The 288,358-nt window shown below is 42.2% G+C and overlaps 1 protein-coding gene across 1 annotated transcript; it reads left to right on the top strand.

Annotated features, from left to right (window-relative positions):
• The first annotated feature begins 88,341 nt into the window (after positions 1–88,341).
• CDH20 (cadherin 20) lies at positions 88,342–207,450 on the top strand. The gene is made up of 12 exons (XM_074576134.1): positions 88,342–88,467; positions 169,729–170,096; positions 176,728–177,022; positions 178,697–178,816; positions 182,380–182,547; positions 184,381–184,568; positions 189,217–189,470; positions 192,941–193,077; positions 195,689–195,810; positions 197,714–197,831; positions 204,146–204,397; positions 205,845–207,450. The coding sequence occupies exons 2-12, from the start codon at positions 169,854–169,856 to the stop codon at positions 206,342–206,344; spliced, it is 2,397 nt and encodes a 798-aa protein (XP_074432235.1). The 5' UTR covers positions 88,342–88,467; positions 169,729–169,853; the 3' UTR covers positions 206,345–207,450.
• Positions 207,451–288,358: the final 80,908 nt, after the last annotated feature.

Here is a 288,358-nt window from a genome sequence, read left to right as displayed (position 1 = left end):
TTCTGCTTGCAGCTAGAAACTTTCAAATATAAACGCTATAGGCAAGCTGCTAAAGCAGCGCAGTGTGCGCAGCCTGCTGCCAGGGCGGCGGCTGCTGCTGGAACTGATGCTCGGAGAGCGCTTGACCAATGGCACCATCTTTCTGTTCTTTCCCGTGTGCCTGTTCGGCTTTGTGATGGCCAGATAACTTGAGTATCACAAATCTACTTGCGGGTGCATAACCTCCATCATAGCTTTGTCTAAGACTTCGTGTTGCCTTGGGAATGTTTATCTTCTGAAAAATTGTTGTAAGCATGTTTCAGCAGGGAAGGTGGATTCCGGCACCTTGGGAGACATTTGACCTACCTCACCAGTTTTCCACTTGTGCTGCTCTTGTAAAGAGGCTGTTGGTAGGGTTATATTTATTATTCAGGTACCCACAGTTGTACTGGAATTTTTACAGTCATGCAAATGAATGAACATTGAAATCTGTGTTCTTGGTTACCCTCTCTGCGAGCTCACAAGAGCTGAGATATCTTACTTGTTTGCCATAACACAAAGGACGTGGAAAAAAGCTCATAGTCTGCATAAATAGGATGTACTATATAGAAAAGTCTAATACGGCATAAGGGCTTGCTGCTCAGCATGGAGTTCAGCCATTTGAGAAGGTTTACAACACTGAGCCTAAGATACAAGCTCCATACCCTGTAACGCAGGGCAATTGTTTGACTCTCTCTCATTCTCCTGAAGACTGTTTCTTGTTGCAGACATGCTCTGATAGCTGGGAGCATTTAAACTTTATTTACTCAGTAACAGGCCTCACTGCTTGGATTTGCATGTGTGAATCATTACGGGGTGACCCTTGCTCTGTTTTCCACAGTTTCCTTAAACCAGGCCTTCAGCTATAGCTAGTGCCAGCTGACTTAACTCCAGCATGAAGCTAACCCGAGTCCCATTCCTCGAGGAGCTGGCCCCAAGAGCATGCTTTTATTCATGGAGGCTTCACAGAAGAGTTATCAGCTGTGATGTATCAGTACGTTAAGGAAAAAAAGTGATTTCTGCAAGCAGTGGAGTGATGACTAACTGTTATCTCCATGTTGTTAGACAGAGGATTACTAGTGCCAGGATGCACCAGTGATCTCTTTTAAATTGTCTATGAACATGAGGTTCCTTTGCTTTATATTACTGATTCAAGAAACAGAAATGGGATTACCCAAAAGGGAATTGATGTTGCAATGACTGTCTAAAAAAAACTCCTTTCTCACCTTGCAGCTTCCTGGAAATGGTTGGTTTGTCAAAGATTTTACAATCTGATTGCTCCACTACAATTTCCTTTGCAGCACTGCGCATTTCCACCCTGCTCTATACTTGAGATCTTATTGCACCTACTACTATATATTTGCATTGCCGTCTTGTAGCAATGCTGTGCTGACCCTGGGAATCTTGCCCAAGCCCTGAGTGAGCTGAATGGCCTTTGTAATAAGACTGTGAATACCAATAATGTTAATATTCATGCAGATGCTGGCTTGGTCTCAGGTAGTGCAGAGAGATGCCCACCACCTGCTTTGTGGAATGATGTTTACTTATTGATGCCGCTTCTTGTCTGCGCAACTCAGCTGTTTCGTGGTTCCAGCTATAAAGCTGATGCTTACGCTGTTCTTCTGTTTAAAGAAATGATCATTAACAATGCTTAAGATTCATAGTGCTCTATTGTAAACGTTGATAGGTCTAGAGGTAATTTTCACTTCTTATTAATGTCAGGCATTAACCTGATGAGTTCATTAACTGGATTTATGCAGTTTGCTGCTGATGACAAGAAAAATATTAAAGCTTTAGTTAACACCTTTTTTCATGGGTACAGAACAGGCTGAGCTTTTGATTTGCTTATTTGAACTTCCAAGTCACTGCATATATATGAAGTTTGCCTGTGTGTGTATTATGCGCTCTTAATGAATATTAATAACGTTATTCTCTGTATATTTGGATTGGCTTTGACTGTGAAAGGCAAAGAAGGCCTTGTTCCAAGTTTTGGCAGTTAGATGTCAGATGCCTGTTAAAAGAATGATGAGAAGCTTCAGGTCCCAGTTCTGGTACCTCAAGTTATTCAAAAGCAAAAGAAAGCCAAGTGCCACATGTAGGGCAGAAGTGTCCCCAACAGCATGGGCTGGGTACAGCCTGGTTATGGAGCAGCTTTGCACTTCAAGATCCCAGGCTTGCAGAGTGCCCCAGTGCCTAATGGCATCCTGGGCAGCCCCAGCAAGCGTGCAACCTGCAGGTCCAGCAAAGGAGTCATTGTCCTTTTACTAGGCACTTGTGAGGCCACAGCTGGAGCACTGTGCCCAGGTTTGGGTCCCTAGATGGATTTGTTTGCCTTTAAAGAGAAAAACACTGAGGAATCTAATTTCCATCTTCTACTACCAAGAGGGACATCCTAGAGAAGACTGAGACATACTTCCCTCAGAGGGACACAGCAAAAGGACAAGGAGGAATGCTCAAAAGCCTACAGCATTGGAAACTCCAACTGGATAAAACAGGGGAGGAAAAAAAAAAAAAAAGTCCTACTGAAGCTGGTCAAATCTTAGATCAGATGTCCAGAGAAGTCATGGGTTCTCCATCCTTGGAGATCTTTGTAATTCAGCTGCCAAAGGCCATGGGGAATCTGATCTAGTTTTGAAAGTAGCCCTACTTTGAGCAGAGGGTTGGACCAGAGACTTTCAGGTGTCCCTTCCAATCTCAATTTTTCTATGATTTTGTGATTTTTAAGCAAGTTCTTGGCACTTTTAAGCCTCCCTTTTCTGGACCTGCACAGAATAACGTACATGACACTGGGATAAGACCCCTGGACAATGTTAGAATGTCATTTCTCACTAGCAGCAGTTATGATGCACCAACACTGAACCGACGGAAGATGACGAGTACGACTTGTAAAAAAGGGTCTTGCCTTCCAACTCCAGGTTTTCTTCTTCTTGCAATGCTGTGCTCTCTGAGCCTGACTTTGAACTTGCAATTCCTTAAGGCAATTAACCAGCCTTATGAGTTGTCCCCATTGTGTACGCCCAGTGTGGAAAGATAAAGGACAATAGCTTGAAATGAAATTTACTGATTTGTATTAGCTCGAGGCCTTTTTCTCTGCAAACCTAATGCTGTTAGTAGGGCAAGGAGACAACAAGCACTAGAAACTAAAGACCATTTTATGTGGCCTAATCAGAGGATTATATTGGGAGAACATGCGCTTGGCATGAAAATAAAATGGCAATTGGAGAATTTTGTCCCTGGAAAATTCCAATACGTCCATCTGAATTAATGCATTTTTGCATATGTGGTTTTCAGTATCATAAACGTCTGCTGAATTGAGGCTTGCTCAGAATTCATCAGTAAGGAAAATGAAAAGACTATTGCTGGTTTATTAAAAACAAACAAACAAACAAAAAAAACCAAAAAAACCCCAAACAAACCAAAAAAAGTTCTAGAGTGACATTTCATTTGAAGGAGTGTGGGAAACTGCAGTAAATTGTTTTTAATCCATTTTGGAAAATTAAAGATTTTATTAATTTATTTTAATTAAAAATATATTTTTTTCACTAAAAAAAAAAGACAGCATTGATAGTTTTTCCTAAAATTATTTGGGGTTTTTAAAATGTCTTTTAACATAAATTTTCAATCGCATGCTATCTGCAACCTCTCTCAAGAGTACAAATCTTGTGCCATTTAATAAAGCACCAATACAGCAATCTATTGAAATAAAATGTTTATTTACCTATAGCATCTAACAACAGAATTCACTTGGGTAAAATTTCAGTGCGATTTATCCCCTGAGCTTCAGTAAATATTGCTGCAGCTGCATGCTTTAGGCCATTGAACAGAAAAGAGACACATTAATTGTATCTTTAACATGGCCAAGACACACATTTACTAGATTACAGTAATCAAATAGCATACATCTTTTAAAAAAAAAAAAAGTCTACCAAAAAAATGTTTGTGCAGGGCATTGTGCACCAGATATTTTCCTTCTCAAAGACATTGTCATCCTTTATACGAGTTGTCACGCTGCCAGTTCTAAGATTTGATTAATGTGCAAGAAAACAGGGGGAAAATAAGTAGCAGAAAGCAGAAATTCTGTACCCAGGTAATGGCTTTTGGGGGTTTTTTTGGCCACAGATACAGTGAGTGAGGATTTCAGAAAGGGTTGAATACTAATATGACTATGCATGCTTGTTTACATCCGGAATGTGTAGTCAAAGCAGGACCCATCAGACCTATTTTTCAGGAGCTAGCTGACTCGAACCAGTGGATTTGCTACAGCTGTGTCTTTGGCCATTACTATAGCCATTTAATTTGGGAAGATGATATCCCAAAACCCTTCTACCTCTTTGAGCTCTTTTCTTTGTCTGCTTCTAATTCTTTTCTTTAGTCATGTCCAGATAAGACAGTAGTGGCTGGAAGCCAGAGGAACAGATTAAATCACTTGGCATATTGACCAATGTTCAGCATCTTTAAATATACAGGCAGCGTATATTCTAATAACCTTCTAGCTTTGCCATAGCACAGTCTTATTTTTTGTCATTTGCTAGGCCTTTTCCCTGACTTTGTTTATATGTCACTTACTTACTATAGCGATGCAAAATTTCTATTTAAATAAGTTAAGCAGTGTCTCTAATTATCTTTTCTTTCCTCTCTTCCACTTCAAAGGAAAATCAGGAAAAAAAATAAAATGGTTGCTCTCTTCTTTGTGCCTGTGACATGTTATTTGTGTTTAAAGAAAGTAGTTTCTGGATCCTCCTCTGGCAACTGGTGGTTAAATCTTTGCCAGAGAAGGAATGGCTTGGCTGATAGGGCTTTGTAGGTATGCATCCTGCAGTGCTGCCTGCTGGAGGGAAGGAGTTAGGGAGATCAAACACTTTTCAAAGTATGCTTTCTAGAAATGTTTATAGCATTGGGACTTGTGTGCATGTTCTTGCAAGTTATAAAATATAAACTTTATAAGCTTGATTCTGCCGTCATTTATGGCACTGCACCGCTGCTGACTTCTTGGGGAAAAACAGATGCACCCTGGCACTAATAAACACAGGATCAGTTCCCATGCCTGTTCCCAAAGCTCTTGTCATTGTATATCTTAAAACTTTCTCAATGAACTAAGCCTCGTGTTGTCCATTTGTATGTGCCTTATCCACTTAAAGCTCAAATTTTCAGGACCTCTTCCTCTGTAATGCAATGAGGAACTCACCTGGGCTGAAAACTCTGAACACAAAAGGTGGTGTTCAACTCTCCTAACTTTTGCCATCTAACAGTTAGACGACAAGTCTTTGAGGCTTCTTCTGTGATGAAAAGCATTGAGTGGCTTCCATACAAGGAACTACTTAGTAGCTTAGGATTCTTCAGCCTGGAAAATAGGACAGCTGGTTCAGCCTGAGACAGCTGATTGATGTGAGAGTAAATGTCTATAAAACTGCAGACTGTGTAAGTATGGTTGATTGCTCAGTATCTTCCAACACATGACCTAGAGGGCATCAAATGAAAACACCAAATGGCTGGTTCAAAACAGGAGGAGGTGGTTCTTCTCAGCCTCTGAAGTTAGCTGGGCAATTCTTCGCCACAGCAGTCGTAGTAGCTAAAAGTCAGCATGGGTTCAAAAAGAGGATAAGTTTATGGAAGCAGAAATTTTACAGATGTACAAAACTACATTATTCTTAGGTAATTTGTAGCTGCAAGTTATTGAACGCTGAAATAATATTTCAGAGAGTAGCACGTATAGGTTCTTTATTTTTATACTCTGAGCGTTTTCTTTTGGCCAGTGCGGCTAATACAGTGGGATGGGTAGACCACTGGTCGAATGTTGTATGTCTGTGCTTATATTTTTGACAGAGTTGTGGCCTGTTGTGTTTACTACCAATCATATAGATGTGTTAGAGTAGTCTTGTTATGAAGACACTGAGTCAGAGTTATCATACTCTTTTTGTCATCAGGTAAAGTAGATGGTGTGTGAGCAAATATGCAATTGAATTTTTCTCTCCAGTCCTATTCTAAGATACTTAACCTATTATAAAAAATAAGTATTTATTCATTCTTTATATGCATGTCTGTATGATACAGTAAAGAACAGAAATATATTTCCAAGGACTTGAGGTCTGATGATAGGAAGTTGATATAAGTGAAATCAGGATCACAAAAAAGGTACGGGGTTGTTTGGTTTGTGGGGTTTTCTTTGCGGGGACGGGGGTAACTAAACAATGCAATGACTAGCTTATTAACATATTGGGTCCTCTATTAGTTAAATTTTAAAATCAAGACTGGACATTTTTTAAAAAGATGCAGTGCTAATCAACTGGAAGTTAAATATTTGATGTAGGTTGTTTTAATGCAGACTCCCTTGTGTGACGGGAAAGAGATTCTTTGACTTCCGTCAGACCTTTTTTGGCTTTAAAAATCAATTAAGCAAATACTAAGAGATGAAATTAGTTTCAGTTCTCAGGAAGGAAACAGAGGCACAAGAAGATCAAGCGATGCATCCAAGTTTGTGTTGGGATGGAGACTAGCCTTTCTGACAGTCATCTTAGTGCTTTGATGGCTAGACTAGGTGTCCTCTTGTGAAGAGCTTTACAATTCTATACGTAGCTTTACAATGAAGACTTGACTAAAAAACATACTCAGCTTCTCAGAGAGTACAAGCAAGCATAGCATCCTCAGTGCAGATGCACAGATTTATACCAACCAAAGAGCCGGTTTACAAAATCTGTCAAGGACAGTGTGGAAAAATGAAGGCATGCTTCTAAATCTTGTAATTGTTTCCTGCGTTAATTTGTAAGAAGGGAATGCACGCAAGTAATCTAGCACTGAGCTGAAGACAGCATTATCTCAGATTTTGTTAGCTAATCTCCCATCTGTAAAACATGCTTTGTTTGGATTATCTACAGGGTGCACATTTCTCAGTGAATTTGTTTTCTTTGGGTAATGGGAATATATTCAAGGAAATTAATTTTCAAACAGATACAGTCGCTGCCGAATGAATGGATTCTCTCTTGGCACTTGAGGTGTAGTGCTGTTGGTATCTGGACTGCTAGCATGCGTGGGAGTCTTTGGATTGCTTGCCAGAAATCTTCCTATAATGTTCTCAGGAAATGTATGTGACAACTTCGTAGTCTGGAGAGTAGATAGGAAACTTCGGCCTGCCACCTCAGAGCTTAACTACTTTGAGTTAGAGGAAGGGGGAGAAAAATCACACAATAGCATGGTGGGGTTTTTTAATGCAACTGCAGGCAGTGGCGTATATGTGACTGCCAGCAGTGATTTGTCCCCATCATGCTTTTCCCATTTCAAGTCTTTCCATGGTCCTGCTGTGGAAATGTACGGTAGAGCTGGTTATGACCCAATTGGTTTTATTTGACAGCATTGGCTCCGGTATGGTTTTATTTCATGTTTATACTCTAGGCAAACTGGAGACTATGCATCCCTCACAGTCTGGGGCTGAGTACAAACAGTTGCCAGACATTTTGCTGCCTAAAGGAAGGCATAAAAAGCCACCTCATGATCCCAGAGATTCACATAGCTGTGACTTGTCTACAGCATCAAAATAAAAATCAGAAGTGAAATGGAAAAGAGGGAAAAGGGACAGTCCATTACAGTTGTAGTAGTAGGGAAGTAATACAAAGAATCAAGTTAAAAAAAAAAAAAAAGTCTTAGAAAAATGAAGGATTGGATGCATTTACGAGCAGAAAAGTGACTCTCTAAAAACATGACTTCCTGAAGATCCTACTTCTTGTTTTCTCAAGCTCTAGCTGTTCTTTTTACTGACCTATCTTTTTGGTCCTTGCTATACTGGTGGAGGGGAATAGATTGCAAAGTTCATTCCTATTTTTAGCTCTGTGGAAGTGGTATTCCTTGTGAAAATAAACATCATCAAGGCTCTGGCTTCTGTCAGATGTCTCTTGTTCTTTTTTAGGGCTTGGCTTTTAATGAAGATAGAACTAAGAAAAGTTTGTTTTGGAGTAAGGGCCTGGTGGCAGACTTGAGGGCAGGATTCCGCTTGCCTAGTTGAGGTGCCTTAAAAAATGCATCTAGTATAAGCTAGTTATCCAAGCTCCCTCTGTGGTTGCTTCAGAGAAAGGCATCTCCAAAAGGCATTTCTTCCCACCTTAATATAAATGTCTCAGTTAGCAAGATGATTAATTTACAGAAAGTGCCTATATCTGTCCTCTGACAAAAACGGGAGGCTTGACAACTAGATGAAGCTAAGTGTTTAGTCAGTAGATGGCTAAGGCTAGGTGAGACAAATCCCATCATTAGTCAAAAGCACAGAGCATAACTCGATTTATAGCTCCATGGATTATTTTTTTCCTGTTGGCTAGACAGTGGTAAAAATGTTCTTATGAAAGAGGAAAGACTTCTGAAATAGACATATGGACAGTCCTTTAAGTTTTGTTCTAGTATCTTTTGCACAGGAGAAAAATAAAGATCTTGGAGTCTATTTCTCAGCTGGGACGGATGCTGAGGTGGTGGATACCATGGAGAAGTCACGGGTGGTCTTTGCGTTGAGGTACAGAGTCACCAGGAAGAACCATCAAGTAAGACAGGTTCCAGTATGCTAGAGAGCAAAAGCCTGTGGCAGGAAGACCAGACGGACACACTACGGAAATCTGAAAAAAAGCCCTTATTGAAAGAGATCCCTCTGAGTCCAAAGATGACAAATCCTCTCTGCTAGGAACTAACAGAGCTAGGATATAGCCTAAGTTAAATCTTTTGGTTTTGTGTATATATATTCACACATATATAAATATGTTTGTTTCTGTAGTTGTCTAAAGGTAAATAACAAACATTAATCTTAGGGCTTAAGAAAAATTATTTTGCCAAAAACCATTTTCTTTAGTTTTGTTGGATAAAATGACCTCACCATCTAGGCTGGGGTTGATTTTTCAACTTGTATAAATCAACATACTTCTACGAAAGTCATTCTTGTGCCTTTCCTCTTCATTTTTCAAAATTCTTTAGTCTCAGACCAGTACTGAAAAAGATAGAATGACATCTTATGTCCTTGAGAGATTTGAGGCCTTACGTTTATCTATATCTAAAGAAAAATATATTCCAGGGGACCCAATTACAATATCTTTATCCCTGCGATACAATTAAAGCATGACTCCATTTCTGCAGTGTAGAAGAGACCTAAATTTTGCCTTCAACCATGCTAAAGCTTCTTTATTCAAGGTTATAGCATGGTTTGGGAATATGATTGAGGCTTTTTACACAGTAGAAAGGATTGTCCTTTAACTGTATTCAGGTCGTGTTTGAAGCTGTCCGCACAACAGTCTGTGACCTTCATGGGAGCACAGTGGTGGGGTAGAGATCCCCTTTGACAAAATGTTTTGTAATGTCATGGTATAATTGCAAGGGTCACTTCATTTGCCAATAAACTTGAAAGCCAACGGGGAGCCGGCGATGCTGTGCTGTATGTGAGGTGACAATGAGTATAGCTCCTTGAACTGAGTCTATTATAAAGGTCTTGTACTGTAACGTGAGTGATGAGATTCGGGGACAAGCAAAAAGTTTGCAAATATGTATCTAATTAACTAGCAGTTAAAAATGAAAAGTTTGCACAGTCTGAGCTCCTCTACGGTGGAAATGGATGTGCATTAGACAGTCAGGAGAGAACTGAAATCTTCTATCTAGTAACAGGCAGACCTGTGCAGATAAGCTAATTCTACAGAGTTTGAGGGCAAAACAATACAGATTTTGGAACGTTAAAACTTCTCATGAAGCTATACCACTGGTTTGTTTTTTTAATGGTTCAATAGGGTGTCGAATACTTTAAAAGTATAGCAGAAAATAAAGGCACATTTTGTTCTGACACTTTCTGAACAGTTTCATACATAAAAATCTTTGTCATGTTTTCCTTCAGTTCCATTACAAGACTTCCAAGTGTATTTTAAATGGTGTAATATACAAGGGTGAGAGGGATGTATTGCCTCAAAATGAGAACTTCATTTCATCTGAATACTGTTGAGCTCTTCTATTTGCCAAAAGTGAATTCAAATTGAAAAATTCCCAATCATATGTTGAAGGAAATTATTTAAATTAAAGAAATGTTATTTCAATAGGCTGAAAATTTATTTACTACAACTAATTACAATAGCCTGTAGCTATAGCTCTCACTTGAAGCATTTCTAGCCATCTTGATTCATTTGTCAGATTTTGCATACTTAGTGTTATGGGAAGTTTCTTCAGTTTCTGTTTCTGAAGAAGGCAGGCCCTACAGAAGTAGAGTTACGATCCTGTAACACCAGTGTCACAGAAAATTGATTAGTTTACTTGAAACTGTGACCTCTCTAGCTTGTTAGTAGATTTCTTAGGACTTTCCTAGCACAGGCAGCCAAAGATTCAGGAGGATCAGAAGGTACCTTAGGATTCCCTGTGTCTTCCCAGCTTGGTGCTGGTGTATAGGTTCGTGCACGTTTGTACAACACAGGTACGCTCACAAAAATATCATTTAATTGAACAGAGAAGAAAAGATTAATGCTCTCCCATGCACAACTTATGTCCTGCAGTGACTTTATTCTTAAGCAAAGAATAAACAAAACTAAATGTACAATGCTACATCACTAAGATCAACTTAACGATATCTGACAACCTGCCACAAGGCAAGGAAGAGGGACAGGACAACAGACTGCAAAACTGCACAATAACTAGTGCTGATCTGCCAAAAAATATGTTCAGCCCTTCTGGGGAAAGGTTTGGATTAGCACAAAAGTGATGCTGTTGTGCTTTCCATGAGTTGTCTCCAGAGAGTTGGTGGGATTTGCATGTGATGAGAAATAGCCTCAGATTATCCTGCCAGCGAAGGAAAAAGGGATAGAAGGCTTGGCAGAAGTATTGAAAATTAATAAGGTCCCTGTAAAAATTAATCAGTCCTGCCTCTTCATTCTGTCCCCTAACATGAGGAATAAAGTAGATTTTACTGAACTGCAGTACTGCAAATATCGGAGGCCAAACAGAGTATTTAGCTGCATGTGTCAGGCACCAAATATCATGATCAGGAAAGCTTGCTATATTAAATAATGGGGAAAGAGTTTTAGTAGAGCAACTTCATACAATCATAGAATCACTAAATAACAGGTTGGAAGGGACCTCAAGTATCGTCAAGGTCCAACCTTGCTTGGCAAAAGCATGGTCTAGACAAGAAGGCACATCACCCTGTCCACATGAATCTTTGTGTCCGATGTTGGGGAATCCACCACTTCCCTGGGGATATTATTCCAATGGCTCTTTGTTCTCATTGTGAAAATTTTCCTCCTGTGTCCAACTGGAATATCCCCAGGAGTTAACTCGTACCCATTACCCCTTGTTTTTTCCCACGCAATTCCTTGTAAAAAGGGAGTCTTCATCTTCTTTGTAGCCACCCTTTAAATACTGAAACACGGTGATAAGGTCTCCCCTAAGCCTTTTCTCAAGGCTGAACAAACCCAGTTCTCTCAGCCTTTCCTCATACGGAAGGCTTCCGAATCCTGTGATCATCTTCTCTGGACGCTCCCCAGCCTTTTCACATCTTTTTTGCACAGAGGGGACCAAAACTGAATACAGTGTTCCAGTTGTGCCCTGACAAGCACTAAGTAGAGTGGGATAACGACTTATCTCTGATGGTGATGCCCTTGTTGATGTAATCCAGCAACCTGTTGGTTTTCTTTGCCACTGCTGCACACTGTTCATTCATATTGAGCTTATTGGCCATCAGGACCTCCATGTCTGTTTCCACAGAGATGCTCCCCAGTCGGGTAGATCCCAGTCTCTGCTGCACTCCTGGATTATGTTTTCTCAGGTGCAAGACCTTACACTTCTTGTCGTTGAACTTCATAAGGTTCTTGTTAGCCTACCCTTCCAGCCTATCCAGGTCTTCCTGCAAAGTGGCTCTTCCTTCCACAGTGGCTGCTTCCCCATTCAGTTTGGTATCGTCAGCAAACGATGTCAGAGTACACTTGATCCCATCATCCATATCACTTATGAAGGTACTAAACAGCGTTTGGCCCAATATTGATCCCTGGGGGACCCCACTTGTGACAGGTAGTCAGTTTGAAAAGGAGCTATTTACCACCACCCTCTGGGTGCGACCTGTCAGCCAGTTCCCCACCCACCACACAGACTACTTGTCTAGACTGTAATGCATCTGTTTCTCTAGGAGGAGGCTGTGGGGAACCGTGTTGAAAGCCTTGGAGAAGTCCAGGTAGAAAAATGTCCTCCACTCACCCCACATCAACCAAGCGGGTTACTTTGTCATAGAAGGTGATCAGCTTTGTCAAGCACAATTTGCCCTTGGTGAATCCATACTGTTTTTTCCCAGTCATGTGCTTCTTTTGACTTGTGATAGCCCCCAGGAGGATTCAGTCCAGAACTTTCCCAGGGACTGAAATAAGACTGATGAGCCTATAATTTCATGGATCCTCCTTTAAGCCCTTCATGTGGATGGGGATGACATTAGTCGTATTCTGGGATGTCCCCCTGATCTCCACGACTTCTCAAAGATTATGGATGGTGGCCTCGCAACATCATCATCCAGCTCTCTGAATACTCTTGGGTGGATATTGTCAGGGCCCATCAGTTTGTAGGGGTCAAGCTCCTGTAATAGTTTGCATACCAACTCTTCCTTCACTGATAGTGGGTCTGTGTTGCATCAACCTTGATTTTTTTTCCACTGGGGCCCAACAGTGCTGGTAAAGACCAAGGTGAAGTAAGTGTTGAGAACCTCTGCCCCTTCAGCATTGTTGATGACTAGTTCACCTCTCCTGTTTACCAGCGGGCCAGCATTTTCCTTCTGTTTCTGATTGTTATTTATGTACCTGAAGAACCCTTTCTTGTGGTTTTTCACATCTCTGGCCAATTTCAATTCGAGCTGGGGTTTTGCTTTTCTAACTGCATCTCTGCCCACCCTGGCAATGCCCTTGTAGTTCTCAACAGGTATTTGTCTGCTTTCCCATCTCTAGTACGTTTCTTTTTTGTTTTGAGCAGACTCAGAAGATTGCAGTTAAGCCAAGGGGGTCTCTTGCTCTGCCTACTTCCCTTACTTTTAAAGGGGACCGACTGGTTTTTGCTTCAAGAAGATTGTTCTTGAAAAGCTCCCAGCACTTGCTAACTACCTCCTTTATACTCCATGGAAGCTTCCCACAGAATCCCTCCCAGCTGAGCTCTGAGCCAGCTGAAGTTTTCTCTTCTTAAATCTAAAAACTTCATGAATTTTATAGTAAATATTTATGCCACTGCAAGCAGAATTGGTATGAACAGTAACACAGAATGCCAGGCTCAGCAAAGGTCAGGATCAAAGAAGCTGGACAAAGAAGCCCTCAGCCTGGTTAGTCTCACCCATGTGAAGTCAGTAGCTATGGTGGTCACACCAGCCCGCTGCTCTGCACTCGCTGCCGGCAGACAAGAAAACCCGTGAAGCTGCCCTGACAGTCACAGAGATCTCTCCTTTCCCCAGCTCCCATTTTCCCATGTAAAAACATGAAGCAGACACAAAGAGACTTGTGTAGTGGCAGAGCTTTCGCCGCCGTGGATGCGTATACTTCTGCTCCCATTTCTACAAAACATTTTTTCGGTATCATTTTCCCTCGAGAAACATACAGTGACTCTTACATGCTAACTGCTACACTAGATCTTAAAAAACAAAAAAAAAACCAAAACAAAAAACACACAAAAAAACCCCACACACACCCCACAGCCCAACAAACAAACAAAAAATCTGTTAAAGCTATTTATTTCTTCTCTAGGATGAGATGGGACGAGGAGAGGGGGAAGGAATTCGGGATCGGTAGGGGGTTTTTTGTGTTGTTTGTTTTTTTTTTTTTTAAGTGCTGGGAACAGCAAGGAATGGAGCTATTTACAATCTTAAATACACATGCACCTGTGTATAGTAGTAACTGGTAATAGACAAGAGACTATAAAGGGTGATGGGCTGGGGAAGGTGATGGAGGAAGAGAGCTTGGAGTTTTGTGAGTGGAGAGAGATGGTTTTGGACCCCTGATGGAAACATTGGAATAAGGAAGAGGAATCATCCTGGAAAGGAGAGAGATGGAAAGATAATGAGAATTTGGGAAGCAGGAAGGTAGTTAAACCTGCTCAGGGCAGCAAGAAGTAAAATGGAAAGTGAGAAGAGGAAATGAGATTGAAAAGCTCTCACTGATGCATGGCAGGGAGAGCATGTAAGAGACTGAAAGGACAAAAATGAGGAAAACAAGATGATTACACATATTTCTGATACAGCTGAATGGCAAATATAAATCATTTTGCTTACACGTGTGTGTATGCGTTAAATAAAATAAGGCATTCCCTGTCTTTGAAAGGTTTCCATTATGGTCAGTGTCCCCCTTTTAGGGCTATAGATGGTAATAAGGAAAACTATATAGAATAGGCATTTCATGGCTGACTCCATCCCTTTACCTCTTCCTGCTGTTCAACATGTTTCATTTTTGATGATAATTCTGGCAGATTGGCATGACCATTTGAGCTTCCGGATTTTCCTGGTGTGGGCCATTACAAACCACTCCACATCATATAGGGATAACTGTCTCTGACAGCCTCCAGAGAGGATCTCTTGTCTTTCTATATCCTCAGTATGTAAATTAGATCACTGCTATATGCCTACAGATGGTGTGCAACTGAGGTAGATTACTTATGGACAAACAGCTCCTGCTTGGAACTATGACCAACTTTGAGCCCCTTTACAGAACATAGGGAGCTTGGAGGAAAACAATAGTATCCAAATTCAGGTCACCTTTCATTTTGGTTCTACCTAGGAAAAAAAACCCAAACAGACAAGAAAATTGTACTGACAAAACCAATCCTGGTTTGCTCTATCTGTATTTGTTGGGTTCTGAAAACAGATAGAGCATTCAGAGCTCTCCCATGCACTAGCAGCAGGCAAAGTTCATTCGCATCTGATTTTTCCCTCCTCTTCTCCCCTTTGGGCAGCCTAATGTAAAAGCCATATAAATAGAAATAAAACTTAAAAACGCCTGCAAAAATCCCCAGCGATATTTTAGCAACCTTCATATACCTCTCAAATCTGAAAAATTCTTTCTAAGCACTAAATGGATGTTTCTGAGTGCTATAAACAACTTGTGATAGAGAAGAAACAACTGTTATGTCCTGGTAAAGGCTGTGACAAAGATTCAGAATCTTCATAGGAAGTCAGTGCTATTTTGGGCTGTATGATCAACTCTGCTCTTCAGAGTTCAAACATGAAATGCATACTACCATTACATCAGAAATCTAGTTGAGATATCCTTGCTTCAGTAACCTTTGAATTATTAGCTGTCTGCTCCACTGTGTATTCAGACAATATCCCGACTTGATAACCTGTTTTTCCTTACCTTACTTTAGTTTTATTCTTTCTTGTATATATATATATATATAGGCTTATATATTTACATTTTATATATTTTACTTTGTTTAGAACTTTTGGCCACACAGTTTATTCATAAGTGATCACATCTTCTTAATTGAAGAAAGCTGAACTGGTATGTCAAACGTTTCTTCCACAGTCACACCCCAATGCAAATTATTAACAAGGAATGGTAGTGTTGCAAAGTCACTCGCTCAGAATTGAGGAGGTACCAAAAATTACATTACCCTCAACTTCATTTAGTCTTGTGAATTAGCTGCTATGTGTAGTGATAAGCTTTCACAACATCACCACCAAATGGAGTTTCCATAGGACTCCTGCTCCACTTGCACATAGGCCGCAGTGTGCCCTAGAAATGATCTGGAACTCCATAGTGGAATTGCCTCTTTTGTCCGAGCATCCTTGCGCATTCGCTGTGGGAAATCCGCCGTATGAGCTGAGTGAAATAGGGGGACAAAGAAAGATGACGTAGCCTTGGGATTAAGGAAACTGAAGGGCACCTAGAGATTTTAATGTAGTCCCACTTCTATCCAGAGTCCCAGCATGATATTTGGCAAGTTACCAGAAATGTGTCTCTCTTGGTATGCTTCTCATTCTTTTGGGATGGTGTTGTTTTAAATTTTGGTCCTGGAATCTTATCAGTAGTAGAGCTGCTATCGGGCTAAATAGGAGTTAGCCTGCACAGCACCGCATGCTTCTCTCTTTGATCTTGTTGAAACTCATTCTCTCGCTTATGAAATACTACTCTGCACTCATAGAAGTGTTGAGAATGATTATGTAGGAAACGCTAAAAAAAAAAAAAGTTATAGCAAAGCTGACATAGAAAAAGGCCTGAAGAATTCATTATTCAATTAAAATTTGGTTCTCGTTAAGTACAAGTTGCTCATTCATGATTTTCAAAGCAAAAGTGCAGCATCTGCAGAATCAGTGTTCTCTATGAGAAAATATCCATTACTTCAACATTTTTCAATTGTTTCTCAGGGAAAATCTAAACAGTATATCCTCTCAGCTTTAAACTGCATAATGTAGAATGCCGTCTTAAAGGTATTGTAATTTGGGGCTGCATATGGTCCTACGCTAATAAATCAGGCAGCTGCCAGGAATATTCCCAGACACTAAAATGGTATTGTCTGTACCATAAAATCGTACAAATATTTCTTGGCACGACTTTGGCCTGAGCCAATTAGCACTTTTCCCAAACAATTACATGGGCCAGGGACCATCTCTAGTAGGCAGTCAGCATGTGGCTATCCTGTTTTGAAGGATAAGAGAGTGTAACAGCATGCCTGTATGTCATTCTGTGTCTGTTGGTCTCAGTAATAGACAATAACCTTGGCTCAGTTAGTTTACAAGTATAAATACAGCCACAAGAACCAGAGTCCCAGGCCAGATTACCTATCAAAAAATATTTGTTCATTTTTCCTTCTACTTAAGCATGTTATTGCGTATTGAGATCCAATGGAATATGGATATACAGAGTATACCATGGAAAATACCACTTACTCAGGGGGCGTGGAACTTGAATATGACTCTCAAGACATGGTAAGCCACAGCAGGGTAATACATTTTAATGTAGGTAATTTATTTTTTTTTTTCTGAGGGGTGAGGAAAAAGGAAGGCTAGACCAATTTGTGTACGTAGGTCCCATTGAAACATTTTGCTGCAATGACACTGAAATGATTCATGAGCTGAAAATATCTGAAACTTCTGATTTATAAAAAATGATGATATTTAAATATTTAGTTATGGTGTAGGATGGAAAATATTTTTGAAATATCAGAATTTCCTCTTTGTTCTTACTCTCCTGTAAAGACAGATTTTCTGCACCTAAGAGTGCATAAAGTAGGCTGTATCCGGTGTGATTTGGACTCCATAAAGACTTTCCACCCCGTTTTTGTTTCATTTTACAGTTGCAAGGTAAACATTGCCCAGGAGTGGGTAGAGGATGCGCAAGTACCTGTCTGCACATAACAAAAGGCAGTGATGTTCAAGGGCATGGAGGTGTTCTTCTGTGCTCAGCTCCTGGATTAGTGCGTGTAAAATAAATTTTACCCACTGAGGAAAAAAGTTAGGTTTGTATAGTCTAGCAAGAGGGTCGGCTATGAGACCACAGCTGAAAGAGGAAGTATTCAGTGCCATTTCTCTAAGGAGCAAAAGAGCAGAGAAGCCTACCCACTAGTGCAAAGTAGTGCCCTGGGCAAAAGGAAGAGCACAGGCAGCGTCCCTGGCTCCCACACAAAGAAATGATCATTACTGCCACCGGCTGTGGCGTCCAGCAGACCTTTCCCTGCAAACTGATGCAGTTTTGGAACAAGCTTGTGCAAGCTCTCACCAAGATCACCTGCCCTTTCTGGTACCTGATACCATAATGGCAAGATGATGCTGGGCTGCAGCTGGGCAGGAGCAGCTGCGGTCAAAGCACTGTGGGGTCATCTGCCATGACAAAATATGTCAGGGAGAGAAGTTGTTCCTCACCAGACAGGCACCAGGAGCCTCTTCCCTAGTTCTTGTTATCTCACCCAGTGCAAGTGACAGATGGGACTTACTGAGCGAGGCAACTACTACATGCCCTTTTCTGTCCCTATCTTTCAGATGCTATGGACAAAACCAAAAGAGATTATAAGGTATGACTCAGACTTCGTTTACTCCATGCTGTCCAGCCTAGACCTTGAAGTTTGCAACTGCTGCAAAGCATGATAATCTTTCCTTCTTTCTTTTGCTTTCCCTACCCAGTTAGGGACAGACGGTGGGCACTGAGACATTTTCAGGAGGCGTTCATGAGTTATTTTTACTCTCAGTCATGTCTTCTATAGGAGGCATATCACGGACATATATAGAAATGAGAACCTTTGCCAAAAGAATTTCATTCTTTGGAAGAAGATACATCTTCCCTCCTCTCTGAATAGACCTATTAATTTTTCAGTTGCTGTTTCTAGGCACATGAAATTTACAACATTTTTTTTTTTTTTTTTTTTTTTTAGAATATCTATTACTTGAAATTAGAGTTTATCCTGCCATTCTGCCCAAAGCCTGTAAATACCACAAACTTGTCTGAAACCCGCAGAGCTCTCTGGTGTCTTGTGCTCACTTCCCTGGTTAGGTTGGTACCTCACACATCGCAGTGCAGCATCAGAGCCCGTACCCGGCTGTAATGGGCCAGCCCAACTTCATCTGATCCCTCATCCAGCTGAGCTTGGCATACATGGCCACACAGCAGGAGGGAGATTTCAGCTGAGGAAGGGTGCCGCTGAGGAAGGTTGCCACTGAGGAAGGTTGCCACTGAGGAAGGCCTTATCCTTGAATACTCCCCTACTGAAGCCAAAGCCTCCAGCTGCAGTCAGTTGCTATACTGCCAGGTAACTGGACTTGCCAGGCATCTGGACTTGCCAGGCATGTCCCTGGCACACAGTGCTGTGTGGAGTATGAAGAACTTCAGAGGTCTGAAGTTAGTCATCTCCATACTGGAGGAAATGCAAGGTGCTACTGTCTCAGGGCCTGAACTACAAAATAAACTTCTCTATTAGCATCAAAAAGAGACTCTGCTCAGTGGTATCCCGCTGTGACCGCGTGCTGCTATCAGCCAAGTGGCATGAGCTGAAATCACAATTGGTAGGTCTCCGTTAGTAATTTACTATAGAAAATTATTGTTCATTAAAATGATCCCTTTTGTCCCCAGAGAAATAAAAGATACCTTCCCCCTGGAGATTCCTCAGTTGTTAACTAACACAAGGGATTTCATGCCTTTGCCAAGGCCACCCTGAGCTTTTCTCAAAGAATTGCCTGAAAATTGCTTGGACTGCATGGTGCAAAGTCCTTGGTTTTGGGACAAAGGACAATCCTGCACTTTACCAGAGCAGCTGATACAGACAGTCTCTGGTATTTATTTATGATAAAGGAGCAGTCTTATGAATGTGTGCATGTATCATGCGTCCACGATATTTGAAAAGTCACAGCAGTCAGGTGAAGTCCCTGGTGAGAGGAAAAAGGGAAACATTGCACACGTTTTTTAAAAGGGTAGAAAGGAGGACCCTGCAAACTACCGACTTGTCAGCCTCACCTCTGTACCTGGGAACATCATGGAACAGATCCTCCCAAAAGCTGTGCTAAGGCACATGGAGGACAAAGAGGTGATTTGAGACAGCCAGCATGGCTTCACCAAGGGCAAGTCCTGCCTGACCAGTCTAGTGGTCTTCTATGATGGAGCAACTACATCAGTGGACAAGGGAAGAGCTACGTATGTCATCTATGTGGAATTCTCTAAGGCCTTAGACATGGTCCCCCACAACATCCTTCTCTCTGAGTTGGAGACATATGGATTTGATGGATGGATTGTTCAGTGGATGAGGAATTGGTTGGATGGTCAGATCCAGAGGGTAGTGGTCAGTGGCTCAATGTCCAGATGGAGATCAGTGACAAGTAGTGTCCCTCGAGGGTCCATATTGGGACCAGTACTGTTTAATATCTTCATCAATGACATAGGCAGTGAGATCAAGTGCACCCTCAGCAAGTTTGTGGACAACAACAAGCTGAGTAGTGTACTTGACACACCTGAGGGACTGGATGCCATCCAGAGGGACCTGGACAAGCTCAAGAAATGGGCCCACATGAACCTCATGAGGTTCAACAAGGCAGTGTGCAAGGTCCTGCACCCAAGTTGGAGCAACCCTGCTAACAATACAGACTGGGGGATGAAGGGATTGAGAGCAACCCTGCAGAGAAGGACTTGGGTGTACTGGTGGATGAAAAGCTGGATATGAGCTGACAATGTGCACTCACAGGCCAGAAGGACAACCATATCCTGGGCTGCATCAAAAGAAGCATGGCCAGCAGGTCAAGGGAGGTGATTCTGCCCCTCTACTCCACTCTCATGAGACCCCACCTGGAGTACTGTGTCCAGCTCTGGAGTCCTCAGCACAAGAAGGACATGGACCTGTTGGAGCAGTTCCAGAGGAGGGCCACAAAAATGATCAGAGGGATGGAACACCTCTGCTATGAGGACAGGCTGAGAGAGTTGGGGCTGTTCAGCCTGGAGAAGAGAAGGCTCCCGGGAGACCTTACAGCAACCTTCCAGTACCTGAAGGGAGCCTACAGGAAAGCTGGGGAGGGGCTGTTTGCAAGGGCATGTAGCGACAGGACGAGGGGCAATGGTTTTAAGCTAGAGCAGGGTAGGTTTAGATTAGACATTAGGAAGAAGTTCTTTACAATGAGGGTGGTGAGACACTGGGACAGGTTGCCCAGAGAGGTGGTGGAGGCCCCATCCCTGCAGAAATTCACAGTCAGGTTAAACAGGCTCTGAGCAACCTGATCTAGTTAAAGATGTCCCTGTTTACTGCAGGGGGGTTGGACTAGATGACCTTTAAAGGTCCCTTCCAACCCAAACTATTCTATGATTGTAGGTATCAGCAACTTATGCTCGTCTATGAATATTAGAGTATTAATAGCTGTGTTGCTTTTTTCTAGTCTATATTCTGGGGCTTTCATCAGTAAAGCTGTGGAAAGAAGAGACACCTCCTTATTATCCTTACTGGTGTGGTTAGACAGGTTTTCAGGTATCAAAGCCTTCTTATGTTACTCTTTTCATCTTCATACAATGAAGTTCATGAGAAGAAAGCCAGTGTGTTAATAAGCCACCAGCCACCACCTAAATTGAGGTTGCTTGGCCATACACACAAATCAAGAAGTTCCACAATGAAGTGAAGTTTACTAGTGCCCTCTTATTTCAGCTCAGCTGGGAGCAGGGACTTTGAGTTGATCTTTCATTGCAGTATTGCCTGCTGGTTTTCCTGCAAAAGTCTGCTCATCCAAATCAGGCAAGCAAAATCCCCCCGGGGCCAGCAGCTGGTGATCTTCTTTCTGGCATACTAAAGCTGTTGTCAGCATTTCACTTTTCCACTTTGCATTATTTTAATGTAATGCTCCTCCTCTTCTTACACAGCACTGCCACTCCAGGTCTGAGGAACAGCAAGATCCCACCCCCAAAAGTTCTTTAAAGTGTAACCTTAAGTCTAATTTACTGTTTCTGCCCGAGATCCTGGAAAATTGCACTTTGGCTGCAGTCACACCTCAGTGGGAATGCCAGTTTCAATCCATTTCAGAGAGGGCTTTGGAAACCTTTCCCAGCCCCAAAACTGCTTCGCCAGCTGTTTCCTCCCTGCTGGAAAGCCGCAGCCATCTCTCACCTGTAATTCTCTTGGACTCCTCCGCTGCTCTTGGCGTGGGGGTTGGACAACTTTCCTCGGATCATTTGGTGACTCGTGCAGATCTGGTGCTGCTCTTTGCAGATCCGGTGCTGCTCGTGAAGGGTTTTGAATGTCAGCCTTCTCAGTCATGTTTTTGCCTGAGGGTTTGTGTATTGGGGAATGTCATCACTGTAGTTATTTAAACTCTTTGGGGTGAGCATCTATTCTTGGGCCCCATGCTGTTTAATAGCTTTAAATATGCTGCTTTGGGGTGTAATTTTCAATTGCTGCACTTTCTCGTGTCAGTGCTTTGTAGCTGCAGCTCAGTTATCGTGCCTCTTACTGACAATGCAACCTCAGTGAGAGACTGTGGCCTGGGACCTGTCTCAGAGGAGACCTTGCAGAGGTCACATGCGAATTACAGCTGAGCATCAACAAAACCCAATTTGCCATTCCGAGTCCCTACAAATACTCATCTCGATCATATATTATCACCCACTCCATCCTTTCAAAGGACGTGAATGTATTTTCAAGCATTTATCAATTAAGCCTCAAAATATCTCATTGAGGTACTGCAAATTAGGTGATAAAGGGATCAATTTACCTAACACTGATATGCACCTACTTCAGAAATTAAATAGCACATCACAGCTATTGAACAATGAACATTTAAATCCCTGAATGATGGACTATGGCCACAAATGAGGAAATTAACTCCTTCACTGCAGCACTGTCTGGTTCATTTAGGACAGCCTCAGCCAAGACTTTTTTGTAAGTGAACTCCCTGGGGGACAAAGGACCCACGGAATACAAGAACCCCCATATGTAGGCACGTGAAATGTGTAGGAGACAAAGCCTCAGACTCTGTAGGAATGTGAAATATATGGGAGAAGTAGCTTTATCTCTGCTAGTCTTATATCTAGTGGGTGACTAGACCCCAGATCTACCCATCAATTGGTTACCTAAAGTCTTCTCTCTGAAAATTGCCTTCGTCTTTCAATATTAAGACTACAGTGATGGAAAAAATTGTGCTAGCTTAGATTGCATTGTTCCTTCTTCAATAACTTTCTCTAAATCCAGCTATAAGCTAAATTTCAACCAAAAACTTACAAATAGAAGTACATACAAGATACCGGGAGGTATATGTGTATAGTGTATGGAGGTATATACACATATACGTACTCATATACATAATATAAACATAGACACATATATGTATGTACATATATATGTGAGTGAATTGGTCTATATTTTGCTCTGCAAGGGAGGTACGTTTACATACTGTACACTGAGTGGAGTACTCAAGTGTTTAAATTTGGCATTGTTGACACATTTTCTTGAGTTTGACGGAAATCAAGTGAAAAAGTGGCAAGGAGGGGATAAATGGTTGTGTTTACAGAGAAAGATACAAAAAGTTGCTGGTTTTAAATTTAAACTGTCATCAGTGTGGGGGAGCAGGAAGTACTCTAACTTCAGAAAATGTCAAAATTTTAGAGTCTGGCATCCGGAGCCAGTAGGATCTTCTCTTTTGCTGCAGTAATAAGGTATTTCAGGGTTCCAGTTTCCCATTGTTTTCAGAAAAAGTGTGCAGCGACACACCTACAGAAGCTGTAAGCTTCAAGAGGAGCTAGATGTGATCTTCTCAGGACTTTCAAGCTCTGTGCAGAAAGCCCAACGGCCATGCATTTATGATGCTGCACAGCAGGGCCATCCTACATTTGTAAACCCAAGAAACCCAGGCCTCCCAGCAACTGTTTAGATGAGCAGGCAAAAAGCCAGGCAGGTTTCTGACAGAAATCCTTTCTGTGGTTCATTGGCAGCTCATTAAATGGTATTTCTGAGAGATATTTCTGTTTCAAAGAATTGACAATTTCTGATGCAAGCAGGTCTCCTTGGACAATTCCCAACTGCTTTCCCATTTCCTTCTTGACAATTATGATAATATGACAATTTCCTCTTTTAGAGCTCTGATCATCTTTGCACCAGGGTAAATCAGGAGTAATATTATTGAAGTCATCGGTTTTATGTTGGTGGAAAATTGTTATAGAGGGAAACCGAGGCTCTACTCTCACTTTAGGCTCCTGGATGAATGTCTACAAGGTATTCTTTCTGTCATTTAGAAATATTGGTAAATATGGTCTTTACAAGGGGGTAATCAAATTTCATGTTCTGTGACCTTGGAGTCTGATTACAATTCTTCCGTTATTCTATACTAATTGATCAGCAGGTTCTTGTTTATGCACAACGCAACTGCTACCATAGATTTTTGGCTAGGTCTTGGCCAGCATACTGTTTTATAGCCTCATGTTGGTGACACTGCTGCCTCAAACGTCATTTTAACTGCATGTGTGGCTAGCCACCTTCCTAAGCACCTTCCCAACTTAACGGCATTTTTCCTAATACCCTGAATTCCAGGAAAAGAAGCTCTATTATTTCTATTTCTCAGGTGGGAGAAGAAAAATATACTCTTTCTTAGGTGATCTATCACTCACTGATGCTGATAGCAATCAGGCTATTGACTGCTGAGCAGTGAAGAGCTCTTGCTTGTCACTGTCAAGGCTCCTTTGTTTTGTATTACTGAAATGCTCAGTGAAGCAGAGACTGGCTCCTCAGCCCAGCGCTTATGCTGTGCCCATGGGGTGTGGAAAGCCAACACACAGATATATTTCCTAACAGTTTATAGTACGCTGCATATTCTGGGTGGGTTCCAAGCAGTACTTAGTATAAATGATATGCCAATCAAAATTACTTTTGCAACTATAACCTGTTATAATGCAGTCTCTTACCTGAAGCGTCAACTTGATATAAGCCAGATCTCTTTTCTTAAGCTTTAACTCTTACATGTATAATTGCCCTTGTCCTGAACTAATCCTGTTTCTATCCCATAAGCTTCTTAGTAGCACACAACAGCAAAGCATAATTTATCTACTGGTTATATAAATCTTAATCATCACTGCTTCCATTAGGTCATGTGCATTTTATTCCTTAATCAGGAGTGAATTTTGTACAGAATATCTGATGTACTTTAACGAGTAAATAAGATTTGTAAATGTCCCACATGGCCCTCCCAGGCCAGTTTTCTAATAATTCAGCTTCTGTGTGAAAGCCGTCTTATACAAAGAAGTACCCTGTAGCCAGCTAGACGATTAGTGAAAAATTGACTATTTCTTTTGGTGAATAAATGTGTGGTTTCATAATGTGCCAGGTTTGTCATTATAGCTACCTTAAGGAGTTCCTTCCTCCACTCTTCATTCCTAACTTCTGTGCAGTAGAAAGGGGGGTAGCTCTCCCATGAGAAGTTCAGATGCAGGCACATGGAGCAGAGGTTACTGGAGCATCATAACTCAATGATTTGGGCATTCATCTTGGAGGTCAGTGACTTCAGATCAAACCTCTGGCCTGAACCAGATAATGATTTGTTCTGGCTCCTTGGTGTATTTATTAGCCACCAAGTTACTAGCTGGTTTTCGAAAAAACAAAAGGTCCTTCATTGACAAGAAGTTATGACATTCAGTCTGAAAAATCAGTCCTCTCAACGCTTAAAAAAATTAACAGCTTTCTCAAATATTTTTTTAATTTTTTTTAAATTATAATATTTTAAAAGAATAAACGTACAGCTTTTTTTTTTTTGCTTTTTTTTTTTCTTCATTCAGAAATTTCCCGGGAGTAAGGTCTGAACAATCCTCTCCCAAAACCAAAGGCAACACCAGGTTGTCTTGCATTTCCCAGGCTCATTTGTATTTTCTTCTGGGGTAGAAGTTTTTAAATTTCTTTCAGCTATGGGTTAAGTTTTTTGGACCAAACTCCAATCTCAAATGGATAGGCCTCTAACTGTTTGGCCACTGTGCAGAACATCATGGTGGAAAATCTAATGCAGTAAATCCTCCCAGAGATTTTGAAACAGATTGATTTGAAAGCCCCCCAGTTCTCTTGCAGGCTTTAGGTCCAATATAGTGCATTATAGAAGAGCACAGTAGAAGAAATAGGTTGCTTTGGTCCCGTGTGAAAAACCTACCCAGAATTGATACACATAATAGGGCTGCTAACAATTTATTCACTGTTAGGTCTTTGTATTCCAACTTAAGATTTCTTATTGACTGATGCCAAATCCTGGAGATAAGATTTCCTCTCTCCTTTCATTTTTAACTGTGAATAGCTGATAATCTGGTGCTTTAACAGAAACCTGTCTGGGGTCCCTAACCTTGGACAGCTTTTGTGCTCGACTGTCAATTGCTCTGAGCGTTATACCTGCTATGCATGAATGCTGTAATTTTACAGCATGACCTGCAGACGGGAACAGAGGCAACTGGAACCTATTAGACCATGAACTTCATTTTCTGAGGACCCGCATCTCCCGTTGAAGTTGTGCATGTTGGCAATTTCTGAAAATGAGACCCCCCTCCCCCACCTTTTTATAAGAAATTTTGACAAAAGCCTCTGGGGCTGAAGTATTGTTGCAGGAAGGCTGATAGTTAATAAACCTTGTCAACCCTGCCTCGTTCTTCTAATCACATCTTACGGTGTGTTTTGGTTTAGTTTTTAATCTCATCTGTTCTCTCCTCTCTCACTCTGTATTTTTAGCTTTATGACTGAAAGCTCTTGATGGGAAATGCATACACATGCATCACTTGCAGAAAGGTGAAATGTGCTTCTACCACTATTTTTTTTAATTTACAGTACGTACCACTTCTTTTTTTTCAGGAAAGCTTTACTGTAAAGCATTGCCCTGTCTTCAGACATGGAAAACAAAGCTTTCCAAAAGCAGAGTGTTTATTTTAATAAAGAAGAGATGCAGCCAATTTTGTCTAACTGCTGCTCAGGACGCAGCCAGCATGAGTCCTGACAAGTTGGAGAATTGTATTCTGTGGTTTAGAAAGTCCACTAGCAGAAATCAATATAGCTGCAATCAATCCAATGATGTTAATTATCATTAGTTGTAAATCAGGAGGCCATGTTCTCAGTGCCCTTCTTTAAACCCTGGGAAATCTTCTTATATTAATCAAAGTTAATGGTATAAGAAAGTAACCTGTGTGTCTTTATATACATACTTCAGTTAAGATAAGTTTCACCTGGGCTTTATTAGTAAGTACCATAAATACAACACTTGCAAATAACAGACCTGCGCTTATAGGCAGCATTGCACATGCTGCAGTAACAGATTCTGTGATTTAAAAAGATAATACAAACTAGTAAGATCTGTGAAAACTAGATGATTTCTTGATTGTGTGATGCATGTATGAGTGTGTTAGATCGCTGTTAGTGCTTGAGCTCCAGGACGGCTCAGTGGAGTTCTTTGCAATGCCTACGAGAAAGGTGTGTTTCTTCACCTTCAGCTGCAGCAGATTTTGTTTCCCCCTTTGGTCAGCCTGTGGCAAGCCAGACAAATTAACAACTCCTGCAAACGTCTGCATCATTGACGTTATCTTTGAACATCTACAATCAAACCCATGACTTTAGGCAGAATAGCAAATGAGCTTAGCAGTTTAATAGAGATGCTGCATATCTGTGCCCTGCCGGGCTGTTTGGTCCTGCCTGAGTGCCCTGAGCCCAGTGAGTGCTCACAGCCGCCATGCTATGTGACTAAACGAGCTTTGCTTGCTGCCTTTATTCAAGAGCCACCATGCAGTTGGAATAAAAAGGTCACGCTAAAGTGAAGGGGTCAGGCTAAATGCACATGTAAATTATCTTTTCCCTGAACAACTGCTTAAGCCAATAAGAAGTTTCCCTACATGTGTGTGGGTTTGTTGCCACTAAGAATCGAGCTATTAATCCATCTCTGAAAAAAACAGATGTTGATCTTCTACTCTGTTGAATAGCTAGTTCATACAGATGTTGAGAGTAAAAGACAAAACTATGAGGGGCAAAGTCAGCACAACTTGGGTGGAAAATATAGGGAGAACCAAGGGCAATTGTGGAAATGTTGCAGAGCGGTTTGCTAGAGCATGAAGCAAAAAAATCGTCTATTTTTTCATATTCACTGTTCAACGTACACAGAGACATTAAAAGATCTGATGGCTGCAATCTGCTCTAACCTTTTATCTCTGAGGAGTGATCTAATAACTCACTCTTGGCTGTACCAGTTATGAGTTATCACTTTGCTCACTTGTGAAGATGAATGTAAACGTCTTTACAGCTCTCAGCCGTCATGCATTCCGTAATTCTCTCTGTGTGTGAATAAATAAGCTACATTATTAAATTAATAATAAAATCTGGCTTCACTTAAGTTACAGCAGGGGATGTATTTTTCTTTTTCTCTCTTTTTATTAGTAAATGAGAATTTGTAGCTGCATGAGTATTAATCATGAGCTACTAAGCGCCTACCCACGTCCTGTCTGTATGCTGATGCAAATGAGCTGATAGGAAATTATATATTTTAGTTTATAACTTTTTTGAGAAAAGTAAAAGCCTATATTTCATACAGGAAAGGAAACTAAATTTTGATTGCTCTTCGGCAGCAAGTAGATGGCAGAAGCTTTTTCCTGTAAAAAATAAAACTGCGAAACCATTAAATATGGGTTTTAGTGTGGTACCAGTAAGCTCCACAAAACTGGTCATTACAGCATTTAATGACTGATTTGATGTAACATTAGCACATTAGCACACTCGGAGTTTGCTTGGGATCATTAAATAAGTGTGTTATTAGCTGATGATAATAGCCAATCTTACATGCATTATTTGATAATATATACCTTGTGTATATCTCATATGCAGCTAAGCATAAAGACAAGACTCGGTGGAAAACAGATCGCCTAATTCTATCAATTTTCCACACCTCATAAATCGAATTTTAACACTGTAGTGGTTCTGGTGCATACTGTAATTAGGAAAGACAATCAGTCTTTCTGTATGTAAAACATGTCTCCATTCCTGGAGTTTGAAACAAAGGATTATATTCCAAATATATTGCTGGTGAAGAAGTAGTCCTTTCCCCGACACTAGCACCCTCTCACTGTCGCCCTTGCCCCAAAATACTTCACTGAAGAAGTAAAAATGTAACTTTTTTGACTTGTAGCCAGAAAGTCCTCTCCTCTCAGAGAAAACTCACTTTTCTGCATCAAGCGTGTTCATCTTGCATAGAAATATGCAAGTCCAGCTCTCGGTCAAAGAGGTATGAGGTACCACATTTGAGCACCTCTGTGCAGTCCTGGCACAGGGAGGGTGAGGGAGAATGAGGCAGAGGGCTTGGGGCAGCAAGAGGCTGGCTGGAGCAGTGAGAAGCTCCCTGAGTGCTTGGGTGGCTTCTGCAGCTGCTCCTCACAGCTGGAGTCTAGCCAGCTCCTCTCCCCTCCCCAGCTTCATTCCCCTGCGTTCAGCGGGAGAAAGCCCCTCTCACCATAAGGGAAGGCTCTTCTGGAGCACCTCTCCTATGAGGACAGGCTGAGAGAGTTGGGGTTGTTCAGCCTGGAGAAGGCAAGGCTCTGGGGAGACCTTATTGCCGCCTTCCAGTACCTAAAGGGGTCTACAGGAAAGATGGGGAGGGACTCTGTCAGGGAGTGGAGAGATAGGACGTGGGGTAACGGTTTTAAACTGAAAGAGTGTAGATTTAGATTAGATATTAGGAAGAAATTCTTTACTGTGAGGGTGGTGAGGCACTGGAACACATTGCCCAGAGAAGCTATGGATGCCCCTTCCCTGGAGGTGTTCAAGGCCAGGCTGGATGGGGCTTTGAGCAGCCTGGTCTAGTGGGAGGTGTCCCTGCCCATGGCAGGGGGGTTGGAACAAGGTGATCTTTAAGGTCCCTTCCAACCCAAACCGTTCTATGGTTCTATGACTCTGCACACCTGGGGGAGCAGAGGTGAAGGGGAGGCTCCTTTTGAGGGACCCTGTTTTATTCCTGCCTTTTTTGAGGTGGAGGCTCCTGTTTTGCAAACTGCTTATGCTGGGTGAAGCTTGGCTGATTCATCTCTGCAGTTTTTCCCCAAGGCCATGTTACTGCATAGTTCTCCCATGGGGTTTACTTGCGCAGCTTGTTCCAGTTCCAGAGAGATGACTGATTCTGCTGAAGGTATCGGTGCATAAAATTGGAGTGCCAGGAGGACCAGTAACATCTCTAGGATGAGAATGGACTTTTTAAGTGCAATCAGAATGATTCCTTCACTTAACAGAAAACTTTCTGCAATACCCCTGCTCAACTTTTGCACAAATATCAGGCAATGAAGCTTGAAACAGTCTAGAAACAAGGACAAATAATAAGCATTAATGTTACAACAGATGAGAAATAAACCTAAATGTCCACAGAGTTTATGTATTTACAGTCTAAATTTCCAAAGCATACTCTGTCTTAAACGCACATGCTTTTAAAGCATCCCCATTCAATGCAGTGGCAAAAATTTCTCTGATGTCAGTGGTGTAGGATCAGGTCTCATGTTTTAATACTTCTGCAGCAACTAGCATGACTTTAGGATTGTTAAAAATGGCAATGGTAAGTGTTTCAGTGTAACTTGTCAAGAGAAGAGACAGCTTCTGGCATTCCCAGTGTGCTGTACTCCTCCTGTCGAAAGCCGGTTGTCTCTGTTGCACTGCATCCTTAGCCGCCTCAAGGTTTTGTCAGAGGTGTGGGGAAGATCAGTTTTGCTGCTGTGAGATGCAGGGGGAGCTGGGGAGAAAGCTGGGGTTAAGCTGCTGCTTCCAAGAGAAGTGAGGGTGGGGGAATGGCAACGGTTTGGAGAGCTGGGGCAGGAGTGAGACCTGTTGCTGCCACCATGGGAGAAAAGGGGTTTCTGTGAGGAGCTGCTCCATGCCCACCAACACCCTTGACTGTCGCAGCAGGACAAGGTTATTTTCCAATGCAGTGATGACCACTCTCACCACGGGTGTTTTACTGTTCTGGGCAATTTTCTGCTCAGCCCACTCCACAAGCTGGCCCTGTGTCATATCTGCATTGCTTCTGCCAAGACTGCCTTCTTTCCTTTACAGTTGTCTCCCCAGAGCCAAATGTATCTAGAGCTTTAGGTATTTGGTTGTCATTTTTCTTCCAAAAGCTCTTTGATACACAGCTGCAGTTACACTGCTCCATGTGTCAGACTTTGTGAACATGCAGGGAGAGGTTAAAAAAATAGCAACCCCATGGAAGAAATGCATTGCTTAATAAGAAACTCAGTGAACAAAGTGGAGCCTCCTTTCCCATGGTGTCAGATCTCATGGTCAGGTTCCTCAGCATCTAATAAGGCATGGGTGCCACTTGAAGATGTCTTCAATGAAAGGAGCCATTTTTCAATCAAATGTTTCTGCCTTGTTGAATTCCAATGTTGAATAAAAGGTGAAGTTATCTTGCAACTTTCCCCTCTGTGGGGATGCTAATAGGATCGTTCTTCTCCCAGCCACCTATTTTCATGTAACTTGCAGGAGCTTAGTATTTTTGAGAGCAGTTTCGGCTTGATTTGACAGACCAGTGGTTTCAGAAAGTACCTGGGAGACGGACACAGAGCACACACTTAGGTGAATGCATAACCTCTGCTTCCATGGGGAACCAAGCAAAGCAGCACTCTTACAATACAAGACTATTATTTGCCAAAACAAAAATATAAGCTGATATAAAGCAGAATGAAACAAACAAGAAGAACACCATGCAACACCAACGAAACAAAACCTTTCTCCTCTTCTTAGACAACTGCTCAGGGTTGGCTTAGCACCACATTTTTTTAAGCCGATGAAAGTTTTGGGGCTTGTGAAACAGTTTCCACCTGCATGTTTTTGTTGTTTATCTAATTTGTTTCTTTATGAAATGTCTATTTTCTTCTTTTCTTTTTTTTAAGGGAAAAGTGAAGACTGTGTCAACAACATATTAACCAGTCCAAACTAGGTTTTGAGACTCCCCAAACACTTGGTTTTTTTCAGTGGCTGAAGGGAAGAGAATTTTTCAGTTTGAAGAATTCTAAAAATTATTATTTTCAATTAAAAAGCAAAAGATTTGTGAGAAAATTAGAGCATTTTCACAAGTATGTACAATAACTCCCAGTCAGTTCAAATTTTAATATTGATTCATAGAATCATAGAATGGTTTGGGTTGGAAGGGACCTTAAAGATCATCTAGTTCCAACCCCCCTGCCGTGGGCAGGGACACCTCCCACTAGACCAGGCTGCTCAAAGCCCCATCCAACCTGACCTTGAACATCTCCAGGGATGGGATATCCACAACTTCTCTGGGCAACGCGTTCCAGTGCCTCGCCACCCTCACAGTAAAGAATTTCTTCCTGATGTCTGATCTAAATCTACCCTCCTTCATTTTAAAACTCTTACATCTCATCCTATCGCTCCACTCCCTGACAAAGAGTCCCTCCCCATCTTTCCTGTAGGCCCCCTTTAAGTACTGGAAGGCCACTATAAGGTCTCCCCGGAGCCTTCTCTTCTCCAGGCTGAACAACCCCAACTCTCTCAGCCTGTCCTCATAGCAGAAGTGTTCCATTCCTCTGATCATTTTTGTGGCCCTCCTTTGGAACTGCTCCAACAGGTCCATGTCCTTCTTGTGTTGAGGGCTCCAGAGCTGGACACGGTACTCCAGATGGGGTCTCATGAGAGTGGATTAGAGGGGCAGAATCACCTCCCTCAACCTGCTGGCCATGCTTCTTTTGATGCAGCCCAGGATGCAGTTGGCTTTCTGGGCTGCAGCCACACGTTGCCAGGTCATGTTGAGCTTCACATCAACCAACACCCCCGAGTCCTTCTCCTCAGGGCTGCTCTCAATCCCCTCATCCTCCAGGCTTTGTTTGTGCTTGGGATTGCCCCAAACTACATGCAAGACCCTGCATTTGGCCCTGTTGAACCTCATGAAGTTTGCACAGGCCCATCTCTCAAGTCCTCTGGATGGCATCCCTGCCCTCTAGCATGTCGACCGTGCCATACACCTTGGTGTCATCAGCAAACTTGCTGAGGGTGCACTCAATCCTACTGTCCATGTTGCCGACAAAGATGTTAAACAGCACCAGTCCCATTACCCACTCTTGGGGAACATCACTTATCATTAGTTGCCACTTGGACGCTGAGCTGTTGACTGCAACTCTTTGAGTGTGGCCATCCAGCCAATTCCTTATCCACCATGTGGTCCATCCATCAAATCCACGTCTCTCCAATTTAGAGACAAGGATGCCATGCAGGACAGCGTCAGATGCTTTGCATAAATCCAGGTAGATGATATCAGTTGCTCTTCCCTTATCCACCAATGCTGTAATTACATCGTAGAAGGCCACCAAATTTGTCAGACACAATTTGTCTTTAGTAAAGCCACATTGGCTGTCGCTGATCACCTCCTTATTTTCCATCTGCCTTAGTATAGTTTCCAGGAGGATCTGCTCCATGATCTTGCCAGACACAGAGGTGAGACTAACTGTCCTGTGGTTTCCCAGGTCTTCCTTTTTTCCCTTTTTAAAAATTAGGGGTGGGGTGGGGTTGCCCTTTTCCAGTCTGTGGGAACTTCACAGGACTGCCACGACTTCTCAAATATGACGCATAGTGACTTAACAACTTCATCTGACAGTTCGCTTAGGACCTGCGAATGTACCTTATGAGGTCCCATGGACTTCTGTACCATTAGGTTCCTCAGATGGTCTCAAACCTGATCTTCTCCTATTTCCTGATTCTCCCAGTCCCCTCTTTTGCCTTCTGCGACTTGGGCAGCGTGGCTAGAGCACTTGCTAGTGAAGACCGAGGCACAAAAGTTGCTGAGTACCTCAGCCTTCTCCATATCCTGGGTAACCAGGTATCCTGTTTCCTTCCAGAGAGGGCTGACACTTTCCCTAGTCTCCCTTCTGTCACTGACATACCTGTATAAGCTTTTCTTGTTGCCCTTGACACCCCTGGCCAGATTTAACTCTGTCTCAGTTTTAGCTTTCCTAACCTGGTTCCTTGCTGCTTGGGCAATTTCTCTGTATTCCTCCCAGTCTACCTGTCTTTGTTTCCACCCTCTGTAGGCTTCCTTTTTTTGTTTGAGTTTGTCCGGGAGCTCCTTGTTCATCCTTGCAGGCCTCCTAGCACTTTTCCCTGACTTCCTTTTAGCTGGGATGCACCTTTCCTAAGCTTTGAGGAGGTGATCCTTGAATATTAACCAGCTTTCCTGGGTCCCTCTTCCCTCCAGGGTTTTATCGGTAGTGAGCTTGCTGTGCACCCTCCTCACTGCCCTAAGGATCTTGAACTCTACAATTTCATGGTCACTGCAGCCAAGGCTTCACCTTCCCCACCAGCCCCTCCTTGTTTGTTCATTCAAATGGTCCCATTCAAAGGGAGCAGAGACTAAATCTAGGACATTTTAAAATGGCCCTAAATGCAATTTTGGATTTTCTAGAATGTCTGTACCAGTGAGGCTCGTATGCAGAGTGTGGTAAGATGATGTTCACACACCATGAGTTTGCAGGAGTGTAACTGGGGACATGGTGCGCAGGGGCATGAAAGAGGCCTATGTTGAGTGTAATGGTGCACGTTTCCAATTTGATAATATTAAGCAGCTTTCGCATGCCTTGTTGTGTACTCAACTCTGGGTGCACAAGTTTTCATCAAAACAGGACTGCAGTTTTGGTAATGGGCCGCACCATTGTACCGTTGCTTCAAACATACAAGCCACTGTTGTCTGTCACTCTGTGTGACCAGACTGGAAGTTGCATAGTTAATGGACTAAATGCTTAGCTGTGCTCTCCTCTTTGACCAGTCACTGTATTTTATCTTTAGTGCACTGTGCTGCGTTAGCAACAGTGTTTCTATTAAGTTAATTTGGGTTTGAGTGGCTTTCACTCATACTTGTGCAGTCTGGCTAATATCTCCATGAGCTGGTCTCTGATTAATCTTGTCAAATATATCCTACCATCAGTGCATACCAAGTTCTCATAAAGTACTGGCATATATTTGTCAGCAGATTCAAGTATTTTCTGTGCACATAGGCAAAATTTGTATCTCCTTGAGGTCATATTCACATTTCATAATAGGAATGTAAAAAAAGCCCATAAAGTTGAAAACTGCAATTGCATACCACCTATTTGAAAGAAAAAATAGCTGAAATACATGATGACCTCCAGTATCTAGGCTGCAGATTAAGTAAATTTCGCAGCATATGAAAGAAATCATCTCTACTAATAACCAGAATACACTTCGCCAAAATGTAAACACCACTGCTGGTTTGCCAGGGCAGAGTATAAAACAAAGGAGAGAAAGTAATTATAAGAATATTTATCCTTGTTTATCAAAAAATAAACACAGGACTAGAATACAGTAGAAGCTCCTGCACAACTTGTGGTCAATGTGATTGTTTTCTGGACGAGGCTCACACCCAGCATCGGTGCATGTGTGTTGTCCCTCACAGAAAGAGTAGTCAGTGCTGGCTGCAGATCACCAAGTCCATCCAGCTCACTTCCACTCAAAGCCAGATGACGCCAGCACTAGATCAGGTCAGCTGTTGCTTTGCCTAGCTAAATCCTGCAACCCTCCAGAAGCAGAGATTTGTCAGCATCTCCTGCCAGCCTGCTCCTCTCCTGCACTACTCTCCTAGTGAAGAAAGGTGTTTTTTCCTAAATTGTCCTAACCCAACCCTCCCAGCCACAACCTGTGATTGCCACCTCTTGTTATACCATCTGCTGACAATGAGAGGAATTTGGGTCAGACACCTTTGCACCTTCTCTTCAAGTACAAGTAGGCTTCTACCGTGCTGCTTCTTACCCTCTTCTTCACCAGACTTTGTACCAGCTCCTTTTACCTCTCCTTGTAGAGCACATGCACATGGTCCCTGCCCATCATGGTAGCTCTCGGCATGACCCTCTCCAGTTTCTCCACATCTCTTTCAAGCTGGGAGGCCCAGGACCAGACACAGCATGCCAGGGCAACCTCACCAATGCTGAGCAGAGGGGAACAAGAGCTTTCCTCAGCCTGTTGGTCATCCTCCTCCTAAAGCAGCCCAGTGCCTGCTTTACAGTGACACTACTTCCTTGGCTCATCCTCTACTTGACATCCACTGTAACCCCCAAGTCATTGCCTTTGTTCCATCTCTCTGCTACTAACTTGTTGCTTGCTCTTTCTCAAGTAATTAATTCTATTTGTATGTGCCCCTCATCTCTGCTGCTTCAGGGAATTGAAGCGAGAGCTCTGTGTAATCTCCAGGAGACTGTCTCACACTATAAGTTTGCACAGCACTCAGTACAGTGAGGTCCCATAAGCTTGCTTATATTTATACTTGCTCATAAAACAGCAAAGTTTATCTTTCTATTGCTATTTCAAGATATGCATTAAGTAAACCATAAGTCACCTCCTTCTTTTAGGACACCAACAATAAGAACTACATTGTGAAGGATAAGCATGATAAAATTGCAAGGAACATAACAGATTCTTGTCCTGTTTTGAATAGACATAAGTCTGTCTAAATGTTCAAAGATTCAGCAATGGTGGAGTCTGCTTCATCGACCTGGGAGACAACTAATCACAGCCTAAGTTTACATTAGTAAAATACTGCCCAGGGATGTTCCTGAGCACTGGAAAGCAACGATCGTACTCTTGAACTGTTAGGACACCACCTTATATGTTTTTGCCCCATATCCAGTCCTCCCAAACAATTCCCAGACAAGTTTTGGGAGTTGGAGTTTACCAGAAGCTATTCCTAACAAGCAATTTGGTGTCACTACATCTTAGAGACTAAGAGGACTTAGTAGTAGAACATTCAGTGCCTAGGTACAATCCTGGGCATGTTTAATTTACTAGTAGACGCAGCCATACATGCCTGCCCTGTGCAATTATGTGGAACTCAAGTTCTGTATTTATACAGCAGTAGTAACTGAGAAATAAATAACTTTTCTTCCATGACTGACAAAATTAAGGCACACGTTACTTGGAATGAAGCACAGATTAATAAAGTTATGCCAAACAAAATAAAACCCTTTTAAGATGTAGCAGAAGTCATAACACTAGCCATAATAGGTTTTATTTCTATCTCCACAGTAGTAAAAAAGGACTTCTGTGATTCAGAAATAAAGGAAATGTGCCACTCATTGCAAAACATATTTTTGTATCAGCTCATCTCTTTCATCAGCATTTCCTCCTGAAGAACAAAAAAAGAAAAAAAGAAAATTTTGAGCTACTTGTGGCCTTTGAGTTGTGGACATCTCTCTGTCTCACTCAGTCCCTGGTTCCCTCCATCCTGCTTTCCCCTTCACCATACCTTGTCCATACCTTTGCCGTCCAGGGCAGAGACCCTCCAAGTTCGCCTTTCTGTTTCCTTCTCTACACCGACCATGGCTCCCTCACTGCTTCCACAATAGCTGCGAAGGGTGTTGATCTGTCCTCTCTGAAGCGTAGTCGTTCGAATTAGGAAGGGACCGACTGTGCATCAGGTGTCACCGTAGCGGTGCTGGGTTTGCACAGCTCAGCCTCCTGCTGCTGCAATGACAACCATGAGCTTTTTAGGCTCCATTATAGTTTTCTGTGAGCATATACAGCCAGCTCCTAAACTACTTCATCTCACTGGATTTTCGTCTCTCTAGTCGTTTTCTACTTTTTTTCCCCTGTTTTTTCTTTCAAAGCACTTTTACCAAAATACATAATAATGGGGATGACATATTGACATTTTTCAACAGTTTATGACTCAGACAAAACATCCACAGTCGCTGTTTCTTCTCTTTACATAACCATAAGAAATAGCTCAGCTCCTGAAAGGTGGAGAGGCACCATGTTAGCGTCCAAGAAGGAATTGCGTGTAAACAGGGAGACGTGTGTGGTGTGGGCGGAAGGGAACTGAACAGGAGAAAGGAAGTGAAAGAGCTGCAGCAAGACACCATCACAGTGGCACGTGCACAAACAGAGGAAAATACCACCCTGACCACAATCTAGTGACAGAAATCCAAAAAAAAAAAAAATTCTACAGAATTTATTTTGGCTGTGGTGTGACCTGAGAGAAGCTCAGAAGCATGAACTGTCTCCTGTGGGGTGACTTGCGCCATCACTCTACTGGTGAACAGGGCTCTGAACAGTTCTTGTAAATCAAATAGATTGAATCACAGTTGCCAGATTCTACCAAACACTTAAACCAAATTAATACGTTCAGTGGAAATTCAGTTAATCTTTGCACTGAACAGCTACAGTTCCCGCTGCTCTATTCCATTTCCCCACTATAATGAGCCAGTGTAACCCTGACTAAAATGTAGTGCAGGAGATGTAGTCATGCCAGAGAGACCAAACATCCAAGAGAATAGGACTGCGTGATTTAAAGTTACAATTTGCACAAACCTCTGTGACAACCCAGAGGAGCAGAGTTAGGTTGTCACTGCGTGTAAGAGACTAGTTCCTTGACATATTTAAATGAAAGAAAACTTGCAAAGTTCCTCACTTCCACTTTTAGTCTGTGTTTTGACTTTTCCTTGTCATGCTGGATGGAAGCGGTATCCAAGCATTGGAATGGCCTGCAGGAAGCACTCATATTCCAGCCTCCCTACTGCCTGGTGTTATTCTGCATGGTCCTAGAGCGGCTGCAGCTTGGGCAATGAGTAGCCCAGAGTGCTAATAACCAAGTCCTTTCCCACTTAACTGAATGCCTAAAAGTGATAATTCAGTGGTTCCAGTTAAATACTTTATGTTGCTTTATATTTGCTCTCAAAGAGGCTTTAAGAGAAAATTAATGATGTATTCTGCATATGCATTATATTTAGTAAAGGTATGTGGCATGTGTTAGTAGTACCGTTCAGGACTGTTGTCACATTCCAGCTTGCTTCAGCAGGTGTTGTCAGAGCTGTGTGAATGTTGGCAGACAGGTTGTTGAGCCAAGAATTTACTTCTAGACCTTAGTATTTTTCTTTTCATTTGTCGTTTATCATCTTTAAAAGAGCAGTATTTGTTTCTTCCATCAGACAAAGTTCTCTTTTTTTTTTTAATTTCGGGAGGATTATTGGATTTTGATGAGATCAAACTTTCTTCAGAGCCCTTAAATTGGTTGTCAAGGTAGTGTTTTATTCAGTGGTATGCAAATGCACAAATTCAGTCTTGCTTTCAGCGTGTGTGTGTATAATTTTTTTTTTTTCAAGCACCTCTCTAATTGTCTAGAAACACTGCCCAGCATAGTTTATGAGAAAAATCCATCAAGTAACCTATCTAGTATACTTCAGGTATTAAAAACTAAGTCACAATTAATCAAAACTTCTTAGACTTGACTCATTTTAGTGCAAACGAAACCAATCCCATCCATGTCATGGAATAAAATGTTTACTATTGTGTTTCAAAATCAGAATAAAAGTGATTTTTATTACTTTTTTTTTTTTCATTAGAGCCATGTAAACAGTGTTGTAGCTCACCAGATCCCAGTACAGGACCCAGAACGGTATTGATGAACTTAATGGGATTTCAATAGACCCTCAGAGATTACCCTCTGGAGTTCACTAGGTGAATTACTAAAATTGTATGACTGTCAGCACTTTTGAGCTGAAAATGCAGTGTGTTTAGATGCAGTGCAATAGTTTTAAATAGCACATTATGTATCAACACAGTACCAAAATGGAAACAGGATTAAAAAAACACCAGTGATAATCCCCTGTAGGATATGCTTTCATGTTTTGATCTGAAAGACATCCAGTTTGGCTTTTTTTGAAAATGCTATAATGTCTTTATTTATGAAGTTTCTCTCTGATAGTAGCGGCTAATTTGCATAGATGTGCCTGATAGTTTCATGGTTTGCATGAAGTCATGGTGATGATTAGTCAACATAAAGTTTGGCATTGTTTTGTCCTCTGGGAATTACCTCTGGAGGTTCATGAGAAAGGTACCAATGTGAAAGCTGTACGTATAAAAAGGAAATATCAAAAAGATGGTGTAAGTGATGTGATGTAGGAGATGAGGGACATAGAAAAAAAGCACACTAGCAAACGCCGGCAATGTTGCATCCAGCGTTGTTGGCAGTTACAGGAGCTGAAAGGCACAAATTAATTAGGTATCGAGTTCTTCCAATTTCTGTTAAGAAAAACCATTGATTTTTGCTCTGTTCCTTCCTGACAGTAACTTTGTAGAGAAGATAACAAAGGGCTGCTGCATTTGCTTTCTTTCTACTCCTGTTCTCACAAGCGAGTTTAGCCAAATAAATCTGGGATGTATTTGCCTACCATCGTAGCCAAGGCTGCGCTGATTGAACACCTTGGGGTGAGGTGGGGTGGGAACTTCACACCCCGAGTCTGGGCAAGTAGAGAAGGGAAGAGGCAGACGTTGTAGCACAGCTGAGCATCAGTGACAGAGCTTGCTGGAGAGGAAAATTAAGCACTGGTCTGGGAACACGCTATAATTTTAAGAGCCTGTTCTACTGAGTCTAACTTACTACCTCTGGCATAGATCTGCACACAGCAGGCACAGCGCTCATTCTGTACTTTTTCTCGGACGGATGGGCAGTTTTGAAATTAAGATATTAAAATCTTGCATTTTGTCTGCAGTGAATAGGGAAAGCGCGCTTTTGCACTGAACTAGCTATCCCACTTAAAATCCTACAAAAGACGATGCAAAAGAGTGGAGATACAAGTTCATATTTCATCAGTGCTATCTACATGCTGTGAGGAGGAAACTATTTAGTGTTGGGCTACTGCTTTGAGAATGATAGGGGGAATTCTTAACATTATAACCCTCGTGAAAGGTGGGGGAAATTACACAAAAAGGAGGGGAAAAGGTGTAGAGGAATTCACACAGCAAGTGTTGTCCTTGAGATTAAATTAAATCTGAAATTTCTGATACTTTTAAAAGCAAAGTTGACTCTGTCTTTCTAAAAACATGCACTTATGACATTTGAATCTAGATCTGTTGTAAAGATTTTTTTTCACCCCCCAGAATCTGCCATTCCGCTCTTATACAGCATATTGAGATGCATCCTTTTTTATTTTTCTTGCGGTCTAAATTCTGTTAGAGAAACTACCTTAGCATCATATAAAATACATATCTTGTGCTGGGCTAGATTCTGATGCTCTGCTTCATGCCAGCAAGGGTTCATATGCACTTAGTTCACCGAGAAACACAAACGAAACTCATAAAGTAATGAGAGATTAGAATCCAGCTCAAGGTGAGCCCCTCATCCCTCCTTGCATAAAAGCCACCAACACTTGCAGTATGTTCCAGCAAAACTCATGTGAAACATTATTCTCAAGTCCAGTTTGTTAGCTAGATAATTAAGAGACTGAAAACAGAGTTTCTATGGATCTGAGGACACCAGAGACAGCTCAGTTCCCAATATTTTTCTCAACTGTTTTCGATATGTGGGCTTTAATGACTGAATCAATGTGTTGCAGGAAGGACATCAAGATTTTAAAATATTGCTGTATCATACTTAATTTGCAATGCTTTTCCTTTTCTGTCAGCACAGTTAAGATGACATCGTGCAGTGATTTAGTCAAGAACAAAATGTTTTCAGGCCTTTCCCGGTGGGATTTTTTATGTAAGGAATAATAAAAGTTCACTCATAATTTTTTATATATAAATACAGCTACTTCATATTCTGTAGAAAGATCTGTAAAGGGCTCTGGTACTTGGATTTCTTCTATTTTTACAAAAGAAAACATATCTATAATTATGCTTATGCCATAAAGGATTTTCTTATTGAATTTTCCTTTTGACATGATTGATTTCTGTATTGACTCTAGGAAATGGAAACCAGTAAGTAGAATCTGACATAAAAGAAATATTTGGGCTCTACAGTAACGTCATTTACTACAATAAGAGCTAAACTAGAATACAAATTGCCACCAGCTTCTTCTGCATATGCAGATGCATTTTTTCCTCAGGGTCATAGTTGCATCCTGTTTGAGGAGGACAAATAAACACAGCCAGTGATTCACCTGTCGCCGCAATGGGAATGGATGGAAGGGAATTTGTACCTAATTAGGACACCTGGCACAGAATTTTGGCCTAGAAAACATTAGTGTATAATATGTCAGAAAAGCTAAAGCCTCCCTCTGCTCTTTCACATGGAATAAACATGAGAATAACCTGCAGGCGAGTGGATTTCTGTGCCAACCTGAAATAAGCGTTGGCTCTGCTCCTGTCGCTATTATTCACTGCTCCAGATGACCAGTGATACTGATGTTGTTGTTCATCTGTGTTGAGCAGCAGTACTACTGCGTGTCAGATGCGCTATAGGTCATAAAATTGCAAAGTGACGGTGGAGATGTTCCAAGTGAATTTTTACCTACTGTACAATTTCATAAAACAATAAACACAAATCTCCTGCATTCATCCTGTAGCACAGTTAGTTTGCAGAGCATCAGGTGAAAAATCACTGCAAGTTGCTCACCTAATAATAATAACGGTCAGCCAGAATTGCTAATAAATCAGGCTTAGACACTCTAAGGCATTCTATCTAGATTATTTATTTTTTCATTACAGGGCTTGATTTTGCAATTTATTATACCTTTTGTTATTTACATTCTACTGATACCCACGTTTTGCTCTGTTACTGCCCAAACTCGGCAGAAGACGCACATCTCTGCCCCAAGGATCCCACACCAGCTATCACGACCCAGTCCCTGCTTTGTTTAGTGGCAAATCCTGCACAGGGATGGCAGCTCCAGGCATCTTCCCCCAGCCTGCTCCCACGAGCGCCTGGCATGGGGACCACACACCGGTGCAAGAGGTCCGGAGGAGCAGGTCCAAACCCCGCGCTGCATCTGGGGGCAGCAAGACTGCCACTGGTGGGGCAGGAGCTTGACTCTGAAGGATGCTTCTCTAATAGACGTCTCCTGGCAGAGTGGCAGTGGCTGGGTTCGAATAGGCATTTTTCAGCCGAGAAAAATCACGGCAAGATGTGGAGGGAAATGCCAGTCATTTCTATATCTCTGAATTCATAATGTGCAGAATAAAACGTTAACATGTAACATTTGACTGTTGGAAAAGATGAAAAGAGGCTATTTTCAAATTCCCCAAATGACATGAGTTCTGCAATTATAAGTAAAGGAACTTCAAAGTCTCCCAAAAATGCTACAATAAGTGTCGTAATGCCTCCAGGGGAGAAAAGCAATAAAGCTGTCATGAGACGCAGATCTTGCTTTGCCTTCCATTTTGTTTCTGGGCTGAGCAGTCGTCCATACAGCAAATAAGTCTATATACAGTCACGGTTTGCCTGGGACTTGGATGTCTCAGAGACCTTCCCTCCCTCTTCCTCTGTCTACCACTGTTGGAAATAAAATCGGCAGAGCTGCTTTAACTAACAGCCCGAGGTTTAGAAAGAAAGCTGGGACAGACTGTGGAGGGCATAATCTATGAAATGTCTTTGGAGATTCACTCCCCCAGCCCTGATCTGACAGTACTCAAAATCGCTGATTTTCCAAATGTGCTTAAGCTCATGTATTTTTCTGGGCTTCCTGTGCAGATGGAGTGAATGGAAATAATTGAGTTGTGAGGAAAGGCTTTCATTTTGGTGCACCAAGAGGCTTGTAATAAGAACATTAACACACTTATTAAAATGTCTTGTTTGTTCATGCCCTGAGTTTTAGACAAGGGTATTGCATTTTCATTTTTTTAAAAAGAAATCTAAATAAAAAGCTAATAGCCAATTTCTGAGCATGGCTGACTAGATGGGAATTTGCTAACATTAATATATTCTCATTAGAGAAATTTTATCATACTCCGGTCAACAGAGGAGACATTTGGCCACAGATAACAGTCAGTTTAAAAGCAGGACCAGCTCCAGCAGCTGAGGTGGCTCTTTCCTGCTGCACTGCCAGTAGTTTCTGCTGAGAAACCTGCCTTCGCCAGTCCTGGGTGGACCACCAGAGCCAGGAGGCAGCATATGAGCTACCATGTCATACGTGCTTTCCTGCCAGTGTTGGGGACATGACCAGTGGTCCCCCAGCCCTGCTGGCTGCTGGCCGTCATTTAGGCACCCCGAGGTTGTTGTGGCCTTCGATGAACTTGTCAGGAGCCTGCCACGGACCCCTTCCCAGGAAGAGGGAAGACTAAAGGACTCTTTGTCATGGTTTCCTTCTCACCCTCATGCCTCACTGCTGCGTGCAGCGAGGTCCTGCCTTAGGATGCCACCCATGTGCAGACCTACCAGTGAACAACAGATTGCAGTGTTCTCCTTTGGAGCTTGCAGCCCAGCTGCTCTTTACAGCCTTTCTCTTTGTATATTAATTGTCTGACTGGAACGACTCCACAGCCACCGCGTGAGAAAAACCGAGTTAACACTCATCACCAGCCTGGCTCGTAGCTAAGCGGAGGGCCCTACTGCTTATTAATGGGTTTCCACAAGGACTCGACATGTAACGCTGAGCTCCAAGGGACCATGGCACTGCCACCCAGATGATACATTGCAGCCTTGCAACAGGCAGGAACTAATAACCGGGTACACCCTCCGAGACAGCTGCAAAGAGCCAAACCCTGAAGTCATGGCAGCTTTTCCACAGTTAGCAGAGATTATGTAAACCCTGAGCCAAAGCCCCCAACATCTATTTTATTTTGAACAGAAGGCTAAAATCTGAATGCTGAAACATTCCAGATTCAGCAACCATAAATACAGGGATGACATGAACAATAAAATTAATAGCAGGACCTCATATGAATGTTGCTACCTTGTAAAATAACAACAACAACAAATCTCCTCCATATCCACACATATTTCTAATTAAACCATCCAGAAAAGAAAGACAAAGAGCAGTCTGGGTTGCCCAAGCCATAGAAAGACATTTTGGCGCTTGAACGTCCTCCTTCCGGCTGGGCTGCTGCCAGAGTGCTTTGAGATGGTCTCCTTGGCGGAGGGGGGAGAGCAGACGCCCTCAGTGCTCAGGGTACGTGTGCCCCATTTGGGGTCCCCTTTCCCCAGCTCTTCTGTAGAGGGGTCCATGCAGTGACGCCTCTACCCGCCTCTGCCGTGGCCTGGCTCAAGGGAAAGGGCCCTGCCATCCCTTTAGGGTGTTCTTTCAGTATCTGTTCAAAGCTAAGTTTGCAAGTAGTTTCTACAGAGACTGGAAACTCCCACAGTTTTGCATACAAGTCATGACACAACGGCTTTATGCTTTGCATGGCCTCTAAGCACTCCCATAATTAAAATAAATACACATATATTTTTACTGTAAAGATTGAAAATCTACAAAGTAAAAATATAACAACACTGAACCTAAATGTGGTGCATAAATTTGGAAATATATCCCTTCGTGTCAAAGTATAAATAAAAGCATCTATGCAAAGTGCAAAGACTATTGAAAATTCTGAGCAATGATGTTCAGATATAGCTGAACAGCAGTTTAAATTATATTATTTACAGGAAGTTTTTCCCATAGCATCAAGAAAATAAATGCAAACCCATCAAGGAAACTATAAATATTTTGGGTTTGCATCTAGTAAATCATGACAGAGCTGAAATATTATAACAGTTTCTCACATCAGATGATTTACTTTGTTGGGGACAAAATAATATTTCCTGAGTTGTTTATGCTAGGCAGCTGTTTTGGAAAGTCATTGAGAGAGCAAAGGTTATGTTCCTTTTCAGTTGCTTTACAGTTTGATGAGGAATTTGTTCAAAACTGCCCTCCTTCTGTCTAGTGGCTATATTCGGTATTGGAGTTTAAAAACGAAAAAGAGGGAAAACTTAGAGAAGTTCTGCAGACTGCAGGGTGAAGAATTTCCCTGAGATAATCACACATACCTGCAGAAAACCCTTTCAGATGTTTATTACCCTTTTGTATGGGGATCGCAATGCCTCTGTGCACTGTGCATTTCTGTGTAACACTTCATTTGATATGTCTTAAGTGCCTCACCTGCCATTATTCAGGAGGCTTCATTTACCTCAGCAGAGTTAAGCCAGTTTACATCAAACAAGGATCTAGCACACAATTCTCAGAGTTATTTTAGAAATGCATAGCCCTTAACCATAGAGTTAATAGAAGCAGAAAACTTGCCTAAGGATGTAGCATTATGTACTTTGATTGGCAAACCACCACATTGGCATTTAAGTAACCATTGGCATAAAACAATAATTTAAAAAAAAAAAAAACAAAAAAACCCACACAACAGAATTAACCCATATATACAGGCACACACATAGATTCAAAAAACTAAAATATAAAATATATAAAGCCTGGGCATACAGAAACATGGGTGAAACACTCCTCCTGCAAAGTGACAGATAAGAGTGACTTCATCCTATGATACTAGGAGTATGATGGACATTGGGCAGTGAACAGAAAATGCTGCAGGTGTAGGGAATCTGTGCCCTTCCCTCTCCCAATTTTTGCTATTGGGGAACTAGCCTCTATCATTCGGTACATGGAGTTTTATGGTAGCTCTTTTTCTTCTTTCTATTGCTGGGTTGTAAAAGCTATCAAGGAAAAAAAAGAAGTGCTGATGTTGGTGATGATAACTTATTAAAAAAAAAAAAAGGAAGCACATTAACATTTCAAACAGATTAAACGAAGGGAAAACAAAGCCACAAAGATCTCTGGGTAAAACCGCAGCTGGTGTTAAGCAGCGGAGTGTCGCTGAGGTGCATGACGTCTTCTTCTAGTTCAAAGAGAAATTAATGCAGTGAGGCTCTGTAGTTTTATGTCAGGTAGGTCAGACTGGATGAGCACTGTGGTACCCTGTGGTTTTATGCAGAGACTGTAGAAAGCGGCCAAACTTATGTCCTTTCTTCAAGTAGCATCGTGTATTCCCACAGCCTAAACAGAGTCCTGGGCTAAATGGACCATTGATCCGACCCAATAAGATATTCCTTATGTTTTTGTAATCTTATCTATAAATATCCACCAGCTGATAGTAGAAGTTCCATCCTATGCTTATGTTATGAAATATTTATCAATCTGTCTACCTAGAGTGTATCCTTCCTCTTGTATTCCACTTCTTCCTTTGTTTATATTTATCTGTTCTGTTCTTCAGTTAAGTCATAAGTTCCCCAAGGAATGGCATATCTTCCATGTGCTTCCTGCAGTGTGACTAATATACTTTTGAGCAATACAAAAAACAGAGTAATAAAGATATTGCATTCTCCAGGGCCACTTATTTTACTTCCCATATTGCAGAATTCCCCAATTCTGAGTCAAGAAAACCACTGGTAAAATGTACACGTCAGAATAAGTAACCACAGACAGCATAACTATCACAGCTGTGCTTGGCGAAGGTTTGGTAGATTGATGCCTGTAGCTCCAACAGGACAGGGACTCAAAATTCACTTCCCTCTCTAGGAGGCAAATTCAGAAGGTGCCTGCCTCTAGATAATGGAAAACATGATAATCAACAGGTTTTGTCTATATTAAAATCAATATGGCTTTCAAGTGTTCCAAGTCTTACTTGGCAGACAGTCTACGTGCAATAGCCAGCTGGAGAAAACTCCAGCCTAGACCACTGACAGAAAACACCCAAAACACTGCAAGTGGATCTCTGTCAATGGCATTGCCAGTACTCATATGCCATTAACAGAGGCTAAAGACGTGAAAATAGAGAAGGAATGGAGCAGTTAAATAATAAGGCAGAGGTTATATTTAGTGACCTGTGTAAGCCCTAGATTTCCTGGATTAGGAAAAAAAAAACTATAATCATTATTAAAAAAAAAAGGAACACTGTTGACAAAGCTTTTCCTGCAAATATCTTGAAACCTTTCTTGCTTATGTAGGCAACGCTCTGTCAGCAGTGTGTTGCAGGAGCACTGCTGGGCCGGCGTTGCCTCTGAGAACCACCCCAGCAGGATGCAACGGAGCAACAGCCACGGAGTAACAAGGGGCAGCAATTCACATCTGCAGGAGATACAAGGGTGCCAGGCAATGTGGGGCCCAAGAACTGGGCTGTAAAAATGGAGCTGGTGGAGAGATCGCTGGCTGTTGGGTGAGCAAGGGACAACATTTCGCTGCTGTTCCTGTTCCAGTCTGCCTATATCTGGGACATAACACCTCCATAAGCACAGGCGTTCCCTGCACATCTGTGCCATACAGGCAATACAACAGCCACAGTTTGCCACTCTTCTGCTCAGATATGACTTGCAAACTCTTAACGGTTAGCTCAAATCAGGTTTTTGGGGTTGGGATCTTCCTTGTTAAGCAAAAGAAGCTGAAGAGTTCCTACAAGCAAGCTCCAGGGGCGTAGTGTGAGATATTACCCTCCCATTCCCAACAACACCTTACAGGCCTGGTAGAGGAATCAGCGGAAGGCTTCACATCACAGTCTAGCACAACAGCTCAGAAGACCAAGGTTTTGTTAATGAGGTTTGGGCTGAGAAAGCAGTTATTGAAGGGGTGCAGCTGGCACACCAGAACGCATCTGATGCAGCAGGAGGGCAGGAGCCTCTAGACAAGACAGTCTGGGTAATAACCCTGCAAATCACTCCAGCTCAGTCTGCCGGAGTTCACCTGTCAGAATCCCAAACACCATTTGCTTTCTGCAGTGCCTAATATTTGCTGAACCAAGTAAACTATTTGCAGTAGAGTTCTGCGAGCCAGAATTTCCCCTGAGGTTTTAAAAACTGATAATCCAGTATTAGATAGGATAACAAATTAGGGAAATACAATCTCATGCTTCAGGGCATGTGCCACCTTAAAGCCAAAACAGGTAAGTAGGAGGCAGGCTGAGCTGTGAGCATGTTAAGCCATTAATATCACATAACTTCTCTTGGAACACCTAGTATTCCAAGAGAACACAGGGTGTTGCCTGAGACAGCAGTCTGGACAAGAGACATTAAGTCTGGTCTGATAGCTACTTTTCTCATTGTTTTTAGACTAGTCTTATGATGTTAGACTAGATATTTTTGCTGTTTATTGACTTCTTATAGGTTATGTAGAATCATGTAAACAATTGCGCTATACTCTGACAAAAATGCCACATAAGAAATAACCATGCAAGCAGTTTCAAGAAAGAGCCATAGTGATGTGCTGACAAACTACTGTATGTTTGAGTGCTCCCACAGTAAATACAACAGTTGGTGCTTACAGCTATTGCAATGCTAATCCGTGTCCCTAGGTAATTAGAATATGCCCAAAAAAGTGCTGTACAGAATCATTTTGATCTTCATTCATCATGAATGCCCAAACAGCTTTGTGCGTGAAAGTAGCATGAAGAAAGATGAACAAAGGACTTCCAAATACAGTATGAATGAGGATCATTTTATGTTGTTTCCTAGTTACTTGGAAGGGCCTTGCCATACAACCCAGCACTGGATTTCTTCTACAGTTTCTGCTGTAACATCACACGTGAGCTGTGTACATCTACACATGCATATCATTCGGGCAATATTCCTTGAATCTAATATGGTTTTTGACACTCGGTGATACATAAGAGTGAGCTCCACAACTGAAAAACAGTCAAAAGGCAATTTAGCACACATTAACTGTCTTGATTTCTATGGAACACTGATTTCAGACAAAATTAGGGGTATCAATTTCTTTTTCTCTGCAGTAGGTTCTAAAATTATAGGATTTTTTCACAATCTGTACTTTCTCCCTCCACCCCTGTTTCTGTTCACCTGTTGAGATGAACAGATAAGTAAAAATTAAAATGGGTCTCGGCTATACTGGTTTTCTACAAACATGACAGTAAAGTAACTACTCAGTAGGTTTTCTACAAACTAGACAATAAAGTAACAGGAGCAAGCGTCCAAAAACTGTGACATTATACACATACTGCAAAAACAGATCTCTTCAAAAGTGTACAGGAATCCACATGATATTTTCACAGACACCTAAGAGCTGGAAGAAATACCCTACTCCAAGAAATACTCTACTGCAAGTCAGCTCAAGACTCACATAACTATGATAACAAGACACTGGACCTAAATTTGGTCACTAGGGTTGATCTCATGCTTAGATAGATACGTGACTTCCAGATGGAAATAGCTCATTTCTGCCTTGCCTGGAGCAAATGCACAGTTGGTCTGCACCTGTGTAAATTTACCCTCTGTCTGAACATTGACGAAATTAATGCCCTAAGATTACTTGTGATGATAGGAGTGCAGATGTTAATTTTGCCTTGCAAGTGCAACCAGTCACTAATTTGGAAAGAAAGAAAAGTAATAAGGTCGTAATTCCCAACCAGCTCTTGCAGGAAATTGTTGCCCACTTGGAACATCTCCATGCTCCAACAACTGATCTGGCATTTGCCACATAAGGAGGTGGAGATCTCCCCTGGCAGAAACTGCAGTGGGTGCAAAAGTGCAGTTGGTGTCACCAGTGGAGGGAGGGAGGGAACTGCCAAGAGTCAAGCTATAACTAAGGAGGGAGCATCAACACATGTGCTTTAGGAAGATCCTGACATCTCCCTTCTTCTTAACCCTTTCATCTCATTTCTGTTGTGACAAATATCTAATAGCTGTTAATGCGGTCGTTCTCGGAGGGACAGAGTAACATGTACAGGGACTGCGAGAAGGAACACCAAGCCTGTAACAAAAAGCTGTAATAGACCCGTTACCAAGTCCTAAATAAAAGTTAAGTTTATACTGGGTACTGGAATTAAAAAAAGTCGTCAAGTGTTACCCAACTAAAGGAAAAAGAAAAAAAGAAAAAAAGGCAAGTCCAAAATAAGTTCTCCAAACTCCATTTTTCCCACATAAGAGGAAACAAGCCTATCCAAAAGAGAGTTAGCCCAATTTCTGCTGAACTTCATAACTTTAATAAGCAATCTTCTTTTAAAATCAATATATAACCACTGTAGCGATATGAACAGTTTAGTATTACAGTATAATATAATAGTTGAAATACTACCATCTGCAGTCTTCCTTGACACCAAAGGTCATGTTTATGAAAGATTTTATTCCCACTCTCCTTTTACCTGATCTACATTTCTCAACTCTGCTTTGAGAGTCTTGGAGAAAATGTATTACAAGAAATGCCTAACATCTAGGTTCAGATTAGATGATTTTCATCTCCAAATAAAAAGTGTTAGCTAATAAAATCTGTTCTCACACTTCTCAAGAACTGTGTTCCATTATTCATTTGGAAAAGAAAAAAGTATTGAATGACTTCATGTCCACATAAAATAGAAACCTGTTTTGTTCAGTGGCAGAATTGCTGTCTCCTTAAGATTGAACTCAGTGAAGCAGTTTTTCTATGTTGAGGAAATGTTTCCTCTCTTGAATTTCTACAAAACGTCAAAAAGTGACAACATCCATAACTAAAAAGTGCAATAAAAATTGGAAATTAAATTAAAATTATTTGTTCTAATGTTGTGAAATGTTTAGGTTGCTTTTCACTTTTATGAAGTACTTCCTATGTTTGGCTGCCCTTTAACATAAATTATCTTAAATTTTAAATTGAGGACATTTTGACCTAAGAAGTAGAATTCGTCATTAAGACAATGGTGAAACAGATATTACATTAAATGGCAAAGTCACTCGTTCATTCACTTATTTGCTTTGGCTCTGAAAAACTGGAAGTGAGTTGACAAACTTTTTCATTGAAAAGCCCCTGGATTGAAAGGCTCTAGATGAGGTAACTGATGTATAAAGGAGTTTGAAGTTCCATTTCAGATACTGATTGACCTGTTCATAGCCATTGAGGAACTCTGAAATGCAAAACTTATGTTTCACCTACCCGGCTGCATAAAAATCCTAATGCTGGAGCATCACCCAGGTATTGAAAAAAAAATTCCAACACATCGAAGTTTTCTATTTCCTCTGTCTTATGTCTCCTACTATGAATCTGAGTTTTGATCCAATTGCATAAACACACACAAAAAAAAGGTAAAAAGTTGTAGACATTTACTTTATTAATTTCACTAAAAACCATTGAAACTTATGTCTTCATATTACTGTAATTTTCTGCCATTGTTCCCATAATCAAGTAGACTTTAAAGTCCCTTCAAATATTATCTTATGCTTATTTAGACATCAGTCCCTTGGCTAGTGGGTCTATTCATATGGCAGAAATACTTTACAAATACTTTACAAATCCTCTGCAGGATCAAGGCCTCTGCCTATAAATAAGTAGGGGCTACATAGTGTAAGTAGTGTCCTAGGGTGTATAGTACTCAGTAAAATGAAGTTGTCCTTTGGGAAGCATCTGAGACTTCAACATACCAATTCATAAAACAAAATGAACACTAAGAAAGTTACTTCAAAGAGCACAAAGTAAATTCCAGTACTTTAGAAATGTACAATCAATGTCTTTGGTGTAGCTAACTTCTTTTCCTGTGTGAGTATCATTCAAATACTCAAAATGGAGCTTACCTGATTTCATCCTGAGTTTGATTCTATCAAAGTCCATATTCTTCTGATGGACAGTCCAGGAATATTTGAGAACAGTGTTTATTTCTATATGTATGATATTTTTAATAGTCTTCAGGATGTACAATCTTATTCTTCTAGCAATCCTGTCCCCATTTAACCACCCAACATTTCCTTTGTTTCTTTTGCTCCTTCAACGTCTTTAAATTAGAGTTTAGGGCCTGGCTCACAAAAAGCATTTTGGTAGCTGATTCCCATCAGAGTAATATTTAACCTGTTGATTTCAGCTGAGGAACGTGGCCTTTATTTCCACAGATAGGGAAGATAATTAATTACATGCATTAGCATTTTCTACAGTTTGGACTGGCTACTGTTCAAGACAGAAAGGTGGGGGGTTTGTTCTCTGACATACTAGGGCATTTCTGAACACTTTGAAATGCGTTATTCCTTGTGCTTCCAATAGTCAACAATTTGAAGTGTATGTGTGTAATTAATAGTGTCAGAAATAGGGAAAGACATACGGTTGATTTTTTCTTCCTACGGAAATTAAAGCTTTAATATTTCATTTCAGAAAGAAGATGCCAGACCAAAGGAATGCCCTCTGCTTGTTGCCTTGATAGTCAGGAGACATGAATAATATTATTGATGTGCAAACACAAAGAGCTGGAGGCTTATAACTCTGTTTCTGTGTGATTAAAAACCTGCAGGAGGTACATAGTGCCAATAGGCACAGGATGTTTATGATATAAGGGAGTAGAAATGACAACTGACCTTTCCTGGAGCCATAAATGAGCCTGCATAGGAACGAGGGGCTCAATTTCCCTCCAAGTACCTCTTTTGTCTTCCCACCCCACGATTCCATCCTTTTGGATCCCTTGCTTCATATTACTGTGCCATACTCAGGGTGTACATTTTAATCACTGAATTTTTTAGCCTTCCATGAGAAACCTTACCTTTTTGCTCTATCAACAATCCTTCTGATTAAGGTGTTCTTCCTCTACTCCTGCTTTTCCTTTCCCTCAGATATCAGTGGTATGCAAGGGAGCGTGCTTAGGGCAGTCACAATCCTACCATCCCTCCTTCTGCTCCTAGAGTGTTCATGAGCTTCAAAAGAGCCTAAAAGTGAAAAACTTGGAGGCCTTGGATATTTGCTTTCACTTGGGTGAGGTTTTCCTTCATTTCTCAGCACAGCCACTGCAGTAGCCCTGCTGGCACCTAGCAGAGCCCTGCACGTGAATCACTCAGATGGCTCCTGAGCTGGTAGCAGCAGCCTGTTGTAGCCTGGGACCATCCCAGATACCACTGGGTCTTCAATCACACATAATCACTAAAAGTTGCCCCCGCAAGGCCAGAATGAGAGAAACCCAAAATGAACTATATGGCTGCAATTTACCACGTATAACTATTCCTGTCCACTTTCTGAGCTTAAAGAAAGTAGACTAGCACTCGTGTTCTCTGCAGAAAATAATCAGCCAGTAATAATTTGCTTAGATAAAGGTGCTCTGATAAAGATGTGATGATAGGATACCAAAACAAAGTCTCTATTTTTCCCTTTGACACGGTTTTCATTTTTGTCCTTGCTCCTTTTGCTCTTTACAAATTGCACAAAAGGGTAATAGCAATGCTTATTGGTAAAGCATTTCAAGGATTAACGGTGCTGAGTATTGCCCTCATTTAATAAGGGGACAGGCCAGGATGTGTCAGCTATGATACAACATAGTAATTGTGCCACAGACACCTTTGAACTCCCCTGACTTTAGTCTGCATTATGCTCCTAACCTTAGAAATGTAGTGCAATGACTTTGGAGTCATCCAATCTCTATTTCATATAATTCCATTGCTCAATGCATAAACAACTGTATCAAATCAGAAATCCTGGTATAGTTGTCCTACTGGAATAACTTAACCTTTCTCTTAGACAAATACGTTAAAATGTCGGTAAAACTACCCTCATTCCTACACCTTTAACTATGTCTCTTTTTTTCCTCTTTTGATTTTCTTGCTGTGGTAAGGTTGACATCAAAAATCTTCCACTTATGAAGCCAAATCTGAAGTGCTCCGTAGGTTATCTTGATAAAGCTGATGGGTCACTGGTTTGGTCATTTCACTTGTTCCAAGAAGCAAAAGCCTCATAAATCTTTGGTGACATAATCACCATCTTGCAGCATGTGATGGCCACAGGTCGGACCCCACTTAATTGCCTTTGTACTTCACCATTGGTAATTGTGGAGGAAGATAATGGATTTATTTTAAAAAATAAAGTAAAATATCCTGAATTAAAACTTTTAAATTCCATTCCTGTTAGACTGCAAAGGCAGCAACGTTGCCTGAGATGAATAGCAGAAGACAGTGTAACAAATTAATACAAATGAAGTCATTCCTGAGTGACTCCATCTGCTTTGGAAATGAGGCTCGGACTTTCCAAAATGTGGCCATGATCCAGATAATTAGGCCTGACTCCAAATGAAGCCACACAGGTAACTTATAGCTTCATTAACTCTCCTCGGGAAGGCAGGCATCCAAAAACTAACCTTAATAGAGCAGCATATGATCCATTGACAATCTGTTTGATGTTCAAAAATTAACTTTGTTTTTACTACGTTACATGAGTATTAGGCCAATAACATATGCACAGCAAAACGTTAGGGATTGGACATGTTCTTGTATCTTGCATTACACGCCAGTCACTATATCCAGAGAAAGGGGACCGTAATTTTTTGTTTACAAAGTTTAATCAAAATACATTAATAATCTACAAAACCCTAAGCAAGGCACATAAGGTGTCTGCAAGTGTCTTTCCTCTGTAATCAACAGGAGGATTATTAGGTAATAACAAATGTTATTCGTCTTCATAATGGCTAAATGACAGCCTGCTTTAAAATAACAAATGACTACTCTTCATTGACTATTACAGGGTGAATATGACCTTCACGTACTTTAGGCAAACAAGTCTTCTTTTCAAAGACTTCCCTAGTTCTTTAATTGATAATGATGAGATGCTTTATCTTTGCAGAAAAAAAAAAAAGCTCTAGTTGTACCATTTATTTTAGGCTTGGAGGCATTTTATACAGCCCTCTCTGTCAGAAAATATGCTGAGATATAATACCAGTTTTTTCATTGATAATAAATTAATGCATAATTAAAGTGGTTAGTGAGGTGCATAACGAACTCCTGTGAGATGTTTCCCCTTAATGTTTATCAGTCTTCTGTGTGATTTTTTTCTGTTGATGTGGTGCTGCTTTAATGCAACAGAACTGGAGAAAATCGGGTCGAAAGAAACATCAAGAAGTTCTCTCGTACATCTGTCCATCCCAAGACAAGAACAGCGATGCCTCAGACATCCCTGGCAGAAGTCTCTCTTACTGCCTCTTGAAACCTCCAGTGTTGCCAGTTCCTCCCCCAGGAAAATCAGTTCCAATCCTTGCCGCTAGAAATATTTTCATAACAACTAACTTGAATCTCCCTTGTTGCTATTTAAGCACAAGTGTCTTGCAGAGTAGACCCTGGAGTTTCCAGGCTGAAGCTCTTCTATTTAATCTTACCTACTTACCAAGTTTCTTCAAGCCTGAAAAGAGTAAAGCATGTGCAACAGCTTACATACATCAGTAGTCAGACTGATGAGGATGGAAGCCTAAACAAGGGCTGCCTAATAGAATAAAAACAAGTCATTCTTCCTAGCAGAATTTTTGTATGAAGACTTTTTTTGGGTTTTCTGTAGTTTTGCCAATTTAGGCTGCTCTGATCCCTGCAAATGATAGTTTACAGAAGTTCTGGCCTTTTACAAATACCGACCGTCAGACAGGTATCTGTGCCTTCTGCTAAAGTAACGCACAGTAGTTGTAACTTCTAGTAAGGTAAATTAGGGTACTCTTGTGTGAATGCTGCCCACAGATAAAGCAAAAAAGAAAAAAACAGAGTAACTACCATGCTTGCTTCTGCAGTTTGAAAGAAGTTGCTGCATTTGCCAAGTCACAGCCATATTTGACTCATTTGCCATACAATTTACACCCACAGGATTTGAGATGAAGTGGAATTAACAGCTTTCTCCTACCTCTTGTTTCTCTTACAGCACGATGGGTGTTGCAAACAAAATGTCATTTGCCAAATAAACTCAAAGCAGAGAAAAAGTGATACTAACATTGGTGGAGATCATTTTACAGATCTTAGACAATCATTTGGAGTGAAGTGTGCTGTGCATTAGAAGGAACCTTTTAATCATGCTCCATAAAAAGCAATGCAATATCGAAGCAAGTGCAATATTGGCTTTGCTTAGTCTCATATTAATTATGGCAGAGCATAATGCTCTGTGTTAAAAACTTCGTTGTTCATTTTAAGGGAAAACAGTGACCCGGATCATTCTAACTCAGTCTGGTTTGCGCTAGTATCTGGCTTTTCCTGCAAATCAGTGTGTAATTATTTATCAGTGACTGTTCTTTATTCAGACACAAAATGCAAGCATTGATTTTTATTTTTTTTTAACATGCTTATTGAATTATCTCCATAAATCAGCTAATAATTGAATAAATACTGTCAAAAACAAAAGTAATTTGTATCTTTTTCATTTTCCTGGGCTACACGTATGCCAAAATGCAAACCTGTGTTAGAGATGCGCACACACACATACGCACACACTCATACACATACACATAGAATGTTTCTTAGAAATATATACATTGTAAATTTATTCTGATCATCTTCCCTTTTGACAGATATGACAAAATTAACTGAAGACCATTCATTAGATGTTATTAGTAACTTTCTGATTATCTGGTTCAAGCTAACTAGGCATGGCAAAGGCAGGCAGATGGATGGTTTGATGTTCTCAGACAACACATGGTCAAAAGGTAACTACTATTTGCTGTAAAAGAAACATACCAGTTGTGCCTTCAGCCTCAAAGAGATGATTTATTAAAGTTATCAGCGTTGCCTCCTATAATAGCAGCACTTTCCTGTTTGTGCCAAATTTGAGAAAATCAGGAGACTGAGGAAGAGCAAGGTGAAAGGGAGTATTATCTGAAAAGATTTTCCCTTCTGGGCTTTCTTCTTCCAACTCACCCTCTTTCTCAGGAATATTTGCCATCAAATTACTTGTTTTTTCTATATTTCTTGCTTGTGTCATGATTTTATGCCCATTTGTCTTCTATGTGAAATTACAGAATTGTCAATGTGTTTTTAATGTGAAAGCTCTGCATTTCCTGTTAGAATGGTGAATTACAGAGTGGCAGGTAATATTGAACAGAACGCTGTTTTCCTAACCTTTCTCCAAGGCAGAATTTCACTCATTTATTAAATAAACAGATAACTATAAAATTAATGCTAATCACCTCTCCATGTATTATTTATTGGATGCAAGATGACTATAGGAGAAAGACTGCAGTATTGTCAGTAACTACAGGGTCACAAGCTGAGGACTTGCACACTAGACTTCATTTACTGGTTTGTGAAGAGGGTACCACGTTTTGAAGAGCCGTAACAGAGCCAGGGATTTGCATTCCTGGTGACCAGCCCAGGTCTGGAGTGCGTCCCCCTATATATGCTGCTTCTAAGCCCAGCAAAAATGGGCTCTGTCTCAGGTGAGATGTTACTCAGTGAAAGATACTGGCTGAGTAACCTAATACAGTGTTGATTAGCAACAGGAAAATAGTATTAAGGTTAGAAAAGGCAAATAAAAGACTGCAACACCATGGGCAGCCAAAATGTGGGGAGTTCCTGGTCTGTGTATGTGGGCACAGGCAACACAGTTTCCTTGGGGCTCTTTCCAGCAGGATGGAGACAGGTATGGGGTGCCTGCATGACCTTGCTGCGGTTGCAAGCTGAGCAGTGATGCACCCAATGCGCTTGGGCAGGGAAGTGAAGGGGCAAGACAGTTTTGGGAAGAGAGGGAGTCTCGGCTTCACCCACCAGCTCCTCAGGGAGGAGATCTGCAGCGCTGAGAGAGGAGTGAGTGGCATGCATTAATGCCGAAAAACAGTGAGTGGGAGCCAGGAAGAACAAATACTGTCTCTGTATCACCATGACTTGAGTTTATGCCAGTTTGTTTCTGGTTTGCACAGGGCTAGTGACTGCCACACTTGAGCTCTCAACAGATGAATAATTCTGCTCACCGACATTCCTCTTCAGTTTCCTGCACCAACATTTTTTTTCTGGTGCTTTGCAGCCAGCTTGGGAGCGATCAGTTTTCTCTCTAGAAGGGGCTGCGGTTTTGGTAAAGGATGCAGTGTTTGTTGTAATTTGAAATCAATGCACTAGGAAGTGAGGAAATGGCAGTACATAAATCAATCAGATATTGATATTATGCTTGTTGCTCAATAGCATAATTTTAAAAGAAAGTTGTCTGCAGATGTTTACCTTTAGTGTCTACGTAATTGTTTAAAACAGAAGGTCATAAGAGCTTGAGCTTTTCCAAGTTCAGCTGAGTACTCTTCAGCATTTTTTGTAAGTCTTATAGAGGTAGGCAAGGAAGTATTTGTTCCTTAGTTTAGGAGCTGGGATTCATCCAAGGTTTAGTATTAGAGAAGGGTGTCTTTCCATATTGTTAGGCAGAAGGGTTCAAGTGATTTCTGTGGCTAGATGGCAAATCATATTTGGACCGTGAGAAAGAAAACACAGGCACAAGTACAAACAAGTAACAAGAATTTGAGCAAAGTCTGATGAGTACCTTCTATATGAAAAGCTATATGTATGCTATTATAATGCAAATATCATCATGAATTCTTCTTAACAGAAGTACTTAAATGAGCATAGGAAGCTGATGAAAAGATTCCTAGTCTCATTGAACCAAATCATGTTGATTACAGGTATTCTTGATGCAGTCCTTTGGGAGCATTTCTGAAATAAGCCCTCCAGAAACATGTCTGTGTATTGCTTATCTTCAGTCAACATCTACAAAAGCCATAGATTTTATTCCCAGAGTTACCTGGCATTTTAAAAAAGGAAGAATGCACAAGTCCTTACCAATACCAGTGAACGTGATAGAAATGGCAAGTCAGGATTTTATTTATTAGCAGCCTTAGAGATAATCAGCCCAAGAGAACTATATTACATAGAACCCGTTTAAAGGCAGATATATTGAAAAATATTTTTAAATGAGCGAAAAACTATTACAATCAATTTCCAATATACCATCTTTATTAATGTACCTCTTGAAGAAGATTTTTAAATGGACTTCAATTATGCAGGCACAGTAAGTTGCGGGACCAAATGTCTGATTTAAATGTCTGATTCGTCAACACAGTTCTTGTTTGCATCCACAAATCGGATAGATATCTATTATCCTTATTTATGCCTACAATTTAGAGGCCATTCAGAAAATGAGGTCCATCTGCAAGTTTTCTCTACGTTTACATGACTTACAGTCTTTCCTATATCTTTCCATAGACATGGGGACAGTCCAAGAAGCTAAAATCTAATGATCTATGATAAAATCAGCCTCAAGAGGTAAGAGGAAAGGTAAAGCTTATTGTTATATTACCTCTTGCTGACTGGCAGTACAAAACGTCACACAGATCTTTCAAAAGCTTCTAGACAGGTGGATTTTGGGTGTTGTCTAAATACTAAAAAAATAAAAATTAAAAGAGTAATTTGGTCTGTCCATTACCCATGAATTCTCTAAGGAAGGGTTATTCACATTGCGGATAGTCTGTGCTCCAAGCTCTATGATCCCTACCTGTATTTACTCAGCAGGCTAGGTCTGGAAGTAGTATTAGGCAGACTAAGTGGACTAACCTGCTTCAGTCATTGCTAGCCTAAAGGTCTCTGTCCTCCATGGCAGCAACATCACTGTCCTTTCTTGTTTCTCTTGTTATTTGGCTGTATACCTCTGAAACCTCACTTACACTAAAATTGTCTGGGGTTTTGCTTTATCCAAGTTAATACACTCCCATTTTCCCTCCCACATTAGCATGGATAGTCAAGAGTTACCACAGATACCTTCAGATGCCACAGGAAAAACACCAGATGCTGGACATTATTTTGGCAAATCAAAGAAAGTTTCCTCCAGGGCAAAGACGAAACACTCCGTTGTAACACATGTATGAAACAACTTGCCTTTTTATTCTGGAAAATAAACACCAGATATTGAAATAATAGCTACACTTTGTCTACTTCAATCTCACAGCAGAACAGTGACTTTGCGAGTCCATACTAAAGACCAGTTAGTACAGAAAAGCAACATCTCCTCAATTCACTTTGTGCTTCTCTTCCAAGGAAACAGCACCATTGATGTTCTTCCCCTCCTTCCCCCCACCACTACAAATAGTATTTCCTGATTTTGTGACCAGAATGTGGCAGTACTCTGTGATCTTCCTCCATCAAGTCTGGGATCTCGGCCCAACATGTGGGAAATGTAGCACTAGAAATACTGTACTGGTTCTGGCCATACCCAGCCTGTTTGGCCATGTGCACGAAGAGTAACTATGGAAGAGCTCTCAGAGTTTTCTCAGGGCTACTGGCAAGAACTGGGAGGACAAATCTCTCTATATGTACATGAACATCTGGGCCATTCCTCACCTTTCAAAGTAGGGTTTGGGCAAATGGCTTCATCTGATTTCTTTCTCTTAATCACACCTCAAACACCCTCAATGAACATAGAGCTATGCATGGTTTAGAACTAGACCTGTTTAACCTGCCTGTAAAATGTCATCTTTTTTCCTGGAGAGTGACCCAGCAGACCCTAATTAATTAATTAATACTTTAGTCCGATACACAGTCAATGGAAGTTGTCTTCAGCTCAAGTCATGCAAAGACCTTTGATTCTTGGAGCCAAAGGTCCGTTTTTGCTGATGGCTGTGTAGCCCTTTCTATGCAGGAATGAGAAAAGTCCTGGTAGGACAGGGCAGGTGGCCAAAGAGAACATAAGGAGGAAGCCCATGACTATGCAAAATTCCAGGGAAACCAACAAGGCAGCAAGAAGGGGCAAAGGTTTGTGAATGTGGAGTTAACGCATACAACACTTTGCTCATCCCTGCTAATGCAGGTCTGCACAGAATTCCACAATGGACCCAAGAGGCAGTTAACATTGTTTCTGGTACCTTTTACAAGTTTCATAGGAGAAAAACTGTGGGCAATAGCTGATCCATTACACCATTATGTGTCGCGAGGTTTTGCCTCCTGTTGAGTTGGTGGTCTGATCACATGAACTCAAGCCAAAACTTAACTTAGCCATTTGCATAAGAAAAAGTCATTTCAGGGAACCCTGCATGAGAGACTGGAACATATCAGTCAGTGCTCTGGTATTTCTCATTAAAAAAATAAGTTAGACATTCAGGTATTTTTAAAAATTACTTTTAAATACAACATTCTGAATGTCAGTAATGGGCTGGGAAAAAGGCAAAGCTAATTAAATTAAATTGCAGCACTTTTTTTTCTTAAAGTACTCAATAAATATTAAATGAGTTATGTAAAAATAACTATGGACAACAAATGCATAAAAAAGATAGATCAGGTGGACTGAAAATTGAAAGTGAAACTTAAATATTCATAGAGTTTTTCCTCTAAGTGATAGAGCTGGTCAGAAACTTTTTACTGCAACATTTCCTGTCAGAAAATGGTATTTCATCAGAACAAAACAATCTCTGTGGGAATATGTCAATTATGACAAAATGGGAGGGAGGGCCAGTAAATGAATCCTTTTAGTGGTATCAAAACATTCTATTTTGAAGTGTTTCTGAACATTATCAGCATGGTGTTTCTTTTAATTATAATAATTTTATAGTCTAGTTTAAAAGTAAGATTGGAATAAAACATTCAAGCACTATAAAATGGATCTTTCCAGCCTTTCTAAAAGCCTTTTTTAAATTTTATTTTATTTCACTTCCTTAGTCTTCGAAATTACATTTTGGAAAATTATGTTATAATTTAGGACAAAAATGTTTCAGCTAATTCTTGAAGAACTGAAGTTTCAAATTGCATGGGGCTTTACTTAACATCTGTTCATATCTTTTGCCCCATTATTTACTTTAGGTGGGTTCGCGTTTGTCTCAGTAGATGACATAAAGGAGACTGAAGATGTCGTGTATTCTTTTTCTTTGAAAGGTTCATCTTTCACATGGAAACTTCTTCATTTAAGAGATTTCGCATCCTTCCTTTGTCACTGATTCCCCATTCCTCCACTATCCCCACTTCATCTGCCCCTTATAAGCTAAATCAGAGCACAAAAGTAATTTGGGGGTTCAACAAGGACACAAACATTTTTTGGTTTGGTGCTTTGGTTTCTTTTCCTTAAAGTAGTGGTTTTAATGCCGATCATTTTGATGATTATGTTTGTAATGTAACTATAAAAAAGGTGTCAGTGCAAGCTGCCAGTCCCTGCGGGAGAGGCAGAGACCAGTGGTGGTGGGTAGGCAGGAGCAAAACCAATGAGGAAGAGGAAGGGAAACAGACAACTCCTCTGCCAGCCACAGCACTACAGAAAACCTGTTGTAGACTTCTGCAAAGGTTCAGATCCATCCACAAGGATGAGCCATGCAGTGAGCTGGATCTTAGTTATTTTGACCAACTTGTTTAAAACGAGATAATCCCATTTGGTACGCACAGGCATTAATAGAGTCATTTCGCCTACTGTAGTGATTTATCTTTGCACTGAATGTAACAATGATCTGAATGCTCCTGACTGTAGTCTAAGCTTCCAGAATTTCCAAGAAATCTGTATACACTGTTTACACATAAAATATACCCCAATACTACACATGACATCAATATCATGGTTAAAAATAGTCAAGTTGTCTCATTTTACAGATGATTGAATAGACACCTAAGTGAGTTGGGATTTGATATGAGGACTCTCATCTCAGAGGTCGAGGGTTCAAAAGTATTCCAAATCAATACTAACTGAGAGCTATTACCTTCGGGTGGCCTATGTAAAATGAATGGTGGTTCTAGCCTAATTTCTAGTTGACAGATGTCTGTGCCATCAAAAAAATCCCATCATTACATCTGGCATTCTTCACATAAGCCTCAACGTAGAAGCCAAAGACAGACTGGGCACAGAGGTGGAATTAATCTCTTATGAAAGGACTATAGTTGGTCCTTCCAAAACAGAGATAAAACAGATTATTCAGGCAGTTTGAGGAATACTGAAGTGTTAATGCTTGCAGTTTGCTCCTTCACATGAATAAAGAGAAGGCAGAATTTTCTTGTGTTTTTGATCCAGGATCTTTTTGCAAGCCCCAAATTCACTTTTGCGGGGGAAAAGATATAAGAGGCTTATTTGTGCTACCAAGTTAAGATTGTGTCAGCATCTCCCTTATAAACTCAACCAAGCCATAAAAATTTAATCTGGGCTAAAAGTTGGCAGAGACGTTCTCAGCCCTGAAGTATGTTTTAAACCACATTAAAAAATATGTGTTAGGCCACTTATAAGTTAAAATACTCAAGGCTAAATAACAATAATAAAAAAGCCCTTTCATCTAAATGTGGAATGCAAAGAGGGAACAGACTGTCAAATATTATATGGTTTAAATAATATTCCTGTGTCTATGCATCAAATGAAGAAGCTTTGACAAGTCTTTCTGATTAAGTCTGAGGATACTTGAGAGATTCTTCTTGCTTGAACTGTTGGGAATATGCTATCAGCAGGTCCTGGAGACAGACCACAGAGAGCTTTAAAAAATGTGAGTGATAACATTTTGAAATCACTGCAGAACTTGACTGCCACGAAGGAAAAATATGTAGATTTGGCTTACTCCCAATGGGAAGATGAGCTGCATAGTTTTGTGCAGCTTGAAGGCATTAAATTTGCCTAGTGGGAAGACCAGTTAAAAGAGAATTACAGCAGTTTAAGCATGAAAAATAAGAGTATGCTGCACATCAGCACTCTCAGTTCTCAAGCAGATATTGTGAACCTTAATTCTTCCCGCATTTCTCAACCGAAAAAGAAAGATAACTGATGATTTTAAGGGGAAAAAGAAAAAAAAAAAGTTCTTATTTGTGCATAATAAGAACACAATATTTTTCTACATTCAGGTGCACACTTCATCCTTTAAGATATAACAAGCCCGAAAAGGGGTACATCTTGGCACCAAAAAGCTTATCAGATAAAGGCTTTTAAATGGGATGTAAAGGGCTGGATCCTAAGTCCACTAGGGCTAACTCTAAGCTCCGGACACTGTGATGCTTCTCATTTTCTGTGGCACTTTGCTGCTGTGCCTTGATGCCAGAAGAATGGGACCTGATGTGAACCATGCTGGGAAGGAAAAACGGGTACTGCTGTCTTCTCTAAACCGGTCCCAGCATAGGCAACTAAGAATGTAGGAACCCAGAGCTTGATGTGGACACCACCTCGCCCCCAGTTTAGGTTTTGCCCAAATCGAACGGATATCAGGCACAGACCAGTTTTGAGCCATGTGACCCAGGATAAAACACATCTCACCAAAACCATTAAACAGTCTGAAAGCTCCTTAATTGTCCCCATTAAAAATGCTTTTGTTTTGTGTGTATTTAAAGAGCGAAAAAAAAAACTATACAAGGTACTTCAAGGAGCAATGGCACATTTATAGGAAATGTACTGGATTAGCTAACGTATTTTTTCCATCTCTAAATTTCATAGAGCTGAACTCCACACAAAAATAACAATCTGGGAATACAGGGTGTTGATCTGGGAGTTAGTACAGAAATATCGATATTCCAGTCGCAGTTTCCAGAGATCATACGGTCTTAAATAAAAACTCTGATATCCCGAAATGAAAGGTACAAGTGAATGTCTGTCGTGGATCAAACAATCCTTAGAGGAGCCACCTAAGTAGTCAGTAAAAAGAAGAAGGGCACTTAATCCTGATTTAGTTCCTAGCTCAAGCGGTACTTGTCTAGGCCTCTTTCTTGGTGATTGCGCAGTGAAATGCACATGAGTGTGTTGGTGCCCGGCCTGGGAGAGCTGGGGCTCTGGCCGACAGCTTAAAGAAGGGCTGGCGTGGAGGGGAGAAGCCATGTCTCTTAGCTCCCCAGGCAAACAAAGGGGTTACAGAGGTGAACGGCTTTTCTGCATCACGTTAATTAAGCCATATGTATGTATTTAAATGTGCATTTGACTTACACATATGTAAACTACACGTGTACGCCGCATATATACGCGTTTTATATAAATGGAAATCTCTGTACCGGGTGCGGGTGCCCCGGTGCCGGCGGCGGGTGCTGCGGGGCGGCCCCTGTGTTGCCGGGCCGGGGCTGCCCCGTGCCGGACACAGCCGGTTCCAGCCGGCTCCAACGGCCCCAGCGCAGGGCACAGCTGAGCCCCTCAGCCACGGGCGGGCGCCGCGGGGAAAGCCTGGCTCAGAAAGGGCAAAACGCTGCCCGGCAGCCAGGGCTGAGGGAAACCGGGTGAGAAACAGCCCTGCGAGCCCCGAGGGGAGAGCGGGAGGAGGGGAGGAGGGGCTCCGGGCGCCCCCGCGGAGATGCCCCCGCCGCCCCGGCAGAGACCCCGCTGGGGCGGGGGTTTCCCTGCAGCCCCTGGGAAGGGCCCGGCCTGGAGCGGGGAAACGCGTGAGGAGGCAGGAGCGGCAGAGAGGAGCTGCCGTGGGCTGACCGCAGACCCCCATTCCCCGTCCCCCTGTGCTGCTTGTGGGGTGAGGAGGTCGAGGAGTCGGCGCTGAAGGAGTGAAGTTCAGCCTGAGAGAAGGGGGAAGGTGCTTTAGTTTTTGTCTTTGTTTCTCAACCCAACTTTATTTTAATTGGCAACAAATTAAATTTTCCCAGGCCGAGTCTATTTTGCCCATGACAGTAAGTGGTAAGGGTCTTTACCTCGAACCATGAGCTTTTCGATCCTGTTTTCTCCCCCTGTCCTGTCGGGGAGGGTGAGCGAGAGAGCAGCTGGGTGGGTGTCTGGCAGCCAGCAAAGGTCAACCCGCCAGGATCTCGCAGCAGCAAACGAATTGCCAGGGCCCCAGTGTGTACCCTGTTGAATGTAGTATTAACCACAGAAGAAAAAGCTGCGTATTGTCTCAAATTACCTATGAGAATTTGATTATGGTACAACATCCAGCATTTATAAGCCAGAGAGGCATCAGCTGCAGAACATGCAGCTTCTGAAACCTGCTGAATAGCATGGGAGAAAATAGGAAGGCTCTTGCCAGACACTGTCACAGAGGCACTGCTCTGAGGAGGCAGTTTTCTCAACCCAGAGTGAGCGGTGTCAGGTGAAGACTTGCTCTTGTCCCTGTGTGAGCGTCCACAAGAAGACAGCTACAAAAAGGCAGAGCTTCTTGCCTGGCAGGCTGCAGAGTCCAGTGTACATCCATTGGGCAAGAAGAATATGCTTCTCTGACAACGTGGGGAATCTACCAGGAAGTACTTGTTAGGTTTGTTATTTTATTTATAGAAACTACAAGGATTTACTGGCATTCAGCATTCTGGTTTTGCAGTGTCCTGGTGTGCGCACAGCTAGTGGGATGTATCTCTCTACTCTTCAATTGTCCCTCTATATCATCACAGCGCGAGGAGGTTCCCTATGCCAGATTCCTGCTCTCTTAAGACATCAGGGATAAAAGCAAAATTAGAGTGTAATTGGGTCTTAGTCCTCTCTGCCACAGTGAATGCATAGCTCTTTAAATTTATCTGTACCCAAGGGAAACTTCTTTTCTTCTTTTTCTTTTTTTTTTTCCCCCAAAAAAGCTAGGGCTGATAGGTTGCCTAGTTGAACTGAAGGTAGCAATATGCTTGCTAAAATAACAGACTCTGTGTACCTTCTGCTCACTGTGATTTATAACTTTTTCATTGGGAAAGATCTGACTGCTCCTGGGGAACTGAAAAAACAATTCTTATCCCCAAACCATAAGTAATTCAATTGCCTGATGAAGTTTTTTATAAAGGGTTGATGTAGCAAGGTGTTTAACTGTGCCAGTCAGGGTTAACTTGTTTCCAGCTACATTTGCTCAACTGAGAGATGTTCTACAAAAAAAAAAAAAAAACAAAAAAAAAACAAAAAAAAACCCAAACCAAAACAAAAAACACCAAAAAAAACCCCACTCCAATGTCTGGATTGCTCACAGACCCAGCTCCATCTCACTTCTCTGAGACACCTCCAGGAGGAACCCTATCTCCTTACATTCATTACCTCCTCCTGCAGGTAATGAAGGTGGGAGAAAGAGGGAGAGGTAAGTCCAGAAAACTGCTCCCATCCTCCCCTCCTTCCCCATTAGCTATAAGAAGAAGTGTGAAGAGACAAAGTTCCTCCTGAAGGTATTTCAGCTAAGCAGGATGAATCCAGTAAGCCTGAGCCAGGAACTCATAAACTCTTGTGGATATAATGAGCAACCTAAATAGCAAAGGCTGAAGCCAGTCATCCTGAAGCAGTTTGAGCACTAAGTGAGCTCTGAGAGCCCCATGGTTCCAGAAGTAGGAGGCAATCAAAATTTACGTTGTGCTGAGTGGCAGAAGATGAAGAAGCAAAAATGAGAGTCCTGAGATTACATGGAATTGTAGAAAACAAGAAGAAAGTGAGACAGCTTTTGACTCTATCTGCAAACAGCTTCCACAGGTGCATTAAGAAGGGAGACATTTGGAAGGTAACTGTTTTTGACAGTGGCTAATCCATAGGCATAACATTTTGTTCTGCTGAAAACAAGAATGCCTGGGCTGTTAGGAACAGATGCCAGAGTCTCTGAGGAATTACATATATGCAAAGTGACAGTTAAGGCAAAACAACCCCCCTGATTGATGTGAGTTGGGGACCCCAGGGCAACCGCTACTTTGCAAAACGAAACTGTACCTACCCATGTCAGTAAATGTTGGCTGTAAATTGCCATGGTATCACCAGAGGTAGTGGTTATCTGCAGTTTCCTGAAGTTGTCAACCCAGACAGGAGTGTCACCTTCTCGGAGTCCCAGAGAGGAGAGAGGCTGGGGCTGCCTGAGGTCAGCCAGCTCCCTGTGAGGAGTCCTCAGGCAGGAGGTGAGCCCGGCAGGCTGAGAAAGAGAGGACTTCCAGGACACAGATGTCAGAGTCATATCATGAGGTTTACTGCCACCCTAGGCAAGCGATATGGAAGTTGGAGGGAAAGTCTGTGAACTTGAGCAACAGAGCAGCACGCTGTCTGAGCCCCTGGTGTAGGTGTTAGTCTGACTGCAATCGTGTGGAGCTGGGTGTTAAAAGTACTAGAGCTGGGCATTTTACTGTTAAGCGCTTTTGTTGAAAAGGAAGAAAAGCTGGGGAGTGTGCTCAGCTCCCAAGACAGAGCTTCTGCAGACTACTGGGGATGTGATGAAGTTATGCAGAGCTGTTTGGTTCTGACCATGGACCCAGGAGTTAGCTATCTCAGGAGTCTTAAACCTTGAATGTCTAACGAACATCGCAGGTGCCGGACCGAAGTGCTCCCTCCACACCTCTGAAGAGCACGGAGCAAGCGTGGTAGGCAGCACTCAGATGTTGGGGGCCCTGATGAGTACAGGGATGGAGAGCAGAAAGAAAGAGCAACATATAAATACATACATAAGGACACTCCAGACCACTGTTTGGGGACTGAAATGAAAAAAGTGTGCAATACGCCTGACCATCAGATTTTAAAGATACTGAACGTGAATCAGGAGACAAAGGGAAATGAGTTACCTCGACTGAGAAGATACAAAGGTATCTGCAAATGGCAAAGGCCAAGGAACAGGACTTCAGTAAAGCAGGTGCTAGATAAGAAGGTATATAATTTTAGACACCTATCTTCAAACTTGCCCTTAAGTCACTAGATGGTGCAGAAAAAGATGAGAAAGCTGTTCTGGGCTCTCTAAGGTAACTACCAGCAGTTTTGCCTGTTTGTTTCTGTTTTGTTTCAGTTTATTTAGCATAACTCACCAGATGATTTTTACAAATAAGGTAGCAACCCTGAGGTTCAGTGATGAAAAGGTCGAGATTAAGACCACCATGTCTGTGAAGTGAGTTAGTAATGGGGAAGAGATGTAGCAAAGGTGCAAATTCAGTGAAACAGGAGATTGAGAATATTACATCCTCAGTGAGTAGAAAATCATCTTAAAGTTGGGAGATTCAGACAGGAAGGGAATAACTGAAACTGTTGCCATTTAGATTAAAAAGTAAGGGTTCAAGCCACCAGCAGCGCTGGCAGCCTGGCTGCTTGTTAGAAACATCTACTTTTCAATATATCCAGGTAACTTCAACTACTACAGATGCATTCTTTTTGACATAAAGTACTGGTCAGATATTGTTCTCAGACAAGTTGATATACACCTAAAGTAACTATACTGACATATGAGAGCTAATCTGGGGTTAGATCCAGCACAGCTGATAGCAGCGTGTTGCACTTGGTTGTGTTTTCACCTGTTGGTGGCAATGGCAGGAGCATCTACAATGGGTAGCCTTCTGGCTGTGCAAGGTCCCAAATGTGGATGTTGAGACAATCAGTTCTAGTTTGCCTTCTGATCAGCTTCTGGTCAGTGGCTTTAGACAGAGGAGCCTACAGGGGAGAATGCTGATTCTGGTGTTGTGGGAGATACGCAGGTTTCCTCTCTTATCTTCATCAAGGCTACATTCAGCCTCACAATATCTCACTTAAGCAATATGATAGTGTCCAGTAGTGGTTTATGTGATGCAGACAGTAACTGGTTTTTATAGCTCTTCCTCTCTCTCTTCCTCTCTCTTATTGGAGAGTGAGGAAACCTGTATTTGGCCGCTTTATTTTGTGTCTGTTTGGCTACATCTTTATATTATGTGGGTTGAAGAAGTCTGCCTCTCCAGAAAGGACCTGGAGTGCAGCTTGGTGGGCTTACATCAAGCTTACATGATGTCCTTGACAGAGTTTAGACTTTGCAGGAATTTATTGCTTGGTTAATGATCTAAAGGCTGTTGAAGTCAGAATAAAGAGCCTCACTGTCTCTGAATTAGGCCCTCATGTTGCCCTTTACGCTCATCCAACAACAGGATCCTTCAGGATAACTGGATGTGAGAATCCAAAAGGGAAGGCTCTTTGTAGAGATTTCAATACAAATTAGAATAAACTAATCCAAGACAGAGGTAAGCCTTTGAGTAGTAACGCGTTGTCTGATGAAAACTGGTGGAAAGGATATAATTCATAACACACATAGCTTCTGCTGGTTTCTAGATAGATGAACCCTAGAAAACCTATGCGTCATAGTGGCCAGCTCAGTGAAAAAATATGTTGAGTGAAAAACATTAGCCAAAAAGTAAGCACACGAGATTAAAAAAAGCATAAAACTGACTGTATTAAGAAAAGTCAGAAGCATAAACCCGAAAATACTTTATTGATGTTGTAGATATTGGTAGCATGCCTTCACTGTCACTATAACCTTTGGTTATGGTGGTCTCCACCTCAGAAATGATCTTACCAAGTATGTCAGTTCCAATGTTGCTATAACAGTGACATGTTTTATTACCTATTAAAGTTTATTTATGCCAGAGAACTCCAGAAGCCTCAGTTATCCTCTGCTGATTAAGTTTTATGCCAGTCAACAGCAAGGCTCTAGCAATAGAAATAGATGGAAATGGGAATTTCTCCTTGATTTTTACCATGTCTGCCCCATGTACTGAGCTTTAAATCTCATCTTTACTCAGAATATTGTTTGAATGGTTGTTTGTGCTCAAGGGAATTACTAAGAGCGTTTTTATTTTCTCCTCCTTTTGTGCTACATTTTTTTAAAGTTTTATTTCCTGCAGTCTATCAGCCAAATTCCAACTGTTTAACAAGCTAGAATATTTCAGGCAGCTCTCACCTGTTCAGAAGTGTATGTTAGTATACATCGTTTAGACAGAGGGTCACAGCCTGTCCTTACTTATAGCCTATGAAGTTGATGTGATCAGTGCTAAATCCCAGTTTCTCTTTTCCTCTTCACTCTTCCTCATGAAACACCTTGGCCTTGACCAGATCTACGCGCTCGGAGACAAGCTGTGAGGTGCAGGTGTGCTCTGCCTTGCACTGCATGGGCCCCATCTCCCCACCGTCCACACTGTCTGACCACATCCCCTTTCCTTCCAGAAGGTGCACATCTGGGTGTCAGAGTCGAGTGTAGACACAGCCACTTGAGACCTGTCCTAAAATTTGCATGGGACCATGTCAGTTGTTTTCAGCATTAAACTTAATCAGCTAAGGCCTCATAGTATGAATTCTCTGACTTTGGTAAGATTTCTTCTGGTTTCTTGTGTGGAAAAACAATTGGTCTCTAAAGTGTTTCAACGTAAGAGTTTTAGTTCAGATGAGGAATGAGTTTTTTAAGCAAATTTCTTGGTTGTCACCCGTACTCTGCTCTGTTTCATATTTGTACTGAAAACATGGTAAATTCTGGATGAAAATAAACCTAAAGATACACTCGGGGTGCACACTGATACGCTCCAAACACTAATAGGCATTCAGTTCACAGGATCAGACTAAACCTAGACCAAAGTAAACCCTTCCAAAATGTGCACCGTGTTCACGTCAGATCCTCTGTATCAGCTGTTTCACTCTACAGATCCCCTCCTATCATGCAGCACTATTTGCTAATGTAGACCTAGCCTAAGAGGATATTAATGCAAAACTATTCCAGGTCACATTAAACTGTCTCAGACAAGTGGCATGTATTTGGCAATGGAAGGGCATAATAATGTAGTATGATAAATGCTCCAGAGTTATGTAAATTCTGGCATTTAATTTTCTGGTACTTTATTTCAAAACAATCTGGATGTGGACAGTATCAACATAGTTGTAGTGATGTTTGTGAATACTAATAATGATATAAAAACTTTGCATCTTGAAACACAGTAAACACTCTTAGATTCTCATGTTTTATATTTTTATATAACCTTTAAAGGAGTTCCCCAAAAAAATATTTAATATGAAGCACTTTCCAGCGGGCTTTATCCTGCCTTCAGAAGCATGCAACGAGTCATCTACATGGCATCCCACATGAGCCCATGGCCTCCATGAGAGCAGAGGTGCCCCCTACCTACTTCTTGCTGCAGGAGTAGAGACGGGGCCTTCACTCCTCAGAAACAGGCAGCTAAATCTCAATGACTTTGATGAGAATCAACTGTAACATCTGCTGGTGTCCTCGGATCAGTTCTCCCACGTTTTCAGTCCTCTCAGTACCCAGACTCATGGGGGAGTTTCCATGAGAGGAAACATGTTCTTCCACTGGTCCCTGGGAACTCTAGCGGTGAAGTGACTCATTCTTTCATACACTTGTACTATCTACTGAACCACATTCAGACCCCACAGACCTTGGTGTTCACTAAAGTTTGTAGTAAGAATGGAAGTTCTCATGTTCTTCATTACACTAGCCTGATAAGGGTAACTGGTCAAAATATAGAGAAGCCTTCTTTTCATTTGGTAGGCTTTTGAGTCTGTGATGTTTGGGGTGAAATAAATGAAAACGATTATAGACAGGGAAGCTGGGGAGAGGTAATAGAAGGCTCATGCTGTGGAAGTGGCAGAGTTCATAACAAGATAACTGTAAGAAAGGGGGAAAAAAACACGGTAAAACCATGGAGGTGGGCACTGCACCTTAAGTCAGACATATTCATCTATGGGCAACTGTTAGACCGATAGGACTTTCAAAACTAGAAGCTACATTTATAGATGACTTGCTTGCTCCTAGCCCTGTGATCCTCAGGATGCCAGTTATAAACCTGTTGTGGAAGATAGTGATCTCTCTGCTCCTGTGTCTTTTTGGACAGGTGAAAGAATGTGCAGAGAGCTGGTTCCTCAGCTTATTTACCCAGAACTTGAAATGAGCAAAAAAATCAGGGATGGAGGAATTCTCTGCTTATTCAGAGATTAGACAACTGAGTAGAGAAAGTGTCTCCTCTATATCAACTTCCTTCTGAGCTTCCACTGACGGTATTTTGGCAGCCACCATAGCTACAAACAAAGCAGAATTGGCTGGGAAATCGAGCTACACTGAGAACAAGAGAGACACTTATTTTCTAATGTTCCTGGCAGGGTGTCTGTTTCCCAGGGAAAGACTGAACAGCTGGGAGCACTGTAGTTCAGTGTAAGATGACCAAGGACAACTCCTTGGTCAAGGACGACTGAAACTATCCTCCTAGTGAGACACATTGCAAGGTGCAGAGGATGAGAGCAGACCTTAGTGAATTCTTATGATGCTCCTCCCGCCTGTTCTTGCAACAAAATAGAAATCATCAGAGATGTGTTAATTGCACAAGCCTCAAAGCAAAACCAGATAACATTTCCCAAGAGAGGAGGGTGCCATCAAACCATGAATAGAGTTTACTGCATGGGAATTGGGATACAATAAATTACCCATGTCTTTTGCATGTTCACACCAGGATATGAAAAAAAGGCAATGGACTTCAGGTAAAGTTACTTTAGGAGTGAGATTCACTGGTCATTAAGGAAGGTATTATAATACCCAATTTTTCTGCCTTTTGCATGTCCCCTTCTCCTTTAAGGTTTCCTCAGTCTTGTAAGCCCATTTGTTACTTGTGAGTAGGGAAATATTCCCTGCTAAGAGTGTTTGGGAAATTTTGACTGGTGGCTGTTAGACTTAAGAAAAAAAAAGAAAAAAAAACCACAACAAAAAAAAAAACACAATACCAAATAAAATTATTTTGATAACCTTTTGAAAACTACCTTTTTCTTAGCTGTGCAAAAGGGAAAAGGATATTTCGTAATGCCTATTGAGAATCAGATCCTACAAATTGGCATCTACCTGCAAATTGATCTGCACAAAAGAGTGCTACTCTTTTAAAGGAAAGGGATGGTAACGCTTCCGAGAAGCTCTAATTTGCAAAAATTTCTGAAGTGCAGAAGGAAAAAGGCTGATGTATATACTGGCGTGATTTATTTTTGTTTGTCATGAGGAAGGGAAAGAAACTTCTACAGTTCCAAAGTCAAAGAAGCTTCTCATTAGAGTATGTGTGTAGCAGATCAGATGAAGAAGAAATTCCGTGTTGCAGCTATGAAAAAGTTGGATGTTCCCGTTCACTTTTTATGGAAGGCTGCTTAGTAACGCAGGAAGGCAGGCAGGACAGAAGGAAGGCAGGAAAGTAGCAAGCCAGGGAAGAAGGAAGACAGTCAGGCAGGAATAAAGACAGGCAGGAAGGCAGGCAGGACAGAAGGTAGGCAGAAAGGGAGGAAGGGAGAAAAGGAGGAGGGCAGAAAATCGAAATCTTACATTTACTTTGCTGTATCAAGTCAATTGTTTAAATTTGCTTCACATTCATATGTCTTCACATTCATGTGTAATACTTACCTGCCTAGCTGGATTTCATTTGTTGGTTTTAGTACCCTTAGTAAACTTTATGATCGCAACAAAACCAACAACTGCCAATATCATAGACTCCTGACAGCCCTGAATTGACATCTCAGCTCAGTGAAGTGCTATTGTTCAGGAAATCAATTAAACTTGTAGTTAGGTCATGTTAAGTCCTGAGTAATTTGAGGCATGAAAGAACATGAGGAGTGACTAAGCACCACTACTCCCACTCCTACGGAGCGGTTCTTGTGCATTTGAACCGAAACATGGTTTTGATGTCTGTACCAGATCTGTTTGCAACTGCAGAAGTGTAAATGCATGAAGGACATTTTTATCTCGTGCATTCAGTATGGCACCTTTTGTCAAAACAGAACTCTAACACTCATGTGTCAGCCAAAACAGGTGTTTGGCTGTTAATGGAGCTGAAGTGAAAGTTTTAGCATTGTGTGGGATGAAAGATGAGCTTGAGGAAAATCTAGAGAATACATTTAAGTGCATAAATACTCCATCCCCACGTAAGCCTCTCAGTGTTGCCCAATTCAAGGACAAACACAAAGGCAAACCCAAGGTTCTGTCAGCCTCCATCCCCATATCTTCCTCTCTGCTTGCCTCCAGTAGGGCTAAACACAGGCAAATAGAGAAGGCCGATATGCTGAAGAGAGTAGGCATGCCCATTACTAGCCAGCGTGCTGTCATGTCTCGGTTACAACTCAGGCAAAAATCTACAGTGCAATTTGCTGAATTTTCTTTTTAGCTTCCGATGACTGTCTGTCCATAGTCTCCTTCCTTTCCCTTCCCCGTCAGCAACGTCTATCCAGCAGGCAAATGTGGAAAGAAACATTGAAGTTCCTGGCAGCTGCCTAGCACTCATCTCTTTCTTCAGGAGTGGCTTTATTTTATACAGTTTTCAGGTAACAGGTCTGTCAGAAAACAAGTGAAAGCTGAATAATTTATTCTGATTTGGCAAAATGTAAAGTATTTCTTGGATTAATTTAAGATAAAATAAAAATCTGTGGTCTACTCATGTCACGTAACAGCCCTAACACTCAGAATAAATGATATCAGGTAGTACATCCATTTGACAATCTGAAGTCCTTAATTCTCAGTCCTTATGGTTCACTGATTGCCCTTTCTCTGATTCTTACCGCCTCCTCCTGAGTCCTAGTACCAGGAATTATCTGCAGTAATTCTGTTTCAATTACAGCCAATTGTCCAGAGTCTGAGTTTCTGATATGCTTCATATAAAGTTATTGTCAGACTGGTACCTTAAGTCTGTGTTTGTGTACCTTTCCTTTAAAAAACAGAAAGAAGATGATTCTTTGCAAATTCACAAATTAGGCAAGTTTGTTCATGATCGTCAAGGCAAATTAAAAGAAAAAACAACATAATTTACACCAACAGTCTGTGAAGAATACTGCTGAATTTGTCAAAATGGGATAAAACCTTGGGATGCTATCTGGATTGTCAACTAAGCCTGGGTGCTTAGTGACAATGATTACAAAACAAAACACTTCACACCCACACACTGTATTTCAGCTTCAGAATTCAAGGAAATGCAGAGCCTTTCTCCTGAGTGTGTCTCTGGCTTCTGTGATCCAGACCAGGTATTTATCAGCTCCCGACTGGATTAACAAAATACCCTGTACCTAAAACAATGCATCAGCTCCAGCAGCCACAAAAATCATCTTTCTGCTGCCTCCAGAGCTTGATCACTGTCTAGAAATATTCCAAAATCTCTTTGCTACATGAAGTTTTCCTATTATAGTGACACGGTAAGGATTGTATGATATCAACTGGGACCTACATTATTGTCAGTTAATTTACAGGAGTTGTACTGAAAGAGACCCAGTTACCTAAATAGCAGTCCAAAACCCTAAAACCAATAGTGAGTATCTACAGGCTAGAGTAAGGGTACATGGACCTGAGAAGAGGTTTGACTCTCCCAAATTTGGAGTTATCAACATACCATAGCATCCAGTTCTGTCTCCCTTTCTCCTGTTAAAAAGTGCCTTAGGACAGGAACGAGCTCAGATCCCTTCCTGTGCCGCTGAAGGAAAACTGTTGCATCCACATAGTCATGGCTTGGAAATAGCATTGACTGGAAACGCTTTCCAAGATACTTCAGAACAAGATTTCTAGATACGTGATCAGGCTGTGATCAGACAGCATAAAAATTGCCGACACCCTGCTAGATACTTCTGACCTGCAGCAGACGTCCAAACCCCATTTGCATTAGGCAGATGTGTGCCCTGCTCTCTGCGGGAGGCTGTTGCGTTTGGAGCAGGGAGGGCAGGGAGCACAACACACACAGTGCCTCGGCCGTCACAGGTCACACTCCGGCATTATTAGCCGAAGTCAAAGGGTAAAGCAGATTTGTATTAACATGCCAGAGTGTGACATGGGACAGCTGAGATATGGGCACATTTTTGCTGCCCTCTGCAGTCTTCTGTCCTAGGCAGCTGGCTGCACTGTCTTTCGGGTAGAAATAGCTCTGACAAGAAGTGTAGAAAAAAGGTCCTGGGAAAGAAACTATAACAATTGCGAACTATAAGCCTAATTGGTTCGGGGTTTTTTCCTGTGAAGGAGGTGGGATTAGGGGCTGTATCTTCTGCATTGAAAGAATTTATAAATAGTATTATTTCTTAGAAATATGTATGACATAGAATAAAAGGAATTACACTTCACATTGCCGTCTTTTGTATATATATGTCTACTGTCTCTACTGCCTATTTTTACCGATTGTCTTCTACACCACAGCTATTACTGATAGCGTATAACCTTGCCATTTTGGTAGTGTGTCCAAGGCAACCCTACTTCTCTAGGTGTAACATGGAGCCAGTCTAGGTATGTGTAGGAAGTCTAGCCATTCTGGGCAATCGCAGAGCTGTTGCACATGTGAAGATCAATTCTGCGCTGCTGGAGCAACACAGCTCCCCCTCAGCCCCCCGCCATGCTGCTGTTTGCAGAGCTACACACACTGACAGGGAAATATGAACATAAACGCTGCGAAAGCAAAAATGAAGGGGCTGTGGGACCTGTGCTGTCTGAACAAATATGAGAGCCCACAAGTTTCAAATGAAATGGAGTGACACAGTCTTGTAAAAAACTACCATCAGGGAGAGAGAGAAATATATTAGGATGCTTGTAGGTCATTGTTAATTAAAAAAGCATCTGATTATCATTAACATAAATTGTCACTGAAGGAAATGGGCCCTTCATTGCAGGAGACAAACTGGCTGACTTAGCTGAAATTGTCTGGAGTACATGTACCATGTGATGGAACCACTGAAGAAATTGCAAGCAAATTATAAATTTGCATGTAGGTAACTAATACAGAAAACAGTTACGCTGATGTTGACCTTAAGTGTTTTATTGAATTGCAATAGAGCCAGTATAGGTAAGGGTTGAGCTAAAGCTGTAGCAGTAGCAAATTTACTATAGCTGAAAATAACATCCCTACATTTCAAAAAGCTACCAAATAAAAAAGAGCAATGTAAAAAGTCAGAAACTGTTGATATTTAAAGGTATAACCCAAGAAAAAAAAATCCTAATACCTTTTATCTCTTCACTTGTCCGACAGCTCTGTGCCAAACACTATGATAGTTTGATATAGTAATTCTTTCCTACAGATAATTCCACATAGTTAGAATTTTACTTGGAGGTATTTGGCCTTCCTCTTGCTCCAGAATTCATTCTGCTTTGCTCTTGGATTGCCAGTGGCTATACTAAGAATAGCCCTGTGACTGACAGCCTGCAAAGCACTTGGAAAATTATATCTGTTTGAAAATCCACATTTTGGAGAACTTGAGAAGTGAAAACTTCGTTTTGTTTTGTTTTCCTTATTGTGTAGAAGAAAGAAACTTGAAAAATCATCTGAAAGAAGGAAAAATACTAAATCAAGCAAGAAAAGCGATAAAGGCTACTCATATCTTTCATTTAGTTTCTGTGATACACACAGTGTTTACAACACTGTACAATTGGACGAGATCTGTCTTAATATGAACCTTTTGCATAATTTTGAATTTCCTCTTACTATGTCTACAAGCAGTTTAGCAGCTGGAGTTTTTGGGCTTACTTTAGTAAGTTACCTTATTAAGTAACGTTATTGAGTACTGTGAGTTTTCTTATAGTCTCTTCATTTTATCTAGTGAGTGTTGCTATGTTACTTAGTGGTAGACTGGTGACATTTGCCATCAGAATACATAGCATAAGAGGGTAGCACTGCAAAAATTGTAGTTTACAAGCACTTGTCTCAAGCAATGTAATTCACTGATTCCACAAAGTCAGTTTGTGTCATCAGAAAACAAAAAGAGCCACCAAGACATATATACACACACAGATATGAGATAGGCACTAAGATAGTGTATGTTATTTGTAATATCCTTTACAGGTAGTAAACTTGTGGAAATCAACATCATTCTTCTGACTTTGTTGAGGTCAAAATAATTTATATGAATTGCACATTTGTCCCATCTCGCATAAATATATTTCTCAGGGTACCATATCCCTTTTCTAAAGCAATGTATTTGGAGATCAGTTCCTGTGGAAAGTGCTGTATCATTAAACATTAATTAAATCATTTACATTGTAATAAATTAATAGCTGGTAGAGTTTAGTAAAGAGTGATGTCTCTTCTACTGATACTTTAAAAATAAATGTCTTCATTTAGAAGACGTTGGGCTTTTTTTAATCTTTTATCTTTTAATTTTCTTTCTCTATAGTCCTTCATTCTCAAACAAACACAAATCCTACCTTCAAATGTGCAGTGCTGTTTTGGACTGGGGACTATTTCAGCATTTCTGAAACCATTTGAAAATGTCCAGACCTGTCTTCTCTTTATTGTTGCTAAAAATGTCTGCTGAATTTGAAAGTAGCTTGAACTCTCTGGAAGCTCTTTCTTTTTTATGATTTTTCAGCTAGGCTCTGACTATGACAACTAGTAAGGTGCTTCCTGAAAGGGTTCTTTTTGCTCCTCTTAGGTTTATCTCTAGCAGATACCCTTCCTCCACGGAAGGTGACTGGGGTCTTCTCTCCAGCACTTGGACCCAAAGATGCTATCGAGGGCGAAACCCTCTGTGCCATTGACAGTTTATCATGGCTTGTTTACCTTAAAACTCTTAACTTGGAGCCCGTGGTAGGGAGGTGGCCAGACCTGGAAACTGAAAGCGTGTGTTATTTCCAGCAAAAAGACCCCAGCTGGAACTATGGCCTAAGAACGTACTATCTTTGACAAATGGGCCCTGGTCTGCGAAGGGTCCTAAAAAAATCACCCAAGATGCACACTTGTTGACTATGAGTTACTATTTTGAACCCTTTGGACATTAAGTGCATGCTTCTCATATTAAAATTATATTTTATATATTTGTAAATTTATATATTTATAAAACTAAAATTATATTTTAATACGAGAAGAAAATATTCTGAGTAGTTAATAGTCCTGTATCTCATCATTGGGACTAGTCTTTAAAGGAACTTGCTCTTTAAAGAGTTCTCTATACTCATCTAAAAAAATCAGGCCCTTCCAAGGTATCCTAAAATTATAAAAGTAGTCCCTATAGACATTTAAAGGAGGGCATTTTTTGTTTTCCATTCCCTAGCACCTTGAATCCTTAGTTAAAGAAGAAAACCTATTTTTTTGTTGTTGCGGGTATTCAATGATACTAAAATATGAATGTATAAAAAAGGCTCAATTGTGTACAAATTCTTTGGGGAAAATGTTTGTTGACATCAACAAGATTTTTTGCTTGAGTAAGGTCCACAGGATTTGGTCTGATAGGTATCTTGAGGCTTTCTGCCTGAATTGTGCTGTGATGACAGCTACAGTGACAGTAGTAGTGGATCAGACTTCTTTTTTTTTTAAGTCTGTAAACCCAGCTCACGCATGGGCATACTGGAAAGCCCACTTCTTACGCTGGGCAGGTACATTTACATATGCAAAACAAAGTTTCAGTTGCCTTTAAGCATGTAAATTAGCCTCTTATGTGTCTGCTTGTGAACACACGCCTCAGAATTAGCTAACGTGCCCTGAACACAGATTTTTACTATATTCCAGAGAAAGTAATGTCTTCAAAGAAAAATAAAGAAGAGATTTTTTGTTGACTTTGCTCTTATTCTATCTATTCTAGGAAAACTGAGGACATATTTCATTTATGAAAAGCTACTTCAACCAGTTTAGCAATCAAGTTAGAGGCATCTCAACAGTAACATACTGCCTTTGTCATTTTTCATACATTTCTATATTTTATGTACTGCACTGATATGGAGCCTTTCTTGGAGAGTTTCCTTTTGAATCACTAAATAGTTGAACAGACTGTCACTAGAAAATGCTTTGGAACTTTTATGAGCATACTTTTATTGTAAATATTCATTTACAGTGGAGCTATTTCAGTACCAGAGCTTAAGAAACAGTGCCATGAAGATTCTTAGCTATAATAATCTATAATTTGTGGGGTTTATCTAGTAAAATGCTCAGTCACAGATGGCAAATTTTAGTCAGAATTAATAAACATATAAGTATGTTGATTTGCAGTATTATTTTAGCTTGTTTGCTTCTTCTGTGTATCTGTAAAATCTCTGAAAAAATTAAGCTTTATCAGTGTCTTTTAGAAAAAACATAATTATGATACAAAATTAGTTTTCTCTCTGTCTGTTGGGATCTCAGTGCATTTCCAGCTAATATGCAAATAACTGTTTTCCTGCTTAACTCGTCCCCCTCCATGAAGGCAGGAATAGCATGCCAGAAGACCATAAAAGTTACTGGTGTGGTTAAATACATTGCCCCAGACCTGCACGCACAGTTCTTGGTCTGTCTTTGAGCTCTGCGTATGCCAAGTAAGACTGTGCTATGGCATGGCATGTTTCAAACCATCGCCTAAATTTTGCTTTAGGGGGACATACGGGTCCAGTCCTGGGGGTGGCCTTACCCTGCAGCCCTGCGATGGAGCTCAGCAGCTCTGCCTTCCTCTGTACCATACCCACCTCTGAGCTAGCGGGGATGAATAAGCCCATCCACCTCCCCATTCAAAGAGGAGAGCTTGAGACCCAAGGCAGTAACTGAGGCCTTTGGCTCTCTTCCCTGTGAGCTTCCCCTTTTCATTAGGCTTGAGATGGTGACTGAAATTTATTAGCCTAAACTGGGCTGGGACTGATGAGATTTACAGTGATATATGGAAGAAATGCCAAGTTGTAGAAAAGGGATGAAAAATTGAAATGATAAAGTTGTATTGGTAGCTTGTTGAGGTAATTGAAATGCCTTGTTATGTTGTATTGTGATGGGTTCAAATAAAATATAGGCGCAATTTGTCTAGATCATGCCTGTAGCACACTATAAAATAGATCCCTCTCTTCTATTGTTAAGGACATGTTCAGTTTTTGCCTGCCAGTGGGAATTGTGAAGGGATGAGATGAGACTAAAACTTCTCCTTATTGACGTAGTTGACAGTTTGGGATTGTTGGACCTGCTTACAGCAGGTCAGTGAGCATTCTTGAAACCACCCGCAGGGATTTCTGCAGAGAAGTCCAACGCACCCTTTTTTGTCCCCCAGCAATCTCCCATGCTCTGTTCCCCTATTAGAGAACACTGAGCAGCTCTGGTGCAGAGCTTTGCCCTCAGAGCCACCGCTGAGGCTCCAGGGGCAGCGACAGATATCTGCGCTCTTCATCAAAGTGTATCCACACCATGAGACCATTTACCCTCGGCTGGACAGGACTTGCAGGTGACTCTGTTCACGGGATCCCTGAGCTCTTTGGCTCTGGCCCTCAGCAGAACCAAAGTCCAGAAGCAACACACGTGAAAAACAGAGAGGGAGCACAGTTAATGAGATCCCTCTAAACTGTAACGAAATTACTTAGAGGTTATTATGTAGATTTCAAGAGGAAAAAGACGCTATGTTTCTTCAAAAATTGGGTGGATTTCTGAAGGGCAAGGCAAGCGCCCACTGAGTCAGCACCACTTACCTGAGTCAGGACAAGAGACTGAGGACTCTGTCTGGTTTGTCTTTCATTTTTTCCCTATTTAGTCCCAAGTCCACTTAGAAAACACAGACTCCAAGCCATTCCCGGCAACAGCAGTGATCTCAAGGAAGAGGCAAAGATAAGGCTGGTAGGTGACCTGCTAACTCTTTTTGTTACCTGTGGAAGAAAGACACAAGTCTCACTTCAAGTAAGGACTACAGCAAGTCCAAGGGATGCAACTGCTTTCTAGCAAACTACTTCTAGCACAGATTAATACCCTGTGGCTGAAAATTGCTTTGCATAAACTTCCTCAACACTTGTAGGCTGCAATTTGATTACTCCAGGTGGCCAGGAGAAGATTTTGTCTAAGCGTATTCCCCATACAGTAGTGAAAACATGTCAGACACTATTAATAATGCAGAGGAGTAACCAGGTTCCCAGATAGGTATTTTATAATTACATAAGTAGCAGCATTGTAACAGTCATGGTGATCTAAGGCTGTAACAGAAGCTAAGTTTGCGAGGAGAAATAACATCTTTTATGAAGCCAGCCTGAGTACCTAGGGAAAAAAACAGACCACTTTTTGCTCTGGGAAGGGCTTGTGTGCCTGATCCATCTTTCCATTCTAATCAGTTGGTCTAATAAAAAATACTACCTGTGTCTACAAACCTTGCCTTGCAAATATATGTGACTTGAATCAATAAATAGATTTTCTTTGCACAATAGATAATCATATGATAATTCACTGCCAGAGAGTTTATGTCAGTAGTGACATGTAGGCTGCACACAAGATCTTTTTAAATATAATCATATTACATGTATTTTGAAAAATACTTAGTTTTTGAAAAAGAAGTAATTTTATTCCTATGAATGGAACCTGTAATATGCTGGGGCAATGAAATTCGTCTTTCTCTGTCACTGTAGTATCTTTCTCTCTTTGTCCATAATGCCCTTCATTCTTTGCTTTGTGCTAAGGATATGTATTGACTTTGCAGAATCACTGTAGCAAGCTGTAAATGATGTATTCAAAGAAAAATCACTGCCCAGTTCCCATAGAGAGAACACGAACAGTGCTGGGCAATCAGAGTTATGCTGCATTTTGTATTGTGACATTCAGTGCAATCAGGAAAAGCAGCCCAAGCACAGACGTCACTGACTTAAGTTCTGACAATAGAAGCCTGTTCCTTTTAATATTCAGATAGAGAAATCTGAGATGTTTTTCCTTCTTCACCTTATTCCTTTCCCATTAGCCCCTGTCATCATGCACGGGGAGAAGACAATCCTTCATTGCCTACAGTTCTCTCACTGCAGACAAGGGTGTAGCTAGCAATTTGACAATTGCTTGTATACCAGCCGGCGTACCACCTGGGGTTTGTCCATAGTGCGCACAGCATATCCTGTGGTAGAGGTACCACAGCAAACAATTCACTCCTTTTGCCTCCTGCACCTCTAACTGGTGCAGTTAGAGATACTCAGAAGGGTTTTACTAAATGGCTGGAAGAGCAGAAATGCTGTTCATCAGCATTCCATAATAAACTTTGTTGGAGAAAAAAATTTAAATAAAATTGTAATAATACAGTGGCATGTATTTTGCATTTGGAAATTCCACATACCATATGATAAAAGCAAGCAACCTGAAATGGTGCAGTCAGGGAGAGGCCAGGACAAGGGCAAGGTGCCGTGGCAATTCCTTGGCAGCTCCCTCTGAGACTTTCAGCCATGCAAGCCTCATGGTGCCCTCTGTCCTGGGGGGGGAAATTTCAGTTGTGAGTAGGACTCTGTGAACTTCTTTGCTGCTGCCCTGAAACCAAGTCAGGTTTCTAACTAAACTAATAAAGTCCAGAGCTGTAAAGCTGATTCCTACTCTTGGGATTCCCTGGCACTGCTGTGGAGTTGTAAAACCTCAGTGTGAAGGAAAAGCTAATGCATCTGTCAGCGGGAGAAAAGACAGCATTTTCCTCAGTGGCTCCAGACCACAAATTACTTTCCTGAAGATACTGATGGACTAGACCATGGTGATGGTCTTTTTTGCAGAAATAGAAGTCCATGTTCAATTCAGCGTCTTCTCTAAGGACAGATGTCAAGAAAGAAGATGCAGAATCCTACATCCCTTCAAAGAAACAATAGACTAAAACAAGACTAAAATAATAAACTGAGAATTAGGTTTAAGAAGAGGTGGAAGAGACAAAGGCTTTATTTTAAAGAGCAGGAGATAGTCCAAAACAAGGCTGTGCTGCCAAATGGCTAGTAGGTTTGAATATATGTTTGAATAAGGTTTTCTTTAAGATAGAAGAAAAGGTGACTAAGAAGAAAGCCTTGTTCCCTACCCTACATAAGCAACGTAGAAGATAAGTCATTCTATTAAGTGACTGAGTACGGCAAAACAAGGAAAGAAGCAGAGCAAAGACACACAGTTCTGAGGGAGGAGACCTTTACAAAGTTTGCCTGCCAGTGGCAAGTTCGGGTAACCCCCTGAAAAGGATGAAAACTCAGGCCCTAGTCCTGAGCTACACTTGGGGACTCATCACTGGTTACTTGGAAGAAAGGGAGCATGGAGGCAAAAAGAAAGGCATGTGACTGAGAAGGTAGTGGCTTGGAGCCTGTTGAATGACGGGTTCCAGGGTACATCTGCATACATGTGACAGAACAGGTACATCCATATACACGCGTCTTTTCTCCTGCTGTGCTGTTGTCATTTTGAGTTCTCTGCTGGATCTCATGTGCACACACACTTTTCAAACACACTGTGTAGTGTTCTGGAGTTTCACCATTGTAGCATGTGACATTTGGGGCTCTATTGGATACAAGTAGAGCTGGTATTCTTGGCTGTGGACATGACAACGTGAAAGCTATTCCTATTGCTTGTTAAGAAACATTTTACAAAGATGGATGTGATTTTATGACCATACATATTCCTTTCACCAGTCTTCTTGTTATTTATGCATTCTCTTTATAAGTCACTTCTTCAGCAATGTGCAGTTTTGTTTTATTGCTTTGGAAACTTCTTGCTTTTTTGCCTAATTTTATCATTTGGGATATGGAATTCTTTTTAGTTAATATTCATCTTTTCCCTTTCTCAAATAAACTCTGTAGCACCCTTAAAAATTGTTGCATTTTGAAAAACCATGATTTATTGAATAATAAAACCCAATACAATTTAGGCCATGATTAACTGCAAAAGCAAATCAATGGTTAAATGAGCATCCACTATATGAAAAAGTCATGAAGGTGCTACAAAATCTACATCGTATCAACTTCCCCAACGCTTCCTGGTGCAAATACCTGTTTCTAGTATTTGTAAAGAATTAATGTTTCTTGTCAGCCACATGCAAAGTGATACCACAACACAGCCCACATCAGCAAAATCCAAAAATATTTTTTTTTTGTCGGACGAATCATGAACAGAGCTGGATAGAGTGAGGCAGGGGTATAAGACAGAAACATAAAAGCTGCTGTATGACATGACATGACAACACAAAAGTGGAAAACGGTTGTTTTTCAGCTTTCTCCTCTCTTGTTCCTTCACCTCTGTCATTTAGGTAACTTGTAACTCATTCCACATTTCAGTCCTGCAAGACAGAAAACTATATGAACACATAAGCAATATCCATATATAATGCTGCTTCTTCCAAGTTTTCCTTGTAGGAGAACAGTGTAAATAGCTTGCAGCATACAAAATTCTCTTGTTCAAACAGTGATAGCAAAATGCTTCTTTCATCTCTCGGAAAGCCTCTAAATTTTAAAACTACTCAGCGTGCTGCATTCTTTAGTATTTTTTACTCTCTCTTGCATAGTTTTAGCATTACGTATAGTATGGTGGCAGGGAGAACATCAAGTATTGGAGAGAAAAGATTCAGTCCTTTCATGTAAGGACATTTAATCTCTACTGTGCTTAATAAAATGCTCTGTATTCAAGAGCTGATTTTTATGGTTCATGTAAGGTTTGAGGCTTAGGATCAGTTTATTTAATTTAAAATTGTAATTTTAGGTTTTGGTTTTGAGGAAGGGAGGTGAGATACATCTTCACCCACCTGTTCTGTACATAATATGTGCATTCTGCAGGTGAATGTTTGAAACTTTCTCTCATTTTTCCTGAAATAGCCTGGTGGTTGAAACCATGCAATGTTGAGATGGGTGAGTTGATGGACACATTCTTTGCAGTGTACTCTCAACACTGATTTCGGAGGCACAGGAGAGCACTCTTCAGATTGCATAATTCTGCCCTGTACTAGGGGGGGAGCATGAGACACTCAGTGAAAATGTAAGTTCCTCCCACTTTAGCACATATCACACAACAGCTCTTAGAAAAGATAAGTCACAGGCACATTACTGAAACGTGTCCTTGTGAAGGAAGACAACACAAGAGGCAGAAACTGGAGCATGCAGTCACATCTGCTTTAGTAAACGCAGTGTTTGGATAACCCATTCGTCTGTATATGTGCAACTGAAGAGCTCGTGTACTAAATGTGTGGATTTTTCCCAGTGCTCCCTCTGTTTATCATAGAATTCTCTTGGGTTTTCTGTGTCATATATGAGTGCTGCATTATGTAATATGTATTAATCCTAAATTACAACCTTAAACAATAGACTGTATCTGCATTTTATTTTCACGGTGCTCTAGTATATGCAATAATCAGAGCATCCACTGTAGTAGCCATTCCATTAAAGCTGTCATATATGTTTTATTTTATTCTTTTTTTTTCCCCCTTACTGCAGTCCAGCCTGGGGAAAAAAACTAACTGACAGACTACACTCAAACTGAGATGCAAACTTTACGAGTGGCATCTGTTTAGCCTTTTAAATTATGATCAGCCATATTCTGAGTATACTATATTGAAGAAGAGAAACAAAGATGTGTGCATACACTGCAAGAAGCAAATATTGTGAATAAAATCCTAGGGTAGAAAAAATTACACATTGATTCAGTAACCAGCTCTATTCTAGCAAGAGGTCATTGCTCTTGTAATCAGACTCCCCGCAGTAATGGTGTACTGATAACTTGGGGAAAAGTGGTACTGAGGGGCATGTTTCACCTTATCAGAAGTGCACCGGGTTTCTGATGCTGACCAGCGATGCTGGAGAGAACCATTTCTGCCTCCTTGGACTGTTACACTAAAAATGTTCAATCAGCCTGAGGAGCCCAAAGACGAACATGCAATAAAGAAAGCTGGGAGAACATCATATTGCTTCCCAACACATCAAAGTATTCATTTATCACGGCTGTAATTCATCATTTGTTTTGGGCACTTTGCCAGCATACCAACTTCCAACAAGTTCTCTCCAGAGACCTGACTGCCCTTTTTCTTTTGTAATGCTGAAATGACTATGTTATGATCAATATGAAAAATGCGGGGCCAGAAAACTAGCCAGTGTGACCTTAGTTCTGCAAATAATCATTAGTGGAAATCTGGAGAGGGGGAAAAAAAAAAAAAAAACCACCCAAATCTTGACTGTATATTCTGAATCTTCATCTCAAGATCTAATTGTTGAGGGACTGGCAGCGTCTCAAGGAATTGATAATGAGATTTAGAGTCTCCTACTGCCAGTGTCTGGCTTGGCCACAGACTGCTGGGGCACAGCTCTGCTCGAGCTGAGTGGGGTTTCTTGAGATTTACCAATTTAACTGAGGCAAGGAATGGGCTCTGCGCTGGCAGCGAAAAGGTTATTACTAGAGGGAGCTATTACAGAGGTAAAAACCTTCTCGTACCCGAGTGGACACATTTCCCTATCCCTTTCACATGTGCATGTCACCAAAGTTGGTGCAAGTTTGCTGCCTTCCCACAGCGTGCAGAAAGATGAAGGCTACGCAGGGCCGGTATATGAAATATCTGCCCTCCCAGTTACTTCAGGTCAAGACTGGAGCAAACTGGTAGGCAGAGAGGATGCCTTGTCCTGCTGCTACCTCTGCTGCTATCGTTCTGTGGGTAGGGATTATTTCAGCAAGCCTGGCAGCTTTTATGAACACTAAAATGATCTTTAAAAGTGGATGTAAAACCCCTTTATTATTTGGTTGTTTTTCCAAAGTCTTACACAAACCCTCCAGGAAATGGTACTGTTTACCCTCATAAAAGTAGCTTTGGCATTAGTCTCAGGATGTTTATTAAGCAAAATTGAGCCTTCTAAAGAAATTCAGCTTTCATCTCCCTACCCTTTCTGTTAAATAAAGCGACGCTTCGCCTCCCCAGTGCTACTTTCCGTCTCCCTCACAGCCCGTGGGGTGCGTTGAGGAATCCTCCCGCCAGGTAAAAAGCCCCGCAGAGGGGGAGACACGCGGGGGGGGGGGGGGGGGGGGGGCTCTTCCCACAGCCGGGGAGCTGCGTGGGGCCGGGGGGCAGCAGCTGGGGGACGGGGTTCCCCGGGAAGGCGGAGGGGTGACGGCGGAGGAGGGCGCAGCTCCCCGGCACCAATCGCCTCCCGCAGGTCCCCGCGGTGGCGTTAGACCCGCCGCGACACTGACGGGCAGCGGAGCCCGCGGCAGCGGCCGCCACTTCCAGCAGGCGCAGCTCCGGGGAGCGGGCCGGCCGCGGGGCTCCCTCCTCTTCCTCCTCCTCCTCCTCCTCCTCCGCCCGCCGCGCAGCCCCCCAGCGCCCCCCCAGCCTCCCTCCGCAGCCAGAGGCGGGAGCGAGCGGCAGCGCTGCGCGGAGGCGCCCGGCGCGGCCCCTGCGGAGGGAAGGAGGGAAGGAAGGAGCGCGGGGGGGGGCGCGGTGATGTGAGGGGCGCACCCGGCGGAGGAGGGAAGTCCCCTCGCCGGGAAGGCAGCCGGGAGCTCCTCCACACAGCAAGGTAACCCGTCCAATCTTTCGGGGACTTTTTCTTATGCTTTTTTTCCTTTTCCCCCTCTTTTTTCTTTTCTCGTGTCTTTTTCATTATTTTTGTTTTATTTCTTTTTTTTCCCCTTTCCTTTTTTTCTCAATTTTTTTTCACTTTCCTTTTTTTCCTTCTAATTTTTTTCCTTCCTATTTTTTTTCCGTCTCCTTTTCTTTTTCTTCTTTTCTTTTCCCTTGTTTTATTTTTTTTCTTATCTTTTTTTATTTCCTCCTCCTTTCCCCGGCCCCCTACCTACCCAGCCGCTATCAGAGGGCGAGGCGGAGGCAGTGGGGGACGGAGCGAGCCCACACCGGGTCGCTCCGGAGTTTGCCTGGGACGATCTTCCCCCCCCTGCAGGTGCACCGCCGCGGCGGGCAGGGCCGGGCAGGCGGGGAGGTGGGTGTCCCGGCGGCACGGATGGCCGTCGGGACCCGGGAGCAGGTCCGGAGAGGCGGAGCGGGGCCAGAAGGAGCCGCCCGGGGACACCCAGCGGCTCCCTCCAACTTTCCCGGGGCGGAGATGCGGGGACCCGCCGCGGGGGCTTTCTGCAGAGAGCGGAAAAACCTGTAGAAAAAGGTGTATATGTGGGAAAGGGGGGGGTGCTACACAGCAGGAGCTGGAAACTACCCCCCGCCTCCCGCCCCCTCGACTCGCCGGGGCTCCCGAGGAAGAAGCTCCCCCCACTCCCGCGGGGTCCGGGGGGCTCCGGGGCTCGGCGGGCGCTGCGGGAGCGGCGCGGAGGGGGCGCGGGGGGACACAAATGGTAAAAGATACGGAAGGAAGAGACCCAGTGGCTGGGACATAAATCAGGCAGAATATATGGGGAGTTGATGAGAATAGGTCTTTTCACACTTTAAAAAAAAAAAAAAAATAGGCACTTTGGAAGAGAAAAAGGAGGCTGATTATTGGCATCCAGCTCTGAAACCCAGGCAGCTGATGCTGAGGGGAGCCAAAGGGAGCAGTTCTTCTTGGTTTAAAAACAGCAAGACAGTCTCTGCCAAAGATTGCTGTAAACACTGAATAAAGATTTCATTGTGGCTTGGTGTGACTGGAATAATTAGGCAGTTAATTGTTCATTCTGATCTTAAAGTGCAGTAATCAGTAGTGCACAGTAGGAAAAATACGGCGGAAAGGGAGGAAATATAGCAATAGGAAAATGATAGCAAAATGTATCACTTTTCCTCTTCTGCAGGTGTTTTTTTTTTTTTTTTTTTGGTGAGACTGAGAGCACGTGGGTACCGATCTATTTAGACAGAGATAGAGAACACCTTTGTAAAGCTGGGGTGTAATTGTGCTTTTGCTGCCACTGTGTCAACATAATTTCAGGCTGGACAAAATCAAATTATGAGACTTAAAGAAATCCTATTTTATGGAAATGAAATCTGAAGATGCCTGGAGAATGAACATCTTAACTAGATTGACTAATACCAATTAATGCATTTTACTTATGTGTGCACTTTATTGCCAACTCAGCAGGGATGAAAGCTAATGGTGCCAGCTTTTGTGCTGCTCTAAGACATTTTTCAAGCAGGCACACAAGGTTTTAATGCTAAACTGTTTTGAGTTTTTAGCACTGTGATTGTGTCCCTGTTCAACTCGAGTTCCTTGCAGCGGTGACTCTTTCATGGTAATCTAATGAAATGATCTCTTGTTACACTGTGTTAGCTATTCCCTGTGACACAGCAGGAAAATACAACCTGTGTGTATTTGTACTGGAGGTGGTTATAAGTTGTCGAGCAAGATGCACTTACAAGCAATAGACTATGACTCACTGATATTAACTGGAAGATGGCACCATAAGCAAAAAATGTTTTTCTTTCCTATATAGCATGTTTTTCCATATATATACATTTGTGATAAAGAAGTATAATAGTGGATTAATTATCAGAAATGGTGGAAGAATGTTGTGTTTAAAACAAAGACAACTTACAAAGAAGTCCATAGTCATTTGAGCAAAGTAAAAGAATTACTCAAAGTCTAACTGTAAAGGAAACAGACTCATCCTTCATATAACTTTAGAGTAGTTATATGAAAGATTTATTTGGCTCAGAGACATCGATGTAGGCTGCCCATCCATCATAAATAAATAAATAAATGTGCTGGAATTGGGCAAGGTTTAAAAAGAAATTCAGTTCAGTATAATTTTCTGTCACTGCACATGCAGAAAGCTAGGAGCTACCCATTATAGAAAAAAAACCAAAATGCGTGCTTTCGTTCAATGCTGGAAAGTAAAGCAATTTGTTACATTTTGTTGAAGTTGAGTTTGTTGAAGGTTTTGACCTGCACTTTGTGAGATTTTTGTGGAAAGACAAGCGGAGAAAACAGGAGACATGTTGTCTAACAGTATAAAACTAATAGAAAACACTGCAGTCTTTGCTCAGGTCACAGAGTTTAGAAGAGCAAGAATAGAATGATGACTCCAGAGTTTTGTCCGAAGTGCTGGTAAAAACATCACGTAACAACTGAGTATGTAAGGGCCAACTTTAAGATCTACTTTACAAGCATTTTTATTAAGCTGTTGAATGTGCCTTTTCCTACCAGTGATACTCAGTATTCTGTCTATGAAGAATATTCCTGATTTAATGGCGAGCTGTATTGAAAGGATATCTTCAAGGCATTTTACTTACTAGTACAGTCTGGAGGGGGACATTTCTGACTTTAACTGTACCTATCCAGTTTGAGAAACCTAAGGATGTTCTACCTTCTTAGAGAAATCCACAAAGTGTAGTGATCAAGTGATCGCATATGAGACACTGCTCAAGTTTCTGCTTGTGGTGTTCTGACAGAGAATGTTTCGAAAAATCTGTATAGTATACCCCTTACACAAATACTACATTAAACTCTAGAATAATTTGAAGACCCGTAACAAGATTTTGAGAGAAGTCTCAAGTCTTTTTTCCTCCATTTTCAAATACAAAATTTACCAAGTGGCTCCTCATTTCTATAATAAAATGCATCCAAAACATCTTTTGGCCACCACAGTAAGTTTGGGAAGAGGCCTTTCTTGCATTGCTATAACATGTTTAGCAAAATACACAGAGAATTATACACTTTTATTCAAGGAAAACATTTGCCGTCAAATTGTAGTTAAATCCTGAGTACTATCTTATACCTAAAAGTTGTTTGAAATGCATAGTACATCTTCATAATAAAATTGCATTGTCACAGACATAATTGTTATTCATAACAAGTAGTCTCACAAACGGATTCCATCCCTGTAAGTATTGAGCCTCAGTCAGGCCAATTATGACTAAATTACTGCATGTTCTCTGCTGTATCAACTAATTAAAGGGTAATTAATAAAATGATAATTTCATTCCATGGCAATGTCTACATCTGGTTGTCATAGCAGAGATTGTTTGACATATGGTTAAATGGTCAGATACTACATTGTATGAATGCAACATTTGCACAGAACACCTGGCAAGCCAGAGGAATTTTAACCCTTAAGACATGAGTTTCAAGAATCTGTGTCAACGTGCTGTTAGACTGGTTTGCTCATTCTCTCCACCTAGTCTTCTTAGGCGTTTAAGAAAATTTAGTTCTCCAGGTTAATTTAAGTAACTCTCTTGGGCTGGGGGAAGAGTGGGAAGATGACTTGAGATATTAGATTGGAAACAAAAGATAAAATAGTACTGACTTGTCATTGTGAGAAATAAAATAGGTGGGTCTAAATTAATTTCTGAGAGGAGACTCTCCATTGGTTCTCGTAATACTGGGAGCTTCCCCTTTAAGGAAAATCAGGCTAGAATTAGCATGGAGACAAAATTATCTTTTTTTCCTGGATACAATTGTATGCCAGGATTAAGACTGAGGTTGTGGTCACAACAGCATGGAAAAATCTGCATTGCAGCCTTCCCACACTGTACCTGTCATACGTAGATAAAACAAAACTTAGCTCCTCAAGGACAGTAACCATAACATTCACACATGCTAGAGAAATGAAACAGCCTTTTATCAAGTCAACAGATGATATGAATAAACAATTCTACTGTAGATACCTGATGTACAAGATAATGTATGCACATACCCTGAAATACCAGTGGCTGAAATTTTCAGGGCTGCCCATACGTGTTATTTTATACATAGCTGAAGGGAATATATCTTAAGCCCCCCAACATTGCCTTGAAAAATTTCAGTCACTGCTGTTTCAAAGCATGCGGAAGAGTGTATTTCTGTCCTTTAAAAGCATAAACTGTAAGTAGTGGTACTTTAACGTGGGTTAAATGACAGTTTCCTATCCGTAGTGGGTCAAGCTGAATCCCTCATAAAACTAAGAACAAGAAACGAAGTAACAGGCATAGTGTTTTCCTTCTCTGTAGGAAACAAACAAACCAAAAAAGGATAAAAAGGGGAAAATAGCTAGTGCTTTTTCACAAATAGAGCAAAGTAAAAAGGATGCAGTAAACTGCAGGAAGACATGAAAGTCTGTCTTTTCCCATGCAAACGATCCTCAATGAACAGTTCCCCCAGTGAATAGTCAGGGTCGCTCATCACCTCGCGCGGTCAGGTGCAGAGCGTGGCCAGTGATGCTTATAAAGCACTGTTTGTCTGTCTCTCTGAGAGCCTGAGTCCTGCTTCTTGAGAATTTCCAAGCGCACGGATCCATCTCATTTTCATTCTACTCATGTAACTCATTAACACCTGGAAAATCTTTTATAGCATTTAACTGCATCAGATGCACTGTCCGGCACATGTTTTCTTAATAGGGCTTTCACTGTGGTATTGTCAAAGAGCCCTTATGTCACAGCTGGGAACATGAATCTGTCATGTCAGTACTGTACCTTGTTTTAGACAGTAATAGTGTATGAGTGTGTTTTACGGAGGAGCTGAACATGCCCATATACTGCTTTAGCAGGGAAGAATGTGAAGCTTGTTCTCCTAAATAAAGATTCAGGCTGGTGGTAGTAGAGTACTTTGTACCATTTAAACACTGTTGCCTCTAAGGCATTGCACTTAAGGCAAGGGAAGTTTGAGGCAAGCAAGACGCGTCTTAGTCTTTCAGTGGTGTAACGCTGCTAGTTAACGATATGTCATTATTTACATTTCATTGGGAAAAAATTGCCAGAGGTTTCTAATTTAGCAGAAACAACTTAACTAGGAGTTGATATGAAAGTCCTTACCCTGGGAATATTTGGTTTTAAAACAAGTTTGATTTAAATATATTTGGCAATATAAGAAGAAGGGGAAGAGAAGTAAATGTTTCCTAATTCCACATGCTTTTTCTGCCCATTAAATCACTGTAAAACCCAGTTTTAAATAGATTACTTTGTAGCTCTGTAATCAGAATGCCTTGGGTAATTAAAAAACGATAGAACTGTGAAAACCGACTGCAACGCATGTGTAAGACCTACTTTTTCACAGGAATTTTTAACATAGTTACATACATTTCATCTGAAAGTTAAACACTTAAAATTCACCAGCTACAACACTACCAAGCATGTCATGATGGCATTCCAAGAGACAGAGTGCACCTTTGAAAAGTGTTTGCAGACTTGAGAAACCATAACTGTTGTGAAGCAGTTGACTCAGGTCCTCATTTAAAGAATGAATGGATGAAAGGAGCATTTCATGCAGTCACAGGAGGTTCCAGTTTTTAAACTACTTGTTTTACTTTGAAAAGCATAAGTATAGTTCATATGCTAAGGAATAAATTAAAGGGATTTAAGGTACTCAAGGTGAAGTTACGCTGTCAAATGCATTCTGTATGTTTAAAATATTTGTCTCTGTTGGTTTTGTAATAGCTTTTCAAAAGCCTGAGTGTGCAGGCATTGATACCCCAGACCATAACCAGCCCAAGCTTAAGCTGGAATCAGTGAACCACCGAGGCGTCCAGGTTACAGACTGCCTTCTGAATTTCTCTCTTTTCTCCTTTTTGCCATTTGTGTTTTCTCCTGTTTTTTCTAACAGTGACAGCATTGAGGTGCTCTCATGAGCCCATGCCATCAATTCATGTCCATGTCCTCACCAAAGAGGAAAGGAACTGGGCTGGTTAGGGCTGCTGTGGGGCCCCTGGGGAGAGCACCTGAATTTGTTTCTCTGTAGGGCCTTTCTGTAAATTATTCCACTTTTTTCAGACAGGCTCAAGCCTTTCATGCTTCTGTGTAGATACCCAATGGAGCGAACACTCACCAAACTGCGTAGGGTTTGCCCTACTGGGCTATGCAGCACCCAACAACGTAGCCCAAGAGGTGCTAACAGTTTTGAAGTTGAGAGCACACCAGGGCTGAATTCTTCTCCATGATTCCTTTTAGCCTACTACAGAAGCAAATCAAAGATAAAAAATAAGTCTATGAAATTAAACTTTCTACATGCGAAGCTGTTGTGAGACACAGTTAAGAGCCCTTGCAATATGTAACTTAGTTACAGCAAAACAAGTTAAGGATTGAGCAAAAGGCCTAACTGTAAATTTCCTTGCTTGTATGAGTTTAATTTAGAATTGCAATCATGATGTAACGTAAATTAAAATAGCAGTAGTAGATCGCTAGTTGGCAGATCTCTTAAGAATAATATAGGTACCTCACTAGGTTATTATATATGGAGTGCCTTCTGTGTGCTTAATTTATTGCTGAAATTAGTCTATTTTTTAATTTTAAGATACTTTTGAAGAGGAGGGGAGTGCTTTAACAGGTGAAGTTCTGCTGACTCTCAGTGAGAATTAGGAGGCTGACTTCTGGAAAGGGGCTTCCTAAATGAAAAGAAGCATTTCCCTGAAAAAAAAATCTGAAATTTTGCCCTAAGCATCCTCCAATCCACGCATACCATTCAAGGACTTATTATGTATTGCTTGACCTGCAGGTACAATATATTAAGGCTTCACAGCAAAAATACGTTTTTAAGGAACAGAGTGAAGAAATAGAAGGAAATGAGCATGCCTCGTGAAGGATGTGTGAAGGGCAGACAAATGCCTCCCCAGATAGGGAGGTCTGGGAAGAGTGTGTATCAGTGGTGCGTGACCATTTTAGTTGGACGCTCGGTTTCTTCCAGTGTCAGAGGAGGGCTGCATGCATCAACCAACTCCTGTATCTCCTGAGAGGAACCACTGCACTTGCCTGTTTGGCTCATGCTTCCCATATGGATTTGCTTTAGTCTTGTGTCTCCTTCAGGAAGTGATATGGAGATGGGCAGGCACCATGCAAAAAATTAGGGGTGCCTGCTCCTCGTGGACATCTCTCTCTAAGGCAAGGAGGATTGAGCACAGGCTGGTAAATTTATTCTGATAGCAAGCCTAAACATCCTCTTTTCTGAGCACCCCATGGACACACAGGGGAGATCCTGTCAAATGACTAGTGCATGTCCTTGATAATGACAGGGGGAAGAGCTACCAGGCCTATTGGAAAGGCAACAGTCACATTATCAGACATTATCAGACCAGCACCTGTGGCCCACAGCCCTGCACACCTAACATCCCTGTGACCCTCCTCGGGAGGAAGGGCCACGAGGAGCAGACACATCATTGCCCTGGTAGAACAAGCTCCACTCTAAGCATTTGTAGCGGAGGAGGCACGTAGTCACGGTGCTGTAAGGAAGAGCTGAAATCAGCCTTCAAGCAGATGACAAGAGAGGATCTGTCAAACCAGCCTTCAAGAGGACAGAGAGCATGTTGAGAGAAAACGATGATAATAGCAACAAAACCTTGCCGAGACTGAACAGAGGAAGAAGCTGCAGGAGGGCAAGGAAACAGAGGATTTGTATAGTGAGGCAGAGAGAAAGAAATGACAAATGTCTTCATAAAATAACAGAGACAAAAAAGGACAGATCTGATTGGTGGCAGGTATAGAATTTGACTCTGGCTTGGAGAGGGACTAATATAAAAAGAAGACAAATAACTGTTTCACAGGCTTGTGAATGAGCATGGCAGAAAGCAGAGCAGTTTATGGTAACAAATAGAGATTGGAATAGCAGCATCTGGATCCCACAAGGAGTCTCCAGGGTGAGTACAGGATATTGAAGGGGTTTTGTGAAAAAAATCAGATTCCTAGATTAGTGTGTGGAGTTTCAGGTTATAGCTCATCAATATCCCAAGAGAAAGGTGTCAACAATGTGTCATAGATATTAGGGTTATATACGTAATGGAACCATTATGTAAAAATGCTGGACTGAATCAAGGCTAAACCTTTATTGTGTAGTATAGCCTTTGGAAAGGTTAATCCTCATTAGGATGAGTTCAGGGGCACTGCTAAGGGTGCGGTGTTAAATACGTTGTGGTTGAGGATCCACTGTTTTAGGTGGGCTAGTTGTGCTGACTCATGCTCATGGTACATCTCAACATGAAGTCGAGGACTAAGGAACTGGATGTTAGGTTCAGATGTGTAGAAAAGATAATGGCAAAAAAAAAAAAAAAGGCGGGGGGGAAGAGCTGCTTAACACTGAGTTGGCAGTCTGTGCCGGTCTGTTTTCTTGCCCATTTGCCCCAGATAGGTCTTCAAGTCCCCTCTTGCTTGCTGTCATCCTGCTCTGAGGCAATGGAAGGAGCTCTCATCAAGCCCCATTTGTGTTATGATGACTGCTAAATACCTGAGGGTTAGTGAGGCAATGAATGAACCTGGGCTAACAGTAGTGATACCCAGTAAAGCTATTAACTGTTCTGTATTAACTATTTGCTATCTCCATCCCATTGGTTTCTTACTTTTGGGAGAAGGCGCCCCATTGCATTATCTCTGTAATCCCGGACTGAGTTATATAGGTGTTTATGCAGAGTAAACACATATAGTGATGTATGGCTGGTAGGTGTTTATTTTTTAGTACAAATTCCTAGCCTAGATTTGATTAAAATATGTTGCCATGTCATTTCTGCTACCAGTCAACCCTTTGATTACGAGGACCTTGTTTTGTTGAAACATTAATAATTATAATATTAAAAATAACTTATAGGATGTTCTATTTGTTTTCTTCTTCAGGTGTCAGTTTAGTAAAACATCAGTAAAATGGTCATAAATAACCATTTGAAATAGTTTTTTAATGCAATTTGTTCTCTTTCTTTTCTAAGATATGAGTGCTTCAGTGTTGATACCTTTGCAGTGGGCAAAAAGTGACTGTCCCAGGAGTGCATGGCTGATTCTTGAAGTTACCGTAGCATCTGGACACTTAACTTCCCATTATTTTTAATGATCACTGAGCATCCAAATTCCCCACATACTTCCAGTTACCTACCAAATCGTCCTCAAAGAGTTGGTGGACCAAAACTGATTTTATTCTGAGTAAAATTACCTTCTTTTCTCCAGGAGCTTATCAAGTTATTTATTGAAGATGCAATTGCCAAATGTCATGACATATTTGACTCACTAGCTGTAAATATACAATCTATCAGCCATTACGTGTATTTTAAAGTGTTTTTAAGTCCATTGGTCTTACTTTAGCCTCTTTAGGAACTATCAAGAGGGGACTGAACCACTTAACTTCTGACTTAAAATATCATCCTATGCTTGTTGGATGATTGTTTTATTGGAAGACCCCCTGTGTTGCCGGGCTCCAGGAGAGTTAGAAGAAAGTCTGTTTTCTCATATGTTAATGATTGGTGTCATCTCTGGCTAGAGAGAGATCTTCGGTTCTGTATGTTCACGGGCTATTCAGACACATGTCTGAAATCATTGCTTTGATGAACTTCTTTCTATGATAATTTACTCATCAGGGTACCATTTCACAATGTCAGTCTGTTACTTGAAAAACATTTACATGATGCAGTGAAGTAGAATACAAATTAGAGCAGTATTCTATACAGAGATTTCTCTTTTCTGATTTGCTTTACTGCATAGATAGAGACCACTTAAAAAGCATCCCCCTGCTGCATAACCCCACTGCCGACAGTAACTTCAGTAACAATCATAAAATTCTCCTTTAATGCTAGCAATCTCCGTAAGGATAAGAAACACAGGGTAATGTAATGCCTCATAATCTGTATGTTTAGCATTAGAAATACCTCTCATCAATGAAAAAAAGCTAGGAAGTGGGGTTTTTTTTAAAGCTCAATACTATGTGAAAGTATTCAGAATGGAGATAATATCAGCGAACTGCAAAGGAGGATACGTTTGAAAGTTCTGGCCATATTGACCAATAAACAATTTATGGTGAGAACACAAACAAACCGTTAGAATATTTTAAGACTGTAGCTTGTGACAACTATACTTTATTTATGACTTTGCAGTACAGTCTTCTCCAGTAACGTTTACAGGAAGTAAAAAAAAGATGGAAAGGGGGAAGAAGCAGCCTTCCCAGTGTTTTATACTCTTGTCTGCTGCCATGTGTGGGGTATTGTCAACATCGGTAAGATAACCTCAATATTCCCGTCTCAAAAAAACCTGAAACTAGAAAAAAATCACAGATGTGTCATGTTAAATGTTTAATGAAAAGGAGAGGAAAGAATGGTGCTGCTTTATCTGAAAATTGTACAATGCTGGTGCCAATAAATGAGAGCCGCAGCTGCAGCCAAACGAGGGTGGATGAAAAAGGAAGCAGGGATGGGGTGGGAGAAGGGTCCAGCCTTAGCACAACTTCTGCCACTGTTAGTCACCCTATTGGCAAAGCCAAAGATTCCACGATCTGGTGGCATTATATGTCTACATAAGGGCAATGTTTGAATTCGGCTCCAAATCTCCTTATAGAACAGGGATTTTGTGGCTTTTGTCAACACAGTGGATCTGGGTGCTTGAGGAAATACACGAGGTTTAGGTTTCTGAGACCGAAGCACCGGGCAAAGGTAAAACTTTTATTAGTAGTTATAATTTGTGTTTTAGAGATGCCTGTAGGTACTAGGTATGATGCAGACCACTGTGCTGTACAAACACATAGGACATAGCACCGCATCAAAGTGCTTGCAATCCAGATACCAAAGCTGGGAGATCACAGTTCTGTTTTTCCAGCTTAGTTTTCAAAATCATCATGTTTTAGAAGGAAACCAAAGCCCTTAGCAAATGCTCAGACAAAAGAGCTGTCAGAGCATTCACATTTAGGAATGAATAGGTCAAGATTTTGATTTGTGTCTCTCAGAGAAAGTCACAAGAGAGACCCCTAATCTGAGAAATCTTTCACAGGAAAATGTTGAAGTTCATACGTTTCTGGAAAAAAGAAAAAAAAAAAAAGCTTTTTTCACTTGAAGGAGAACATATCTAGAAAATCAAAATGTTGTGGAACAAATTCTGACCAGTGGACTAAAAACACAAGGCAGAGTGAAGGTAGGGCAAGCCCAGAGAACAGCGTGGGCCATCAAGGAGAGAGGTTGGGGGGCAGAAGCCAAACACTGGAGCCAGCCCCCTGGTTCCCAGTTCCATACTACCAGCTCGCCATCCCAGTTCACCAGACATCTTCCTCTTTTCAACCTAGGCCAGAGTTTCTGAGCCACAGGTTGAAAGGCCTGGGCTTGGGAGAACAGCAGCGCTCTTTGCTTTTGACACCCACCAGTAACACCATGTGCGCAAAGCACTAAGGGGTGCCAGCGTAAAGCCTGCTGTAACAGGCGTCCCCTTTGACATTGTGATACCGTCACACCACCCCATTGTCAAGGCGGGCTCCTTTTCTGGGAAGACCCTTTGCCATCTGAGCACCACTTCCTAGGGCAGCACTGCTTCCAGCCCACTGCTGGAGAAACACTGGTGTGGAAAACCTGGAGTAGAAAGAAACACTTCAGGAGGGCCTTAACAATATCTTTCTACTTTAAAAGCTACTCTGACAGTTTTGGTTAACTAGGCAAGTGTGCCTCTAACAAACCTATCGAGCTTGATAAATGGTTCTCTATTAATATCCTAATTTTGCTGGATCTGATGAGCAGCTTTCGGAGTTCAGAGGCAGAAAAAGACTGCTTGAAAGATGGCTCTTACAAGAAGCTAATTGCATGCAGGCTTTTCAGAAATTTTAGGTCAGTTCCTGTTCAAAATTTGTGTGTGTGTTCTTCTTTAGGGGCAACAAAATTAATTCTTCTGGGCTTGGGGAAAAATAGGAGTGCTTTGATTTTTTCCAGTTAATGTACTGTTGAATGTTACTTCAAATAACATTTTTAAGTTTTAAAAGATTCCACAAAGGAAGGGATATCATTTCAAGGATGAAGGCTGGTGTAAAATAATTCCAACAAAATTGATTGTGTTATAGGCACTATGTTTATATGACTTTTGTAAAATACTACTTTTTTAATGCTAATATTTCAGCAGCAGAAAAGAAATATTGCAGTTGAGTTCCCTTCCGGACACATACATAAAAATACCATTTACCCCAGTACAGCGATGAAAACAATGTGATTTAAGTGGGGAGAGATCTTTCCCCGTAGGCCGTATTCTAGTTTTAATTACACCCCATCTATCTTAAAGATCCAGGATTTACTATCTCAGGACAGACTGGTGTCTGGGAAAATGACCCATGTCAGTATTTCAAAGAAAGATGTATAAAATCTTTACAACATGGCATGTCTCTATGTTATTCTGCTCTTTAATACAGTAGTGCAAGCTCACTAGTTTCCCTGACGTTGTGCTGGTGAAATTAGAATGAGGTTTCTCTCAAAGAGGGTCTGAGTTTTGTTCATAGTAAGCAACTGATTTTTGATTGTTTGATGATCTCTGATATTTTTTTTAGTTAATTTATTGTTATTGTTGTGTTACAGTGATGATTTCCCCCTTTGTCTTAGTCATTCTACCCATCATGGTAGACCTTGTATGATTCCTGATGAGGTCTCTACCTTATTAAGAGTTTTATAGAAGAGTGTTTATTTCCAGTGTGATTCTTGATTCCCAGGTGTAAAATAATTTTTAAAACCAACGTTACTATGAAAAGAATGATGAAAAGGCTTGCTTATAAATAGTAGTTTTAAAACTTGCAGTTGTGAAGAAAGATTAATCTAAAACGCTTTTCAAAGTCCTTCTTTATCTACGCATCACACTGAGACTCTAGCTTGATACTGGTGTTCTTACCTGGTATTCTGCCTTGATAGTCCCACTCAAAGGATTCAAAAGGCAAGCTGTAATAAGACAACTAGGTTTGATCACAAAAGTGTCAAATTAAGTATTTTCGTGTTGAAAAAAGGGAGTTTATTAAATTTGGAAATATTCATAGGAAAAATGCTCCACAGAGGAAAATCTGGTTGACAACTATATTTTGTATTTGGGATGAGATTTTGCAGTGGTGTGAAGCGTCTTGAGAACAGCAGCACCATGAGACTGTCATGCCTGGTGGGGCTCTAAGCCTGGCTGGGGAGAAGGATCCATGGGGCAGATAGAGGCAAGTGGGCCGTGAATATCAGCTCCCACTTGTAGCATTTTAGGCGGAGTCAAGGAGCAACGTCAACCAGATCCCTCCTATCCCTCAACACTAAACGTTTTATTTCTGAAACTTCAAGATGACTCATTTCGTAACACAGAAGTTAACATTTTTACCTTTTTAAACTGATTTTTAAAAACTTTATGAAGAGATAAATGGCATTATTTTGGCTTTTTAGCCTGACTTGGGAGAAATGCCAAATACTATAACTTCTTCCAAGATGGAAATTTTGGGTTTGAGTCTGATATAAAAGCTATACGATCATAGTAAATATTCTATCGTAAATCTCTTGTAAAAGGAAAAATAATAGGTACTGCTACATTTCTTTTCAAGTGATCCTTGGCTAATCTTGACTTTATAGTTGGAGTGAGGTTGCAGCCATCACTGTGTGTGTGTGTGCAAGACTGGAGAAATCCTGGTCCTCTGAACCTATGCTCCAAAGTTTCCTTCATGCAGAAGAGTATCTTCAATATTAAATCCCGCCAATATCAGCATCCTATAAAAGTGAACTCTGGGAAATATGTCAATTAAAAATATAGTGGAAGAGAGAAAGAGTAACCCCCAAGAGAATCTCCTTCGTGAATGCAAAAAGCTTTGAGGGTTTGGGAATCAGCCCTTCCCATAGAGATGAACCCTTCCAGTGGGCTCCTCAGAGCAGGGAATTCCAAAGATTCCTTGGCTTCAGGAAAGCAAAAGTGACAGTCTCTTAATGCAGGGTGAGAGGTCCTGCCCTGTCCTTTTTATCCATTGAAGACTCATACGACTAATGTGTTAGTGCTACTTTTTCTGCTGGTGATATACATTAGATCCTTACACTGCAGTTCTGCCATATACCCATCTCTACCTTTCTCTTTCCTTGTCTTACTTGATAATGACCCTAAAGTTGCCTTGCTATTATTTGTGGTTTTAGCCTGAGCTCATCCATAGTATTGAACTGTAGAAGTACTGTTTTGTGCAACCTGTAGGAAAACAAAGGCACAAGGCTAGAAAAGTGACATCTGCCTGCCTTTGTGTACTTTCCTGATCTATACTGAATGCAATACGCTTTGTTTCCTGATCATACTTGCATTTCTAGCAGCACATTTGCCCGCTTACATGTTTCAAAACGTACATTGGTATCTTTTTTTCTGTCCTTCTGTGGTGACTGTTTTGGAGATAACCTCTCAATGACGTGACATTAATCAGAGAAGGAAAGAAAAAAAAGCTAATGATTGACAGAGAAGGTTCTACTATGTATTGTCCCAGCCTGTAATATACCAAAGCATTGGTCTCTTTAGAAACGTTGAGGTAAGTAGGCATGTGCTCAAAGCTGAACTGGAACCACTTTCTCACATGAAAGAGATGTGATTCTAGTGCATTGTCATCTCCAGCTCCCTGTGACAATCTGTGAAGTTTGCACCTTTGTAGCAGCCAGCGGGTAGCTGCACCTCGTGGGAAGCCAGGCTGAGACCTTGGCACTAGCTCCCTCAGAAACTAGTGACCATCGCAAACCCCACCACCTCCTCCTTCACAAGCAAGGTGCTTCTTTTTTTGTCTTCCTAACATATGGCAGCATGTAGATTTAAAACAACAAAAACAAAGCCCTGCCAAAACAAAACACTACACCGCATACCCAGTTCTCCCTTGGGAGGAGGATGAGAGGGAGAATGAACCACGCATGGCAGATGTTGGTCGTTTAATGCTCTACAGGAAGGCACTCAGATGCTACAGTGACGTACGACCCCATGGGGAGCAGAGCAAAACAAATTCCGTGCCCCCCTCCTCAGCAGCGTGAGAAACGGGGCTGATGTATAGGTGGAAACAGTCAACGTAAAAAGATGACCGGGAACAAGTGCCAACACTAAGCAGCCTTGGTGTTTCTGCTAGGTAAAATCCTTGCTTTGGGGGATTTAAGTGGGACAGAGCCCTGTGCTGGGTTTCTTTTTGGGCATGGGTTCCACTCCTGTGCACATGTGCCAGCAGCACCCAGACTAACCCAGGCAGCTTACGCTGCAAAAGTTCAAAGCTCTTGGATTTCTCTTCATTGCTTTTTTAGGGACTGCCTCTGATCTTTGCTTTTCATCCCTGGATTTATATGGAAGCGTTTCTCCCCTGTTTCTTCACGTGGCAGGTTGCAGGCAGATTCCTTTCTCTGGTATTCAGTGACCATCCGCATTGCTTTGTACATAGTTTACATCTTCCCGGGCCGTAATGAAACCGCGACTTGAAGGAATAACTGGGTAAGCAGGCCTCTCTCTCCAGCTGTCGTGTCTAGTTGTGGCAGCAAACTGGTGTTTCATTGTAAAAGATGTTAATTTCAATCTGAGCTGTGGCTGTGTTGAGAGGAGCATAAAAGGAATTCTTGATTATCTATATCAGTACCGTTGTCCCCGGGGACAGGCTCTGAATCTTCAGATCACATATGGCAAGAGTGCTGTGATAAAATATGCATCAATAAAACTTTGCAATTTATGATAATAAAGGAGTGGAAAGTTTTATACACTGTGATAATTATTCCTGACTGGTATTTTTTCCTTCCTTTCGTTCATCTGTACGCCTTTATTTTTAAGCCCTTTCTGCGTCTTGTAGTAGTGCTTGCATCATTGAAACTGCGGCTTCACAAACTGGGGGGTTCACCTTGTTTCCAGGTCCCCTGACCTTCTGTAGGCATCAGTCCACTTCTGAAAGAGGAGGAATTTGCCCTCTTTGGGAAGGCTCTGCAATACTGTGACACCTCACTCTTCTTCCTCTTCTGTGCATGCACACACACTACATCCAGCGTGAATGTCGTAGTAACTTCCGAAAAGGATAAAATTATATCCCTCTGATCTTTCTGTGCATATCTCATTACTATAATCGATGAGAGATGCATACTTTTGCATGAAGGTAGCATTTATCCCATATTGCATGTCACCTGCATTGTTTAAAATGTATTTCATTTAGACAGAGGTTTTATTCTTTTGAAGTAGGAAAAATAATGATGTTTACGGTCCCAGGAAGTATAAACAGTGGACTATTAAATACAACCGATACATTTTCTGTGACCTTATTTTTTTTTCCTCAGCTCATTATATCTTTGGTGGCCATAGTATGAGAGAGCCTGTCTTCCGCTTCAGCACACTTGATAGCAATTAATCATATAGCTTGAAACGTATGGCCTGACAGTACAAACCGCTTGCATGCTTGGGTTCTGGCTGACTTCAAAGGCACTTCCACATGTCGTGTTTACAGGCAGCTCTCCTTTACTGAACACCCTCCCTGACATGTTTGCACAGCGTCTAGCGCAGTGGGATCGCAGGCTTTACTGGGACATCTAAACCCTGCTGTAACACAAATAGTCATTAGTACCGTCTGTCTCGTGTTTTCCTTTTTTTTTTTTTCCCCCCTTAGTATTTTACTTCAGTTGGCCTAACAGAAATAAATCAGCTGCTTTTATCCTTTTCCAGGTTTATTTCTCCACAATTAAGGACAAGCTGGGAAACTACTTATGGGAAATGGTTTAGCCATCAAGTTGTCTTAAGAATGTTTTCTTTACTAATGCTCACTTGGCTAAATTGTGTGCTCCTGTGCAATGGTAGCAAAGTACTCATCTTGAAGCACGTGCTTATTTCCTATCGACTTCAATAGTACTTAATCACCTGCCCGAGGTCCAGCATGTGCTGAAGAGCTTTGCGTATTTGGGGTCCAATGCACCCTTCAGGAAATCCATACCTATGCCGTCCTGCACATTCAGCCTTTCCCCAGGTTTCATCTGATCCTTGAGTTTCATCAGAAGCAATGAGATTTAAATCATTTGTATAAGTGCATAAGTGGGCTTAGACATCTTTAAAAGTTCTGCTGAATGTGGGCCTACCTGATTAAGAAGGACCCCAATGTTTAGCAAAAAGAACAGATCAATTTATAATAGGAAGGCTATTTGCAAGTACTTCCTTTTTTGTACAGCTGCAGTTGAAAAGACGGAATGAAATGCTATTAGTTCCACTTTAAGAAGTGATGAGAGATTTAGGTTACAAAAATAATAATTTCTAATTATACAGATGTAAAGAGGAGTGGACGATAAAGCCAGCAGTGAAAAAAAAAATGGGATCTTATGTGCTATTTTTCTACCTCTGCATTTGTGTGAATTAATAGGAAATTACAGACTATTAGAAAGTTGATTGAATTTTGTTTCTTAACTTTGCTGTTTTTCATTAGGATGATCCTAAAAGCAGGTGGCTTTCAATTAGTTTTGTTGACAGTGCTGGCTAATGTTGTAATGATCCTTGGGAGAGGGAAAGAAAAGAGATTTATTGCAGTAGGGATAAGCTAGGCCAGGCAAAGAGACAGAGTACATAACCACTAATTAACTCATGTAGTCATTAAAAAAAAAAAAAAAAAAGAAGAAGAAGAAGAAGAGAAAGTAAAAACAACATGCAACCTGAAAGAGGATTGTAAAGCATTTCTGCACTGCGGATCAGACCCTTGAGCTTTCGTTACACTGTGCATATCATATTAGATGGTATATATGAGCCAATTGCATATAAATCACATTCTCCCAATCTTGCAAGTCCTTGTCACAGAGCATATTTAATTTAACATTGTAATATTTATTTTCTAAAGTTGTAAGTAGGCCAAAACATACCCAGTAAAATGAGCATTCTGCCACAGCACAGCGCCTGACCTACACTCCAGTAGAAAATTAACCCTAATTCATCTTCATAGTGACCCTATGCCAAATAGCCATTTCAGACGCTCCATTCCTGCCCTTCCCTGACTTTGTAAAGTGAAGCTGTAGCAATTTTGTCTAATTCAGTTTAGATTTTTAATTACATCTATTCCATTAATTTGTTTCCACTTAAAACCGTTGTGTTGCGCTTGGGTGACTTGTGAGCAAGCTTTGCTTGGTCTTAGTATCCTTTAGGGACAGGCTTAACCCAGAATGCGTGTATGTCTGTTGAAACCATGTCAAAAGGGAACCGCTATCTCAGATTCGAACTTGAAGGCTTTGTTTTCTGACACAAAGGGTCAAAGTCTGCCTAGTTATTTCCATGTGTCCCTTCCCTCCCCTTCCCTCACTTCCATCAGGATTATTTTAAATTCACATTATGGATGAGCGTTTGTGTGCATACGCACAATTCACTGCAAAACAGAGGCCCTTTATTGTTCAAAGCTCCTCTAGAAGTGATTTGTTTCAGGCATTCCTCTCACAGCCGTTTGCGCATCTCTAAGACCAGCAAGATTTCAGTCAATCTGTTTTCAGACACTGTGTAGAGAAACCTGAGAAGCTTCAAGTGGTTTTATTGTCTGATTATTTTTTTTAATTCTCAATAAGAATTAGTAGCAATTGATTAAGAACATGTGTGCTTACTTTGCCTATTATTTGAGCGATAAATACTATGTTTTGCATTGCATCACAATACAGCTGGGTCTTCTGCTCCTCCCAGGATTAACAGAGGTTGTACCTGATTTCTGTAATGTTTTTACATTTGTAGAAATGGGCATATTTTGACTGCAGCGAGGATGCAAAGTGAAAAGGCTGCAGAAAGGACGCTGAGATAAGGCAATCTGAGTCTTCTCACTGAACTCCTGCCAGGCACAGATGAAAATGTTTCATGACAAAGTCTATCAAATTGCATTTATCTTGTGAATGCAAATTATTCCTAAGAAGTTACGGTATGGGAGAAAAAGGTGAAATTTATTTAAATTAAAATATTTTTTAAAAAACCCAAAAACTGGGTTTATCAAAGTCAGGTGACTTCTGGTTTTGACATTGCAGGTACGAAAGTAAAGCTTAGCTGTCATTTCTTAGCTCTCGTACAGCTCTGCTTATGAAGAAAAATTGGACCATATGGGAGCATATGGAAAAACCAGAAGGTTAATATTTGCGGGAAAGTACCTCCTACAGGTGGCATTATAATTAACCTTGTGGGTCCTGAGCACACATGTCAATCAAGCATGCACACGTGCCGTGTCCCGGCATGGGACAGGAGTATGGTTCCCATGCCAGGACCACCAGGAGCCGCCCGGCCACCACAGGGGCTCGGGGCTGGCCCCAGGCTGGGAGTGAAGCTGCCGCGGTGCCCTGGGCCACCCTTCCCTGCCACGGAGCCACCAGTGGCAGCGTTCCCCCATACACCCGGTGGCCGAGGTGGAGGGTGGGCACTTGGGGCAGGGCTTGGGGCCCCCCAAAGCTGAGGCCATGCTGTCAGGTAGCACTGTGCTCTCCTGCAAACCCTGTTGAAATAGCAGTTGGGAAGCTGCTTTCTCTCACTGCACGACTTCCTGCTCCTTCTCGCCCTGGCACGATCCCGAAGCCCAGGGTCTCGCCAGCTGGGAGAGGAGGGGGAAGCTGTGCTGCAGTCTGCTCGGCCTTGCTTCTCCTTGTTGCCAGGGCTATTATTAAAGGGCTGGTAGGACCCGACTTACTACAGGGTTTTGACACCTTCCTTCCCATATTTGGGGTGGGATCTGGGTGTCTCTGCGTAAGACACAACTCCTCCAGCCCCATGGGCAACTGAAACCACACTGACCATTCCCTGGACATCTTGGCATAGGGAAGGCAAATAAAAATGACGAGTAGCCATGCAGAGGGTCGTATGTCTGGGACATTGGCATGTGGGAATAAATGGTGCAAATGCGTGTGGGACCAAGAGCTGAAGAGGGAAGATAGGAAAAGTTGGGGTCAAGATTGGGCAAACAATTGGACCCATGTTTTTCGCCGCAGCATGTCCGTGCCAAACACATTTGACCAAGAATTTCTGGGGAGGGTGCAGAAATATGTGTAACTAGATAAGTACATCTTAAATAACAAGAACCAGCACCAAGAATAAAAATGTACTCACCTCTGAAAAGACTTGAAGCTTTTGCATAGCTTTAATAAATGCAATTTGTAGAAACAGTGCAGTGTTTTAAAATAAATGATGCTCGCAGAGCCACAAGCTATGATTTATCTTTAAGCATCCTCACGCAGTGTGGTTTATTAAATTTCAACCTTGGCTCTCAACTGTTCTGTTAATGTAGATAATTAATTTGATTATCATTCAATCAGGCTGTTTTGTGAGTGTCTGAAACATCCCCATATTGTTGCTACCAATATTTCAGTTAGCTTGTATGGAGAAATCGTAAAATTACTTCTTTTTTTTTCTTGCTTGCTTGTTTGTTTTATTTTATTTTTATCCTCACTATCTTTCTTTCTGGCAGTAAGTTGTTCTACAGTACATAGTGTGGGATTACTAATGCCTGCCCTAATGCTTTAATGCTTTTTTTGAGCACACAGTCTGTATTCGTTCTTAGTTATGCATGCATCTTCTAGTCACATTAGGTGATCTTATTTTCTTTCCTTTTCTTCATGCAGAAGATAAAGCAGGAGGAAAAGCGTGGACATCTTGTGTATTACGTTGCAGTTCTTAATGACTGTGCGAGTATTACTTTAAAAAAAAAAGGTAGCACTAATTGTAAAAAGCTGTCTGGCTACAGTATAAGGATGAAAAGTGTGATGCATTAGTACATTAGATTCTATTACGCTTCTTGGTTGCAAAATTATATACTAAGTGCATTAGTTTAGAACTAGAGCAGAATGCAAGTACCTAAATATAGTAGGAGACATTCTCAACCTATTTACTTCTTGTGACAAAATAAGTGGAGTTTGTTTTTACTAACATCCATTAGACGTATTCTGCTGTAAAACTTCCACTGAGTTCTCGAGATGGAGGTAATCTCATCCAGCACTGTAGGCAGTCTGCACACCACGCTTCACAGAGGACGCCTGGTCCAGCCTCTTGCTGGAAGGTGCTTACTGCACCTCTGACTAGCAAAGAGACCTTTGTAAGAAGAGGTAGTAACCGTTGTTGGGCCAGATAATAAAGTTGGGCAAGCTTTTGGACCCATAACTTTGATTCAGCTATATCAGCCTGTCTGATGAAGGATATTAATTCTGCTCGCAAGACTTGTTGCATGACACCAGTACCACTCTCTCTTACTATACACTGCACTCTTCTGACGAGTTCCTGCAACAACACTGAAACCCCTCTCTGGGGAGCTGGTACAGATATTTGAGGGTTAGGAAGGCAAAGCAGCACAAAAATAAAAACAGGACTTTTTTAAGTGATGTGGTCCTTTTTCCCTTCCAAGAGCAATTGCAGACTTTGAATCTAGGGTGTTCAAAATAATTTTTTTTCCAGGATAGAAATTCCACCTTGAATTTCTAATAATAGCTTAGCATGGATTGTTGATTTCACTTATGAAAAAGGTCTCTAAAATTGTGTTCAGTCTTGCTTCAAGCCTTCAGGAGTATTTTCTTCCCAATTTATGGAGTGCGTTGCAGTGGTTGCTAGTAAAACCAATTATTTTATGAAAGTGACTGGTAGACTACAAGGAAAAGAAAGTCCTTTCTCATCTGGCTAAATGAGATAGGTAGATACCCTGACTTCTTCATTGTACCGGCACAGGTAACCTATTGCAGTCCAGCCCAATGGGCAATGTTTGCTGCAGAAGGATAACAGTGGGAGCCTCTAGCGATTGTGTTTTTTCTTCTCAGTGCCCTTTGCCCCTCCCCTGCCCTGGACTGGGAATGTGTTGAAAAAGTTATGGGGAATGACTGTGATAGTGGAAGTGCAGAGATGTCTCTTCTGACAGCAGACTTCAATCATTGTTGATGCCAGTCTTCAAATATGAAATGTTTGCTTATAAAGGTAGAACTGAAAATTATCAAACGTATCTTAAGCATCAGGCCTGGATCCAACTCCACTCAGTTTAATTATAATTTTAGCACTATGTTCCCTTGAAATATTAGGCTCACTAATGCATATAGCAAAGAGTAGACAATATCAGTCGATCCTGGAGGAAAACAGGCTACCCTACATCCTACACTACTATTATTTATTATTAAGGTCTATGTCCCAGGGAGTGCTGGGTACTGGGATGACACACTCCACAGAAACATATAGGAAGACTCGACCCTGTAGCAGAGATCTTCAAACTCTAAAGCACCCTGTAGAAAGCTTTTTCGAGGAATTATGAGCTTTTATTTTTCCCCTTGTATTTGACCTGGACAACAAATAGTCACAGATCCTCTTGTCAGGTTCTGTATGTCATGGGGTGGATGAGGTGCATTCATTTTCCCAAAAGCTATGTATCCCATGTATAGAGTAGACAAAATGTAGTATTTTTTTAGCCACTTTTTTTTACACTATTGACAGTAAATTTTATTTAGAGTGCCATTAAAGCATTGTGCATTATATTATTTTATTTTTAATAAAGACATGGGAACTGTTCTTAATAAGTACTATGCATCAATTTAAAATAACACTGCTTTTGAAATGCTGCAGAGAACAGAATCTTATTCATGTATCTTCACTTAGTTTTCCATTGCAGCGCCGTATTACTGTTGTTACTAAATTCAGGTAGCATTCAGACTGTCGTGGATGCTGGAGGAACAAATAAAAAAAGGTTGATGTTCCTGTGACATGAGAACCTGAGTAGGTGCTACGTTCAGACAAGGTGTACTGGAAAGAGAAGAGTTAAGGCAGAAATAGGTCACAGTAATGATATTGTAATATTGGTAATGTAGTTCTTGATAACATAATGGCTTTTCTCTTGAAGGTAGGCACCTGAGAATGAATAGATTACAGTTATTTGCCCGTTAACCTCAGTGTTATTAGATGTCAATGAGCAATTGGAATTGAGCCTTCGGGAGTTATCTGACTGTAAACTAGAAGATATATTAGGAAGGCATTTCTTGTACAGGCCATGGGGAGGGGACAGCTTTGGGGGACCAGGACATGTGCAGTCCCAGGCTGGCTGAGAAATAGGAGCAGCGCAGATGCAGAAAATGGGAAGTTATATAGGAAAGCAGAACTGTTTAGGATCTTTAGAACAAAAGGTGACTCTTGATCCCGACATACCTTGAGCGTTGGTATTTTTGCCTGGTGAAACATGTTGTTAATTGAGACCAAATTGTTTGATTTTGGGGCTGAACTGAACCCCCTACATTACAGGCAGATTTTCAACAAAAATAGAAGATGTGGCTACTTGTCCTGTTAACTAAAATCAGCCTTTATACACTCTGCTTGTTACTGCAGAATTAATGGGCATGCACATATCTTGCTAGGCTACTTTGAACTATATTGAAAGACAGATGTTTTATTAATCTAATTCTGGTTAGACTACTTTGAACAAAGTTGTAAAGGAAATACTAAAATATTTTTGCTGAGATTATAATAATTTACCTAAGTAACATTAGTAAAGCAATAGATAATGGTGACAAGTTACCGTGGAATATTTCAGGCAGTAGAGATCAGGCTTACAAGAGTACTGAATGAAGTCACTAGGGACTGCAAAGATAAAATAAATTCCTGATTCTTAGATGCTGAGGTCTATCCCATAGTGAGATGTGAGAGCTCATCAGGGATTTGTTTCATATAACTTCCAAGTGAGAAGTAAGCAGAGAAACAGTTGGTGTCATGAAATTTAACAAGTTGCTCCAGAAGCAGTGCAATTAAAAAAGCCTGGAGTCCTATAGATTTGTTTTCTATACTCAGATGCTTGTCTCTCCTCTGGAGTAGCCTTATTGCCTCTGTTTTGGCTCCTATAGTCTGAGACACCCTGACAACATCTCAAGTTTGCCTCTCCATGTCCCATAAGTGTCCGTACAAAACTCCAGACTCTTTCAAGGCCCCAAGGATCTGCTCCATGACAAGGTCCAAGCCACCCATGTGCTAGTTGGCCAGCCACATCCGCAGGCTGCCCAGTATGGGCCAAACTGAAAACCACAAGTACCTGGGTTGAACTTGCTATAGGTTTTCTCTTCGTGATACGTTCATTTGGGTCTTTCTTCTTGTTGCAATTTTGTATAATATCTGTAGGGCCCTAATGATTTCTGGTGCTGTCAGCTGTGAATTGAGCCAGCTGAAACTGGCTGAAATAACTGACATTGAAATAAACCAACAGGTTTCAAACTAATTATGGACAGCCTGGATGGACAGGCATAGATAGAGAGCCCTGTCTTTAGGAGCAGGCTGTGAATGCCTGAGCTCCCACGTCCCCAACTTTGAAAAGGCCCTGGAGACCCATCAGTCAGTGCTGGGATTGTGCTTGATAATAGAGATGATCCTGTATTTTGCAGTCTTGTATAGATGATCCAATCCCAGATCTCAGATGGGAAAACCTTTTGAGAGGACAGGTATTTTCTGTGGTTTTGTGTCAATGAGAAGCTCAGCACCCTGGGCTGCTGCATGTCCAGAAACTGACTGCTGTTTGCTTGCAGATAAGTCGGACGTGGGCTGTGAATCTGATGTACTGGACTGCAGCTGCATACTGCTCATGGGCAACGTGCCCGCCCAGACCCTGCTCCACAGGCACCGGAGAGTCATTCTCCTCATGTAACACATATTTACCCAGAATCATCGAGGTCCCCAGTCTGCACTGTCCTTCAGCTTTCATATGGTGGCTCTGCCATAGACAGAGGGGTGGCAAAATTGTGTCATTTCTTTATGAGAGCATGCTTCAAACGGTGCAGTCACTGAAAGGGATTATATTCCCAGAAGGATGAGAGAGCAGAGAGACATCAGCAGGGCAGGAGAAACCCTGCCTAAACTGCGGATGAATATTCCTCTTTCTTGCTGTAAAGAGGACTGAATTCAGGACTGGACAGTTTAAAAATGCAACTCTCTTGTGTGCAGTAAAACTGAGACATAAGCCTGACCTTGTTTTTCAGTAGCACCCCATCCTCTGGCACTGTCTCTATTCGGTTAAGGACATGCTTAAGAAAAGATGCACGTTCCTGCCTTGGTGAATTTAATGGCGCTGAAGTCCATCCCACTGCAGGACAGCAGTTAAGTACCTGCTTAACTTTCAGAAAGTCCCTAAGTATCTGCTGTAATCCGCTCCTGAAGCAGATGATCATCTCAAGTACAAAGACATCTGCCTAGAAACGAATGTGCATTGAACTGTTCATTTCATTACAGGTATTTAGGAGATTTAATTGTTATGCAGTTAACAGGGTAATACGCTATTATTTAAAATTTTATTAATAGCTATTGGATAACAATATAACTAATGTTTACCTGCAATTAAAATCTGTGTTGATGAGGGTAATGCTATACATTGATGCTGCTGGAAAAGCTTTTGTAATGAGATGTGCGCGTTGCCAAAACTTGAACAATCCTCTAGTCTGTTATCCCTCTTCCAAAAACTGGCAAAATAGTAAACAGGAAAGCAAAACCTCTCTAATGGGCTCATTCAATTATGAAATACTGTGGAGGAGGTGCGGGAGGAGGAGAAGAAGAAATTCTTTCTAACCCTTGCAGTAATTAGTTGTTTGGCCTGGAGATGAAACCTGAAGTCCCTGAGTTGGATTTAATGCCTGTTTAAATAGCAATTGCTTTTGTGTCCTAGAAACGATGCAACCCACGTAATGCCCATAATCCAAAACCAACAGAAAATTTTTCAGACTTCTCACCTTAGCTTCTCCCTTTTAGTGACCACAGCTTTCATCTTTAGGAACTTGCCTTACCCCTCAAATAAACAGCCAAGTTCTGTCTCCAGAAAACATAGGGCTGAGTCATTAACTTCTTGGAGTCAATGACTGAATGTGCCCTTCCTTCAGTATGATGAGGCTCACAATGAGCTGGTGAACAAAGCTTTTCCATTTATGCTCTGAAGTCAAAGAATAGGGTATTCAGCTGATCTAATTACCTGTCCAAACAGGGCAAACCAAGTAGAAAAAAGAAGACCATGGGTCAGAATTGGATCTGTGTTGTACTGCTGAAACTTCAGGGTAATCAGTAATGCTACTTCATATTTAAATTTGGCTCTGTGTCCACTTAGCACATTAGTCCGAATCTCTGAATCTGTAATCAGCAACCTGCAATTAACTCGCTGTGTTTGTACCCTTCTGATTAATCATAACACTCCACATTATTATTAATGCAAACAGTTACCATAAAATATTTCTTCATTAGTTCTGGCTGGTCGGCTTTTGGGTTTTTTTCTTTCCTACTGGAAAAAATAATTAGCCAGGAATAACACAATTAAGAATGTTTTAAATCAGTTCTATTAACTTGCTTTGTCTAATCAGTCGTGTGTTCCTCAGTCTCCTTTAAGTTTTACCAGAGGAGCTTCTTCTGCACCAGTGCTTCTTCAAGGACTGTTGTGTGAGCTGACTGTCCTCCCCTGGTGACTGTGCGACGTACGTATCAGTGGGGGCAGTGCCATGTAAGGCCTTGACCTTTAATTGGGATGAGTGAGGTAGCTGGACGGTGCTTGTATATGAATCGCAGCCAACACTATTAGGCAACCCCAACCTGAGCTACATCCTCCCCTCGTAATGCTTCCATCTGGCATCATCAGACAATGCTGCTTTGCAAAATTCCACAGTGTTATAGACCCAGCGTGCGATGGCAGGAGCAGCCAGTTGGAAAGACAAAGAATTGTCCTTCCCCTTCCTTCCAGGGCAGAGAGATGGATTTTTCTGTAGATGGGTGCAGTTCTGGTACTGGAATGGGCACTAAGCTCTGAGCTAGGGCTTTTCTAGAACAGTATTCTAAATTCACACTAAGATGATAGCATGAAATCATCGTATTACAGCATCTATATTTGCAGAGTGCAGACTCACTCCATCCAGGAAACTCTGACATGGTTAGTTTTGATTTAATTGCTTCCCTTCCCTATCCCCTTCTTTCACCTTTTCCCCTTCCCCCCCTTCCCCTTCTCTTATGTTTTCCTTTTTACCTGTAGAGGACAAAACCAAGTGTTCAGTACATCTATATAAGTAACTACATTATTTTAGAGATTGCTAGAAAACATAAAGCCTTTTACCTAATGGCCAGGGGTTCAAATGCAGATTACACAAAGGTCAGAAAATTGTGGTAGCCTTTGTGTAATGTGTTTTGTTGTTCATTTTTTCATTAGTGAAGGGTTAACTGGTGAAATCAACTGGCCAAACTACCTTCTTGGTCACTGTGAGGATGAAGAGTGATGGCAGGACCACATAGATGAGCACAACCGTCTTCTGTAGAGTCATGTAAAACATCAGTCTCTAGGACAGAACCCAAGACCCACTTGCCAGCTTCTCAGTGATCCTGGCCAAATGTGGCTCCTCATCAGTCCAGAAGGAAAAGGTCAAAAAGGAAAGGCATGGCTCATTCGATGTGATTGGGAGTGTGATGTACAAGAGGACAAAAGCAGGAATGGGATTTGTTTGATGCCTCGTCATTCCACCTTTTGAGAAGATTTACTCTGGAGAGCATTCCATAATTCTTCAGACCAATTCTGGGGCAACAAGCATGGACCAGGAACTATTTTCTTCATATTAGGCAAAGTCATTTTGTTGTTGCTCTTCTGGGCTCCCAGGATTTAAATAAGATATTGCCTTTGGGTATTACTTGAATACAAACAAAACTAGCATTTGATTTCCAGAAACTGAAAGTCTATTACTGCTCAAGCAGCCTCCTGTCTCTTGCCTTTACAATTTTTAAGTAGGGAAAAATCCTACCTCTATTAATGTCTGCAAAAACCTAGGGGAGAGTTGTGTTTTGAGCCTGTGCAATACCTTGAAAGCTTAGGGCTAAGTTTTGTTCTCATTAAACTGAGCCAAAGCCAGGTTGCTTTAAATTTGCAGTTGTTTTTGGTTTATTTCCTTGTACTTTGGTTCCTTCAGTCCTCCCATTAGTTGAATCTCTTGCTCTTGCTGGGAAAACGGGGGGCTAAAAGGTCAGACCCAGCTTCCCTTACATCTCCCCAAAACAACGTATCAGTTTGATAGAAGGCATCAGAGGAGGGAGATCTGGGAAATAATTGTGTATTTGAAATGAAATGGGTTAAGGCAGGCTTCATTTCTGAGAAAAAATGCCCAAAAGTATGATCTTTCCCCATCACAGCAGTAGACAGAGACATTATTAATGCCAATGACATGTTAGGATGAGAAGTTTGTAACTGCAGGCTTGCTGCAGCCACGCTAAAAATGTAGTTACTTAAGCAGTTGCCAGTGGAGAGAGAACCAGAAGTAAGCAGTAACATTTTCAGCCAAGGCAAATTAGCCCTTGTGGTACCTGAACCATGAGAATACCTGCTTTACCTCAGTGCTGTTGTGTCTGGTGCAGAGAGGCAGAGAACAGATGCAACAGAGGTAAATCCTTGATTAGAGATAACACAGGAGATGGCCAAAACCTGGGTGTAGTGTGACAACCATTATTAACACTTTGGCTTTCCTCTCAAAACACTTTTGCTTTTTAATTCTAGAAAGGGTTCTTAACACTAAAGTGCCCTGCTGGGCCTCACCGTAAACTTTATTGCAGAAGACCGGCTAAGCTGAACAGAGATTAGCCTGCCTCCATGGTCACTTGGCTCTTTTTCGTTATATTCTGTGCTTTACTGTTTCCTGCCTTAATTTTTTTCTTCAGTAGCGTTAAGCTTATTCATTTCTGGCTTGAGGCTTAAACTTTTCCATCTCCTTCTCTTTGACTCGCGCTTTTTCTTTTCTCTTTGCTCCAGGGCTGAATAGTTTCATAGAATCATAGAGTGGTTTGGGTTGGAAGGGACCTTAAAGATCATCTAGTTCCAACCCCCCTGCCATGGGCAGGGACACCTCCCACTAGACCAGGCTGCTCAAAGCCCCATCCAGCCTGGCCTTGAACTCTTCCAGGGATGGGGCATCCACAGCTTCCCTGGGCAACTTGTTCCAGTGCCTCACCACCCTCACAGTAAAGAATTTCTTTCTGATATCCAATCTAAATCTACCCTCTTTCAGTTTGTTCTTTTAATGTTTTCTTTAAGCCTTCACTCCTAAAGACAGGTTTTCCAGACACTCAGGGGTGCAGTGTAGGTTGGGGGTGGTGACTTCACAGTGTTTGCCACTGTCTGATTCCTAACCTCAAGTCTTCCATCACTGCTGCTCCTTGTTCCTCACCTCCCCAGACTGTGCTGAGTGTCCTACCATTTCCTTTTGCCATCCTATAGCAGCTGGTCCCAGCTTGCCTGGTGGAAGGGCTCGTAGGCAGTGCCCTCCTGCTGCCAGCCACAGGGATGGAGACTGGCTTTTCTCTAGGAAGTTTCGGTACTGCACAAAGCTCCCTGAAAGCAGCCTCTCCATCCCAGCCACACTCATTTATCAGCAAAGGCAAAGCTTCCTTGTTCGGGGCAGAGGAGAGGGGGAAAGGGATTGAGACCCAATAACTCCAATGCCTATGAAAAATAGCTTCTGCTCCTTTAATTCTTCGCTTTATTTTGGTCTTTTCCATAGCAATGTTAATGATTTGGTTTTCTTCTCACCACGCCTGCAGAGACAGTCCCCTCTCCCATTTTATCTCTGTGGGATCTGCTCCTCCCTGCTGCCGCAGCCTTTTCATTTTGGCTTTCAGCCCAGTTTCTCCACAGAAGACACCTGTAAAAGGAGATATTATTTTTTCATTACTTTAACTTTCTTTGGCCTGCTTGGTTTTTCTCTTGCTCCCTCTCTGATTTAGAGCTCCCTCTCTGATTTAGAGCTTTTCTTTTTTGCAACCATTCTCTTAGCGTGTTTTTGCTCTTTTCATTGTCTTTTACAGCAACAGCCAGGAAACTTTACTTGCAGCAGCCAGGAAACAGCCTGCAGCTTAGGGTGACGTGCAACTCCTCTTCTTCTAGACATAAGATTTAGGTAGTTTGGAGACCATCTCAGGCATGCTGAGGAGGTAGGAGCTTAAAGAAACGATGCAGCTTTTCTAGGTGTAAGGGCTCTGTTAATAACAAGCTGAAAATGACACAGAAAAGTAGCAGATTTCAGAGCAAGACTCTCTACTGCTCTGCACTTCTGTACAGTGTATGACATCAGAAATAAAACCAGTTTTGAGTACTTTCTCTTTACAGTAACTCCGTAGTAATTTAAACGGCTGCCCAAAGCAGACAGCACGGGAAAGGCAGGCGAGAGCAGAAGTACTAAAAGTACTTCTCTGAGGAGGTGCGCCTGGTCACAGCTCTGCTCCTTGCCCTCTGCACTTTCACAGATTTCTCCCCTGGACCTCCAGGCATCTCCAGTGGCCCATCCTTGCCAATCCTTGTGAATGTGCTACCACTGCCTTTGGTCTTGGCCACGTCCTTCCCTAAATTCTCCTGTCAGCTGAGCATAGGAGGTCTCACTAATTTCCATGCTGCAGCAAGTACCAGAAGGGAAAATCTTCTATTCTTAGAGTTAGCTTCTTAATTGTGCCTCTGATTTAGGGGAAAAGGCGGCCTGCTTCTGCTTTTTTTCTCCCCTTCCCCCCTCTTTTTTCCCCCTTTTAGGACTGCCCTTTATCAGCAATGTAATTCCTCCAGCAAACTCACTCTGCTAATTTCAAGAGTCTGTTGGTGCTGTTTTATTCTTGTCATGTCAGATGCAGTAATCCAGTTTGCATTCACGATTAGATTAGGAAAGACATGAAATACCTGCATTTGCAAAATTAGTGTGGCTATTTACCAGTTGGCAGCTTGTTCTGTTACTTCCTCCCCACCTCACTGCTGGAAGCCCTTAATCCACTACTCCGATGTATAAGTTGATGCCATGCTGTGAATCAAGAAAATGTCTTTCTGCATTGTTAATTTCTGTGGCATAATCTCACCTCATGTTGTCTTCATAGACATGTGCCATAGCATAACCTGATGAGATGTAACCTGTACTCTAATAGGCAGCAGGGAGTCAGTAACGCTGACGATGCCTCCCAGCAGCTTGTCTTCAGAAAGCCTTGCAAAAGGGAAAAAAAAGATAAAAATGACAGGTTGGCTCACCTGGCTCCTATAGAAAGGCATGCAAAACCAACACTACCTCTGGTGTGTATCATTAAAAGACTGATGCTCTCTATGGAAAATAATCGTCAGGGACCACTTTTGTTTTGTTCACCCCCTTTCGCGTGTCCCCAGGACCTGCAGGGCGGTGAACAGACAGAGAGCACAGGGCAACTTCTGAGCCGACAGCTGCCCACAGCCTGGATCCAGAGCAGCGAGTGTTAACTGGGTGCTGGAGACGATCAATGATTTGGAGGCCCAGAAGCCCCCTAAAGCCAGCACTCAAACTCCATCTGGGTTTAAATTGACTCGTTTCCCTTTTTACATAAAGAGGGAACCTTGTTTCCCTATGTGTCAACCCTCTGATGAAACCAGCCCACAACTTGGCCATTATCATTATTAAAATGCAGATACCTTTTTACTTTCCAGCACTTTTGTAGGAACTTCTGCAATAGAAATGAGCATGCCTAGCCATGAAACTCCACTGTATACCAGGAACTAATTCCTGCGGTTTAATTTCTTGCTCCCATTTTCCCCACATCTTTCCTTCCTCCAACCCTAAAACTCCCTTAGCTCAAATTCAGACATCCTCCCTGGCTAGACAAGAGTCCAAAAGCAAGAACAATAAATGAAGGCATGCCTCGCATCCAGACCTCAGTTTTGTTTGCAGTCGGCAAAGGATGAAGAGATGGGCCACGCAGCATTAGCCAAGGGCTGCTGAGGTGTTTGCTCTCCAGCACCAGCCAGGGACATGTATTTCTAAGGCAGTAAGTCCCTTGTGAGAAAACACTGCCGGTAACTCTTTTATGTTTAATCTGCTGGGATGCTAGTCTGAGCCCCATGACGTATTATGACAATATCATCCCAAAGTTACAAACCTGTATGCGGGTTCTGCCAAGGAAGTGTTTTTCCAAATACGCTGAAAGCTGCCAACTAGCTGTTTGTGCAGCTTAGTAAATTCTAGGTAATTTTCTTCTTAGAAAAGTGGAAAGAGAGTAGGGGAAAACAGTAAAGAAAAATAATCTGCAATTCCCCAGAAATTACCTAGAATCATCCCTTAGGAAGAGCATCAGGGGATGCATCAGGGGATGCTCTTTCCTTTTCTGCCTGCAAAGCTGTTTGCATGCTGCCGCTGTTTTCACCCTTTGCCCCAACCTCTGCAGCCTCCCTCCCTGCCCACTCTCTCCCTTCATCCTTCAGTCACATAGAGATCTCCCTGCACGCAGGCTGCACTTCCCCAAGGAGCGGGTTTGTCCTCTCTGACTGCCAGAAGCTGCTTCTCCTATCTCTTGCCCCTGCTGCCGCCCCCGGATTGGCTGCCCGGAGAGATGCGCTTCCAGCCTGCCGGTGGCCGGATGGGCACAGGAGCGGGCAGGCAGCCTGCCACATCATTTCAGAGGCGGCATCAGGAAAGGAGAACAGCCTTTCCTGGGGGCAGGCTTTTCCCAGCTGAGGATTCATCCGGCCAGATCAGGGCAGTTGGCCGGTATCTCCCAGGGCAAAAGCCTCGGTGCCTCGGTGCCTCGGTGCCTTGAGCAGCCAGGAAGCTAGACATTAAAATGTCAGCAGTTGTGTCACCTCCCTGGTGCACGCTGGTGTGGAGGAGAAAAAGGCTGTTTTCCTCCCCGGAACGGCCTTACCAGGGGATGAGAGCTGGATGGGAGCTGGTGCAAGGTGTGGAGATGAGGGCTGCAGCGCTCAAGTCCCCACAAGTCACCTGCTGCCTCAAAGTGTGAGATTAGCCCCGATTTGGGTGAGGCAGAGTGCTCATGGGGGGAGCCTGGGCAATCGTGGCTGTCTTTTGCTCCAGGGGAGCAAAGCAGCCAGACTGCAGCCGCCTTCCGTACGGGCAGTGCATGTGTTCTTTCCCCGAAAATTTCCCCCTCCAGGAGATATCTCTTGCCTCCGAGTTTCCAGAAGTGCTCTGGGTCCCCCCCATCCTCAAGCGAGGTGCCACCCTGCTATTGCCAGGTCATCCTGAAAAGATTTGGAGATGGAGGAGTTTGGCCTGAGCTGTGGCTGAGCAGAGAGGGTGAGGGACTGATGAAGTTCAAGCAAAACCAAAAATAAAAGCCTCTTTCAATTTTCATATAACTGTTGACATACGAAAGCTTAGCGACAGTTTATTTAAAGCGACTCTGTTACCTATTAAATTGCAAAAGACCGAGTCCTTTGGTATTCATGAAGAAGAATTCATGAATCCCGTAACAGTTAACTTTAAAAATGCAGCAATATGCTGAATGCTGATTACTGAGCTGTGTAAAAAAAAGGGGGGGAGGGGGAGAATCCGAGCAATATTTTATTCTGTTATTTTCATTCCTAGTTGATTTCATTACTTCGGTGGGCGCAGTGCTAACAGCTGTAACCCTATACTGTTCTCATGAATTGTGTTTCTCTGGCTCTGAAACCCCCTTCTTTCTTTGCTGTTTGCCCACAACACCGCTAAAGAGCACACTTGGTTGCTGAGGAAGGCTTGCAAGAGCCAAGGATAGGAAAAAACCAAGGTGGGAGGGGGAGTGCCAGGCACAAAGTTAAGAGTCAAAGCGTGCATTTGTAGTCTATCAGTGGTGCACTGGATTATTCACGCTCCTGCTCCGCAGCTTGAAATTGAGGGTGGTAAAAACAAGATGTTCAAAACCGATCTAGATGATTTCTCAGGGGGTGCTGTATAAATGCGATAACTGTCACCAGTGAGAATAAAGCAAACAGCAGGAAAAAAAGTAAGCAGCCTGGTCTTTGGTGAATTCACTCTGAGTCTTATGTGTCAGGAACCATTGTACTTATCATCTGAAATCCGACTCCCAGCCTTACCCCGGCTCTCCATCAGCCCTTGGATTGCAGTGAGCAAACTTCTTCTGAAGGATTGTCGGTTTGTAGCCAGCGCAGGCAACGCGTCTCTGTCAGGAACAGTAATGCGTGTCGACAAGTGCACATTAATTTTAGATTATTCATCCTGACAAGGCTGTTGATTTGGAGGTTTGCTGCAACTGTTGGTTTAAACAGGCACAGAAGGAAGCTAGAGGCATGAACAAAACCCAAAAGGGGACTTCTGGGAGGGGAGCTAATATCCTGATGAAAAGTCTTCCTAAATTTGTCTAGAGCTCAGCGTTGAGCTTGGAAAGCTGAAGTGAAATAGAGATGTATTTCAAGGTCTAGCAGCACAGGAGAGGTAACCATGGCAATTTAACCTATTCAGGCTGAGATAGGAGAAGCAGGATCGAGTTCCTTCGGTCCTTTTATACAGAAGATGCTTCACGTACAATAAAGGATGAAGGAAAGGTGGTCAACAAACGAATAAAGGAAATTAAATAAAATCCCTGCAGCAGGGATTTTACAGCCTGTCCTGTGCTCCAGAGCTGCTGGGGAGGTGTCTGACTTAGCCAGTCCTCACGGCTAGGGCTGACAAAAATGCCGTGTTAGATTTTACCCCCAGTAAAGTTAATGATGACACATACGACCCCAATCAACTTGAAAGGATTTTGCTTTACATCACCAAGATGAGCTCATTGGCACGTGGTTCAGAAGGGCCTTCGTCTCAGAAGGAGTTTTCTTCAGCATGTGCGAAGCGTGCGCAGCTGCTCTCTGCTGTGCAAAACAGGCGTCCCTGTCCCGCTGCCCACCGGACTGCCTGGACTCCCGGGCACCCAGGGCCGGGGCGCACGTCAGTGAGTTGCTGTCATGTCAAGTGACGCAAATGCATTCATAAGACTTCAGGAACAAACTTCGTGGATCATCCATTTTCATGGATCACGAGTCATTTTAAAAAAAAATAGACTAAGAAGCAGATGATAAAATTATTGGGTTTCTATTCATTCACTTCTTGATACTTATCTTTCTGAGTTGTTACCCTGAAACAACTAAAACTGAGTGAGTAAACTCCAGTCACCTTTCAAGGGACATACAACGTGTCACAGAGTAAAATTGTCTGCCATCCTCATGGGCAAGAAGAGAATTGATACAAGAAACGGAGCGGCAGATACTGCGTATTCAGGTTCCATTATTATTTTTTTACAAGATGAAGGCAAATATCAAAAATATATGTGAGTGTGATAGCATTGGTGTGCCTTGCTTTTACAGTGGTGAGGAATTTCACAGCTGTGGGGCAGGAGGCTGATTCTCTACCTCCTACCGTCAGGCATCAGTGTTTGCTTTTTCCTGAAGACTACATTTTTAATGCACGTTGCACAACTACAGGCAACACTTCTTTAACATTTGATAACATTTGATAAGATAACTTCTTTATCTTTTGATAACCACAGCTTAATTGTCTTCAAATTCACATAGTCAGACAATAGTTCTTGTCATGCATAAACTTTTCTATTATTAAAATAAAATTCCAGTAAAAAATAACTTCTGTGAGATTTCCACACAGAGAGAGTACAAAGAGCTAAAACTGCCATCATCTTTGAAACTTCAGCAGCAAGCAGACTCCATTCCAAAGGTCTAAGTGTTTGACGTTCTCCTTAAGGAACTACTTAGCCCATCAACTGTTACAATTTGCAGTAATGGTTATTTTGGTGAATATGGACCTCAGCGTTCCAGATGGTCAAGGCTTCAAACCCAGGTCTCATTTGTTCTTACAAAAGTGCCACCTTCTTGCACTGGGGGTGGCAGGGAGAGGTATTGAGGTGGTGTATGTGCTTTGCTACTCAGGATAGTAGGTGTCAGCGCTGGGAAGTACAGCAGAAATGCCAGCCGGGTCTCAAGAGACTGATCCTTCTGTAATTTTGGTTGTGAATACCAAAACTCACCGCAGTGACAGTTTAGTGTTATTGGCTAATGCTTCGAGGGTGTTTTCCGAGAGGGTGTGTTGCTGCCCGTTCACCGCACTCCTCACCTGGAACACCCGTGCTGTTTAAGCTCAGCTGATCTCTGCAGCAGGAAGAGTGCCAGGCAGCGAGGTGGAGAAAGGGACAATTTCACATGCAAAATGGTTAAGCAACAGTCATCTCCCTTTGGCTGTGGAATTAATATTGCAGGCAGAATGTAAACTGGTTGATGAACCTTGACATAAAGCCAGCTTGTTGGAAAGGTTGTGAAGGAAGGCTTAGGCTTCAGGTGCATCTAGGTTGCCACTGGGATACATCGGTGGCTCACATTTACGTGCGGCTGAATGCTCTGCGAGGGGAAGGGGTGTCTCCGGCCATGTGGACTTTCAGAGCGACACACAGAGCAGGGTGGGTGCAGCTTTCCCAACAGAGGATGAGCGGCCCAAGTGAGTAATTGACTAAATAGCATGAAATCTGACCATACTCAGTCATCTGAATTCAGGTGAAAAATGTAGGCTGAGTTACTGAACCTGCTGCTGCTCCCAGCAGCAGCACTGAGCTGGGAAGCCCTTAATGTGCTTTCCCTCATGGCAGCCTTACCAGCCACTTGCAGTTGGATGGGTCCAAGGCAGAGGGCCCTAATTTAGCCTGACTTCTTAACCTAATGAAATTGCTTATGGCAGCATGTCAGGTTTTTTTTGCCTGAGCACATTTGCCCCACTGCCTTAACCTTATTTTCCTTTTGAGGGTGGAACTTTGTACCCTACTGTTGCGTCCCTTCCCCTCCTGTTGGCCCCAGCATCCTGCACCTGCGGGTACAGGCAAGGGATGACCGAGGCTGTGCTATGACCGCAGTTTATTCTCTCCTTGGAAAGGGGGTGGAAGGGGCAGGTAATTCGCCCTCAGACTGTAGCAGACCGTGGATAGGGTTATTTGGTGTGTTCGATTATATGAAGAAAACCTTGTTTTGAGTCTCAATCAATGACGGCTAACACATTTCAAAAGATTATGGCTTGTGAGTACAGTGGCATTACAGGATGGAGGGGTGAGGTTTGTGGGCCCTTCTGTCACTCCTGAGGAAAGCTAAAGGGGAAAAAAAACACCACACTAGAGCTGTGATTTTGTAGGATGGCCCTTGAAATCAGATAAACACTGAGTAATAAACTCTTTACGCACCATTCTGTGCTCTCAAATGCCTTACTAGCTCTTTTACATACCGATGCTTACAGGATTTTGCCTTTTTCCTTTAGCCAGAGCTGTTTCACTAAGATTAAATAACAAACTCCAGGATTTTCTAATATTTGAGTGTGTTGTAATTTTAGTGGTCATCCTTAATCTTTTTTCCCTAGCACAGCTCTTTCTCTCATCAGCTTAATATTTAAACTGGATTCATTTTTAATGCCTTAATATGCAAACACATTTATGTCAAAATTGATTCAATATTTAAACTTGTTCAGTTTCAAACACATTTTATGCTTCAGCTGCTTCAACTTGTAGATTATTTCAAACGTGGAATTGATTCCAAAATTAGGCAGGTTTAAATGTTCAGTCAATTTATTTTAAACTATGTGTGTGTTTTAGAGACCTGTATTGAAAAATGATAATTTTTTTTTTACTGGTGCTTTTGCAGTTCACAGTGTGTCAGCAGTTTGAAAGTAAGTCTCTGCGCATATGGCTATTCGTAGCTTGCCTAAAGTTTAACCAATTCTACTATAAGAAAATGGTAAATGGCTACCCTGTGCTGAATATGTTATGTAGACCGGCTAACCTCAGAAACATATTTGTCTCTGTCTTCAAAAATGTTTGTTGAAAATTAAGGTGGAAATCGATATAACTGTGTGCCTATGTATTTAAATATATAAAATAATGCCCTTCCAAAATGTGCCATTTCCAAACATAACTGTGAATCTAAGTTGTATTTGTGGAACAGCTTGGACAGACAGAAATGGGATGTGGTGGTGTGTTAGCTAAAAGGGAAGGGGAACTGCAATCGCCACTCTTGTCCATTGTGAGGATTTCTGCAATGTCAGTCAGTTCTCTCCTCCATGTGAGAACCTGCATATCTGAACCCTGGAAAAGGGTACTGGGCATTTCAGGAAGTACCATCTTTGCTCTGCATCCTAGCACTGTTGCTCCACTGTGTAAAACAGACAAATATTATTTGGAATAGAAATGGAAAGCAGGTTTCCAGACTCTCAGGTGAGTATCCTAACCACAGAGCTGTAAAGTCCCTCTTGTTTCTCTTTTGTACTTATGGATGCTTAATTATTTATGCAAAGTGGCATAAAATAAACAGGAGAGATTAAAGGCGACACATAACCAAATTTTGTGTGACCCTCTGCCTTTGGAAGTCCAATCTGAAATCGCTTCTTTCCCTGTTTCAAAGCAGATATTTGAAGCCTGTTTTCCTATTTCTTCAAGTACATGTAGAATCATAGAATCATAGAATTGTAGGGTTGGAAGGGACCTCTGGAGATCATCTAGTCCAACCCCCTGCCAGAGCAGGTTGCACAGGAACGCGTGCAATTCAAAATCCTGGTTTTGAATGTCTCCAGAGACGGAGACTCCACCACCTCTCTGGGCAGCCTGTGCCAGTGCTCTGCCACCCTCAAAGGAAAGAAGTTCCTCCTCATGTTTAGGTGAAACTTTCTATGCTCAAGTTTGTGCCCGTTACCTCTTGTCCTGTCCCCGGGCACCACTGAAAAGAGCCTGGCATCCACCCTTTAAGTATTTATAAGTGTTGATAAGGTCCCCCCTCAGTCCAAAGATCCAAAGTGTATTATTAGAGCTTTAATTTTTATTGAATGCTCTCTTTCTCTTTCTTTTTCTCTTTCTTTTTCTTTTCAAAAAGCTCAAGCGGTACTGAAATCTCTCTTCAGTGAAAGTGAAAAGAACAGGAGAGAGTAAGAGTGAAATGGGATGTTTTGATTGATTTTTGTCCATTTCAGTGGTGAGGAGTGGAAAAATAAATGTGGCTTGAAGTAGTTCTTTTTGGTTTGGTTTGTCTGTTGAGAAAAACCCTCTCAGAAAGACTTTATGTTTTGTAGCTGCTTTTTTATATAATAGTAGAAGAAGAAAATCTCCAGTTTCTCAGCTGCCATGACCTTCTTCATAATCTTGTAAGAGAGAAAAATTACTGAATGATTGCAAAGACCTATGCAATTTGATGCACAGGTGATGTGTGTTTATGGTAGATGGGGGAAGACTTCTTTTTTTTGTCTGGTTTGTATAAATGACCAGAGGTGCTCTGCTTCTGTTGTTATTGATCTGGTATTTTTAATGAGTATTAAAAGAAAAAAGAAAAAAGCTAGGTTATTGCCAGACAACTGCTTGCAGTGTTGTTGATGCTTTATAGTAAGACCTCTCCTCACAGCTGTTATTTCCTGTCCTTCAGAGAGTGCTAATTTTGCACATGCTGTTAAATCATTGCAACCCAGAGCAAAAAAAGCTCAGGTAAATTACTTCTCAGGCAGGTTATAATGTGTGAAAGTAGAAATTACTTAGAGGTTTGGCCATTTTTCAAGACTCCTATAATTTAAAAATAGCTTTGTTCTTCAAAATGAAATGTTGTGTAACATCGGTTAATGATGCAGATGAGCTCTTTTATTTTTGTTCTCTTCAAATTAAAATTTCTGATTTGTGAACATCTGAATGTGCTAGAGCACACATATCACTAATTCCACTTCAGAACCAGTTAATGCACACAGAAGTATTATCACCACAATGGCTTTGTGTTAAGAACTGATAGGTTATATATACCTGCCAATATCACCTGTAAAAATAAGAAGTAAGTTTCACATTTGTGTAACTTCCTAGATGTGCATAAACTCAGGTTTACAATAGCAGTCACATTTTACTTAAAGTTGTACTTTAACAAAACCGTAGGTAACAGAAGATGATTGCATAGGTTTATCAAGAGCTTAGGGAGTTTCAGAAGACACTACACACAGAGGCACAGGCACTCACACTCTCCTACCAAATAAGTTACTCGGTTAGTCATATTTGCATATCTCTTTCTATCAGTTTGGAATTTATGGTCCATTCAGGTGCTGCTACATGTTTTTTTTCTATGAGGGACAGCGGCAGTAAGCCAATGAAAATATGCAGGTGCTCAGCAGTAGCAGCATCTGGGAGGAGAGCGAGAAATGCAGCCAGTCAGGATCTGGGCAGATGATAAAAGCAACCTGAGGCTGCATCTATCCTAGTTAATTAAACATGACCAGGATGGCTCTCTGGCTCTGAGACCAGTAGGCGTGAAACAGCCCATGAGACTGGGGACTATTCTGACAATCTTGAAAGACAGACGACCACCATCCACTGCCCAGGCATCATTATTTAATTTACTAAGGTGAAGATAGCCTAGCAGTTCACATCCAGAGCTAACTTTCCCAGGCCATACCCAGAACTCCAATGGTAGTACGTGGTGCTATGCAGACTTACCTGCTTGTTTCCAGAAGTGATAGAAAGGCTCTTGAATTAGTAGCTGCCGTTGCCCTGCAGCTCCCTTCCCAGCAGATGCAGCAGTGCTGCCCCGGGATACAGATGGACTGTGCCCAGAGTCCCAGCACTCCACTGTCCTGCACCGCAGCTTTCCTGGGCATAACATGCAGGAGCAGCTCGGCTCATCCGGGGTGCGGGCATGGCCTTAATTCTGAGTTTCTGTTCCCCATGTTGGAGGCTGATGGGGAGCCAGCTCTACAGTATCAAAGGCAGGCCCCCCAGGCGCAGCCAGGAAAAGGAGGAGCAGAGCATGGCCCAGCAATGAGTGGGTGGGCTGGACTTCTAAAAATGGGACCTCTGCCCCTCTGGCAGAACAGGCAGCCATTGTAAGCTCTGCCTGGGACCTGGTGAGGAGGAGTAGCCTTAGTGTCATGCCCAAAATCAGCTTTGCTGGAGAGAAGGATGACGATACTCAGTCCACCGGTGGGGAAATGTAACTAAGATGCAATTGAAGGGAGACTGGGAAACTTATCTGGGTGTGAGCAATGTGAGAAATTTGGAAATGGAAAATTTGGTAGCGAATCACTGTTTGATTTTATGTAAAATACCCTCCGGGCCTCCTGGGACCCAGCCTGGCATGAAGGGAAAAACAACTGAGTTCTGTGTTGGTTTCAATGGGTTAACGGGTCTAGAGGCTCAATGGTGTTAACACGACCTTGTCACTGCAGAACATTAGACAATTAAATACATTCATGGATTTGACAGAGAAATCTCAGTCTGCTTAATACCATGGTAAACAACTAGCTTAAAAATCTATCATCCTTTATTAAAGATGTAGAATCGGAAAAGAAAAAGATTAATGCATCTGACATATAAACAGCGAAGTAACTGCTTTTTAGCAATATACCACATTTCCTTAGACTTTAGCTGTAGAAAGACCATTTGGCAACTATTAGGCTGATATTAGATATGATAGTAATCGTTCTTGTTAAAGAAAACACAAAATGTCATCTGAGCTGGGTTGGAGCTGTTTTGTCACATATTCGTTCCCTGAAGACAAGAAAAAAGCACAAAATAGGCACCAAAGAAGGGACAAAGAGCATCAAGGACAGAAAAAGTTGGCTTTGGTCTCTGAGACTGGCTCTTACGTGCAACGGTGCTTCTAGATACTGGCAGGCACCCCCCCACACACTTCTTGGCCCTTTCAAGAGACAGTGTCTTTGGACTGACGTTGGGCTGACTTGCTGGTAACTCCCTTTTTGATGGTATTTTCAGTGCAGCAACAAAGCTGCCAACTTAGCCAAACACATCAGATTCACAGAAAAAGACACAGGCACATCAAAAAGCACACAAATGTGTGTAAGAAAATCCAAATCACTCAAAAGGCAAAAAGAGAGTATGGGAAAAGAACAAATAGATGTGGAGATTGAAAAGAGCATAAAAAGAAGAGAGAGAACTAGGAATTAATTCATGGCACAGTAGATCTTCACCAGAAGTTGTCCCAAAAGAGACGTCAGTGTCCTCTAGATCCCTCTGATGCTTTCTTGGTTCAAGTACGTTCAAGTAAGGTCCTACAGTGTTAGGGTGCCTCCTGTGATCAGAGGAGGTGTCCCGATCGCGCATACTGCTATCTCCTTACCTGTATTATAGTAATTACACTTATTTCCAATCAGCTTTCCAAATATAGCCCTCCCAAAAGAAATGGTAGGTGGAGTAGCATGGCCACTCTTTATTTTGTTAGTTTATTTCCCAGCACGCTGTTTTTATACCATTGTTGTCTGGTCTTATTTTTTTGTGCCTGTTGCTCAGACTTCGGCAGAGTTCCCAGTCTTATCAGTTGAACATCTCATTGTTCTCCATGACTTTTGCTGACTCTTACAGTCAATTTTGTACAACAGGCTGCTTCATGTTACTTTAGAAAAAGTACTTTCTTACTCACAGCCATTCAGTTACTGTATAAAAGACCATAAAGTTCACAGCCCTACCAGATCTGAATATTCACAAGTTGCAATCCAACATGCACACAGTCACAATGGGTCTATAGAGGTTTAGAAGGAGCAGCCAGTGATACATGAATCTGTTCTAAACTGTTGTTAGATATACGAATTATCAACTAAATAAAACGTATACTTGTAAACTTCCAGTACTCAAAGGTTGGGAGCTCTGAGTCCATGTACCGTCTTTATGGGTTAGCTGTGTTGATGTAATATCCAAAAGGCAGATCAGCTGCAACACTATGTCCATATTTCTCAAAGCAAGCTACCGTAACCCAGTAGATCTCAAAGAATTAGATTGAGATGAGCACAGGAAATGTTAAAAGCTTTCTGTCCTAACTTGCAATATATATTTATGAAATGCACGATGCATTAGGTGATACGGGCTGCTATTTCATTAACTACACATTTTGAAAAGAGATTTTTCTTTGTCCTTTAAATAGCTCTTGTAAGAATAAAGAATATCATTACATCAAAGGAAATATTCATATAACCCAAAAGATCTGGCATAAGCCCTCAAATGCCAGGCAACCCATAGACGATATTAGAATTCTGCGTCTACCTCTAGCCATAATGCAAATCAGTAAAAAGTTCCAACAAAATGTCATCTTTTATGCTATAATTCTGTGACAAAAGGACCTGAAGGCAGACAAAGTGAGTATGCCCAGCTGATCACTTTCACAACGGTAACATTGTCATTGAAATATTTTTTAAATGCTGTGATTTGTTACCTCATGAGGCAGGGTTTGATACCTCTCAGAGACACATCCACATACTGGTAACGTTTGAGATTCACTTTCCCCCTGAAGATGGCCTTGGGATGTTCTGCCCTGTGGGAACCTTCCTCACCTCCTTGACATTACCTCCTCTAGCAAGGGTATGGAGGTGGCGTTGAGTTTGGGGTGCTGTCATATCTTCTCAGCCACTGTCTGGCTGTGTTAGGAGTCAACACTGTACTTATGCTAGCAATTTTTCTTTGTAGCAGAAGTGCAGCCTTTAAGCAACTGTGCAAATTATCACCACGCACCACATACTGGTTGAAAAATCTACACAGTTCTTACAAAGACAGGGCAAGGCCAAGAAATACAAGGCTCCTATCATATATAGTGGACAAGCAGAACAGAGCATACAAGTAATTTGGATGCTGTTCCTTATTTTTTACATTTGCCTAGGTTAACTTTTAATTCTGTGAGAGAAAAAATAATCTTGAATTCATTTTTTTGCTCTTCTTTTGAATGGAAGAACACACATCACCTGTAATAGAAATTCTAATAAGCTAATAATAAGTTATCAGGATTTTTTCTAACCATCAGATTTTATGGGCTTGAGAGTTAAGTAATGAAGAAGGATCAATACAGACAAAGAAATCAATATGCCTTCCATGCGCTGTTTCCTGAGTGCAGAACTCTCAGAACTGTCTGTAATTCCTCCACTGTAGCCGTATATTTTGACAGCTGTGGAAAATCAGCCATGCAAAAAATGTTCTAGAAACAAACATGAACATAAAATTCTTCCTCCCCACAAAAAAAAACCCTACCCATGCATTTGCTTCCCTTGCTTCAGTCAGAAAAAAAGATGTGATGTTTGCATATGCTGTTTAGTCCAGCAGAGATGATTCAGGGACAAGTGATGCAAGTTACTACAGACACAAAAAGACTTCCATATGAAGAGACAGTGAAAATCTTGAAGCTGTTTAGTCTGGAGGTTAAACAAATAACGTGGAGCATGATAGAAGTAACAAATAGAGGAGGCAAGTTGGGAACGCCTAACTACCTTTTCTGTATAACATATAACTAACTGCCATGATGAGATATATTTTACCCAAAAGCACAGTTAAATGTGATATTCATTGCCACTGAGCTATCACTGAGGCCAAGAGTCTAGTGAAAAGCGTTAAAAGGTTAGAAATGTATATGTACATTGAGACTGTCTATTGTTACCCTGGGTCGGCTTAAAAATATAGCAGATCATAAAGCCATATTCTTCCAAGAGGAAGCCAAACACCAACAAGTTTTTGACATCCAGTTTGTTCCGCTATTGTGTGTTACAGAGTTTTTGCACATCCTCTGAAACCTCTATTACCAGCCACGGAGAGAGACGAGAGCCTGGGAGAGGGGTGCCAGTGCTCTGTGCTGGCTTAGCGGCGTTTCTGCTTCTCTATAATGGAAATAAAGCAGGGCTGCAGGGTCAAGAGGCCACCCCTGCCCGAACACAGGGTCAATTATACCTCCAGTTTAGCCTGGTTTTAAAGATGTTTGGGAACAGAGGTACAAGAGCCTCCCCACGCAACCTGCCGCAGTGCTAGATGAGCCTTGTTCTTAGAAGGTCTCCCTCTCATCTGACCCAATCCTTCCTTGCTAGCAGGGAGGCCTCCCGCGTCAGCTGTCCACTGTTGGAGCCGAGAGCGGGTTGTGCCTTTCTTCTTCACAACATGCTTTTATGTGTTTGATGACTGTTATGATACTGCTTCCTTAGTTCTTTCTTCTTCAGGCTAATTAACTGCAAGCTTTCCTCTGAAGTCACGTTTTCCAAACCTCTAATCTGCCTCGGTGCTTGTCTCTGCCCTCTCTCCAGTCGAGCCACATGCTGGTTGAAACGTATTGCCCCCTGGATGCAAGCCCACGTGAAGCCTTCTCGGTGCCAAGTGTAATGAGAAGGTCTGCTTCAGATGTTTTACTTTTTCCCTGTTCATACATCCCACTATGGCATTTCCTTTTCTTGTACCTGCAGGACACTTTTGAGTCTTGTTCAGTGTGTGACCCATTACAACCTCTGAGGTTTTTTCCCTAGAACTGCAAGTTGCAAATTATTTCCCCCTGGACATGTAGAGCTGATTAACCCAAAGAAAGTACATACCTTGCTTTTCCCCTCTCAAATTGCCTCCAGTGTAAAATAAGAAATGGGGTACCCATTTTGAATGACTAAATTTTGTAATACGCCGTGGGAACAGGATAATGTAAAGACGAGAATGGGTCACTTAAAGAGCTCTTGTTCATTTGTTTGCTAAGTGTAATTTAGCTTTCATTATTTATTACAATAGCAAACCATCTACTTAGACCATCCCGTGCCGAAGTCTGAATTCTCTATGACTGAGAATCTCATGACAACATTTAATAGTATTGAAAAATTTGGTCATGTGTGGATTTGCAAAACAGAAACCCTTTTTCAGTTTTCACAGAAGTCAGCAACAGTCTTGTGGAAATATGTGATCTGACTAGTTAACTTCCCACAGGAGCTGATGATTATTGATGTTCTAGGAAAGATAAACTACAGAAATGTATCAAATCAAGTGAGTGTTTTGACCCAAATATGAGCAAAGGTTTTGTCACTGATATTACGATAATGTATAGAACAATAAATGGAAATTCTCAGGTATATTATCTCATCATAGATGGTGAAGTTAAAAAACAAATATTCAAAACGTAATGAAAGGACTATCAAGAGAATAATTTGGTGTCTTGAACTAAAATTTTCAGAAGTTACACCATTATTTTTTTTTATGATTTCCAAATTTTATTCTTTTTGCTGATTCTATGGAGAGAGCTTTTCAAATATCTGTAAAGAAGAGATGCCTAAATTGCACCTTTGCTTTCCAAATGACACAACTATGTAAGCCATGAAGAGTGTGAGACTTTCTTAGGTAGAGATGCTGACAACATTTCTAGTCCAGCCACCGCTGCATTCACATTAAACTGCCTACATAAGAAACTTGTTTTCCTTTTTATGTGGAAGCTTTTATACTGGCGCGCTGGCAGAGAGACAGGGATTCATACAGCCTTTTCTAGCTTGTGGGAGTTAAAGCTCTCCAACCCCAATGAAGAGACAAGCCCAGCTATAACCCACACTCTCACTGATTTTCAGTGCTAATCAGCGTGGTAATTAGCTCCCAGGACCCCTTCAAAACCCGCAGCTGCACATCTTGCCTCTACACCTTTGCTTCTTGGTCAGCTCTGATCATTTTCTGGCTCCAGCCTGGGAGGAAGAACAGGAGCTCCTGCCTCGCACCTCCTGCCATGGGTACAGGTGAAGCAGCTGGATTTGAGCAGCTACTCTCTAGCCAAGAAAAGACAGAAAGCCAACCTCTCTCAGGCTGGATTAGCTTATTCCTTCCAGAAAGAGTAGTAGAGAGCCAAAGAGGAGCCGTACCCCTTTCTGAGTCATTCATGCATTCATCTGCCCTTACATCAGCAGAGATAACGTGCCCATCCTCAGTGTAGGCAGATGGCTACATTTCTGTTTAGGTTTTAAACTTGAGGGAATTTTTTATTGGGTCTTAAAATTTGAGGACATACTTAGCAGGGTAAGTTGCTGCTACTGTTCATAGCTAGGGATTGAGCTCAGCAGCAGAGGTGTGACTAGACAGATATTCTTCTCTTCTCTGCTTTATTCTCAGTTTCTGCTAATCTAGTGACATTGATCTGCTGGTATTAATAAAAGCAATTGTTTACCTCGCTCATCTGCAGACTTCTAATATCCTTGCGAACATAACCGTGCTGTTTGCTTTATTTTCTATGAAAGCATTTTCCCTTTCCATACTCCCACTCACATACAGGTGAAGGCTATTAACATACCACAGCTAGCTGATCACAATCAGGACCTTGTAACTTGATTTTACCTAATGGATCTTAAAGCACAGGAAAGTGTTATTATTTATTCAAAGTGAGTCAAGTCTCTTGTTTTGAACATAAAGGTTCTTTCTAATTCTGCAGTTCTATCTTTGTTTATTTAAAGTTCAAAAGGAGAAAAACAAAACAAAACTAAACTAACCTTTACTTTCCTTTGTATTTAAAGCAACACAACTTGCAAAACAGAAATCCCTGCAAAATCAGTCCTGGCATATTACTTAGTCAGACGTTAGGCCTGCACTTAAGGAAAATATCTGTGATTCACTGGGCTAGACAGACCTTCAGAAGTAATAAGTCCTGGCTGTTAAAGAGTCAGATGCCCCTCTAGGCGGAAAAAGATTGGCATATGCCAGCACTGAAACATCAATTTAGGTAAGTAGCACAGAGGTCTGTGGTTTCCACCTCTCTGGCCTCCTGTTATCCAAGCTGTTGACAAGCTTTGGGCGTATTTATCTTCCTTCACAGCCTCCTTAGGAATATGGATGATGCTTTTACCCACATTTTCTGCCGTCGCATAAGGAAAGTAGCAAATGTTAGCCATAAGCAGCTAGAAGGGAAGGTGTGTTATTTTCCAAAGGTATCCGTGACCATATTTTGTTCTTATCTTCAGGCTGTGTATGATCCTCTGAATGCTCAGGAATGGAAGGGAAGGGACACCAATTGCTCACAAAGCGCTTTCCTTGGTTACTCCCAGAAGCTATCATGGGAAGAAGCGGGCAATGCGTTTTAATCCACAGTTCCCTTAAAATCCTTTCTGGCCTTGTTTATGAGAAAAAGGCTTGTGAAGATCCCGAATTATCATTCCAAGAGGTTGATAGTCCTCTGTCAGGGATTCCTCTTACGCTAGGAGAAAAGCATCTAATAAGGCATTCAGTAGCCCAAAGGCAGGGGAGGAGGGGGATTTTTTTTCCATTTGTATGTAACTTTACTCTGAAAAATTACCACATAAAAAGAGCATCTTCTTGCTCAGGGGGTCTAACAAAACTCTGAGTTTCTTCTGCTGTTTTTCCCTTTATTTTGCCCTGCGGACTTGTTGCAGATAGGCAGACAGAAGCTGAGGTTTCTATTCTATTATATGCATCATCCTCAAGTGTTTACAGAGAGATAATTAGTCTCAACTTGCCTAATTGTAGTGAGGCCAATAGAACTGCACGAGGTTCAACAGCGGCACAGTTTGGCCAATTAGCCATTCATGCTTGGGAGCTGTATAAAAGATATTGCCGGTCCAGATCTACATACGGTTTGCAAGGTCTGCAGTCAGGAAAAAAAATATGCACTTTACTCTCAAGCTGAATGTATTTTATGTGGAAAATCAACATGAAATAATAAATATAGACACCCATGATGTGATTTTTGCTATAGAAGAACCTCCTAGGATAACACTACATTTTAACACTCCCGATTATGCTGTGGGACATAAAGGTCTTGGAGGTCTTCACATGTAGATGCCTTTTAATATTTTTTTTCTGAATTTAATCATGGAATTATATCTACCATAGTATACGTAGGCTTAATGTTTAATTCATTAGATCCCCAAGGAAATTTGCAGGTTCTACACAAAGCTGTGAAAATCTGCCTTTTCCGTGCCTGACACCCTATTGTTAGGCCCACCTCAACACCTCTCCGCAGCTAACATTTCTTGATTAGAGGAAAACAATATTAGGCCTCAGCTGTGATGTGGCTGTTGAGCTGTTTAAAGCTCCTCACTTCGGCAATTCACAGTAATATTAAAATGTGCAATCCCTGGTAATTGAGACCAGAATTAAGGGCAGACTTGCAAAGCAAAGGCAACCTGGGAATGGCAATAATAATTATGAGTGCCTCCACTTCCCTGAAACATCAACTACTGGATGCGCAGTGGTGGCACAGGCAGATGCAGAAGAGGGAGAGAAAAGAGAGTATTTGGGCAAAAGCAAACTAAATCTATTTCAATCTGAGAGACCTCCCACTTCAGACCAAAGCTGAGGGGCAGAAATAGCATTTGGCATCCCTTGTCCTCGCAGCAGGATGAGTGCCAGAATGGTCCCCGGCACCTGCCCAGTTTACCTCAGTTTCAGGGCTCAGCTCAACTTGGGATGGACGTGGCTGTGCCTGCACCTTCACCTTCACCTCTCTCTGGACATTCAGCTGAGTCCTGGAGGGGTCATGGAGCACCCCAAGTACCTGGAGGGCTCCATGGAGGAACTTGCACGCGTGGGACACGACAAACACAACCCGCCAGGACCTCACCAGGATGCTGAGGGAAAAGAGAGGCTGTTAAAAAGACCCAGAGCGACAGAGAGACAGACAATGAGGAGAAAGAGGAACCGTGGGCAAAATAGACCAGGTGAAGAGGAAATATAAAAACAAAGGAATAGGCCATGGGTGGCTACCCCAGACCTCTTTCTCATTTTGCCAGTGTCTCCTTGCATCTGCAGTCTACTGGAACTCATTTGCAGCTCTGACCCTATACACCATAGCTAAACCTCTTTAAGCCTGAACCACTCTAAGACTTCAGAAAAAAATGAATGAGTAGAGTGTTCCCCATCTCTACTTTGCTTAAAAAAACATCTACAATGACTTCAGTCTTGTGACAGTCATTCCTTCCTCAGCTGGCTTCTTTGAGATCTTTTCTCACCAACTTCTGTTCCCCTTTCTGCTTCTTTTATGTGATATTTTTGGTAGAGAGGCACTGAAAAGGAAAGGCAACAAATACAGTGTGTTCAACCATTGCCAAAAGCTGGAGTCACTTCACAGAGACAGAGTGATCTAGGGTTTACTGTGTAATCCTGAACATGTGAAAACCGAAACAGGTCATTGTGGGGCTCGGATCACAAGATGCACTGCTAGAGCCTGTTTGGGTTTTCTGTCCTGTCAGTCAAAAGAAATCTTTATTATGTTATTCTTAATTTAAAAACAAAAATAACGAACAGAATGCCATGTCTTAATAATCTAGTGTACTGGATTGGAAGCAAATTGGTTTCATTGCTCAGGACCAATTTATGATAGTCTTAAATAAGCTTTCTTTAACAGGTGTGGCTGCTGTAAATTGTATGCCTCCGTTTTCTATCTAAAGAATACAAGTAAGCCAACACAAAGCTGGTTGTGACTCCCATATAATGAAATGAAAACGGTATCATTATCATTAAACAGCAAATAAAGCTATTGATTCCTTGCATTATGCTGTCAGGTTTAATTCAGTTGCATTTTTTTCTCCTTTCAGTCCTTAATTACGCAGTTCATGCTGAATCCTCATTTTAACGCACAGAACGGAACAGTGCCTTACCTTCTTACCCTAGCATCTAAAACGCAGGCCTACTGAGCCCCAATGTAATTACAGCCAAATGTTCACAGCTTCTGACAAAGGCAGGTACTTCAGTCCTGAGACTGTTTGGGGGTGGCGAGACCATGGACCAGCTTCATGCACAACGTCGGCACCGTTAGGCTGTGGAGGGCCTCTTTCTGCGCATCCCCAGCTGAATGCACCACCAGCGCATTCCATTGAGCTTGCAAAGGCAAACCAAGCTGCTAATAAATGGCCTATAGAGCTGGAGGAAAGGAGAGGAGGGCAGAAAAATGCTGCAGCAGTCAAAATGTGGAAGAAAAGTCCTGAGCAACTTTGTGATCTGGTCAAAGGGCCAATGGGGACCAGGGCATGAAGGATGGAGAGATGGGTGAGGGAGAGGGGCAATTCCTCTGAGTCCTTTGTATCAATGGCAGGTACAGAGGGCATTGAACGGGAGTACACCAACACTGGGAGTCCTTCATTACAAGACGTGCAGTGCCCCACATGTAGTCGGCGTGGGTTGGGCTGCCGGTTGCTTACAACGGCAGGGACATATTGTACCATTTCTGATGAACAGAGAAAACTGAATAGCAGGAAGAGAGGGGGAGTTTTTGTTGATGTTTTTTTAAACAATAACCATACAGATCAGCTGAATAGCATATTCACTGGATATTGTTCAAGCAGCACTTTTCCCTGCTTGTGGCCGGTTTGCAATACATGTATTCATGCTGAGGGCTACCTTATTCTGTGAGCTATTCATGAAGTACTTTCTTAATATGCCTCAATAACAAATTTGGTCCTGGTTGAGTAGCTGTGTTAGGAACAGTCTAGACTGGTGCTTTTTTTCCACTTCTGACTTTGTGATGAATATGGCCCATGACTTGTAGACCGGTTCTGCTCTCTTGCTTCAGACCTTCCAAAGTGATCTCCTTCATCTCCAGCTATTGCAACACTGACTTCCATGGGACCATTCACTGACTTCGTTCCCGCTTGCTGCAAGCCAGGGAGTCAGAGCATGCAGCAGAGAGCGAGCACTGATTATTTTCGAGGTGACATGTTTGAATGATGTTTCTCTTCTGCCTAAATTTACTGGGATTTCCAACATGATTATGGGAGTATGTGAGTCCCCTTCACAAGAACTGGTGAATCATTATTCTGCTCCTCCAGATGAGCATATCGTAAAAGCAGGAGAATAGAATAAATCCTCTGGCATAAATTCAAGAGAACCACACCTGCCAACATCTTAATTAAAGACAGAAGGTATCAGATCGAGTGAATTTGTGAAAATATTGACTGTGGGCAAAAAGCGTCAGGAAAGAACCTTGTGGTGTTCATTTCCTTACAAGGTCCTAAACTGTGCTTCTCACGCTCTCTGCAACAGATGCTTAGACTCTAGAAAAATCTGCCTTCCCTGCTTCTACCCCACCTCTTTGGTTCTCGCAAGAATGAGACAATTGAAATACTAAGAAAGGTGATGTTGAAGTACTGTTCTCGCTCAGGGTGTTTTTTAAAAGAGTATTTCAACTCTCAGGAAGGCTATGATCATCTGATTGCTACTTGGGTTTATTTTTTTTGTGCCCTACGTCACTTAATGTAAGGACCCTCAAAGCAATGGAACTGTCTCACCTGCAACAGAGCTTAGAGAATTGTCTGATAATATGTAGCCATGAACAAACTGCAGAGAAAAAAACAGGTTGATTGAGACTCCTTCAGTCTTCTGAGGATGCCACCCCTGATTCTCACAAAACTAAGTTTCAGCCTGAGCTTCATAATGATCTGAGGTTACTTTTCCCTGAAAAGATTAATATTGTTATATGTTATCAGTTGTCACAACTGCTGTTTTAAGCTTCACCAACAGGCTAAAAGAACATGGCATAAAATGCTTCCAAATTCCATTTCATATGCTGTATAGGTCTGTGTGGGCATTGTGGAGCCTGCTTCCATTCTCTAAACGTATTTCTTATTCTGTCTATCATGCTGAAAATGCAAAACAGAAAAGAAATGCTGATTTGGGATCTGTCTTTTGAATGAAGGGGGTTTAGATCTATGTAGGCTTAACTTTCCTGGAGGATGATAATAATGCAGAAGAGTTTGATGAAATTAATACAAGTGGGTCCATAACCTCAGTGATTTCCTGCAAAAGCACGCAGATATAATTAAGCTTATATACCTCTCCTACACGGGCAGGATATTTCTTACTCTGTAGATACTTCCTTGAGCATCTGTGAGAAAAAAAGAAAACAACTGTAACAAAAAAACCCTAATGTTTCAAACTGCTCTATAGTTTTAAGGTCTCTCCCTTTGCTTATCACACAGTCTCCTTTTCTCCAATTTTCATCTCCTCCCTCCTCTCCCGTTTTGTTCTTCCTTTGCAGTATGCTAGACACTGAATTAAATAAAAGCACTTATTTGCAAACTTATAGATGCAGGCAATAAAGCCAGCAACACCAAATGGGAATTTCCCTAAGTAGGTTTGTTTGCAGCTTGTTTACTGCTGTTTGCAGCTGTTTCAGATGATCTTTCCCCATCGTCTGCCTAGGAATGGTTGCAGTGAGATGAGGTGGTCCTGGGAGAGGTGAAGCTCCCCCAATTCTGCTACGTCAGAGGAGCCCTCACCCACCACGGCTGCGGAGGGTGCTCAGCTGTTGGTGAGGCAGAGCCTCCAGGCAATAGCACTGGAGACAGCAAAGTAGGTTTGGGTGGTTTGTTGTTTTGTTTTTCCATCTGATTCTCCAACTCAGTGAATCATTAATATGTTTTAGAATGGAAATGAAAATGCCACAAAAGAGCATCTCATTGCAGGATGTCTGTAAAGATATATAAAAGGAACTTTTCATGGGTAATTATTCAAACCACTTCGTATAACTGTCACCATTAAAAGGTCACTAACTTTTACCACACAGGGATTGCGGAAGATGCAGTGTTGGCGCCATCTTCTAAAACTAAGGGAAGTATTCTAGTGTCACTCATGGTCACCTGTGATACTGCCTGGTTTTACCTTATCTTCTCTTAACTTAAGTTAACTAAAGTTAGCTTAACTCAACTCAACTCAACTTATCTTTATTATGCAGAGAGGATCAAGGTGACCACTGTGACTGGCAGAGTACAACCTCATAACAAACAGCAGTTCTTTCCCTGAAGAACTTTCACTCCCAAAATGATAGACAGACCATATCTCAGGCACGTCATCTTTTTACTGGTAATAATTGCGATTACAACCTACAATGTTCTTGCTATATTTCATTTCAGATTTTAATTGCATACTATCATTCTCATTCCGAATTAAGATCCCTGTGCATATTTTAAACTGTCTGTAAATACACATTAAAAAGATGACATCCATTACACAACCATGCAAGCAGCATATATGTGGCACATTAAAGAAGCAGATATACTTGTAAAAGAGCTTGCTCTCAACCCAAATGTATGCATACACAAACTTTCTGTGAAAAATAAGTCCTTTGGGTATATTGCACATAATCCTCTTCCTTATACACTATAACATCTCCTCCGTCAAATAGGGTTGAAATTGGCTAAATGGATTCCAGTTTTATTAGATGAGAACAGACAGGCAGAAAGAAACGACTGTACACCCATTTCTTTGGGAAATCCAGTTAAAAATCCCTTCTTCTCAAAGTTGATGATACAAGTAGTATTACTCCCAGTAATGTGATATGCAGCTGTATTTTCAGGCTGCAAAAAATGTCAGGCTACACAGATACTGTCTATCAGAGGCTGCTCTCCTGCTGGCTGAGTAAGTCCTGGACCCCCCCTGAACCCTTTGAACATCTGCAGAGCCCAGGGAGGTTGTAGAGAGGCACAGTGGGTACCAGCAAACATTGCATGCCATCCTTATAGTCGGACAGCAGTGCCCCTGTTGCAGTCTAAGTCAAGTGAGCTCTGAGACTCACAAAAGGCAAAAGAAAAGAACATTTATGTCTGTGCTGAAGAGGTGCTGAAGGTTTGGGAGTCCAGAGGAAGGTGCAAAAAAGCTGCATAGAAAACTTGTCGTGCTTGGAGTGAGAATTCAAGGGAGATTTGGAGAAATCCAAGGACAAGATGCAAAAGTGCACCTTAGTGAGATAGTAGGCAGGGCAGAAGCGGCCCTAGAGAGTGGAAGATTAGCACGGAGCTTCCTTCTTTGGTCAAGGAGAGAAATTTTCCATATGGCTAGCTCTTCAGAACAGTGACTCTGTGGTTGCATGGACCAGAGTAGGCTGTGTTTAGTGTTTGCAAGACAGCCTGAGAAACCTGCTATTCTTCAACCTTTCCTTATTCTTGCCCTCTGTTTATCCTGTCCACTTCCCCAATAGCCAACAGTAAAGGAAAAAAAAAGGAGGGGGGGGGAAAGGGAAAAAAAAGGGAAGAAAAAACAAGCAAGCAAGCAAGCAAGCAAGAAAGAAAGAAAGATGCACTCTTGAAGATTGCATTTATAATGCGAAGCCTGGAGTAAAGTGTTTGTTTCAACTGAAAATTACTCCCGCAAATATATGTTATATTTGGGAAAATTATGTTTTCCGATTACATTAACTGGAAATTAAAATGCCCTAAGATACATGCTAACTAACTTTTTCACAACCAAGTTATCTGCTAGTGTACCATCCTAAGTATGAGTATGTCACAGCCTGAAACGTGGTCAGTGAATCTGTCTCTGGATGCTTCATTTGGGAGCGGCCAGTGCTGAGGGCCCTTAAATAAGTGCACAATTATTAATCCAAATATCCAATTACAAACAGCATTTGGTGTTTGTGCTCAAGTTTCAGTATCATTGGAGATAGGTTTTTTGGTACTGTTTCAACAGACAATGTAGAAATTAGTGCAGTATTCGTTATTAGCGATTATTCCTTACTGGGAACCCTTGTTGAATGGGCCTTTCTCCTGCACCTATAATGGGAGGCTGATCGGTGCTGATTTAATGATGTATAGCGTCTTATCTCCTGATGAGACTGGAGCTCACAAGAAGTGCCAGGGACGTGCCATTTGAGAAGGTGATGTGGGCTGCATATTTCATGTGCTGCTGGAGAGTGCAGGCAGGCTGCGTAGCGATCAAACTCCAGAAGATGTACATATCTGCAGTTTTCCTGTGTAACAAAAATGCTGTCATCTGTTGACATAAAAGATATAAGATAGCAGCTCTGTGACCCTACATAGTTCTTCAGTCTGGATGGATGAGACAAATCTAAATAATTGAGCACGAGCTCCTCTGATTTTCTTTATGTTAACGCAGTGCCACATCCAAAACATAAAATGGTTTTGAACTTACCACACTCATCTCCCGCTTGCAGCGATCGTCGTGTTTTCCACTCACTATTAATGGAAAGGCCAGCAAGGTGAATGTTGAATTTATATGGGGTGCTATAGGCAAGGCTTCCCTGCTGGCCGGCACCAACTTCCTGCTCTGTCTTTTCTGCCACGTGTGTTTGGGAAACCGACGTTTCCTCTTTGATACGAAGATGTTAGGGTAGCTAAAAATATATACCCGTGTACATCTAGGTACACAAGCATACACATACATATATCCAGATGCATTTCCATGTAGCAATAGGATCGCATCCAACACCCTTTCTCACCTCACTGCTCACAGCCTGTAGCCCATCATTTCACTTCAACCTTGGGCTTTTTCAGGCTTGTGAGGAAAGAAAATTCCAGCTTTAATACCCCTTTATCAAGCGGAAAGCTCTTAGCTGCCTCAAATTTGAAACTGGAAACAGGCAGTTGTTTAGTCTGTTGTGATTACCACTGCAGAAGATTCCTTTTTACAACTTAATCTTATTTCCTTTTAATAGCGACTGTTGGTAGAATTTAGAAAAAGTGAAACAACAGCAGAACGCTCACCAGCACATTCATAACAACCTAATGCCAATGTTTTTTTTATTGCTATCCCTGGTTAAAATAACTGCAGTTTGTATTGAATTTACCTGAGATTCACAACATAATTTCCAACTTAATATCTGATTTTGAGTATACTTTTTTTTCTTTAAAGCTTTATTTGTTAATGCATTTTTCTATAATTATGCCATGATCACTTCTAAGTGCACAGTTTACATTGAACAGAGCCATTAAATGTTACTGCTGGTAGTTGATTGTTTCACACAGTTGTGGAGACATCTTTGTATTTAGACAGAAAACAGCTTTATAGGGAAAAAAATATATTTAGCTGCAGGAATTTCCAGTCACTATTTTTGTTGACGTCAGTAGTTAATCAGGCTGGACAGCCTACAGGGTAATTGTGAAGCTGGTGTTAAGCAGTTCGGTGCTCAGTAGAGATCTCAGTATCCTTGCTGTGCGTAGGGTGATGTGCTTTAGTGGCTGGCTTTGAATTGTGCTCTATCGGATGCAAAGACTTCATGGCGCACTAGAAGCTATCAACAAGGCATATTTTTGAACTTTTGGTTGCTTTCTTCTCTAAGCTTATCCCGAGGTGAGGAAGGGCTTTTATATTCACAAAATCTGATCTTGATCTTACCTCTTTGGTGAAATTCATTTGAGTTCTGCGCCAAATTTAAATGAAAAACTACAGCTCTTTAACGTGTTTATGGCTCAGTGGGGTACACTATAGTTTGAGGAAAACGTTAGTATGTGTAATACTACTAGTGATGAATAATTAACATACAGTTATAAAACCTTTCATCTTTATGGATTTTGTATGTTCAAGTATCATATCATTTTTCCCCAGATCACATCTGAAATAAAACAGAGCAGCAGTTAAAGAGGATGTACACTCTCAACCAGTCCAGGGTAGGAACTGAAGGTGACTGCTACACACAAATGAAACAACTGAGAGAATTTAGTTAGGCAGAAAATATTAGCAGGAATCAAGCACCTAGTTATGGAGCTGTGCACAGTGCCTTACGCATGTAATTAACTGAATTGGAATTTGGAAAGGACACAGAAGACTTCACCACTGCCCTTGCTGAGAGGACTACTGCATCTTTTAATAGCCTCACGTAAGCAAGCGCTTATTTTAATGTCCTGTTCAGAAGAAAGAACACGCCATCTGCAGAATTAGCAAGAAGTATTTGTGGCAAGTGGGCATTCCTTAGGGATTTCCCACTCACAACATTTTCCAGCCCTTCCCTAGCTTTTAAAATCCCCGGGAATCATAATGAAGAGTGACATGAGTGCTTAAAAGCTACTGCAGGATGCCTCTATTTGGGCACTGCGGGTTTGCTGAATCAGGAAAAAAATTGTTATGCATGTATGAAGAGAAAACCTGAGCAGCTGCAGTGGCCTTTGGAGAGCTCGGTGCTCTGAGCACGAGGTTAGCACCAAGGCTGTCGACATCAACCAGGTGTCATTTCTGCCCCAGTGCATCAAAGAGCAAAACAGGAGGTCCTCAACAGACAGGAGAAGGGATGAGGTTGTCCAATCCAGGGAAAGCTAAGCCTCTTTGGCCTGGTGTTCAAAAATAATTAATTTAGAGCTGCGGAGGGGAAGGAGATTTTGGATTCATTTGCAGCCGAGGCCAGCCCAAAGTGCTGATAAATTAAGTAGTTGCGTGGAGCAGCTGACTGAGAGAAAGGGCGTGAACATGGGAGCAGGAGAGCTCCCACCCTTAGGCACCACCCCATCTTGCACCAAAGGTTGAGGCTCTCCAGCTGGTTAGGATCTCCTGCTTCAATCCAAATGGAGGCCCCTTTACCTGTGCATTCACTGTTGCACCCAGTTTTTGAAGGGAGAGTCTGGGCAAGAAATTATCTGGGCCATCAGTAACGAGGGGAAGGGGGAAAGGGGTGAGCCAGGCACTGTGTCCTATCCCCCTTGTCTCCTCTGGCACAACTGGTGATGCTGCCTCATTACAGGGGCATCCCACACATCCTCCCAGAACTGCCAGGATGAAAGAAAGCCTTTGGCTGTGGAGCCCTCCAGTAGGACCGTCCATGTCCAAGGATGAGGAATATCAGAGCATGTGTTGCACCACTAGTACAAACCTGTCTGGCTACTGCTGCACTCACTGGGAATGCAGCAAGGCCTTTCAAGGCTTTAACAACAACCACGGTAAGACGATAAAGGACTAGCAGACTTCAGTTGTGCAAGGTAAACGTGGCTGGTTTGGCAAAGTTTTGTTCTCTGCCCAGTCACGTGGCCCGTTGGCAAGGCACCCTGCGCCTTTTGAAGTAGCAGTCCAGGCAAATCAGTTCCACAACGAGCTCAGTCAGTCCTCTGTTCCTGAGGCTGTGAAGAGAGGTCTTCAGTGGGCAGGCAGATGGGTGCTAATTCCTCCCGTGAGCGCTGCCTCTTCTTCACTTTATATTGGCGATTTCTTCAGAGGTCACCCCTAACTTCATCCCGATACGCAGTTACTTTCTGATCTTTATCCTTTTGCAACAGTTTGTTTTCTACTTTTGCATTTGTCTATTTATAAAGAGAACGGACAATTTTATCCCATATTTGTACTTCTCCAGCATGGCACTAATTAAAGCCAATGACAGTCTAGCCCATTTTATAGACACAGAGTCACCTTTACAGATGCCTCCTAAGAGAGGTTTCTAAACTATAAATAATGACTGGAATTGGTCTTACTTTCTTTGAGGGATGTAGGTTTTATTGACTTTGCTGTGTTTTCAACACGGAAAGAGAGAAGCTGAGTTCTGTTTGGGCTCTAAAAATGCCCCTCTCCAATGTGAGCGGTTGTCTATTGGTGATGAGCGCGTACCTGCCCCAACCAAAAAGAACAGCTAGAAATTAGAATGTATGGGGCTAGAATACTGCAGAGTCTCCGAAGTGCATGCTTTTGAAAAAGTTGAATTCACAGGGTTATGACTATAAAAAAGTCAATTCAGAATGGATTTGCCATTCCAGTTTTGCTGACTGTTCACAATTTTTAGAACCGAAGATCACACTGTAAAACTTGCACTTCGGTAATTTTTTTCTTGAGTACCTAATGGAAAATGAACCTATTATGAATTTTGCATAGCTTCCTCCAGAGACATTTAAAAATGATCTAAAATTATAGCATCTCTTTAGGTAGTTATTTTAGTTATGGGCTGTTTGAGAAACACAATTGCTTATTTAAGATTCACAAGTTACAGAAGTTATTAAGGTCAAAGGGCTGTTCTCAGGATTGGCATTACAAATTGAAAATGTGACTTTGCATTTTACTTTTTTTCAGTCCTTCTGTTTTTTCAACAATGTTTTCACTTCTTTTACTATGTTTTTACTTCTTGTGTGTGATGTTAAAATGAACTCATCTGTATAAAAGACAAAAACAAGATCCTAGTGCTTTCTTGTGGCGGGCCGACATTTTTCCCAAGTTCTGCACCAAATATTCTACACCTTGACATTGGCATGGCCTCACCTCAAGTACAGTGTACAGTTTTGGGCTCCACAATATAAGAAGAATATGAAAATATTAGAAGGCAACAAAGATGGTGAAAGGACTAGAGGGCATGACCTGTGAGGAGTGGCTGAGGATACTAGGTTTGTTCAGCTTAGAGAAGAGGAGACTGAAGGGTGACCTCATTGCAGTCTACAACTTCCTCATGAGGGACAGTGGAGAAGGAGGTGCTGGTCTCCTCTTTGGTGTCTGGTGAGAGGTCACAAGCGTGACCTTACCGATAGATATTGCATCCAGTTCCAGTAACCTAAAGTTACATCCTCTGGTCTTCATTCATGACTGTATCACAACTTCCTTCTTGGTTTTCTTATACGGAGCAGGAACGTGAGAGCTTGAGAGGAAACGAGCCTAAAAGTACTGCTGGAATTTTTTTCACCGTTAGTTTCTCACTGACTGTGAGGCTGGAAGAGCCTGACTGAGGGAGAGTGGTAGTTGAGAAGATAGTTTACAGTGACTGATGGCTTTTTAGAGCTTGACTGACAAAAGTATGTTGAAAGGTGTTTGACATATTCTTGTTTGATAGCAGTAATCATGTTGGTCAAGAGAAGATCCTAATATTTCTCATTGGCATTCAGCAGCCCCAAGAATTAAGGGTCCCTTTCAAATCTGATGGTTCACATTTCTGTCTGTCAACACTGTCAAAGAATTCATTTCCTTTGCGTGGTTTTGAGTCTGTCTTTGCCTGGAGAAAGCACTTTGAACTCACTTTATCTCATCTGCAAAGGAAGATGACAGCTCTTTGCTATAGAAAATATGTGTCTGATAACTATATTATCCCTTAAAACACTCTTTTCAGCCACGGACTGCCAAATACTCACCGCAAAGGCAGGGCAGAACTCTCCCCGTTGCTCTGTCGAGGGTTAGGACTGTGCTTTGTGATGCTTGCCCATAGACTAAGGCATAAGGTGTACATGTTGGGGGAACATGGAGGGGGAAGGAGTTGTGTATGTGTGGGGGGAAGATCCGAAATTCATCGTACACTTCATTTCTATTTTTCAAAATATGCCAAATCTATCATTTTTACACACTGCAATCCACTCCACTTTTCTGGGCTGGCCAGTCCACTCCAGTGTGATCAGAAATACTCCTTTATTCATCTTCGCCTGTGAACAATGGTGACTAGATGGACTGCTCTTAACCTCCCAACTCATTTTTTATTCTTTGTCATATCAGAAGGATTGGCTGAGTCCATGTAGCACATCACTTCGCTCCTCAAAGCAGTGTCCTGCCACTGCCGTCTACAACATGACTTCACACAAGCTGTATCCAATCTATTTCTACGCTCCATTGTCACCAGTTAAAATTGGTCTTGTTCCTCCATTTTCAAGCTGAAAAGAGAGAGGAACAGATAAACCCCAGTTTAATTTGTTCTGGCAATTATTGGAAATCTCCCACAGAGAGAGGAGCCCTTGCCTATCGGTGCGGAATGACATACAGCCATACGGGCCCAGACAAAAGGAGACCCTGCTTTTCTGCAAGTCTATTCAGGCATGTATAGACATATTGGATGAGGTACCAGCCCATTCGCATCTTAATGGGGAAAAAAGAGAGACGAGGACCTAAAAAAAAAAAAAAAAGAATAAAAACTATCAAGTAAGAACTTGAAAACAAACTGTGCACTGGTGACGAGTGGGGGAGGAAACTCTTTTGACTGTCGAGTACACTGCTGCTGTATGTGTTTTAGGAGTATCAGAATAATTCTGTTATTACAGATAAAGGTTACTGTAAGATTGATTTGGAAATGCAAATTGAAGATGTGTGTTTTGGAGGTGGGATAGAAGCTTGGAGCTAAGCTTTTCTTTTTTTTTTCCCCTCTTTCTCTCTCTCTCTTCCTCTCCCTCTATTTCTGCAAATCAGGATTCAATATTAATTCAACCCAAATGAAAGTGTTAGGATAAAACACCTCTGAGAAGCATTTTAAAATATAATTTCCTGCACAATGAGTGAGTAAGTTTATTAAAAAAACCAAAGTGCTAGTCAAAAGGTGAAAGAAATATATTACATGATTATGGAGGAAGAAAGAGGTTATTTAAGAAACAGCTGAAATGGCAGTTCTTTTTAAATTGTCATGTGGATGCTTTTAAAATGCAATGACAATGGCAGCTATTCTTTAAGGCTTTTTCCTTATACTCTGCTCCTGAGCCAGGGGAAAAAGTGTTTGTGGAGCAAATCACTTAAATTCCAGGTAGATTTTTTTTCCCTGACTCTGGATTAATTTTCTCAATTTATGCCTTTAACAATACTTAATAATAATTCTTATGGCCACCTAACTTGTCTACGCTGAAAACAGCTGACAGGAATAAATGTCAAAGTTTGGTGACTGACATCCCAGAAATGATTTCTCATTATGGTGATAACATGTTACAGAAGAAAAGTCATAATGTAAACTAAGAAAACAACAGACTTCCCCACCACCCCCACCCCACCCGCCCCCGTCTTGTTTTTAAAGAAACTGTCGGGACTGATCCAAAGCTCATTGCATTGATTGGAAATGCTTTTGCTCGCTTTGCTGGATTTGGAGCTGATGCATTGTTTATAGGGATTATAACCTCTGTTGTTGTTGTTGTTGTCTGCAACAAAAATTTAATAATTTACAAAGGTAACAAAAATCATATTTCTTTTTGTTAATGGTGATTTCTGTGCAGGATGATTAGGGAATAGTTTTCTGACTGACCAATGCGCTAGTTAGACAAGTTAAAAACTAAATTTTAAAAACAAAAAATATGCCACCAGATAGTTAGAAAATGCATGTGTAGTTCCAGGGAAATTAGTTCTTATTGCAATTAGAGGCCATTGTGTTTGAGCGTTAATAGCCTGGGGCAAACATAATAAACCAGTTCCTAACTGTTGGTAATGACAGATTTCTCAGGGATTATTACTTAATTAACAATAATTTGAAAGGGTGGTTCGGCTGAGATGAAGCATTCATTTATATGGCATATCTAAAAAATACCACATCAAAAGAGCATGTAGCCTGCTAACATTTCTCTGAGTCCTTTGGTTTCATTTGTGTATGTCTGCCTGCCTGCCTGCCTACGTAAGATATTATTTTTGCATCCAAGCTGCTTTTTTTTCTGGGTCCATATAATGGTAACTGGTTCCCCCTTGAATATTTGCACATTGTTTTCTTGTCATACAGTGTCTTCTGGGTCTCTGCAGACGATGATATTAATTAGAAATGCTAACTTGATCAGGGAAGTACCTCCCACGCCCACTCTTTCCACCCCCTCCAACACCAGAATGGGGCAACTCTTTCCCCAACACATGCATTATTCATTCCCAGCCACCTCAACATGAAATGTTTGCTATTGTTCCCACCGTCCACCCATGTAGCTTATGTTCTCCCGGCGTCCTTTCTAGTGAATGGCGTCTGTATACCTCACCTCATGGACTACTGGACCCGTTCACATACTGGTGCATCAGTTGGGAAAGAGGCTTGATCATCAGACTAAGAGCGTTCTGATCAGTTTGGGATGGTGTCTTTTTTTTTTTTTTTTTTTTTTTCCCCCCTGAAAGGTGCCGCATACTATAATAAAAAAGAAATGTTTTCTTTAGAGCGGGTTGTGTTAAAAGGAGGACAGAGCTGCTGAAGTGCCTGTTGCACACGCTGCCCAGAAGCACTCAAGCGAAAGGCAGTGTGTAAACTGAGCTGCTGTAGCAAATGACAGGAGAACAGAGAAGTGCAAACATAGTGAAAGGTATGTTGTAATGTTACTATTATTTTTCTCAGTGGCATAAAGTGTATTTTCTATATTGCTTCTTGCTGAATACAGTGGATTGCTTGCGGGAAAGATTTAGAAACCATTGTATTTTTCTGTTGGTAAGAAAAAAAATGAATATGCTGTGTTCTCTAAGATGTGGACAAGCTGCCTCAAACAGTTCTTCAGAAATATTAGGTAGCTGCCTGTTGCCGTCATTGGTATCCATATAAACAGCTCAGGAGTAATTCCCTTGTTTGTTCCTCAAAGTCTGTTCAAGGAGGCTGTAAGTTTAAACCCGTGCATTACTTAAGAGTGACAGTGACATGGACATGTTATTCTTAAGCAAGTTGTAAAACTCTTCTAATTGAAAAGTTGATTTGTAAAATAGACATTAGGCACATACATTTCTATTTGTGCTTTCAGAAAACTGTTCAAAGAGCTAATCCGCGTGTCTTGGCTGTCTAGCTGGAAGCTTATATTTGGAAGTAGATTAGAATGGCACTTGTGCAGAGCCCAGATTTCTACAATGGATCAAGATTGATTACAGCAACACAGAATTTCACTTTTATTTCAGTAGAATTTACAGATTTCTTTAGTTCATACAACATCAAACGTGTCCTTCTAAATAAATATCTGTGCAGTGCTCTATCTCAGGGCATATCTTATTATGTACAACATAATCAGATTGATATGATACTGCATCAGAAACAGCACATGTTGTTTTGAAATGTGCCTTGTGGGAAAATAAAATGGGGGATATATAACAATATATGTGTTTCTTTGAAGAGAAAGAAGAGTTACAGTGAATGAAGCTCATGCTAATTAATAATGTTGGACAGACACTGCAGCTTTTCTTGAAATACTGAATGAATGTTAAACCACAAATCAAAAGTTTTATTGTCCTTGACATATTACTTTCCAATTCACTGTTCACATTTTTCTAGTTTATTCAGTTTTTCTTCATAGCGAAATGACTAGGAACTACTGCTCCAGAGTCCACCCTCTGAAATTAATGGTGTGTGGGGATTATCATTAAAGAAAAAACTCCCACATTTTTTAACAAAAGCTGCAGAGACGGGTGAATGCCTGTTAAAACCCTCTGCAAGCGGAGCAGTCCGGGTCCTGCGCACGGGGAAATACTCATTTTCCTCCTCCCACCTCTGACACAGCACGAGAAGCAGTGATCCTTTTGCTGTGCCGTCAAGGTCATCCCCCTGGCTTCCCAGCCAGCTACATTCCCCACATGGTGGGGTGCCACTATCACGGGGGGGCTGTGAGACTTACTTGTGCCAGAGCAGGTAGGGGTCTGCAGCCCTTGGGGCAGCTCCTGGAGAGGAAGGCTTTCCTCTGCCCGAGTTTTAAGTGTGCAAACTCCTCAGGGTGCCCAGCCTCCGCCCAGGGCAGCCACAAGAGGGCCTTTCATCTCCGTTTTGGTTTCAAAATCATAGTATCATAGAATGGTTTAGATTGGAAGGGCCTTTGAAAATCGTCTAGTCCAACCCCCCTGCCATGGGCAGGGACACCTTCCGCTAGACCAGGCTGCTCAAAGCCCCATCCAGCCTGGCCTTGAACACTTCCAGGGAAGGGGCATCCACAGTTTCTCTGTGCAACCTGTTCCAGTGTCTCACCACCCTCAGAGTGAAAAATTTCTTTCTGATATCTAATCTAAATATACCCTCTTTCAGTTTAAAAACATCACCCCCTGTCCTATCGCTACACTCCCTGATAAAGAGTGCACCCCAGGTACCACCTCTGCCATCTGGGGTAGGTGGGAGATGCAGGCAGGCAAAGCGGGTGTAGTGGCCAAACGGCAGGGCAAGAGGAAGACCTCGTTCCAGCCTTGGCCAGCACAGCTTGAGGCTGCCTCGCTGCAGAACCGGGACAGCCCAGCCTTCTGTGTCTGTGTGACTCCAGCAGCCTGCAATGCTCTCCTTATAGGAGTTTTGCAAGACGCCTGTTTAAATCCTCCTGAAAATGCAGCTGTTTGCTGGGGCTTCCTGTGTCACATTCACCGGTTTATTTCTCCGCTTTGATATTTAACTAGAAATTAGCAGCAACTGACTTTAATAAAATCTGATCATTTCTTCTGTGCATCTCAAACTTAAAGGTGTCTCATACCACTCCTGCTTTAGAGCTGCCCAAGTACTTACAGATGAAAGCTGCGTGTGTTTTGGGTTTGCCCTTCCTAGTATTATCAAGTGATGCATATTCATGAGCATGTCATATCTTCTAGGGGAAAATGGACACCATGCTTTCCATATGTGTCATATTATATTGCATTACATTATATCAGTTCATAGTATATTATACTACATTATATTGTACTACTTTATTTTGTGTGAGTGAAATATTGATTAAGAAACCCAGTCCCCTTATATTATGCAAGTGGAGATCATTCTGACATTAAAAAGTAGAAAATTTCATTTAAACTGTATTTTGCTTCTTATCATGTGATTGGCAGGAAAAATATTTCTTGAAGGAAAGATATTCTAGTGGCTGGAGAAAAAGTGATAGATTTTTGACAGGTAATACTATGAATTTATATTGCACTTCCATCCCAAGGAATGTCACAGTAATATAAATAGTATCTGAATAAAATTTTAGTCTCTTCAGACGTATTTTGTGCCTGCAGTTATTCATGGTTGCTAATGAGATAATTAATAGGCTAATGGGCACAAATAATATAACATAGGCATTTAACTCTGCCATCTGAATGCCAAAGCTACACTTGTACCTACAAAGTATACAGTTAGGTGTTGTAATTCTTTTATGTGTCTTTTATGTGCCTCTGCAGAACTGCAGGTCTGTTCTTCATGGCTCTGTTCACCTGAATATTCTTACTGAGGTCAACTGGGAGGTGCAAATGAGCGAAGCAAGTAAGATTTGCCTTGTGCAAAATCTGTACAAATCTAGAGACTAGGCCAGAAGCTTTTTTGGGAAAATTTGGTCTTATGCACATCGAAACACTTTGCTTCATGTTGAAACATGGCAAATCCAAGATCAAATGCAATAATGTAGAGCGTTACTGTATGACTCCATAGGCCACAAGTGAGAGAATCAATGACAGCTTCAAGTAGATTTAGATAAACAGAAAAGTAAGTTTATTAAACATGAAAAAGAACACTTCTACTCTTACAGTAAGTGTTGATCAATTTTTAAAAGGCAGAAATAGCTAGGGTCTCTTTTATATCTTAACTGACAAAGGCAAAGAAGAGTGTCTTACTGTGCCCCATGATGTGATACAGCAAGCTATGATGGAGTCACCGGGGTTCAAGCTTTGTTTTATTGAAAATATGTTGTACTTATAGGAAGGGTCATTTAATTATTTTTGCTTGGATACATAAACTGTGAACCGATACATAGACAGTGAACACATGGGAAATAAGGAGGTGATTGGCGATAGCCAACATGGCTTCGCCAAAGGCAAGTCATGTCTGACAAGTTTGGTGGCCTTCTACAACATTGCCACAGTATTGGTAGATAACAGGAGCGCAACCGATGCCATCTACCTGGACTTATGCAAAGCATTTGATACTGTACCGCATGACATCCTGGTCTCTAAATTGGAAAAGCATGGATTTTATAGATAGACCACTTGGTGGATAAGGAACTGTCTAGATGGCCGCAGTCAAAGGAGTCAACAGCTCAATGTCCAAGTGGAAACCAGTGACAAGTGGCGTTCTGCAGGGGTTAGTACTGTGACCAGTGCTGTTTAACACCTTTGTCAGAGACATGGACAGTGGGATTGAGTGCACCCTCAGCAACTTTGCCAATGACACCAAGCTGTGTGGTGCGGTCGACACGCTGGAGGGAAGGGATGCCATCCAGAGGGACCTTGACAGGCTTGAGAGGTGGGCCCATGCCAACCTCATAAAGTTCAACCAGGCCAAGTGCAAGGTCCTGCACATGGGCCATGGCAATCCCCGGCACAAATACAGGTTGGGTGGAGAATGGCTTGAGAGCAGCCCTGAGGAGAAGGACTGGGGGGTGCTGGTGGAGGAGAAGCTCAACATGAGCCAGCAATGCATGCTTGCAGCCCAGAAAGCCAACTGCATCCTCGGCTGCATCAAAAGAAGTATGGCCAGCAGGTCGAGGGAGGTGATTCTGCCCCTCTACTCTGCTCTGGTGAGACCCCACCTGGAGTACTGTGTCCAGCTCTGGAGTCCTCAGCACAAGAAGGACATGGACCTGTTGGAACAGGTCCAGCGGAGGGCCACGAAGATAATCAAAAGGGATGGAACACCTATGCTATGAGGACAGGCTGAGAGAGTTGGGGTTTTTCAGCCTGGAGAAGAGAAGGCTCCAGGGAGACCTTATAGCAGCCTTCTAATACATAAATTGGGCCTACAGGAAAGATGGGGGGGACTCTTTATCAGGGAGTGAAGTGATTGGACAAGGGGGAATGGTTTTAAACTGAAAGAGGGGAGATTTAGATTAGATATCAGAAAGAAATTCTTGATTGTGAGGGTGGTGAAGCACTGGAACAGGTTGCCCAGAGAAATTGTGGAGGCTCCATCCCTGGAAGTGTTCAAGACCAAGCTGGATGGGGCTTTGAGCAGCCTGGTCTAGTGGGAGGTGTCCCTGCCCATGGCAGGGGGGTTGCAACTAGATGATCTTTAAATTCCCTTCTAATCTGAAGCATTCTATGATAAGCTTAAAAATATTCTCTGTGCCTGATAAGGTTTCTCTCTATTACTTTGTAAAACTGACCGGATTATTTCAGTACTTACATAGTAGAGGCAAATCACAGCACGTGTGGATTCAGCCTAACAGAGTAGGAGGGGAAGAGATGAAAAGACCCGAAGAAATAATAGAGGAAGACTAGATGTAATGAGCACTCAAATCTTTTGTTTTACATTGTAAGATGTGATTTTGTACGCACTTCAGAGTTACAGAAATGTAGGACTTTTCTGAATTCCTTTTGTATTTTGCTTCTGATACAAGATGAGAGGTCACCTAAGCACCTTCCAATAGACTACTCTCTACCCTGTTCTTAAAAGCTAAAAACATTGAGATTTCAGTTTCTATCAGTCATCTGTTCCAATATTTCACCCACCAGACTCAGCAAATACAATTTTTTTAACCTTTTCACGAGTCCTGTTTTTCCAGACCTCTGCTCAAATTTCTTGCTGTCATCCTGGCAGCACTTTGGGAGTCTATCCATACCTCCTTTAAGCTGTGATGCGCTGCCTTTCTGTGCTGAGAATGCCAGTAAAAGTGCTTCACATACGTGACATGAGCAACTTGCCCAACATCCTGTTGACACAGCACAGAGTGGCATTTCCTCCTTTGCAACAACCCATGCATCAAAGTTTGGCTCCTATCCAGTTTGTGGTCACCTCTGTTCCTACAATGCTGACTCCGGGGCCGTTATTCACCCCTCTGTGCCTGGGCATTTGATTTTGCCATTACAAGGCTGGAACTTTCCACTTGTCCTTATTGAATTTTCTGGTATCGATTTCCTACTATTTCTCCAGTTTATCAAGATAATTTTGAATTCCAACCCCATCTTCCCAAGTGCTTACAACGTCTCCCAGACTGATGTCATCCTCACATTTTGTAACTGTATTGCATCATGCAAACTGTTAGTATAAACATTGAATAGTGCTGGTCATGAAGCAAAATCCTGGAGGACCACTTGATGTTGACTCCCAGTTTGACTCTGAGCTACTGATAGTGGTTCTTTGAGTTGTTTTCCAGTCTGTCTTACTCTCATTTCACCTGGGCCATATTGCCCTATGTTGCCTTTGACAATGACTTGTGGAGTTGTGTGAAACATTTTACAAAGGTCAAGACGTATTGCATTTTCCTCATCCTGCATCTGCTAGGCCAGTTATCTTACCAAAAAGAGGAAAATCAGGCTGTTTTGTTGTCAACTTGTTCTTCACAAATCCACGTTGGCTATTCCTTAGGACCTCACTAGCCCATAGATACTGAAAAACTGGTCGGTTGTTCCAATAACTTTCCATGTATTGAAGTTGGAATGAAGACTATATAATTCCTCAGAGAGGAACTCACTGGTTCCTCTTCCCCACTGCCCCTCCGCCTTTAAATACAGGTATAATGGTTCTCTTCTGCCAGTCCTCTAGGAACTCACCCATCTTCTCATGAAGATAATAACTGAAGTTTTGGCTATTGCCTTAGCTGGTTTCTGAAGTACCTGAGGGTAAATTCGGTGTGGACTGATTAATTTGGCAAGAGATTTCAAAAATGTAGGTTATACGGCTTGAGAGAAGACAGAACATAATACCTAAATATCCCATCAGTTTTCACTGGGCACTAGATCAGTCTTTTGGATGAGATCAAGATAAATTGAAGAAGTAAAAACGGATCCATCCTATTTCTCATGCTTCTCCCAATTTTTAAAAGAGAAGATGTAGTAAGAGGCTGAAAATCTGGAAGAACTTGAAGGTGATATTTATACTGCTAGATTTTTTAAGGAGACAAAATGATTCTTCAGTCAAAAGGAAGAAATCAAACCTCATGCTTCAGTGCATAAACCAGTCACAAGGGTCAGCAAGGATGTCTCACTATTTCCAGCATTTCACAACAGTACAGTCTTACTTTTTATGATTAACTAAATTTAGATTATGGATCAAGCAGTATCACATTATTGACCTCAACACTGATCCTGGTACTTATTCCCATTGTTTTTTATTTTCCACTTCTCCTTCCCCTTTCTGAAACTTCAAATATGAAATATTTAATTAATCAAATTTCTCCCACAAAGAGAAAGAAACAAAATTACATCAAGGCTGGATTTTTCAGCTTCACCTGGAAGCAAAGTTTCCTTGAGCAACCATCTTTCAGGCAAATTATTTAAGTTTGCAAGCACAATGTCTTTCAAGTCTCATACATTTTTCCAGCAACCCATAGCTCAATATCTCAGAAAAATACCACTTTTTCTGCTTTTCTTATACCTTCTCTAGTTAGGATTTTGCTTGTGTCAGGTTAGAAGCCCACTCCATTTCCACTTGGGAAGCACTATCTTTCCAGCTTCTTGGTATAATCCTCTTTGCTGCTATTAATCACAGCTATTCTGATGTCAAGTTTCTTTTGTCAGAATTTCCTTCGTTTCTGAACTGTCACCTCCAAAGCATACTGAGAGGGAGTTTAACTATTTGGAAGTACTAGTTATTGGCAATTTCCAAAGGCAAAAATCTCAGCATTAGAGCAGAGATCTGGTTTGGCAGGGCAATCCTCATTTCTCGAAAAAGTACAGTGCAGAACTTGCTAATAAAAATGCAGATCCACAAGTAAGAAAGAATAGATTTAGCAGGTACATAAGAAAAATCTTTTTGCTGAAACGCACACACGGATGGGCTGACAGCAAAGCTGCAATCTCATTTGAGAAGTTCTTCTGCAATGTATCTTAACTTGCTTTCCTTTAAGCCCTCCTCCATTTTCTGCATTTCCTTGCTCTCTTTTGATTGCGTATTTGCAATTCTGTGTCTGAATTCTTGAGAATTAAGAAAGGATCTTCAAACCATTTGAGGGATTACACGAAGTGACTAGTGATGGTGGGAGAAATAGGCCTTGATGTCCCATGCAGTTGCTGTCAGTAGGGTCTTCCTGTGTTTATTTGCTGAGATCAGGGTCATTAATTCTTCATACACTGGCCGATGTCTCCCCAACTGAAAAGAAGATAGGCTTAGATATTAAAGAGGCCCCAAGTGACCTGCTGGTGACCACCAGTGAAGAACAGTGAATGGAACCATCTTACTCTCAGTTCCATACTCAGTTTGCGCTGGTGTGTACCACTGGATTGCTAAGAAGGCTTTCAACAGTGGGGTGGTCCCTGGGATTTATATATGGATAAAATTTTCCTATAAGGCTATTAACAAACAACCAAAGAGAAGCAGAACTGCAAAGCCTGGTTTACTATGGTTATGTCTTTTCTCCATAACTTTTCCTTCATGCACACAATAATTCCAGCTCTTCCAGCTCCCTTAGCATACCAGCTAAAACATTTCAGTTGCTACTCTGGAACCACATGCAACTTGGCCAAAGAGATTGTATAACTGCCAATTCTTTCCTCATTTTGGACATTAATCTGGGTCTCTCTTCCCTACTGTACCTGCTAATTCCCAGGGAGCAGATAGAAATACAGTAATCCTTAGGATCTCTATCTGTCTTTCACAATATTAATGGAATAGCAGTGCAATTATTTCACTGCAGAAACTCATTTTCTTGGGAAATCAGAGTCAAAACAGCTGCAAAAGATCCTCCCCTGTGAAGGACAGCAACCAGATGTCTCACAGCAGATAATGGAAGGATGGGAATTTTGGCCAAGAATACCTCAGCTCTTACAAAAACTGGTATTACATCACCATTACATATTGAATACTAAGACAGATGGAGCACTAGGTTTTGGATTCTCCTCTGAAAGAGTCACCTGTAACAAATTGCCAAGCCAAGAGTTTGCCAGCAAGACGAAGCCTAAGAAATCTTTTATATTCTAGTAAATGCTAGTTCTTTTTAGCTATTAAGTAATCCAGGTAGAGGAACTGCTTCATCTGGAATACTCGCCTTCTGAAATGGGAGGGGGCTGGGGAAGCTGGGAATGTGTCCCGGCTGTGGATTGTGAAGACGGAAAATAGATAATGGAGTCCTCTTCGTGAGGGGTATTGTTAGTGCATGTCACATTTATAGAACACAATTAGATAATGCCTCATGTACACTCCCTGACTGCAACAATGGAGTTTGAAGACCAAAATCTAGAGGCTGGCATGCAAAGCATCCGAGATTGTTTTTCAGGCTTTACAAACCTTATTCTTGCTGTATTAGAACAGTTCTGGGACAAATGAGGTCAGCACATCTTTATTCCTTCTTACTCTATTTTTTCAGCTTGAAAGTGTCCTGTGAAGGCCAGGCACTCATATTCTGTATTTCTAGAAACACTTTGAATCTAGGTGATAAGAACAACATAGACTCTAACAGTTCAGATAGAGAAAGAGACTGTAAGACTTCTGTTTCTTTTGCTGGTTTGCTTTCATAGACAGCAGCTTGAAATTGGCTTGAAAATGTTCATCTTGCTGGTTAGTAGCACGTCTTTACGCTCAGACAAGGCAATCAGTGAGGTGAAGACAAGGTGGGGGTTCTAATTGACAAGCGGCTGAACATGAGCCAGCAGTGTGCCCCGGTGGCCAAGAAAGCCAATGGCATCCTGACTTGTATTAGAAATAGCGTGACCAGCAGAAGCAGGGAGGTGATTGTCCCCCTGTACTCAGCACTGGTGAGGCCACACCTTGAGTATTGTGTCCAGTTCTGGGCACCTCAATACGAGAGATATCAAGGTGCTGGAGCGAGTGCAGAGGAGGGCAATGAAGCTGGTGAAGGGCCTGGAGAATAAATCTTATGAGGAGCGATTGAAGGAGCTGGGACTGTTTAGTTTGAGGAAGAGGAGGCTGAGGGGAGACCTCATCACTCTCTACAACTACTTGAAAGACATTGTAGAGAGGTTGGTGCTGGTCTCTTCTCGCAGGTAATTAGCGATAGAACAAGAGGGAATGGGTTCAAGCTGCAGCAGGGTAGGTTTAGGCTGGACATTAGGAAAAAATTCTTCACGGAAAGAGTGGTCAGACACTGGATTAGGCTGCCCAGGGAGGTGGTGGTGTCACCATCCCTGAATGTGTTTAAGACTCATTTAGATGTGGTGTTAAGGGATATGGTGTAAGGGAGAACTTTGTAGAGTGGAGTTGATGGTTGGAGTCGATGATCCCAAGGGTCTTTTCCAACCTAAATGATTCTATGATTCTATACATGCCAGTGTTGTACAGTTGAATCAATGTCAAACTCAAGATATATGAATTAGAGGAGCTCTTAGAGCACCTACAGCTTTTTTGTAAGTTAAAGACAATCCTTTCTGTATGCTCTATACAGATACAATTTTAAGCCAAAAAAAAAGACAAAACAAAAAAACCACTATGGGCCAGTGGGTGCATACAATTATTATGAGAGATGAACAAATAACTGTTTTCTGGTTAGAAAAAGAAATTACCCATTTACTTCTTTGTCTTTAACAGCTGCTTTTGGAAGTAGGTTGTTTTGGGTCCATTTCTAATATGTCAAAACACTGTATAAAATGCCATGATAACCAGGAACACAGTCATAATGAAACTAGGAAGTTGTCTTCACCGGTAACAGCACATAGTCCCTTACCTATCATTTTTTCTTGATCTTCATGCATGGGAAGAAATATTACCTCTATCTGCTCCAGTTAGACAGCTGCTTCTCATATCTGTCTCCAGATAGGAGATAACACTTTTTCCATCTTTGGCATTTAGGGGGTATCAGAGAGCCTTATCATTTATCCAGCAGCTGTGGGATAAGAAAGAGTACAGTTTTCACTGATACATGGAAATATGTCATATTCTGGAGACAAGCATACCCAAAATGCAATGTTTAGTAGCTAAGGAACATGATTTGCTACCATAGCCACCATGCAGCACAGGCAGGGACACCTCAGGTTCAAAATGCATTCCAGGTGTGCAACAGGAATGGGTTTTATCCCATTGCAGGGGAACGGCAGATCAGGCAAGGCATCTTCTCAGGACCTGGAAGAGGCGACGGACATGGGCAGAAGGAAGCAAATGAAAAATAAAAGGAAGACATTAGTACATTTTTCTCGAAGAGGATTGTAACAGTTGTGAGTAAGTCGTGTCCGGGGCATAAGTACTCTGCTGCCTAGTGCAGGAGGCTGCATCCCTGAACTTCATCCTGGCCTCTCAGCTGGCCTTCACAGAAACCTTGGCACTGACAGGCACCAGCGCTTCACCCCACACCTGACTCATCCTTCTCCTTCCTTTTTTATACCATAGGAAATTTCACCCTTCCCACCCAGCCCTCTCATTCTTGGCAGGAAACTCCAGATGTTGCCTATATTGCTCAGAAGCCTTGAGACAGGTCTCAGCAGAGGCTCCTGGTACATCTGCAAAGCAAGCGAGAAAGGTCACACTGTGAGGCAGAGGAGGGAGTTTGTATTTTTAATAAAAGATACATGCTTGAGAGGGTTTTGAGAGGGTTATCACAGTTAACATGAACATCAAGTCCCAGTTTAGGGTCACTTGTACAGGTTCTTTCTTCACGTGGTGGCAAAAGCAGTCAGAAGACTGTGAGAACTAAAAGGACTTTTTCCTTAATAACAGAAGTTTAATTAGTGTAATTTTCATATGTGTTATATATTTTTGCACATCCTTGATTGGATAGGGGCTGTTTTATCTGGCATTTATTTGGATTTTCCAGTGTATTTGCAATGCCTCACATAGTTCCTATTGAGGCTGACTTCATCAGAGTTAAGACCAGCACGGAGGTTTTTGAAACCCTCTTGTCCTGCTGTCCTGCTTTTTTACAGTAATATTTACAGTACCTCACACTGCATAAAAGCTGGGGATCAGATCCTCACCTGATGTAAGTTATCAGCATCATTTTACTTGGAAATGTTTATTTTGTGATTGTGTTTCATTCTCTTTGATCTTTTTATGCATCTATAACGATAGGGCTGGGATTTATACGATGGGACTCCCTCTGTCGTTCTGTGGGATTTTTTGCTCTGCAGGCACTCTGTAGCTTTGAAGGACTTCAGATCTTGAGTAAAATGGGTTCACTGATGTGTCTCAGGAGAGATTGTTGACTGGTCTGTAGCTGTAATTTTATGACAATGGATTGTATTCTGAGTTAATGTTTATGCACCATATGGCATGTTGTCAAGTTTCATTGTATTTATGAAGATCTCAATAAAATGAAGTAAAAATAAAAATACATGTTCAGACACAGTCTATTTTCAAGAACAGTAACAAATGCTTCTAGATTTTTCCTTTTAATTTAAACTCTCCAAGTAAGCATGACAATAGGTAATAATAACAGTAGGACTGGCTTGGGCCAGAGATAAAACATATGAAGTTCTGGAAGTAGTACGAGAATATTTAGGACTATGATCAGACAGCCTGTTTAGAGGTACCTAACTTAGATACTGCAAGCATTAGGATTTCTAAAACGATCTAAGGATTGCATAAATTGCTTAAGAGATTTTAGATCCTGGCTTAGCGGGGCCTCTGTCCCTGGAGGCTGGTGTCAGGCACCCATTGCGGGTGGTCTGCCTCGTGCAGAGTACAGCCTACACTGCCTTACAAGACTGGTGTTCCTGTGGGGTTGTTGCAAAGGCATTTTATGACAAAGCTGTGAGGAACTAAGCTGTATCAGAAACCTAAGACGTAATCTGTGAAAACATAAAAGAATAATCTATTTAATGGGGGGTAAAAAAACGGCACAATACTCACACCCCCACTTTGGGTTTAAAATGTCACAAGAAATTCAAGGAACAAAGTAAATAGCTCACTTGGAGAATTCTGTTCACTCAAATTTAATTCCTTCCTGCTATGTTCATTACTGAGTTGTTTAGTTTCTTTTGGTAAATTAGTGGGGGAGAACTCTTTAAATGTGTCAATTAACACAGAAATAATTTTCCATTAACATATTCCTAGTACAGTGTGTGTGTTGCTAAGAAACATTTACATATATAGATTAGGAATATCACATGTGTTTTTGTATTTACGTACAGAGAAAGTGGAGGAGGAAGTTTAAAAGTGATTGCCTCTTTCTTCCCCACTTTCTCAGTGTAATATGTCTCCTGCAAATTAATTGCCTCTGCTCAGGTGACGTGCCTGCATGGGATCCACTAAGGTCTGTAGTATTCTACACGAATGTTGGGTCCACACAGCAAAAATCCATTGGAAGGAGCAGGCATAAAAGATGTAAGCATGTAATTAATTTTATGAATGCAAATAGTCCACTGACTTTCTGGGAGACCACTTTGCTCAACATGACAAATACACTAAGTGTGTGTATAAACCTTTTCAAGTCTGAGCTTTTTGACTGTGAAATCCTTGGCGTTTATGTAAATATGTATGGGGCACAATACAATTCATTCCCAGTGGAACTCTCTGGATGCCTATATGGTCATCCAGACTATTAATATTTTTATCCTCTCTTTGGAAGTGCTGTTCTCTTCAGAATTAAAAAGATAAATGGGTCACTTGTGAGAAATGCTAGAAGTTGGTTCTAGCAGATATTTCTTTTTCCTTTTCATCTTTTCCCAGAATTAGCTATTCAATTAAGAATAGTTTAATTACAGTATAAATATGTGTTGGGGGGGGTCTTTAAAATTGGAGCATGAAGAGTAGCTCACGCTTGGCATATGACTACTTTATTTCATAATATGGGCTGGAAGAGAAATTTGTATTTGCAATGGTGGAAAGTGCATTACTGTGATTCTTTTGTGGAGAACAATTAGGTAGTTCCTTCGTACTATACATAGACCACCAGTTGCAGAGAGTTTAATCAGATCTTCATGGGTCTTTATGAAGCCAAAAGCCATATCTGTAACTGTTGAGTGACAAGAAAAAGGATTTTCAGCAATTTCTGCAGGGCAAGAACAGAGAAAGTAACATAAACGACTGAGCTGGTAATCGAATATTCATCACAAAAGCAGGGGCAAGAAGGGCATTCACTTTGGGTCAGGGATTTAAAATGCACAGATGCAACTAAGCCTATTACAATGGGCTACTCAACTGTGGGTAACAGACTGGGTTCTGCAGAGGGTATTTTATTTTTCAAGAACAATTTCAATGTTCTTGAAAAATAAAATACCCTCTGCAGAAATCCCAAAGGTTTTGGTCATGCAGTCTCCCTGGGCTCAATAATTTTTTTGTGTGAGCAAGGAAAACAAGATTTCCCTCCCTCTACTGCCTTCAAATGCTATGCACATCCCCATGAAACATGTTTCTATAATGTATTTCATATGACAAGCAGATGTCCGTAAGAAACAGTTTTGGAGGGCTCCAAGAAACAACTTGCATTAAGAGAACTTTCAGTTCTGCCTCACTCAGTCATGCCAACAAGTGCCTTCTTGTATGACTGGTCCACCGATCTCCCTGCAAGGAACTACCCAGCCTGAGGCAGAAGGACAGACTGTCGCAAAGCCTGTGTCATCCATCTGTGGCAAAAAACACTAAGGTCCACCTGAGGCTAGAGATCCCACCAAGCTAGCACAATCAAAGCACATGGCTACCATCCTAACCAACTGTTGTGTCTACAGTCTAAGTGACCCTATACTAATCTGTCACACTCAGCTGGTGAAGAAGCTCTCTGCATGAATCCTCTGAAAGACTCAGTCATCCACGACCTTACTGTAGCTCAGCCATCACTTGTGCTACCACACAATTCAAACTCTAAAAGTACACAAGTGCTGAGAAATACCTTCCTTAACCAGTAGGCCTTGCAGATCCAGAGGCCAATAGTACACACCTGGGGTTGGTGAAGCTGCAGGAAGGGAGCCCCAGGGACCCCCCAGAACCCCAGGACAGAAGTTAACAAAGGCAGTTTTCATTCTTTTAATAACAACTAAGGACCTGAGACAGAAAAAGAAAAAAAAAAATCATTCTCCTTCAGCCCCAGAGACCACCCCTCAAAGGAACATTTTTTATTAAACACTGTTATTAATAGTAGTAATTTGCCTTTAGGCAAAAAGGAAAATGTAAGAAGTTTGAGCCTGCTTGCTCACAGTTTTTGAAAGGCATGAGACACCAGAAACCCTGCTATTAACATTAAAAAAAAAAAAAATTGTGTGCCACCTCACCACTAGTGCTTTCTTCTCTTCCTACAAAAATATATGATCATGTCACCATAGACTGGCATTAAATGGAGAAAATACTGGTACTTGGGGAAGGAATATCCTCTTACAAGACTTTACATTACTTAATGGCAAGTTTCCTGGTAGTTGCTATACCCCAAAACAAGATTGCATTGGGAATAGAAAATGCTCTTAGGGATGCTGCTCCTGGGGGCGACTGAGATGCACACTATTTTCAAGAAAGGCTCCTCATGGAACTGAACTGCAATGATGAGTGACATTCAAATGAAAAAGCTGTTATCACACAGAGCCTGAAGCATGTATGTCCCTATTCTTGACCTTTATTTCACTGCTTCTACTTACTTTGCTTTCTGCTGATATATCTCACGTGCAGAAAAAAACATTCTGATGGTCAGATTCTTTTGGTGTTGACTCATTACAGGTATACTGGTAATTCTGCAAGTTTATTTACCCATGTCTTGATACTACCTTGCCTAAGTGGTGTTGATCCTTGTTGTCTGAACTTAATTGCAGGAGGCATCTGGCACCATTAGTTTTGAATTTGTGGTTTGGGAGTTAACCTACAAACACAATTCTCATTGCCACAGGAATTGGTCCATCATGTTGTATCACCTCTTTTGTCACATGGATAAAAATATAACTTAGTTGTACAGTAGATGGCATTTCTTAAATTAAAAACTGCAGGTGGGACCCTAGCAGCTGCCTGCTTCTGCTTTCCCTTCCTGTTGCATGGCAAAAGCAGTGCTGAGTTCCCTGAAGTCATGTTGAGGGGTGGTGGGAGAGCCTTCCCCACATTTACTTGCCAGCAAAACAGGGGTTGTCAACAATGCCCCTCCGACTTTGCTGAGAAAAACTTGCTGTTGACAACATAGAATCACAGAATCATAGAATCATAGCATCATAGAATAGTTTGGGCTGGAAGAGACCTTTAAAGGTCATCTAGTCCAACCCCCCTACAATGAGCAAGGACATCTTCAACTAGATCGGGTTGCTCAGAGCCCTATCCAACCTGACCTTGAACGTTTCCAAGGATGGGGCATCTACCACCGCTCTGGGCAACCTGTTCCAGTGTTTCACCACCCTCATTGTAAAAAATATCTTCCTTTTATCTAGTCTAAATCTACCTTTTTTTAGTTTAAAACCATTACCCTTTGTCCTGTTGCAACAGGCCCTACTAAAAAGTCTGTCCCCATCTTTCTTATAAGCCCCCTTTAAGTACTGAAAGGCTGCATCCAATAAGCCTTCTCTTCTCCAGGCTGAATAACCCCAACTCTCTCAGCCTGTCCTCATAGGAGAGGTTCCATTCCTCTGGCCATTTTTGTGGCCCTCCTCTGGATCGGCTCCAACAGGTCCATGTCTTTCCTGTGCTGAGGACTCCGGAGCTGGACGCAGTACTCCAGGTGGGGTCTCACCAGAGTGGAATAGAGGGGCAGAATCACCTTCGTTGACCTGCTGGCCACGCTTCTTTTGATGGAGCCCAGGATACAGTTGGCCTTCTGGGCTGTGAGCACACATTGACAGCTCATGTACAGAGCAAGGTGGATGTACCTTGTGTGAAGAGCACTTCAGTCTCCTTTCCCCAGTATAAATGTATGTTGGCTAAGGGGAGCTAAGGACTTATGGGACAGAGAGAGGCAAGCACTGCACAGACAGCTCTTGGATTTCTTTGACTGTGTGCATCCGGCAAGCTGAGCCTCGTCCCTGCCTCTTGCAAACAGTTGCCAGCTTCTTCATGAAGTGACAGACACACAGAGATTACTGTGGTCCTTCCAGGCTTATACTGCTTAGATAAATCCCCATTCTTTGGCTTTGCAGACAACAAGCCCTAGCACATTACGCAGCCAATGTCTAAACAACCAGCAGTTCTGTATGTTGCTCTGCTTAGAAGAGGTTTTTCATGTTCTGTGCTTACAGTTTGTCCTTTCTTTGTTTAATCTATTGAGCTTTAGGTTGTAAACTTTTCAAGGTAAAGGACCTGTTAGTTGTTTGCTATACTTTGCATCTGTATAGACTAACAGCACTGTTTAGTCATATTTCTTCTGGGCTTTGTACTTAGAAACATTATTTTGTGTAAAGATTAGTCTAAGATAGATAGTTATTTTATCTTTACTTCGCCTGTGGACATTTATTCTAGACTCAAGGTGCTTTTTTTGGATTTCAGCCAACTTTTGGATTAAATTCTGAATTTCTCTTTCAGTAGATTTCTCAATGTACCCAGTCTTCCAGTTGTACCAGCTTAGACGCTAGGGAATTTTCAAATGTTCCTCTTCTTTGTTGAAAACACTGTATTGTCTCACTCTTCACTTCAAAATGTTATCATGAAAATCTTTAAAATATTTTTTATTACTTTGAAGTCTTTCAAGAATTTCAATTAGAAATAATTGACAGACATCTCCTGCTACATTTTATTTCCACAGGATAAAACAATTAATTAAGACTTAAGTATAGAACAGCAGTAAAATTAAGTGTGAACTACTTGCGTAAGCCTCAGCCCCATACGCCTTTCCTCATGAGTCTGTTTGTCCTGAAAAGGGAAAGAAGAGTTCTCAAAAAGAACAGCAAAAATACTGGGCCCACAGAGGATGTATGGAGTGTTTTGACAGAGTAACTTGAGTGCAGCACCACATCATTAAACTCAGAAAAATTGTGAAGGAAATGTTTGCTACAATCCATAGCCTGCAGTGAGGTGACCCACTAAACTGACTTCATGACAACAAAAGATCCTAGACTGATGAGAAAGTGTCCTCTGATAGAGGTCAGCATTCCTCTGCCTAAACGGGTCTTTCAGGCCTGTGGAGGAAAAAAATGTGTTAGCTTGACTCGCTTGGACATATCACACAATAGCATGTGACCGTCAGCACTGTGAAACCTTTTGTGGGCTATAAAATGATTAACTGACCGTTCAAATTCTAGAAATGTTGCATTTGTAGCAGCAATCAGCTCCTCAGAGAGGAGGCAGTAGAGTGTGAAACTCAAATTCAAGAAACGGGGAGGCTGAAGGAATAATTAAAATTAGAAATAACTTGGAGCTGCTAGAAATTACATCCAAGGTTTGCAATATAGCAGTAATATCTGTATTTATGTAGACATGTGTGTGTGCACGTGTGTGTAATGATAACGACATAGTTTCCAAACAGAAAGACAGTTGCCAAAAAGTGTTCACCAGCTATTATAATTTTCCAGAGTGAACTGTTTTTAAATATTCTCTAAGGACTTCTGGTCATAAATATTTCTAAAGCGTATGCACTTAACTCATGCCAATCAATACCATGAAGCAACACTATGGCTAAGCAAGCAAAGTAGAGAACTCTTACTTATTGACTAAATCCTGACGATTCTTGTTTCTAAGGCTCCAGTTCTGCAGCTTATAAGCTAATAGTATTCCTAGTTTCAGAAGGTGTGCATCCTGATATTATATTTTTATATAGAAGATTAAATATTTTATAGCATATTTGCCTATTGAGGAAACTCTTTTACCTTGGGGAAAAAAACATCCTCCTATGAATTTCCTTTAACTTTACAGGAGACTGCCATTCTCAGAACCAGGATCTCTCTTGGACATTTCAAAGGACTGCACGCAGGACCTACTTTCTTCACAAGGGACCTAAGATACTGTGTTTTGACTTTTAAGTCAGCCCTAGTATACGGATGTGGACTTCAGGTAGAATGAGCAATGCAAAGAACTTGCTTGGACTTGGCATCTCCTTGTATTTTTGGGGACTGATGGACCTTACTACAACTGTGCTGTCAGGAAGTGCCAGGCCCCTCACTGAAGGGCAAGAAGACAACCTGTCGGACAAGCTGCATCAGCGTATGAAGCGGAGCTGGGTGTGGAACCAGTTCTTTGTTCTGGAGGAGTACACAGGAACTGACCCTCTGTACGTTGGGAAGGTAAGACCCGCACCCAGAGGATATCTGGCAGAGTGCGTACATTTGTGTATCTGCAGTCCATGGTGAAACACAGGAAGTTTCCCTAATTGCCTTTACCTTCTTTCTGGCAGTGAATTTATCCACATTAATTTCACTTCTGCTCCCTAGAGCTTTTGACCAGTATCACCTTCGTTTGGGAAGAATTCCTGTTTCAAGGGCCCGTCAATGTGTTTGCCTATTTCAAAGAGATCTGCTGCACCAATCATCATCTGTAACTGAGGTAGTGTTAGAAAATCTGCAGTGATCTTTCCAGGGACTCCTACAATGTCAAGGCAAAGCAAGGTTGTATTGACATATGAGGATTAGGAAAGAAAGGAAGAGTTTGTGATCATGCTTCTGTCTGTGATCAAGTCAGCTGGAAGCTGAAATTCACAATAAGATTAAACAGCCAATTTCTCTTGAAAACTGACATTTCAATGTCAATGTTTTCTGCAAACCTCTAGGGTCAGAGTAGCTTCTTGCTTACCAGTTTGACCACAGGATAATTCTGTGGACTACAGAGAAGTTGCTCCAGATCTAGAAGGCTAGAGGAACAGATCATTAAATCCAACCATGAATAGTCCTATTTTTGGATCCCTTATAACCCAATAACCTACACATGAGTACAGTTAAGTGTAAAATGAATCCCTAAGCACTTTTCAGTAGCTCCTTGAGGAATAAGCTGATGGAAATCAGACCAGTAATGTCTGCCATCACAATCTGCCTCACTATAACCATCTTCCTTTTTCTGTTTTTAAAGGCTCTGAATTGTTTAAAGTATTGACCCTGTTATTCAAAGGGTTATGGTCAGCACCAAGTTTGCTTCTCATCTACACCAACATGATAAATCTAGAAAAAGTGGGTAGGGGGAGAGTTAGTGTGCTTCAGTGTTTGAACAATACAATTAAGATTTTACAATTTTACATGCTTAGAATATCAGATACCACTATGATAAGTGCAGACTACATATAGGTAGATATGAAAAATTAAGAACTAAGAAAGCATGTCAGAAAGCAATTCTTTCAGATTTCATTGCTTATTTTTACACAATCAAGGCTCCTTCTTTCCTTCCACTCTATCCATCTGCAGAAAGAAAAAAAAAGACTCACATGTCCAGATGCCCATTTTGGACTTGTATTTATCATGCTACAACCCCGTAGACCTAAACTGTGCTCACAGTCACACCAGTATAAATCAAAATGAATCCACAGGCTTCAAAAGACTTCCTCCTGATTTATCCCTGTGTGACTGACAGCAAGATGTGCTCTCCTTCCTCCCACAGCAATGGCATTTCTAGTGATTGCTGCCAAATGAGACCTCATTAGTCTTCATTCATCTTTGCACCTAGCTTTTCAGCTCTTGATATCTTTATTGAACAAAGAAATTAATATTTGGTTTCATGCAATTCCCAGCTTTGGAACAAGGGCCAGACTTACTATTTCACACACTCGGTTTCATCTGAAACGACTCCAGACTTGCACTGTGAGCTGAATTTCAGCTAAAACAAGTGCTGGAAGAAACTGAATCATCTTTGGTTTAGACTTGATTATGTCATTAGGAGCGCAAAATCTTGGCGTGGTCAGCAGTGCTCTTAAGCTTGCTGCCACTCAGCTCCACTGAAGGAGGGAGAAGCGGGGACGACTCTTTATGGTCTGTGTCCACCACACAAAGGCCCAGGCTGCCATGAATGAGCTCTCTCCAGGACTGCCTGTTGGCAGAGGGGTGCGCAAGGGCTAATTAACTCCCACGGTTAACAGGGCCAATTAGCCCCACGCACTGCTGAGTTGACGTGGTTGGATCTCTCCGAAGGCCTCCTAGCTCTGCACTGCTCCATGTAGACCAGACGCCAGGGAACTCTACTGCCAAAACTGATCTCTGGAGGTCAAACATTTCATCTTCTCCCATCCCTGAATGGGGTGCAGAGCAGCCAGCCAAGCAGTGGGGTGAAAGTAGTGGGGGCTGCCATAAGGGAAAGGCTTTTCCTCATCTCCTACAGCCAAAGGCACGGGTTCTCAGAAGAAGCTGCAGCCCACCACGATTCCTCACAACTCCTGCGTTCATGCTGCCTGTGTCTTTAGGGATCCTTAGGAAATGGGTCAGCAGGGTATAGACTGTGGGCTGAATTAATTGTTCTGGCAGGCCAGAAATTTTTCAGCCTGAGTGACCCCAGGCTGGCTCAGAAATAGCTCTGGAAGGGCTTGCGCAGAGCCGGGTGGAGGTGCAGAAGAGCTCCCAGCTTACTGCTCACTGCTCGCACCAGCCCTCCAAACAGCCCTGGGTCCCACGCCTGGCCAGACAGAGCTTCTTCTAACTGATACCACCCACGACACCCTGAAACATCCTGCTAGCCAGGCCTTGCTTTTATCCACTGGCTCTCTCCAAGCCCACATCAGAAGGAGAAAAAGCGCACAGCATAGATCCAGTTGTATTTACTTTAGAGGCTTCCCATAAGAGAGGGGCTTTTCTGATGCTCTCGTACAGCTATTCCTGGCTAGCTATGTAGGACTGCAGCAACCCAAAAAGCACCTTGACTTGAACCATGGGTCCAGGCTTGCCCAATATGATTTTCAAGGCTGCTGTGAAAAATGTACTTTCCTACATAACTGTAACGTAAGGAGCAAAATATCTTCTGGACAGGGAAATGAAAAGAAAGTTCCTGAGGTGAAGTCAGTACAAGTTTTGCTTTTCTCCAGTGTTCATTTAAGAGTTTAAATTTAATTTAAGGTATTTTAGCTTCAGAGGGTTCCTGGTCCTCTCACAGATAAATACAAGGCTTTAACTTTCCTAGAGGTAGCCATTATCGGCTAATAGGATGAACTAGGGAAACCAAAGGCCCCACATTTGCTGCAGCAGGTATTTTCCAAGTTCATCCATCAGCCTAAACTGCATCAGTAATTGAACTGGGGACAGACTTCAACCACTTTGCCATGTCGGAGACTCCCTAACCCCGTTCCAAAGGAAAGAGGCATTTGAACCACAGCAGCTGAATGAGTGAATAAAATGCATCCTTTCTACAGACTATCACTGCAGATCAACCAAACTCACTCACACATCCTCACAAAAATCCCCTGCAGGTGTTACCTCCCTGGAGGCAGAGAAAGGAGAGCACGTCGAGGACAGAGTCACAGCCCAGTTAGCAGAGCTGTGCGACTCCTTCCCTGAGACACCCCCGGCAGTACCACCCTCTTCCTCACACCCTTTGCCTGGAAACGTGTCATTCAGATGCAGACATAACCTCCTTAACCTTTTTTGCTATCCTCATCATAAGAAGCAACCCAGGTTGACACTGGTAACAATTTCTAAGGAGTTATCAGCTTCATTCCTCCCATAGTCCACTCTTTTAATATGCCGGAGAAAGTACAAATGAATTCCTTTTACTTCTGTGTCAGCCACACGGCAGCACAATTTATCGCACCACCCGTAAAACAGAGCCAACTAAAAACTGGATCACCTTTCCAACAGAGTGACTTCTACATACACCCCGAGCTGCAGCATCCTGATATTGGGTTTGTCATTGCAATGGTGTGTGTGCTTCAGTACCTTCAGACACCAAATGCTTTCAGATTTATTGCAGTCTGGAAGTATTAAGTCTTTTATGCTCTTTTTTGCTTTGTCTAGAAAGAGCAGGTTATACGAGAAGTAGCAAAAGTGCTGCTGGCATGTCTTCCTGCCTAGCCTTGGTTGAGACCCAATGCTTTTAACAAATCACAATTAGACAGAGATCTTCTTGTACTCCCAAATTCTTATTAGCGTGCCACATTCATTCCTTGCTTGCTCCCTACACAACTGCATTCATTCCAAATAGGACGTCAGACAGAAGGTGTAATTTAACCCATGAGTTTGATTTAGTATCTTCTTCTAAGTCTCTTGAACTTTCCAGAACACCTTCTGCTATTTTAAAAGATGCTTTCTTCTTTCTGTTTTTGTTTTGTTTTTTTTAATTATTTTTTTATTTTATTTTGATTTTTTCTTTTTTTAATTGTAATTTTCTTTTTCTTTTCTCTTTTTCTCTTTTTCATTCAATTTTCTATGCCTTTGCCACTTCCTTTTATAATTTATTTTCCTTTGCCATTTCTTTGACTGTGAATTTGACTTCGACTTCTTTCTTTCCTTTTCTTTCCTTTTTCCTATTTAATGAGGACTTGTTGATGTTCCAAAACACATTCTCTTCCATCAGGCCCAGCTCTAAGTCCCAAATCAGGTCTAACATCTGTATCTGTCTCAGCAGCTGCATTCTTGCACTGATGCACTAAAACAAATGCCCAAGATGTAGCTTAGTGGTTCTGAACCAATTCAAAAAGCTATTAATAGTGTCCTCCTTCTGGAAGCATCCTGTTTACTAGCTCCTACAGTGATAATCTCTGAGTTATGGGTGTTTAGGGTAAATAATGACAACCACTGTCTTTTTTTAAATTAATCACAAGATGGTGTTTCCTGATGATATGCCAGTTTGCAGTCCTGGCTCTTGCATGGGAATTAATGCACATGGCAGTCATCTAAATTTAACTGTTTGCCACTGCCAAATTTGTTTGGGCTGGTTCTTCCTCCATTTAGCTGATACATCACCTGAGAGCTGCCAGCATTCCTCCAAAGGACCGATGTCTCTGAGATGCAGTTGCCACTGCAGAGACCGCTGGCAAAGCAATGAAATGAAATACTAGTGACCTGACACGAAAGTTATCACAACCTGCAACTTTAGCTCTTGCAGCTACTTTACAGTGGCTTTAACTTCATTGTCCCAGCAGTCATTAAGGCTCCATGGGCCACCTACATACGGACCTGTCTGCAGGTTGGGACTTGCCATGGAACACAACGAATGTGAGATCCCACCTCAGCTGAACTCAGTCTTACCCTAAAATCAGAAGTAGGCCCAGGTTTTGTGTAAGTCATGTGCTACGCTCTGAGGCGCTAGTAAGGAAAACAACCTCCAGAGAACAAGCATCTTCCAACCAGACCCTTCACTGGGGAAAATGGTCTTTCAGCTGGCAAGTCGATAGGACCACGTGCCCTAAAACAGCTGAAGAGCTGGTCCACTGGCATTAGAAATGTTTAAGTCAGGTAAGACAATTTGTCCACATCCCTATAAAAGTTTTTCCTGTATGATAAATTTTTGTGCAGTTTTCTGTGTGTTTTTAAATAGCTCAGTGATGAGATTTCTTCTTTTGATATTGAGGGAACAGCCTGTAATCAAATGCATCAGGTTTGACTTCTGCTGTTCTACACGTATTATCCATTTCTATTTGGATTCTTTTTTCAAATCCTACCAATCCTGTGTTCATCTATTCAGTTTATTACCCCAGGATTTTTCTCTCCAGTGCAAATATTTACCTATGATTGGCCCCATCCTCCACAATTATTCCCATATGTCCTTTGAGCTCACCAAAGCATTAAACACACACTTAATTCTGACCATATTTCTTGAGATAATTAGCTCATATATGCATTTTAAAATCTGCTTAACTGAATCCAGCCCACTTTGACCACTTTTTTCTTTATTATTCTTTATTCATCTCTCAAAAATGATAATCACACTGGCAAATGGTATTCACACCTGAGCCATTCTTGAAAATCACATTTTGATTATTGCATCTCAATTCTATTGCTTTCCTGTCTTTTGGGACTGAAACAATACCATCTCTGGTCATTGGTCTTCATGGTTTATTCCTCAAAACCATGGAAGTATGAACATAGTGTTAAGGATCTTCATAGTGTGAGTGAAATTAAGTGATTTTTTTGTCTTTTGGTAGTCATTACAGCATTTCATGGGAACCAGGTGTTTAGCAGAATGGTAGTCTCCAGGATGATTTGTTTCTCTGTTTTAGATCATAATTAGCACTGCATTTACTTTTCTTCTGTTCTGTTGCATTCACAGCTATCTGTGGCTGCTCAGAACTAATTAGTAGTCATGCAATAAATCCGTTCGCTAATTCCCTAGAAAATCTGGGATGCCTCTCATCTCTATAGCCTGCTGCAGAAACAATCAAATGTTCCTCACTCCTTGCCTTACATACTGTTTGACAACAATTCTTTCCTGAAGATGTAAGGGTACAGCCTAATTTTTACTGCTAAAATTTTCATGGAAAGAAAAAATTAAACATTTCTGAATCATGACAGCTGCTGAGTAGCTCTCCCATCCTGCTTTCCCCTTGATCCCGAACAGATTTACCTCATCTGCCCCAACATTATGCTACCCCTGGAATATCTGACTCCTCTTAAGCCAGGTGAACGAGCACAGCCTGCGGCTTTGCTGACCTCCCCTTATCCCAAGCCTGGCAGTGAGTCCTTCTCAATGGCCATTGCAACCAGGCAAAATATAATCTTGTGTTGAGTGAGACTTCAAAAAGGCACAGAGCCTGTTCCTGTTTGGGTGCCTCTGCCTTTTCTTCTGGCACAGCTGTGGGTGCAGGAATGGGAAGACAGGAGAGGGTTTTTAATTGCAACTCTGTGATACAGACTTTACTGAGTATTTGCCTCTTTCAGCAAAACAAGTTCATTAAAACCAGCTTGGGAGTCCCAACAGTGAGACCAAAGTGCTCAGGATGCCCACGTGCTTTGTGTCTCAGCAGCTGCTTGCCCAACTCGTGGTCTAATTGAATCCTGTTCCTTTCCGCAGCTCCACTCCGACATGGACAGGGGAGATGGTTCAATCAAATATATCCTCTCAGGAGAGGGAGCTGGCATTGTGTTTACAATTGATGATACCACGGGGGACATCCATGCCATTCAGCGACTGGACCGGGAAGAAAGGTCGCAGTACACCCTGAGGGCACAGGCTCTGGACAGACGAACGGGCCGGCCGATGGAACCGGAGTCGGAGTTCATCATCAAAATCCAAGACATTAATGACAATGAACCCAAGTTCCTGGATGGGCCTTACGTAGCCTCTGTTCCAGAAATGTCACCTGTGGGTAAGGCAGATTTTGTGGAGTCTCTTCCCCGTCTAAGCAAATTGGAGATGGTCACTAAAACATAAATTCCTTGACTCCTTGAACTCAGCCTTTGCCCCTGACGCAGGAGCTGCAGGGCAGGAGAGCTTCCCCTGGGGTGCCCCACTGCTGCAGAAGAGGGATAGCAGGCTTTATGCCACCGTCAGCTGGGCCCCTCTGAACAAGCCAAGGGAAGCAGGGGGGCTGAAAAGGGTGTAATTCAAACGTACCATCTTCAGACAACTTGCAGTAACTTAGTGCCCCTTCTCCCCTCCATCAGACATTAGACATCCATTACCATCCATAAAATAACACAATTTTAGGAACCTATTCTAGTTTGTGCTGAGAGATGATATACTGTCCAGGAGCTCTTGAAATCATGGAGACATGACAACAATTATTAGCAGCTTTGCTCCTTCTAAATCTGTTTTAAGTCTGCACTAAACACAGTTCAGTGGATCCCAAAGTTCTGGTACCGTTTGCTCTCCACTTTTAGAGAGTGGGATCATGTCAAACACAGTCCTGTTATTGCAGTGCAGCCAGAAGACGAACAGCAGCCTTCCTACCTACACAAGTCAGGAGAAACCACTTCCATAAAACAAAGCCAATAGTCACATAAAATACTGTTTTCCTGGACTTTTGTCTTTCTTTTGGAGGTGCTTATTGCTTTTTGGGTCTGTGACGTCATTACAGAGACAATACCCTATAAATCACGTGTCCCAAAATTACAGACCTGATTCAACTTCTCATTCTTCAATATTATGTTGACATAAAGCTAGAGACAAGCATCAAATACAAAAGTTCCATTCAGAAATAATGTTTCTTAATGGTAATGGCTAGCTTGAATTTAGATTTATTTTCCAGTGCGTATCTAGTAACACTAGATTTGTTTCTAACACAAAACATTACGTAGAAGGCTAGATACATTTATAAGGTCATTGTCTGACATTTTAAGGAGTCAAAACTCATATATTTCAAGCAGTTATGCCTTGCCTTCTCCTTGTTCTTGATAAACTACATCACCTGCAAGCCATTATTAGCTTCAGAGGAAGCAGACCTTGAAAACCAATTGAAGAAATATATATGCATCTGTGCAGGTTCCAAAAGGCACTTCAGCAGGGTATAATCTCCAGGCCATGCAATGTAAACGGCAATCCCGCAGAGAGATTATCCCAGAGATACAATCCCTCGTGCTCAGTGTTTGGGTACAATTTCCATCCCTCAGTCAACATGCAGTATCCATGGGCCCGCTGCAGCAATCCGTGATTTAAGTCAGCATAGCTACAGATCTTATATGAGCTGCCTTTAAATAACATTTAAAATCAGGAAAAGGGGAAAAGAAGCAAGCAGTATATAACTACCAGCTCCCTGCAAACCGTAACAAAGTACTGATAGATCAGCAATTCTGTAACTGTGGTCCATAGAGTACTTGCTCTTTTATATCTTCTTACAGACGCATGATGAATTTATGGCTATTAATTCTTTTAGCGCTAATGAGATACAAGTATGAGCAATAAGTACAAGCACTATGAGCATCAAATGGAGAAGTTCGGTGTGGGAAAGCTCTTGTTAGGCATTTCTATTTATTTTGAACCATGTACTTTTCATGCCAGCTCTTTATCTCACAAGGTCTTACCTGATGGGTTTTTTTGTCAGGCACCTCTGTTATCCAGGTGACAGCGACAGATGCTGATGACCCAACCTATGGGAACAGCGCAAGAGTAGTGTACAGTATTCTCCAAGGACAACCATATTTCTCTGTGGACTCTCGGACAGGTATGTTATTTCAGCAGGGAAAGAGGCAGTGTGAAAACGGAAAGAAAAAAGTTTCAAGCAGAAAGAACAGGCAGCGCATCATGACTGTGGCCAGAGAAACATACTTCTGTGGCTTGGAGCCAAGACAGAGCAGCACTGTGCGAGGGTTAAAGCAAGGCTGTGGTAATGAGCTCCAGAAGCAGGACAGGCTCGCTGCAGTGCTGTACTTGTCTGAATGACCCTATTCTGCAGCTCAGGAGCTGGGTGGGTTTGGTGCTCTAAATATTCTTGCTGGCTTCTATCACTTGCAACGATGTCTTCAGCAGATCTAATTGGTAAGAAGGCTTAGTGGAAAACAAGCAATCTGTGAACCTACCAGGACTGGAAAGTGCAGGGTAAAGGATGCAGTTATCTGAAGTAGTTTTACCTAAGGGTGTTCTTGTTAATAACCTTAAATTTATCTATAGGACACCCTCTCTGTTTTGCTTGCTTTCTCTCTCTCTCTTTTTTTCTGTGTATTTCCAAGATTTATATCCAAAAGAGGAATCTGACAGGTTTTGACAGTTTCTAAAGGGCATCTGTAGTGCTAAGGTCAGAAACTCATGAGACGATAGACATTGCTCAGCCCTAGGCGACAGAACAGAAAAGACACTGCATAATCTACTTCTGAAAGTTAGCAGTTTATGGAGTAGGTGCTCTAGCCAAAGACAAACTTGTATGTGGTATGTTATTTCCGCAGCTCTTTACAACATAAATAAAATAGTAATTTTGTAGTCAGATTGTCAACCACAGACAAATAAGGGCATAATCATAGATTTGCTAAGTACTGAATGATTTCTAAGAAAGCAAAGCAGCAATATTCAGAGTCAGATCCAGTACAGATTTAACCACTAGAGAGCAACTTAGAAGCTAGGCCCTTAAGTTCAAAATCACATACTTTAACCCAGAAAAGTCCTTTTCCTCCACTTAACTAATTTCCCAGTCACTTAGACCTGCATCTCTGGACATGTCCAGAGCAGTCTCAGCCTTCACAAGTAGGGAACAGGGCACGCGTTTGAGCTAAGCGCAGTCATGACCCAGAAGCGTTTCCCCATCCCAGGCACAGGACTCTAACCGGCTCCCGCCGTGCAAACCCACCTACAGGATTCAGTAACCCACAAAATGCAATTCCAGCTTTCACCTTCTTCCAAAACAGACCTAGAGCATAAACGATCACCAGCTCCTTTATATTGATGGGTAGTGATTAAAGCACCCAATAGCGGGCAACACATTTCAATACTCTCCTCTGCTAGAAGCATTTGGGGTCCTTATCGTTCACCTCCTGACACAAATTCTTGGTGCCAGAAGCACCACGAGTTCCTGTTCCTGTTCCTGTTCTGTCATCAGCCTCACAGGTGTTGAGCAAACTTATATGTGAAGGCACAGCTTCAACGGAAAGCTGAGACCCTCCTCCTCCCTTTTTCCAGAATACTTTTATGGCCTGACCATGATCATATTTCCCTAGAAGGGAAAAAAAGCTGATTTAAATCCCCTCAGGCAGAGTAGGCACAGGCCCCTGAGTCTCCTGCTTCCCAAGAAGCCATCTGGCTGTTATAGAAGAGACAAGACATCACCTCTGCTCTTTACTACTTTTTTTTAAGAGATCTAACCTGACTCCATTTGGTGAAGGAAATGGTACCGGCACCTTTCTTTTGGAAGATCTGAGGACCTGAGCTTTTATCTGAGCCTTTCCCATAGCCGTAAGGAACGTTTTAAGGTTCATCACCATCCTCAGCATTTCCTTGCTGACCAGTTGTGTACAGCAGCATCGGAGCTCCCCGCTTAGCATGGCTGCTCCTCTGGGTCCCATTTGGAGGAGCATAAACCCCAACCTGTCTCTGAGTCCTGGTGTCCTGGACTGGCCCTTCTCTAGAGACCAGAGGCCCCAAACACAGGCCTGGCAGAGCCTGGCTTTTAGGCCCTGATGTCTTTTTTTAGATCTAGCCTGTTACATATTAAGGACAAGTCAAGAGTGGAAATTCCCTGAAAAGTATTTGTATGTGGAGAAAATACTTCCCAAAATGCTAAGCATTTTTATATCTTATTTATATCTATGGAAGCTGAGGAGGTACAGCGCTTCATGGGAGTCACTCAACTTTGCAGGATGAGGCTCTTAAGAGCTCCACGTAGCAAGATTAAAATAGCTCACTGTGAATTGCTCAGTACTGGTCACTATTTCTTCCCTTCTACACACAGTGATAATTGCCAATGCAATATCTTTTTACTGCTTTTTTATTAAACCCATACATTGTCTTTCTGCTAAAAATAAAAGACCAAATGCAGATCACTCAAGTTCATAGCGTCCTGATGTGCAAGTACTGCATGTTGAGCCGTGTGACTGGGGTGGTGCCTGGGGCTGACACGTATTTGCCCCCACACAGGAGGGCACCCCCACTGTGTCACAGCCCATGTCTAGCAAGTGCCCTAGAAAGTGTCTCCTGGCAGTACATCCCTTGGGCTCCATCACCAGCCGCTGCTTCTCTCCGGCTCGGGGACCACTGTGTGGCCGAGCAGCCCGTTGAGCAGCGATGGTGGGCAGAGGAGCAAGCTGCTGGCCCGCCGTGGGCAAGGAGGTGCTGGCGGCCTGAGGAATGGGTCGCGCTGGGAGGACCGGAGGTTTGTCAGCTCTAACACGGGGGCCTCTGCCCCTCCGTCCTGGCAGACAGTCACACGGGGGAGGGCAGGATCGAGCGGGGGCAGCCGGGCGAAGAAGGAAGGAGCGCCCAAGAGGAAAAAAAGAAGAGGAGCGCCCCAACCCTCATGCGGACACCCGACGGCGCCGGGCGGGGCGAGGCGAGGCAGGGCCGAGGGCGGGGGATGCGGGCAGGGGGAGCCGCCGGCCCCGGCCGGGAGCCGCAGAGGCCGCCCGGCTCCTCGCAGCATCCATCGGAGAAGTGCTGCTGCCACCTCATGTCCTCTCGCAGTAGTGTTACCCTGAAGGAAAGGGACGGCTCCGCGGGGATGGGGCGGGCGGGGTGACCGCCTCCCACCCCCCCCACACCGGTGCGGGAGCAACCTGCCCGAAGCGGCGGTACGGCCCCAAATCCTGCTCCCCTAGCCCCCAGCGCGGGGCCCCAACCACCCGGGCAAAGCCCGTGGGCTTATGTCAGCTTGCCTCCAGGACTGCGTGCGTAGGGATGCTGGAAAACTCGTCTTGATGTAGCTTTTAACTAATCACATCACTTCCACCTTTTGTGCGGACATATTTAGCCTGAGCAGGGCCTTAATTCAGCCTAGCGCACCCTCTGTTCCTGACATGCTTTTCCAGCTCCCTGGGAAGGCAACGTTTTAATTTTGAACAGCCAGCCTGCCCCAGAGCTGATGCATTTTAACTGGGCTTCTTTAAAATTCACACCTTCTGTTAACCTAGATTTAATTTGGGTGAGTTTTACTCTGCCAGGGAAGGTGAGGCTGAATGCAGAGTCTGGTCTCATTCTTGACACAGGGAACATGATGCAGGAGCAAGATGACCCCACGTTGTTTGTGCGCTCTTTAACTACCATTTCTTTTGTTCCCGAAACCCCTTTCCCCCCTCAACCTCACAGGCTTAATTAGAACAGCTCTAATGAACATGGACAGAGAAGCAAAAGAATATTATGAAGTGATTATCCAGGCCAAGGATATGGGTGGACAGCTGGGAGGATTAGCTGGAACAACCACAGTCAACATCACCCTCTCTGATGTCAACGACAATCCACCCAGATTTCCACAGAGTGAGTACCCGCTGCGCCAGGAGGGGCACAAAAAGGGTTGCTGAATTACACGGCTGCAGTTTGCTCTCATTAGAGCCATTTTCAAACTCGGGGTAGTCACAATTAGAGATGGGCAGAATTTCGGATCGAAGAAGGAACTTTCCTTCAGAAAAATGTCAAAATGGAGCATTCACCAGCTTGTCTGTCAGAAGAGGTTTCTGACCTCCAAAATCAACAAAACCACCGCTTTTTTCAGAGGGTGAAAAATTAATTTACAGAAAAAGGAAAGAAGGAGATCTTTTGTGTTCCTAGACTACTCATGGCCACTGCCTTTGGCTGCTAATTGCTGCCCTGATTCTCTTTTCTTCCTATCTCCGAAAGGATGTCTGTCAAACCAGGGACTTGTGGCGGTGCTGGAAGTTGAAAGATCATTCATTCAACACTCCAGCCAGGCCGCTGCAGGGCAGCGTCGGGTCGCTGTGCTGCCGATGTAGAGTACGTTGTCATACCGCCTGCTCCCCAGGAAAGGTTCATCTAAACCTTGGCAACATACAGTTAAACCCTAAGATATGTAACAGCCACAGTTAGTGGCATGCAAAAATAGGCAACTCCACTCTTATCAGAAATGCTACTTTCTATTTACAGAAGTGAATTTCAGAGCAAGATTTGCAATATTTTGCTCTTTCTTTTAAAAATTATTTCAGAGCAAATTTACCTACAAAATTCTATATTACTGTTAAAAACTTGAAAGAAACTTTTTAGGTTGGTTTGAACACCGTTTCTTTTGGTGGTGTAGATCAGTGTCAAGCCATTTTGGTATTGCCATTTTTCTCATCTAGCTGAGAAATGAAAAGTCCTGCGGTTCTTTTTGTGGCTATTCTGCATCTCCATCTGTTTCTGGATGTTACACTGCTAAATCAAAGCACTCCACCGAGATCAGCAAGAAGCATCAACTTCCACTTTTCTTCTTCTGGCAGAGCAGCTTGTTGACCGCGCCATTGCCAATCCTGTTTTGAAAGTAGCATGAATCGTAACTGATATCAAACACTTGACTAAGAAAAATGAGAATAGATCAAACTCCACCCTCGGTGTAATTCTGCCTTGCAAAGCTCAGTAACTGGTGGAGTTAACAGAGAGGGTGCAGCAAGGAAGGTTTGAACATAAAGTATGATGTCACAGAAGTATTTTCGATACAACATTTGTATTTTTAAAACATGTTTTAAAAATAGCAGCTTTCTTTTTCCCCAGGCTTGCTGCTAAGCAAATTAGTGATGCACCAAATGTGCTCAAGGTAGGGTTTGCAGGGAGAGGTAGTATCTTTTAATAGAGTAACTGGTAAACTTGAAAGAAACAGGCAAGTTTCTGAGCTCTCAAAGCCTTGTTCAGGGTGGAAAAGAAGTTTATATGGACTTGGGAAAGGATTTGTGGTGCTCAAAACTTGTGTGCTTATTCCCACTGTACAAGCTGATCTAATAAAAGATGCCTGTCCTATTAAATCTGTTTCATACCCTGCTTTATATCATGACTGCAGCAGCACTGGTGTTAATTGCCCTATTTTTCTAGCTGAAGTTCCCTTTTCCAGGTACATTGCTGTTTTGAAAAGAACCCGTTGAACAAACCTGTTGATGTGACAAACACCTAAATAAAAGCTTCCCAGGCAATTCCGTCTAGCTGTTGATTTCTAAAAGAAATCACACCGCTGTTGCAGCTTTGGTAAAGGTACTAGGGATTCCCTGCAGGCTATGCAGCATTGTGGTCTGCCCTGGTCTGCTCTTTGCATTGCTGTGCAGTTTTCGGTTCCTTTTCACAGCTTGTTTTTCGCTCCCCGCTCTCTTTCTCTGCTGCTCGTGCCAGAGCATTATCAGATGAGCGTGCTGGAGTCCGCTCCCATCAGCTCCACCGTGGGCCGCGTGGTTGCTAAAGACCTGGACGAAGGCATTAATGCGGAGATGAAATACAGCCTTGTGGACGGAGACGGACTGGACGTCTTTGATATTAACACCGATCCTAATTACCAAGTTGGCATCATAACTGTGAGAAAGGTAGTAAAGTTTCCTTTTTATAGCAATTTATATGGCTAACAGCCCTGGTTACATTTTATGTGTGCAATATTCCCTACGCCTGTAGTAACTTTGTTCCCATTACATGACAGTAGCCCCTTTCCTGCTATAAAAACACAATTTCTCAAACATTCATTGCTAAAATATGAAAGCAGACTGCGTTCCTAGGAGCAACCTTTAGTGGGGACAGCATTAGCATAAACATGTCTTTTCCTACTGAAGGAATGTTCTGATTCACTATTTATCTATTTAAATATTCTCCGTAGCTTAATTATCCTACAATGTAAGAAATTAGATCAATATTTGCATTTGAACTGTACACATTTTTCACTCCGGTGTCCCACAAACAATAGTAAAGCATGCCTTAGAATTATTTATAAACCAATAAAAACCAGGCAGTTTTTTTTAATTGCTGCTTGAAGATCCATAAATGCTAATTAGGCTAGAAGAAGTTGTCTCTAAAATGGCAGCTGTGAAACTTCTAGTACTCTGTACCGCAGGCTATGCAGAAGGGAACAGAGTATTTTGCTTAGACTCCCTGCTATAGGATATTTATTCTACCATCTTTCATAAATGCTAGAAGTTCAACTCTAGTTCTACGTTATGAAATTGCAACCATATTTCTGCCTAAGCATATCTGGTGCACTAATAAGGAGGTATAGTCTCCATTTAAATGGCCTGGGACTAGATTGTGCACTAAAATGGAGCAACGCATGGGTGAGATTTGACCCTGCAAGCCCCTATGCCCTACAGCAAAGCACTTAAGCATGTATTTATGGTCACCTTTCTCCACATCTTGTTTATGAACACTAGTCCCTAAAGTTAAGCATGTGCTTAACTGCTTTGCTGAAATTAAATAGATGTTGAGTGCAAAGTCTAATGTAATTTTTCACTCATTTATTGGTGAAAAAAATAGTTTCTCTGGAGTAAATGTGTCATTAAGCTTGACTTTCGTTATTATGAATACAGTTTTACTAGATGTTCATGTATGTCAGGAGGAGGAGTTACAAAAATTTATGGCATGAATCATACCAGATACATACTGGCATACTGGTACACACTGCTCAATACACCTACTGTACATAAATGTTTCTAAAATTATATATATATGTATATATACGCCTGTAGATTTTTTTAATTACATGATTATCAATAGCCAAACATTGGGAAAGATGTCCTTTGGATCCACTAAAGCAAAAAAAAAAAAAAAAATCGATGTTGATAGAAAAGGATATCAGAACAGTGGGGGGAAAGAGAGATAATTTCTAAACCCAGAATGAAATCTTCTTTGAAAGAAAACAAAACTTTCCCTTTCATGATTTCCCAACGAAATAACTAACACTTCTACCGTGGGCACCAAAAAGTCAAAAAGTCAGAATTTACACATAAAACCACTGCTTGAGGCCTTGTGGCCACTTATCTCAGCCAACTAAATGTTGAGCGTTTCCTGAAGAGCTACAGTTCCTTGCAAGCTCCCTTCCTGCGAGGCTGATGCTCATCCCAGTGACAGCCTTTCCCTTCTCCCTGCCTTGGCTTCCTCCTCCGTTGGAGGCAGGCTGGTGGGTTACCACCAGCATGTGGGGAGCCCGGCACTTCCCTCCTGCCCAGCGCCTGCCCCCTTTCTCACAGAGGCTCCTCCTAAATCCTGCCCATGCGGCGCACCTCTCAGTGCCTGTCTCAGCACCGGGGGAAGAAGGACAAGGAGTGGTTTCTGTGGCGTGCTTCTCCTCTCAGCTGTGTTTTGCAGCATGCCTGGGTCACAGCAGACAACCTGCTTGCCCTCCCCATGGGACTAGTGTTGGAAAGAGGTTTGAGCGCACCCATGGAAGACAAATCTGATGGGAAGAGCACCAGTTTTGAGGCATTGGCCCATGAGAGGATCAAGAGGGAAAGCCGTGGTTGCTGATGAAGGAGTTCAAAGCAAACCAAGGGTGTCTGAACACAGGAGCCACAAAAACGTGACAGCCTTGCATGCTTGTTTGATTTCCTCACTTTTTCTTACTAGGTGATTAAGTCTTTTCCTGATGCAGCTGGGTTTTATAGTTATTAAGTGTTTCTGTGATTTAACTGCTCTTTTAATAACGTAGGTTTTTAGTGTGCATGCAATGATTCTCACACAGTTTTCTTCACATGAGAAACCATGAGATATAATGGCCTCTTTCTTAGTATGCGTTAAGGCAGCTTTGCATTGCACATTCCTTGCCAGATGGACAATAAGTGTTTCCTGGTCATGTGAATATATTTTATTGCTATTTTTACAATGCATAAATATGCAACTGGTAGACCATAATGACTCTGCAGTAATGGGTAATATGTTTGTAGATGTAGCTAAACTCTTGCTGACAAGTGCTATGCCTGCAGTAGTCACTGATTTACCAGGTGGAACTAAGGGCAGCAGGAGCAAGTTTCAGATCACCTGCTTGTACCTGCTGCCACAGGTTGCACAGTTCACGTTGTATCACTGCACAGCATCTCCAGTAATACTGGACCATCATCTCCCCTGGCACAAGAAAATCAGTTCCCACTGAGGGAGTTTTAGTTTTATAATTTCAAGAACTCCAGTCTTTCATCAAGCATTCCTATGCAGAATATCAGTACTGGTAATTTCACTGTGAAAGTATGAGCTTTTGTATGTCACTGCAACGTTTCCACTTCTGCAGAAATAAGCTGCTGTGGTAGTAGACAAGTACTGAAGCCTCCACTGAATTCAAGGGGTGTTTTGAGACCCATAGTATATACTCCTGCCATGCCTGAGCATGTGAAACTTCTGCTGATGTTGCTTAAACTAATACACATCTCACGGCTGCAGAATTGGCCAGCTGCACTATTGAGCAGTGCAGAAAAGAGATGGGTTATGGCTGGCCAAGGAGGACTTCACTGCTACAATAATGATCGTCACGCCTTTGACTTCCAGTTTCTTCAGCATCGTCCTCCTCTGTTTTCCTGCCTATCTGGTCTGGTGGTAGGTCTTCAAAAAGAAAGATCTGAATAGGAAAAGCAAAGGTGTTGGATGGGAACAGCAGTGATCTCACTGGAGTCTGAATGAACAAAGGCTGTGTGCGATAGTTCCACACACGACGCTCAAATCCTTATGTACGAATAAAGCCACACATTTTGAAAGCTATTCATGTAACAAAAAGGAGTATGTCCCACTGGGGGACCCTGAGAATTGGGCCATTTCTTTCCTGGTACAAAGTTTGTCTTGTGCAGGATCTGTGCCATGTAAGGGGATCCAGTTCTGCTGGTTTTCAGCATTAACGCTCCCCACAAGTAAAGGGTTGTGACCATTTAACCACAGTGGGATTGCTTGTAACTTCTAACTGTAACTTGTGAAGTATGATTGTATCCCCTGTAAGGTGTACTTCACCTGGTGAAAATTTTTTGTATGTTTTGGAATGGGCCTTCCATACTGTCATTCTGGTTGTCAGACACTTTTAATCATCTCTTATCAAGACTGATAAATTGCACATTAAATACAGAACTCCCCATTTAGGTCTAAGCAGGTTTTGGAGAGGCCCTATTTTCTTCAGGGATCTGTGAAAAGAAGGGAGAAGGGAGACAAAAAAAATTATTTATTGAAAAGTTCACTGCCAGCATCAATTATTTCTATATCCGTGTTCACCAAATAAGTAGTTTTATCTAGAAAGGAAATCAAACTCATGAAACTGCTAACAGAGGAAGCTGCCAGCCCTTTACCCATTATCCCAGGAAAGAAAAGGCGAAAAAAAAGAGTCGTTCCCACTCCTTGTTTCAAGTAATACTTGAGTACTTAATAAAAAGTGGAAGGACTTCCACTGAAAGAGGTTGGGGTAGCTCATAGTGCTTTGAAATTAAACTATTCTCTAGGCAGGGATGAGATTCAAATCCTAGCATTTGGCACACCTGGACTGTGAACCTGTGTTTAGGACACTTACTGAGGAGGTGAAAAACCCCACTTCTAGAAAGGATGGATTACTGATACAAACTGGAGCAGGATCCCGCAAGAGAGGTTGAGCATGTCCCCTGGTCCCACTGGAGCCCTTTAGTAGCTTGGCAGACAGAGCACTCTGGAGACAAGACTCCGACCTCCTCAGGGAGAAAAGAGGATGCTAACTGGGACCTCCACCCCATGTGTGAGCATCCTTGTCCCTGCTACCAGGACCCGTGTTTGAGGAACCAACTCTTCATATCTTTACCTTATTTTCAGGTGCTCCCATACTGTCTGTTTCTGCCTGTATTTTCATTAAACACACTGTGTGAATCACAACGCAATGGTGGTGTGGCCGCTTTTATTTTCATTTCAGCAAGAAGAATGAAAGACTATGTATTCTGAAGTGATCCGCAAATGTTTCTCCTGGCTTCTTCAGTTCAACTGTCAAATTAAAAAAAAAAGCAAAACATGCAGACAGTGCTGTTTCTAATACTACTGTCACTCAATCACTCAATGCTTTGTCTCCACCTGCAAATATTTATCTTTGTTACCCTAATGATTAAAAATCATAGCAAAGATTGATTTTAAAAAAGAAGCATCAGTTTATATTAGAGGGCATCTTTTACTTCTGAAAACCAAAATTTTATGGCCTAAATCATATTTATGGCCTAAATCATATGGCTAAGTGTGCCTAATGCTAGATATATTTTTCCTCCTCAGCCTTTAAGTTTTGAGAGCAAGAAAAGCTACACCTTGAAAGTAGAGGGTGCCAACCCCCACCTGGAAATGCGGTTCCTGAACCTGGGTCCCTTCCGCGACACCACCACAGTCCACATCAGCGTGGAGGATGTGGACGAACCTCCTGTGTTTGAGCCCAGCTTCTACTTTGTGGAAGTGCCCGAGGACGTGGAGATCGGAACCACCATCCAGATCATTTCTGCCAAGGACCCGGACGTGACCAACAACTCGATCAGGTCTGTCCTCTCTTTGCATGTTCTCCCTGGTACTTTTGGTTGGTGGGGCAGTGATGGGGCTGAAAAAGAAGGAACTCCCTTTCTTTTTAGCCTGTGGTAGTCATCAGTGGGTTTAGTCAACCCGCAGGGCTCTGCTATGACTGCCAAAGCAATGCAGGAGGTCACCCTTGCCTTTTCTGTGGTATGGAGAACGTCTGCATCTAGCATTGCAATGAACTGGTCAGGCATGTCCTGGTAGTGTACATTGAAAACAATCCCCAGGCACAAAACCTGACAGCGTTGCTGAGACTCTGCTGCCATACCAAGGGGAAGCTAACCAACTCGCTTCTCCCCTCTCCCCCTTCTGTTTCAAAGCCTGCCTTTGTCAACAGCTCAAATACACAGCTACTTTTGGAGTAGATTGAATGCATACTAATAAATATTCATGAATCACTAAATTATATAGTGTCTGGGCAAAGCTGCAGAACTAGATATTCCCATAAGGAGTTAAGAAAGGTAAAGTCGTATTTACAGCATATGAGAGTCAGCTCAGCAAGGAGCCAACAGAGCAGATTTGTGTGATCACAGCTCATAGGGGCTCCAAGTCAGCCCAGTTTATCAGAGAAGACTGTTTTTCTTCGAGGCCAGCCCACATACTAATTTTCACAACCTGCCTAAGCTCTGGGTGACTGGAAGTTAATAATCCGAGCAGGCTGGCTGCTTCTCTCACCTGAGAAACACTTTCAGTGTTGAGCTGCTGTTTGCCTAACCTTGCCTCGGTCCGGCTTCTGAATTGTCTGTGTTCGAGAACGGTCCTGGGAAATACAGGAGGGAGTCGAAACATCAAGTATTTGGAGTTATTGAAGACAGTGAAATCCATTTGAGCAACTCTGCGGGCCTCAGCTATGACATCTGAGCAGACACAAAGCCTGTTCTTCTTAATGATATTGCTTTCTGTGTTGCTACTCTCATTATTTTTTTAATCTCTGCTACCTTAATATACCTATCTTTTCTAGCTACGTTATAAAGTTATCATACCTCTCATGACATTGTCTCAAATTCCTCAATAAAACTAAGTATTATACTGTCTGCATCACAATTTCATTACCTTAAACTTTTTTCCACCCACATCCTATTTTGCTGATTACTGTCTGGCATTATCCAAACACTGCAGTGCAAACAGCTTTGTGCTAATCTGCTTAAAATAGTGTAAGAATAATTCTGTGGACTATCAGAGGGTAGAAGTGTTCATTGTTATTTTTAATGAGGTTTTTCTTAGTTTTCTTCAGAGTTTTCCAGTGATTACTCTTGATGAAACAGCACTCTATAAAGCTCAAAATGCATCACCAAAGATATATTTTTTAAAATAAAATTTAAAAGTTGCAAATATGCACAGACTACTTTGTAACTCTGTTCCTTTATACTTTCTTCCTCTTTTTCTTTCCCTCTCCCACTTTCTTTCCTCCCTCTTTGCCTCCTTTCTCTCCCACACCTAATACGTACCAATGTAAATGATTGGAGTAGAGGAAACAGGAAAAAAAATAATAAATACCATTTGTAATGCTATCTAAGATGTTAAGAATTGGTTCTCCGTGCCTCTTATGTGGTCTCCTCCATCCATGTCAACTCTGTGCACTATCAGTCAGGCAATGCTTTAGGCTCGCTCTGCATTCACTTTGCACAGGGCAAGGCAAAATGAGAAGACCGAAATCCCGGACACATATTTTGTTACCCAAGCTGAAATCCATCTGAAATTAAACCTGTGATCTGGCCCCTCCTTTTACCATTTTTTGAAGTGTGGAAAAGCCAAGGACACATTTCAGAAGAGCTCACTAAACATGGGGAACCTCTCAAATCCTCATCGTACCAGCATCCAATATCTGGCCTCCCACACTGTGAAATTCTGGTGGTTGGAAATATGCCATTATTGTTGTTATGTAATTCAGGAAGATTACCTAAAGACTACAGTGGAAACGAGTATGAAGGAACAGATATTATTAACAGGAGAACTTACATGGAGAATCTAGACAAAGACTCCACCTGTGCCTCTTGACACCGGTGATTAATACTGCACCACTAACCACAAGGCCATATTCAATTTCAGATACTCATTGGCCTTAAACTGTCAGAGAGAAATTCTTTTTATAGCCCTCATACAAGAATAATTATTATAGCAAAATATAGCTACACTCTTACTTATTTCCTAAATAAGTCAAATGCATCAGAAATCTCTTTATTTAAGAAGAAGCAGGAAGGACTAGGAAGGAAAGGGAAGTGAATCTGCCATCCCACCCTCTTTGATTTTTCGGAAAAAAAAAAAAAAAGTGTAAAAGAATTTCCCAACAACATAGCTCAATAGTATTTTATATCGCAGTTTAACAAGTCCCTATATAAAGATCAGGCTGGCATGGTTGTTCCAGTGAATGCATTTGTGCTGAAAGGCGAAAACTCAGAAGAACGCGCCCTGTTCAGCATCCGTTACGACTAACGCGTTCAATTTCCATCAACTTTGAAGAAGGAACCAACAAAAATGAGAATAAGTCTGGGCTCTGTTCTAGGCTGTGGCGTCTACATAGGTGCATGCGTGGCTTTTGCCAAAGGATCTCTTGCCACGCTAACACAGCTAGCTAGGAAGGCGACTCGTACAAACTGCTGTTAAGAGCTGGGTGATGTATATGGAGGGTATTGAGTATTTTACACACCCTGAGAAATGGTCCCTCTGACCGAGTACAGCAGCGACAGCTGTCAGTCAGCTGCCTCCCTGCCCAAGCTTTCTGGCCCGCAGGTACCACCACACTCCCCTGCTCACGGGTGCGAGAAGCTTGTTCCCAGCATTAAACTGACATATTGGCCAGGCAGGTTCAGTAATTATGATGAATCAACCTCACAGAGGGAGCTGGTTTTCCGTCCGAATGATATGAGAAAGCCAGTCATCATCCCCCTTGGGTTGACATGGCTCGATCAGGACACCAGGCATCCTGGTGGTCCAGGATGCAGGTGGAGATTATTCCCCTCAAGGAGGAGAGAATATATAAAAGCACGAGGAAGGGAGTAGTTCCTCCTCATCAGCCTAGGTGCCCAGAGAACAAGCTGATGTAAAGATGTTTTCATCCTGCCTGAATTGTGCCCAAGGAAAGGGCGTAATTATTTTGCTCAGAAAAAGAAATCGCACTCTTCACTGACAGATTTTCCCTGTAAAGCAGATGTTCCTCTGCTGAGCTGTGCCTTGCTTTGAGGCTTCTTCCTCTAAATCTTCCTGTCTTCCAGCTCCACTGAAGTACCACTCACTGTTAAATGCCGTTAGCCACATGAATTCCTACTTTTTGGAGCATCTCGCTCTGTACCTATACAAGTCGGTGGAGCACACAACTAGGTTGTGGAAGAACGTGCATCTGCTGTGTATGACACTATTCCTGCTGGGGTACTTCGTTGTCTATAACACACAGTTTTCACAAGGCTTGCATAATTTTTTTTAATATGTACTCTTGCAGATACTCGATTGACAGGAGCAGTGATCCGGGGCGGTTCTTTTATGTCGACATTACATCAGGAGCACTGATGACTGCAAGACCTCTTGACCGCGAGGACGTTTCTTGGCACAACATCACTGTGCTGGCCGTGGAGCTGAGTAAGGAGAATGCAGACTGTACATAGATTAAAGAGATACAATAGACAAAGCAGGCTGAGGGGCCTGAATTCAGCAATTCACATGTTCTTATGCACTGAGTGGGAAGCCGTGTTAACTGAATTACTCTTCTGCTATCAGCAAGCGAATACTGCATTTTTTTTTATTTTTTAATGCTCTTTTTCACAGGGTGGTGGTGGAGTAGAGGCTGTCGATTAAATGCAGAGTGCTGCTTTTTCAGTTCATTAGTATTTCAGGGTTTTATTTAAAACTGTTCCTGATGTGTTTCTGCAAGAGCTCTATCTCTCCAGAAGGGCTAGGCAGCTGAAGCAGACCCTGCCAGTCCTATCTGGGAAGGCTGAGTGGTGCAGGGATTGGTGGGCAGCAATGATCCTGCACTGCTAGGTCACTGGTTGAAATCCGGTCTGGTTCACCAGCGAGTAAGTGTCATCCCCATCTGCTTGCTGCATAAACAATTTGGGCCAGAGTGCTTTGGGATCTTCAAGAATGCTGAACTCATTACGCTTTTGGGTTTTACAATGAGCTAAAATTCAGCTTCATCCATGCCAGGTATTTACCAAGGCTATGAGAACAAGGAGATGCTGATCATTTCATACTGTCAGTATGAAAAATTTAGCTGAGTTTGAAATACTAACGGATATGAGCTTCATAAAGGAGCTCAGGATATATAAGCAAATAAAATAAAAGGTTCACCCAGTCTTCACCTGAAACCTCTCTGGTCCACACAGCTTTTCCTCAGGATCTCAGTTCATCTGCTGAGGGGCAGCGGCTTTTCAGAAGTTTGCTCCCAGTAGCTAGGACATTCTTCAAGTCATAGAATCATAGGATCGCCTAGGTTGGAAGGGACCTTTCAGATCATCGAGTCCAACCATTAACCTAACTGACAAAAACCATCACTAAACCGTATCTCTAAGCACTATGCCTGAGAGAGCTTTCTGCACATTCAGGCTGTACCAGAGATACGGGGCAGTTTGAGAGGAAAAAAGTTTTGAGACGCTTACCCAAAACTGAATCAGCCAACTTGAAGTTAGCAGAGGGAATATTTCACAAGAGTCGGGGTGACTCTGCCCCATATTTGCAGGCTGTTCCAGCAAACGATGCTTTTCTGTCCCCTTTTTAGTAGTGGGAGGTGTTGGTGACATGATAGGATCTCACTCCCGTCTATTTTGATACTAGTTTTATTTTCAGCCACCAGTGGCCATTGCAACCCCATGTAAATCCGCATACACACACGAGTCTAGAAGCTGCCCCTGGAGCAGCACTGTAGGGTGAGAGCAATATGAAGGCATGTCTTCCTTTGACTCAGCCTCCGTCAATCCTGTCAGTTTTGCTCTGTACATGTGCAGCACAATATTTTAATTTAGCCAAGAGTTTCAAAAATGTTGCAGTTGGGCACTCCTGAATAAAGCTCCCAGTTTTAAAAGTTAGTTCAATATTACTAAGAGTGTAAATGCAGACATTCATCTTCCACAGTGACAGGTGTGTTAGCAAGATATATATGGATATGTGGGAAGCCGAAGGATTAAATTATAAATTAGGTAGAAACAATGTAGGTTAAGAGTATTATCTCAATGATACAATGTGACACGTTATGGATACAGTACATTGAACATTTAAGAAAATTCCAGAGTGTAGGAAAATTCTCTATTGTTTATATGAACCATTTCTTGCTATAAAGGGAGATATATTTGGAGATAAATGCACACAGTGGTATGGCTAAAAAGAAGATGAAAATACTAATTTTTAAGATTTTTCTGGATTTTTGCACCTTTTCTGACCTCTTAATAATGCATTATTATTTTTTTCTTTCTGCTTAGATTTTCATTTTATCATTTAATAAGGGAAAGATGTTTCGGGGCAGAAAAACACAATAAGAAAAAAAAATTATTCTGTGGTCACTTAGTTTGGAAATTGTGAAGATATGTGAAATGATGTCTGGATTTACTGGCAAAGAAAGCTAATGAACCAGTGGGACAGAAACATCAGAAATGATGTCATGCAGAATGTAAAATTTTCATTGCAATTTTAAGCTTCAGTGGAAGCTTTTCTGTACAATTTCATGTGTTATTACATTTTAAACCCCCCTGTACAAAGTATCAAAGACTTGACACTATTTTTGAGTTCAAGGAACGTAAATTGTCAGCCAAAACATATCTGACCTGCAGAATTACCACTTTCAACAAGCTCTAAATGACAAGCCTATCCTTAAAGCATCCCCTCCTAATTCATGCCACCAGTACCGAGGCTCAACAAACAGTATTGCCCAGTCAAAGGGCAATAAAAAAAATACAGGGCAATGTCTAAGACCTTTGTTATAGAAGACGTCCCATTGGACTGAACCAGGTTGAAATATTTCATGGAATTTGTTTGAAAAAGATGTGATTAGATGGGAAGCCAGGATAGACAGAGAGCAGCATTTGCAACTTCACTCCGAGTCACACAACCCGCAAGCGACCGCAGTTCCCAATGCGAAAATGTGGTTTAAAAGCCAGTCAGTAGCAAGAAAGCTGCTTTACCTCTTGAGCAGAGTGAGGAGCAGCCCTTTCCCCTTCCTGTATCGTGCCGTTCTTTACGTTCTGCCTCCTCCTTCCAGACAACCCCTCGCAGGTGGGCAGCGTCTCTGTGACAGTGAAAGTCCTGGACGTGAACGACAATGCACCAGAGTTTGCAAGGTTTTATGAAGCTTTTGTCTGTGAAAACGCCAAAGCCGGACAGGTGAGAAATGCTAGTAACGCCAGGGGGTGGGGGCGGGGATGCTGTCCTACATGGAGACAGTGTGCCAGAAAGGGTGGGTGTTGGAAAAAGGGCTCTGCCACATGTGTCACCTGAACTCTCGTCAGCAGCTGTCTGTCCTGCTTTCCAAAGGCAAGCACATGGCACCGGGATTAACATCGTTCATAGCATCGTTTTTTTGCTCCCACGGTAGCTTCCAGACTCACCGCGCAGTATACTTCACAGGCTGAAATAAAGCCTCCCCTTGGGCAGCTGCCAGGAGGGGAACGCCCGGTGTGTCCTGTAGCAGCAACAAAGAGAGTAGAAGCGTTATGAGAAGTGCCATGGAGTCGGCCTGGCCCGCGTGTGGCAGACAAGGCTTACTTTTAAAAGACCCTATTTATAAAAGCCTTAAGCACCCCTGGACTTATGGGAGCTGGACATAACATGCTACAGTAGCTTCAAAGGGGTGACAAACTGTATCTGTTCTGCTGTGAACTGGAGATGACAGAGAGTTGTAGATAACACACGACTTCCAGCTCCCAACACTGTAAACCAGCACCTCGAAGCAAGCAGTGATGCCTCTTTGCTCCTCTCCTTTCCAAAACCCCATCAAAGCCCTTGAACAAGGTCTTCCTGTGCCACAGACGGACATGAGCTCTCCCTGGCTGGAGCAGGTGCAAGCCCTACTGCTGGTCACTTGTGCGGAGGTGACCTTGTGCTTCATCACCCAGGGTCCACAGCAGGCACTTGTGTCTCCTAATGCAAAGCTGTCTAGCGTAGTTCAAACACACAGGCACACCACTCGTGACTTGTGAAGGAAAAATTATGCTAGCAGTGTCACCGCGTGTTCACTGAAGCTTCTCCCACCTTGCTGTAAAGCAGAATGAAATAGCCATTCACTGCTGGGACAACTGTCCTCACAACTATCATGTATAGCATAACTTCATCCCACTAATTTATGGAGGTCCTTAATAACACAGGGAATAGAAGTCATTGCCTAGTCTTTTTCCTGGTTTTGAAGGGTGAGTGGCCTAAATAATAAGCTTTCCAGGAAATGCATGCTAATTTGGTCTGCTTCTTTCAGCAGAGAAAGACAAATTCTGTTGCCACATTTTGAAAAGATCTGAAATCAGTATTAACGTGTTGAATAATACTTTATGGGTCTGTCATTTGCCTTTGAATCCCAAAATAATTTTTAAATGCAAAAACCCGGGTGAAGATTTATTCCTTGTCTAAAAAGATGTCAGGATGTTTATTCAGACAGACCTATAGCTCACTGTGCTTCCAGCTGTTAGACCTACTTTAATAAGCCTCCATAGGTGAGGTGACAAATCTCTTTCTGGATTTAGCATTGTCTTAGTTGCTTTCTGTGGTGTTATTTATTGTGTATGCAGACTATCTGCATGATTACATTTTCTTTCTTTCTTCTCCACTGACATCTTGGGAAGAGTTTAATTGATTTAAAACTAAAAGAGTGATAAAATAATCAACCTGAAGTCCTTTTCTACCTGCAAAATTAAGAAGAAAATAAGTACGGGCTTTTTTACAAGCTCTCTAATGCACAATGCATCTTCTGAATACCCTGGGTCCTCAAAAGAAAAAGAAATGTGCAACAGAAGATAGGGATGCATGAGAGAAAAGCGTCTGTTATTCGAACCAAACCGACTATCTCCTCCCTTGTTTAAAAGCGATTGGCATGATCATAGGAAAATGAATGAAGCCTGCAAGGTTTTGAGTCTCTTCTTGATTCACCTCTTGTACCTTAGCCAGACACTTTTATTCAAATGCTCCAGTTGCTTATATTTATATACATAAATATATATATGTTATTGGTTTGTTTATTTATTTATATTCTATGTATTTTGCTTCTCACCTGTTTCTGCTTTGTTCTTGCATTCTGTAGCTGATCCAGACAGTGAGCGCCATCGACAGGGATGACCCACAGGAGGGACAGCACTTCTACTACAGCCTGGCTCCGGAGGCAGCCAACAACCCCAACTTTACTCTAAGGGACAATCAAGGTAATCAGAGTGGACACAGACAGTTAGCTACTCTAATTTCTAATGCCTGAGTTGGACTTGAGAGGCTGCGACTTACAGTGTGTGATAAGACTGCCATTTCAAATAATACCAAGTGACACCTGCTCCTTAAAGGCAGTGATAAAATGACATATTACTTAATACACTTGAAGGTTATATGATATTTTCTTCCCTATAAATATTCTCTAGCAATAGGCCCCTTTTTCGTCTTCGAGGAAATGTGCCAGTATTTTGTGCAAACTCAGGTCTCGTGGTCAGGCTGCAGGCATCTCGGATTACCAGAGTGGAAATTGCATTCGTTCAAAAGGAGATGCTTAAAGGTAGGATAGCAACGGGAACTAGGAGACAAATCTGAAGGGAATTACATTGCTCTTTTATTGTACTCTTCATGTTTTCTCCCAGGCACAGAAAGGGAGGGTTCTTGTACTGTTCCAATCTTTTCCCCCAAGCGCTTTTTTTCTTCCTCTTTGCCCATCCTTGTTTCCCTGGGAAAGGGAGGGAGGGAGGAGGTGCAGAGCCTTAGGGGTAACTCGGCGTACAGCTAAAAGTCTGTGTAAGATGTGCTAAGTAGAAACTGAAACACCAGTGGGAAGACTCATGGCAAAGTGCTGGCATTTCAGTATCCTACCCAGTGGAATTTGCTTCCTTCGGGGAAGCTTTGGTGGTTTTGGAGCCCACAGAAAAGCCCCTCTGTGGCAGGCCTTCACATCACACCTGCTGATAGAGGATCTCCGTGGGCAGACAACAGCCAAGGTCAGGTCCACACCAGCCTCCGGCGGGAAAGAGGGATGACCTTCGGTGACCTGATGCAGAGCTTCGAAAGTTACTATGAAGGAGCTGGATTTCAGTAGGAGTTTAGTGTGTAAAGTACCACAAATCAGGAAACAATTCCAGAATAAATGGGGAGAATACCTGCAGTATCCGTGGCCAGTCTCCAAGCGGAGTGCCTACCCCTGCTCCCACATGTGCCCACTTGTCACGCTTATTGCCATAAACCCCCATCTGTGTCTCTGCGGGCACATACATGAAAGAACAACACAGAGGTGAATAAAGAAGCTCTTGCCTTCACTAACCAAACATGCCTTAAAAGGTGCTACTTGCAGAGCCTGGAGTCCTCCTCCACAGTAGGCTATTGCTTTTTCATCCCCAAAGCATTTTTTTCTGGAGTGTCTCTGATGCCTCTCCACACAATTTCTTGCATTTTTATACCCCTCTCTCTCTCATTGTCTCCCTCTGTTTGTATTTTTTTAATATATAATGCCAAAATAAAGAGAACAAATAAAACACAACTATCGCTAAAACATTTGGCAAACTAGGCTCATTTCATCCTCAAGGCATTGTTCTAAAAAAAGAAACTCACAAAATTCCCAGCATCAGATGCACTTTTTCTGTCTAAGGCCATACTTGCGATAATTTATAGTGACAGCAGTGACTGAATGGCTGTGCGTCCCACTCTCTGTAAAATACCAGTTTTCCAGAGATATATATGACAAGAAGCTTAGGGTACTATTGGTGACAAATTTGAAATAAAAATGTTAAGTATCAAACCACTGACTATTTGAAATACACACATTAAGGGTTAATTTACTGCCTCAGCAATTTGGTGTGCGGTAGTCATTACAGCAACAATAATTTTTATATATATATATATATATTTTCATCTAGGGACCACTAAGGACTATATAAATTATGCGACTTCGTCACCGAGAGGGTAACTAATACTGTATGTCACAGGGTGGTAAGACAAGAAACAGAACTCACCTTGCCAGTCACAGCCTGTGCACGTAAACATGAGACAGCAACGCTTCCCAGGCTGTGGGAAGGGTCTATTAAGATTAGCAATTTGTGCTGATTACTTGGTTGTCCAATAAAGCAGTAAGAGAAACTGCAAGATGTGCAGCCTTCCTGGCAACAATTAAAACCTTGTATAAACCTCAGTATAAATTACTGAGCAACAGATAGATCACAGTTTGCATTCTGATGAGCTGTTTTACATATTTCTTTGGCCCTTGTCATTTTAGTCTCTGAGAACTTCTTCAGTCTATTCATTCCCCACATATCTCTGGCAGACAGAGAAATCCTATTGTTCTCCACTTTATAGACGGGGATCCGGGGCAAGGAGAAACTAAGCTACTTACATGCCTGGTTCCCTTTGAGTTCAGTAAAATCAGTGGGAGATAGACATGAAAGTATCTGCAAAGATCTGGGCCTAAAGGACTTACCAAGGCCATACAGGATATATGTGATGAAGCAGGGAATTGGGCTGGGGTCTCCCATCTCATTGGCTACTGAAGTAGGGCATTGGCAAGCCATCTTCCCCCGCTTCTAAATCCAGGTGAGATTATGCTGGGAAAAAGTTGGCAAAAGAGGCTCACTCTAAAAACGGGATGACCAACGAAATAAGCTTACTGCATTTCCAGATTAAACTCTGAGCTGATCTTCTGTTGACCCTGAACTGCTGCCCGTCGTCTTTGTCCTAGGAAAATTATTAGCTATTTCTTCCTTCCCTAGAACTGTGGTCTATCTACCTCACCCTTTGGCAGAGCGCAAAAGCAGCGAGCTGAAAATCCCCAAGAAAAAATGTGACCCCTTCCTCAAGCCAGGGGTGTCTGTAATGCCTGCTTCCTTGTGCTCTTTTTCCCACTCCTGGTGAAATATTTCTTTATATTTTTCCTAACTTTTTATAATTATTACAATTAGTTTCTAAAAACTAATGGAAGTTCGGGGCTTAATCACCCCCAGTTCTTGTATAGACGCAGAAAGAAGCCAAGCCTTTCTTGTGAGAAGAGCAAGGGTTAGCGCTGATCTCAGGGCTTGGACCTACACAGTGGTTAATTCCCCTGACCCCTCCATGGACGCACATCACTTCCAGTGGGGCAGAAGACTGCAGGAAAGAGATGCTCACAACCCCCAGCCTGCATGCCCACAGGAATTACAGCTTTCACCTCGTACTGATCACACAGGCTTGGGCCCCACCACGGTGCAATCTTCAGTATCTCTGCTCAGCGGTATAGCTAAATGCTGCCATCCAGCCTTCTGCGAGCCGAAGACACCGTGTTGGAAGCTATGATACAAAAGTATTGTCCATTCTTATCATGCTTTCTTTTTTTTTTTTTAGTATAATAGGGCTTTCATGTCCTCGCAAGCCCTCTTCCCTTGATGGCTGGGGCTTAGCAGATATCAAATTTGGAAGAAAATTGTGTATTCTGGTTTCTGCCATGCTGCATCACATTTCAGCACGTCCTGCGCACTGCAGTAGCACGTCAAATCACATTGGCTTTTGATGAGTCACACAACAAGCTTTGGCACCGACGTATTGCAGTTGCAGACTAACAGGTAGAACAATCCTTTAGGGATGATTTGGACGCTTGCCTAGTACAAAGCAAAAACAAAACAAAAGGCCGGACATGTAATGCCAAGAGTCACCAAGAGAATTTTATCACCAAGAACATTTAAGACCTGAGTGATATGGTCAGCACATCACAGTAAAACTATATATATATATACACGTATATATCTTTCAATATTTTATTATATGAAACTTGCTTTTGGCCTGAAAAAAGAATTATGGTTAAAAACACTTGAGATCTCTCACTAGCTGATTTTGCACAGCTTCAGTCAGGCTCACTGCCTGTGACTTCTTTTACAGGCAAAATATGACCAGCTCAGAATAATGAAGTCTTTTTCCCTCACAAAGAGCAATTTTACATAAAATGAAGGTTTGCTGTCACCTGAATAGAATTGGTGACTTCTATTGCAAGTGAGTTTAAAGAGAGCGAGTCTTTCACCCAGGAAACAGAGAAATGCAACCAAATTACTACACTGCTAAGATGACTCAGACATTTCCATTGACACCGCATAAATGCAGGCACTTTACCATTTTCTGCCCTTTGGGCTGCTTTTCCTCTTGCTAAAGCAGGCCCAGTGATTAAATGATGTGGTATTAATAGCTTGGGAGCACATACTAGAGGGCACATAAACAGCCTGAGGGAGAGAAAGCGCTTGTGTGTGCCCCAGGAGAGAGGAGGGGGAGGTTTGCAGGAGGCGAGGGCTGCCAGCCGCAGCACACCTCTTGCCCAGGAGCCGTGGGAGCTGCGGGGTGCTGCTCTCTCCTGGGTTTTGGGACGCATTCCTGAAAATTATCTATGTCTGTCCACACCCGCTGTGTGGGTCATCTGGACATCTGGACATCTCAGAGCTGCATGGCATATCAAAGGGTGGTGAAATCAGTAAACACTGACACGTGATCAGTTTTAAGCAACTTGGGATTTCATCTGGCACCTGGTGCTTTTTTCCTCAAAGCTCCAGCCCTTGGGATCATGTTATTTAACAAGACACTACAGTTTCACTATATATTCACATACAGACATGCACACACACTTCAGAATTTTATGCTTTCAGAGTAAAATCTCAAAATGTCATTGACATGCAAGAAATAAAACACGCTGAGATTCCTTTTAAAAACATGTCACAAATTCAAACTAATCTCATGGATTGTGGAGCCCGACATCTCAATACTTATGTGCACCAGTACTGTCTGATGCCGTAAGATTTGCAGCAAGCATGGAACTTGGAGCATAATTTAAGTCTAGCAGGCAAGCCTAGCAAGTCTAGCTTGAGTTTGCATATATTCCATCGCTTGCTGTATATAACATTCGTGATTTCACTCCTAAAAGCCATCAAGTAATTTCTGATGTTCAGACTACAGCAGAAAATACAGCTGATTTACCTGCGTGCAACCTGAGTCTCTGCACTGAAGAAAATCACCCTAGATTTAAAGTTTAGCAGTGAATTGACAGAGAAATAAGAAGGAAACAGAACAACGCCTTGTTGATATTTTGGGTTTTTTCACAGTCTGATGGAGTTCAGAAGGTTTCTTGCCATTTCCAGGCAGCAGCTCCATTGTGCCAATCCACCTGGGAACAGCTGATTGGCATCCTGCATTTCCAAGCACAGCAAATGTACACTCTTCACAACCTGGAGATGCAGATGGCCAGACTGCGACCTCTCTTGAATCAATGGGAAACAAAACTAACTAGTGAAAGAAACTGCATGAAGCTCAGGTCCCAGAAATCCCACAGCATCACTGCACAGGGTCAGGGCTTGTAGGTCTGCCAAAGAGGAAAAGTGCCTGTGTTCCCCATTTATCTTAGCTGGCCCAAGATTTGCAGGCATGTTTGTAACAAGGGCCAGTTTTCCTGCAGGTTCTTTAGACTCCCTGGAGACCCAGATCACATTGGAGACATTCAGTCTTGCGCTTTCCAAAAGTCTCTGAGGCCAAAAAGCTTGAAAATCAGCACCGACAAAATCATCAATGATCTCCAGAGATTTTGCCTTGGCATTCCTGAGATGCAAACTCAGAAGAACAAATTCCTGAATCCAGTTTCTTTCTGATTAGGAAATTTGGTGCACAGTCTGAGGAATTTGAGGGAGAGGGTAGACAGGAATTCAAATGCCACTGGGAAATTCTGACATTTTAAAAAACATGCTGAATATGGAGGAAAAAGCCCCAAAGGTAGGAATTTCCCTTGAAATGACCAACAGCAACTGGCTGTTAGGTCACTCTCTTACTGCTTTGTTTCAGCAGCATCATTTTGATTCATTTTGATTCAAGTTCTTATAAAAAGCAGACAGCCACGCTAAACGAAGCAGAATAGTCAAATCAAATTCTGACAAATGACATGAAGCATTCCAACTTTTTTCAATGGCAAAAGTGACAATGAAATTGCATGTATTTCACTGAAAAATGTTTAGTTGCAAATTTTCTAGGACAGCAAGCTGGTTTTTTTTCCTTTGTCTCCTTGTTGCCTCAAGCAGATGGCCATACCATGTATCAAAAAACATAAAGAGAAGCTTAACATGTCCACAAGGGTTATACACGAGCATCTCCAAAATGGTGGCAGCACTTAAGAGTGAGATCTAGAAAAGCTGCTGAGCATGAAGAAACAGGGACTACAAGTTGCCTTTAACTGTTTGTTTCTGTCTTGCCTTCTGAAAGCTCTTTTAGCTAAATCTGAAGGCTGTGAGTTTGCTTGGGGCACTTTATGTCAGAAGGGGTAAAGGCAACTCGTAAGGTGTGCATGCCTTGCATGTTGGAGCTATGGCCTGAGAAGATACTGGAATAGGGGAGGCAGAGGCAAAATTTTGATTAATGACAAGCTGATGAAAAACAAAGGAAAAAAAGAGAGAAGGCAAATGGATGTGGGTCTAGGATTGATTTTTTTTAACCTTCCTTCTCTGATGAATATATTTTCTCTGCATATAAGCTCTTCTCTCCATTTATTTTCTACCCCTAGACAATACAGCGTGGATTTTGACAAGGCGCTCTGGCTTCAGACAACATGAGCAGAACACCTTTTACCTCCCCATCCTGATTAGCGACAACGGCCGCCCCGTGCTGAGCAGCACGGGCACGCTGACCGTGCACGTGTGCAGCTGCGATGATGACGGCATGGTGATGTCCTGCAACGCGGAGGCTTACGTCCTCCCTGTCAGCCTGAGCAGAGGGGCACTCATCGCGATCCTCGCCTGCATCTTTGTCCTGCTAGGTAAACTCTTGGCTTCTTCTTGGGAGTGGACAAACTCTTCAGTTCTGGCCAGGGGGTTGCTGATCCACTGAAGTTGAAGGACACAAAAACACACGCGCTTCTATGCATTGTATGTATTATATGTAGACACACACATACTTAAAAGGGCTAAATCAAGGACCAATCAGCTGCATATGGCTTCAGACCCTGGGGTGTAGGAATGGGGGAAAAATATGTCCTACAGATATTTCTGCCAGGTCTCCCAAGTGCTGGGGTGTCTGGTAGGGCCCTGCTTTCCTGGAAGGGGTGTGCCAGGAGGAAGTACTGAGAGCTGTGGCTGGGGACAGGTTACATTCGCATCCTCAGCAGTTTCTGATCACATGCTCTCACAGGAACCAGGAGTGCTAAGTCCAGTTCTACCTCTTGTCTTTTGGCAGGAGATATCCCCATCTCCATCCTTTTTCCTTGAGACATTAGATTTAAATGGTGCCTGTGCTGCTGTTAAGGGGAGTGAGCATCTTGCATATGTTCTGTCTCTACAAATAAATTCCTTGACCAGGCCTTCTTTGTACCCTATTAGCTCTTGGTATCAAAAGAACCTCAGTGCCCTCATTCACCCTCTCGAGTCATGAGATATTAGTTCCAAACACATATTTGCTGAAATTTCAGAGGAACCAGTTTGAGGAGCAGTGGAATAGAATACAAGAAAAATTCTTTAGAAGTGCCTCAATTCTGGCCCTGCAAAGGACCCTAGATACATCAGTCCTAAATTTCAGCATTCAAAACATTTGCTGAGTTCTACCCCTGGAAATACAGTCACCAGGTGATGGCACATTTTCAGTAGTAAAGGCCTCTGGTGCCTGTAGACCACTTCTCCCCATGGTAAGGAGCATCTGCATCCCCTTAGCGCAGGGCAACTGAGAGTAGGTCTACCCAGCCCAAGGCAGATAAACACAAGAATGCTTTGGAGCAGATTAAACGGCTAGCTCTGTGTGTTTCCATGTAGGCAGACATATCACCACGGTGCCTCGGCACCATCCATCTATGTCATGTGCAGCGCCCAGGCCAAGAGGTGTCCCCAAAACAGGCTGCAAAACCCAGCTACACAGCGAGAAAAAAATACCTCTATGGAGCTGTGAGCTACTGCAGGTAAACTGTTACTGAGACCTGATCTGGCTAGCTTAAAAGTAGCAAAAGCATTGCAAGCACTGCCGTATCTACATGTCCTAAGTGTCACCAAGAGTTAAGAATTAAGGTGAGAAAAGGGACAGATTAGCAGAACCTCAAGCTACTAATTTTGACTGGAGGGTAGGGGATTTCTACAGCCCTCCACCTGCAAACACCACAGCTCTTTAAATCCAGGGACTGGCTGGGCTCACCGAGGGTAAAATAGGACAGCAGAGAGTCTGAAGTTCTTGCAAGACCTACCCCCTTGCTGACAGCCCCATATCTCGGTTGCCTCCCGCAGTGCTGGTGCTCCTCATCCTCTCCATGCGGCGCCAGCGGAAGCAGCCGTACATCATGGACGAGGAGGAGAACATCCATGAGAACATCGTCAGGTACGATGACGAGGGTGGTGGGGAGGAGGACACGGAGGCCTTCGATATCGCCGCCATGTGGAACCCACGGGAGGCCCAGCTGGTGGTGAAAAACCGTCAGGACATGCTCCCTGAAATAGAGAGCCTCTCCCGATACGTGCCTCAGGCGTGCGTCATGGACAACAACGTCCACAACTACGTGCTCGCCAAGTTGTACGAAGCTGACATGGACCTGTGGGCACCTCCCTTCGACTCCCTCCAGACGTACATGTTTGAAGGGAACGGCTCGGTGGCGGAGTCACTCAGCTCCCTACAGTCGGTGACAACAGACTCAGACCAGAGCTACGACTACCTGACGGACTGGGGGCCGCGCTTCAAAAAGCTGGCCGAGATGTACGGTGCCACAGACAGCAGCGGGGCTCTGTGGTAACGGATGAGGAACAGCAGAGGGGTTTCCATGCGAAACAGTGTCCTGTTAGGTCCATTCTCATCAGATGCTTCCATGGACATGGGTGAGACCTCCTAAAAAATAGCAATACGGTGCTTGGATGAGAATGGGAAGAAGCGTGCGAATGAAGGTCTCTCTGGATCAGCTTTACTCAGTTAAATTAAGTCACGTTTTTGAAACAATGAGAAGCAGAAGGAAGAAAGTTTTTCCCTGGTTTTTACAGCAAAATTGGAAAGCTCCACTCCTGGAATATAATGACATTACTCTCTTTCTCTCTCTCCCTTTCTCTCTCCCTCGTACATGGCAGCTTACTGAGCTCTATACGTCTGGGTTCAAAGATCTGTAAACTCCAACTGTAATCTTCAACTCACTGAGAAATTGCCAGCACAGAAAAGCGGTTCCCCAACAGTTATTTTTCCCCTATTAAAAAGGAAAACAAAATTGCTTGCTAACAAGAGGAAAAAAAAAATCCCACAAAGCAGAAAATTGAAACTGGAATCTCAGAGGGCTCTTTGTAAACTAAACCTCCTCTTTCTGTTGCTAACAGAGTCCTTTTTTAATCCTTTAGAAACAAGGCTGAGGTTTTTTTCCACCTGGCCAAAAGGGCTGGGGAAGAGGCTTTGAATTTCTGCTCTAGTTTAATGGCTGATCTATGAGTCATTGGTGTTAACACTAATCCATCTCCTATCAAGTTTGTGTAAATTTATTCTCGGTTCTTTAAAACCATGACTCTGCTAAACTGCTCAGAACAAAACCAGAAAATCTGCCTCTTTTGCACTGTAGATGTCTCTTCCATGTGCCAAATGTGAAGATTAGATTCTACCAATGAAAGCCAAATAAATTTTAAAAAAAGAAAAAGCTATATTTGGTAACTACATGGGTTAGATGGGCTTTCCTAATCTGTGTGAGGTCAATCCAAGGGATGTTTACATACTGTAGATAACCTACTTGAACAAATGCAGTATTATAGACCAATAAATGGATGTAAGAAAATTACATGTATAAGTTTTGTATATTTGTTAATTTTGGTAATAAATATGATGTACTGCATACAGTACAGTACCTTAGCACCTCTTTTAATAAAAGTTAAACAGAAGGGAAAGTCTGATGGCAATTTATTGACTGCTGTGCACCGAGCAGTTAGTGCTTATCTGTGGCTTTATTGTCACATGCCTTGAGCATCAAGAAAAAGTGGTTCATCAGCATCATGTCAAGGAGACAAGCCTTCAGTTTGAAGGTTAGAGTAGATTGTCTGCTCGGCGTTCACTTGGACATTGTCTTCACCCGTGAATCAGCCCATGTGGAGCCCACCCAACTAGTTATTTTTCTATTCCAACCACGCTGAAATCAAAAGAAAGTCTTGGCTGACTTCTTTTTAAACATTACAGCTGGGGCATTGAAAAGCTTGGAAACCAGTTATACAGCCCTGTCATGCCTTCAGGGACATGACAGACTGTAACATGCAATATCCATGCAGCATCCATCCATGCAATCAAAGTTTTGAGCCTGGATCTTATCTCATTTGCATGTGTAAATGGCAAGAGCTGGGCAAATTACACTAACACAAATTTCATGGAAGGTAGCAAAAGGCTTCTGAAAGCACAACAGTCCACAATGGCGTTTGCAGGTTTCTTCCTAGCTAAAGGCTCTATCCATCTCAAAATTGCCCAGAAAATAGATGCGCAGGCATAACCACTCAATTACCACACTTTTACCATGTGCATACTGTGCTCAGGTTCTGTTGCAGATGTGCCCAAAACACTGCTGTCTCTGCCTAGTCTTTGGCTGTACCAATGTAAGACAAGAGCCTTGTTTCCACAGACTCGTACAAAGTCATGCACCCCTGTAAAGCCAGGTAGACAACAAGGAAAAAAAGTTTTCAAACATTTTTTGAAACTTCTCAAACATTTGCTCATCTGATATGATGAAAACTTGTCCTGCTTATCCCCTGAACGTGAAACTGCTTTACACCATTGCAGAAACAGCACAGAAAAATATGTGATAATGATTCTTTCATTCATCCCATACCACTTATCCTCCTGTGCCATGTTGATTTTATAACACTAGACAAATACTTGCAACCACCGTGATCAAGGAAGTGGTGTGGAGCAAGTAAGACTGCTGTTGAGAGACTTCTGAGAGCCTCCTCACCTCCTGATGCAACAGGAATGACAGAATATGTGACCAGGAAGGAAGACACAGAGGACATCTATTCCACCACTTCCCTGTCTGAATTAATCACCCATTTTATATATTTTAAGCAGATGCTTGTTTATTCTCAAAACCCCTGACTGTTAAGGCTCTGTAACCTTTCTAGGCAATCTTCCACTGCATCAATATATTCAGTGTTGAAAGCCTTCCCTGGGAAGTATAAGCCAAGTATCCCTTGCTGCCATACAAGCCTGCAATGCACGTAGACGACTCTGTCCCTCTGTAGAGCAACAGTTTGGTATTTTCAGACCATTACTGTCTCTCCCTTTAGATGCAGTCTACAATAACAAAACGCCTCTGGATAGTTCTTCATGTCCTGATACACCAATGGTTTAGGGAAGGGTTTAGGTATCATTTAGGAAGAGGGGTAGAAATGCAGTCCAGTATCGTGTTGCCTTCAACTTGAAGATACCTACTGTGTTTACTGAGGGTTTTACCAGGACAAGTTGCTTTTGTCCAAGGTCAGTTTTTACTCCACAGAAGTGCCCAGAACTGGCCTCTGCAAGAGAGGTCACACAGCAGCTCAGACCAGCTTCCCGGGATGTGTGTCACCCAGTGGGGAAAGACCAAAAGCACTTTTGTTAGGTGCTTGGACTCGCACCACAGTGGAGTCTGTAGGCAGAATGGGCTCTGAACCACCTTCTTAAGCTGCATGTCACCGTTAGGCTAGCTGATTCGCCTTGGGTTTGCCTCAGCTTGTGAGCACAGTCAACAGTTGGACAGCTTGATGCTGTGACACTTACCAGCTGGTGTTTAGCAAGCATTTGGCAGCATGGCTTTTTTTTAATTTTATTTTATGGAACAGGTGACAGTGTTTTTGCAGTCTGTGAAATCTCTATGCAAACAACCAACACTTGAATCTATCACCCTCCCACAAACAAAACTGAAGAATGCTCTGCTTTTACTGATGAGATATAAAAAGGATCCATTCATGGACGTATCAGGGCTCAGCAGGCCTGGCCCAAAGTAGAAGAGGGGAGAAGACTCTAAGCCCAAAGGAAACGTATGGTGCCACTGGCTGGCAGTGAAACAAACATGCTGATCACGCAGGTCCTCAGTCTCCTGCCCTGGGGCTCCCCAGGGCCAGGCCTGGCAGTGTGAATGGACATTTGCAGCACTACATAAAACCTGCTAGTGGTTTACAGACAGGGAGCTCAGCCTGCCACGGTGGAGGGACTGGGCTTTGTCACACAAGCAAACACCTCAAAGTGACAGCCCCAGTCCTGCGTGGGACCCACATTCTACCCATTGCCCTGATGTAAGGGCAGAAATGTCAGAGGGCCAGGACAAGATTCTATATGCCCCCACCAGTGCCCCCAGTCCCCCTGTGCTCCAAGGCCAGTCTGAGTGCACTATTCATTTCAGTTTGTTCCTCTGATGACATTCTTTTCCACAGCTGCCAGTTCTCAGGAAAAAACAAAAGGACTTAACCATCCAGGAACAATCCCCTAGTCTCAGCTGTGTCTGAAAATAAATGGTTCAGAGGAAGGAAATAACAGAGGGTGTAAGTCATTTTACTAATTCCAGCCACTTAAAAATTGAGCATATGGCCTAAGCAACTCATCTAAGCTCTCTCCCTAAGTAACAGAGCTGGACAAAGAGTGATTCATTGCCCCTGCCTTGGCCATCTGTATGATGCTGTGGCCCTCTGGAGGTGCTTCTCTCTCAGTTAATGGCCTGGCCTCTGGGGATTTATCCATGTGGTTCAGAGTGTGGCCGTAGGCATGACATTCTCAAGCCCTGTGCTCTACATTTGGTTTTATGAGTGACCATGGGCAAACACTGCAGTCTCTGATGTTTCCCTTTTCCCTTCCGACCACCCATCTCTTTCTTGCCTAGGTAGATAGCATGACCTGCCATCTCTTATACTGCGTTGGTCGTCACATCTAGGATCTGAGTAGCAGCTCTCTTTAAGCTGTCTGTCAAGAGCCCAGATCTTTTCAGAGAAAAATGCAGAACTCAAGAACGCATAAAAAGAGATAACATCATTCTTTCTGGCATAAATTTTCTTGCAATGCTGCGTTTCATTTGCTGATGCATTGCCCATTTATCCAGCTTTATTAGGTCCCTCTTGATTTTTGTCATTTCTCCTTCAGCTTTTATTGCTCCTAATCATTTTATGCCACAGTCACTTTTGCTGCCTGTGATCCCCTTTTAGACCATTCATTAAAACCAATAGACACAGATCCTCGGGGGACCCAAAAGTTATATTTTGGTCACCTTGAAACATGATTTACTAGCCTATGCTTGGATTCTGCTTGGTGCAACCGTCATATAGCACAAACTAGAATCTGCTTCGTTGCCTGCTGCTGGACCACAGCTCCCAGGAACCATCAAACCAGAGGGACAGATGGGTCCCAGAGGTCTGCCCTGCATATGCACCATATCTGACCTGTCCTGGCCATAAGTAAAAGAAATGAGGCAAGTAAAAGAGGCACAAATGATGCCTGGCAGGTTCTGACCTGGAAAAAATTAAAATTTGAGGAGATTCAGTTGCTTATGCCTTTGTGCTACCAGGGTCTTATCGCTAAGGTTGTGTCAGACATGATCACTTTGGTTTATGCCAGCTGAGCTGTCAGTTAGACCAAACCCAGGAGAGGCCACTGCTCCCCAGGAGGGAGGGTGGGTTCAATAACAAGTGAGGAAATCCATACTGTTGTAAGCTAAATATGTTGCTGCTCTCCCTCCTCCTGTCTGTCAGGGTGAGAGGCAGCCCGTTGCATCCTGCTCAAGAAATCGCCCTTAATGTATTCTCCTCACATGCAGCTGGTGTAAACAGAGAGTGGGGCTGTCCAAGGCATCCTAATTTGTGCCTGCTGAGATCTGCAGCACTCAGAAGAGGAGGAGCTGCTTTTCACTCAGTAGTGCCCTGTCTCTCTCAGGGCAATGCATATGCCACCGGAGTGCTTCAAGATAGCCACCACTACAAAGCAGCTGTATCACCTAAGGGATTCGTTCTCATGCATAGAGGTCAGTGATTTCCCTCTCATTTGGACTATAATGCAGCAATAATCTGTATCAGTGCATCCTCTTTAAACAGACAGAGGAAAATTAGCAGGGACAGCAGTGAACCAGAGGTGGAGTCAAAGCTATGATCCCAGGAAAGCAGTAAGGGCTGGGGGTGTCCTACTGCCAAACCAAAGCTTTCGAGACAAATTTTCAGTTTTTCCTTTCCTATATGGACCTTCTAAAGATCCTGCACCCACCGACATGCAAGATGTTTTACTGTTGTCCTCAGAGGTGGCAAATCAGGGCACCTGCATCACTGTGTCTGAGCAGAAGCAGCAGTGCAAAGCTGATATTGTATTTCCTAGGAGACATTAGAGTAATATGGTGGAGGAGGTGAAAGAGAGTCACTTTACAATGACTTCTAAAAATCATGTGATTTTTTTTTTAAGAGCTGATGTAGAAGACAGTACACTGTCTGAATACCATTTTCAGACCTCATTTGTTATTAAGCCCATTAAGGAATGGTCCTCTTGGGGAATATGAATTTTCAAACCAACATCTTAATATCTATAGGCCAGTCCCACGATGACTGATCCTATCATTTTTTCTCAAAGATGCATGAGCTACAACGTCTAATACTAGAGCCAGAAGTGCTTGCCATGCCATATAGAAAAAAATAATAATAATGACAATGTCAATCACAAGGTGGGGTGGGTCAGATTTTGTTCCTGTTTTGTGGGAAGGGTGAAAGTTCCCAGACTCTTCATGGGACTCGGGAAGTTAAAGGCTTATTATTTCCAGGTGTTCATCCTGACAAGTAAACAGGGATAAATCAGAGTACAACATGAGCCTCCTCAGCACAAGTACCATGATGAGTGTAGAATAGGAGATTGCGCCTTTTCCACCAAGTTTAGTAAAAGAAAAATCTGGAAAACGTCATTCAGGCTACCCCTCCCTGGTGGGAAGAACAAAGGAAGGGAAAGAGAGACCCTTTTGAAACCAGTACTGTAGGCAGCCCACGGCCAAGGGACCCTGTCCTCTCTCTTGCTCCCACTCTCCTTGCTGCCACTCTTAAAAGTATAGCAAAAGCCCTCTGCACTTCTTGTTCCCCCCTTACAACGGGAAGAGGGTTCACTGCCATGATCACTGCAGAGCATCAGAGCTACTGCTGGTCCCCAGTGGATCTCTAAGTGGTCCAGATTACCTCAACCTGGCCCTCATTCAAATCATTTATGATCGAGAAATCAGGGAACACAAGAATCCCCTTTTTCCTTCAGGTGTGGGGGTATTTGTGCCTGGATAGCCTGGGATGTTGTTCAGAATAAGAGAATTTTTACAGCCTCATAACATTCCTGTTGCCTTCCTGAGATATAACATGTATTGCCAAGAACTTACAGGAAAGGTGTTTCCAAGCTCAGAGGAGAAAAGTTGCTCTTCTCCCAAGCAGTAGTGCTAACACAGGATGGGTTGTTTGGGTTTATTTGTTTTTCTTTTTGCATGGATTCTTCTTGGAGCAGCAAAAGGGAGACAACCTGTCCAGAAAGCCCATTTCTTTTTGAAGGACCTCAACCAACTGTTCTGTAAGGTCATAGGTATCACAGATGGAAAAGGTAGAAAAAAGAGGTGCAAAGCAACCAAGTGACTTTTTAATGGTGACAGAAACAGAGTCCCAGCCTGCATATGACCTCTTCCACCCTTGGAGCATCCATTTGGTTTAGAAAACTCTTGTTTACTTTCAGCTTGGAGCCATGCTCTCAGAAAGAAAACGAACTAGTTGAGGTACATGCTTTCAACAGCCTCAGTCTTGTGCCTGTTGTCCATGGAGAGGCATCTTGCATTTAAGATGTCCAGTGAAGTAAGGAAAAACGTGCATACCCTGCCTTTAGACTGCATGCTCTTGTACTGAGATTGCAAAGTGTTTTGCAAACCTCAGTTAGGTAAGGCTCTCATATCTGGTACAGAATAATCATAGGGGTTTTTTACAGATAAATAAATGGAAGCACACAGAAGTTCAAAAAATTAATAAGATTTCAGAGGACATCATTGTAGAAATGGTAGCCTGTCCTAACAGTCTGTTATCTAAGCAGATCTCCTCTTATGACTTTGTAAATTATGCCTATGGTGTATGTGTCAGGTAGGCAATGAAAGTTTGAGCCTTAGCTGAGACATAAAGTTACTTTTTAATTGATAATGTAAACATATCTATGGATTAAATGAGAAATAATGCCCTGCAATGGAAAATTATCTCTGCTACTAACCCAAGGAAATTTCATTGCATGACTCCGGTATATTTGAAACCCTCAACTACTATCCAGACAGCTGTCCAACCACTAAAGAAATCAAAAGACAATATTGCATTTACAACCCAAAACAGATGAGTAGGATAAAAATGCGTGAAAGCTGCTATTAAATCTTATCATCCAGAGTTAATTGTAAAGTGTTTTCCTAAACTGTTAGAGAAGTGAACAACCACAACATATATTATGTGTAATTTTGAGAAATTAGAGATGACGTTAGCATTTTAGAAACATCACTCACAGTGAGAGCTCCGAACTGACAAATTTATAAGATGCTGAGCTTCCTTCAGCTACCCTGAAAAATTTCAGCCATCTCATGGATCTGCTTGATAAATTAATAGCACATTCAAAGATGTGGTAAACTATTGGCTTTGCTTAGAACAAGACCAAATAAAGCAAGCACTTTCTGACAGCATTTTCTGATGGGGGCTAGGCTTAGTGCCTTGCCAGCCCTGACTTCATTTGCAGGTTGGAGCAAGAGAAACTAGTGTCAGTATGGAAAATGGTTCCATCCCACAAATAAAGCTAGACTGTATAAATCAGTGCAGCAGCCACCCCAATAACATGTCTGGTGAAGGAGAAGGGAAGGCTGGAAACCTGGGAAACGATCCCAGTATCGTATTTTTATATCTGGGCTCACAGAAAGCAAGACATTTCCCACCGACGTTTTGGTGAACCACCAAAGCCCTGTATAACCCACACATTGCCAAATGGGCTTTCCCAGCTCATCCCTATCAAGCAACACCAAGGCACTACGAGTCTTGGGGTCTGGTTTTAACTCTGCATACAAGTATGATGAATTTTCAAGGTTTCTGTGCTACGGCTTTCCACCCAGCATCCCACAGGGATAACCAACTTTGCTACCCACTCTAAAGTAGCATAACGATGTGAAGAGTTTTAGTATTTATTTAAGCAGACTTCTAAGCATTTTAGGGCCCCAGGCACATGCTAGATAGGATATAAAGCTGCATATTTCTTTTCAAAAAGCACGTACTCTTCTAGCTCTGGGTAATGAGGAAAAGGAGGATGACTCACATGTAGCAGATGTTGGTAGCATCTCTTAAGGCACTACTGGGAGGCACTCAGAGGCTCTAGCGATGCATGCTCCCTTAAAGCCTACCTGGAATAGACTTGAGCAAAACGCTGTAGCAAGCCAGATCCTAATCCATCCCTTTGTCTCACTTTATCAGCTGTAGTCACAATATTTTTCTTTTATGTCAGACCTTCTCTCCGAAAACATCAAAGCACACAGCAAATGTGAATTACTGATGCAGCACGGCATCCTTGATGTGTGTGGTGGCTCTGTTATCAGTAGTCCTTGGAGAGTATTACACGTTAATACTATTGCTAAAGAAAATCAGCTGAGTGTCTTGGTGCAGCCCAGCAGGATTTGAGACCAATAATACAGCAGATCCCATTTTTCCAGAAAAATGTTGAACAGGTCTAAAAATTGAATGACTAAGCTCTTTCTATAGACAATAGACACAGAGGAGGATTCCCCAGCAAGAAAACTATATTACCTCAGAGGCCCTTCTCAGGAGTGGAAGAGTTGGCCCCTGGAAGAGTGTTTCTCTCTCTCCAGGCCATCAGCTGCTGGCCACACAGGAGGTGTCCACATCGGTCAGAGGTGCCCAGGGGATTGCTGAGGGCATCCTGACTTTTGACTGCACATCTCCAACAGGGATGAAGAGGGGTTTCACTGAGACGTTAGTGCAGGAGACACTAGTGAAGAGTAACATCTCAGAGGAACCCAAATTGCCAGACTGGGTACCTGTAGTGCTGCACACCTGCTTCACAAGGGTCTATAGCCCAGAAAGGAGGTGAGTGAGACCTGCCACTACTGATGGATACACCTCCTGTCAGCACCAATTACCACCAACTCTGCTGTTCAAACTGACGCGTGGCAAAAACAAGTCAGCCAACCTGTCCTTTAAATAAAAGATGTTTGTAGCGAAGGCAAGGTGCAAGAACATGGCACTTGTTTCATACAAAGTTGTAGTAAAGACTTTCTTTAGACCTGTAGCAAGTCATTTATTCTATTAGTATCAGATCCCTGTCCACAAATCAGAGATAATGGTCTCCTCCACCTCAGCTTCTCCGCCTGCAAGGCCAGGGGAGCATCTCTCATTTTCTGTGTGGATAATGGCTACTGCAATGTATCAGAGTTATAAAAAGAAAAATTACGCTATTTAGCTACTTTTGCTGTAGCGTACTCCCTGCCAGCCTCTGCCTGCAACTCATTGTCCTGTCTCTTCAAGTAAATACTATGATAGCGTCTAAAAACACAAAACACAGCTGTGGTGAAATATCCGATCAGCTTGCAGCCATTAAACAAACAGAATGCCGGCTCTTTCCTTTTGTTTAAAATAACATTACTGGGAACAAGTCATCTCTCTCGCTGCCGTTGCGCTTCAGTGCACACGTTAGGCTTTTAAACCTGACCTAGTTTTGGCTGGGAAGTTTTGCAGAGAGACCCTACAGACAGCATCGCCACGCACGTTATTTTCCCTGCTAATCAATACATTATAAAAGCCGGAGTGTCTCGCTTTGCTGAAAATGAGGCAAGGGATCAGGAGCCACAGTATGGTCGGGCTCTAATGCAACTTCTTGCGAGCCAACCGCACCACTACACCTGCTGGCCTCCCGCCTCCCCTCATCCCTTTTGACTTCCCTGATGCTCCGCGTAGCTAATGAAGTCCACTCCAACCCTACAGCGGCTCCAACAGCATCGCTCTGGAAACAGGAAAAGCTTTGCTTTCCCTGCGACAAGCAATGGAGGTTGACAGGCTGCAGCAGTGTTTGTGGAGCCTGGTGACATTTTTCAGGTGTTTGGACAAGCTTTGGACTCCTCTGTTTTAACTGTGCTCGGGATTCCCCTCAGTGCTGAGCTGCTTCAAGCATGGCTGAGAAGGCGGTCATGTGCAGGGGACGGGCAACGCAGAGTTCACGGTGAATAATAACTACTTCGCATCCATGATAGCCCCGGCAAAGGGTAATTAATTCCTGAGGCCCACGCTGGAGTGGGTGGGCTCCATCCAGAAACACCAACATCGGAGAGGGTCAAAACGCATCTTGACCGTGAACCGAGACCCCGTGGAGGCTGCACGAATCCCAGACTATCATCAGGTGCAATCAGCCTCTCCGGGTCACTTCATGCAGGCCCCTGGGACCCACGCAATGGGTCAGCCGAGGCACAAGGGTGCACGACTAAGATATGAGAGTGGACTCGTATTAAGGGTCAGCGCAGCTCACGTGAAAAGGGAGGAGCAGCAGGAAGCAGGAGGGAAGCTGCTCTGTGACCACGAGGTTTGGGGCACACATTTATGTCAGTTGCAAGCATTAAAAAAACCACGTCAGCTATCCTCAAATTATTAAACTTTCTGTGCTTCATCGTAATGTTTTCCTTTTAAGAAAAAATTGCATTTTGTTTTTAACAATTTGCCACTAACACTGGAAACTTTGGAACTCATGTCCCAGAGCTCCCAAGTCATGAAAACCTTGCCTCTCTAAATAATTGAAAAGCTGAGCTGCTTTTTTAGGAGTCTGTTTTTTTAATGAAAACACACAAATGGCTTGAATTTCATGACGAAATTCCCCAAAGCCACCAACACTGGCCAGGACTCCTGGAGTCAGGTTTTTATTATAAAAGAAGGGACTGGTTTTCTTAGTATCTCATGCCTAAAGTTAATGCCTTGACAGGAGGGAAGGGCACACGGAAAGAGAAATAAGACAGGCACAGGCTTAACATTCGCTTTGTGGTGCTGGTGGATGCTGAGAGATGATGGGTTTCAGGGACATAGTTCCAGGAAGCCCAGGCTGAGTCAGCGTCACCTCCAGACGGCTGCATGACATCACACCCCACTGCGCTAACAGCACACGGAGAGAAATTGGCATCTTTTGTTGGACCAATGTTCTGATGTCCAGCCTTCGTGACAGCATGTCCTCAGGCGTAATGTAGTATATGCCATAACGAGAGGCATTTCATCTGGGGCTCTTAATTGTTTTGCAAGTGAACAAGGTCTCCAGGACATGGGACAGTCCGATGTGAATAACCTCCCGAAAGATGCATCAGACAAGAGGCACTCCAGCAGCCATAAACATCTTCATCACACAGCATGGAGACCCACATGGGATTACATAGGGTCTATAGCCTTCATTGTCTGGCACCAGCTGCTTATTGGCAACCCACACCTGTGGTAGAATGGCACACAGGTATTTATGGGATGCGGTCCATGCTAATATTATCTATAGTGTCCCTGCTTTCCTGTCTGGGTCTGAAGTCCGCAAAACCTTTCTGCAAAATGTATTAATATCCTTCTCAATACAGTACAGTTTGTTTCTTTGCTTGTTTCGTTTCATGAACTTACAGGCTGCCTTTAAAAAGCAGCCATCAAATGCTCAAGGGAAAAAAGGAAAAAAAAAAAAAGAAAAAAAAAGGAAAAAAAGAAAGAAAACCTGAGGGAGGAAACAGATTTCAATTTCCGATTTCCAGGAGGCTAATACAAAAAGTAAAAGGGTGGGAGGGAAGCCTTTGAAAATTTAATTTAAAAAAAAAAAAAAAAATGCCTTGTCAGTCTCTTCCCAGCAGAATTAGCGCGGCTGGATGACACCTTTGTAGCTGAATAGGCGGGGGGGGGAGGGGGGGGGGGAGGAGAAAGGGTAAAAAAAAGTCCTCGGTGAGTTTCCCAAGGCTGCCGTCGTAGAGCCCTCCCGCATCCCGGCGCGTCCGCATCCCGGCGGGTCCTGCCGGGACACACTGGCACCTAGCGGTGACATCTCTGTTAGGGATAACAAATGCCTGTGCATGAAGAACTAAATTGTGCCAGAAACTGTGGCCACAAAAATAGCCGGAATTACACCGTCACCCTAGACACACAGCTTCCGAGTCAGGCAAAAGGATGCGCAAGTCCTCCACAGGGTCTCTCGAAATGCAGGGAAATGATGGGATGGACCAAAGATGGGATGGCCCAAACATGGGATAGCCCTCGCCCTTGCAGACAGAGAGGGGAAATATGTTTGGGAACATATTTTGCTCCCAGGTTTCCACAGTACCTGGAACCATTCCTCAGCGCCACAAATAGGCAGAAGTGAGCACAACCCCAGAAATGCCCTCAGGTACCACCAAGCTGTCCAGGACTTGATCAAACCAAAACAATGTTAGCCAAGAGCTTATGTCATTCTTTGTAAGCCACTGGAAACCCCACCAGCTTCCGCTGGAAAGAACCACCAGGCATTTGGCAAACACACTTTGGTTCTCATGGTGGTGTAGTGGCCCAAAACGCAGCGCTTCCCATGGACTGAGCAAATGGCTGTGTTCCAGCCAGCTCCAACAGCTATACAGGGCTTTGCAACAGACCCTGTAGCACATCTTCAAAGGCAGTGTGATAACTTGCATAAAGACGAGGACCAAAACTCAGAGAGGAAAATAGGCATCCACTGTGAAACACATGAGATCCTTTCTATTCAGTTGCCTGGTATGGCAGACATGCTCACATGAGGTGCTGTCATCATATGTGTAATTTAAAAATACAGGGCGTGAAGGTGAAGATCAATCCCTCTTTACTCTAAAGAATAGGCTTATAAATGAATTATAAGGTTTCTTAAATGATTTATAGCTGTTATAACCATTTTACAGATGAGTAATACATTTTACAAGTCCATCAACAGAAGATTTAATAGATAGGCAATCAATCAGCCTGCATGATAACTAATTAACCGTACGTTAAAACATCTCTCAGTGCCCTATTAACCCTTAGTACTCTGGTCATGAAAATACCCTTAGCACAACCCCAAATACGCGTAACGGAAGCCAGCTGACCAACCCAGGCCCTCGAAGCCGTTAATCTCCAGCTCTTAACCCTCAGCTCAAGGGCAAAGGAGTGCAGCCAACCCGGCAGCCTGCCCCTCACGGGCAACAGGCTCCTGCTCTCCTGGGGCAGCGGGAAACGCAGCATCTCCCACCTCATTACCCGGATTTCCACTAGCAAACGTTTCTGACAGGGCTCTCTATCATGCATACCGTGACTCTGGGACACTGATACTCCTCCTTTGCTCTTTAGAATTAATACTTTGCCCCTACCAAAGGGGCTAGGAGGCATAAAAGCACCCTGCTGCCACTTAACAATGAGGAAACGCGCTTTTCAGCACTTTTGCTAGGCAGCTTTCTACTCTATTTCCCACACACAGTAAGCAAAACTCTTTACCCTCATCCAATAAAATATGTATCAGAGGAAAGACGACACTCAGCACCCACTGACTCAGGATCATGTCCTTTAAGAAAATAATCTACCCTTTGCTCTGAGCCCTACATTGAGCGATGGCTAATTCAGTGTATGGTTAGTCCACTTGTTTCATCTGTCAAGGAAAGAGATTGGTGCGAACGCTTCTATAAGAAAAACAAATGTAATCAAATCCTCAGGCCTGTTTAGATCCACGTGAAATGTCTGCGCCAAGTGCAGCCACTGCAGCCCTCAGCTGCCGAAGGGTTGCAGGCTCTGTGAAGGAATGTGCTTCCTAATCAGTTTTCCAGATTCAGAAAATATTTGCAAACATTTGAAAAGACACACATGCAATTTTAAACACGCGCACACACACATCCCCCCCCCCAAAAAAAAATTACAATCCTTCTCTTGCATGAGCTTTTCCTATCCCATAGAAAAAGTTCACCTACCAGTTAGCTGCAATCTGGCTGCACTAAATTTCATTTTTCTCAAAATAGTAACCCCTGCTTTAGAGCAGTGCTAGGACAGAACGCCACAATACCAAACTGTACTGCTCCCAGTATGCGAACTAGGTAATGAGATATCCTATGCATGCTACATGGCGTTGTGGGGTATAAACATCTTTGTAGTTGTATATTGAAATGGCAACAGCAGAGTGGCCGTTCTCCACTGCAGGATCAATTTCCTCTAGGGTCTTATCACTGGGTGGATCTGTCACTCAGTGAAAAAAGTCACATTCACCATCATCTGCCTTTTGTGATGATCTGTGTGTGTGCACACATGCACGCACAGGGGGAAAAAGCCCAACTTCTGTCACTGTAATGTATCCGTGCTTAAAAGAAATCCCCGTCTATTCATCGCCACAAACTGGGGTGGTGCCAGTATTACATTTTACGGCACTAGATGTGCAGCTCAGCTTCCCTATCCAACTGCGTACTGCTGCCAGGCCGATTACTCAGACTCACATCACAGGGGCTGCACGGAACTTTTTAAAAAACTAAGAAGGAAGGGTAAAATAGTGCCACAAAGTAGTGAGCCAAAGGCACCCAGGTTTAAGAGTGGCTGGATTCCCTTCATGCAGGATGTCCTGTCTTCCCAGCCAGCAGCCTGTCGGAAAGGCAAGCAGCTGTATATCACACAAGGAGACGGATTGCCCCAATGAGTGAGGAAGCTGATAAACTTGGAAGGCAAATGCACAGCGTGAGGAGGAGCAGGCCGTAGCCAAGGGGCTGCTTCATCTCAGCCTGGAAGCAGAGGACAAGCCAGAGCAGCCTCCTCAGTGGAAAAGGAGGTCTACAGTTTTGGGGCGTTCTTTCTTCCGCCCCCCCTGCCCCCCCGGCCCCGTACACTGTGGTCTTACTGTGGTCTTACATGTTTTGTGGTTTTGTGTGATCCCTGGAGAATTTTTCAGGGCATGGAGACTGTAGCTCCATCTCTGCAGCTCCAGGCACTGGTTGGGTCTGGTGACATGGTGACGGTGAGAGCACCTGCTCTCACTGAAATCAGCACACTGCTTTCAAGAGCACACGCTTGGACCTTAAAGGCTAGAGAGCCTTTCATGGCGTATCTCTGCTACTGCGTACAATGATTCCTTCCCCAGAATTGCTTTAGAACTCCTTTAACTGCCACATCATCCAGAAAGATTTCACCAAGCTGACAAATAACACGTATGTGATGTTCCTCAAGTTTTCAGGAAAGGACCTGTAAAGCAATAAAGCTAGCTTTTCGGCTGCCGTAGCTCTTCTCCTTCGAGGGGAGCTGCACCTCTTTGCCTGTACCTAGCTTTACCTCACAGCCCAGACTGTCAGCACCAGCAGGTTACAAGGACACACAGTGAAGAACAAAACTACAGACAGCCCTTCCAATCCCATGCCGTGATCCATTGGGTTCTTGAGTTTGCAGTTTGGCACTTTTTGAGGCAAGTAGTTAACAATAATGTGAATTAGTATAACTATAAATAGCTGGAGGTAGCAGCAGCGTAACTCAACCTAGAGGGAAAAACAGTTTTCCTAGTGACAGACAGCAGAGCTTTTAAGCAAAACTTGGACACTTTGGGGCCTTTCTGCTTGTTTAGTGGACAAGGATAATCTTGAATAACTGGTGCTTTTTATTTTTGCTTTCACAACCAAAATTAAACTAGTCACACAGCAAACACTCCCAAACCACAGCATTTGGGTCCACTGATTTTGCAAAACAGAGCCAAGATTTTGTACCCTGTTCTAACAAGCTCCTCTAATTCCTCTGTGTGAAGAGTCTCTCACATGAATTCCCTGTCGCATTCAGGCTTTATACACATCCTTTCTAATCCTTCATTCTTTTATTGGGTTTCTATTTTGAGCAGGTTCCTTAACACTTAGGCAGGCATATAATGCTGTTACTGCCATACCCTTAATTATTCCTTTTTTTCTTCTTTACTCATAAGCACTAATTGAGTCATGATCTCTTTGCAAATATGACTTAACCTGCTGTTCTCCTGCTTGCTCAGGCACCGCAAATAAAAAAGTAATGGCACTGGTAATTAACCGAGGCCTGGCAATATAACTTGCCTCTCAGCCCGTGACGGGTAAAAGTTCAATTGAAAAGTAAGGTGTATAAATGCATAGTAAGTGAACCAGAACTAAGCACCAATCAGATATACAAGAAAAGCACGAGCAGAAAAGAAACTAACTTCAGATATCAAGTTGAAGAAGTTGGCAAAAAATAGGTGAACTTTAATTTAAAAAGAAAAAAAAAGAGATAGAGAATTATTAGTAGCTAGATGGGCAGACAGACAATACACACACATACATTCCAGTTGCATGTGTCAGGTAGCATCAGCCTACAGAGGAATGCTTTTTACCTCAGAAAACTTTTTCAAAAACTTATAATCAGGTATTCATAGGACACCTTAGCATTGCCTGGCAGGAAAGAAACCAAGAGAAATCAAGAGATATGAGGTACAGAGCTGTGGTTCAGTCTGAAGCAAACCAAATGGAAGAGGTGCTGCTTCTGTACCCACCCTCGGTAGTGTGAAGCCTTTGTAGTCAGAGGGGAGCATCAGGTTGCACGGAGGCTGCTCCAAATGGGGCAGAAGAGAGAAAAAGCATGCATGCTCAGAGCAGTAAATTACTTCTAACTGGGGAACACACACAAGCAAGGATGCAAGAGGTGAGAAAAACTATTCCAGCTTTCTTACTGGGGAAACAGAACCCCCAGGTAGTGCAGATGATGAACACTGTAACTCACCATGGACTGGAGAATAGGCATCGTATAAGCTCAATATTTTTCGCCCTCACTCTTGATTTTTCTTTGCTATTCCTCTGCAACTATCTCCCTCCTTTCCCCTTACTCTTATGCTATTCATGGCCCAGTTAGAAAGCCTTCATGCAGACAATTTAATAACTCTGAATCCCCATCAGTTATAATCACAGCTGTGGAGTCTAGTGGATGAAGAGGCTGCCTCATATTTCAAAGTTTAATGAGTTCCATTCCCGTTAATATTACACTTCTATTAAAATTCATGGTCATTTTTCCATTAATTTCATTTGTAAATTAATTCCTTCTAATTTTCTGAAGCATTAACATGACCAGTGACTTATGTAGGTCATCCCAAATGAGTGTCAGTAAAACCTTTATAACGCAACATCTTGTATTCTGTACATCTTGATTGTGACCCCTCCCACAATTTATAACTGGGATTCACAAGGTAGGGAGGAAGAAAAAGAACAATTTTCATAGTTTATGTTCAGAGAATGGTGAAAAAATAACACAATCCAGATGATAAAAAGAGCTGTTGTATAGAGGGAACGCTATGCCTACAAACGAGTTCTGCTTCACTTAGTAACAGGGAATAATATATGGGCAGAAAGAGTAAAAAGCCTGGATGTTACGTTGTCGGATGTTACACTGCCTTCTCTTTTCTTCTTTTTCTGCTCGAAGACTGCTCAGCATGCCAGAAGGCAATCATGTCCTGGAGGTAAGTGGAAAAAGCATCTATCTAAGGCTGCTCACAACACGAGAGCACCTGAAGCGAAACTGCTGAAAGTTTACCAGGATGATTTTGAAGAACTAGGATATCGTAGAAGATATATCATATACATAAAAATTATTCATCCAATACAGTGCATGCCTACCAAATTCTATGAGAAAACAGCAAAAGCCATAAAGTAAACAAAATAAAGAAGGCACAGAGTCCACAAGTGCCAAGAGGCAACATGGCAGTCATTGAAAGGCTGGGCTTCTGTACAATCTCAACTACTAAATGCTTCAAAGAGTCACCATTGCCCAAAGCTTAACTGGAAAAGAAAGATTGCAAATGTATCTCAGTGTTTGATACCAAAGATACATTTGCAGCAGAAGCACTTTTGGGAAATACCATGTTCCAGTCTCGGCAGTTCTGACCCACAGCTTTCACCGGGAAGTGCAGTGTCCTGCGGGCACTGACAGAGGAGCGGCAGCCAGCGTCCCACCAGCAGGCACATCGTGCTGCAGCTGGCCAGCTGATGAACTGCAGTCAAAACACGAGACCTGCTTCATTGAAGCTTTTTCACAAGGAGGCCCGGTAAAACTGGGTGATTTACTACCCAAGCACGGTAACTTGTTAGTTAGCAGTCTCTGAAGTGCCTTCCTGCCCTGGTTATCCTTCCCTGATAACCTCATCAGTGTGATGACTTATTGGTGCAAGCAATCATTGCAGAACCTCGTTGTTCTCCCCAAATAGTCAATAACCCCTGACAAGTCTCTCAGGCCTACCTTACACAAAGCACAGCAAAGTGTAATGCACAGGGCCATATTTCCTTCCTTCTCACGCTGATTCATCATCCCACTGCTGCAGTTTAACACCGTACAGGGACTTTTCAAGAGTTCAAAGTTAGTCTTGGATATCATTTTTGATGCTGCACGTGAGTTAGTTGAAACAAATAAAACAGTGTGAAAAACACTGTTTTCCTGCTTCAAAGCCTTTGCACTGTGGTATCAGTGCATTTGCTATTGCTCTGCACACCCTACTTCACACATTAAAAAGATTCCCGTGGAGCTGCTCACAATTTACAGGGAGGAATTCATTTTTTAGCTGCGCAAGTGAAAGCTGCAGACAGTAGCTGGCAGCTCTCAGAGCTCATTATACATTGCTTCCTCAGCAAAAAATAGTTCTGTACGTAAACCTGCAAATTTTGGATTGCCAGACTCTAGGCATATAGTTATTATCAGATTAACTCATCTAGCTGGAAGTGGCAGTCCTTAAACCACCCAAAGATATCATTATTTTGTTCCAGGGAAAGCTAAATTACATTAAAATCTCGGACGATGTCCAAATCGTTTGCAAAACTGGGATTGTCTGAGCTCCAAGGAAACATACAGTATTGTAAAGCCAATGTAAAGAAGGTTTTATAACTTTGATGTTTCCAAGGTCAGGTGGTAGTATCAAATACAAAGTGTGCTCACTTCTCCCTAGTGTAGCTGGAAATACAAAGGAAATGCAATCTCTGGCTCTGCTTTTGGTCTAGAGGAATTCAGGGACCTCAAAACACTAATCACACTGCTTACTGCAGCACCAGAAGGAACTCAGATGCTAGAATGACGTATGGCCCTGTACAGAACAGAATAACAGTGCTTCATGGAGATACGAAAAAGACAAGATCCCTCTCTCAATCTAATTATTTGAAAACTTTGGAGTCTCTAAACACAAATGCATTGCCCTCCACTGCACACACAACTGCTTTAAAAAGCAATTGTTATTCACAGACGGGAACCCAAACAGTTTGGGAAGAAAAGAATCAGAACAGTTGTCGAAGAACCGAATTTATTATCTTGTTAGGAAAAGAAAAAGAGAGAAAAAGAGAGAGTGAGACCATACAAATATGGCACGTAAACATTTCAGTATTCAAATTCAAGCCCAAGAACTATCAAGCATTTATGTTAATGTTCATCACTGTCCTAAGTAGCCACTGATTAGTACACAGCTGATTAATACACCTCTTACTTTAACTGTCTGGAAAAGATTTTAATGATTGAAAATACCATGTTCAGTTTTATATGATCTCGAACATTCACTTTTGGGATCTTTTCGAAACCTAATTTAGCAAAATAAATTATGTTACCCTTTGGTTCGGCCAAAGGTTCTTATCTGTGGCTCAAGCAGAGATTTTAAACACTCACTCCTAATACAGCAATAAGAGTTACCCGTTTTCCAAACCTCAGTTAGGAGAGGTTACAGTTTCTACCTCTGTTCTGCAGTGAGGCAGAAATAAATGTGTAATATCCTGTGATAAAGACTGGTTTTACTTCATTTTCACTCTCAACAGTGACGCAGAACAACTAAACGTCAATGGGAATTACAATACAGAGCAAAAATCAGGATCAGGTCCCACAGCTCCACCCAAGCACTTTTCAGCTACCTGAACATAGGGATGAAGTGCTATTTTAGATGCCCGTGAGTACGTGAGACATCCACATGGGGCTGACACACGACACACATGACATGAGACTGCAAATCCACAACCTTCTGGAGAAGCCGCTAGAGTCTAGGAGATGGAGGGCATCTGAAAGGACACTATAACACCTCAATATTGAAAACTGGGTCCCATTCCTTGTCTTTTAAACCCCCTTTGAAATGCAATTTACTCAAAGCACATTTGCTTGCTGCTGTATGTGTGATTCACATCATGGACTCTCTGACTGCATCATTTTAATTATAACAGGTCTATCTGCCTTGATTTTGTCCTACGGCAATTTTTAGCCCAGATGAAACAGTCCTGTGAAGAGATCTTCTGACTCTTCTACGAAAGAATTATTAACTTCATTCACTGCTTTTCCAAGGAGAAAAATTTAGAAGACTCATTCTCACAGGTGCATAGAGAGCTTGAAGCTACATGACACTGCCGATAACCTATATGTTTTTCCCCTTTTAAGTCATCAGCATGAATCCCATTCAGCTTGAATAGGTGGCTCAGTCCTGAATAAATTTCTCACAGTGAGGGCTACGTGCTGGAAAAGATTCTAAAATGTAGAATCCAGAACAAGTTTTTCCTTAGGCAGACTGACACCATAACTACCAACACCAGGAGGACCAGGCATAGAAAGGGCCAGGGCGAGCCTGTGCTTCTCCATGCCACCAGACAGCCAGGTATTAGCAAGGGCAAGAAAGCACAGGCTTTCTGATGTAAGAATTCTTCCTAAGCGTGTGCTCTGGACGCTCCAGAAAGTCACCATGTCTACATGTGCCTGACCCACAGGCACGATGACTCTAAAACTGTTTCCCCTTCTCGTCCTTCCCCAGTAAACTGCATTTGACCAAGAGCAATATGGGGACTCAGTTACACTGTGTGTACTCTAGTTCCTGTTATCCTCTGTATATTCCACCATTTCCAGCACACAGCTGCTCTCAATAATTAATAAGAAATAACACCGGAATGCTTAGCTGAGCTAAACTCTTTGCAAGTTGCCCATCAGCCCTGTTTACTTTCATTTAGTGTCATCATTACACTGGAAATACTTTTGGTCCAAAGAGACAGGATACGCACAAGAAAGAAAAGAAAAGGCAGTGCTCGGGCGTCCTTGTCCCACATTTGCCTTAGGGTAAGGCACCATTTCTGCTGTGTGTTATGTGCTGTGCCACCGGCGCTGGTGAAGAGCTCTGCTCTGCCTACACTCAAGGGAAGTAGCAAAGCCACAAACACAAGGTCAGCATTTTTTTAAACATAACTTGAATCATCATCATCAAATCATCATCTGGTTTTATTTCCAAGGGGAATGGCTACAATGCATTAAACAGCACACTCAGACAGGGGACATGGATAGTACAGTAAGCTGAAAAATTCATGTTCAGTAACAGTTAACGTGACCTTACTGGATGTACTGATGCAGTCAGTTCTGTATCCCATCGGCTGTGCTGGCTGCAGTCAAAAGGACAGGAAGGTATCAATACTCCAAGGTAACTCCTTTACTGATCAGAAATCATGAGACGCCTGGCTGTACACAGCGAGAAGAGGAAACACCTGCAGATGAAAGAGGAGTGGGAAGAGTTCTGTGATTCCTTCTAATTTTACTTTTTTTAATTTTAATTGCCATGGCAATGATATTTGGTAACACAGGACCTGGGAACCTCAACATACAGACCTACCCATCAGTTTTCCTGTTCCAGCATCCTTTCCATCAGCTCAAACCTGTTGCATTACGATTATTATTGTTGTTGTTGTTAAAATGTTATCGTTACAGAAAGTGCATTCTTTCCTTGAACACTACTTTGTCTTGATAGGAAAAAATGAACTATTCACTTTTTCAATGAAAAACTGAGATCATAGCTGACCATTTTGACAAACTATTAAAACTTATTTAAATTCTGCATGAGAAAAACCTCACCCAGTTTCCAGATGGTTCCTCCTAATGTTTCATCTACACTACAGTTTCCTCAATGTTGGGAATCAGTTTTTAAACACAAGTTTAATTTGGTTGATTGGTTCTTACAGTATATGCAAATAGCAGTGCTCTAAATATCCATTTTTCTAATCAAAAATGAAGGGACAGATTCACAGGGGAGAATGCCCTGCACAGAAGCAATTAATAAAAGGCAAACATTATGGTTGCTTTTATTGACTTCAATAGCAGCTGGTAGGTACTGTCTTTCTGATAACCAGGCAACTCACTGAAAAATAAGATGGAAAGAATGAACTTCAGATATTCACTTGTTAATCTTTAGCCAAGGGGGTGTATGAAGAGGACATAAAAGCCTTCTACCGTTCCCAAAACAATGTCTTCAGTGAAGTTATAACTCAACCTTGATCCATCCTGTGAAAAAAAATTTATTTCCCTATTCCAGCTTCACTTTTTCCTCATGCAGAGGATAAAATCATGATTCTTTCCTATTTCTTGCATTACTACTCATATCGCTGCTCTGCATGGTGAACTCTGGCTCTTGGGCTGGTGTCACAGTATGGAAGTGACCTTGCCAGGAGGTTCCTAAGTTTCAGTTGCAATTTAGCTCTAATGAGGGCTATGATATTATTAGCTACTGCAATTTCAAATCTTCAGAAACAAAATGATAGCTAAGCTGAGCATACTGAATGCTGACAATCATTTCCATTCTGGTGATTAATTAAGTAGCTCTTACAGCAGTAAAGACTCACTTAAGAGGTATTTAAAAAAAAAAAAAAAACAACAACACCCTTACAGCTTGTTTGTTTCCCAACAGTACAGGCATGTTTTAGGCTGCTTTCTCTAAGGAGGAGAGGACATGTCAGTTCAGCTGTAATTCACAGGAGACTTTTCACAGCTGATACAAGGAGCTGTAAAATGCCTTCTGCTTCACTTTCTTACCTCCTCAGACAATACTTTGTGCAAAACAGGTACATATAGAAATGGCCATATCTTACTGAAGATAAGGGAACACAAAAGGGGAAGAAAGCACCCAAAGAGATGAGCATTCGCTAATGAGGAGCATTTCCAGCAGTTATTCAGTATGGGAGCTCACCCAGTTGCCTACTGTCTCTTTTAGTTTGCATTGGTTGTACAAAGTTAATTCCTTCCTACAATGCAAGAGGAGTTCAACTCTCCAAATGAGACTGCAAAGTTATTTCAGATGAGTAAGAAAAGAGAGGCACTCAGTGAAGCCGACAGGCGTTTAGTGTGGCTCATTATATCCCCGCAGTACTATGAGGAAGTTTAGGCTCCAGTTCACAAACCAGCAATGCGATGCAAAGATGCTGTGAAGCCATTTATCAAGGCCTAGGCACCAAACCAGTGGCTGAGCCCAGAAGGATCCAAACTCACATCTTCTCACTCTGCTGGGAAGGATCTGCACCCCTAGTCGCAGCTCACCTCAGTGGGAGATGACGATGATGCCAGAGTTAGTGTGAAGGTCAGTCCGTAAATAATTGTTAAAGGTCTATCCAACGACACATACAATCGGTGGAGTGAAAGAAATGCTGTGAGATGCCTCCCCTGCCTCTGAGAGTGAGGAAAATGTTGTTCTTTAACTCCCTGTACTAAGACGGCATGGGTCTATTCATCAGCCACAGGGAGCCTAGTCTGTATTTAGGAAATGGTATTTATAATGCAGTACTATACTCTATGTCAGTTCCCAGAGGACAGTCTGTGCCGTCTCTGCTGCTCTAGTGGAAGTGAACAGCTGCTTTCTAGATTTCCCAAAGCCCTGGTGCAAAATAAATCCTTCCCTCTCCACTTAATTTTAAAGAGCAATGACGGCTGAGCAGGGAATATACGAGGGAGAGGAGCAAAAGCAAGGAATGAATTGTTTTATATCGTTTTGCTTTTGTATTATCTGTAAAGTTAGCACTTAAACTACGAAACTGAACTGGCAAAACTAAAGGTACCACCATGAGTGCAAGACAGTAACCGCCACAAGGTACAAACATCACCTGCCTCTTCCCCTCCCTGAGTTATATTCATCCTTCCCCACTCCACAAAGTCTTTACTAAAATGAAGGGAAAGAAAAAGGAATCTGTAAAATTAAACGTATTTCATCCAAGAGAAAGAAAGAAATTGGGAGCAAACAATATATAGATTTTCTTCAGTTCCTGTAAGCTATCCTTCACAGGTCAAGACTGACTTCTTGTTTCCATTTCACTTCTTATTTTTAGCAGGTTTATACAGCTCTGCTGACTTAATATACTGCAGACTGAAATCCAGTTTACAAAGCAGGAGAGACAAATCTTTAATCTGAAGAGGTCACAAAACTAGCCTCAGGGTTACCTTACATTATTTTCATTTCTGGCCACGCGGGACTTCAAAATTTGGTCTTTTAGAAGCTGAGACAAGTTTTCACATTCTTCCATTAAGAAAGCTGAAGAGGGCAGCACCCTGATATTTTCGTCCCCTTACTATTTGTCCTATATCTTTTAAAGCTTTACTCCAAGTCCTCTTTTTGAGCACACACCAGTAGTAGAAAGAGGTGTTGGTATCCAAGCAAGGACACACTGGGGAAGACGGCAAGAGCAAGCATACTTTCCTGTGCTCTGATTTATGGGGAGATGAATTCTAATCTATTTTAGTGTTTACACCACCCGTCTACCTTCTCAATCATCGTTGACTGCTTCAGCTTACACAAGCTTATAGTTACAGTGCTGCCCTTTACATTCAGACAGTTTTACTAATGAATAGCACGTCTGATGGAAATTTGCCTGGTGCCTGATCTTCAGCTGGAGTTCAGTAGCATGCTCCTGTATCTCCAAATGCAATTACTGTTTAACAGAGTATGGTCTCATCTCTCATTTCCTAACTAGACAGAAGACAAAGTAAATAAATAATAATGTGTATACTTTTATATACCCACACTGCTCTTTCATATATGTGTCTGCATTTATGCACATGCACGCATACACACAGAACTCACATGCACAAACTGCAGATTATATGTATTCACATATACATCAATTTAATGTCCTCTCTTCTTTAATCAATTATCCATGATAATCCATTGTATTCCCCCAGGTACTTAGTCATCAAAGACACTTTAAACCTCTTCTTGAAGATCAAATGGCTCTTTAATCCATTTATTTACAGTTTACTGAGTTATAGAAAATTAATCAGGATCATAAGTTAGCTACTACAGCAAGCCTCTTCTGAAGCCTGCTGTCATTACAAACGTAATTCTCAGAGACCCAACGGGATGGGGGAAGAAAGGAACAAATCTCCTGACGTCTGTTCCTCCCAACAGCCACCATCAATGACTGCCTCTCTCTGATCCCTGTTTGATCAAACCGTACTCCATCAAATCCGTTTAAATGAATTAGCACTACTAAGGTAACAGAAGAGCTAATTAGTCTTAAACTTTGTAGTTAAGTTCTTCATATAGTGTCTTCTGGTGTCTAGCAGGCTGAACTAGAGGTTTTCCTTCTGAAGTTTCTTGGGCACAATAACGCGTGTGTGAGAAAGTATGTGAATTACACAAGAGAGACCACATTTCTTCGAACTCTGCTGAAGTTTCTCTTTACTGTTCCATGTTTTCATCTAAATATTCCCTTCCTCACGCACAGTTCTGTATAGTAGGCAGCCTACCAATGAACATTTAATGGACAACTTTCTGGATATTATCAATACTGAAACACTAAAATCATTCATTGACTAGATGAGGTTCCACAAATTTGGGGCCCAACAGTAATTATTACAGATTCACATGTGAGCCATGCATATTCACACCAATTCTCTGCAGCTGTAGAGAAATTCAATCAGCAATAGTGATACGCTGTGAGCACGGGAATGAATTTCTTACTAATTCTGCAAAACCCTATAATATTACTAATAGTTATGGTCACATACACATGCAAACACCGATACAGCAACTGCTGAAATGCTGTCACTGCTTTTAGAAATTTAGTTATGATGTCACCCCACTCAGAAACTATTCATGTCACTCCATTTTTTTGACATGGTGCCTCCAAACAACTTCACAAATGACCTCTTCATTTCCAATTATTTCTGTGCGTAAGCAATAATCTCATCGGACTAGAACATTGCCATAGGGTAACTGCCCTGCCTGCTGTATAACATCTATTTACTTTATTTCTATTACACCAAATAACCAAGGAGTGAGATCTTGACTGAAAGACAATGTGTGTCTGGTAGTACTATTGCTGAAAAGCTGCAGTCTGGCTGCTCCTGAGAACAGAGTGTTTCTGTGGGGCAGCTAATTCCCAGCCAGTCCATGTGCTAAAATCCACTTCTGTGTTGTGTTTTTTGGGTTTTTTTTTAATTACACACTTTCATAAAAAAAGCTCTTGTGTCCTAAAAATTGTATTGATAAATAAATGCTATTAGGCAACTAGATTGCTTGGTATTCATTTAGTAGAATTATTGAATAAAGGCACTTGGACCAAATCAATAGGAGGATATCAGAAGGAGAAAATTAAAATAGATTCTCCTAAATTAATGTGACAATTTCTTCTGGCTCTCTGCCAAGAAAAATTGTACCAGCTTGTATTCTTGTGCTATTGCCTATCAATGAGCATGTATTAGTAAGTCTGGGCATCTAATTCTTCTTTCACATATTTCAGTCTGCTGCTACAGAGGTGCTATCAAAGTGTAAGGCATCTGCATCAGAAAGCCTAATTTTGCTTTTCCTTGCCCTGATGTAATCTTCAGTAATACAGTTAAGTCCTCATAAAAAGTTACACAGGGGAAAAGAAAGTCAAGCCTAGTCAATAGAACATTCAGTGCCTCACCCCTTTTTCCTGATTACCGTCCTGCTTTATAATCACCTTAATCATCTCTCAAAACACTACAGTTACCAGGGAGGCAGTCAGGTACAGACACAACAGAGCCTTCGTGAAGGATTCAGGCCACTGTCGCAGCTTCCTTGATTGTATTCACCTTTAGCACAGGCACAACAGCCTCTGAATCCTGCACCTGGTCTCAGCATGCCAGGGACTTGCCCCTGGAGTACGTCTGCAGTTTCTTCCTCCATTCTCCCTATTTCCAGGTTTCCTTTCTAAACCACCCAGTCTAAAGCCAAAGGTCCATAGCAGTACTGAAAAAACATTTTGGGCAGAAAGCTAGGCAGGCCTCAAAACTCTTCATAAATGTACAATAAATAGAAACAGGATGGCAATCTTATGAATTGGAAGACATGGGCAAATTCAAAGCAGGAATTAGATTCACGTTTCCCAAAAATGCACAATATCAAGTATAATGTTCAGAACATGCTTATTAACATCATATCCTTTGTATCCTAAAGGATCTCAATACAGGGTCTCATAAAACCATCCTTAAAGGACAGTGTAAGCATTTTTCAGCAGAGTATCAAACAGCTCTGCTACATGTGGTTCATTCTTCCTTCTGTCTAAGGAGAAAGCTGTGTGCATGTGTATTTCCTGGACAGGGGCAGGAAGGAAAACAATGCGTCACTTTACAAGCACTGAAACTCCCACCCAAATACGGAGATGTGATTCTCCGTGCTCAATGTAATGCGTTGCTGAATAGGATAAAATCACTGGGGTCTATAAATACCCCTCTCTCCTCCCAGATAGCTATGAGGAATTTGAAACGAATCATATAATACATTTTCCAGTGACCAAAAGATGGCAGTGTTTCAGAGCATTACACACATCTGTGCGTGGTTTTGGATTGTCTTACATGTTGTCCTCATAATGGTAAGGAATCATCTGAACTGTGATGCTGTAATCCAATCGTAGGAAAATGAACAAAATGTTTTTACCCCATTTCATTACAAGGTGACCTACAAAACCATAATAACCAACTGCAAAAGCTACTAATGTGCTCTGAATATTCTTCAAGACTAGGAAGACAAAGCCACACCCGAAATTATATCTATGCTTGTAGTATAGATATGTGTGTGTGTGTATATGTGTGAGTAAAGAATAGTTATCAGATTAAAGGCTGTATATTGAAGAGTTTTCTTCAACAAGGTCTAGGCAAGGAGCTGTGCTGAGCTAAACTTCGCATGAGAAAGGCTGTAAGAGCTCACTCTGTTGCATGGTAACCAAACACAAGGAGGGAAAATCATGCATACGTCTGTGAAAGTGCTGCAATTTGCTTCCAGTTGTGCAAATCACCTGAGATCTAGCAGATGCACCTTTTCAGTCTATATCGCATCATTGTAGCATGGAGATGAGACATCATTATAAAAGTGTGCTGCCGTTCTCTCCCCCTTGATAAGGAAAACTCTCGCTTTCACCTTCAGCATCTGTACTCCTCCAACACTTATGGAGAAGTCTACCTCCCTCAAATGACTGCAGAGAACTGCAAGCTCATTAAGTCTATTTTAATTGTCCTGTCACAGGTAGATTTCAAAGGTATGGGGAGTTACATGTGTTTCATCAAGCTGAGGTACCCCCAATCTCCTGAAGATGTACCAGCACATTAGGTAGGTGTTGAGTAATGCAGGTCTACACAAAGGGGCTACAGAAATCTTGCAGAGGCATTCCTCATCTTGCTGTGCAATTGCCCAATTCTGTTTCCAGCTTCAGAAGGAAGCAGAGAATCTGCTTTCTGTCTGTACTCATTTCACAGCTTTGTACATTTCTAAGCTTCTCTGTTCCACACCAGTTTTCACTGATACATCATTAAGCAAGGCGTTTCTTGCTTAATGATGTATCAGTGAAAAAAGGATACTTATTTTCCTGTATTTTCTGCTGTTTCAAAACTCTTGCTACGCCGTTTAATCATCTCATTTCTTCAGATTGTATCTTGTCTTCATTGACTTTCTTCATTCTACATCCACCAGCTCATGCGAGGGCAGCACATAACAATCTTCTCAAACGTGCCCTTTGCTGTGTTTCCTGAAATGTCTGTAGTCTCCCACATCCAACAAGGTTTCCACATGCAGCAGTCACTAGTTGGAATCTTGCTTGGATGTAACCTTCCCAATTCACTTTTTTCTCTTTATTTTACAGAATAAATCTGCTCTGGGGAGGAACTGTGGTTTTGTGGTGGAAAGAGTATCTAGCTGTTAAGACCCAAGGCTATCTGTTACTGACACAGGAAGACTTAACAGTAAGGAGGCAGACAACTGGAGGAGGAGCAAAAACATTTCATAGCTAAAGAAACTGAAAGTGACCCTGAAAAACAGTATCCAATCGCTATCTCAGCTGCTGGATTTTCCTTTTATGCTGCTGGCTTTAATCTTCAAGTCTCTCTCTGCAGTCAGTAAGATGTGGATGATATTACCCCCTCTACTTGAAAGATGCCCTCGTGCTCACAGGAAATGGTCCCCAGTGATTTCAGTGCAGATATCAGGTGTGGTCAAAATAAAAATAGGTTAAAATAATTAATCTTAATTTTTTTTTTTTCCTTCTGCGAAGAAACCACAGCCAGAGCTCTTTGAGATTAAAGTGCCTAGAGCAAACAGCCAAAACATTGAAGAAGTTTAGCAGGGGTTAACATTCTGTTGGAGGACAAGAAAGTTATAAAGAAAGTTATCACCTGCTTCAGAGTGACTTTATATTCCTGGAACGGCTGTGCTGTGCTTATTAGTTCTGCAATAGTACAATGTTACAAGAGAACTTTGCCTTAAATTCAGTTGCCTTGTTCTGACAGAGAAATAACAGACATCTGGATGTACCCATTCCTTCCCTTGATGGCAAATAACCTTTGAGAGGCTGGGAACAGGTAGATAAATATATTAATCTACCTCTTCGCAGCTGCCTAAGAGGTAAAATCTCTGTGAAAGATTAGACGAACTGAAGCGCTCCCTTCTAAATACCCATGAACACCATCGAGAGAAGGATGGAAGAAGCTATTGCTGGGCTCTCAGGCTCATCTTGGCTGGACCTTAGTACTCTAAAAGGAACATTTTCATTTCATTGATCAGCTTGAAAGAGCATTGGGAAAGGCCCTAATAACTCGGCATGACAGAATGATAAAAAGCCCAAAATGAAATTACTAGTAACAGCACAGGCCCTGGGAATGCACGCTGTCCCAGCAGACCCAGTTTCTTCTCACAGAATCACAGAATGATAGGGTTTTTCAGAGCGGTCCACCTTGTATTGCTTCAGCCAGTTAGTTTGGGCCAGTGACTCTCCACTGGTTTCTCTAGAGCTCAGCCGTCTTCCGCCCAGAGAAACAGGAATGTCCGTGGCCTTTTACTCGTCTTCTCACACCAGTAGAAGATCAGTAACAAATTCCAATCCACAGCACCCAGAGATTAAATGCAAACATGCCTTACTCAAAATAAATGAAAAATTATTTACTCAAGTAAAATTATGGTCCATCTATGGTTTCCCATCCTGTCTTTCATTTAGCATTTTTCAACATCAGCGAGGTTTCCAGTAATCCAGTTTGTCGTTGGTCTTTATGCTACTGCCACTGTAACCCCCATCCTTATCTCAACACCTAATACTTCTAATACGTGTTTTTGAGGTAATCTCATTGAAAAAAAAAAAAACTTGGCAGTCCAAAGAAAGCATAAATCTCAGAAAATCAAAGGTGTGCCGCTGCCTCTATATCAAGAATTTTGGATTAAGCAGTAAGTGCTCACATTCCAATTATTCTTTTACTCCTCAGGTGATATTTTAAAATCTATAATATCATATCAGAACACCCAAAACAGAAGGACAGGAAAATCCATTTTTATGGGAGGAATAGCAGTTACTGATTGTGCTTTCATTCCTTCCTGGGGACCAATACCTAACTTTCCTATAATAAATTCTCCCATTTTACGTCTCCTTCTATCAGTGTTTACATGACATGACATTTCTCATGTATCATCTGCCATGCCAAAATACCTATAATCATATTCAACACATTATTTATTGCATACAGTGCTTTACATAGTGTGTACATCACCTCATAAAATATTGGAAGATAGTAAGACAATGCTGAACTGTTCAGCATTTCTTTGCTGCAACACCTCCCACATAAAGCACGCAGAAAGAGGCTACGGTGGAAGTGAAGTTGGTCATCATTTCCTTCACAATTTCCCAGCAGGAAAGTAAAGAAACTAAAAAATAAATGTTTCTGCTTACCCTACCTCTCCCTCACCTCACAAACTGCTGCTCCAGTGATCTGTTATACTCTAACTTCCACACTAGATCAATGTGATCCCAGTATGCCAACCCATTACAGAGTATACTTGCCTTTCTGGAAACCCCTTGAATTAGCTGGGTTAGCTTCTGAGCAGATCCCCTCAATGGATGGTGGACACTAATGATCTCTCTTCTCTCTTACTCATGTTTCCAGCTCACTTATGTTGCCAGCCCCTCCCACTTTTGATCCATGAACCTACACCGTGAATATCCAAAGTCATAGAGGGGATCCTGAGAATGGGCTCTGCAGAGCTACGCCCTGGTGCAGTGATAGTGCCCAGCAGGGCTAGCACTGCAGAGGGTCTTTCAGGTCTTCAACCAGGTCCTGCCTCCATGCACTTTCAGAGTCTGTCCACTTAATCTAAAAATTCTTCCAACTTTTGCTCACCCTCAAAAGAGAAGTGTGGAGTTTTCTCCTGTAGGCACCCTCATTTCTGATTCCAAACCACCAGCAGTATTTTTCAGGGCTACACACACAGTAAGTCAAACACTATAGAGCGTTTCTTTTCTCTGCTGACAAAAGTTATTAAAACATTCTCTCGTTTTTACCTTCATTGTGACCTTTTTCCTTGTTTCTCATCTTCTACCTCTATACAACCCCTTTTCCATCCCCCCAAACCATGACACAACATTGCACAGCAACACAAAGACACTGCCAGAACGGCGTCTCTCCAAGAAGCTGCTCTTCAGAAGCACGTCTGCCCTCCTGCCAGACATGATTCGCATTAACATCAGCGCAAGCTCTGCTGCAAAGCGACTGCAGTCCATGGCACACAAGCTCTCCACCAGCCTGGGGAGGTTCTGGCGGTTTTACACTGAAATTTTGTTTAGTTTGTTGGAAGTGCAAATTTATTTCACTTATTTGTCTTTTAATAAGAATGGACTGTTTTCCCAGTATTTTTTATTGTTGTTCTACTCAAAATTTTCTACTCAAAACAGAAAAAACCCTGTCTCAAAAATATAACTCTCTGGTAAGTCTGAGCTAAGACACCACAGATACACATCATCTAAGTGACTGCAAGACCACAAGCAGGTCAGGCTGCATGGGGTTCTGAGCAATCCAATCTAGTTGAAGATGTCCCTCCTCATTGTAGCGGAGTTGGACTAGGTGATCTTTGGAGGTCCCTTTCAACCCAAACTATTCTATGATTCTATGATAAGAATCAGAAGACTCCACTGAGCCATTGTGACTGCCAGGCTGTGGAAAAGGAGGAAGATGTCATTTCTCAGTTGAGTACATAACATCTGATTGAGCTATAGCACCTGTCTAGGAAAAACACCTGTAACAGATTGCAGAGTATACGTCATGTTATGTTTATTTCTTTAATGTATTGAATAAAGCACATAAATAATAACCAGGATGTTTTCTCTCAGGATTTTTTTTAAATGAGCTATTTATAACTGTGGTAAGTGCATCACTTGCTAATAGTCCATGGTTATGTACATTCTTGAAATATAGTTCTTGTTCAAGTAAATACAGTAATTTTCTCATTTCAACCTTCAGTATCACTTAGACTCTCGGCTTAAAAACAAGAATAAACCCTGTCCAGAAAGCTGAATGGGGTCTTCTTGGGGTCATCTAATTACAGCAGTATTATCCTAGCAGATAGACAGCTGTTGTAACAAAATCATTGACTTTTAATGACTTTTTGCCATAGTAAACCCACAGTGAATCAAGGCATAAAAAATACCCAGAAAATGCTAAGAAAGAGGAAAGGTAGCACTAACCATTAAGTAAACATTAAAGAAAGTGAACTCTCAGACAAAGAACGCTTACTTAATCCATTGAATGTCAGGAGAAATTGTTTCAGGAGGATGAAGAGAGTGCTGCATCCAGATAGGTATTGATTTCTATGAATCTGTAGTACTCTTGCACTGACTAAAGTTGTGTATCTGTGCTTGGGAAGTTCCTTTGCAAATCCTGTGTTCCTTATTTTAACTGTCAAGAAGCTCCCAAAGGGGTTAAATTGTAAGCCAGGATGTATATACTTTAGGACATATCAACACTGTCTTTGCAGGAAAGGGACGAGAAAAAAAGATGTGCCCCTGAAAGAGCATTTGAAGAGCTCCACATCATGAAGAGACAAGTGAATTCAGCTTGAAGAAGACGGGTCTACTACAGGATTTAAACACCAGGTCCAAATAATGCAATTTGGTCACCATTCACTGGGGAGGCTCAGCCAGATCATGACAAAATTCACAGGCAGCAGATCACAGAAAATCCTCTCTTTGATGACAGATGATGAAAGGACATGCAGAAATTTCTAGCAGAATTATGCCTGAAGTAGCAAATAGAGACGAGGGAGACAAGGCAATGGGTACCGAGATTAGGAATCAAAGGGTCTGTAGTTCTCAAAGCTTTGGCACTGTGTCACATTAAGAATATTTTCAAGTCACTCTATATTCATTTGACTCAGTTTCCCCTAAATATTAAATATGAAATATAAAATACAAATCATCAAAGCTAGATGTATTTTCTCTTATTTAAAAGACAAAGCAATGGAATGTAGTGATACAGTAATTGTTTACAATGCAAATTTGAAACAAATTTGCGAGGTTTTATAGATAGTTTACATCCCCAGACTAAAAAGCTCCCAAGCATGCACACCTTTTCAGTTGCAGACTCGAGGGAGAGCAGGCCTTTCCCACCCTGCAGAGACCACATTTATATTATCTGTGGTCTGAGTGCCCTCTTAACAACAATCTCTTCTTACAAATTATTTTATCAATTGTTCAGAAATAAATATAAAATAGTCAATGCACAATAAAATAAAGTACAGAGTGCCATGCCCTCCTGTCAGAACAAGCTATGCCTTATACAATTGAAGGACTGGGAGAAAAAAAAAAAATCTCATGGCCGCAGCGAACAAACAATTCCAGGCAGACTCCCATGCTGTAATAAAAGCTGTTGATGAGACGCCTTGATCCATAAAGAATAGAGTCATTAGGAGGAAAAGGAGGTGACATTGCCTCAGTATGTCATGCATTTTATACTAATCCCAGGCAAACAGACACAGTTCTTTTGGCTGGTTTACTTGAAGGATGTTGAAAAAATTGGCGCAAAAAATAAAACCTATAAAAAAATAATCTGAGAGCTGTACAGGGACAAAGGAAACGAGCTCAATGCCTCTAACAACAAATCAAGAAGTAATGCAATGGTGAGGAAGAGGCATCCTAAATAGAAAATCTTGGCAATCTCTTAAAAGAGAAAGGTAGAATACTGACCAGTAGCTTAAGACAAATTTAAACAAGAAATTAGGTACGGATATGCTGTTGGTTTTCTTTTTATAGTGATGGTAAATAACCATTTTATCATTCTTATAAAGTTAGGAGGACTGGATGACCATTAGGACTATGTGTGCTAGTTATCTTCAAAGACCTTCAAAGGGAGCAGCCAGGGCCAGGACAACCCTTTTGCAGAGGAGAGGTGGATGTAATAATGGCTTTCTGCAGAGTCTCACCCTGTCTGGCAGATGCGTTGGTACTTGGTGGCCTCATAGAGACTCCCAAATGATACACAGGGGTCAGGAGCACACAGCAGGAGGAAATCCCAGAGGTGACTGTAGCCTTTTACACACCTCCCTTTCATTATCTTTCCTTAACAGATTTACAGCCATTTTGAATTCACCCAGCAGAGAAGATGCGCCCCAGGCATCTGTCTGTTTAAAGGGTAGCAGTCAGATTTCCACCACATAGAAGATAAGAGCTTCAGTGACAGTTTGAAAATTGTTGATTGCATTCGCCTTCCACCAGCTGGTCTTTGGGCATAAAAATACCAGGTGAAATTGGGTGAGCCATCTCCTTTTGGTCTTTTCCTCTTAGCATCACCAGCACCTTTTGGAGCCCTCTTTTTCCTTCTTCTATTAAAGAATTTCATAATACTGTATTACTTGTCTATACAAAGAGACGAATCTCTATTTGTCTGTCTTCATTACACTTTATGCTATTACGTCAGTAGAACTGATACATAATGATGTGACATGTTGTAAGCTGTCATAATAAATTGATGTGTCATGTGATAGGACACTATAATCTTAAAATATCTATTAATTTGTGTAATCTTCCAAGACGCTTGAGGGAGGAAAGTTTAGAGCAGACATCTAGGAGTCAAGAAACAAAGAAGAAATAAGAACTTTCTTTTACCACAGAGTGTTTAATGCATCTTTCTACTTTCACGTTAAAACACCCAAAGCTGAGAAAGCGTGTAGAAACACGACAGAATTTGAAGTGTGTGATGTTGGCTGCAAGCATACATCTTTACTATTTGGGCAAATTCCTCAGATGACAATAATTTTAAATTCTTGTTACCTTTTTGAATGAAGCATCAGAAAGAGCCAAGGAAGTTCGGTGACACCAGAGAGGCCTTGTAACACTGGTCACACAAGGAAACAAATTAGGCTGCAGTGGCCTCAATGTCTTTATGACCTGAGGATCCAGAAAGCTCCTCTCCAGACACCAAAGTTTCCTCACAGGATGCCTGGAGACTGTCTCTCAACATCAATTCATAAATCCCTCCCAGGGCTTGATCACAGGCGAAGTCAAAATGCCACTTGTGCTTGAGATTTCTACCTTGACAGACTAAGCATGTTGGGGAAAGATTAAAAATCCCAAGTTCCCAGCCCATCTGACACAGAGAAGTTACATCCTGCCCAAAACGCAATGATCAGTATGACCCCAAGTAGGTGAGCAAGACACATCAGCCAGACAACTTAGGAGAAGCACGCTCGGTGTGAACCCATCCAATCTTCCAACCACTTCAGGAGGAAAGGAAAAAATAGCATAGACTTGGTTGGCTGTACATGGAGAAAACAGAAATCCTTCCTGACCAATGCAAGGAAACAGCTCCTCTCCTGAAACACAAACAATTATTCGCATCAGTCTCAAAGGAGAGCTGCGAATTTTAGGATTATGTTGAAGTTAATGCAGGCAACATGTTGTACTCAAGACCCAAGCAGAAAAGGACAAATACGGGAGATCTGCAAACTGGTAAACCAGCCAGAACCCTTGCATCTAGCCATTCTTCCCAAATATGTGGATTAGCTTCATACTTTTTTCCCTCAGAAAGTACTTTAATTGACGTTTAAAAAAAAAAAAATCCAAAGCACAGCTTCACTTTGAAAAGTCGCAAAGAATAGTCAATCCACCACTTCCCATGGCAGCTTTTATAATAATTTCTAAGGCTCACTGCTAAGCAATTACCCTGTACTTCAAGATAAAACTTATCTAATTTCATCTTTGCATCTATTTGCACCTTTGTTAGCAAAGTTGTAACGCTCTCCTACCCTGAGATGAGCTATTTCCCATCAATAAATACCTATGCACAGTGATAAGATCAGTTTGCAATTTCATTTTGATTAATGGAGAAGCTACTACTGCTATCAGGTACTCTCACATTTTACCGCAAAAATAATTGATTTTTCAACACACCAGCTAAAACAAAGAATCCAACAAAAAGCTGGTTTAGATCCAGTCAAAACAGATATTTTCAGACAATCACAAGCATCAACACATTTTACTTACATTTTGTTCAATCTAAGACAACTGCCTTGCGCAATTTTTCATGTGACTTAACCCTTTCAATATTCTTCCAAGGTTTCCTGTTTGTATTTAAGATAATATCTAAAGATGCACTGCTCTCACACAAAAAAGATTCACAGACTTGTGTTGAAATGTTAAGACAATCTGTTTCAGTATTTCCAGAATGCTGAAATGGTTTTGGTTTGTTGGGTTTTTTTACATTTTTAAATTTCCATTTGTTCTGCATTTTTCAAAACAATGGAGATGTGGAAAGTTCAGTATCGTGAATTGGTCAACTTTCCCAAATTTCCTCTTTCTCCCTTAAACATCATTTTTCTGAAAATGGTCTGGTGGTAAGCGTCCTCACTCTCTTTGTAGGTAATTGGGAATTTAACACATCTACAGTGTCTGACTGGAATATCATAAATAATCCTGGCACCACCCACTAAGAAAATATGAGTGCAAAATATCAATTAGCTGGCTTATAGAGACAGCACCGGCCATCCTGGCACTGAATGTGGGAAAAACAGTATGTGATCATGTAATCAAAGGCTGGATCACAAAGCTCATGCACAAGGGGATTGAGTTAAGCCTGCACAGGCAAATACCTTAATTCTGTCATTTATAAACTCAACTGGCATTTCCTGAACACTTGACTTTGCAATCTGAATAGCATTAATTAATTTAGGGGTTGTGTGTAACTAATGATGACTAATATGACAGACCCATAATCATCTACCTATCATGGTGGGAAAGATAGATGCTTAGAAAGCCAAGTTTTTCACATAATTTAATCTGAATAACAAATAAAGCAGAGCCTGAGTCTGTTTTGAAGCTCACAGGGCTTGGAGTTAATAACATGTTGGATAGCAGTCTGCATGTTCTTGTAATTGACACAACAGCACGCACCTACTCACCACACTGCCAAAACCAAAAAGGAGTATAGATTTCACCCCTTGATGGTACCTTACACTCCCCATGAATTCTTGTCTTGAACACAGTGATTGCCCCTTAAGAAAGACCATTATAATTTTTCACTGCTGTACCACCCCATTCAAGGCACGGTTATTCTTTGTCATCGTCCACCAGTGTGGATCCACCAGACATAAGGTTAACGCTAGTGACAGGATAATCTTCTTTTGGTGTGAACGCTTTTATTTTTCAGTGTTTTCATTTTCTTGGGGGTTTTTTTTGTGTTGTTTTTTCCTTCAAATCCCTGTTTGGAAGGATCCGAATGTTGCTTTTGTACCGACTTGGTCATCGCTTTGCCCAAGACATTTTTGAAGCTGGCTGCAGTTCCATCTGTTCACAACGGCAGTAGAGAAAGGTAAGTCAAAAATAATGGCCTGCCAATCACTGCTGCACATGAAAGATTATCGGTCCCATCCATTGCCTAAAGTAGTAATGGGGAATTGGCCTTAATAGACTTCTTCTTGGACTGCAAAGTAAAAGCCAATGTGGCTAGAGGGATTTTCTTAAAGAAGATTATCTCCCAACTCTTCATATTTATATTCTCAGATAGTGAAAAACAGGGGAAATGAGATGACAGTCATCTTTGGAACGTCCTAAGAGGTATGTTAACAAGTATTAAAGACATGCATAAAGTGTAACCTGGTATATTTCAAACATTAAGAGTCTGGAATTACCATAAAGAACCATGGCAACAACAGGCAATTAATTCACACTTATTCAGATTACCATAGAAACTGGACCAACATACCAGAAATTATCTATAATTTCTCACTCCAAACATTCAAGCACAGTCTGTAATTTCCATAGTAATTGCCTGCTTGTAATAACCACAGAAATATTATAAAATCTCTATGAAACACTATGAAATCTTGACATAATGAAGGCCAAACATAATTTAAAAAACCTGCACAGCTTTTGCCTGTATTATAATATACCACACGGGAGCCAAAAAACTTTTCATCTTCCAACATGGTACTGCAGGAGAAATTAACGCTATTCTGTCAGATGAAAAGAAAAATGCACTTACATCATGACAAATCACAACACAAAAAGCTGCCAAGGCAGAGCAGAGCTGCAGCGTATAGAGCACAGGCTCCGTGAAGCATCACCTTGCTCTGTTTTTCAAGAAGTCTCCCTTAGCTCGGAGTTGAGCAGCCATTTTGTGGCTGAAGCTTGTTGCGGATCGTTTTCCAGACCACCTGCTGTTAAGGAAAGCTTGAAAAAAAGAGACACCTCTGATCCCGAAAGACATTATTTTCTTTCAAAATCTATTGCTCTTGCAGGGACCTCAGCAATAAGACTCTATGCGAAGACTCTACGTGCTCAGGAGGACTGTCCTTGACTCCTTGTGCATGTTCATAGCTTTTTCAAATCCCTAAATACTGAAAAATCTACTGAAAATATTGTTGACCCTACTATAAGAAATGAGTACCTGATTATATCCAGTATGACTAATCCTATATAAAACGTAGTTGGGTACTATTTACATGGACTTTTCCAGTAGTTTCAATTAAAGTATTGCCAGCAAAACCATTAAAACGTAATTCAAACTAATCAACATTACTAACAAGGGTGGGGAATTACTGATTCAGTGCAGATTTGAAGGCATCAGACAGGCAGGACTGGACAAGAAGTGCATGCAAATTATTGACTCAAAGAGCTGTGACAAGGAAGAACAGCCCAGAAGAGAAACCACCTTTTCCCCTTTGACTCTACCGGAAGACTAAGGATAACTGCTCTCCCCATGCTAAAATCAATCACTGAACATTTCTGCTCACCACCGCCATCAGCCCACAAGTCCATTACTTATTTTGCATTAGACACGACATACTTCAAAGCACATGGAAGTCAATGGGAACATTCCCATTAACTCCAATTGCCCTTGAATCCATTCTTCAGAGCAGTTTCACACCAGTTGAGCTTCATAGCTTTTGACTGAGTTACACCTAATTTACAATGACAGTAGAGATTTCTGTCAGTGAATGTGAGAAGCCTAGTACGTATCTTTTCACACAACAGATAATGAAAAGACAAATAAACATTTGTTGTCTGTGGAAAATCAGAAAGGCAATCACCTTGTGCTGAACACTTCCAAAGCATATTGTGAAAGACTTCTCTGTTAAAAATGTGTCCAACTTGAAATGAAAAGATCAGAGCGTACCAATGTCAAGGTCTTGCTGGACAAAGAGTTAGTGACAATTAGTGAAAGTGACTGAAATATTTAGAACTTGGAGACACAGTTTGGATAAATATCCACTTTCAACCTTTTGCGTAATTCTTCAGAATCCCCAAGTGTTACCAATCAGGAAGTAAAACTTACAAAAGAATGTCTTGCATGCAATGTTTTCCTATGCCAGTGGCATAATAATGTTTAAAAGATCAATTAGCCTACTCTTTTCTTCCTTATTTTTTTTCTCTTCACGGAGTGTCTAAATTTAGGAAGTTCACAGAAAGAAAGAATGCAAAAATGTCTATTTCAAACTCTATTGATCATCAACAAAGTTTAGTTCTTATTTGTTTAGCAATCCTGGTAGACAATCGTACCAAAACAACCACATTGTCTGATGCAATTAGACATCGGGTATCCTCAATTATAGATGAGGTACTGAATGACTTGGTGTAAGTCACTTACCGTGCCTCTGTCATTGTAACATACATTAGATGTTGCAAGGATATTGTAAATCATTTGTCATTGATTCTTGAAAAGCACCGACACTTGGCTGAAATTGCTAGAGAGTGATATAGCACGGTACTTTTCATTGTACTCGAATGAGTTTTGGTTTGGGTTTTCCTTTTTCATCCCCCACATCATATTTTTCAGGAAACTCAATACTGTCAAGAAGATACAAATTTCTCCGGGCTGCAAATGCACCACATAAAATATTTAAAGTGAAATCTGGGCTAGGTGACAGTCATAAAGTTAATCTAGCTCTGCTTCTCAGCCTTTACAACCACTTGAGCACATCACAGCCCATAAGACAAACTGCTCTCAAAAAGGCAGTGCAATTTGACAGGTAACTTAAAATTCCAGGCCTTCACAAGAACCCCCTACACAAAGTATCGGCTGTGACTTTGGCTGTGCAACTCGCGGCACTTTCTGCCAGGTGTCAGGACCGTGTGCACATCCCAGGCACATCCAGTCCCCCATGGCCACAGCCGAGGGGACAGGACACTGCAGCACCTTACAGCACGCATCCAGCCCACACGAAATGGGCGTAGAAGTTGTGGCCAGCTGGGCTTCCTCCTGACAAGGCAGCTGAGAGTCATAGCTTTCTTCTCCAGGAACTGCAAGTACCTATTTCCTTTTGTGAAAGGGACCTTTCCAGAAAGAAGTAAGGCTTATGAAACACTTACAGACACTAGATTAGAGGCAGTGTGGTTGTAAGGCAGCTGAAGAGCAGATGCTCAGCGTGGGCAAATTATCACAGTCTAGTGAAATTTTTGACCCTCTGGCAAGGGTCAAATAAGGAACTGCTCCCAAAATTTAAAATTCAGAGACAGAGTTCAGTGTGATATAAATACATGTGATTTTATACGCGAGTGTTTCCAATGAAGCTGTTATGTCAGAGTATTAATTGTTTCAGTTTGATGTGTTGATGTCCTTAAGCACTTAAGCAGAAGAACTACTCACATGCTTTTCATCACATATACAAGTTAAATAAGTATTTTGATGACTCGGTGCCAGGTCCTGGATGAAGATGATGCTTGAGAAAGACCCTCATTCCTACTGAAAAGGCCTAATGTCATCTCCAGAAGAGGGCAGTGCTGGCTTAAACTAGCAGGACACGGGCCCTCTGAAAGTCTCGGCTTGCACAGGGCAGTCAATTTCTTAAAGCAAAAACTCCCAGCCAGAATATCGCAAAGATGTATAAAAACTACCACACTGCACAGGAACAGTCAGTACACCAGTCCTGAGCGAAACACCAAGTTTTGAAACATTTATCAACAATATTAATATTTTGTCTTGAGATTTGGGCAGAAGCTGGGTCTGTTTCTCACAACGTTTCTGTCTTTAGAAAGCCCTAGACAGGCTAGATGAATTGCTATTTTTAGGAAAAGGAAAGTGATTGATGGCGGTTGTTATCTCTCATTTGATCTTGTAGCGCTCAATCTGCCTGTTCCGTTGATCAGAGGCATAAGGAAGGGCTTCGTGCTCAGAGTGACCCAGATATTCATCCCCAGAGGCACAGAGAAACTTGTAGGAAGGAGCTCTTGGTTCAGATCTTCCTCTTACCTGAGTAACTCACATGTAAAACCAGCGAAGAAACTGCACGCATCTAAAACTGACATTACTTAGAGAACGGAGGCCCTGGGACTAAGAACTGTAAGAGGACTGTTCGTTTTCAAGCAACAGAAAGAGAAATTAGTTGTGGGAACAGTACAGAAGTAGCCTCCATACAAGGGTAAATAACAGACTTAAAGGTCAGCCTGCTCCTCGCAGATCCTCTGACTTTCCTGACAACCACCTGTCCTCGTTCAGCAGAAACCACGGGACTGTTGAGGACCTGCATGTTCTCTGAGTGCTCTGGGAAAAGGACACCAGAGGTGGCCTGGAGGTGTTCGGCCAGGCGGGAGGCTGGGATCATGGATTCACATCCTGGGTGGCCCAGGCTGTTGTTGGTCTCCTTGGCTGTGAGCCATTCCCAAATAACGCACGGCCCTGTGGGTAAGGCAAACTCAGAAAACACCTTAAGAGGACGGAGCGATTCAAACCCCAGCCAGAGCCAAAACTCAGGGGAAATGGAAAGAAAGATAGGAGGCAACTGCCAAGGATTCAAACAGAGCTTCGTTACGTATCAGCAAGAAATGGCTGCCAGCAAAGCGGAGGGCAATCAGAAGATAGCTTTGTCTCTGACAAGCTCCATTCCTGACAGGCTTTGACTCTGATCATTTGACATTTTAAAGAGCTTTTAGTTATTTCAGGTACGGAGGTTATGAAATGCAATTATAGGAGCTGGAGGAGGCCTGCACACCAGATAAAAACCTGGCAGAGATGTTTTCAAGCAAGAAGCAGGGAAACAGAAAGCTTTGTGCACATTTTAATGCAAAGAACAGGAGCACTTTTCGGATCGTGCTTGTGCCTCAGGACTGAGCGCAGGGAAACAAATTTCTGGAGGAGCTGTGAAAACACAGGAACTCAACCCAAAGCACAGTTGAGCTTAGGAAATGTGGACAATGGCTTCACGCTGTGAACACGATAGAAATAACAAGATACTACTCAAAATAAAACTGGAAAACAAAGGCCACACAAAGCTTAATGTCAGGGCACCGCGGGGGCCGGCAACTCCCTGGGTGAGTGAAGGCAGGGACCATGGCCTGTCCCACCACCCCAGCCAGGAGCCAGGGACACCAGGGCAGCCCCAGCCCCAGGCATTGGGCATCTCCCTGGGGATGGGACGGGCCAAGGCTGCAGGTGGAGCGTCAGGCCATGTGAGGGGAACGGGGGTCAGACACAGCAAGGCCTGACAGCACCCTCAGGGCCCTGACACTCAGTGAAAACATGCAAAATTCAAGAAAATGAGAAGCCCTACAATGCATGAAGCTACGACTCTCAGAGTTAACAAAAAGCACAACCTAAGACAAGGACCAGGACTTGGAGGGGGGAAACATTAACTACAACAGATCATAAACATGCTGGAAGAGGTAGTGATGTCTGTCCAGCACGAACAAGAGGGCTGGCAGCACGGACAAGAGGGCTACTGCTACCTGGTGAAATGGTCTCCACAAAGCAATTACAGAGTAACAGCAGATTAACAGCAGTAACAGAAGCTGTCCATTTAGAAAGAAAAGGCACATTGCCTAGTTTCAAATTTCGGCACACGCACAAGGAAACGGAGTGTCAGAAAAACAGCATGATCTGCTGTGTTGAAACTTTGCATGAACTAGTTTGAGAACAAGCTAGTTAAGAAAAAACAGTATCTGCCATTGAGATGATGGTAGTGGGGGGAATAAATGTTCCCTTCTAGCTCTAACATCAATGGGAAAACAAGAACAGTCTTGTGTCGGTATTGCTACACTTTCCATTTCCAGCTTTGAGAAATAGCCCGGACTAGCAGAAAGTGAGCCTTCACCCAGCATCACTGCTCATTTCTTACACATGAGTTTTCTAGTAAAGGTCAGGGCTACCAGGTACTGCGGACTTCGACACAGCACTTCTCCCTAGCTGACCTCAACAGGAGAGAAAGCTATTAGCCATTTGTAGTCTACCACTAAGGCAACAAACAAAACTTTGATTTTTTTTTTCCCCCCAGCTGCACTGCTGGCTGACTCTCAGGAAGTTTTAAGTTTTGCCCCTTATAAATATAAACCACTAGGTAACTAAAATTCTTTTCTGTGTCCAAGGGCATTGCTTTCAAAAGGCTTTATAATAGCCATTATTTGAGTACAACTCCCCAAAAGAGGATCTAGGTATTCCTCCACTCCCTCAAGTTATATTGTTCAGAAGCAGGCCTGTGACTAGCCCTTGCAGGGAATTTTCCTTTGAACGAAACAAGGAAACTTTCACTTCCACAGCATATGGATCAGTCTCATATACAGGACAACATAGGTAAAGAAGAGGGAGAGGAAAGAAGAGGAATTTATAACGGGACGGTAAAGAGACTTCCTGAATTCAGTCTATCAAAGAGACAATAATAGCACTGCCCCCATCTCAGATTCCCCTGGCAACACTTACTGGTTTTGTAATTACACTTCCCTTTTTAAAATTATTTTTCCTCCTTCATTGTTGTGGGAAAAATCCACATAAGCAACAAGGGAATCACTTGACAGCACATCAGGGAAAGAGTGAAATTATTCCATGAAAAGTGCTTTGAAATACACAAAAGGAGTGTAATAAAAGAATTGCAATCTCTTGGATAATCTGTAACATTAATAGGCACAGTCATGCAGACAGAAGTCTGATTTCTTTTTAATCTGGCACCATGCACCAGGGTATCCGAGAGCCTAAATTATCTCCTTAATCCACATTAAAAATACTGTTTTCATGAAAATAGTCTATTACCTGACTTCTTTCTTTTTCTCTTTACTTTATCATATTCTTTCTTTACTTCAAGGCTAGCCGTTCTGCTTGGTTTTTATAGAGACAAACTAAGTGTGCTAACATCTGAAACCTCTGTACATGCAACACAGATGGTGTGTTATTTCTCCAATTTAATTCAATCAATTCAGGACAGTTTCTTAAAAATATATATATCTGGGATTCTTTAATGAGAATATAACAGTACTGGCATCATACTGTAAGGGTGAACTTCATCTGAATCCTAAGTGTTTCTGAGAGCAGGACACTGCTACAAAGCTACAGCCAAAAGCAGGCTTTTCTAAATCAGCTCTTGGAAAACATTGCCTATGCTTCATCTGGACTTCTAACTTTCAAGAACTGGAGAGAGGTGGATATATGTGCTGTGGATTAACAAACGAACCAGCCTAAATCCATTTATTCTGCTACTAAAGCCAGTAAGAAGGCAACCGGTGACAATGCAGTAGTCACAAGCAAGCAGGCTTTGTCATTTCAAATTGGAGGCTGACTGACAGAGGAAATACGTTGCTAGATAATTCACAAGGGCATGATTAATGCAAGACTTTCAGTAGATTTATCATGTGACAGACCCTAATGGGAAAAAGCAGTGGGTGGGAAGGGGTATATTGAATACAGTGAAGAAAAATAGGAAATGAAGCACAGCATTAGCCAGGATCACTCTCTTTGATTTTATTTTAGCAACAGTTGGACATAAAAATCCCAACCAGAGAACATAGCTTTGTGTAGCAACCAGTCAGCTATGGGGTGCTAGTCTGTGATGACCTGACTCACTTATGTAATGACAATTAAGTTGCTGTGCTAAATGACTGCTACTGATTAAATGCCACAGTGCAGGTGCTATTCTGATTTACATCCATTATGTGAAGAGTGTGGCTTAATGCAGATGCTGATGATATTTATGAATTAGCAGCTGGGAGTTACGGAAAGGCAGCAGAAACTCAATAGTCAATAGCTGGGCTGCTTTAGTCAGAGGATATACCCAAACCAGATGACCCTTTTAAAGCATCTCCTTTTACTGAGGGAGGAAATCCCCATACCAGTGAAGATAAATGGCTGAATTGAGGCCAAGCAATCTCTGCTTACTCCTTCCATCTTTTATCTCCCTTGCACCAGTACCATCAGCACCCAGCACTACAATGGACATAGCAACAGAAGAGATAAAGAGAAGAGGCACCTGAGGGAACCTCAAAGCTGCCGAAAAAGGTTTCCACTACTCTTTGCTGTGGGCTTCCATTCTCCACAGCGAGGCCCTTCCTCCTCCCACAACCCCTTAAGGAAAGCATCTGACTTGTGGTTAGTGCTGCAAATGTATCAGCATAGCTCGCGTGTCAAGCACACTCCATACTTCTGCCTGCTAGACAGAAGTCAGATCTTGAGACTGGGGGAACCCCTACAGACAGTGCATGTAACTGCTTCAGGGCAGAAGCAAGAGACAGGACACAGAGAAAGCAGGAGGCTCTGGTTTAAACTTCCTCTATAATTTGGTAGCGGAGTCCGTGACGGCACTTGCTGTGTTTAAAATTGGGCTATCTCAATCACTTATAAAACACAGAAGAGGCCAGTATAAGCTCTGATGCGAGAAGTTCCTACGGCGGGCAGCAAGGATGATTTCTCCAGGAGGTATCCCTCTGGGCTTCCCCTGCTCCTTACAGTCTTTTCCTGAGAGCCTGCCTCTGGCCACTGCCAGAGCTGGGGACACTGACCCACATGGACTTTTCTTCTGCTCCAGTACGGCCATTCCTGACGTTGCAGCGAAGCAGTGGCTGTCTCCCCTGCCCTCCCCACAGCACTGTCTGAGGAGGTACACTCCTTCTGAGAAGAGAGACTTTGCATTTCACCCAGGTGACAATAAGCTTCATGAAACTGGGACAGCAACTCTGACAGCGCTACACCCTGCCTGACAGACTGGGTCTTTTTACATTATTATTTCTTTTCATCCTGACTTTACCGCTGCTACGGTATATCAGAAAGAGCAAAACAGGTTAAAAGCCAAAGTAAATGACACAAAAGAAAATCAGCTAAAAGTCAAGCTTTCCCCTATAGTCAGATGCTCTACAGTTAAACATGTTGGAGTACAGCAGCTCACCTCACAGCGCTAGTTGAGAATCACCAGTACAAAGAGGCAGAGCGCCACCCTCGTACCTCTGCAATCAGTTTCTTCCACCATTGTCTCATGATTGATAAAAATACTAAATGCCAAGATGTTAGAAGACTCGATCTGGCAGTGCAGATGAGAGGATCTTAAATTCCACACAGAGCGTAGCTAGCAACATGCTGAGGTAACAGTTGTGCCCAATACATCAGCAACATACATCATAACTACCCCGGGGGTGAAAACCACTAGAGCAGAAAACATATTGCAGAGGCCCTGAAATTCTGTTTCTTGAGGATATCTACAATGCCATAGTCAGTACTCCTGGGCTGACAAGAACAATAAAGGTTGGTAGGCTACCCCATTCTTGTCAACAAGAAAAAAAACAAAGAACAGCATGAGCTACGCTGATAGATTTATGTCTCCAGCCAAGAGGTAACTCTAGGAAGGCTGCTTGGACAGCTGGCCCAACAAAGAGAAAACAACTGACCTTCAAAGATAACACTCCAATTGCCATTCAGTATCTTTTCCTCCATCCTGAACGAGAGTCATCTGTATTTTCTCATGTAGCTGTGTTCATTCTATGGTTATAGTCATATTTTTCTTGTTAATTCCATCTCCCAGCTCACTTTAAGTGATTTCTAGTGGGTGGGAAGAGCAAATATAAAAAGGTAAGCATTTTCAGAGTCTAAATAGCTGCTTCACCTGCAACTCTCAGCTAGAGCTTGAATAAAAGATATGCATCAGTCAACCCCAACATCCAACCTTAATCTTCATATATTATTGAGATTATCCTTGTCTATTGCTGTGACAGAAACTGCTCATATATGAGAAAGAAAATGAGCAGCGCCCTGTTATATTATCTACAAGGTGTCAAGAAGACACAATAAGCTTTACACACACACAAAGAAGAAAGTCCCCACCCTTGAGATTTTAATTTAATCTTGAAGAGACACTATCAGTGGTCTCAGTTTCACATGGGCAGTGTCACCATTTTACAGACTGGTGGTATACATGTGTGGAGAGCCCAGAAACTATTTTACTTACTATCGTACAAGGACTAATGTTTTCTAATTAGCATTTCCACATGCACATTTTCAGATATCAGCCTACAAACTGCACCTGATAACCCATATAAATAATCGAAGTTCTTTATAAATGGCATCTCTGTGCTTGACACATTTAAAAAATCTTTAACAGCTTTTTTAATAGCTTTTTGGTTGAAAGAAATTAAGCTATTTGCGTCGGTCTGTTGTTTTACCTACTTTCATGGTTAGCAATCAGTACCAATACTGATGCTGTTCTTCAGGGGTTATGATTTCTAAATGATGTTCATTGACATAGAATGACTTTTTTAATTCACAAGGATTAACCTGTGGTACTCAACACAGCCAGCTTTCTGCAGAGTCTTAAACTGTTCCTAAGCAGTCTCTGAATGCCACTGGATTAACGTGATGAGCAACAGGATCTGAGACTGCGGAATTCTAAGGGAAGTACAGCACAGGTTAAGAAACCAAGCACCAATGATGCACAAGAAAGATGCTCCGATATCAGCTACCAAAATTACCAGAGAAAGTGGAAGCCCTGTGTTACAAGAGGACACCGAGATTGCCTTGTTTTGCCTAGAAATGAAGAAAGGAAAAAAAAAGTTTGGCAGGTGTCAGAGCTGAATTTTATGAACACATGAAACATTGTGAGCATGAGATAGGGAAAAGAACTATTCAAGCCAAAGAGCCAGAGGATAAAGGGAGGTAATGAATAAACTTGGACTGCAAATTAGGCCCAGCAATGCAATTTGGTTCATGACCTGCCTTCTAATGTGAGACAGAAGAAACAGAACAGGAAGATCTAACTACTTTTAAATTGAAATTAATTACTCTGTGGAAGAGACTGTATGATGTGTTTGCACCCCAAAAGTAGGACTTGATTATCTGGGGCATGAGGGGCTCTCCTATGACCCTATGCAGTTTAAACCAAAGGGACTGGGATGGAATTTGAGCACTGTGTTACGACACAGAGCTGTAAATGAAAAAACTGCACCTGACACATGCACTTGGCTGTGAACAAGAGGTTAAATCCAGCTCTACTCTCCCTTCCACTTGTATCCTGTTGAGAAGAGCTAATGGAGTGGCCAGAGGGTAGGAGAATGCCACTGGGAAGGTCAAGCTCCAGAGGCAGGCTCATGGGACTGGGCTGACCCTTATGCCAGGGGACTTTCTTCTGTGATTTCGATTTCTTGTCAGAAACAGTTGAGCAAAACACCTTGCTGACAGGCTCTATGTTTTCCTGCTAAATCACTTCTTCTTGTGCCACTGTGGATGGATTCAGGGACGTACACCTCAGCAGTTTCTCTCTTCAATTAAAATGTATCAGAGAGAGCAGAGTGCTGGACAGCAGAGTGTCAACAATATGTCAGCATCTACAGGAAAGATGTGCAAAAGCATGTGCCCATTCTCTGCGACTCAGCAGGTCTGGGAACAGCAAGCTTAGAAAGAGTTGCTCTTCTCTTCACACAGAGAGGAAAGATAAAAGCCTAGATTTCTGCTGTTGCTTTTCAAATGCCCCCAAGATAAGTAGTTTTCCACTGTGTACAAGCCGGGGGCCAGACAGATTCCACGAGAGATGGAAGAGTGTGTCTCTATTTATAATGTTCAATGAAACAAGATTGTTTTACCCAGAGCAAAGCGAGACTAAACTGCTGAATTTGCTGGGGCACAGTCAATCTCTTTTCATCACCAAAGGCTGAACAAATGGGAAAGGTGACTTCTAGCTTTCACACTTAGAGGATGATCTGTTACACTTTCCCAATCACTATTACTGTTTAAAGGTGAAACCTGTGGGTTACACATGTTGTGACCCTTATCTGTCGTATACTGCATCTCAAACCCAGAACAACAGCTGTCTATACTATCTGGCTTCACAAAATTAGCCACAGAAGTTGTTGCCGCTTTCTCTGGCTCTTTGGGTTACAGATCATATATTAACAAGGACTAGCGTCTCATTAGCTGGAGCTCATATTGTCCCTACAGGTATTCCACTCAACCAGAGTAACCTGGGGTGTCATGAGCCATTTCCCACAAAGCAGACTTGCCTCACAACCCTTGACCAGCGATTTATACACTGAGCTGCTAGATCATAATCCGTAGCGTTGTTTCACCCTCACTTACCACTGCACAACTGCTCAGGTTTCCTCCAAAACAATCTGCTGTGGCCTGTTAATGAGTTACAAAGCTGTGCTCCATACAGTGATGGTCAGTGGTAGAGACACATAGGAAATTTTATCCAAGACGTTAGTGGTCAGCTACCTATTACAACTCAGCCCTGCTGAGAACGGGTGAACATCAGTGCAGGCTGTCAGTCAGCCCAGCAAACACCAATGCTCCAGACTGCACCCTCAGCCATTAAAACTGATGGGAAACAGGAGGCCATGACAAAATTTTACAGTGAAAAAAATCAGGCTCTCCCATGTAGTACCTGCACCACCACAAGAGAGATCGGATCCAGAGTAGTGCTCATGATCCACAACAATGTAATTCTGTTTTGTAAGCAATGAAGTCCAGGAAAAGAAAGGAAGGCTACTACTCAACTACTTTGGTAGAGGATAGCTAAAATGCACCAGTACCTTTGAGGTTGCAGAAGAGGGGCACAGGACCCTTGTGGATCCCAGGGGAAACAACACAGGCAGCAGGACAGGGCATAATTCAGTGGAAGATTCACAATTCTTCAAGGAGACTGGTCACGTCGCAGGCAGGGTGAGTTCCTGGACTCGATTGTGAAGAGGATCCAGGAATCAGTATTTGTTGGATCAGCAAAACTAGTAATAATGACGTGAAGGGCTGCTTATATTCACTCTCTACATTAAGCGATGCAGTAATGGCAGTGGGCATGTCACCATGGAGTTGGGCTCTTGTCTGAAGGAGTGTGCCGGTTTTGGCTGGGGTATAGTTAGTTTTCTTCATAGTAGCTAGTATAGGGCTATAGTTTGGATTTGTGCTGGAAACAACATTGATAATCCAGGGATGTTTTAGTTCTTGCTGAGCAGTGCTTACACAGCATCAAGGCTTTTTCTGCTCCTCACACCACCCCACCAGCAAGCAGACTGGGAGGAGACACAGCTGAGACAAAGGGCTATTCCATACCATAAGATGTCGTGCTCAGCATATAAACTAGGGGGAAGAAGAAGGAAGTGGGGGATGTTCGGAGTGATGGTGTTTTGTCTTCCCAAGTAACCGTTACATGTGATGGAGCCCAGCTTTCCTGGAGATGGCTGAACACCTGCCCGACGATGGGAAGCAGTGAACAAATTCTTTGTTTTGCTTTGCTTGTGTGTGCAGATTTTGCTTTACTTATTCAACTGACTTTACCTCAACCCACGAGTTTTCTCACTTTTACTCTTCTGATTCTCTTCCCCATTCTACTGGGGATGAGTGAGTGAGTGGCTGCGCGGTGCTTAGTTGCCAGCTGGGGTTAAACCGTGACAAGGAGAAAGGACAATACATAGACAACAGCACCCTCCACTGGGGCAGTGATGCTTAGCAGATCTGTAGCTGCTAAGAATGGGTTCACAGTACATGAAGTGTGAAAGAAGCAAGGCAGACACTCTCCACCTCTTTTGACCAGTTACTTGGTCTTTGGGCTTGCCCCTCCAAAGGTACTGCTCTGGCTTATGAAGGAGGCTGGGATGTAACTCACCAGAGAAGCCAAGATCAGTACTTCCCAGAAAATATGTGGGTCCTGGAGAATTAGGCAGAAATAGCTGCCCAGCAGAAAGAAAAGTCTTCAAAGTTCACCTGTTAAGAAATGGGCAATTGTCTAGATTTAAAGAGTATGAACAACCTTTAGTTGGTTAAACACAAAGATACATACATATCCTAAGAGAGGTCATGAACAAAAATGTCATATCCCTAAAGTGCTCTGACAAGGCCTCGAGAGGAGTTATTTGGATGCAGGCAAGATGCCAAGGAAGTGGTCTCCTGACATGAAACAAGTTCTGATGAGTCAGGAAAGCTAAAAGGTCACACAAAAGCAGTGATGAAAGCATCCAGAGACAGCTCTGGTGGAGGCAGAACTCGGCAAAAGCCCCGCAGGGAACACAGCACGCTGCTAACTGCTTTACTGTGAGAAGCAGATAGCAGATCACGGCCTTGAATATCTTTCCAAGCAAGCCCAAAGTGCCCTCAATCCACCAACTGACCACAAGAATGGAAATTTTAAATTTTTTTTACTGATATTCCTGAGATGTCTCTGATTTTCCCTGATGGGAGAGCGACCCTCCTTTCGTAACAAATTACAGTAAGTTTCGTTTGTATGAAAACAAAAGTGTCAGCAAGGGTCCGGCTGTGTTTTTAGACTTCCCATATTCAGTGTATGAAAACATGTAAGAAAACAATAATAGCTGTATTTTCTTAAATACTTCTAGGCAGACTGTTGTTTTGGGGATAGTTGGAAGAACACCATGATTCAGTACTGGTAGTGTCACGGCATATAAATACAATTCTCACCGAGAGCATAACAATCTCTTTGTTTTGATGTGCACAGCTGAGCAAGAAGTCATCACCAAAATAAACCTGACTCAAACACACCAGAATTGTTTTTGTTTCTTTTCTTTTTGCTCTTGGGTCATATTCACTGCTGGTACGAGAGAGTATGATTGCACTGAATTATATGGCGGGCGATCTGCGTAGACCAGAGATTAATATAACTATAAATATCCATTTTCAAAATACCTGTTGGTTTATCTTTTTAGCCTTTTTTAACTCCACCTAAATATTTTTCATTGTTCATTATTTTGTTTACAGCTATGTAATGAAAACCATGAGAAGTAGATGAGCACAACTCTAAGTCTTTGTGGGAGAGAACGTAAGTCTTCGTTTGCACATTTGAATAAAAGCTCTGCTTGGAAAGACAGAGAGTGACTGAAACTTCTTATCATAGAGGTCAAGGTATTTTTGAGGTGCAAAGTCAAGTGTATATAATTAGCAGAGAGCAACAGGACGTCTGGGCAGAAACTTCCTGGTGTTGATGGGACCCTAGATGCTTGTGAACCCCCACTTTCCATCCCTTCTCCCAACAACTGCTACATCCCCACTGAAGTAATAATAGCATGACGGTTCACGGACACACCTTAGCTTTGTTTATTTTTAAAACCTCCTCACATGGGAGGGAAGCTATTCTCTGTCAGGCAATGTTTCCTCATAATTCTTTTTCTAGTCTCATTAAGCAAATATTGCAATTCACCGCTTCTGCTGCGGATTCCCTCACATTGCTTACTCCCCTTTCCTACTTTTGCACACTAGCAGTGATGCCATGTCTTTTAAAATTTCCTATACAGGCATCAACTGTCCTGGTTTCTTTAGAGGTATGAATTTCTCCCTCTCGCACACTGTGGTATGATCTTAGGATAAGCACTGGTGGTATTGGCACGGGAATGATGACACCCTAGGGAAGGATATGGTCACCACAATGCAAAAGGATACTCAGAGTACTCAGGTGGTATTCAGAGACTGGTATTCTCTTCACTACTAAAGAAGAAACACTTTAAAAGCTGGAATTTGCTGTCCTGAATAAAATTTTAGTGAAGACAAAGCTCCTGCAGTTTTCACTTCTAAGCAAATTAGAAGTTTATCCCACAGGATAAGAAATACAAATATCTTATTTCAGCTAGGGCTTTAGAGCTCAGTAAGTATCCCATGTTAGCTATCCATTGGGAAAAATCCACCTTTTTGGCAAGAAAACTAATATCAAAATTTGCCCTCTCAGTATCCAGACAGTCTTCTGGCACTGCCACATCAAATAAAACACAGAGAGGATGCCATAATTTGCTGTCAGTCATACGGAACAAAGGTTGTAATGTCTTCCCACCCGGTTAAATAAAGGTCTAATTCAATATGATCTGACCCATGCCCACACAGAAGCCCACCCATGACTTATGAGTGTGGCTTTGGACACAGCACACATTCAGCTGCCAGTTCTGTTGTGCATCTGCGTGCCTACATGGATCACCACCAGCAGTGGCCAATAGGTTATCCACATCATAAATACTCCTCAGGTCTCTTCACACCACCTTTGCGCAAAGTAACTTCATCCTAATCCCAGTTGGCTGAGGTGGCGTTTTCAAGTCTTCCTCTAAACTGCAGAAAGCTCCTTCTTTTTATTTTTAAATGAAAGTTTAATTCTTATGCAATCAAATTCCATGACCAAACTTTAAAGAACAATGCTGCTAATCTAAAGGCATAATATAAACCACTGGAGACAGCAAATCCATCACTACAGAATCAAGGCTTAGCTAACTTTGGATTATCTTCTGACAAGTGATTTCTTTATTGTTCTCATAAAAGTGACTTCTAAATTAATGAGAAATACCCTGAGTGTTTATCCTATTGAGCTCCTTCTCCCGCTGCCTGAAAAAAATAATTAATCATTGTTTAATTAATTATTTAGTCGTGTCCCTTTTGCAAAGAAATATCTTCCTGCAAGCGGCTCTCGCCATCACAGACTTAAACAAAATCACGTCATTTTATTTAATAGGAGATTGCGAGCTAAATACCACTTTAATATTACATACTAAACAAACACAAAAAGAAAAGCTCATCCAGGGGAAAATGGCAAGTCGGGAAGATCTGGTCTTATTTGCCTCCTACTGTCATCAAGGAGAACACTTGAGACTTAGAATGGCAGGCCTGTCGGCACCATGGGATGTAGCTCTCATTGAAAGGAAATACTATTTTTAAAATATAACACAGATGTCTTAGCAGAATTCTAAACAGATCTACAATAACGCACAGTAAGTCCACACATAAATAGAAGTGGCCAAGGGCAGAATGGATGATGAAATAACACAACTAGGCAAAAAGTGAGAGTTTTCTGGTTTGTTTTGATTCTTTATGTAGATAAATATTGACTAACATAACGCAAGAGCATTGCAACCGCATCCCCACTAAAGGTGAGTGACTGAAACTGATGTAACAACTTTTCTCATTGCCGTATTTCTTTGCTCAGGTGCACCTTGAGGAAAGTCCTTCCCGAGTGTACTTAGAAGCTGTTCTGAAGCCACCAAATTGATGAGTAACAGCAGCGCCAAGTCTTGACTACGAACAAAGAGGATATGACAAAAGATTTCTGTTACTGCAGTGGTGCTTAGGTGACAAGCCTTGTGGAACAAGTACATTTGAGGGACATTTGGGGCAGGCAAAATAATTCAACCAAGCAATGAACTTGGATGACAGTAATTCACGTTAAAACCTGTCAGCATCCAAAAATATGATACTGTCTGAGAAATGAAGTTATCAGCCTCCTTCTCGTGTTCCTTCTCTTTAGAAGCATGAACTCTGCCTCTCTTCCGAATAGCAGCGGAGCAGTTCCTGGAAGAGCAGAGCATACAGTGGGACACAAACCACCTCCTCACTCATTGCAATTTTCAGTTGCTTTTGTAGTTGTTTTCTTTCCCTAATTTCACATAAAAGAGCACATCCCTTTCCGTCCCTGTGGCTGTTCTGCCACTCACGCCCCAGATGAGGCAGGGAGTCCCTGCAGAAGAGACCACCCAGCACACAGGGCAGGGTAGAAATTGCCCCATCCCAGGCATGCAACTACCTTAAGATCTGCCCTTGTTGGTTTTATTTTCTGCCTCTTTTCATCTCTTCCCACTGCTCATGCATGACTCCAGGTTTCTCCTGCAGCACAGGAACTTTCTGACCAGGCTCCACCTCAGCACAAGGCCGTCAGGAGTTCATAATACTGCTAAGAAACGTCACAGGACTTTCCACATGACTACTGCCTGCTTGGAGGACATGTGAGCACCAGAGCATGCTAATCCTTATTGCCTTTTTCTGCCAGCAATGCTGCAAGGCCAGGATGCTTCCAGTTCTGAGGATGAAAATCTGGATTTTGAGACTCTCTCCCCATTGCAACAGCCTGCTCCTGCTGCCCCAAGGCCTGACCCTTCATGCCTGCACTTCACCCTCAGTCAGAAAAACCTGAGCATTTCCCCCCTTTCTGAGAGCTCAAGGGTGGGAAGCCAGGGCTGTTCTTTTCATCAGGCTCAGAGGAAGCACTGACCATGCTGGTGGACAGTGAACAGTGGATACCTGCAGTGGGCAAACAGAGCTAAAAGTTTTGACACTCCCACAGTTCTGAAAAGCCAGGTGATAGCATTCATAAGAAGCCAGAAGATCCAGAGACAAAGCTCTGTTTTGACCAGACACCTCTGCTCCTCCTGTTCCCAGATTAGGGTAACACACCATTATTACTCCCATTTTTTCCACACAGAAATCCATACTCACCACATCCCCCATGGAACAGAGTAATGATCCCTGCCAGTCAACTTCAGAAAGTGAAGATGTGCTCCTCTGCCCATCTCCTAAGGCTCTCCGCCTCTTCCCCTACCTCTCACCCTGAGCATCAGCTTGGTGCAACCCATGGAGGAAGTCTCAGCAGCAGCAGCTCTCACCTGAAGGAGATCTGAAGGGTGGGCAGGGAGGGGGAAGAGGAATCAGGTCACTCAGAAAAAAATCTCATTCCTTTGTTTTCTGAAATCTAGTATGGAAAAAAAAAATCAATATTGAGTTTCAATTGAAAACAGAAAGCTTTATATTTGAAACACTTTTTCTCAGATTGACTAGGGAAAGTATATTTTCTACAACTAATAAGGTCTCTATACGTTATATACACTTGAAAAAGAATATATAACCAATAAGTTTTTTAAATAAACTTACTTTATAAAAGACATTTTAATATCAGCAAATTATAATTTCAAAGGCAGCTGTTGATTGTTAAACTTGAGCATATATCCTAGGTTATTTCTGTTGCCCAACATAATACTGTGTTAGTGCATTAAGACAAAATATGCTGTTGTATTTATTTTGAAAGTTTTTTTCCCCTAGAAATATGTATTTCTTTTATCCTTCCAGTATGGCTGTATACCTTTTCTGATCCTTAAGATTATGTAGACTTTTGTTTACAAAATAACGATACAATATTAATTCTAATTTCAACATTTTGTTTTTCTGATTATATTAGAGCTCTATTAAAAGAGAGGAAAAAAATGCAATAACATACCTTAGTATGCAGATCAGCTTCATCTGCAGCCCAATATACTAACTTTATTTGTATGCATTAACTTTATTTGTTGTTTCAAACATTATTTGTTATTTCATAAATATGTATAAAGGTAGAATCCATGTGCTAACTTTATTATAAACATCTTTCTCATCCTTAAAAAAAAAAAAAAAAGAAAAAATCTAGGGTCTTAGGGAGAGAGGGAAGGAGAGGGCTGGGGTGAAGAGGGGTGGCAATTGCTTTTCTGGGAAAATGGAAAGACATCTCAGGAGGTGGGACAGAAGGGGAGGAAGAATGGCGAAATGGGGCTGCATGGAAGGTCAAACCGCTGTTGATACTTTCAGAGGTTGGAAGAAGGGAGGGAAAAGGGAAAGAGTAAACACAGCTGCTTCCCCATGACGCCACCATGGTGCACACCCTTGCTCAGAAAGGATAACAGCAGCAAGCCCAGCACCACGCTAGATCACCCAGTGGCAAGCAGCCATGGATTGCCCAAGCACCATGCACTGCTCAGAGAGCCAGCCTTCATCTCCCCTGGGGCAGAACACCAGCAGAGCACTCTGACTGGGCCATTCTGCCCCATCCAGCAGTCAGCATGAGCACCAAACTGCTCTCCAACCTCATCTCCTCACAGTTATGAGAGAGAATCAGCCCAGGTCTCCTCTCTGGTGACTCACCAGCACTGAGGTTGAGGACTGATCAGAGGGCTGATCGTCTGAATCACTCCAAACAGTTTTGGCCTAAGGTGCCGGAACAGGGACAGTACCACCCTAGGGCTCCCCAGTCCAAAAGAAATATGGACATACCAGAGAGAGTCCAGTGAAGAGCCACAAAGGTGATGAAGGGACTGGAGCAACTCTTCTGCAAGGAAAGTCAAGAGAGCTGGGGCTGTTCAGCCTGGAGAAGACACAGGCTCAGGGGGGACCTCATCAGTGTATATAAAAATGTGAAGGGAGGGTGCAAAGCGGATGGAGTCAGGCTTTTCTCAGTGATACCCAGTGACAGGACCAGAGGCAGTGAGCACAAACAGAAACACAGAAGGTTCCCTCTGAACATCAGGAAACACTTTTTCACTGTGAGGGTGATCGAGCACTGGCAAAGGTTGCCCAGAGAGGCTGTGGAATCTCCATCCTTAGAGACATTCAAAAGCTGTCTGGACATGGTCCTGGGCAACTTGCTGTAGGTGGCCCTGCTTGAGCAGGGGATGTCGGCCCAGATGACCTCCAGAGGCTCCTTCCGGCCTCAGCCATGCCATGATTCTGTGACACTGCCCTTGCTTGTCTGTAACACAGCGATAACAGGCTGCATCTGCATTGCACATTACACAGAGGCCAGGTCTCAGCTGGGGCACACAGGACGTCGCTCCAGCAGCACCTTGCCTTCATATCCAAGCAGGAGCTGGGCACAGAAGAGCTTCCTCACACCCGCATTTCTCCTGGAAGGAGGCCCCAGAGGATTTGCAACATGCTTGGCCAACCTCCAGCCAGGGTCAGTGGGAGAGAAGGTAAAATTCACTGATTAGTGTCATAGTAGCCAGTGGTCCCATTTCACTTGCAGTTCCTGAATGCTACGCTGGCATTGAAACAACTGACAAACACCGGTGCTTCATGGCAGACACGCTTGAGCCACCCAATAAATTAGCTCCTTCTGCTGAGAAAACAAGCCCCCACAGCTGGCACACCCAATCTTCCAGCCAATATTTCATCATTACTTTTAAAATATACCTTCCAGTTCACAGTAATAAATGGAATAGGCTTTCAAAATGGAAGTAGCTGAGGAAAAGAAATGCTCATATGTTGTTAAACGCCCCCTTAAGACAGAAGTAATACTACAGGCAGTACAGAAAAAACTTTGGATATTTTTGTATCTTGGTATACTGGAAATCTTGGTCAAAGAACTCCAGTGCTTTTCCCAGAAAATTTATCATTAAGATCTGAAAAAAAGAAAGAGCTATCTATCCTTTTGTAGGTGGGTTTTAATTTAATTTTTAATCCATACAAAATTGAATTATACATGATTTTTCTTTTATACACCAACACATTCTAAAATGTACCAAAAATATTAAAGGGAGTATGGCATTGCAAAAAGAGGACTTTTTCAGTGGGCGGGGGGGGGGGGTGGGGGGGTGGGGGGTGGGAACCATGGGAAGTTTGTACCCGCCCAGTGAAAGGTTAAAATCTTGCCATTTGAGGAATTTTTATTGTTTATACGCACATGTATTCCTTTGGCTAGGGCGGTACACCAAAACAGCATTCTTGCTTCCTCTCTATGTGCTCAAGGACTAATAATACCAATAGAATTAGAGGTAAATATAATTTTTCTGCTTGTTTCTCATCTCTGCCAAATTTATAAAATGATCTCTAGATCACGTTTCAGGGCTTAAATAGTTTCACACACTTTGCAATATGTCTACATGGGCTGCAGAAGTAGTTATATTCAAATGTTATTTAATTACAGAAAATACTTCCTATCCAGACCCCATACCGATGGCCTGTGACCCTTCTTTTTACCTTAAAGGGAAAATCCTAGAGTTCAGACATTAGATATTCTCAGACCGGACCCTTCCTGTGGCAGGGCCTTGGAAGGCAGCTTCAGACCACACATTGGTATTTCCTGAGCAGAGGGAGAGGAACCCTAACACACCATGCCTCCAAAGGATGGGTCACGTTGTCTCTTTGTACCTCGTTCTTAGCATTTACATAGGACTCACCACACTTCCAGATGGGAATAGATTGGTTGCCGGTGCATCATTGTTTTTAAAAAGGGAAGGTCACCTACTGCACTCCCCCAGGCCACTGACAAGCAGGGCTGACACCAGCATTTCATTACCACTGTCAGAATTACAGTGAGAGACAGCCAGAAAATCGTTAGGTATTTCAGCAGGATTGTGGTAGAGCTGTGATTAATATTTTAGCACCTGTGTTTGCCGAAGCAACATTTTAATTTGCTTTAAAAATACTTCTGATCACAGTGTAGTCCAGCGTTCATACATAAGGCAAAGTACAGCCACGTGGCTTTTATGAATAATCCTATGCTTTGTTTTGTTGTTTGAGAGATTTTTCATAACTGTATGAAAGTATTTCAGCAATTCACACCGTAATTGAACTGGAACTGCTGGATTAAGAAAATTTTCCATTTTCAATGCCTACCTGCTGAACCAATTTACTTCAGGACTTATCTCTTAATGGAATACTGTGGAAATTGAAAATTTTCTGATTGCAGCTATTGGCTGCGGGTGCTGGAATAGCGGGAGATCACAATGCTCAGTCCACGCATTCCTTCTGTTTCTGGCTCTTATTATCAGAAAACACACTAACTGTGAAAAAAAAATTGCTCCTACAACCTTGCATTATATTTTTGTCTGGAACAAATGAAATATCTGAGGTGCAGGCATGGCAAGGTATGGAAAGCAGGGTTATTTCCTTGGTTTGGGTATGAGTTCCTGGAATTCAAGCAAGCTGAAGTGACCCCTTCTCGAAATGTTAAGCGGTCTCAGCCCAAACGTGGAAAATTGTAGACCTGAAGTAATTGGTCTGGAAAAAAAATGCATGAGCTGCTGAGGGCAGACTGGAGCACAGCTTAGAAGGAGCAAGGCTCTTCCTCACCGGTACCTGTGCAGTAAATCTCTTATGCTATCAACTGTTTCAGAAACCTTGGGAGTCTTTCCTGGCGAGCCGTAGGAGTTACAGAAAGTGACCTTAAAGAAGAATCACAATGACAAATTTTCACCATCGATGCCAAGATACTTGCACTTCCAGTCACTGTCAAAACACAAAAAGCAGGGAAGTTACTTCTTCAAATTAGTGCTGAAATTAACTATATAATGGATAAAATCCTGGAAATTAAAATACAGACATCCCAGTGCCAAATCAGGTCAATATCAGGTGAGATCTCTGTGCATCTAAGAAAGAATTCTTGTAGGAGTGTTGCAAGGTCATATATGTATTTTGAAATTGGAAAGAACGCAGAGTTGAGTGACCCTGGATGAACTGGAAAGAGGCTATACATTAAACCTCAATTGCTTCTGATGAGCAGTATTTTTAACCAAAACTTGGAGATGTCATTTCTGGTGGGGGGCTACAAGGATCTCCCTCCAAAATTAATGAAATTACCTATGCGTGCTCTGAAGAAAGACTGTGAAATTGATATGTGGGAGTAGACTTGGTATAAAACTTCACATTTTTCTTGTGTATTAACAGGAAGGTGTTCATTTACATCATCCTGAATTTCAGACTGAAGGTCTGCAAAGTAATTTCACAAAAGGGTTTGAAAGATGAACCCCCTTAATAAAAGGGTGGATTTACTTATGATGGTTTTTATCTGCTTTACTTTCTTGCTACTAGTAAATCTGTCAGATGAGTTTTCCAAGTACTGTCTGAATTCATCCCCCCAGGAACCCAAAGGTGTTTGTTTTCATGTATCTTAAAGCACTGTGCATTACTATTACAGTGGTAGATGAAGCTATGAACAAAGTTCAAACAATTTGGAAAATACCATTATTTATCTTAAAGCCATCACTATAGCAAAGGAGAGAATGTTTCTACTGAACCACACATGGCATCATGCAAAGTTTTTATAATAAAAAAAGAGTTAAATTGCTGCCAGTGAGTATAAACCATAATACTATGGATCAGCTCTTGATGGAAACACAAAGCAGAGTGACTTTTGTGCTGGGAAACATTCCATGAATGAATCCAAGACAGTAATTTCATTTGATAAAGGAGATGCTAGTCTATAATTCATAAGGCACTTCAGTTCTGTGAGCATTAAAACGTGAGCCAGCTTAAAAGATTGCATATATTACGGCCCTGGTCCTTAGTCAGACAAAATAAAATATTTAGCTTTTGTCAAGGAAAAGCTTTGCCTTGAAGCCTTCAAGATTGGATTCTCAGGGGGAAATATTGCCCTCTCCTCAGGCAGTAAAAGCCTGGCATTCAGTGAGCCCGTATGCTTCTGAAGCATGAATATCACAGAATTTCTGTGGAGTAAAGAGTAAGCAAAGCCATTTTGCAGATGTATCTGCACACTGACTGGAGTCTGAGAAGGGGACTCTCCTCAGCCACTGGGCAAACTCCATTTCAACTGTAAGACTCCACATTGCCTAAGTACCCTTTCCTAACTTTGTTTTGAAAAGTAATTCATAACGAGTGTTCACACATGACTAACAGCGTGGTGGTGCTGCCTTCATGGACCCTTGAAGTGTAATGCCTCGAAACTGTAAACCAACTTCTGCTGAGGAGAATGGATTTGCCCAAGGGGAGATGATTTGCACACAGGGTCACCTATCCACAGCCCAAGCCAGCATAGGCTTAAACCCTTCAGAAGCAGCTGTGATGTCGCCTGTTGACAATCTATTGAGTGGCCAAAACAGGTACCTACCAAATCTGGTCAGAGCACATGAGCACAAATGCTTTCACCTTTATCCCCAGAGAAGTTAGGAAGCAACCACTCAAAGAAAAACAAAGCTGCTGTTCCACCTGAACAGCTGTAGGGCTGTCCCACATTGCAACCCCACGTCCATACCTGCCTTCTCTTCTGGAACTATGTTATTTCTGGTTTATGGACATCACAGATCGATTAGCATCTTGCAACCTCGTTGCTATGATCGGGAGGGAAGAGCAAGAAATCCTGGCCTGTATCAGGAACAGTGTGGCCAGCAGGGCTAGGGAAGTGATTGTCCTCTTGGATGTGGCACTGGTGAGGCTGCACTCCAAATACTGTGTCCAGTTTTGGGCCCCTCACTGCAAGACAGACATTGAGGTGCTGGAGCATGTCCAGAGAAGGGCAACAAAGCTGGTGAAGGGTCTAGAGAACAAGTCTGATGAGGAGTGGCTGAGGGAACTGGGGTTGTTTAGCCTGGAGAAAAGGAGGCTGAGGGGAGACCTTATCACTCTCTACAAACACCTGAAAAGAGATTATACAGAGGTGAGGGTCCATCTCTTTTCCCAAGGAACAAACGATAGGACAAGAGGAAATGGCCTCAAGTTGTACCAGGGGAGGTTTAGATTGGATATTAGGAAAAATTTCTTCACCAAAAGGGTTGTCAAGCATTGGAACAGGCTGCCCAGGGAAGTGGTGGAATCGCTACCGCTGGAGTTATTTAACAGACAGGTAAACGTGCTACTTAGGGACATGGTTTAGTGGGGCTTTTGGCAGTGTTAAGTTGATGGTTGGACTCTATGATCTTAAAAGTCCCTTTCAAACTAAACAATTCTGTGATTCTATGATTCTAAGATGTCCTACAAGGCTGAGGACAAATGACCAAGGCCTTCATATCATAAGATGACTCTGAAATACAAAAATTAGTTTATTTTTGTAACTATACTGAGCACTAAATGTAACACAACAAACATTTCTATAATTAATTCTATTTCAGATAATAGTGTATACTAAAAATAGAACACGTGAGAAAGACACGAGGAACTCTGCTATGTGATTTGTTCCTGTGTTTCATATGTTAGAGGCAGTTTTAGGCAGTCAGGATGACAAGGAGACTGCAGAGTACCAGCCCCAAGTATGGCATAGTCTTACTAGAGAAGGTAAAATCCAGGCTTGAAGAAGAAACAAGCTTTGGCCTTAGCTAAAGTGCAGTTACTTTCCTTCTGTCACCAATTTTGAAAGCACTAAAGGATTTCGCCCTCTGCTCCCCAGAGTGGCTTACTCCAGGTAGCTGTGTTTATAGTGAAATTGAGTTCTAGTGAGGAAAAATCCTACAAGCTACAAAAAGCCTCTGACATCATTGTATTATTTTTAAAACTTTTTCTCCATGATTTATCTACGAAATACCAAGTCTACTGTGATCTGGTTTTCTCCACAGCTTTTCGGTAAATCACTACTGTTCCCCAATAGCTACTTAGCAGGATATAAACTGAGTCAATCCTATACACAAACTCTTTTTTCTAGTGGTTTTCCAAAGCCACTGCCTGCAGTATATTCTTTATCACTAAAACTGAATGCATTGCTATCCCCAAAAGGTTTAAGTGGAAGTGACAATAAATAAGAATAATTCCCCCGATTTTATATAACAAGGACAACTTAAAAGGATCACAACATGATTTATTGTTTAGTAGGTATTACAGACCAGATTTGGTCTGTAAACTATGTTATAATCAATGGAAATCTTTCCTTTGGGCTTAAATTGCCTCTGTATCAAGACACACACACACAGAGATTCCCTCCTCCCCACCAGCACATCAGAAATCTCTCAGGTGAAACATATAAGCCCTGTTACACCAGTTGCGTTAGCTTCCCATTTTACAGAAGGGAGAAGGAAAGGGCACAAATCAAACAGTACAGTGCTGTAAAGTCACAGATGCCTACTCTCTGGGAAAAGGGCATCCAAAAATGGGGAAAACGTATATATCCCACACACGCAAACCCTATGAAAAGAGCTGCTATCAGGCTGTAAAACCAAGCAGCCAAAAGCAGCCCATGACAGAACTGGAAGTCCTTGTGCATCCTCACAGTGGGTTTTGTCAGCAAGGTGCCACTGTGTCCGCAGCTCCGTCTGTGTTTGCTCCATCCCACACAGCTCGGCGGTCTCTGCCCGCTCCTCCCTGCGCTTCCAGCTCAAGGTTCCTACCCCAGCAGCTCACCGCTGCCTGCACCTCCTGGAGTGTGTGATCACTGCAAGAGCAACGTCTGCACAGCCAGGAACCTTCACAAGGCTCCTCCTTTATACAGGCACCGCTTGAACTGACTCAGCAGATCCTTGACTTTGGTGCATGGCCAGCAGCAGGTTCAGCCCAGCAGGCAAGAACAAGTGGTTATATGAAATGCCCTCGCCCCTCAAACCAGCTGTCCTCTGTTCTGGCTTCATTCCTCACATCTTCCTCTTCATGCTTCTATCCTCTTCCCACTTAGCTGCCATTGCCAAAATGCCCATTGGCTCTCTGTCCCGCTGTCCAAGACTTCTACAGCATCCTGATCAGAAAACCCTGGTACACCAATTCCTCCACATCTTCCTCTGCGAGAGTAAAGTTACTGGATTTCACTTTGGGCTAGAACACGTGATAAACGGCCAAGTCTGAGACCAGGACACCTTCATCCCTACAATTAACTTCCTGTGTACCAGGGAAAGAGCAGCTCCATCCCACACCCATCTAGGAGGAAAGGTTCCCAAACTCCACTCTAAATTCCAAAACCAACAGCTAAGTAAGCGCAATACCTATTTTGTGTTCCCCTTACACTTTCAGCCACTATTTGCATCTTTTTACCTTATATCTAGAATTTCAAATGCTTTTTCCCAGTCTTCACTGTATCACTCCACATAAACAAGTAAATAATAGTAATGGGGGAATACAGTTATGAAATGGGATTTTTTTTCCCCCCCTGAGAGAAACTGTAATATAGAAATGAGTTTGTATTGTATAAAATGTGACTTGGCATTTCATGCCAGAAATGAGCACATTATATTCATTAACCACAGGACAATGATGCCTCAAGGTTAGTGCGCAAGGTCCAGGAGTTTAGAATTTAGGTGACAGCAAATGCACAAGCCATGAAAAAGACCACACTCGTTTAAACACTGTTTAACATGCTGCCAACGTCTGCGCGGCAGGAATGATGGCATTATGTCTAAATCCTGTGATAACATCCACATCTGAAACTGAGATCCTACATTTAAATGATAAGACAGCAACGAAAGTTATAGACTGCATGACAAAGCAGCATCCGCAATCTCAGTCCTAAACTCTGAGCTGATGAGAGAGGGACCTGAATGCTAAAGGAACGAGGAGTGTATCTATCACTTTTATATCCTACATTCATGACACAGAGGGAAGATACTACATCTGAACAAATAATACAGAATGATCCTGATCTCTGAATACTTTGTAATTGAAAGGAGTGAGCATAATACATTCACAGAGATGAAGACCACAAAAAGCAGTTATTAATTGATCCAGCACAGCTCCCTGTATTTTAGAAGTGATTAATGCTCATCTACTTTGTCTTGTACTGGAACCAGTACCTTGTGCTTGAAGTACACTTTCCAAAGAGGTGATATGAACGTCAGGAGGATTGGGGGGGGCTGGAGAAATCTGTGGTGTTTTTGTTATGTTGTTGCACAGAGCTCCTAGTTCAAAATCTGTGCTTTATTTCCCGTCTCCACTGGTGTAATTTTAGCTTCAAGCTACAAGATCATGTCACACGCTTGTCTAGACCTCATTACTCTCTCTCCTTGAAGGAACTTCTGCACTGTAAACCCATCACCTCTTGATTCTCATTGCTGATAAAATAAACTGAGATACTTAAGTCTTGTTTCAACAGCAGATTCCCAAGCCCTTAAAAAACATTCACTCTCACTTCCTTTATGTTTCCACTTTAGTTTTCAAAAATCCTTTTGAAACGGCAGACACCAGAAGACTCTGTAACAATCTCACTGTGGCCAGACATGGCATAGGACACAAATTATTCCCTAATCAGTAAATTAGTCACAAATGTTATACATATTTTACCACTCCTAAAGTAAAAATAACTCCTTCTTCCTTTCTCTCCCTCCTCCTCTCTCCTTCCTCACCTGCTTTGAAAGAGGTTCTAATTTCCGAATTCCAGTGGTTTTGCAAGACTAGTACTCCACTCCACCAAAGCCTGTTTATACCTTTAACTATAACTTACTAAAGCCAAAAAAGTCCCAATTTTTAACAGTGTTAAGACAGTACAAATTTGACACCTGTTTCACCTGTGTTTGTTAGCCATTTCCACTCCCACCTTTCACTTTTTTCTATAACAGAACAAACTTTGCTCTTTATCAGCCAATTGTATTACTCTGGACTTATAGTCATATCAGTGAACTGTTCCAGGTGCTAGGAAAGCTCACGAGCTTTTCTCATCACACTTCTAAGGACAGTTTTCAAATCGATCTCAAATTTAAACTCCTTTTCCTGAATATTACACTAAAAAATAAAATGTCACAAGCTGGGATGTTCTGCACATCAGCAGTAACTATTGTATGTAATAAAGGACTTTATTATGATATCTATTGAGACTCATTATCTCCCAAAATAAATTCTTAGCCCTCACAGTAATATTTTGCAGCTCTATGAATCTTAGGCTTGACCGAGGCCTTGATTGCATGGATACAGAATATGACTGAAATTAAAAGAAAGCTGAGTAAATCTGGAAAAACAGACAGCACACTGGGGCAATATTTTCATATTAATACATGTAAGACAAAAAATCAGACTGATCTTTGGTTGTTCCCCTTTGGTGATATGCATCCAAAATAGCCAAGTGTCTGGATTTGGAATATTGATCTGAGTGAACAACAAAGAATTTAGATAATAATGTTAAATTTATAAGTTGAATTCTACCATGGAGGAGTGAATTTTCCCATTAATTTTAATGATCTGAATAATGCACAATTGGAACTTCTTGAAACAGCAAAATTAGAGTGGCAGAATTCTCATGATTTACGTTTCCAGTGTCCAGCTCATCCCCCTCTTTTCATACCTGAATACCACCTCTGTTCTTATGGTTTGATTTTGTGGGGGGGTTTTTTTGTGAAAGTTGTCTGTAGAAAACTGTTCTTTTCAAAAATCTCCCTCACAGGCCTAAAAACTGAAGCTGGTACACCCCATGCAACAGAAAGAAGAAAAGACATAATATCAGTGAGAAGAGAGACTTTGGAGAAGCAGCTGACCCCCCTCAAGACCAAAAGCTCCTTGCCATTTTCTACTGACTTTGCTAAGCAGGACAAGGCAATGAAGATATAAGAGCTCATTTATAATGTCATCCTCCAGGTCAGTCTCAGACAAACAGTGCAAAGCAAAAGCACTTTTCTGTTCAATGAATCACGTTGTGGGTTTTGAATATGGAATGCGAATGAGCTTGTTGCTGAGGGAGAGCAATGGGCAGGAGCCTGAAGTGTCAACAAATGGAGAAGTAGGCATGAAAAATGAGGTTGTTTGCGAGCCTGGTGAATGGAGGATGAATGGTCAGCAGGATGAGAACGAACAAAAGTGAGAGATCACTTGGCAAAGAAGTGGCGTTATTTTCTACAAAAAGCCAAGATGAATATCTGAAGAGCAATCTACTCTATCTTCCCCCCAACAATCACAAACTAGGTGGGCTTAAATTATTAAGTTGCAGAAAGATGCATCTAAGGCCCATATTACTATGGGGAGAGGGTGAAACTGCCACCATTTTGGGCTAGCCAAGGTGAAACGCTAATGGGCAGACATCTCAAGGGCTTGGAGGCTCAGAGGTTTCTGAAAATAGGATCCATTTAACGCTTCCCAGACAGAGCACCAAAACAATGAGGCTTTGTTGCTGCTGACAGACAGAAACAATCAACCAGGGATAAAGGAACAAACATGAACAAAGCAAAGCTCTCATTTCCACAGAGAAAGCTATTTTTAAGTGCAGAATTCAACATGACTTGCATACAGACAGATTTCAGTAGATGAGTGCATGAACAAATGTGCACATGCAGGTAGCCACTCTGATCCTGGAGGAATTTCCCTCTCACTTCACTAAGAGCAGAAATGGACACTAAAGGCTAATTCTGGGGCCTGAATTCTTTCAATTCGCTGAGCAGCTGCATTGATTTGACCTGTGAAGTACGGTGCTGCTGGAGGTGAGAAATGATATCATCATCCAGCCCCGAGGATTTTGTGAACCCATCTGACTCTGAAAGAGCCAAAGAGATAAACATTTTCCAAGCTCTGACCATAAAACTGACCCTCGTAAAGCTGTCAGTGCAGAAGACTGACAGACAGCACTTGAAAGGTCATAAAATCAATACACAGAAAGTCAGCTCACAGAAAAGCTAATAGGAGAGTAACTGCCCTTTGGCTCAAAACAGGAGAGAAAGGTACACATCCCTGATGGTTTCTAGGTGGCAGCTTCTCTGCTGCTTTGAAAGGCCAGAGAGGCGTCTTTGTTTTTCTACATCCAGCTTATTTTCGCAATCAGCCCTATCTGCAGACACCGTAACAAGAACAGTTCTTAAATCTGGAAGTAAACACTATCTCTCCTGGATGATTTACAAGTAAGGAATGAGAGAGGTGCTATCTGATCCTCGAGCTCTCTGGATGGGCCGTAAGCGTAGCTCCTCTGTGCGAACTACAAAAGGAGCAGAGCTCGGATGTCTGTGGCTGAAAACAAGCTGTGCAGCTCCAGCTGGGGCAGGGGCAAAATGGAGAAGCCTGATGTTTGTTCACTCCCCCCCCACAGGCACGCATGCTTTCAGGATTCTGCCCAAACCCTTCCAAGGAACAGCTGCATAGAACTTTTCCTATTGACAGTGTCTGTTCTGGGAAATATCAGTGGAAGGAAGCCCATCCCCTAGCTCACGGGTTTTTTCCAGTCTGGACCTGGACTGTTTTCCACGGTGGCCAAAACTCCACAGGCAGGATTACCTTGGAAATGATGTATTTTCTTCTCCTGCATGAGGTGGCAACCATAAGCACATAAAAATGAACTGTCAGACTGTGGGTGAGGGGAAAAAAGCGAAAGACCCACAGAGAGGATAACAAAAGATCAGGGAATCATGGAATTTCAGAGTTGGAAGGGACCTCTAGAGATCATCTAGTCCAACTCCCCTGCTAAAGCAGGATTGCCTAGAGCACATCACTCAGGACTGCATCCAGACAGGTCTTGAAAGTCTCCAGAGAAGGGGACTCCACAACCTCCCTGGGCAGCCTGTTCCAGTGCTCCGTCACCCTCACCGTAAAGAAGTTTTTGGGTGTATTTGATCAGAACTTCCTGTGTTTCAGCTTGTGCCTGTTACTCTTTGTCCTGTTACTGGGAACCACTGAAAAGAGTCTGGCTCCATCCTCCTTAAACCCACCCTTTAGATACTTGTAAACATTAATAAGGTCTCCCCTCAGCCTTCTCTTCTCCAGGCTAAAGAGTCCCAGCTCTCTCAGCCTTTCCTCATAAGGGAGGTGCTCCGGTCCCATAATCATCTTGGTTGCCCTACGCTGGACTCTCTCCAGTAGTTCCCTGTCTCTCTTGAACTGGGGAGCCACTTTACTTGCTACATAGTACGAAATTCCAGCAATTCAGTTCAGGTTACATGCACATGTGCTTAATGCAAGGGGCATTTACTCCAGTGCCCTTTTCCCAGCCCCCCTGCCTAATTTCTTTTACCTGGTAAGCCCCGCAGCATAAGGTCTCCCACAGAACATTTTGCACATTTTCAGCATCCAGCTCCAAGTTACGCAACTTACCAGGACATACAAATTATCGCTCTGCAATGTTTCCAGTGTTCTTGAGGGGTTATGGACTGTAAGTGTGAAAATGCAGTGCTCTAGCAGCAGCTCTACTTTGGAGAAGCTTGAGACAAAGAAGTCCAAGAAGTGTTGCAACAAAAAAGGAAGGTCCCTTTAATCAACAGAACAACCAGAAATGGGCAAGAGTCTCACTTGCATTCAGCTGCCAGTGAAAACACACTGGAAACTACCCCAGTTGCTCTGTTAACTGGGTAATGGCTTCAGGACTGTCGGCTTGTGTTTGCTTCCCTCAAATACTTAAAGGAGTGGCAGCAAAAGCAACCATCTTGAGAATGCAGTGGCAACAAATCCATTTTTATATTTTGAATTAAAAATAAAAAATTCTAAAAGAAAAAAAAATCAATAAGCAAGAAGAAACCAGCTCCATTGATTCCCAGTTCACTATACTTTTGGCCTTCACGTACCTCTGAATAATTTCCTGATGACTGCTGTGCAAAAAAGTATGGTTGAGAATACACTGGGGTACTCACAGACAGTATGTGGTTTATGATAAAGTCCACCCAGGTCTGTTCTGAAGCATTCCTCCAGTTTTTTCACATGGATGTTTTACATCAGTGTATAATACAGATCAATTTACATTGGACATTCGCATCAAATTATTTGCAAGATGAGAGAGACAAGGAGATGGTCTTTTAACATGAGAGTACTGGTATCTAGTAATTTGGAGTCACATCACATGAGAAGGTACATATGCATGTGGGCATGCAGGAAAGAGTGAAAGAGCAGAGAGAGAACGCTCCTTGCAAAACTGAAAATCTCTGTGTCGAGGTGAGTTGCATTGAAAATCTCCAGACTTATTATTATTTTAGATGAAAGGTTTTTGCAAGCTTTTCCCTATGAGTTTTTTATAACCTTACAAAACCATATTCCATGCTCCCGAGGCTTCTCAGGGAAATTTTACAACGTATATATCATTAAAGATAAATACACACATATATATATGCACACACACACATATACATGTGTGTATATATACACGTACATTTATAAAATATGCTTCCGCTTGCACTATTTCTGAATTTACACATAGATTTTGGATAAGCGTGAAGGAACACCTGACTTCTTTTTTTAATTTCACACAAACACTTTTGAGGAATAATTGCTATTAATAAACTTATGCAACTCTGACATGATACCTCCATCATACTTGCTGTTTGACTAAACCCATACAGGCATACAAGAGGAACAGTTCAGTTACACTGATACTACATTACCAACATAAAGGACAAACCCACGTTGGTCTGAAATTTTTTACTTTTGTTTGCCTTTGACTTTATCAAGCATTAAATAGTTTCCAAAGCAATGAAGGGGTTGTTTTAATTACATTAATACACAGGTTTGATTTTGATACATCAATATACAACTCATTTTTGTAGCAGTTTTCATATAAACCACATTCTGAAGTGTCTTGCTGCATTAAATAATGCATGCCAATATTTTAAACAAGTTTTAAGCAGTTCATTTTGAATTCAGCCATGTATTCTCAAGTGATCAAGGTCAGAGCCTTCATTTAAAAACAAGACCTGAACATATTTTTAAAGAGGTATTTTAAGACAGTTGCTGCACAAGGTCTGCAGAAGGTGTAATCTGGAGGGTTGGGAGGTGTTTGGTTTTTTCTTTTAGTCTTGCAGAAGCAGCCTATGCTGCATCTCAAAAAACTCAGCATTATAAAACTTAAAAGTAGCATGGACCATGTAGCCTAATCCCATCTCACTTCCTAGTTTTACACAAATATCCTGATGCTACAGGTGTGTGTCACTCCAAAAGCCAAATTATAGGGCACCTGTGCAAAGCAAGAAAGAGGTACCATCTCCGCCTGATGGCTCTGCACTGTCTGAGCCTGTTTGGCAGCTGTGTGCAGGTGACCCCAGCAGCTGAACCTCCCTGCCCATAAAAAGATAGAACACCAACACCCATTTGACCCTGGAGAGAAGTTTTCTTGCTGCCCCCAGCTTTGTTGATTACCATGGCCCCAAGCACGCGAGCAGGGCACGGTCACCAGGCATCTCAGAGGACGCTCAGCGCCAGCAGCGAGCTGCTCCATTCAATATTCTGCCTACAAGCACTGAAAAATGCCATGTGTTTATCCGTGAGGTCAAAAACCAGTGCTGCTATTGGCTATTACTATTGTCCCTGCCCAAGGCGGGGGTGGAACTAGATGATCTTTAATGTCCCTTCCAACCCAAACCATTCTATGAGTCTATCAGCTTCCCTGCTGTGGTCAGGTGCCTGCATACACTAATGAATTCACCTCTCGACCTCCAAACAGGCCAGAAGAAGAAGCTGAAATCTTCACCCTCCCCTCAGAACTGGCTCTCAACATAGGCAAAGTATTAATTTTTTTAGGGCAGCGGATCATCAACCACAGGAAAACACCTACAGCCCAATTTCCTACTTTGCTTCTACCAGACTCCTGATAAACCAAGCCAGCTGCTGGGGAGGAAGAGGATGAGGACAGGAACCTGACACAGGGCTACTGCACCCGCAGTTGTCTCCACCTCCCTTTGCCTCGGCTGTAGCGCACCCAACACTCCAGCCCTGCCCAAACACACTGACGGCAGACATGGGACTTCCCAGTTCTGGGAGGAAAGATAAACAAGAGCCTGCCTTGCATGGCGTGGCAGGAGGCTAAGACAAGAGCTGCCGGGGGGGGTGGGACCCACGCCTAAAGGAAAGCCAGGCATTGGGAAGGGAGGCTGTTCTCAGACACGACACCAAGATGGTCCCGGGGCAACAGCACATCAAGGAGAGTAGCCAAAGCAGGGCTGCCTCCCTCAGAGGGGAGCTGTGAGACAGGACAAGGCTGGGGGCATCTGACCAAGGGGTAGGTGTGGTTTCACCCATGAAGACAGACAAAGCTAGAGGAGCCAAGTCAGCAGCCGTCGCCCCAGCAAAACCAGCCGTGACAGGAGGGGATTTGGTCTTGCTGGGGTGCCACCGCTCTGCTGCGCACCTGTGCGACGCAGCCTTGGGACTGGGTGTCTGCCTGCAGGCTGCCTTCAGCAACCCCATGACAAAGGGGATCTGTGTTAATTTAATAGCAAGCAACCAGTTTGATTTCAACAAGGTCCCTTTCATGACATCCCAGGGGAATCTGGCCTTGTTTCAGGCTACGTTTTGCTTATTCTAGCTCTTCCTGGAGAGGGAACTCCTAACTAAGCCATTGTAAATTTGTTCTCTTGCCTAGGTACATTAGTACTTCAAACCCAGACGAAGACAATAGTAAGTTAAGTATAGCCTTACAATTTAACAGCTGAACTCCACCCAAGTGCTTTTATTTTACTGCTCTTCTCAGACCTTATCCATCCCTCGGTCTCTGTGTAGACTTTTCTCTTACCAATATTTGAGTACCCACAAAAGAAAAAAAAAAAAAAAGAAAAAGCAAACAAAACAAACATAATTGGAGACAAGAATCTCAGGGTGTAAGTAGAGGAAAACAATTTTAGATAAGTGCTTGGCACAGTGTGCTAATCTGCTGTTCAGTAATACTTACTCATGCTGAGAGTATTTTACTCACCATTAGCCCCAGCGCTTCAAGCACCTCTGCTTACAAGGCCTCTTGCTCCGCGAGAATAGAGGTGGCAGAACCGGGGCTTCATGATTTATCCACCCTCCTCATAGAGCCACCACTAAAAGCTACACAAGCTGCATTGTCCCCCTTATGTAGGCACGACTGGGACTGGTCAAAAGTGATACATGGGTGCAATTAACGTGCCCATCTGCACCTGTGACCAATTAATTAGGCTGGGGATACGGCTGAGCTGAACAGTAGCTTGGGAGCTGCTTGCATGTCACAGACAATTGTTCTGGCTTTCTAACCAGGGCAGCAATGGATGAAAACATCGGTTTGTTTACTTGTTTACTTATTTGTGTGATTTGTTTCCCCTGAATATGTCTTAAATTACAGCCCCTTTTTTTTTTTTATTTTATTTTTAGTTCTTCCTAAATACAGGTAGGACGTGCAGCTGGCTCACTGACTCTGAAGGAGATGTCTCATTTGTTGAAGTCTGGGGATTCTGGTCTGTCCTGGACACATCAGACTTGGTGACAACACCAAGTATTAGACGCCTCAGCAGCAAGAGCTGTATATAAGGCTGATGAAAGGCTCAAATTAATTCATATGAGTTAGGAGACTTGATATTCTGTGGTAAAAGATAGTGTCAGACTGAAAACCACTGCATATTCATTGTCAGTCATGCCACTGTATTTATTCTACTAATACGTTTTTCAGACATGCCAGGGAACACAACCAACACCCTTCTACTCAGTAAGGTTTCCCAAAGGATTAACTTAACCCATTGCGTTTTGCAATCAGCCCCTGCCCTGGCAGCCTTCCGACTGCTGCTCCGCAGCTCTCAGCCCGTGACAGCCGATAGAAACACATAGTGAAAAAAGAATTTAAGTAAGCGGCAATCCCAGATGAGGGTAGCGCTGGCAGCAACCTGTGTTGACTAAACCCAGCTCAGGGTGTGCATTCGCCTAACGCTGACAGCAAAGCAAATCAGCTGGTCAGTACTAAGCCTTCCAGTTAGGACTTCGCAAGCTCATTTGCCACCGCTCCTCTGCCCTGTTTGCTTCATTCCCCTCTTCCCTAGTGCCATAGACAGCCTTACGCCACACCTTCAAATGCAGACTGTGCCGCCTAAAATACCAACGAAACACCCCAGCCTTATGGCTCCTACCATAGGGTCAACTCTCACATGCGCCCATTTGAAGGGGCAGAGGGAACTCACCCTTAACGTGGCCACCAGGGAAATGACTAAGGGGCTCTTGGCGGGTGAATTGTTACAAAATCATCATCAAAGCCCAGGGAAAGAAGAGAGGAAAGCGATGAGCAGCATCAAGGTTAGGAAGGCTGTGTTCACGCATTAAACACACAAAGCAATATACTCACCTGGGTGAAGCTTAAAAATGCCAGAGATAACAAACAGCAGGCAGCAAATCAGTCCTTCGGAGAGCAAGAGAAACTTTTGAAAAGCAGTCATTAATTTGGCTACCGTAATGAATTCCTCTGTGGTGAAAGCAACAACCCACTTCACTGCTTCACAGATTCATTGCCTAGGAGGCCATGAGGAACACTGTAATAATTTAACCTGTCTTCCTGCATAAGACTTCAGCTACCAGCAATTTTTTATAATGCCTTCAGCTGGCGGTAAAGGGGTGGCTTTGATGAGACAACATCTTTCATACATTTGCGTGCAGCTGTTGCTTCACTCATGAGGAGTCTCCTCCCAGCTCCCCACACAGGCAATGGAGAGAGAGAACGCCCAGCAGCAGAAGGGCTACAAATGGCCCCATTTCGCTTTACTTTCGTACTCAGAAAAGTCAGGAAACATCACACCCAAAGGCACACTCAGCAGAGCACACCTGCACCGCAGGCTCTCCCTACGCACCCCGTACAAGGACTGTCACACAAGCAGCTGAGCGGGTTACTGCCCGATGGATGCTCATCCACATTATGCGGTGCCATCGACGACTCCCGCATTGTAAACCCAGCCCTTGACTGCAGCCACATCGCCTCGGGCAGGCACAAGAGCAGGATTCAGGGGACTCTGGATCTCCTAATGGTTGTCCAACCCCCAGGTACACCTAGGTCAGTCTTTTTATTTCTTCCTGCCTTGTCGTTCTCCATCTGTTTGAAGTAGTAACTGCTGAAACACAATTTCTGCTCCCCAGATGTGTTTTTAGTGCTTAGAGCTCTTTAAGCCATTCTAGTTAGCCTGATAACATAAGAAAAGCTTTTACTCACTGAAGTAATGCATCAAGTCTTTGAACAAATCTCCCTTATGTGAGACTTACACCACTAAAAACATCAGATTCTCTTTTTTTTCAGCTTTACTGAGAAGCCTTATTTGGCATTACTGAATTTAAAGACACTGAAAATGTCCATTATGCCTGTCTGCTGATGGCATAGGGGAAGAAAAACCATTGCTATTTGAGAATGTTTCCATCTAGCCTGGGAATTAATGGCTGTACTGGATCCTGAGATTTCCTCATCTGTTAAACAGACTGGGATCTACTGAATCATCAGTATTTCATGCCACATTGTAAGTCTCCCTCAGGCTTTTTCTCCCTTAACCACTTGATTTTTTCACTGGTGAAATTGCCTCTTTCACCCTCTACCTGTTCGGTTTGGCTAAGAGCTTTCCCGACTCTCAGTAAAGTTTTCTCTCTCCTCCATAGATCACATCTCCTGTACTCTCTCAGTACTCCAAGTGGCATAACTAAGGCAAATTCAGGGCAATTGGCATCTGCCTGTATCTAGTTTTGATGTAGGCTACTCTTATTGCAGGCTTGAAGAAGAGGAGCTGGTGGGCACAAAACCTCATGTTTTTTTCCTCAGTTTATCGCTTCATTCAATAAAACATGTTACCTCACTTGACAAACCTAATTTAGACTCAGTTCATCCCAACTAAAACAACCATATTTACTAAGCTATTATAAACGTCAGAGCACTGTATGGTTTTGCCTTGCTTTTGATACTAAAAAGCAATCAAACACACCATTACCAGGCATTTCCCTTTGATGACACTCCTCTACAGTCCTGCCAATTGGTATTTGTCCCATCACAGTGAAATTGGGTGACCCAAGCTTAATTGCTTAAAGTCTCTAAATGCAAAACGATGTCATAAAAGTTGTGTCATGGCACTACTAATGAAGAGATTAGGCCTCCGGCGACTGCAAAACTCCGCTTGCCCTAGGCTGTATACAGGCAACCAGCACCACGGTAATTCACCACTCAAGGCTGAAATACATGTATAGAATGCTAGAAGGGGCTGCATTTCAAAAGAAAAGGAATTACATGAAGAGAAGGAAAAATAAAATCTAATTTCCTGTGCGCTGCTGTCTCACTGTTCACTGCAAGCTCCCATTTAAGTTTTTCTTCTGCTTGAGTCATTTATTGGGGAGCATCTCCCGTGTGGTTTTTCTAACGTCTAACAAGATTCAAGTCGATGCTGCAGCTTTTTCATATGTTTGGCACATACAGGACCTGTCTGTCTTCCCTTTACTCTTCTACCCACACACCATCAAAACAGAAATTTAATTATCTTTTAGATGGCTAACACTGTGTTAAATTTGGTTTGAAAGGTCAGTGGAAAGGGACACACAGATGCAGAGCATGAGACTACATGTCTCATTGCCATAGGAAACCAGGCTTAAAAATGGAAGATTTACAAGGAAAATGAGCTGCACTTTTGCTCACAGCAATACACTAACTTGAAACACCGGAGATCGCTGAATATAAAAAATTATCTGTATTTATTGGTCCTCACTCTGGGTGTTGTAAATCCTGAAGTCATTGGATTTACATTCATTAATACCAGTAGCCCATTAATTTCACATTTATAAGGATGTGTGTCAGTTAAGGAGGTAAGAGACTATCTCTAGACCTACAAACTTGAGCGTAGACATGGCTGTGCATGAGCACGTGTACACTCAGGTATCACAGAGCATCCACGGGGAAATGTCACAACAGTTCCCGTCCCAAAGGACAGAGATTTGCACCCAAGTCAAGGCCAAAGTTGTATCAAACTGGCAGAGGTAAAGTTGCCCAGGGAAAGAAGGGGAGTGGCCCCCATTCATTTTTCTCCCTCTCTTTCACAAGATCATAAAAGCGGCTTTCTGATGGACCACTTGAAAGTCACCTCCACGTATCTGAAACTTGGCTGAGGATCTCAGTCTTCCTTTATTACTGCGCAACTCTATTAAAGCTCTCAGTGGAACCGATGAGTGAATGTCCCAGCCAATTTTACTTTTTTGTATTAAAAAAGAAAAGCACACACTAGTCTATTGAAAATCATTTTGAAGAATTTTAATCATAGCAAATGTGTCTGAACAGTTCTCATAAAATCAGCGCTTCCACATATACAAAGGACAAGACTCCAGAGATTTGACTACAAAAATACCACGTATTAAAACACCTTCTAGGAGAGACAAAGCAAGCAAAGAATGCTTCTCCAGACATTGAGATTTATTGACAGCACTCTGATTTCACCTTTATAAAGTCAATATTTGGCAAGGGTTTGACACGGTGGCTCAGCAGCTCATGTATCGGTAGTGGCTGCTTAGCCCTTCACATGAAAAGGGGGAAGTCATTTAAACCAAGTCATATGCGTGCTTGCTTCCGAAACACGTAGAGGACTTTTGTTCACAGCCCCTGAGCAGTGCCAGCCTGCTTGTTTAGCTAGAATATAATTAACAAGGGGTAGGGAGGGAGCCTAGGGAGGGCAAGGGACCATGTAAAACAGAGTGTACAACAAGGAGCAGAGATGGTGATAGAGCTGTAGGAGAGCCATGTAATACCGGCGTGCCTGAGGCTAGACTCAACCTTCCAGCTTCTGGTGCAGCTATTAATGAGCCTGAAAGTCCAGAGGGGGAGGGAGGAGGGCATTGGCACTACCTGGCAGAGGGAAGCCTTTCTGCCTTCGATTCTTAAAACAAGAGCCAAACCTTCCTTCATTCATTTCTTGTTTTAATTAATGTACTAAGTGCATGAGTGCGTACGCTCGTCTTCAACATTGGCACTGAGATAGGGAACTAGCTCACACTTCAGAGCTGGGCTGAGGATGCTTCTGCTGACATAAAGATTATTCAGTATTTTTCCTTTGCCTTTTTGTTTTAACACCTGTCAAAGTTTATTTGCCTTTACCAAAAAAAAAGAAAGAAAAAAAACCAAACCAAAACAAAAAACCAATCAAGCATCCCTACTCCTCCCTATCTCTCCTGTTATACAGAAACCTTTGCTAATAGGGATAGTGCAAAGTCAGGCCCCGTGGGATGGGTTTTTCAGGTCTGCTTTAGACGACAGCTCACTTGTAATGCCTTTGGAGCAATTAGGGATACTGTAGCTGAAGTAATCTAAACTGATACCAACTACAAGTAGCTCGAAATACATGGTGGGAAGCTGACAAGCTGCTTCCCTCGAGAATACGAGCGCGTGTGCAGCGTCGGTCCTGGCCTCCCCGCTGCGTCCCCGTGCCACACCAGCCCGCTGTTCTCCCACCACGGGGACTGCAGCTGGGGGGGTCCCCTCCTTGTGAGGGCTGCCGCTGCTCCCTCTTTGCTTTCCAGCAACCACCGACCGTGTCTGCTGGCTCCTGGGACTTAAAAATGTTTTTCCCCTCAGAGGTCCTCTGCTCAGCAAGGTTTAGTCTCCAAAACAGGAAGCCTATGGGGATTCATTTGGAGCACAGCTGAAATTCAGGGGCACCTCTGCTTTCTCTCGACAGAGTTTAAATAGATACGGAACAGATGGTATAAACGTGGCCTGAATGAAGAACAGATTTACTTTTCTTTCTATTTTTCCTCATGCCTGTTTTTGTTTTTCCAAAACTATTATAAGCAAAATGAGAGTGGGGGAGGAGGGGGAAGGATGAGAAAGACTGTTCAGAGCCTACCACAAAAGAGCATCTAAGCAGCACATTAACCTTCAGCTCAGTGACAGACACAGCGCCCTGCCACGAGGCAGCCTACTTTGGGACCACCTTTCTCACCTGAAGGACATGTTCTCCAGTTTGCAGGATACCGGGCAGCCAGGAGAGCTCTACGGTTGTGACGACTTAGACAGCTGAAGGAATCTTACAGAAAGGTTCTTGCATTTATTTTAAACCTTAAAAGTTATATCTACAGCACAGGAACCAGAAGACCCCCATGCTCTAACCAGAGATGTTACGTCGGACCGTTCCAGCAAGGAGAGTATTCAGTGTGTCCTTGCAGGGCCATCGTTTCAACAGAGATTTGTGGCGGGTCACATCCATGTTTCCACACCCACCCCGGGACGGGACACCTCCTCCCCTTGGGCCACCGAGCAAACGCGTGGGAGGGGCAGACTGTGCCAGGACAATTTAACCAAAGTCCCATCTTCCTTTGGCAAAAGTCGGGTCACTGACCCAATCAAGGATTTAACAATCTCTTAAGGAGATGGGTAATTGGCCCTCAAAATTGTTAAGTATCTCCTTATCAAAGGCTGGCTGCTTTAGATCTATAAAATGAGGACTGCCACTAACTATAGGACATATGACAGAGATCGTTAGAGGCCAAGTCCACTAACGGCTTTAAACGAGGCATAAGATCTGAGTTTGATCTCGGAGAACTGACAGTCACAACTAATTCCTCGTATAGTGCTCTGTGTGCTCCGCATCCAGAAAGTCCAGGCTCTGCACATTTCAGCAGGCTTTCGAAACTTAATAGGCAGCACGTGACATTTCATTAAGATTTTGGTGCTGTTGCAGTTTTCAGCTGCTAGGAGGTTTATGAGGTATTACACAACAGAAGCACATACATACATTTTGAAACTCAGCAGACCTAATCTGAGCATTGAATATGGATTTTCTTCCTCCTTATCTCCCTCCCCCACCAAAGGAAGTGGAATCGCAAAATTAATGAATTAATGTCACTGATACACTGAACAAAAAAAAACAAGAACAAAAAAAAAAGCTGCTAATGAATGATCTTATCTTAAAAATCATATTGTGCAAATAATTTCTAGTATCTGAGTTGTTTTCTTATGTTTTTCTATTGCTTTTTTTCCAAAATCTTAGGATTATAGTAAAGAAACAATAATCCAAAATACTTATTTAAAGAGGACCTATGATAATAACAGCAGACAAAGAGGTATTGCAAATAAGAATCTGTATGGAGCCCTGGAGATGTTCCTGCTTCTGTGGAGAATTTTTTAACCATTTTCATCACTGAAAACGCAGTAGAAATTTGCAGTCGCCCATATATACAAAGGTAAGTTTCTCCTTGCAAATCTGCAGGGACACAGGATGGCCAAACACCGGGCTGAAGAAGAGGAAACAGGAGATAAGGAGCACGCTGGTAAGGAAGCAGTACAAAGTGCTTTTTAAGCTTCTTGTTATAAAGGACAAAAGAAAGAACCTGAACCCAAAGATGCCAGGCATCAGCAATAACACACGCAGACGGTATCTAAGGTATTAAAAAATATCCTCATTTATCCACTCCTCCTGACAACATTTCTCTCGATCCCAGGGGTTTGCTGGAGTTGCTGCGTGCTTGTTCTGCCTGGATGGCTGCCGAAAGACATTCGGTGTTGCAGGTCTTTGTTTATCACAAAGCCGCGCTCCTTGCTGGTAACATTTTACAACTCTTATCACGCTGTTCAATCCAGCTACAACTGTCCAAATCTTGTCTTCTCTAAACCAGAGGAGGTCAGAAAGGAAAAGAAAGAACGCTCTTGTGTATCCATTGCGGTTAGCCAGTTTAGCAAATACAATCATTAAGCAGGGATTCGGTTTTATCAACCTGTAGGTTTAGCAAATCCCTCAGCATTTCAGCACAGCAGGAAAGAAGCGATTAGAATTCAATTTATTTCTCCTGAGTTTTTTAAATCATCATTACCCTGGATTCCTAGGGTGGGTTTTGGTGCGGGTTTAAACTGCAAGCTTTTCTTTTTTCCACCGTGAGTAAAAAATTCTCAGCTCTGTACGATAAGCAATTTAAAACAGGAGTTATAGAAATACAGGTTTCTACACTCAAGTGCTTCAAAACAGCTGCGTTGGGGTATTACTGAGCCTCTCCTAGTCAATATGCTTCCAGATTTCAAAATTAAACCTTCCCCAAAGCAAAGCTTATTACTTCAAATGGTCATTAAGAATTGTGCAGACTAGCCAAGTATCAAGAAACAAACACCTAAGTGTAAAGTCCATCTCTATTCAAGAAAGTATTTAATCATCTGTGACCGAATCCCTTCATCTTCCTCAGATTTAATGCTTTAGTGCTGTCTCCGTTAGCGTATTTTCCTGAATCCTGTCCCAAATATTTAAATACATTCCCTAAGCAAATCTTTGAGAAACATCTGTGACCATTATTCCAAATAATTTAAGCAAGAAATTATTCATTTGCAGTTCAATCAGCAAATTGGCCATGCCTGGGAGCTGAGCTCCCTTTTATGCTCGTAGTCAGCCACGCGC

The sequence above is a fragment of the Larus michahellis genome, chromosome 2 (assembly GCF_964199755.1).
Source record: "Larus michahellis chromosome 2, bLarMic1.1, whole genome shotgun sequence".
NCBI classification, from domain to species: Eukaryota; Metazoa; Chordata; class Aves; order Charadriiformes; family Laridae; genus Larus; species Larus michahellis.
Note: the sequence above shows the minus strand (reverse complement) of the source record. Positions and strands in the feature narration are given on the sequence as shown.

Excerpts from the sequence above, each read along its gene's own strand:
- CDH20 (XM_074576134.1), top strand. The coding sequence starts at position 169,854 with ATGTGGACTTCAGGTAGAATGAGCAATGCAAAGAACTTGCTTGGACTT. Across the intron at positions 189,471-192,940 it reads GTGACCAACAACTCGATCAG|ATACTCGATTGACAGGAGCA; the intron begins GTCTGTCCTCTC and ends GTACTCTTGCAG. Across the intron at positions 193,078-195,688 it reads TGTGCTGGCCGTGGAGCTGA|ACAACCCCTCGCAGGTGGGC; the intron begins GTAAGGAGAATG and ends TCCTCCTTCCAG.